The 243,793-nt window shown below is 47.0% G+C and overlaps 1 protein-coding gene across 3 annotated transcripts; it reads left to right on the top strand.

The window, feature by feature from the left end:
- Positions 1–89,194: 89,194 nt before the first annotated feature.
- ARR3 (arrestin 3) lies at positions 89,195–230,137 on the top strand. 3 transcript variants are annotated; one of them, XM_085608358.1, is made up of 18 exons: positions 89,234–89,266; positions 114,631–114,674; positions 129,771–129,836; positions 135,383–135,413; positions 142,836–142,896; positions 143,735–143,779; positions 145,808–145,998; positions 170,328–170,387; positions 174,488–174,555; positions 174,995–175,130; positions 175,293–175,377; positions 187,064–187,136; positions 188,048–188,185; positions 193,499–193,582; positions 203,251–203,274; positions 205,664–205,716; positions 219,795–219,811; positions 228,229–228,459. In XM_085608358.1, the coding sequence occupies exons 2-18, from the start codon at positions 114,658–114,660 to the stop codon at positions 228,322–228,324; spliced, it is 1,245 nt and encodes a 414-aa protein (XP_085464484.1). In that variant the 5' UTR covers positions 89,234–89,266; positions 114,631–114,657; the 3' UTR covers positions 228,325–228,459. The 3 variants fall into 3 exon arrangements, with proteins under 3 accessions (XP_085464483.1, XP_085464484.1, XP_085464482.1); XM_085608356.1 differs by lacking the exon at positions 219,795–219,811 and having other exon boundaries at positions 89,235–89,266; positions 228,225–230,137; XM_085608357.1 differs by lacking the exons at positions 129,771–129,836; positions 219,795–219,811 and having other exon boundaries at positions 89,195–89,266; positions 228,225–230,137.
- Positions 230,138–243,793: the final 13,656 nt, after the last annotated feature.

Here is a 243,793-nt window from a genome sequence, read left to right on the forward strand (position 1 = left end):
GGTCTGAATCTTTACCGGTTCGGAGTGCATGACCGTCCTCACGGTTCCAACATTAGTTTTTGAAGTACTGCATCTGCTCACCACTTAGACCAGCCAGGGCGGAAGTACAACCGGCAGAGAGATCCCAAATCTCCTTTGTTTTTTGCCTTAAACCCTGATGAAGTCTTGGGTTCACTACCCAGACGAAACACGTGTTGGCTGGGCAACCTTCCAAGATTAAAGAAGAACATAAAAGAACTTCTGAAATGTTGATTGTTTCTTAAAGTATTTGCATTATCTGTATATGTTTGTTGGATCTCCATTGACAAAGTACTTACTCTACAACTAATTCAGATGTGTGCACAGGCTTTGTTCCAGAAAGTTTACGTTGATTGCTTCATGAAGAGGTCAAAGACTGAATAGCAGTGATACTTAACTTATTTCTCAACCTTAAATGTGGTTCTCCCATGTGGCCAGTAAAACGTAAGTGGACATGAAGCCTGCATCTTACGGTTGATTTATGTGCGCATGTATTTTTGTTTATATAATATATATATTTTTTTTTAGCACTAACTAGACCCGAAGTTATCAGAGCGCTTTACATGTTATGTGCATAAGTTCACTAGAGGTACATGTGAGGATTTGTACAGGTCACAAACTGTCACAAAACATATATAACAATACAGTGTTAAGGTAATGGCGTTGGTTACAGAACAGAGAATGAGAGAGTTAGGCGACTTTCTCGAAGGTTCTTGTCGATGTGGGTTGGATCTTTAGGAAACGTAGCTCATCCTGTGTGTGAGTTGAACAGTTGTTAGGTAGTAGACATTTGAGGTCCTTTTTGAAGCAAGAAAGAGAGGGGTCGCAGAGGAAGTCCTCCCGGAGTGAGTTCCAGATCCTGGGGGCGTTTCCAGAGAACGCACGAGCCTGGGTAGATTTCTTCAGATTAGGAGGTATGAGAGAAGAGAGTTGGAGCCTCTCGGTGCCCGCATTCTTCTTGCTCTTGAAAGTTTGGTTTCAAGGTATTTGGCTTTTTTGTGTGAAGTGCATTGTGGATGATACAAGCGGCCTTGAAGATGGGAAGCCAGGTGAGACTCTTGAGGGCAGGTGAGATGTGATCAAACAGCTTCATCGCTGTGAGGAGTCGGGCAACCGCATCGAGAATTGGCTTAGGGGCGCAGGCTGACTTTTTGGAGTTCCTGTGAGAATGGCGTTGCCATTGTCAAGTTTCGATGGGACTAATGATTGCACCATCTTAAAGTCATCAGGGGGAATAAACAGTTTGATTTTTTTGAGGTGTTTTAGTGTGCGGCTCCTTAGGCTGAATTGCTGCTGTGCTCCTGCATGGACATGTTTTGTCCAGGGTGATGCTAAAAGATTTTACAGCGTTGGCTAGTGGGGGAGAACTATTTCGTGCCTCCAAATCCTGAAGCTAATCTTGAATAGTTAGGGTTTATCTTTTGGGGAGAGGAGTAGTAGTTACGTCTTGTAGGGGTTCAACTTAAAGAGGCTGGCATTAAGCCACGTTTGTATCTGATTTAGTGTGGCATTCAGGGGCTGGATGTCACTGGGTGATTTTATTTTGTAGTGTAGTTGTGTGTCGTCAGCATATATGTGATATTTGACCCCTGCCTGGTTCAGGATAACTGTGAAGAGTTTAAAAGGGGCTGGAGAGAGGATTAGGCTTTGGGGTACACCTTGTGGGACTGCTGCGGGCTTCAAGAGTTAACTGTTGATTTGTGTTTGTTGACAGCTTCTCGGTGCTTATCTTCGTTGCTTTCTGTTGCATCTCAGTAGCTGCCAAGTGACTGAATCCATGAGTGACTCCATCAGCCAGCACTGACTTTCGACAAACCTTCCCTGTGCATTCTGGGAACTGTAGACCCTCACGTAGAATGGCAGAGACAGAACGACAAGTCCCAGCATGCAGCAGGGCTGACAGACCACAGGACGCATGACCTTAGACTACTTGGAGGCTCTGTTAATTTTCCAAGTGAAAAGACAGCAAGAACAGACCCGGGTGAGCCACTGAGACCTGACATGGCACCGCCTGAGATCCTGGGGGCCCTGCGGCCCCCCTGCACAGAGCTCAGGTGGAGAGGCAAGGCTACAAGAACAGACCCGGGTGAGTCCCTGAGACCTGGCATGGCACAGCCTGAGATCTGGGTCCCGGGGTCCTGCGGCCCCCCTGCACAGAGCTCAGGTAGAGAGGCAAGGCTACAAAAACAGACCCGGGTGAGTCCCTGAGACCTGGCATGGCACAGCCTGAGATCTGGGGCCCCGGGGCTCTGCTGCCCCCTGCACAGAGCTCAGGTGGAGAGGCAAGGCTACAAGAACAGACCGGGTGAGCCACTGAGACCTGGCATGGCACAGCCTGAGATCTGGGGCCCCGGGGCTCTGTTGCCCCCCTGCACAAAGCTTAGGTGGAGAGGCAAGGCTACAAGAACAGACCCGGGTGAGCCCCTGAGACCTGGCATGGCACAGCCTGAGATCTGTCCCCAGGGCTCGGTTGCAGAGCCCCCCACCCCCACTCCCCCTCCGTACCCCGGCCCACTCCCCGGCACGGAGTTCAGACGGAGAGGCAGGGCTACAAGAAAAGACGTTGGTGAGCCACTGAGACCTGGCCTGGCACAGCCTGAGATCTGGGGCTCCTCCCTGGCACAGAGCTCAGGAGCAGAGGCAGGGGTACAAGAACAGACCCGGTTGAGCCACTGAGACCTGGCATGGCACAGCCTGAGATCTGGGGCCCCCGGGCTCTGATACCCCCGCACAGGTTCAGGTGGGGAGGCAGGGCTACAAGAACCGACCCGGGTGAGCCACTGAGACCTGGCCTGGAAGAGCCTGAGATCCTGGCCTCGCCGGGACTGAGTTCAGGTGAACTCCTGCCCTGCTGTTAATCACTGTTAATCTATGACAGGACAATCTGCCATCCTGTGCTTGATTAATAGGATCACGGGCTCAGGGTGCAAGGAGCGCGCGCCCCTTCGGATTAGACACAGCACCGGGCACCTGAGCAGCGCCCTCCGGTCAGCTTACGCCCCCGGGGGCAGAGGTGGGTCATGGAGGAGGCTGTCAGCGGGCACGCACAAGGTGAGGGCGTCCTGCCCTCGTGACCTCGGTCCTACAGATGAAATCCCCTTTCACAGAAAAGCTGTCCGGCCGCACAGAAGAGCCAAGTGGATCAGAGAGGCTGAACCGCAGAGCGGTGTCAATGCAGGCCCCTCCCGCCGCAGGCGTCAACAAATGAGTGAAGAGACGGGTCAGGACACGCCCGGCCACCAGGGGTCCCGCCGGGCAGTGACGAGGGTGAGAGAGCGTGGGTGGACATGACACTAACATAGGCTCCTTTCTGGCTCCGGCCGTGAGGTGCGCAGGTCCTGGCATGAGAGTGCCGGGTGCTCATAACACATGCCTGATTGGTGTTATATTACTAGAGGGCACTCAGCCCACGTGGCAGGTGGCGTCATGGCACGCGCAGGCACTGCCCTCTGATGCTCGCTGCAGTCAGTGCTTTAAATTGAAAGAAGTAAGGGCAGGTACTCATAGTGCCAATATCGGCAACCGTTATCATAGCATACATCAGTACATAATCATAATAAAACACATGACACTGAATGTAAGTGGAGAAATATTGCTGCAGGTTTATTAGCATAATAAATATGCAAACACGGTGGGTTATCTTACGGGCGATCCCAGGGCAGGCCAGCCCCATGCCGCCTGCCCGTCTGATAAGCCTAGAGTCACCATGGCAACGCCAATTGGTGACCACCAAATGTTGGGAGGGTCCACCCCTCCCATCCGTGGACCTCCAGTCCACATGCTTCACCACGCCCCCCCGTGATGGGTGGGCGGAGCATACATGGCAGCCCCCGGTTGCTCAGACCCACAACCGCCTGTCGGTTAGCGGGGCGCCGTAGGTCTTCCAGTGGACACGCTAAAAGATCCCTGGGTATCCTGGCTTAGCACCACACGGTGCTGCTGCATGCTATACCCCTTGGTATGTGCAGACCCTGGATCGCCCTGTAACTCCTCCTGCAACACAAAAGTGAAAGTTGTTAGAAAAACCTTCCCCCCCCTTCTTGTCCCTCCTGATGCCGGGTAAGCGGATGGGCGGGCAAGGCAAACGAGCGGACAAGAGGGCGAGGAGGGGGCGGGGACCGAATATGTACCCCCCCCTTGGCTCCTCCCCGCCGGAAGCAGCTACCTGACTGGGGTCTCCCTAGGTCAAGCCCAGGGACACGACCTCCCACCCCTGTGCCTTCCTGTGGCACTAAGGCGGCCGCCCTCAAGGGGGCGGGCCGCTGCGCAACCCCCACCCCGGGCAGCCTTACATAGTGCCAATATCGGCAACCGTTATCATAGCATACATCAGTACATAATCATAATAAAACACATGACACTGAATGTAAGTGGAGAAATATTGCTGCAGGTTTATTAGCATAATAAATATGCAAACACGGTGGGTTATCTTACGGGCGATCCCAGGGCAGGCCAGCCCCATGCCGCCTGCCCGTCTGATAAGCCTAGAGTCACCATGGCAACGCCAATTGGTGACCACCAAATGTTGGGAGGGTCCACCCCTCCCATCCGTGGACCTCCAGTCCACATGCTTCACCACGCCCCCCCGTGATGGGTGGGCGGAGCATACATGGCAGCCCCCGGTTGCTCAGACCCACAACCGCCTGTCGGTTAGCGGGGCGCCGTAGGTCTTCCAGTGGACACGCTAAAAGATCCCTGGGTATCCTGGCTTAGCACCACACGGTGCTGCTGCATGCTATACCCCTTGGTATGTGCAGACCCTGGATCGCCCTGTAACTCCTCCACAGCCTTGGGAGTGGCCACCGTCACTACCAGGGCCCCCCACCAAGGTAGACCTATTTCCTTACAACCTGCTGCAGCCAAAGCTTCCCCAGGCCCAGTAGGTCCAGTCTATTCGCAACCCGCAGCTGCCAAGGCTTCACCAAGGTCAAGTAAAATTAAATTCATGCCTAGCGTGGAGAGGTGCACCCCATCACCCTCCAGACACCCTGTTGATTTGGCGTGTAAAAGGCCATGCCTGATGAAGCCAAAGCCTCTTAGCTCAGTGAACTTGCACATGGCGCTATTAACTTTTCTCCTTGACACCTCAATGGCTTCTCCTGAGCGGGCTCCTTGCCAAGGTAGCCTATTACTAACAGCCTGCTGCAGCCAAAGCTTCCCCTAGGTCCAGTAGGAAAAGAACCGTGCCTAAACTAGGGAGGTGCACCCCATCTCCCTCCCGGCACCCTGTGGACTTGGCGTGTATAAGACCATGCCTGATGAAGCCAAGACCTCTTTGCTCTGCGCAACTGCGCATGGCTCCTGGTAGGCCATCATACCTACAGCATACTGATACCGGGCTTCTCCCAGGTCCAGTCAACACAAGTCTACGCCCAACCGGGCCGGCGGCCAGCGTGCACCATCAGGACAGGTTCCCCCAACCTTTCTAAACTCCTCCGTGGATTTGACTGAAATGACCTTAAACCTAAATAGGCGATGGTCCAAAGTTGCCTTTGCATGGCTAAATAACAATCCCTTTGCCAAGACACTCCTGCCTGGCAGTGCCCAGCCTGCCTTCCTTCCTCTTTCACTCCGTTGGAGTATGCCCATCGTATTCCATCAGTCACCACCAAATGTAAAGCCTTGCCCTCCCAAAATTCTGCTAGTATACCAGGGAGAGACAGGTCAGAGTGACCACAGAGGAGAACAACGTGTAAAATGCTTCTCTATTTGAATGCTGGAAAAGCCAATTGGTCTCCAACAGATTTATAGCTTAAAGTGTTCCCCCGGTGCTTCCCTTAATCATATGGACCATAGGCCCCTGTTGGAAGGCCACTTCCACAACCTGCATAGCTGCCAGCCAGTGCTGTAGGGCGGGCGAAGTTACCCGGTACTGATGCTCGCAAAGGTACCTGTTTCGCCAAACTCAAGGGCGTGCTACTCAGTGAGCAACCAGACTCTGCCCTAGTACCCAGAGGTCAAACCCAAGCCCCTCCAAGTTCTGCTGCTTCACCTGCCTGTTAACACGAATCCCAGGGCAGACCACCGGCCTATAACCCATGCTTGGCCATGCCTGAGCTAAAATACCTCTGAACAGCCTGACAACAGGCTAACCACCAGCATTGCGTTCTGAATGTTTCTGACACTGCCAAGAAACATGCGCATAACTAAAGCAACTGGCACCATGCCATAAAAGTAACAGTTCAGCCTTCTATGAAACAAACGTGCCCTTGTGGCGATCAGAGTAGTGCTCCCTCCAAGCCAGCAGCCCTAACAGGCAACCCGCACCCTCTTGGCACTGGCACACCCCCGCCACAGCTGCCCTCGAGTGCCTGGTCGTGTGAGGCCATAACCTATGTTTCATCACTGCGTCATACCGGGGTATGATGACCCATCTAACTCTACTGCTGAGTGCCCATTGCACCATCGCAAGTATGCCTTTGCCTGCTCAGAGTCTGGCTGTAAAGTTGGAAGACATTGACCCCCCAGCCCAGGGCGAAGATGGCAGCATTACAGTATCTGGTGCTATAGACGGTCCCCGTACCCTGATGGGACAGAATGCAATTCCCTTGCTCCTGTTGAGCACGAAACCAAAACCAATTGCTCACCCTGGTTTAATACCTTCCTGCTGCTAATCATTTCCTAGCTGAATGTTGACAAATCCATGTTCTGTAATGGCCTACTTCGCCGCCTGCACCATTCTGCCAGTGCCGAAAAGACCTTTGTCATGCTGCCTGGCCTCATCAATCATGCCCTGTTCTAGCAGCGCCCGCTTCAGCCGAGGAGCAAACAACTCGCCGGTACCCCCAAACTGGCCCTGATGCGAGACAAACCGGGCCAAGGCACAGCAGTGCGGTACTAACTAATAGCAGGTCTAACAGCGTCAACAGGCGTCCTCAGCTTACAATAGGCGTGGTGGAGTGAGGGTATCCAGTGAGAATCAAGATGACAACTTCCCATCTGACCGACCGTGGTGGGAACCACTCCTGCATATTCTAGTACACATGGTCCCAGTTCACATGTCACTGCCTGATGTACGTGCCCTAGGTACATGGTCCCCTTGCATGGCGGCCTGCCATTGAGACCCACACCAGTCCCCGATCAGTACCACTATCTGCCTACGCTACAATCTTGCCTGGCCTTCCTTCATGCCCAGCTGTACCACGCGATGATTGCTCTCCTCCGTCACTTGACCTGACCACACCTAGAAATACAAACACAGCGAGAGGAGGCAGCCTGTGACCTGCCCCAAAACCACCATCCCGCATCAAACCGACCCGATGAAAAGACAAGCGCCTAATGCTCTACACCCCTGGAAGACCCAGGAAATAACCCACCGATCAACAATCGAGTAAATAACAACGGACATCCTTTCAGCATCTGAAGGCCTAGCCCCTCCGAAGTAACCTGGGAGCCCAACGCCAGGCCTCAGCACCTGTGGCGTGAGTGATCTTTGCCCACTACCGTGTGAGCCAGGGCCCCTTTTTTTTTTTTTTTTTTGTTTTTTTGTTTTTATGACTGAAGCACACGAAAACAACCCTAGCTGTTCCTTGCCGCTAGGTCTTCCTACCCTCAGGAGACCAAGAACGACCAGGAAACAATAACACTCACTCAACACTAGGCGTTCCAAGTCCACTCGGCCTAATTTGCCAGCCGGTGAGCGTTCCAGATTCTTTAGCTTGACCCCTCCTATGAGCTCCCTGTTGTAAGTGGCGAGCCGGACCTGCCAGTACTATCTACCCTTCAACTCATTGCCGCATGGCGGCACTACCCATTGCAACCCTTGTCAACCAGCTGGCAATGTGGGTTAACCTCCCATTAGGGTGGCGGCAGAGCATCTAGCATGTGTCCTAGATGCCCAATCTATGTGACGTTGTGCCGGGGTAGTGGAAACCTTACACTGATAACTGTGCATCGCACCCCCAGACAATCGTAAAATTACTTGCTATTTAATAAAGCTGTGAATTGCAATGTGTAACTGTTACTACTTTTATCACACTCCAGGAGTGAGAGGCAGAGCTAGCTACTGATGCACTGCCCATTATACATGGGGTTAACAGCAGGCACATCCCCTGGTGGGCTATCTTGTTTGGAAAGGATCCTTGAGCTGAGGATTACACCGCGATCTCCCTGCCAAGTGCAAGTACACCTAAGAAATGTGCCAGTTTCATACCTGAGACCTGTAAATAAATCCCCGTAGACCGGCTACCTAACATGACCATAATGCGTGCTACCGCCTCAGAGTTTGCCTGCAAAATAACTGCTGTGATTCCAGGCTGATATGAAAAACTCATGCATGAGGCAAGAAGTATTGATGGAAGGATCGTGATGTGGCCAAAATTGCAGTCACTGCACCCCCAGTGGGTTGACCCCTACCCCGCCCATCCTACTTACTTGCTGAGTCCTATCCCAAGTACCTTACCTGCTGACCTACAGTGGCCCTTGGTGCTGAACAAACTATGCCCCGGTATGCTTAGTATCCCCCAGAGTTGCTAGCCTCCCACAGGAAGAGGTGGAACTGGGCCTGCCTGTATCTAGGAGTACTGGAGGATGTATGTAATTTGCCCTCCTTGGGATAAAACCTGCCCTTACCTACACATGCATAGATTCGTGTGCTGAACTACAGCAAGGAGCATGCCCAAGTAACTTGCCCTTCTATGAGACCTGGGCAGGAGAGGACCTGCGACATACCCCACTATTGTTGACCTACGCAGATCCCAGCTGTGCCCACACACAAGGGAGATTAAGCGATTTGCCCAGAATCACAGGATGTTTTAGCGTCATTGCCGAGACGCCCACCCAGTTCCCCATGTCCAAGGCCCAGCGCCCTAGCCGACAGGGTAACTCATCTCCCCAGCTCTCCATCTTGGCAGCCCGATCTGTACTCCTGTGACGCTGAACATACCAAAGCTAATAGTACTGGCTTGGCCATGCCTCTTTGTTGCATAAGATCAATGAGTCATAATTGCGGCAAGCAGGCATATCATTTGGAAAATGCCTCGGTTCAGGCATGGTGAGGCAGGGTCACCAAACACTACGACAAAATACATTTAAAACATACAAATGTCTGTGTATGTGAGCGCAAAGGCGATGACACGATAAACCTGATTTCCCGGAACCTGACATACTGCGCACATATCCTCGCATCTCTATATATACAAAGCGAGGAGCACTACTTACACCAAGCCCATCTATTGGCTGCTCAGTGCTTATGATTGCATATAGTGAAATAAGTACCCCTCCTAGCTCAATTGCAAGGCCCACCGAGAGCTATTCTACCCTCATGTCAGCCTGCCTGCGAATACGACAGCTGGGCTGTCCCTCCACACCAGTAAAACGCCAATTCTCCATGAAAGACACCAACAGAGCCAGGTGCGCCCTGCGCCAGCTTCAAGTATGGAATAAAAGTAAAAACAACTGGTCTGCAGGGCTCCCTAACTAGCTGAGGCAATGACTAGGGAGTGAGGATGCATGCCTACCGGGATTGACTTCTCCACAGGATGTAATGCAGCAGAAAAACACCAACACGTAGTCAGGCCAGGCCCAGCCTGCAACTCCCAAAATCATATATGTCACCCAAGGAATGTGATATGTCACAAAAGCATATCTCAGAGCAATCACCACCTCTCATTGTGTAAAACTACTTAAACACAATATAGCGCGTCTCCACCTTCAGGGACGGGAGTGTAAGCGACATGCACGCAATCCAATTGTGCGTACGCGACCCCGAGGCTCAAAAACATGGTGCCATTGCCAGCCTGGGGCCTCATACATGCGAAACATGCGCCCACTGAGCAGTACTGTTCTTTTTAGCCACGGCTGCCGGATGGAAAGCTGGGGGCCGCACAATGGATTAAAGCCCGTAACCTGCAGATGCCACAGCATAGCCCACGTGCCCCCCGTGCGCATGCATACCTCTCCGTGTCGCCACTACTGAGGAGATAAAAATTATAGTGCGACTCTACCTGCCGGAAAAGGAGCGCTTACACGAGCACCGTGTTTCCATTGCACATTCAGGCACGGGAGATACAGTGACTTGGCCCGAGTCACCGGATGTGGCACGACCCCGAGGCTCGACCCATATATTTCAAGCCCCAAGGTCGGCAGTCTAGCAAGCGGACCACCTCCTACCCACAATACTCCCCGGCTGCGACCCGATCTGAGGCCCGAACCCTGGTTACCCGCACAGAAAAAGGGGCAATATCACGTAGGCGCACGAAGCTACCCGAAGGTATAGAAGCGCACGGCCTTGCCCCATGGTGCATCACACCTTCCATCCCGGAAGAAGTGGTTTGTCCCGGGGGAGTTGAAGGGATATACATACCCGTATTCACACTCCAACTCTGGTTACCGCACCTCGTCGCAGCGTAGCCGGAGGGCCACCTACTCTCCCAGACAAATAAGTAACATATGAGGGTTAGATTCCTATTGCTGACGACAAACCCCGGGGATCGAACCCCGCTCGTCTAATCACCCTGATTGTATTGACGTGCTACACTAATCCCACTCACTGGTAGGCGACCCCGAGAGGGGGTGCCACAGATCGCTGCGCCGCGCCCTCCCCCAGGGATACCCGTGCCGCTCCGTGCGTGGGGGGGGGGGGGGGCTAACAGTGCCCCTGCAAGGGATCAAAGGATGTTGAGTGTTCCTGCCGAGACTCGAACCCGGTTCCGCAGCCTCGAGGTCGGCCGCTTTAGCCGTTAGGCCACATCCTCTTCAAAACCTGATTCCACAGACTCATTAGGCCGTCCTGCCCGCTAAGGCACAGCCTCTGCGTCGAGCGCTAGAAGCCATAGGCCCTGGAGAGAAATGATGCCCGCTACTGTGAGGCCACCGCGACCCCCGGGCAGCCCGAAATTGATATTATACCGCAACGCTCTCTGACTGGCACACGTTTCCAATCGGTGCGCGCTAGTTCCAGCCTTCCTTTTAACACCTAGCTGAGTCGAGAGCCTGGTTTTTACAAACGTTCCCACTCACGCGTGGCAGGAGTCCAACCCATGCCTGCGGACTCTGGGGGCACCGGCCCGAACCACTGTGCTAATGGCATTGCTTCTGGTATACAACGCAAATAACTGCCATTAGTACCAATTATTACACAGCTGTCACTACATGCTAATACTGTTCAGGAAATGCCGTTCCGTTCGAATAGTCATGCACTTCCCGGGATCTTTCCCCTGCAGTATCCGTGGTGTTCGATGCAGTTTCGGAGAACTGGCAATGGTAATCATATCCCACTGCCTATTCATATTATGGTAGCAAGGGCCACGCCCGAACCGAAGACTGTCCGGCCTCTGCACACCGAGACAGCCTCACCGCTGTCCGCTGCGTCCCCGTCTGCTGCCTTATTAATTGAGCTCTTCTAGATTGTATCGTCCCCGTAGCAGCGCGCTAACAACCGCACCACAGCATAATTCCCGTGTTCCCAGCCCCAAAATATCAGCTATGCAGTGCAGTGCCAGCTTCTTTCGCTCTCAGTCCAACAAGTTCGAGCTGAGAGACAATAATAGGAAGTCAATGAAATACGTTTTTGGGTTCTTAACAGTGGCACAATAAACCTGAATGGGATCGCCCCCAAAGCATTGCGCCACCAACGCACCACCAAGACGGATCTGCGCCACACCGAATGCCTTTAACAATGTAAGAAGCCGTGGCCACGCCCCCACCAAAAGGCGTGCGAACAGACGCAATATGTATCCATGCGGTTGCCATTAATGGAGTACAAAAAACAAAAGAGAAGCTGCCAACTTGATTCCAGGGATCAAACCAACATGCACTATGAGATCAATAGCTGAAATTAGCCTCTCTTATGGTCCAGGCTCGTCGCATGACCTGCGAAAACGTGCCCCAACAGCCCCTCGCAAACAATGTGCCCCAGAACTTTTTACGGAGAACTTGTTCCCAGCTAGTCCCAGGCATATCCCCCTGCCTCCAAACTAATTCCACAACCAACACCGGTCAAACCCCCGACCGCGGCATGCCCGGACCCCATGGGATCCTTCGCACCCGACATGTGGACGACACTCCTCGCCGCCAGACCAGGGGCCCCCAGTGCGTGAGGCAGTGGGCCCGACTCACCGTCATACCGAAGAGGCCGGCCATCAACCACGCGACAGGGCAATCCCGCACGACGCATGACCACAAGGCAAACGAGCGGACAAGAGGGCGAGGAGGGGGCGGGGACCGAATATGTACCCCCCCCTTGGCTCCTCCCCGCCGGAAGCAGCTACCTGACTGGGGTCTCCCTAGGTCAAGCCCAGGGACACGACCTCCCACCCCTGTGCCTTCCTGTGGCACTAAGGCGGCCGCCCTCAAGGGGGCGGGCCGCTGCGCAACCCCCACCCCGGGCAGCCTTACATTAGATTGAGTCGGGGGCGTGGCTAGTGGGCTGGGTTGGAGGCGGGTGAGACATGATGGTAGAAAACACTTCTATTGAGTGTTCATTTTGCCCCTGACAGGTGTCTCATGGTTTCCATAGGTGCAGATTAACAGGTGCGTATGCTAATAAAGGGCGGTGTGAAGTACTTCCGGGAGCAAGGCACGGAGCTGCTAAACCCTGAATGCAGCCGAGCCATCCGCAGTGCCGCCAGCCATTCCAGGCTCAGAATCGATGCGCCCCAGGGCGAGAGCGTCATTAATAAGAAATATTAGACGCATTTGTTGTCAAATACCTCCTGGGTGTCCTGATTCTCGTCCTCTCTGATTTAGTTTCTCTCTCACACAGTGGCGTAGCTAGAGCTTGTGGTGCCCGGGGCTACCCCTCAGATTGCCGCCCCTGGAGAGGGGGGGGTGCTGGGGGAAAAGGGCGGCGAGCACTTGAAAGATGTCCGAGAGACACGTAGTATCGCCGCTAATAGTTACCTTGATCATGCAAATTACATGCACATACATGACGCGGTCCAAGGCTACACAGTTGAATAGAACGGCGACTGGCAGTACAAAAGAGAACACACAGACTGCATGATCCATCTGGGGACTCAGAAAAACCACATGTGCCATCCATCTGAGAGCTACATGAACAATTACCTGGTAATCCCCTCAGCACAATGCAAACATGCACATACATGACACTGTTCAGGGATCCATCATCTACAGCTGACATTAAATGACCATACATCATGGTCCCACCATTAAAGCAGTGGGGACCTGCACGAACGTGATGTGCTCTGGGGACCCAAAACCAACTTAACAGTGGCGAAGCCTGTGATTCTTTATCTTTCAAAAACAGCAAATTAATTATTCACAGGGAATGACTCACTGGAGCCCTTAGAACTAAACGCAGCACAAAGGGGTCAATCAGCTCCACCTTGCCAACACAGACCGGATACAAAGCCCACTCTGGTGGCCAAAAGGCAACAACCAGGGGTCGCGCCCTGTCATTACTTCTAAGCAGCAGCAACCAACTCCCTGGGAATGAAAAGACGTGTGCTCTTGGGACCCAAAACCAGGTTGTAATAGTGCATCTCTCCTTCATAGCAGCCTCAGAACACACATGGTGCACAGCCTGCCCGGGGGTCCAAAGCTAAAAAACAGGGAGGGGGTGACACATTATCATCACAATCCTTAAACACAGCTGTAGGGGCCATGGGAACATGTTCAACCCTATCCAAGTCCTGGGACAAACTGCTCCGGCGCTGCGGCACTCCATGAATATTCAGAAGAAACAAGGAACATTACATTTTTCTGCGATTTTGTTTTCACATTACTTTCATGGTAACCAACAGTGTTAAAAGTCTGCAAAAACAGTAAAATCATAATAATGTGTCAAGTACGGAACGCCAAGGCTTGCACACATCCCAACTTGTCATTCTTTCATACACCTTGACTTCTATGACCAAAAGAAATTGTCAGAGCCACCAGTCGACTAACCCCTCCCCTTGGATAAAAATACACTCCAAAGTCCAAAAGGTTGTGTGAATTAACTTTGCATTAACTACTGCTCAGGATGATGTATAGATAGCCATTCGGTTCCTACTCAGGGTTTTAGCCTGTCTGTTACATTAGTAGATGTCCTAATGTAGCAAACCCTAGGTTTAGGGTGTGTCCCCCAGGCACTGGTTGAACGAATGAATCATTAGCTTTGTTTGAACCAATAAACATTTGTTTGTAATTTTCAATAAAGTTGCACTCTTGTCAATTCATTTAAACGTTCGTTTAATTCATCACGACGTTTTTTTTGTAACGAAAATGCAGTGATTAACAATTTCTACGCGTCTCACATATCCCAATGCATTTCGGCTTCAAGATAAAGCCTTCGTCAGGGGTTTATCTACAACATAAATGAACAAAATCAGCAAGTTGTATCTTTCCTTCAATATGTCTTTAACAAACAAAGAAAACGATAAGTTCATTTTGGCTAAAAATGTGTCAATTACATAACGTAGGTTTGTGGTTTCTCCTGTTCATCATTAATCTAGCGTGCTCTGTGTGGGTCTTTACGTGGGTTAGTGCGAGTGGTTATTGGACTTCGTGGTGCGGAGGTGACTATGTGTACTCGAATTAATGTGTTCGTTGGGTACTTACTCGTGAGTCAGCGTGGTCTAATTCTGGTTGGTGTCCTTCAGTATGTGTCGGTAGCTGAAACGCTCTCCCTTCGTTTCGGTGTTGAAGTTGGAAATTTCACGTGGGTTCTATGAGCGTGTGATTAAGTGTGCCTCGGAGTGTAAGAGTCAAAATAGGACTATGAGTGTGGCGATTGCTAATGGTGCAAGGGTTTCTGGGTCTTGTAGTGCATGTGCGCTGGTTGAATACTACATTATGCCTGATGGTGGTTTTAGTTAACACATAATAATAAACGAGCATAAGATAGACTTATCAAGGTGATATCAATTAAGCAATATAAATCAGAGGTAACATGCGAATTCCATGCGATCATTCATCCCATGCGGTTTCATGGAATTTAGTAGACGTATCCAATAATTTTCCCGTTTTAACAATGTCTTATGGTTGTCTCTTTCTTCAATTTTTTTAACTGTTTCTAGAACCATGAATTTCAATTGGCTTACGTTGTGACCACTTTCTTGGAAGTGGCTGGCTACGGTGGATTTAGCATTGTTTGTTCTGATGTTACTTTTATGTTCATTCAAGCGTACTTTTATTTTTCTTTCTGTTTGTCCTACATATATCTTCCCACATGGGCATTTTAAGGCATATATGGTGTTTGTCGTATCACACGTGGCTGTTACTTTCAGTTTGATGTTGTGTCCTCTCATTGGGTGAGTTATCTGTGATCCTGGTATAATGTTATTGCAATTGTTGCAATTTTTACAAGCGATTGTGCCTTTGTGTTGGACGGGTTGATCTGATTGAATTGGGTTCTTTATTATTTCTCCCAAGTTTTTGGCTCTGGTGTATGCGAATATAGGTTCATTTTCAAAAATTTGGTGAAAATCTGGTTCTAAACGAAGTATGGGCCAGTGCTTTTTGATGGTATCCTTAAATCTTTTGCTCATGGTTGAGTATTTTGACACCACAGTCATACGATCTTGTTGGTTCCTCTTACTTGGTAGTAGTGCCATTTTTCTGCTGATCTTATTATTTCTCTCCTCTGCTTGATGTAGGATATTTTGGGGATATCCTCTGTTTTTGAATCGCTGTAACATTTCCTCAGTGCGTGTTGTTATATTGTCTGGTTCTGATACAATGCGTTTAACTCTGAGAATTTGTGTGAAGGGTAAATGGTTTTTTAAGGCGTTGAGGTGGAAACTGTTGTATGCCAGAGTGTTATTTTTGTCCGTGGTTTTTCTGTAAAGATCAGTCTGAAAGCCTTTGTCTGTTTGTATGATCGTCACATCCAAGAAGTTTATTTTGTGATGTTGAATCTCAAAGGTGAATTGTAATCTTTGATCAATGGTATTGAGTTGTTCCAATAGGTTAGTAAGAATTGTTGTAGATCCTTGCCATAAGATAAAGATGTCATCTATGAAACGTACAAACATTTTCAAATGATTATGCCATTCTGGATCAGCTAGTATGTATGTCTGTTCAAAATTGCCCATAAAGATATTGGCATATGTTGGGGCAGTACAATTGCCCATCGATGTTCCTGTCTTTTGTAAATACCAGTTAGATTTCCATTTAAAATAGCTGTGGTGGAGTGTAAACATTAGAAGTTCCATTAGAAAAATTTGTAGGTCTAGGTCGTAGTCGCTTCGTAACAATGCTTGTTCTGTGGCTTCTATGCCAAGTTGATGGGGTATTGAGGTGTAGAGAGATTTTACGTCTACTGTGCACATGATCATTGGTGTTGTTATATCTTTTGTTGTTTGATGAAATTTTATTAAAAAGTCTGTGGTGTCTTTAATGTAGGTTGGTAGTTTGGTGACACTCTCTTGTAAATGTCTGTCAAGGTACTTTCCCACTGGTTCGTGAATACTGTTTTTTGTGGATACAATCGGTCGAAAAGGTGGGTGAGTCGGATGTTTGTGTATTTTTGGCACCATATAAATGGTTGGACTTTTTGGATGCGTTTGGATTAAGTATTTTTTAACCTTTTCATTGATGGTTCCTCTTTGGATTGCTTTATCCACTATTTGAATAAGTGTTTCTTTGATTGGATTAGTGGGATTGATATCCAGTTTCATGTAAGTTTCAGTGTCTGATAAGTGTAGTTCCACTTGTTCTTCATAATAGTTGGTGTTAAGTATTACCAATGCTCCGCCTTTGTCTGCTTTCTGGTAGGTAATGTTGGTTCTATTGGCCAAAGTTGTTAAGGCTCCCCATTCTTTCTGGGTGAGGTTTTTATGTCTTCGTTGTTTTTGGAAATTGAATTTCTGTAGGTCTTGTTTTACCAGAGCTTCAAATGTGTCGAGGGTTTTGTGGCTAATAGGGGCCAAATAAGTGCTTCTTGGTCTCAATCCTTTCAAGGGATCATCCTGAATGATTTCTCTGGGTTCTACTATGTTGGAAAAGTAGTGTTTTAATCGTAATTTCCTCATTAGTTTAAAAAAGCTGATCTCTATTTCCAATTGGTTGGTGTTTGTCGTAGGAACAAAGGATGTGCCTTTTTGGAGTACTTTATGTTCAATTTCTGTTAGTTGATAATCCGAGATGTTGATGATTAGGTCATTCTCTGTCCTCCTTTCTTCTGTTTGTTGGATTTGGAGGTCGTCTGACGTATTTGCGGTGGTGCGCTTGTTTTTTCTTTTGCCCCTCCTGGGTCTTCCTCGTCGTTGGTTCCTACCCCTAAAAAAGGGGCCGATGAGGCTGTTTCACAGTGTGATGTTGTCGAAATATTGGATTCAGTAGGTTTACTAGTGGTGCTTGCGGGCTCTCCTTCAGATGAGGATGTATCCGTGTTGATGTTATATGGTCTATTCTGTCTTCTTTTGGCGTATATATCCGCCCAGGTGTAAACCTCTCCCAATTTATAATCAACTGTGTCTCTTCGGTATTTACGGATTTGAAGAAAGAGACAACCATAAGACATTGTTAAAACGGGAAAATTATTGGATACGTCTACTAAATTCCATGAAACCGCATGGGATGAATGATCGCATGGAATTCGCATGTTACCTCTGATTTATATTGCTTAATTGATATCACCTTGATAAGTCTATCTTATGCTCGTTTATTATTATGTGTTAACTAAAACCACCATCAGGCATAATGTAGTATTCAACCAGCGCACATGCACTACAAGACCCAGAAACCCTTGCACCATTAGCAATCGCCACACTCATAGTCCTATTTTGACTCTTACACTCCGAGGCACACTTAATCACACGCTCATAGAACCCACGTGAAATTTCCAACTTCAACACCGAAACGAAGGGAGAGCGTTTCAGCTACCGACACATACTGAAGGACACCAACCAGAATTAGACCACGCTGACTCACGAGTAAGTACCCAACGAACACATTAATTCGAGTACACATAGTCACCTCCGCACCACGAAGTCCAATAACCACTCGCACTAACCCACGTAAAGACCCACACAGAGCACGCTAGATTAATGATGAACAGGAGAAACCACAAACCTACGTTATGTAATTGACACATTTTTAGCCAAAATGAACTTATCGTTTTCTTTGTTTGTTAAAGACATATTGAAGGAAAGATACAACTTGCTGATTTTGTTCATTTATGTTGTAGATAAACCCCTGACGAAGGCTTTATCTTGAAGCCGAAATGCATTGGGATATGTGAGACGCGTAGAAATTGTTAATCACTGCATTTTCGTTACAAAAAAAACGTCGTGATGAATTAAACGAACGTTTAAATGAATTGACAAGAGTGCAACTTTATTGAAAATTACAAACAAATGTTTATTGGTTCAAACAAAGCTAATGATTCATTCGTTCAACCAGTGCCTGGGGGACACACCCTAAACCTAGGGTTTGCTACATTAGGATTTATTTGAGGCACTCACATCAGAGGAGTGACACCCTGGAAGCACGGTTATAATATCAAACCAAAAAGTCAAAAAGTCAACATTAACTGTTAAACTGTTTTAAAAGGAGCTGTGCACGTGCCAAACAAACCTTGTGATAAATCCTACATTAGTAGATGTGCCAGTAAAAGTCTAGGTAAGTTTCTATTTGTGAATCGCCAGGACTCGGACTGAAACAACCATGCAGCCACTGAACGACACCAACCAGGGCACAATTCCGGGGTGCACAGCGTCCACCCATTATTTTCACAGGGTGAACGCTGTCCACCCTGCCAAGAAGTTGGGCCCCACAGAAATATGCTGAACTTGTCCAGGTATCATTATCAGAGTCCTAGACACGTTCAGCAGCACCTGCACAGTGACTGCTTTTCATTCCCAGCAGCAACGTGCAGGCAGCGAGGTTTTTTTTTCTTCATATTTATCTCCAGCTGAACCAAAGATAAAGGGCAAGTTGAGGGGCCATTAGGCCTCCTTTTGATAGAGTGGCCTGGAACTTCACACTTAAATGTAAATACAATGGAGGAACAAAAAAAGCACACATCTGGTTATTTCTTCACAGGTACTTGAGGCTTTTGACTTTGTTAGGCCCCTTTATGTAAGTGCATGAACTGGAAGTATCTCAGATGTGTTGGTCGGTGCCAGTATTTACACACAATTTTAATAGCACTATTTTACTTTCTTTTATAAAGCTACACATACCAATGCAGTGTCAGAGCGATTTACATAACATACAGATTGAAAATAAATCATGCAAGCGTGTAAATCAGTGTACAAGATGTGTTGCATGAGTCAGTGAGGGTTAAAATTTGTAGCAGTCACATATCCTAAATAGCTTACTGTGCTTTATTAAAAGGCTTACTATTTATGAACTGCAAGTAACAAAAGGATCTGTGTTCAAAGCAGTAACCTTAACTAGCTACATTAAAAAAAAAAATCTGTCATCTGCATATTACATGATGTGCTTTGCAGGCACATTAACCTTCTATACTACTATTCTAGCCTACAACAAATCAGGACTATTGGCTTTGTCAATGGTTATTAGTTGCATAAGATAAATAAGCTGCAACTATGGCTTGTTACATATAATATTGAAAAAGCTTCCACTTAAAGCCCTGGTGACAATACCACAATGTTGCTGCTCTTGTATTTCAAAAAGAGAGCAGCAGGGCGCAATGGGGCTTCAAGCCACTGTGAGACATTAGGATGATCATGAAAAACGCTAATTTTCCAGTTCACAATGGCCTAGGGTGGGCCTGGCCCACCCTCTAGAACCGAGCCTGGTTGTAGGTATGATGTTACTTGTTGTATCACATAGCTGGATGCAGTGATAGAAACAGCAAAATATAAGGCAGGCGGCACACTATACTAAACACAGATTTTTAGGGTAAGTGTTTTAAAGCCACGCCCTTAATTAAATCGGCCACCCCCTTTGAGAGACCCCCCCAGTTTTTTCATCCCACTTAAAGCCCTGTTGGCAGCTATGCTGCCACTCTGCCACTCACTAAGTATCCCCAAAACTATTCTCTTACCTCACTCATGACTGCCTCCAGAGTCTCTATAGCAGGCAGAGGGGGCGTGGGGGGGGTGGGGGGTGTTGGGGGAGTTGGTTCGAACGAACTTCAGCAGCCAGACCAGTCTACAGAGCCAACAAATTGCCCAGAGATCAGCACTGCCACAGACTGCCCCAGGCCCCCAGCCCCCGGCCAGAATGAGCGCGAGAGCGCGTAGCGCGTCACTGCTACGTCGTTCGTTCTCATCGCGAGGGCAGGGCTGGCCATAATAAAATCATTTTTTTAATGTCGCCAGGGCCGTCATTGGTAGCGCTCGCGCGCTACAAGATTGATTGACGGCCCTGGAGGCTAAGACGGACCAATAGTAACGACTAGAGGTCTATAGCTGAGCTAATAGAAACGCGGGACGTCGTAGCCGCGATTTTGGAAAGCACTTTTGACTGCCAGTGCCGCTGGCGCACTAGCAGTTTAACAGCAGGTCAGTGCGCACTTTCAAACTGGGCCGCGCGCGCTGGAACCCGTTGCGGCCGCGGTGGCCTTTATAATTTATTTGGGGACACAGTGTCCCCAAATAAATGATAAAGGCCGCCGCGGCCGCAATGGCCCACCAGTGCCGCGCGGCCGCCCTCAAAATTGTGCCGCCTGGGGCGGACCGCCCCCACCGCCCCCCCCTAGCTACGCCAGTGCTCTCACACACAAACATACACACAGCCAGGCAAACGCACACAAACAAGCATAGTGCCAATATCGGCAACAGTTGTCCCAAAACACATAAGTACATAAATAAAACACACGACACTTATTTGTAAGTGGAGAAATATTGCTGCAGGTTTATTAGCATAACCAATATGCAAACATGGTGGGTTATCTTACGGGCGATCCCAGGGCAGGCCAGCCCCTATGCCGCCTGCCCGTCTGATAAGCCTAGAGTCACCATGGCAACGCCAAATGGTGGGTACCAAATATTGGGAGGGGCCGCCCCTCCCATCCGTGGACCACCAGTCCACTTGCTTTACACGCCCCCCCGTGATGGGTGGGCGGAGCATACATGGCAGCCCCCGGTTGCTCAGACCCACAACCGCCTGTCGGCTAACGTGGCGCCGTCGTTATTTAGGGGACCCGCTAAAACATCCCTGGGTATCCTGGCTTAGCACCCCGTGGTGCTGCTGCATGATGTACCCCTTGTTATGTGCAGACCCTGGATCGCCCTGTAACTCCTCCACAGCCTTGGGAGTGGCCACCGTCACTACCAAGGCCCCCCACCAAGGTACCCCTACTATTTGCAACCCGCAGCTGCCAATGCTTCCCCAAGATCCAGTAAAAATAAATCCATGCCTAAATTGGAGAGGTGAACCCCATCGCCCTTCAGACATCCCGTTGATTTGGCGTGCAGAAGGCCATGCCTGATGAAGCCAAAGCCTCTTTGCTCAGTGAACTTGCGCATGGCGCTGTTAACTTTTCATCTTGACACCTCGACGGCGTCTCCTGAGCGGGCTCCTTGCCAAATGGCGCGTGGTGTCATCTCAGACCACCACAGTTCGCACGGCCCCAGCAACACGCTCAACTGGCAGAAAGTGTCCCTCATGTCTTGGAGCAAAGCTCTCCTTCCTAGTGATGTTAAATCATTTCCCCCCAGGTGAACCACCAAGAGGTTGGGCGGGAGCCACCCTCCCCGGAGTCTCTGTTTCACTTTCCGTAACAGTTCACACCAGCGCAAGCCCGGGAATCCCAACCACGTGATGTTTGTGGCGACAAAGCCATTCTGCCACTCTCTTGTATCCGCCCATTGTGCCAGTCTCGCAATAATCGAGTGACCAATTACCCACACCTTCGTTCCTAATAAAGAGAGAAATAGTTTTGAATATATGTTTATTTAAACTGAGAAAACAGCACAACATCTACATGCAAGATCTACGTCAAACAGGAGCAAAAGAAGGGGGGGATGCCTGACAGACTCTAGGTACCGTTGAAGCAGTCAACAAAATTGATCCCAGAGCCCCGCGGCCACTCCTAGGGCCGAATGTATCGCTTGAAGCACTGCGACTCCCAACGCCCCACCTTCATGATACCTTCTGGGGACAGGCCTGCTAAGAAAGCTGTGGTAGCCGCCCCTATGCGGAACGAGTGGCTGCTGAATCTTTTGTTCTTAACATCTTGGCCTGACAGCCGTAGGCCGGCCTGTAAGATGTGGTCCACTTGGAATCTAGTGACCGGGAGGCCATCCGGATGCACCAGTAGGTAACCCGCCCCCCGCGGGCGGAGCAGCAGGTAAGTTCTGACCCATGCTACCGGGCAATATCTCTCATCACCCAGGCCGTGTAGCACAATCAACCTCCCTCACCCTAGCTGGTCAGTTTTAGACTGCCTAATGACTATTTTCAGACAACCCAGCTCCAGTTCCACGTCACTCACGTTCAGGGCCACCCCCGAGGAGTCAGTTTTTGAGTGAGCCACTAGTTCCCCGATCCTGAAGGCCCCAAAGAAAGCTAGGGAAAAACAGGCCGAGAACAGTGTGGCTTCGTACCCTGAGTGAGTGACCCTATCCATCCAAAGGAGGTGGAGTGGCTGTGATATTCAAAGAGCAGCTAACATGTTTAGTGGAACCAATTATCCCTTATTGCGAACATCAGACCTTATCCTTCAGAATCCTCCACGAGGGCATTAACATACTGGCTGGAGCTGTAATATACAATCCCCCAGGTCAACAAATTAACCTTGGAGCCAAACTACTCAATCAACTCTTACCCCTTTGCCTGAAATATCAGAACTACATCATTGTGGGAGATTTCAACACCCACTATGAAATAGCAGAGGCCTCGGGCACCTCACAATTAAAACAGGACATGGAGATACTTAATTTGAAGCAATGGATCACAGGCCCCACTCATATTGCTGGTCATACACTGGATCTACTATTTACAAATATTGCTTCCACTCATGTAAAGGAAATTCAGCCATTATCCTGGTCTGACCACTTTCTCATATCTTTCTCACTTAATGTCCCCTGCAAACCCCAGAAACCCAAAAACGATCAAACAATTGCCAAACGAGCTTGGAGACTAGTCGAGGATTTAAACTTCAACACATATTTCCAGGTGGCTGACCTCGAATTACCCACCAACGCTTCCGTATGTAAGGACGTTGCATCTTTCGATGCTGCCATTCTGCAAACCTTAGATAAAATAGCCCCCAGACGGACAATTAAGGAAAAGGCTCCTACAGAAAAATGGTACACACTCTATCTCAAAAATCTAAAAAGAGAATGCCAAAAGCTTGAACATCTATGGAGGCAATCCAAGGACAAAATAGCTAAACCCAAACTCAAACTTAATTACACCAACAATCGTAAAAAGTACACCCTAGCTATCAGGCAGGCTAAGAAAGACTACCTCACTCAGCGTATAGAGGAGAATAGTAACTCCACGAAAGAGCTATACAAAATAGTGAAAGAACTGAGTAAACCTGCTACCATTTCCCAAACACTTAAACCCTCGACTGAGGCTTGTAACCGCATCAGCACCTTTTTTTCAGAAAAAATTAAGAAAATCTATTCTGATTTCTCTCCTCAAACTGATGATACAAATGCTAAAAAACCCATTGGTTCCGACTCACTTTCTTCAGATATCCCTCGTCTATTGGATTTTGAACCCCTATTAGTAGCCGATGTCCTAACAGCAATGCAGTCAGTTAAGTCAGGCTCCCCCTTGGACCCTTGCCCCCATTTCGTGTTCTCCAAGATTGCACCTACACTCTGCTCTTTAGTCACTCGAATCTTCAATAAATCGCTTAAAACTGCCATATTCCCTAATGCCTGGAAACACGCAGCTGTTATTCCCCTTCTGAAGAAGGCAGGCTCCGATATCGCTAATCCCGAGAATTACAGACCCATTTCTCAACTTCCATACCTCTCCAAAGTCCTGGAAAAACTGGTCAATGTCCAACTGACCAAATATCTGGAAACCAACTCCCTTTTGGACCCCACCCAGACAGGCTTTAGAGCCAATAATAGCACTGAGGCCACGTTGCTGGCAGTCTCGGACAGTATTAGGTCTCACACCGACCAAGGAGGATCGGTGGCACTAATACTGCTCGACCTGTCAGCGTCATTTGATACGGTCTCCCATCAATGCCTGTTGAATATACTTCAACATAAAGGAATACAGTCCAATGCCTTAAACTGGTTACACTCCTTCCTGAGTGCCCGCTCCCAGACTGTACACATGGGTCAATTTCAGTCTAACACCACCTCCATTGACTGCGGGGTCCCCCAGGGTGCATCGCTGAGCCCCACACTTTTCAATGTTTATATGTCCTCTCTGGCTGACATTGGAAGGAAATGGGGCATCGGCATGTGCTCGTATGCGGATGACACGCAGCTAGTAGTGGCCTTAAATGAAAAACCAGCAATCACCAAAACCAAACTACAAGGCCGTCTGGCTGAAATGGCTCAATGGATGCATGCCCACTGCCTGAAGCTGAATGCTGGAAAATCGGAGATCCTGCTATTTGGGGGAGCCAAACGAATCTGGGATGCCTCATGGTGGCCTTCAGCTCTTGGTCAGGCTCCCACCCCTAAACAACATGCCAGAAATCTGGGAATTACTATGGATGATGAGTTATCCATGAAAGACCATGTACAATCTCTTTGTGGCAAAGGCTTCGCCATCTTGAAGCTCCTAGCGAGACTATTCCCATGGATACCACTGAACTGTAGACGCTCAGTTACCAAAGCCCTATTGGTCAGCCGCCTTGACTACGGGAATGCATTATTTGTGGGGATGAACGAACACCTCTTCTCTCGCCTACAAGCACTGCAAAACGCAGCCGCCAAATTGATCTGTGATAAGGGCAAATTAGACTCGGCATCGGAATGCCTGAGAACCCTTCACTGTCTCCCTGTGCGCCAGAGGGCTGCCTTCAAGCTGCTCTGTCACGCCCATAGAGCCCTGTATAGGACGGGTCCTACCATACTCCAGGATAGAATGGAATTCTATGTTCCTACCAGGAACCTACGTTCCACTAATTCAGCATTGGCTAGGACTAAACGCATATATAAAGTAAGAACGGGCGGCCGCTCTTTCTCTTACCTAGCGGCCAAGAGATGGAACGAGCTGCCCAACGATCTCAGACATACAACCAACTATCTATTGTTTCGAAAAAAGCTTAAGACTTACCTGTTTCCTTTCCATCATTAAAAAACCCTTTCTAACCGTCCACTGTTTTCATCTGGTCTTAGCGCCGTGATATCCCTTGATACCATAAATAAATAAAATAAATAAATCCAACATCCCTTGTAGTAGTGAGTACCCGATGGGGGACCTGGGATCAGGGGATCGCGGGAACATCTTGGCCCACCCTCGCAAGGCTGCTTTGATGACAAAAGCCTTGGTGGGATCGGACTGTCCCTTCAGCTTGGCGTGGTGGCTGATGGCAGAAAGGTGACCCGCTATCCAGGAATGCGTTTTACCCTCATCTCTGGACCACAGAAGGAATTGTTAGACTCTAAGCTCCAAGGCCACCTGCTCCTCCTCCCAGGCCCCTGTAATCGCACAGAAAAGAGTCACACAGCTCCTGTAGCGCTTGGCAGTCCTAGGGGCTAAGGACCGTTCCCCCAGTTCCCTCATCCGTGGTCCCACTTCAGCAGCCGCCACAAGTGTGGCGGGAAAGGAGTCCCCTCTTGACGTGCGCTCGGCCAGGCCTCCCGGAAGCGGTGCCACTGAAATCGAGACAAAGAGTCAGCGGCTACATTAGAAATCCTTTGAATGTGCCTGGCTCTGCACTCTACGTTGTTTAATAGGCAGGCCCTAACAAGCTCTCGCAGCAGGCACAATACCAGGGGGCGTTGTATGAGTGCGAGGGGAAAGAGATCCTCATCCCTTACTCATCATATAATAAGCGTGAAGTTTTCAAGTACTGGTTCTGGCCCAGAGACAGGGGGAGATGCCCCTTTCCCCCTAAATTGAAACTAGTTTTGAAATGGTGTGTCCGGGCTAGAGTTTAAGTTTCCGTTGTTGGGGATAAAATCCAATTAAGACATGCAGATCCGGGTGAGATAAGTATTTTTTATTCTTTTTGGGTAGCTGCAAACGAAAGAAGGATGGCACAGCCAACACGTGTTTCGCCCCCTAGTCGGCCATCAGGCCTGGGGCTTCCTCAGGGCTGTATATAGACAATGTTAAACCAAGGTAGGAAAAGGGCATGGTGTCATAAGGCATGTGTATATTATATACATAGTGAGGGTGATTTTGGGAAGAATTATAAAGTTGTAGGGAGACGCAGCATTGAAAGGCAAAATGTAAGTGAGGGAACAAAGAAAGAAAGTGAGGTGAGGAAGGGGTCAAGGTAAACGTGCGGCAGGTATGGATAATTTAAAAGAAACAAGGTGTGTTGTCAGTGAGGGAGACAGGACAATAGATAAGAATATGGTAAAGAGTGTTATCGATTTGGAGGGAGAGAATAAGTAGTTGTGATTGAATAGTAAGAATTTAGAACACGAAGGTGGGTATAATTAGTGGAGAGTATTACACAAGTTTCAAATGGAAGCACATTTTGCAATTATAGACAATACCCGGTATATATATAAGCAGGAGAGAGCAAATTGTGAGTTACATTGAAATCAACAACCGTTCATATGTAGGAAGAATATAAGGAGAAATGTGGATCACATAGTAGTATGATGTGCAATTGAAATCAGCATATAGACATTAGCATGGCATAGCAAAATTATATAAGATTGAAGTTACGCGATTTCGTTATTAACAATTTTAAAGACAGTAATGCATAACCACAGTCGGTGTTTTGTGAATTATTGTTTAAGAAAATAGTGTTATCGAAGATTTGAATGAATTTATAGTTACAGTTGCGATTTGTGAGGAGGCCGCATCCGGAAACCGGGTCAAGCACGAAGAAGAAGGAGGAAGGGTTCGCATTAGTCTAGGAACGAATGGGGATTTTGTGCCAAGAGTGACTAAGTGACTTCATATGTTTATAAAGTGCTGGTGCTTCCTAGGTCACATGGTCTAATTCATTGTTATTATTTATTAATATCGGAATTGTGGCAAGGCATATGACTAGTATGTTGTGTCAATATTGTGAATCAGTAGCCTCGTGAGGTGTGAGGTACTGCTGTGTCATGCCATATAAGGAAAAAGTAGGCATTTTAGCAGGTGGGAAAGGAGGCATTTAATTTCACAAGTGAAAGTTCGGACGGTGCAGGTAGCGGTTTGTTGATAGTGCAATTTGTATAAAAATGAGTAGGAACTAGTTAATAAGGGTGCAATAATTGCCGAGTGCGAGTAGTGCTTTTAGGTGTTTTTATGCTTGTAAAAGTTTGAAGCCGCACGCGGAGGTTAATCTATACGGAATCCAAGATCGTGTAGATAATGGAGTGAGGCATACGCATGCTCTAGGCGATCAAGTGAGCAAGTGTAAATGAGAAAAAAGGATATGCTTAGGGTTTCCTTACCGGGTGGTCAGGTAATTCGGTATTTAGTAACAAGGGTTTAAATACCCGAAGATTTCTAAAGAGCGGAGAAAACACAAGGGGGAAGGAAGTGAAACAGGAAAATGTAAGCGGAAGGCATTATTGAATGCTGGGTGACAGGGAGGGGGAGCGTGGGAAGGGGTCCCTTACCTCTGGTCTCGGCTAATGCCTGGTGTTGCAGTTTTCAAAGTCGCGGTAGTAATGACAGCTCGTGGTAGCGAGCAAATGTAGAGGAGTCATGTGAGAACTTCCGGTTCAATACCCGGAAGTGAACGGGTGTTTTTGCTGAGCGCCATTTTGGGTTGGGGGTACATCGGGATTGGCGAAATTAAAAAGTGACGGTCAGCAGTAATAATGGGAGCTGAGTGAAGTGCAAGGAGATAGCAAAAGGTTTTAGAGATCAATAGTAAGAGAGAGTAAATGAATATGCCAGACATTATATTTACTTAAAGCAATATGCTAGAACATTAATATAGAAATAATTAACAGTACATAAATACATACACTCTGGTTCTATAGACTGGAAGGTGGGCAGAGTAGTGTTAATTAACACAGAAGCGTCCATTAGTCACAATGTATGCTAGCAGGTATCCGTATATATTAATGTATAAATAACGATCAATTGTTATTATAGGAACTGAGTAAGGGTGAAAAATTGGCGAGGAAAGAGTAGAAGAACAATATCAAGAAAGAGTAAATGTGTCAGGTATTATAATCATTTAAAAACGATTTGCTGCAAAATTGGTGTTACAATTAATAATAGCACATATATCTCCAGGCTCTGATAAGCTAAATTAATAGACAGGGCGATGGGCAGAGTCGTGTTAGGTCACACTAAGGCGCCCTTAAAGCACAAAGTATGCTATCACATATCGATGAACAAAGTCGTGTTGAGTCACACTGAGGCGACCTTGTAGCACGAAGTATGCTATCACATATTCCTACATATTGTTGTATCATCTGAAAAAATGGCAAATATCAGGAGGGTATATTGTATGTTTCTTGATGGTATTTGGGGAAACTTATTTGGGGTTATTGTAAACAACAGACACGTTGTGTTAATCCTTGGGTAATAGGTGGTGCGGTTGTAGCAGTGTGTTGGGGCATCTAGTCGTCTCCTAACCATATATGCATTTCCGCATCCTTATTGAGCCCCAGATTGGTGGTTTTATAGTTCATTATTAGTTCACTTTCGCGTCTTCGGAGTTTGAGTTCGCGGTCTCCCCCTCTTTTAGCTTGGTGTACAATCTCCAAACCAAAGAAGCGGAAGTCTTTTTTGTGGGGATGATGGTCTTCAAAGTGTTCAGTAAGTGGATGGCCTGAATGATGTTTGTGGATGTTCCGGTAATGTTCCTGAATCCTGGTCCGTAGTGGTCTGATTGTACTTCCGATGTATGGAAGATTGCAGGGACAGATAATCACATAAACACAGAATTTGCTGTTACAGTCAATCCATTCTTTTATGAAGAATTCTCTTCCTTCAGTTAGTTGGACTTTTGTTGTTTTGTTGTTGCTAAGTTTGCAAATATTGCAATTTCTGCAGATGTGGAATCCTGGAGGTCTGTCCAGGAAGGTGCTGACCAAGTTCCGTTTGTCCACAAATTCTGATTTGCACAGGAGGTCTTTCAGATTAGGAGCGCGTCTGAATGTTATCTCTGGATATGTTTTTAGGTCTTGATTAAGGTTTGGTGTTTGTTGAAGCAGATGCCAGTGTCTCTTGAGGCTTTGTCTAATTTGGTGGTGGCCGTTATTGTAGTCCGTTATAAAGCGTATAGCTGAATCGTTCTTTTGTACTTCTCCTATGTTTTGTCTGAACATCTGTTTTCTTTCAATTTTGGCCACTGTAGTCATTGTGTTTTTGAGCATTGATTGTTCATATCCACGTTGTGTGAGTCTAGACACCAATTCTTCTCCTTTTGTTTTGAAGACCTCATCTTCACTGCAATTTCTACGTGTTCTTAACAGTTCTCCCTTAGGGATGTTTCTTATGTTGTGTCGTGGGTGGAAGCTATCGGCTCGTAGAATGGAATTGGCAGCTGTCTCTTTCCGATAAAGTTTGCTTTGCAGAGTGTTGTCTTTTACATAGAGAGTTACATCCAAAAAGTTGATCTCTTCCTTGGAGAAGGTATGGGTCGTTTTAATTCCCCATGGGTTTTGGTCTAATTGCTTCAGAAATCTTTTGAGCAATGTCTCATCTCCTTGCCAGATACAGAGGATGTCGTCTATATAGCGTCGCCACATAACAATATGGGCGGTATATTCCGTGAACTCAGGGTCCCATAGCCAGAATTTTTCCACATGGCTCATCAGGATGCAGGCGTACGGCGGCGCAAATTTGGCTCCCATAGCCGTACCGCGTGTCTGTCGGTATATCTTTCCATTGAAACTGAAGACATTGTTTTTTAGGCAGAAGTCAAGCATTTCCAAAGTCATTTTATTGCTTTCTAGTAGGTTTGCCGGTTGTGTCCATAATGATTGTTGCACTGCTGTGGAAATATGGATTTTTCTGATCAGTTATGTCCCCTATCTTGGACCCCAACGGTTTCATGTATAAATCACAAGTACATGTATGTTCCCTCCAGTTCCAGTTATGAAGACGCAAATACATGTGCGTCCACCGTTAACATGTCCTCTTTCAGATCCGCCATGAATGGGCCGGATATTCCATTCCTAAGTACGAAAGGCCACCGGCTTTATATGGTTCACTTATGCCATTTTACAGTCCAGGCGAGTAGGCCCTGATTCTGCCATCAAGCTTTTCCTGCCTTCTGCCTCTGAGAGCTCCAGTCTGAGCCTGCATCTGTATCCATGAACTTTGTCCTCATTCTCTGCGCGGCTCACGGTGCCTGACATCAGCTTGTTGCCTGCCAAAAACTGTATTTCACCTTCGAAATTATCTGCTCCGCTCCCTGCCCAATGCATTCCTGTCTAGTAGTTTAAGTAAACAGTCTTCCAGCTACCGAGCAAAGGCCCGGCTTCTCTGTCTTTATGCAAGTAATTCATAGCCCTATTATTATGGAAGACTTCTGCCCTCGCATCTAGTGTAGACACTTAGACGCTTGTACACGCGCTAACAGTCAGTATAGTCAGTATAGAATAAGATTCTACTCTAAGAGACCTCTCTTTTGGATAACATAGTTCTTTAAACATAGGATGTTAGATATGATTTGGGATAAGGTTGACTTGACCCTCCAGACATCTGTCGCCACATGTAGAGTTAAATGTCAAATCCCCTTCACCCCCTAGTCGCACGTCAATCATACGTCATGCTGCTGCGCGCGCATTTCTGCCAAGTATTTCTGCTGACATTGCGAAATTCTTTCATGGAACCACCCTATTATGACATCATACCTGATGACGTTCTTTAGTTACACCCAGTTACGCCCACTTTGGCTACGCATGTATGTTTTATCTCTATTATCAATTGTTACGCCTCCTGCATTTGCTTCACTGTAATGCCTATTGTATAAAAGTAATTGCTTATCAATAAAGTATGTACTTCACTTCCTGAACCTCCGTGGTGATGGAACCTGGAGTCAACGATTCGAATCGTCCATTGGAATAAAGCCCATTCCGAACCTCTAATGTCACGGATTTTGCCTCTTATTTTACTGAGCTATATTTATTATTTTTCGGTATCAAATTAAGTCCCGGTAATTAAATTATTTACCACATGAATGGCGCCCGAACAAGGACACTTTCTCATCTCACGCGCCGGCGGTGCGTTGCAGGCCCGGTCTCCTGCCACAGCTGGACGGACAACAACGCGTGCCAGCAGGATTTCCTGTATCTCCCTCCGGTCAAGCGGGGGCGACTGAGGCTGCGATCAACACCCAGACGAGGCGGTGAGAAGTGCGAAGTATCCCGACCAGAGCCTAGCTGAGAGAGCAAGATCCGAGGTATACAGAGGCCCACCAAGTTCCGAAGTTCCGAAGTTCCGAGGTTTCCGATGTTCCGAAGTTTCCGAAGTTTTCGAGTCGAGTCCAGTCCAGTTCAGTTCAGTTCCGTTCCGAGGCCTTCCGTTCCGAGCTACCCGGTGAGTACCATTACTGGGGAGGCGTTCTGGCGTGCACATAAGTTGTGCCGGTCCAGACGGGTTTGGGTACACAAATCCGGTCTGCACTGTTTTAGCAGTGTATCTGTACTGTTTAGCAGTATATCTAGTATATCAAGTATATAAATTCAGAATAATTCAGTTAATGCCGAGGATTATGTCTTGTGATTAAGTTTTCTTAGATCGTCATCATCATTGTTGCTCATTTAAAACGTTAAATGTTAAATGTGTTAATACGTCCTGCATATTGTGGTGTGAATGACTGTTCATTATTGTGTTTATTGTATTAAGTTTGTTCAAGACCAAGTATCAGATCAGTTCTCAATATGCCGCTCTTTTCGAAACTAAGACAGATCACAACTAGAAAAGGGGTACTCGAAGAAGCTGTTCCCATTCCTCCTAGGGACACTCCAGGGTACTTCATGTATCATAAACATGGCCTAGACGCCATATTATTTCTTGATCTATGGGTAGACTATACTAAGGAATTACCAGAAAGTCAGAGGTGGCCCGCAGCTGGGACCTGGGATGCAGATTGCATCGTGAAAGTAGAGGAAGAATTATGGAAAAGGAAAGCTAGACAATAACAGAAAGACGCCATTGAATTATGGCGTAAAGAATCGTATAGACGTACAGAAAAAGCACGTAGACAGGAAGAGAAGAGTAAGGAAAATTCAAATAAAGTCCGAGAAAATCTATTAATTGAAGAAGGTACACGAGTGAAATCAGAACAAGTAGACAGACAAAGAAATGCCCTTATGAATGGTATGTATCCCCTTCTGGCCGAGGGATTACCTAAGGCTACTCCGGAGATACCAAAAGACTTGCCACCCCCATTGTTCCCAATAAAAATGCATCCTAAGGGGCATCCTAGAACAGCAGAAGATGTTTTTCTTTCCTCATATTTAGATGAAGCAGCTCCCGAGTATGCTAACCCCGCCCCACATAGACCGTCTGCCGGGGAGGTTCAACGCCAAGATCCTGTATCTGTATCCCTACAGCATCAAATCCTGACACAAGTTCCGGCAAGCACATCTGTTTCCACATCTGTTCCTACAGCTGCTTCTACAGCTGTGCCCACACCTATAGTTGCTGTATCGCGTTCAACGAATCCTTTCACGCCCGATACCCCAGACGGGGCTACCGGAGGTGCTACCAACATTTTTTCTACGCCACCCAGAATAAATAAACTTACTTTTCAAGAATCAGCACATCCACGTACCCCCAAACTCATAAATTCCCGCACGCTTAAGGAACTTCTTGTAGATTGTAGATATGACCCTGTGCCCGGAAAAGAGGACGAAATGATCCTGGCATCATTACGTATCAGACGAGCTGCGGTGTATTTAGGAAAGCTACCAGGAATGACTATGCATCTAGATAATATATATCATTTTGTCCAAACAGGGCGAGATTCTGAATGTATTAACAGAGCTATGGAATACCAGAAAGTGGAGATACAGGGGGAACTGTTACGTTTCCTCATAAATTGTGTAATCAGAAATCAAGACCGACCGGGGGTAGATCCGGAAATAATGCAAACCCTTACCAGATGGAGCCAGAATATATCAGAGGGGAGACATGATAGGCAAAAATGTATAATAGCCATGTGCCGAAAGATCCGTAAAGAAATAGAACGCCTACACGAAGAGAGATTAGCGGTAGACCAGTTTGAACAAGATGAGGAGGAGGAAGGATCAGGACTGCCCACAGGACAGTCAGAAACCATAGCCTATGTAGGTAGAGGAAGATCTTGTAATAGTACTAGATGTTTCACTGACCCGATACGTCCGATATGTCCAGATAATAACAGGAATTTCCAAACACCTATAATAAATCTAAGGTCCCCCGAGCATTCGTTCCAAGCCGCTGACAAATTACTCCGAGAACGAAGGGGTTATCATTTACTCGATTCTATGGATGAACAAGAATTAGCCAGGTCAGCCGTTCATTGGGTTGACAGTCCCGGAAAATATGGTGATGATACAGTAGCACACACATTTTTGAACCTCACCCCAGATGAACAGCGTTTAGCTGGGATTTATATGATTCAACAACTTCTTATACTTTATCAAAGTCAACATTCCGATCCTGGTCCGTTACCTGATATATTGACTGAATTACTCACGAATAGATGGAGAGGTTCAGGTACTAAGTTAATTAGAGAAATACTAGAATCAAGAACGCAGTACATTCTTTTTGTATGCCCAGAACATGTCTCACTGCCCATCAAGGAAAGAACGACGTATTACATGGACAGACAGAATCCCTTACGAGAAGTACACCCAATAAAGGGCGAGGACAATCAGTTTAAACGTGTATATGTATATACGCCCATATCGAAAATAGAATTGTTAGAAATGAAGAAAGTGGTACCCAGTCATGACAAAGACCCAGCGGGTTTTCACCGAGAAATTAAAGACATGTTACTCATGGGAGAGTATACCTATCCCGACATTATGACAATATTAAAGGTATTAATGCCTGCTGGCATTTATGAAAAACTCAAGGAAAAAGAGTGGGAGGTGGGAGACCAAAAGATAGACTGGACAGCATTAGAAAATGAAGAAAGGGCCCGAGGTCCAGGTTCGGGGCTTGGGGATAAAACTAAAGCACTACCAGGTTTACTAGTACAGGTACTGCCACGTTTATTAACCACGAAGAAGGAAGACTGGGGTGCAATCTCAGCCTGTAAACAAAAGCAAGATGAAGACACTAGTGATTTCTATGCCCGATTCGAAAAATGTTTTGGTATAAATAGTGGTATAAAAGCAAGTAGCGAGTCATACCCACATCTGTTTGTGACAAAATTAGTTGAAAATTCCTTGCCCCAGGTGAAGAATCGAGTATTAAAATTCGAGAGTACCTGGCAAGGTAATACCCCATCACAAATGTTACAAATGTTACAGTACCATTACAATAGAATTAGAGAGGAACAAGAACATGAACAGAAACGCATGAAAGACACAAAAATGAAAATGCTAGTCTCCCAGACAGTTCCAGCTGAAGGTCATAAAAAGGGTACGACACAGTCCGGTGATTCAGCAGGACCTGTAAAAGGGACATGCAACTATTGTAAACAACCAGGTCATTACATACACGATTGCCCAGTCTTGAAGCGTAATATCGCCACAGGTAAAACACAAGAAAGACCACGGCCACCTAGACAGGATCAGAATGAACAAGGAGCACCGCAGCATGCACAGTCCATGCCAGCTCCACAACAGTCTATACAGTTTGTGCCAGCTGCACCAGCGCTGCCTGTTGCTGCCACACAAACCACGACACGACAGCTGTACCAGACCGCACAGTATGATTATCCTGATTATCAACGATACGCATGAACCAGCCTAGAGAGGGAAGTTGACTTACCCCTTATCGAGGTCCCTGTAGACCAAGAAGGACCTTATGTACATAGTGAACTATTAGGCCAAGATAGAAAATTTTTACTTGATACAGGGGCAAGTCGAACAACTATAAAACGTAGTGAAGTTCCAGGGGCACCCCTCTCAGGCTCACAGAATATTTCCCTTGGTTTTTCAGGAAAACCTATTGTTAATGAAGTATCACAGCCTCTTCCACTTACGATAGGACCCTTAACCCGAACTACAGATTTATTGCTTACTAAATCATGTCCAGAAAACCTGTTAGGTATAAAAACACTGAAAGCTCTAGGAGCTATAATATGTTGTTCTCCGGAAGGAGTAAGGTTGTTTTTACGTGATTTCAAAGGTCACTATGTGTCTCGAGACATGGATCCCCGACTGCAGACTTTACCTACACATTTATGGGCACAAGGCCCTACTGATGTGGGTTGCATGAATATTACACCATATCGAGTTACACTAAAGGCAGGAGTGGTACTACCACGAATGCGACAATACAAGTTACCACCAGATGCTGTAGTGGCTTTACTGCAAATTATTGATGAGCTCATTGTCCAAGGAGTGGTTGTGGAAACAGACTCCAATGTATGTAATTCCCCGATAATTCCGATTCTTAAACGAACAGATCCAAAGGCTCCGCCAGTATATCGATTGGTTATTGATCTGCGCGAATTGAACAAATGCATTGTGCCACAATTCCCTGTGGTCCCAGATATCTCGTCATTACTGACAGCTATTGATTCCGAAGCAACATTCTTTACTGTAATTGATCTCAAGAATGCCTTTTTCAGCGTCCCAATAGATCCGGAAAGCCAATACTTGTTCGGATTTAGTTTAAATGGACGTAGCTTTAAATTCACACGCGCACCTCAAGGATTTACAGAAAGCCCCAGCATCTATAGCCAAGCACTGAAACGAGAACTTGACAGTATTCACATGCCAGTCAACACTGCCCTGCTTCAATATGTCGATGATCTGCTGATCACCGCTAGAAACGAACCTGAATGTGAGAAAGCATCACTGACGGTATTACAATTTTTGGCCGAAAAGGGGCACAAGGTGTCCCCTTCTAAGCTGCAATTCTGTGTCCAGCGAGTTGTTTACCTTGGTCACTCGCTGTCCAAGGAGGGAAGGCAGCTTACACCAGATCGCATCCAGCTAATTGCAAATATGCCAATACCCAAGACACAAAAGGAGGTGCGGGCTTTCATAGGCCTCACTTCATATTGTAGGCAGTGGATCCCTCAGTATGCATTTCTAGCAAAACCACTCATTCAATTGACAACACAGGAGGCAGCCACATCGACTGTCCTCCCTTGGACTCAGGAACATACACACGTTTTTGAAAGTTTAAAGAAAGCTTTATGTCAAGCACCTGTCCTAGCAACACCATGTTACAATAAACAGTTTACACTCTTTGTTACAGAACGCGAAGGTACTGCCTTGTCAGTACTCACACAGGAACAAGCATGATCACACAAACCATGTGCTTATTTTTCTAGTACATTAGATCCCGTAGCTCAGGCTTTGCCTGCATGCCTAAAATCAGTGGCAGCAACAGCCTTAGCAATCAGACAAAGCGATGCCATAGTATTAGGACATCCATTGACAGTACAAGTACCACATGCAGTAGAGGTTCTTTTGAACTGCACACAAACACAACACTTGACTATAGCACGACTCACCGGTTACGAATTAACATTGTTTCAGCCACATATAGAAATCAGACGTTGTAGTACATTGAATCCTGCCACACTGTTACCTGTAAATGGAACAGACCCACTTGCACATGATTGTATTGAAGTTATCACTATCACGACGAAACCCAGACAAGATTTAACAGACGTTCCATTATCAGACCCAGACCTGACGTTGTATGTAGATGGTTCATGTATGAGAACAGGTACAGGAGAGTTAGTGGCCGCTTATGCAGTCACAACAGACGCTGAAAGCATTGAAACAAATTGTATAAATACCTTGTCCGCTCAAGCAGCAGAGCTCATCGCTCTGACACAAGCCTGTATTCAAGCCACAAATAAAAAAGTCAACATATACACTGATTCACGTTATGCATTCGGAGTTGTACATGACTTCGGCGTGCTGTGGCGAGAGAGAGGTTATTTAACTTCTCACGGTGCCCACATTCAGCACGGACCCCTCATTCATGCCTTATTAGATGCAATACATCTACCCACTGCAATATCAATTATGAAATGTAAAGCTCATACGAAAGTTACTGATATCATTTCTCAAGGCAATGATCTAGCTGACAGAACAGCTAAACAGACTGCTCAAACTCAAACATCCGACATGACAAAGACAATAGTCCCGACGCCAACACATTGCATGATGGTTAAGGATCCCGCTCTTGACGTAATTGACATACAGACACATGCTACTCCAGACGAAATAAAGAAATGGACTGAATTAGGAGGGATCCAAACGGATCAAGGATGGATGACAAAGGAAAAATCTGTGTGGTTCCTTCCTGATTCAATGGTCCAAGTCGTTATTAACACTGTACATAGTCCAGCACATCTAGGAGAAAAAGCTATGCTAGACAGCATCCAACACATTTGGTTCAACAAACATTTACGAGCAGCAGCTAAACAAAAAGTCCGTACCTGTATGATCTGTTGTCAGTTTAACCCAGGAAAAAGCATTCCCGTAGAACAGGGTGGATTTCAGCCTCCTGATCACCCTTTTGAAATCCTCCAGATGGATTATATCCAGATGGAACGATGTCGAGGATTCAAATATGTTCTCGTAGTTGTCTGTGCTCTTTCCCGTTGGACAGAGGCATACCCGGTTTCAGATTACACTGCCCCGACTACTGCCAAACAGTTAGTTCGAGAATTCTTCCCACGGTACGGTTTACCACGTGTTGTCTACTCAGATAACGGCCAGCCGTTCTCATCCGAACTAATGAAACACGTTTCACTTTTGTTAGGTTATCAGTGGAAGTTTCACTGTGTCCGACACCCCGAGGCAGCAGGCCTCGTGGAAAGACATAATCAGACCTTGAAAATTAGATTGTCCAAAATTTGTAGAGAGAAAGGTGTCGACTGGGTAGTAGCTTTACCCGTTGCACTCTTTTACATGAGAATGGTAGCACACTCTCGAACAGGGCTATCCCCTTATGAAGTGATCTTCGGTAGACCACCAAATATGTGGGGGACGCCTATACCACGCAAAATAACTGATATTGACTGTAATATGCTGACAGATTACTTGGCTTCCTTGATGTCTGCACTACAATCTTGTCGTTCACAGGTAGCTGCAGCTTTTCCCGACAACACTGAGGTGAAACCCCATGACGTAATTCCAGGAGATTTGGTCTTAGTGAGGAACTTTGATCGGAAGTCTCAGCTGGATCCTAGGTGGAGGTCGCCTCAGCTCGTATTACTAACGACGAGGACAGCCGTGAAGATCGAGGGTCGAAAAGGCTGGATACATTCAAGTCATATCAAGAAATTTCATGGACTACCATCAGATGTAAACGACACACCTTGCGTGTCTTCCCCGAGTGACTCTAAACTTCCTTTGGTTGAATTGAATAGTCGTGAACTATATAAACTAAAACTCAGGTCTAACCAGTCAGGCAATTTGATTGTTTAAGTCCTCTCCAAGGTGAAGCGGTCGAATTTGTCTCTGACATGTATCCCTTAGACCTGTACAGAGAAAGAAACAAAAGGATAAAGCTGAAACGACATGCGTACTGTAAATCACTGCGTAGTCATTGCACAGTGACGTTATTAATTCTGTTTTTCCTAAGTCTTTTAATAATTACTGCAAGTATATTGTTGCACATATGTTATCCTATTTCTAGACATGTTTATAATGTTACTGCTGAACATTCTTTTAGTGAATTACCTCCGCATGAATTGTCATATAGATTTGCGCTGCGCAATAACACTTTTATTAGTATGTTACATCATTCCCATCAGGTTAGCAATGCTACAAATTGTTGGATATGTGGCCGACTCCCTCCCTATCAGAATTATAAAGGAATTCTACCTCTCTTTCCATACCCGTTCACACACAACGGCTCCTGTGGAGCATGGTTTAGTTTAATTAATTCCCAAGATTCGAATTCTGCAGTTTATCAAGACAACTGGGTATGGGGAAATTTGAACTTAGTTTTACTTAAAGTCTGCCACCCCAACAAGGAGGGACTTCCCAAAAGAACAGGAACTGATCTAGAAAATGAAGTATATGGATTAGGTAATTTTACGCTTAATCTTATGATCCTAAATGTCGAATCCGAAGCTACTCCAATTTTGCCCGCCATGTCAGTATTTCCAGTAAAAGGTGAATTATGTGTAAGAAAGAATGGTTCCATACATATGGGCCATAGTAGATGCACCACTGTAATAGAATTTAGTGATCAAGGCAAGTCGACATTTAGAGCTTCCCGCCATTCCTATTTTATATGTGGTCAGACCGCATATATACGCCTACCTCTAGATTGGGATGGTACCTGTTACATAGCATTCCTTTTGCCACCTGTTTTCCTAGCTCCTCCTGATTATCACAGAAATACTCATTTAGTACACAATAGAGAAAGGAGAGATCTCCCAATAGTCGATTACACTGAAACAGCATGGGAAAAATACACAGATTTCAATAAAGGTCTCTTTCCCTATATAGGTACCGTTACTAATAGTAAGCTGATACGTAGATTAACTAGAACCCTTGAAGCGGTAGTGAACGAAACTATTTCCGCCTTAGGCAATTTAACAGAAGAGCAGTCTGCTATGCGGATTGTTGTGCTTCAAAATCGTCTTGTCCTTGACGTCATCCTGGCCGATAGGGGCGGAGCTTGTAGGGTCATCGGATCAAGTTGTTGCATTTTCATACCAGAAAATTCGCCATCTGTATATAAAGCCATAACCCGCCTTCATAAGATTGTAAGCCAGATACACCAGAATCCAGGCACCTGGACCTGGTCCGGTTGGTTTTGGAGTGTATTATCTACCTTTGGATGGAAGGTCCTATCCTTCCTAGGTATTGGCTTTCTCATACTATTCAGTTGCTGTCTATGTCTACAATGTGGACCAGCGATCTGTGGTCTGTGTGCCACATCGTGTATTCCACCACCAAGATTTCATTCATCCCAGAAGAAAAAAGAAGAACAAATGATGCTATATGAACAGATCAACGGATTGATGAAGATTGATATCTCTTAACGGGCAAGTAGGGGACAAGGAGGGAATGTGGAAATATGGATTTTTCTGATCAGTTATGTCCCCTATCTTGGACCCCAACGGTTTCATGTATAAATCACAAGTACATGTATGTTCCCTCCAGTTCCAGTTATGAAGACGCAAATACATGTGCGTCCACCGTTAACATGTCCTCTTTCAGATCCGCCATGAATGGGCCGGATATTCCATTCCTAAGTACGAAAGGCCACCGGCTTTATATGGTTCACTTATGCCATTTTACAGTCCAGGCGAGTAGGCCCTGATTCTGCCATCAAGCTTTTCCTGCCTTCTGCCTCTGAGAGCTCCAGTCTGAGCCTGCATCTGTATCCATGAACTTTGTCCTCATTCTCTGCGCGGCTCACGGTGCCTGACATCAGCTTGTTGCCTGCCAAAAACTGTATTTCACCTTCGAAATTATCTGCTCCGCTCCCTGCCCAATGCATTCCTGTCTAGTAGTTTAAGTAAACAGTCTTCCAGCTACCGAGCAAAGGCCCGGCTTCTCTGTCTTTATGCAAGTAATTCATAGCCCTATTATTATGGAAGACTTCTGCCCTCGCATCTAGTGTAGACACTTAGACGCTTGTACACGCGCTAACAGTCAGTATAGTCAGTATAGAATAAGATTCTACTCTAAGAGACCTCTCTTTTGGATAACATAGTTCTTTAAACATAGGATGTTAGATATGATTTGGGATAAGGTTGACTTGACCCTCCAGACATCTGTCGCCACATGTAGAGTTAAATGTCAAATCCCCTTCACCCCCTAGTCGCACGTCAATCATACGTCATGCTGCTGCGCGCGCATTTCTGCCAAGTATTTCTGCTGACATTGCGAAATTCTTTCATGGAACCACCCTATTATGACATCATACCTGATGACGTTCTTTAGTTACACCCAGTTACGCCCACTTTGGCTACGCATGTATGTTTTATCTCTATTATCAATTGTTACGCCTCCTGCATTTGCTTCACTGTAATGCCTATTGTATAAAAGTAATTACTTATCAATAAAGTATGTACTTCACTTCCTGAACCTCCGTGGTGATGGAACCTGGAGTCAACGATTCGAATCGTCCATTGGAATAAAGCCCATTCCGAACCTCTAATGTCACGGATTTTGCCTCTTATTTTACTGAGCTATATTTATTATTTTTCGGTATCAAATTAAGTCCCGGTAATTAAATTATTTACCACACTGCACTGAGTCTGTCTTGGTGTTTGATAGATGTATAGAGACTGACAATGTCTATACAGACCAGTATGAAGTCTGGTTCCCAGGTGATGTTTTGTAATTTGTCAAGAATGTCCTTAGTGTCTTGGATAAAGGATGGAATCTCCTTCATAAGACCTTGTAATTTCCTGTCAATATATTCCCCAAGTCTGGAGCATGGTGAGTTGATGCCTGCTATGATGGGTCTACCTGGTGGGGGGTAAGTTCCTTTGTGGATCTTTGGGAGGAGATATAGAGTGGGCATCGTAGGATGTGCAATGTACAGAAAAAGTTTTTCGGATTGTGTAATAAGTCCAGCGGTGTACCAGTTATTAAGCATAGTTGTAATTGATTTAAGTATGTCTTTTGTAGGGTCAGTTGTAAGGAGTTCGTAGCAGGCTGTGTCGGCAAGTTGTCTATTGGCCTCTTGGATGTAGTCGTCAATGTGGAGTGTCACGGGATTTCCACCTTTGTCAGCCTCTTTTACAATTAGGTCCTTTCTATCCTTAAGGTTTTTGATGGCATTTCTTTCTTCCTTTGTAATGTTCTGTGGGAGGTATTTGAATTTTTTGCGGTATTTTGTATGTTCGTGTTCCAAATCATGCATGACTGCTTGGTGGAAGGCATCGATGCTGTTCCCTGCAGGTAATTGTGGTAAGAAGGTTGATTTTTTGGTTAGTTTGCTGTCGATTGAGTGATTCGTGTCAATTCCAAGTTCAAGTGCAGTTTTGGTTAGAGAATCTGGGTCATTGTTAGTCTCACTGAGGTTGGTCAATAGGTCTATGTTTTCGAGTTCTTGAATTGAGAGTTCAGATGTTATTAGTGGGGCAGACGGCTCATGTCTCATGTATTGGTCTGCAAAGAACACTTTTAATTTTAGTCTGCGGATAAATTTGAACAGATCTATTCGTGTTCTTGTTAGATTCCATGGGGCCGTTGGGCAGAAGGATAGTCCTTTGTTCAGAATGTTGTCCTCTTGTTTGGATAATTGGATGTGGGATAGATTCTTGACAAGATTAAGTGGTGTTATGTCCTTCTTGACCTTGCATCTTGAGTTAACTCAAGATGCAAGGTCAATTTTTTAGAGGAGGTATTACGCTACCGACTCGGTATAAAAACAACAAACATCACAAATACTTCAACCATGGGAGGTTCCCAACAATTTGGACGCCAGCAGACGCCAACAATGGGCGTCACTACGAGATCAAGAAAAAAGGAGATGGAAAGAAGGACATAACACCACTTAATCTTGTCAAGAATCTATCCCACATCCAATTATCCAAACAAGAGGACAACATTCTGAACAAAGGACTATCCTTCTGCCCAACGGCCCCATGGAATCTAACAAGAACACGAATAGATCTGTTCAAATTTATCCGCAGACTAAAATTAAAAGTGTTCTTTGCAGACCAATACATGAGACATGAGCCGTCTGCCCCACTAATAACATCTGAACTCTCAATTCAAGAACTCGAAAACATAGACCTATTGACCAACCTCAGTGAGACTAACAATGACCCAGATTCTCTAACCAAAACTGCACTTGAACTTGGAATTGACACGAATCACTCAATCGACAGCAAACTAACCAAAAAATCAACCTTCTTACCACAATTACCTGCAGGGAACAGCATCGATGCCTTCCACCAAGCAGTCATGCATGATTTGGAACACGAACATACAAAATACCGCAAAAAATCCAAATACCTCCCACAGAACATTACAAAGGAAGAAAGAAATGCCATCAAAAACCTTAAGGATAGAAAGGACCTAATTGTAAAAGAGGCTGACAAAGGTGGAAATCCCGTGACACTCCACATTGACGACTACATCCAAGAGGCCAATAGACAACTTGCCGACACAGCCTGCTACGAACTCCTTACAACTGACCCTACAAAAGACATACTTAAATCAATTACAACTATGCTTAATAACTGGTACACCGCTGGACTTATTACACAATCCGAAAAACTTTTTCTGTACATTGCACATCCTACGATGCCCACTCTATATCTCCTCCCAAAGATCCACAAAGGAACTTACCCCCCACCAGGTAGACCCATCATAGCAGGCATCAACTCACCATGCTCCAGACTTGGGGAATATATTGACAGGAAATTACAAGGTCTTATGAAGGAGATTCCATCCTTTATCCAAGACACTAAGGACATTCTTGACAAATTACAAAACATCACCTGGGAACCAGACTTCATACTGGTCTGTATAGACATTGTCAGTCTCTATACATCTATCAAACACCAAGACGGACTCAGTGCAGTGCAACAATCATTATGGACACAACCGGCAAACCTACTAGAAAGCAATAAAATGACTTTGGAAATGCTTGACTTCTGTCTAAAAAACAATGTCTTCAGTTTCAATGGAAAGATATACCGACAGACACGCGGTACGGCTATGGGAGCCAAATTTGCGCCGCCGTACGCCTGCATCCTGATGAGCCATGTGGAAAAATTCTGGCTATGGGACCCTGAGTTCACGGAATATACCGCCCATATTGTTATGTGGCGACGCTATATAGACGACATCCTCTGTATCTGGCAAGGAGATGAGACATTGCTCAAAAGATTTCTGAAGCAATTAGACCAAAACCCATGGGGAAAACGACCCATACCTTCTCCAAGGAAGAGATCAACTTTTTGGATGTAACTCTCTATGTAAAAGACAACACTCTGCAAAGCAAACTTTATCGGAAAGAGACAGCTGCCAATTCCATTCTACGAGCCGATAGCTTCCACCCACGACACAACATAAGAAACATCCCTAAGGGAGAACTGTTAAGAACACGTAGAAATTGCAGTGAAGATGAGGTCTTCAAAACAAAAGGAGAAGAATTGGTGTCTAGACTCACACAACGTGGATATGAACAATCAATGCTCAAAAACACAATGACTACAGTGGCCAAAATTGAAAGAAAACAGATGTTCAGACAAAACATAGGAGAAGTACAAAAGAACGATTCAGCTATACGCTTTATAACGGACTACAATAACGGCCACCACCAAATTAGACAAAGCCTCAAGAGACACTGGCATCTGCTTCAACAAACACCAAACCTTAATCAAGACCTAAAAACATATCCAGAGATAACATTCAGACGCGCTCCTAATCTGAAAGACCTCCTGTGCAAATCAGAATTTGTGGACAAACGGAACTTGGTCAGCACCTTCCTGGACAGACCTCCAGGATTCCACATCTGCAGAAATTGCAATATTTGCAAACTTAGCAACAACAAAACAACAAAAGTCCAACTAACTGAAGGAAGAGAATTCTTCATAAAAGAATGGATTGACTGTAACAGCAAATTCTGTGTTTATGTGATTATCTGTCCCTGCAATCTTCCATACATCGGAAGTACAATCAGACCACTACGGACCAGGATTCAGGAACATTACCGGAACATCCACAAACATCATTCAGGCCATCCACTTACTGAACACTTTGAAGACCATCATCCCCACAAAAAAGACTTCCGCTTCTTTGGTTTGGAGATTGTACACCAAGCTAAAAGAGGGGGAGACCGCGAACTCAAACTCCGAAGACGCGAAAGTGAACTAATAATGAACTATAAAACCACCAATCTGGGGCTCAATAAGGATGCGGAAATGCATATATGGTTAGGAGACGACTAGATGCCCCAACACACTGCTACAACCGCACCACCTATTACCCAAGGATTAACACAACGTGTCTGTTGTTTACAATAACCCCAAATAAGTTTCCCCAAATACCATCAAGAAACATACAACATACCCTCCTGATATTTGCCATTTTTTCAGATGATACAACAATATGTAGGAATATGTGATAGCATACTTCGTGCTACAAGGTCGCCTCAGTGTGACTCAACACGACTTTGTTCATCGATATGTGATAGCATACTTTGTGCTTTAAGGGCGCCTTAGTGTGACCTAACACGACTCTGCCCATCGCCCTGTCTATTAATTTAGCTTATCAGAGCCTGGAGATATATGTGCTATTATTAATTGTAACACCAATTTTGCAGCAAATCGTTTTTAAATGATTATAATACCTGACACATTTACTCTTTCTTGATATTGTTCTTCTACTCTTTCCTCGCCAATTTTTCACCCTTACTCAGTTCCTATAATAACAATTGATCGTTATTTATACATTAATCTATACGGATACCTGCTAGCATACATTGTGACTAATGGACGCTTCTGTGTTAATTAACACTACTCTGCCCACCTTCCAGTCTATAGAACCAGAGTGTATGTATTTATGTACTGTTAATTATTTCTATATTAATGTTCTAGCATATTGCTTTAAGTAAATATAATGTCTGGCATATTCATTTACTCTCTCTTACTATTGATCTCTAAAACCTTTTGCTATCTCCTTGCACTTCACTCAGCTCCCATTATTACTGCTGACCGTCACTTTTTAATTTCGCCAATCCCGATGTACCCCCAACCCAAAATGGCGCTCAGCAAAAACACCCGTTCACTTCCGGGTATTGAACCGGAAGTTCTCACATGACTCCCCTACATTTGCTCGCTACCACGAGCTGTCATTACTACCGCGACTTTGAAAACTGCAACACCAGGCATTAGCCGAGACCAGAGGTAAGGGACCCCTTCCCACGCTCCCCCTCCCTGTCACCCAGCATTCAATAATGCCTTCCGCTTACATTTTCCTGTTTCACTTCCTTCCCCCTTGTGTTTTCTCCGCTCTTTAGAAATCTTCGGGTATTTAAACCCTTGTTACTAAATACCGAATTACCTGACCACCCGGTAAGGAAACCCTAAGCATATCCTTTTTTCTCATTTACACTTGCTCACTTGATCGCCTAGAGCATGCGTATGCCTCACTCCATTATCTACACGATCTTGGATTCCGTATAGATTAACCTCCGCGTGCGGCTTCGAACTTTTACAAGCATAAAAACACCTAAAAGCACTACTCGCACTCGGCAATTATTGCACCCTTATTAACTAGTTCCTACTCATTTTTATACAAATTGCACTATCAACAAACCGCTACCTGCACCGTCCGAACTTTCACTTGTGAAATTAAATGCCTCCTTTCCCACCCGCTAAAATGCCTACTTTTTCCTTATATGGCATGACACAGCAGTACCTCACACCTCACGAGGCTACTGATTCACAATATTGACACAACATACTAGTCATATGCCTTGCCACAATTCCGATATTAATAAATAATAACAATGAATTAGACCATGTGACCTAGGAAGCACCAGCACTTTATAAACATATGAAGTCACTTAGTCACTCTTGGCACAAAATCCCCATTCGTTCCTAGACTAATGCGAACCCTTCCTCCTTCTTCTTCGTGCTTGACCCGGTTTCCGGATGCGGCCTCCTCACAAATCGCAACTGTAACTATAAATTCATTCAAATCTTCGATAACACTATTTTCTTAAACAATAATTCACAAAACACCGACTGTGGTTATGCATTACTGTCTTTAAAATTGTTAATAACGAAATCGCGTAACTTCAATCTTATATAATTTCGCTATGCCATGCTAATGTCTATATGCTGATTTCAATTGCACATCATACTACTATGTGATCCACATTTCTCCTTATATTCTTCCTACATATTGTCAAGAATTCCTGTCATACAAGGGAAACACGCCCTTATGTAAACAGGAGAGCTGTTACATAACTCAAGGAAAACACGCCCTTATGTAAACAGGAGAGCTGTTACATAACTCAAGGGAAACACGCCCTTATGTAAACAGGAGAGCTGTTACATAACTCAAGGAAACACGCCCTTATGTAAACAGGAGAGCTGTTACATAACTCAAGGAAAACACGCCCTATAAAGGGAGGAACCGGGAGGTACAACGCTGTCGGATATTGTGTTCACACCGACGTACCTGCTTCGTGAAGAGCAGTGTTCCGGAGTGGTGCTCCAGTAAGGCAAGAACGGAGGTAGGTCGAGTCGTTACTCCCTGGGCCGTGTCTTGCCCCATCGTCACCTGTGAAGGACCCGGAAGCTCTACCGGTCAACCATTGAGCTTCGCTTTTTGACTCGGCTGAGTCCAAGCGCAGTGGCGCTTTTGCTGGTTGGAGTCGTAACTCCCAGCCCGACCAGAGACACAGGGACTGCCAGCTGTAACGCACACCAGGAGGTGTTTGCCGCGTTACAGACTCGGAAGTCCACAGGATCGATCGAGCGGCTGCTCTCGGTTCAGTCTTCTTGCTTGTGATTGGGGTATCGGTGACGCATCACCAGGAGGTGACTCCGCGTCCCGGTGCAGTCTGAGGAAGAGGTTGAGCGGCTGCTCCCTTCAGGTAGAGACCCCGGCTGGGTGTTTCCCTGACTCCTCGATTCTCCCCAACACTCTTCGTGCCCCTCACAGCCTACCGATTGGCATTGTCGGCCATTTCATTTCTGCCCTCTGTTGGCATACGCCGGGACCGGCGTCTATGCAGAGGACGGTTAGGACCATCCGTGCTGTGGGCTGGTAACGTACTTAGCCTGGAGGATTCCAGTGACTATAACTTTTGTTTATTCTTTGTATTATATTTGCCTTCATTAAAACAACTAACCCTTCACTAGTGGTTGCGTCCTCATTGTCGTGTCTGTTAAACGATCCTGAGACGTTCAGGGCGTTACAAAATATCCGACCTTAATAACACTAACTGTCTCCCGGTCGATAACAGACATGGCAACACTTGATGATGTGCTGGCTGCTTTAGCGGCCATGCAAGTTGAAGTGGCTGCCTCTAGGCAAGAAACAGCCGATGTAAAAGCCAGACTGGATGCTATCCAATTGGACCCGCTCACGCCCAGCACCTCCCTCACGAATCAGACCCCTGCGGTAGTAGTGGAAATGCCGGTAGCCATCCCCTTGGCGACACCAGAGAGGTACAGTGGGGATCCTAACACAGTGCAGGTATTCCTCACACAAGTGGCGCTACATTTATCGTGCAAACCAAAGGCGTTCCCCACGAGTCAGGCTCGTGTGGCTTTCCTTATATCCTATTTGGCTGGAAACGCGGCACAATGGGCCATACCTCTGGTGAGCAGGGACGACCCCCTCTTATGTGATTGGGGTGCTTTTCGCGAGGAATTCCTGAAGGTATTCGACAGAAGGGCTGACTCGTACACGGCGGACCGTGAAATGCTTGAGTTGAGACAGGGATCCAACGACCTGATGCAGTATCTCAACGCGTTCCGAAGGCTGGTTGCGGAAACCAAGTGGCCTGTTGCTAAACAGACGGCGCTCTTCCATCAAGGGCTATGCGATGAGCTCAAGGACGCCGTGGCTCATATTGACCCTCAACCCAAGACATGTGAGGGCCTTATCAACCTGGTATTACGGCTGGAACATAGGCTAAGTGAATGAAAGGGGGATCATGGGAGAAAAGGAAAATCCCTTCCATCCTATGTGACGGTGGGAAGTCCTGAAACTTCCACCGCATCCAAGGGAGAACCCATGGACATCGGCGCAATACGAGCGAGCCTCACAGCCACGGAGAAAGAGTCACGCCGTAAACAAGGATTGTGCCTATATTGTGGCAAAAAAGGCCACTACGTACGTGAATGCCCTGCCAAACCGAAGACGTCACGTTATCGGGCCAACCGGTCGGTAACAGCCGTGGTGGACATACCGGCGGAAAACTAGAGGACTCCAAGACCAGAGAAGGGGCATCTCGGAGTCACTCATCCATCCCTTCACTTTCCAACTCGGTCACTAAGGGACAACGACACCTGTTTATCACGGTGCACGTGGGAGTGCATGACCAGTGGATACCCGTTGTGGCCATGGTGGATTCAGGGGCCACTGGCATGTTTATGGACCACAACGAGGCATGCAGGCTAGGGCTAGTGCTTCTTCCCAAAGCTGTACCCGAAGACGTCTATGCTGTAGACGGAAGGCGATTGGTGACGGGGCCCATCGGGCAGCACACGGGGGTCCTTCCGATGAGATATGGGTGGAACCATTTGGAACAAATCGATTTTAACATCATCCGAGCGCCCCAATATGGCGTCATATTGGGATTGCCGTGGCTACAGAAACACAACCCCTTTGTGGATTGGCCAACACATCGCATCGAAATGACGTCACCGTATTGCATCCTGCATTGTGGAATAAGAACGGAATCCCTTGACGCAGATGAGAGCGGGAGTCAGACGGTGGCTACAGCGGCAGAAAAAGATGTGGCTCTCCCCCAGGCTTATCACAGTTTTGAGGATGTATTTGATGTGGTGAAGGCGGAAGTGCTACCACCACATAGACAGTTTGACTGCCAGATCGACCTGGTGCCAGGGGCCAGCGTTCCCAGCGGCAGGCTGTATGCCCTGACGGAGCCTGAAAACGTGCATCTCCGGGGGTACCTGGATAAACTCCTCAAGCTAGGATTCATCCGCCCGTCCAAGTCTCCGGCCGCCTCGCCACTCTTCTTCATCCCGAAGGCTAATGGGGAGCTGAGAGCCTGTGTGGACTTTAGGGCATTGAATGCGATAACCATAAAAAATCGGTACCCCTTGCCTCTCATCAGTGTACTTCTGGAACAGGTCAAGAAAGCTCGTATCTACACCAAGTTGGATTTGAAAGGGGCATACCATCTGGTGCGCATGAGGGACGGAGACGAGTGGAAGACCGCCTTTAAGACCAGGTTCGGCCTTTTTGAGTACCTCGTCATGCCGTTCGGTCTGTGCAACGCCCCGGCAGCCTTTCAGTACTTTTTGAATGAGGTATTCAGAGAGGAGTTGGATATCTACGTGGTCGTATATATCGACGACATCCTCATCTATTCGTCCAGTGTGGAGGAGCACGTACACCACGTCAAAGCTGTGCTCCAAAAGCTGAGGGAAAACATGCTGTTTTGTAAACTCAGCAAGTGTGACTTCCACGTCACATCCGTGGAATTCCTCGGAGTGATGCTGAGTCCAGAGGGACAGGAGATGGCAGAACGAAAGATCAAGGCGGTGAAAGAATGGCCGGTGCCCCAAAGCGTGAAGGACGTCCAAAGTTTCATAGGCTTCGCCAACTTTTACAGGCGGTTCATAGATGGATTTTCAGGAGTGGTGGCCCCAATCACACAGCTACTGAGGAAGTCCAAGGAGTTTGTCTGGTCCCCTGAAGCGAACAAAGCCTTTGAGGCCCTGAAAAGCGCCTTTGGTAAGGCGCCGGTGTTGGCTCACCCCGATCCGGATCTCCCCTACGTGGTGGAAGCGGACGCGTCGGATGTGGCGCTGGGGGCTATCTTGTCCCAACGCAACCACGACACAGGGGTGCTTCATCCCGTTGCGTACATGTCCCGCAAACTCAACGACGCCGAACGCAACTACCATATTGCGGAGAAGGAGCTTCTCGCAATCAAGGACGCCTTCACCGAATGGAGGCATTGGTTGATGGGGGCAAGACATGTGGTATCGGTGTACACGGACCATCGGAACCTACAGTTCATGACGGCCACTAGACACCTTTCTCCCAGGCAGCTGCGGTGGATGATCTTCTTTGCGGGGTTCAACTTCCGCATCACATATCGGCCGGGGACGGAAAACCGAAAGGCGGACGCCCTGTCCCGTCAATCTGCAGTTAAGGAACCATTGCCTGCGACCGAGCGTTCCATCATTTCCCCGAGGATGGTATTGGGGGTTATCCAACCGGATACTTTCCTGAGGGGAATAAAGAGAGGGATCAGGTCATTCGCATGGCGGAGGTGGCTCCTCAGTCACAGAGAATGGCAGCTGAAGGACGGGATACCCCTGAAGGGCAGGTGCCTATTGATACCCACGCCTAGGCTAAGGAAACAAGCATTCATCTGGTGCCATGACTCTCCATGCGCAGGTCATTTGGGCTTTGAAAAAACGGTGGCTAGCATGGGACGGCATTTCTGGTGGCCAACCATGAGAGTGGATGTCAGGAGGTGGGGACAGGAGTGTCCTACGTGTGCTACCATGAAGGCCGACCATGGCCGAACCCAAGGGCTCTTACATCCACTTCCAACCCCGGATAGACCATGGGATAGCATATCACTGGACTTCGTGGTGGGCCTACCGGTAGACCAGGGGATGACGGCAATACTGGTGGTGGTGGATTACTTGACGAAAATGGGGCACTTCATCCCCTGCAAGAGAGTCCCTACGGCCGGGGAATTGGCGTCACTACTCCTAAAGAATGTGGTACGACTGCATGGATTACCTGGGGTGATCGTGTCGGACCGGGGGTCGCAGTTTACTGCGCAATTCTGGAAGACTTGGTGCACTGCGCTGCATGTTAAGACCGCCCTGTCCACCAGCTACCACCCTCAAACGGACGGCCAAACCGAGCGCCTGAACCAAACGCTCAAACAGTATCTGCGATGTTTTGTGGACCAGGGCAGGGAAGAATGGGTCGACTTGCTATGGGTTGCAGAGATAGCCTATAACAACGCCACTCACAGCTCCACACAGTCATCTCCGTTCTATAGCAACTATGGCCAACATCCCAGGTTCTTGCCATTTCTACATCCGTTCAGAGAGGACAGGATTCCCGCCACAGCGGACAGGGTGGCACACATAAAAGACACATTGATGCGCTCAAGGGCTGTCCTAATAGAGGCCAAGAGAAGATACAAGGCTGCGGCAGATAGGAAGAGAAGGCCCGGGCCACTGTACCGCACTGGAGACTACGTCTGGATATCCACAAGAAACATGAGGTTTCGAAAGAACAGTGTGTTCCATCCCAAGTACATGGGCCCCTATCGAATTACCAAGTGTATGGGTCCCGTGAACGTGAAGGTGTGCTTGCCCCAGTCATTGCGGATACACCCTGTCTTTCATGTATCATTGCTCAAACCAGCACCCTCCAAGCCGTCTGGGACACCTCGGCCGGTATGCGTGGAGTCGGAGGTGGAGTATGAAGTGTCGGGCATACGGGCGTCCAAATGGCGCAGGGGGAAGCTGTGGTACCTGGTTGCGTGGAAAGGCTATGGCCCGGAGGAGCATTCATGGGAACCGGCTGAAGGGGTTCATGCTCCGCGCTTGGTCTCCTTGTTCCATCGGCGTTTTCCTGCCAGCGCTGGACCCGTGGGGAGCCGCTGAGAGGGAGGATGTACTGTCAAGAATTCCTGTCATACAAGGGAAACACGCCCTTATGTAAACAGGAGAGCTGTTACATAACTCAAGGAAAACACGCCCTTATGTAAACAGGAGAGCTGTTACATAACTCAAGGGAAACACGCCCTTATGTAAACAGGAGAGCTGTTACATAACTCAAGGAAACACGCCCTTATGTAAACAGGAGAGCTGTTGCATAACTCAAGGAAAACACGCCCTATAAAGGGAGGAACCGGGAGGTACAACGCTGTCGGATATTGTGTTCACACCGACGTACCTGCTTCGTGAAGAGCAGTGTTCCGGAGTGGTGCTCCAGTAAGGCAAGAACGGAGGTAGGTCGAGTCGTTACTCCCTGGGCCGTGTCTTGCCCCATCGTCACCTGTGAAGGACCCGGAAGCTCTACCGGTCAACCATTGAGCTTCGCTTTTTGACTCGGCTGAGTCCAAGCGCAGTGGCGCTTTTGCTGGTTGGAGTCGTAACTCCCAGCCCGACCAGAGACACAGGGACTGCCAGCTGTAACGCACACCAGGAGGTGTTTGCCGCGTTACAGACTCGGAAGTCCACAGGATCGATCGAGCGGCTGCTCTCGGTTCAGTCTTCTTGCTTGTGATTGGGGTATCGGTGACGCATCACCAGGAGGTGACTCCGCGTCCCGGTGCAGTCTGAGGAAGAGGTTGAGCGGCTGCTCCCTTCAGGTAGAGACCCCGGCTGGGTGTTTCCCTGACTCCTCGATTCTCCCCAACACTCTTCGTGCCCCTCACAGCCTACCGATTGGCATTGTCGGCCATTTCATTTCTGCCCTCTGTTGGCATACGCCGGGACCGGCGTCTATGCAGAGGACGGTTAGGACCATCCGTGCTGTGGGCTGGTAACGTACTTAGCCTGGAGGATTCCAGTGACTATAACTTTTGTTTATTCTTTGTATTATATTTGCCTTCATTAAAACAACTAACCCTTCACTAGTGGTTGCGTCCTCATTGTCGTGTCTGTTAAACGATCCTGAGACGTTCAGGGCGTTACACATATGAACGGTTGTTGATTTCAATGTAACTCACAATTTGCTCTCTCCTGCTTATATATATACCGGGTATTGTCTATAATTGCAAAATGTGCTTCCATTTGAAACTTGTGTAATACTCTCCACTAATTATACCCACCTTCGTGTTCTAAATTCTTACTATTCAATCACAACTACTTATTCTCTCCCTCCAAATCGATAACACTCTTTACCATATTCTTATCTATTGTCCTGTCTCCCTCACTGACAACACACCTTGTTTCTTTTAAATTATCCATACCTGCCGCACGTTTACCTTGACCCCTTCCTCACCTCACTTTCTTTCTTTGTTCCCTCACTTACATTTTGCCTTTCAATGCTGCGTCTCCCTACAACTTTATAATTCTTCCCAAAATCACCCTCACTATGTATATAATATACACATGCCTTATGACACCATGCCCTTTTCCTACCTTGGTTTAACATTGTCTATATACAGCCCTGAGGAAGCCCCAGGCCTGATGGCCGACTAGGTGGCGAAACACGTGTTGGCTGTGCCATCCTTCTTTCGTTTGCAGCTACCCAAAAAGAATAAAAAATACTTATCTCACCCGGATCTGCATGTCTTAATTGGATTTTATCCCCAACAACGGAAACTTAAACTCTAGCCCGGACACACCATTTCAAAACAATACCAGGGGGCAGCTGGCAGACTGGGAGTTGATGGCCTGCACTACCGCTAGATTGTCTGACCAAAAAAGCACTCGTTTCGCGGACAAGGCCCTGGGCCACAGGTGAAATGCTACCACAATTGGGAAGAGTTCAAGGACAGTGATCTTGGACGTGACATTTTTCTTGTGCCAGGCATTAGGCCACCTCTCTGCACACCACTCCCTGTCCAAAATCACTCCGAACCCTTCCCGGCCAGACGCGTCAGAGAAGAGGGCAAGCTCCGGGTTGCTAGCCCAGGGGTCGCGCCAGATGACAGCCCCATTGAAGTTAACTAGGAAGTCCGCCCACATCATCAGGTCTTCCCGCATCCCCTTTTTCAACTTAACCAGGTGATGGTTCTTACTAACAGAGGCCGTGGCTCTAGCTATCCTTCTTGCAAAGGCCCTGCCCGCGGGGATGACTCTGGCAGCAAAGTTTAGCTTCCCCAGGGGGCTTTGAAGGGATGCCAGGGAAACCTTATCCTTCCCTACCACTTGACTGATCTGTTCTCTCAGGTCCCGCACCTTGTCCACTGGCAGCCTGGCCTCCCCTGCCACTGTGTACAACTCAATACCTAGGAAAGAGAGGACCTGGGCAGGACCCTCAGTTTTCTTGGGGGCTAAGGGAACGCCAAGATGCCGCATCAGCACCTGAAAGTCCGCGAGGGCTGCCCTGCATTCCTGTGTCCCATACCTCCCAATGAATAGAAAATCATCTAAATAATGGTAGACCCCAGAAACACCGTAGGAGTGCTGAAAGGCCCATTGGAGGAAGGAACTGAAAGCCTCGAAGAAGGCACAGGAGACCGCGCACCCCATGGGCATGCACTTGTCAAAGTAGTACATGCCGTCCACCTTGAAACCCAGCAGGTGTTGACTGCTCGGGTGCACTGGTAGTAAACGAAAGGCCGACTCAATGTCGGCCTTCGCTAACCATGCTCCTTTGCCAGCCCTCCTGACCAGGTCAAGCGCGACGTCCAATGTACAATATGACACGGAGCATGAGCCCTCCTGAAGGCCGTGGTTTACCGAGCCCCCCTCCGGGTAGGACAGGTGGTGAATCAGTCTGAAGGACCCTGGGTCTTTTTTAGGGACCAAGCCAAGGGGGGAGACTACAAAGTTATCTAGCGGGGGCTCACTGAAAGGACCCGCCACCCGTCCCAACCTCAGTTCCTTCTGAACTTTCTCTTTTAAGACCTGTGGGAAGACCCTGGCCGATCTGAGGTTCTCCGCATCGCGGCCGGACAGGGGACCTACATATGGTATGGTGAAGCCCACCGAGAAACCTTCCAGCAGGAGCGCACTGTCAGACGTGTGAGGGTACTGCCTGAGTAGATCGAGCATGCGGTCAAGGATGACTGGGGATGGACCTTTGCAGGCATGGGGCGCGGGCGCGCAGGAGACTGCCGGGATACCTGGACGACTGGCACGACTGGCGTGCTGGGTGAGGTAGGTGCCGCCGAGCACGGGGGGGGGGGAGTGGCAGCAGCTGGAGGGGGCGGAGGCGGCTCAGGTGGACGGTTTGAAGGAGTCAGCAGGCTTCTTGTCATGTTTGGCTTGGCAAGAGGATGCGGGGTGACGCCCCCCGCACTTACTGCATGAGTGCTGAAAGCGGCACTTGACCCCCCAAGAGCATGCGCCGGCATTGAATAGATTGCATGTCCCAGGGGAGACTCGCTTGGCCCCTCCCCTGCCACCTCCCCTGCGCGCCCCCCGAAAGGACTGCCTAGCGGGTTTAGAAATAGGCTGGGTACTCCCTGGCTGACCGCCCCCTCCTCCTGAGCCCTTGGAATGAGAGACAGAGCTCTGGGTTCCCCGAGACCCCATGTGGTCCATCCACAGCTGTACCTCTTTCTGGTCCCATTCCATCTCAGGGCATATGGCCATCTTCTTTCTGAACTCACGGTCATAGTTGAGCCACCCCTCTCCGCCCCACTTCTGCGCCTCAGTGTGGATTAGCCGCTGATACAATACTAACGCCTGACCCTGCTCGGTAAATTTTTCAAGGATGACCGATTGTAAAATAGAGAAAGCGGACAGCCAGTTGTCTATGGTTTTATCAGGCCACTGCTGGAACCTGACCTTCTTATCGTCTTCCTTCCCCCCAAGCCTGCGCGCGTCTTGCCCATGCTGGCCCAGCAGTGATAGAGAAAAAATGTCCAAGAATTCGCGCCTCCAGATGAATTCCTTTACTGCCAAGAGAACCTCCCAGATCAGCGAGCTATGCCCAGACAGGAGCGGGGCATGAGAAACCTCCTTCTTAGCTGTGGTCTGCTGAGCTGGCCCTGACACTGCTGTGCTAACTAGCTGTGTGGACGAGCTGGCCCCCTGGGCGGGGGAGGGGGCGGTGGACTGAAGGACGGCAGCAGGCTGCCCGGTTGGCGGCTCACCTCCAACCCGTTGTTGATGCTCCCCCCCTGCAGTGAGAAGCCCTGTTCCGGGGGGCCCTGCGGGTGCCGCCGCCTCCTGCCTGGCGGCCTTCTCAGAACCTGCCGCAGCCGGCTCCGCACTCTTGGGCAAGGAAATGGGTGGTGTACACGGCACCGGAGGCAGCACAGGGGCCTGACGACATGTCCCTTGCGGTGCCCAGACGGTAGCTGCAGCGGAGGGGTTCCCTCCCGCACTGTCAGCAATAGGCAGTCCCCCGGCTGTAGCTGCCCTCGAGAAGCCAGCCCTGACCTCTTCCATGAAAGTCTTCAGGGTGTAATTGAGATTGGCCAGGTCTTCCCTGGACGCAAAGTTAGAGGAAGGTGTGCCCGGACTGCTGGAGGGGGCCGGACCGGCCGGGGACGGCAGGGGCGGGTGCCCGGTGGTGCCCTTGGCGGTGGGCACCGAGCGGATCCTGTGTGGTGGTGCTTCAGCAGGGAAATCTCTGACGGTGGCCCTGCGAATACGTTTGGACCGGGGCGGGCCCGCCTCGTCAGTCGGCTCTTGTCCCGGAGTGGGACCACCAGAAATGACCCCAGAGTCGTCAGGGCTGCTGGCCTTGAGGAGGTCTGCTGCCCAGGCCAGTCCTTTAGATTTAGCGAGGTCAATAATGGCCGCTATCTGCGCGTCCTGCGAGGTGCCCTGCTGGGTCTCTTCAACCTGAGACGGCGTCGAGAAGAACGCTGGGGTACCCTCACTATCCATCCCTCGACTGGGTCCTAACCTGCAAGAGAAATGAACGTAAGCTGCGGCCAGCACAACCTGAAACCGGCCCTTGCCCGCCCGGAGACCAATCTGCGCCGTCACACCCGCCACTACTTACTCTCACGGAAGCGCGCGCGCGGCCTTCTGATTCGAACTTATGCTGTCTCAATTTTCCTGCATAAAAAGAACAACAACTGTTAAAAACCCGCGCCCAACGGCGACCTTGTTCTTGTGCTTGCAGGCCGAGCGCTTACTCTCCTTGTCCCTCCCCGTCCCTTAGCACACTTACACCCCTGTCCAGCAGCGAGCGTGTTCCTCCGGTCAGCCGGACCCTTGGCACGATCTAGGAGGGAGAAAGGAGAGGGTAATAAAACATTTTTTTTTTTATATATTCCTTGCTTCTGTGACCTGCAGGCATTACCCCCGGCACCCCCTAGACGCGGAGGAAGAGGGGATGAAGTGGTTACCAAACGTGTGACACATGACAGCATAATCGCAACTCAGCCTTATCTTGGGAGAGCCTGGACACACACCTTCGTAAGGCTGCCTAGAGCAAGGCTCATATTACTCACAACAGGAAGGGGGCACACCAAGTATGGTGAGGCTGCCCTCCTCCCCGGCCTACCCACACACGCCCGCGGCCCGGTGCAGCACCTAGCACGACTCCAGGACTGGTGACCCTGCGACGGGCGGGACGGCTCGAAAGTGATGCCTGGGATGAAAGGAAGAGACAGACCTTTTTGTCCTCAGCCCTCCCCACCCGTCCTCGAGTGGCCACAGCTCACCTGGGTACTGTGATCCCTGGGGTGACCGACGGATACGCTGCCACCACGCACCAACAAAGGTGTTTCTGGTGACCACTTAATTGTAACTCAAATATTCCAGTCGTCCCGCTGTGGCTTGAACACATGGCCGCCTGAAATTCACACCCGTCAACAACAAGCGCTTAACTCACTGAGGCATCTTTACTGTTAGGATGCTGGCATGGGCACGGTGTTAACATAAAACCTAAAGACCCGGGGAATAGGTTATATGCCCAGACTACAGGTAAACGAGTGATTACCCACTCAATAGTGCCCGAGTCCCTTCAACCCGCCTTAGACAGCACATGCATCTCTCCAACAGGGCGGAACAGGATAAGAGAACGCGACCCGAGGTGCAGCAGATGAGCCGGCGGACCCCCTCCCTTCGTTAAGTGATTAAAAATGCCGTACCCCTCCCACGCGAAAACGGCATGTGGGGGCCACGGAGCGGGCGCGCGCGCCGCATGCAGGCCCCCCCGCGGCGTGAACTCGCCTCGCTGAGCCGGTGTTGCCGAGCCACAGGACAGGACGCGACCCCGAGGCTCGTAAACACCAGTGGATCACGTGCGTTTATGCATAACGATATACACAGCCAGCATTATTTAGGGAAAGGAGCATTCCTGGAGAATGCGGGCATCGACCATGCGACCTCTCGCATAGTAACTTAAGCATTACCAATTTAACTACTTCCCCCTAAACCCCGGCCACCCGCACCCGGAGGCGCCCTGACAGCCTACAAACCACATCCTGATCAAAGGGCGCGAAAGCGAGGCACGGCCAGGCACCCAGCATCAAGGTCCGGATTAGAGCGAGGTACCCCAAGGCCCATCTGGCCCAGCCTCCCCGGTCGCAGTCGGGTGCCCTTGCGACAGAAGCAGGTGAACCCCGGGCTGGCCACGGAGGGGACCGACCCCTCTGCGCGATACCCCCCCCCGCGCGGTCACCGGCCGATCGCAAGGAGAACGGCCGATGCCCGCTTTGGGCAGGAAGAGGTCTGGACGTCGGGTGGCTGCAGTGTGGTGTCGAGCGGGCGGGGAGGGAAAATTATGAACAGTGTTTTGTAAATTACTGGAGATGCTGGGGATCGAACACGGGGCATCGTACCTGCGAAGCATGCACTCTACCACTGAGCTACATCTCTATGCGGGGGGGGGGGGGTAGCAGGGTCCCAGGAGCCCGAGGCCTACAGTGAGAAGATTACCAGGCCTGACTCCCGGGGCAAGGCCCGAAGCTGAACGCACGAAGGGGCAACCCACCCGACGTAGGACGCACCCAGACCGTGTGAGACCGATGCAAGTCTCCACCACGCGGTTCCCGTGCTGTCCCCCGTAGTAGCAGGCATGGCCACCGTCGCCCCGTGAGCATGTCCCCCTCCGGAGATGAGCGGCGGGGATATGGGAAGAGAGGGGGGGGGGGGGTAGCCGAGCGCGAGCAGCAGACAAATGTGCACCCCAGTCGAGCCTATGTGCGGTGGCGCCAGGCGCACACACTAGTGTGGCCTTCTCCTGCACCGTGCAAGGACGCCGAGCATGATGAGCACATATAATTTACATTTTCCCCTGCTGCCGCCTGGAACTCGGACGGGCGGCGACCCCCCCCGCACCACGCATTGAAACCCAGGCAAGCCCGCCACAACAAGATCCCCGAGCACGGCCCCCCCCCGCCCGTGGTACACCGACCACAGGGCCCCGTCTCCTGGTACTGCCCAGGGACAGGGCCGGGGCGAGAGGAAGGTGACCGGCATAACTCACCGAAAAGATGGAGGGGGATGAGCGACACGACGAAACCTGCGACGGCGAACTGCTACCCAAGGCGAACGAGCGGACAAGAGGGCGAGGAGGGGGCGGAGACAGAATAAGTACCCCTGTCTCCTCCCCGCCCCCGCCGGAAGCAGCCATCTGTTGGGGTCTCCCCTGGAGTAGCCCAGGGACTCGACCTCCCACCCCTGTGCCTTCCTGTGGCACTAAGGCGGCCGCCCTCTAAGGGGGCGGGCCGCTACGCAACCCCCCCCGGGCAGCCTTACAGACAAGTGACTCTGTCAGTCTTCACATCTCTAATCTCTCGATCCCTCCCCCACTCACGTCTCTCCCATTTGTATCCATTTCTCTTCCTGCCCCACTCTCTTTACCCCAAAGATATCCTATAATCCTCTACTATCACTCTTTCAATTTCTAATCTGCCATCTCCGTGCCTCTCTTACTCTTTCCATACCCGTCTCGATGTCTTCCCCATCTCTGTCTGTGCTTACCCCTTCTGTTTCTATTGTTCCCCCTTTAATCTCCCCTCTGCTCCTTCTATCTCTGCCCCCTCACTCTTCACCTTTTTTCACCCCATTCTCCTTCCTCTTCCCTCTGCAGAAGGCCACACGGCAGAAGAGCTTGCAGTGGCAGGCAGTGAGCACTGCAGGGTGGTGAGCATGCGCAGAGTCCAGTAGGGCAGAGGTCAGGTTGAAGAACAATACTGGCCTCTGATGGGCAGGTCAGTACACCTCCTCCCACCTCACCTGGGCTCCAGGCAGGCCGCGTAGGCCATCTCCACCACCCTATCCCAGCCAATGTCCCAGCAGGTGGACAGAGGTGGGGGTGGATTTCAAGGAGCAAGTGAGTCAGGCCTCAGTGGAAGGCCAAGCGGTAAAATGGCATGGTCAGTTATGCAGGCTCTCTTCCCTCCCACCCATTCAGGCTGCACACATCACAGTGCCCCTGGCAGCCGATGTCCAGTACACTAACAAGACGACCCAGCATGGAGGCCCAGCAGGGGGCGGGTGTGGACAGTGAGAGCTTCGGGAGCAGAGGTCCACTCGCCCTTGTGGCAGGCCGTTCAGCTGAATGATACAGACAGACTCCTAAACGACAAACATACTGTCAAATAAACGGGCCACAGCTGGTCCTCAGGCATCGGCCCAGTGCCCACCTTATGAATCCGAGTACCAGTACTCTCCTTGGCACTGGAAAAGTGCTGTTATTCAGCTTGGTAAAAACCAGAAGTGCCGGTACTCAGTACCTGTGAGTACCTGCCCATTTAAAGCACTTGCTGTAGTACATGGCACTGGTGTGCACTCAGGAGGATGCGTTCCACCCGGAAGTGTGATTTATTGTACACTGTCCTCTCCTTGCCCTGGGCTGTGTTCCTCCTCCTATGCCTGAATCACAATCCTCAAGTCAGCGTCGCCCTGTCCTACTGCTAGTCCTCCCTGTTAAGATGTCAGTGTCTCCCTGCCCTGCAGTCTGTGTCTCCCTGCCCCAGTGCCTGTGTCTCCTTCCCCTGAAGTCCATATCTCCCTGCCCGAATTCATGTCTCTCTGCCCTGAAGTCCATGTCTCCCTTCCTGAAGTCCATGTCTCTCTGACTCAGAGTCCACGTGTCCCTGTCCTGAAGTCAAAATCAAAGGGGAATGGATCACTTGTACCTTCTACCAGGGTCCACTATGTTCTATCCATCAATACTTCAAGAAGTACTTAAAAAACCCTCATTCACGCAGGCAGAACGTGTGGCGGTTTATCTTGATTCTCCGCCTTTGTTAGGTGTGTGACAGCATCATCATTGGGTCTCTTTTTTGTATGCTTCCTCCACCTGGAGGGAACCACTGGTTTTCACAGTAGTGATCAGAAATCAATGGTGAGTGATAGGTGTTCTAGTGAGGTGTGGTGTTGTTTATTTAAAAAATCATCCTCATACTACCTAAAAAGATTTTTTTTATTCCATCTGGTGTATGGGAGGACTGTAGAAAATGTGAAGGTCGTGCAGCGACGGACTGGTTATGAGTCCACCGCACTTTCGTGATGGTCGACATGTTTCAGCCCTCTAAGCCTGAAGTACATAACTGCCTCCCTGCCCTGAACTCCATGTCTCTCTGCCCCGAAGTCCATGTCTCCCTGACCCAGAGTCCATGTGTCCCTGTCCTGAAGTACATGACTCCCTCCCTGCCCTGAAGTCCATGTCTCACTGCCCTGAAGTCCATGTCTCCCTGCCCTGATGTCCATATCTCCCTGCACGAAGTCATGTCTCTCTGCCCTGAAGTCCATTTCTCCCTCCCTCCCTGAAGTCCATTTCTCCCTCCCTCCCTGCCCATTCCATGTCTCTCTTTCCCGAGGTCCCTGTGTCGCTGCCCTAGAGTCCATGTCTCCCTGCCCTAGAGTCCATGTCTCCCTGCCCGAAGTCAATGTCTCCCTCCCTGACCTGAAGTTCATGTCTCTCTGCCCTGAAGTCCATGTCTCCCTGACCCAGAATACATGTGTCCCTGCCCTGAAGTCCATGTCTCCCTCCCTGCCCTGAAGTCCATGTGTCCCTGCCCTGAAGTTCATGTCTCCCTCCCAGCCCTCAAGTCCATGTCTCTCTGCCCTGAAGTCCATGTCTCCCTCCCTGCCCTGAAGTCCATGTCTCTCTGTCCCAAGGTCCATGTGTCGCTGTCCCAGAGTCTATGGGCCCGATTCACAGAACTAACTTAAGACAAAATCCTAAATGTACTACAATTTTCGTATTCACAGAAGGCACTTACTCATTTTGGTATTCACAGAAGACACTTACTCACTTCGGTATTCACAGAAGTTAAGAGTCCTAACTTTAGGACTCCTAAATGCCTTCTGTGAATATCGAAAGTCTTAAAATTAGGATTTTTCTCAGTTTAGGAGTCCTAAAGTTAGGACTCCTAACTTTACTACTACTAAACTGAGAATAATCCTAATTTTAAGGCTTTTGGTATTCAACTAAGGCATTTAGGAGTCCTAAAGTTAGGAGTCCTAACTTTACTACTACTAAATTGAGAAAAATCCTAATTTTAAGACTTTCGGTATTCACAGAAGGCATTTAGGAGTCCTAAAGTTAGGACTCCTAACTTCTGTGAATACCGAAATGAGTAAGTGCCTTCTGTGAATATCAAAATGAGTAAGTGCCTTCTGTGAATACCAAAATGGTAGTAAGTTTAGGATTTTGTCTTAAGTTAGTTCTGTGAATCGGGCCCCATGTCTCCCTGCCCCAAGTCCATGTCCATGTCTCTCTGTTCTAGAATCCATGTCTGTCTGCCCTTAAGTTCATGTATCACTGCCCCAGAGTACATGTCTCCCTGCCGTGAAGTCTATGTCTCCCTCCCTGCCCTGAAGTCTATGTCTCCCTCCTGCCCTGGAGTCCACGTCTCCCTGCCCTGACGTCCATGTCTCCCTCCCTGCCCTGAAGTTCATGTCTCCCTGCCCTGACGTCAATGTCTCCCTCCCTGCCCTGAAGCCCATGTCTCTCAGACCTGAAGTTCATGTCTCCATCCCTGCCCTGAAGTCCATATCTCCCTGCCCTGCAGTCTGTGTCTCCCTGCCCCAGTGCCTCTGTATCCCTGCCCCAGAGCCCATGCCCCAGGACCTGTGCCTCCATGCCTCACTGTCTCTGTTGCCATACCCCAATGTCTGTGTCTGCCTCCCCCGGAGTCTGTGTCTCCCTGCTCTTTAGTCTGTGTCTCACTGCCCTGAAGTCCATGTCTCCCTGCCCTGACGTCCATGTCTCCCTGCCCTAACGTCCATGTCTCCCTCCTTGCCCTGAAGTTCATGTCTCCCTGCCCTGATGTCCATGTCTTCCTCCCTGCCCTGAAATCCATGTCTTCCTGCCCTGATGTGCATATCTCCCTCCCTGCCCTGAAGTCCATGTCTCTCAGACCCGAAGTTCATGTCTCCCTCCCTGCCCTGAAGTCCATATCTCCTGCCCTGTAGTCTGTGTCTCCCTGCCCCAGTGCCTCTGTATCCCTGCCCCAGAGTCCATGCCCCAGGACCTGTGCCTCCATGCCTCACTGTCTCTACTGTCATGCCCCAATGTCTGTGTCTACCTCCACCAAGTCTGTGTCTCCCTGCTCTTGAGTCTGTGTCTCCCTGCCCTGAAGTCCATGTCTCCCTGCCCTTAAGTCCATGTCTCCCTGCTTTGACGTCCATGTCTCCCCGCCCTAACGTCCATGTCTCCCTGCCCGAAGTCAATGTCTCCCTCCCTGACCTGAAGTTCATGTCTCTCTGCCCTGAAGTCCATGTCTCCCTGACCCAGAATACATGTGTCCCTGCCCTGAAGTCCATGTCTCCCTCCCTGCCCTGAAGTCCATGTGTCCCTGCCCTGAAGTTCATGTCTCCCTCCCAGCCCTCAAGTCCATGTCTCTTTGCCCTGAAGTCCATGTCTCCCTCCCTGCCCTGAAGTCCATGTCTCTCTGTCCCAAAGTCCATGTGTCGCTGTCCCAGAGTCTATGGGCCCGATTCACAGAACTAACTTAAGACAAAATCCTAAATGTACTACAATTTTCGTATTCACAGAAGGCACTTACTCATTTTGGTATTCACAGAAGACACTTACTCACTTCGGTATTCACAGAAGTTAGGAGTCCTAACTTTAGGACTCCTAAATGCCTTCTGTGAATATCGAAAGCCTTAAAATTAGGATTTTTCTCAGTTTAGGAGTCCTAAAGTTAGGCCTCCTAACTTTACTACTACTAAACTGAGAATAATCCTAATTTTAAGGCTTTTGGTATTCAACTAAGGCATTTAGGAGTCCTAAAGTTAGGAGTCCTAACTTTACTACTACTAAATTGAGAAAAATCCTAATTTTAAGACTTTCGGTATTCACAGAAGGCATTTAGGAGTCCTAAAGTTAGGACTCCTAACTTCTGTGAATACCGAAATGAGTAAGTGCCTTCTGTGAATATCAAAATGAGTAAGTGCCTTCTGTGAATACCAAAATGGTAGTAAGTTTAGGATTTTGTCTTAAGTTAGTTCTGTGAATCGGGCCCCATGTCTCCCTGCCCCAAGTCCATGTCCATGTCTCTCTGTTCTAGAATCCATGTCTGTCTGCCCTTAAGTTCATGTATCACTGCCCCAGAGTACATGTCTCCCTGCCGTGAAGTCTATGTCTCCCTCCCTGCCCTGAAGTCTATGTCTCCCTCCTGCCCTGGAGTCCACGTCTCCCTGCCCTGACGTCCATGTCTCCCTCCCTGCCCTGAAGTTCATGTCTCCCTGCCCTGACGTCAATGTCTCCCTCCCTGCCCTGAAGCCCATGTCTCTCAGACCTGAAGTTCATGTCTCCATCCCTGCCCTGAAGTCCATATCTCCCTGCCCTGCAGTCTGTGTCTCCCTGCCCCAGTGCCTCTGTATCCCTGCCCCAGAGCCCATGCCCCAGGACCTGTGCCTCCATGCCTCACTGTCTCTGTTGCCATACCCCAATGTCTGTGTCTGCCTCCCCCGGAGTCTGTGTCTCCCTGCTCTTTAGTCTGTGTCTCACTGCCCTGAAGTCCATGTCTCCCTGCCCTGACGTCCATGTCTCCCTGCCCTAACGTCCATGTCTCCCTCCTTGCCCTGAAGTTCATGTCTCCCTGCCCTGATGTCCATGTCTTCCTCCCTGCCCTGAAATCCATGTCTTCCTGCCCTGATGTGCATATCTCCCTCCCTGCCCTGAAGTCCATGTCTCTCAGACCCGAAGTTCATGTCTCCCTCCCTGCCCTGAAGTCCATATCTCCTGCCCTGTAGTCTGTGTCTCCCTGCCCCAGTGCCTCTGTATCCCTGCCCCAGAGTCCATGCCCCAGGACCTGTGCCTCCATGCCTCACTGTCTCTACTGTCATGCCCCAATGTCTGTGTCTACCTCCACCAAGTCTGTGTCTCCCTGCTCTTGAGTCTGTGTCTCCCTGCCCTGAAGTCCATGTCTCCCTGCCCTTAAGTCCATGTCTCCCTGCTTTGACGTCCATGTCTCCCCGCCCTAACGTCCATGTCTCCTCCCCTGCCCTGAAGTTCATGTCTCCCTGCCCTGAAGTCCATGTCTCCCTGCCTTGACGTCCATGTCTCCCCGCCCTAACGTCCATGTCTCCTCCCCTGCCCTGAAGTTCATGTCTCCCTGCCGTGATGTCCATGTCTTCCTCCCTGCCCTGAAATCCATGTCTCTCAGACCTGAAGTTCATGTCTCCCTCCCTGCCCTGAAGTCCATATCTCCCTGCCCTGCAGTCTGTGTCTCCCTGCCCCAGTGCCTCTGTATCCCTGCCCCAGAGCCCATGCCCCAGGACCTGTGCCTCCATGCCTCACTGTCTCTGTTGTCATGCCCCAATGTCTGTGTCTACCTCCCCCGGAGTCTGTGTCTCCCTGCTCTTTAGTCTGTGTCTCCCTGCCCTGAAGTCCATGTCTCCCTGCCCTGACGTCCATGTCTCCCTCCCTGCCCTGAAGTTCATGTCTCCCTGCCCTGACGTCCATGTCTTCCCCCCTGCCCTGAAATCCATGTCTTCCAGCCCTGACATCCATGTCTCCCTCCCTGCCCTGAAGTCCATGTCACTCAGACCTGAAGTTCATGTCTCCCTCCCTGCCCTGAAGTCCATATCTCCCTGCCCTGCAGTCTGTGCCTCCCTGCCCCAGTGCCTCTGTATCCCTGCCCCAGAGTCCATGCACCATGACCTGTGCCTCCATGCCTCACTGTCCCTGTTGCCATGCCCCAATGTCTGTGTCTACCTCCCCCGGAGTCTGTGTCTCCCTGCTCTTGAGTCTGTGTCTCCCTGCCCTGAAGTCCATGTCTCCCTGCCCTGACGTCCATTTCTCCCTGCCCTAATGTCCATGTCTCCCTCCTTGTCCTGAAGTTCATGTCTCCCTGCCCTGATGTCCATGTCTTCCTCCCTGCCCTGAAATCCATGTCTTCCTGCTCTGACGTCCATGTCTTCCTCCCTGCCCTGAAGTGCATGTCTCTCAGACCTGGAGTTCATGTCTCCCTCCCTGCCCTGAAGTCCGTAGTCCCTGCCCTGTAGTCTGTGTCTCCCTGCCCCAGTGCCTCTGTATCCCTGCCCCAGAGTCCATGCCCCAGGACCTGTGCCTCCATGCCTCACTGTCTCTACTGTCATGCCCCAATGTCTGTGTCTACCTCCCCCGGAGTCTGTGTCTCCCTGCTCTTGAGTCTGTGTCTCCCTGCCCTGAAGTCCATGTCTCCCTGCTCTGAAGTCCATGTCTCCCTGCATTGACGTCCATTTCTCCCCGCCCTAACGTCCATGTCTCCTCCCCTGCCCTGAAGTTCATGTCTCCCTGCCCTGACGTCCATGTCTTCCTCCCTGCCCTGAAATCCATGTCTTCCTGCCCTGACGTCCATATCTCCCTCCCTGCCCTGAAGTCCATGTCTCTTAGACCTGAAGTTCATGTCTCCCTCCCTGCCCTGAAGTCCATATCTCCCTGCCCTGCAGTCTGTGTCTCCCTGCCCCAGTGCCTCTGTATCCCTGCCTCAGAGACCATGCCCCAGGACTTGTGCCTCCATTCCTCACTGTCTCTGTTGTCATGCCCCAATGTCTGTGTCTACCTCCCCCGGAGTCTGTGTCTCCCTGCTCTGGAGTCCGTGTCTCCCTTCACTGGAGTCCATGTCTCCAAGCCCCAGGGACTATGTTTCCATGTCCCAGTGCCTGTGTCTCCATGTCCCAGTGTCTGTGTGTTAGACCTCATACTCTTGAGGTATTGTTTCCCTAAAGATTTTGCTCTTTCCTCATGGGTTTTGCTGATTCTCTTTCTGTGGCCTTAGGACTTTGGGCGCTTTTCCACTGTAATGCAGTGTGAAAGGGTGCGTGCCCTTTCTACACATGTTAGGAAGTGGTGCTTACCTGATGTTCTTAAACATGTCTCAAGCGTGACATGGCAGGCCCGTGTGTGTGCATCTGCACTTATGCTCAGGTTAGCCTTTCTAAATCATTGGTCCATGCTGCGGGTTCCTTTTCACTGCCACTAGAGCCCCCCTAGGGTGAGCCCTGGGGGTGGAACAAGTGATAGGGGAAAGGCGGGGCAGGTACACATGTGTTCCCTGCCCAGGTAATGAAGAACACCCATTATTGTTTTCACAACATATGTGCCTTGCTCTCCCCATAGGTTAACATGGAGGATGGGCTGAGATTGCTTCAAGCTGCAGCGCTGGCTCACAGTGGGGCAGCCTCGTGTCGTTTACTGTCATTGGATTCACAATGACAAACCCTCTCCTGTGGTAAAGGTGGATTTGTGATTAGAAGCTTAGAAATGGCACTTCTAGAAAGTGGGCATTTCTAAGCATTAAACTCTTTTGTGGGACTTTTTAGTTTGACTCCAGTCCACCCTGGAGGCTGGGGGAGCACATTGGGGCATTCCCCAGAGACACCCATAAACGTTGGGACTGGATAGATTGGGGGGAGAGGTGTTGACGCTTGGCCTCTGGGAGCCAGATCATGGCCCCGCTAAAGATTTAGATCTGCATTCCAAGACTTCATGGCAGACGACTGAAATTTAGGGGAGACATCTGTGGTTGAAAGGAAACTCTCTGAAGCACCTCCTACTTCAAAGGCACTCTACAGTATAACTACTGGTGCCATACTTCAGCAGGGCAGAGATACACTCGTGGGGACGTGGGACTGGAGATTCTGGACTGTGTGGTGCACACCGCCAGAAGAATCTGTTGTGCACAAGGAGGATCACTGCCATTGGAAGGGACCGTGCAGTCTGACTGAATAGAGGCTGGCCTGGGCTAACTACCTGCTTCTGTGTGGCTCCCTGAAGTGTGCTTTCCAAGGGTTTGTTGGCTTGCCTACTGTTCTTTGTGGAGGTTTCAGAGACATCAAAGACCTCCTGTGAGACCTATACCGTCTATGTGCTTTACCTGGTGAGCGGTGCCCTCTCAAGTGCCTACCTCATCTGCTGGATCCTGACTTCAGTGCAGTGTGAGTGTGGAACTAAGTATTGTGCCTGGAGACCGGATTTCCTTGTGTGGAGCTCACCAAATCGTGCCTGCATTGAGGAGTGTGGCGCCTGCATTGTGGGGTTTTAGCACGCACAAGCATCTCAGTGGTGGTGAGCGGATTCACCGGTTGCAGGACTCAATGTGGCCCACTTTGTTGTCATATTTCTATCTTGCGACACGCCAACTGCATGCTCGTTCCATGCGGTGTCCGATTCACAGATTGTGACCCACGGAGGGCGGGCGCATCCATAGTAGTGCCTCATTCTACCCGGTGTGGTAGTACTGAACTTGCAACTGTGTGTGTGTGGAACTGTTTTGTTTGCTGCAACTCTTATCGCGCACCAGACATTGTGCCTCATTCCAGGTAGGTACGATGGACCGACTGTGGGTTGATCGTAACCGTTTTGTCTGGTGTGACTTGTATCATCGTGCACCAGACGTTGTGCCTCATTCCAATGAGGTACGGTGAACCTGACTGTGAGTTGACTGTATCCAGATTGTCTGGTGCCACCCAGATCATCGCACACCAGACAATGTGCCTCATTTCCATGGAGGTAGGACAAACCCGACTCTGGGTTGATTGGAACTGGACTTTCTGGTGTGACTCGGATCACCGCGCACCGGACATTGTGCTTCATTTCCAGGGAGGTATGGAGAACCCAACTCGTGGTTCATTGTGACCAGATTGTCTGGTGCAACTCATATCAACACGCACCAGATGTTGTATATTACTTCTCATGCGGTGCGGGGACAGCTGCACCCCCATTTACCGAGTGTTTCGCTTTGCGAACTATCGTTAGAATGCACAGTAGCAGCACTTCAGACCAAGTATTCTATATTAATCATACATAATGCCAGCACTTCTCAGCAGAACTGATATCTTTGCACTGCACAGTAGGATCACTTCAGACCAAGTATGCTGTATTAATCAGGCATACTAGCAGCACTTCTCAGCATGGCTACCATCCTTATAATGCACAGTACCAGCACATCAGACCAAATATGGTATATTAATCACGCATACTACCAGCCCTTCTTAGCAGGACTACTCTCCTTCTAATACACAGTACCCGCACTTCAGTCCAAGTATGGTATGTTAATCATGTATACTACCAGCACATCTCAGCAGGATCCATACATCCATCCTTCATCCATCCACTCTTTCATCCTTCCATCCAAACATCCATCCTTCATCCATCACTCTTTAGTGCCATCCACCCATCAAAATCCTCGATGCGTCATCTGGCATCTGTCATAATCCATCATCTTGCACACGCGTTGTCATTGCTAGTGATGTAAAAGTCATTGCGCAGTTGTAGCATGCGTTCTAAAAGCATGCGATGTAAAGCCTCCTGCGATGTTAAAGTCGCGTTGCGATGGCAGCGCGTGAAAAGACCGTCATTGTAATGGGTGTTTCCCCATTTGGGGAAGCATAAACTGCCATTCATTTGGAAAATCAATGGTTCCAGATTGGAACAATTGATACAATGTATACATATTTAAAGGTTGAGTTTAATGACAGACTGACACTAACTATCCATGCCTAACAAGCATTTTCCAGGGCACAGGTTACAATAGTGCGTCCATGTCAATTTAATTATATGTATGGAGGCTACACAGTGATTACTTTGTTGATGACCCATTTAACAAAAGTAGATACATGCGACTTGCAACAATGGAGAACACCTTGTGTTATAGGCACACATTGTGAGAAGCTGGCCTGATATATGATGTCCACTAATCTAAGTGGGCACCTTGCACCAGTCCAGACAACCCTGATGGGGATTTAAGAGGTCTTAGACAACCTTAAAAAGCTCTCTAAGTGGTAGCTGTGGAGAGCAGCCTTCAGGCTTAGTCCAGAAGGAACGTAAAGCAGCTTGTTTTACCACAATGCAATCTTATAGTATAGATTAAGTGAAAAATAACCACACAAGGTATTTATGAAAATATGTATTTATTATAGAATACTCTCTAACACGTTTAGATATCTCCTAATCAGGGATGAACACAATGCACACAATACTTTGCATAGAAATACAGTAAATAGCACGAAATACACGGTGAGCCCGGGGTGGGGGGAACAAACCATATACTTAGAAAGTGGTATATGAACCACGCCTCAGGTTAAGACAGTGTCAAGAGGATGTAGAAGTGCTGGGGACCCAAGGAACCATCCAAGGTGAGTAGATAGGGACCCCACAGAGAGCGTGTGCAGTGTGGGAACACAACTGAGTGCTCCGTACAACTTTATGTGTAAGTCGCGGTTGGATTTTTAAAGATTAAGGACCCTTCCCTTTGGACCCTGAAGAAACCCTGTGGAAGACAGAAGGTTGGAGAGCCACTCCACCCGTGGATACCCTAGTACCCACATTACCTATACCAGGGAAGACAGATGCATAGGTGTGAAATGGTGTCGGAAACCGCTGTTGAACCCAAAGGAGGACTTCAGGAAAGGGCCGCTGTAGAAGGAGAAAGTGTCCGGTGGAATCCAAAGATGGATTGTAGATGAGAGGTACATGCAAGAAGGGGGGACCGAGTCTATGTCACTGAGGAGTGACCAGGAGACTTGGAAGACAAATTCAAACCAATGTCGAGTGTTGCAGGATGGATGACGATAACCTTGACTATGCAGGTGTGAGGACCAGGCGATGCTGAGAAGACAAGGAGCCATGCATGAGCTGTTCCACGAAGGATGTTGAGTGCTGACGGGTCAGTGTCCAGTGGGAGCACCAACAAGCCTTGGCAACAGCAACCAACACTGGAATTGAAGAAGGAGCAACGTCGGGACCATCAAGGTCCAGGGGACTCACCTCAAGCAGGGGAGCCAGGCCAGGCCCCAAGCAATCAGGGGAGCCCAAAATAAACAAAGGTTACTGTTAGACTTGGCATCTTTTGGCGTGTTTCGCCTGAGTTTTTGCTTTCTGGCCTCCCAGTTTTGACTCTATTTTTACTGGCGTAGTGTTTCTGCGCACTTTTGCTGATCAGTGGTAAACTGCAAGTGCTCCAGTGGTAAATTGTGTTATGGATTGGTGTTTCCATGATTGGATATCTGATTTACTTGTTAGTCCCTAGTAAAGTGCACTGAGTGTGCCGGGGCCTGTAAATCAAATGCTACTAGTGGGCCTGCAGCACTGATTGTGCCACCCACGTGAGTAGCCCGGAAAAGGTACCTCAGAACCGCCATTGCGGAGTCTGCGCGCAGTTTGTAACTGCCATGTCGACTTGGCCAGTGCACACACTTGCCAGTCTCTCACATTCCCTTTTCTTACATGTCAGCCACCCCTAAGGTAGGCCCATGGTACCCCTGTGGGCAGGGTGCAGTGTATGTAAAAGGTAGGACATGCCCTGGTGTGTGTGGCATGTCCTGATAGTGAATTACGGCAAATTTCGTTTCTCACTATTGCAAGGCTACCTGTTCCCCATAGAACAGAATAGGGAGTTTGTTTATAACATCTAATAAACATAACTTGGCCCAGGGAATTAGGAAGGAAAATAAAGTTTAGTATGCCTGAACTCAGAATCTAAAGATGCATCTTTTAGTGAAGGTGATTTTTACATTCTGTGTTTGAAAATACCACTTTTCGAAAGTTGGTATTTTCTTGCTCAGTCATCCCGTGTGCCTCTGCTGGAATGTGGATTGCCTGTCTGGGTTTTGGCTGACAGAAGGCTGGGGAGCAGGAGTGGCTCCAGATAGTCTAGGTGGGTCAGGAAAGGGCTGCAATTGGGAAAGGGGGAGGAGATTTCCTTGCACCTCAAAAAGCCTGGTCTGCCTCTGACCATGCCGTCTCCACTTATTGCCAGGAAGTCACACCAGAGAAGGCAGAACTGGTTCTGGCTGGGCACAGACACTCTCTGCCTAAGAGATCAAAGGATTTGGGGATGTAAATATTGGGGCCCAGACCCCTGAATGTTAGAACTTTTTTGGACCAAGAAGACTGCCATGAAGAAGAGCTGGAGAAGCTGCGAAGAGGAACTACCACATTGCTGTGTGCTTTGCTGTGTTGGCCTGCAGTGGCTGCTTCTGTCTTGGGTAGTGAAAGGACTGGACTGAACGTTCTGCAATCTACTTTTGTGAGCTTCTCCAAGGGCTTGAGGTAGAGCTTGCCCTCTGTTCAAGAAGTCTCAGGAACAGCAAAGACTTCAAGCACCTCTGCTCTCAGCACTGGGGACTGTGTGTTTTGTGCTGCAACAGAAGAAAAAGCTACCTGACGCCGTCTACGACGCCACTGCCAACTCCGTGTTCTGAAGGCACCGCAAAGGGCACCGCCGCAACGCCGCACCTTGACCCTGGTCTCACCGACGACGCCTGCTGACACCACCATTGAGCCGCTGCTCGCACCGGGACCTGTGAGCCCTGCACTCCGCACCGCCTCGCTTAACAACGACGCCTTCGTATCCCCGACGACGACACTCCATGCCAAAAACGACGCCACTGCTTGCACCGTGGTTCGAAGGCACCGCTGGTAAAGTTACACAATGCACCACTCTCATCCCACACCCCAGCCTTGGCCTACCGAATCCAGCGCCATCGACTCCAGTTCGTCAGCCGACGACAGCGCTTCAGCAACAACGACGACGCTGCTTGCACCGCTACCTGCCAGCACCGCGACGAACACCGCATTCACTTCACCCCACGACCCTGGTCTCACCGATGACACCATCTGACGCCGCCACCAAGCTGCTGCTTGCACCGCGACCTGAGGGCACCGCACACCGCACCGCTGCACTTCGCACTGCAGCACTCCACGCCTGCTGACGCCAGCGCTCCTGACTTCAACAGAGAGGAGTTCGATCTGCAACGCATGTGACTTCAAGTGAGCCGACGACTCCTGCACCAACCTCAGGAACCGACACCTGTGGACGCCGTGCTTGCGGAAGCTGACGAGAGGTCGCCAACGCCCTGCATTTCTAAAAGATACTGTTCGCGGGTCTTTTTTCCCGACAACGTAGCTGGCCCACAACGCCGCGGTCAGCCAGAACTGTTTGGATTTGTTTGCTCACGATGCCGTGAATGCCCCAGACGGAGCTATCGACTTCAAGGAACTGTTTTTCAAGCATATTTTGATAACTGAAGATTTTTAAGTACTGTATTGTGGAGTTTTATCGTTTTTGGTCTTGTCTTAAGTATATCAAAATATTGGATATTTTTCTAAACTGGTGTGGTGTCCTTTTGTAGTGCTTACACTGTATTGCTGTTGATTATGTGCAAATGCTTTACACCCTGCCTCTAAGATAAGCCTGACTGCTCGTTCTAAGCTACCCAGGGGGTGAGCAGGGGTTATTGTAGGAGTGTAAATCCCTTATCCTGACTAGAGTGGTGGTTTCTGCCTGGCTTTGGCACATGCCTTAGCCTACCAAAAATCCTATTTCTAACAGTGACCCTCAACAGGACCCACAGGCCGGAGGCACTGAAGACCTTGAGCAGTTCACCAAAAGATGCAGGCCACGATGCACACGATACGGTGTGGCTGAAGATTCTGGTCACTAGAGGTGCTCGAGGTTGGGCTTACTTGGAGCCCGAAGATCTTCTCGGAAGGAAGCCAACAAGCCTTTGCAACTGCAAGTTGACGCGGTGCATGGGGGTTTGGTTATTGCAACCCCCACAAGGGATACTGGCCTCAAACTTGGTGAGAGGGCAGGGCAGTTCTCGGGAGCTGTGGCGAAGCACCACCTGTGTTGCAGAACCTTACTGAGTCCGGAGGAGCTCAGGATCAGCAGACCGGTAGACTTAGTTGCGGTGCCTGCGAATGCAGTGGAGTGACTCCTTCACTCCAAGGGAGATTCCTTGAGGTGTCTTTGATGCCCACAGGCCTAGGAAGTTTCCTGTAGGATGCACAGGCACAGACGATGCGACAGACTGGAAGGGAGACAAAGTCGAGCCCAAACGAAGTCCAGCGAAATCCAGAGTGCCCAGATGGTAGAAGAAGAAGTGGTGTCTGATCTGAATATTATCCCACGACGAATCTCAGGACCCACCCACAGGTAAGCCCCTAAGTACCCTTAGGAAAGGATTGGGACAATTCAGGGGACCCTCCCAGGGGAGGGTCTGGACTGGGGGGGAGGTTACTCCCATGTCCTTTGTCCAATTTTGTGCCAGATCGGAAGCCAATGGCTCCCAGGACTGTTTTGAACTGGACTATGCACAGGGACACCAAATGTGCCCCTCATGCAAACTTAGTGGCGCTGGCAAGCGCACCCACCCAGTCCCAATACAGTAAATCCTGTCTGGGAGGTGGTCACACCTCCCTGTGACAGGATGCCTATTGTTCTGCCTTCCCCTGCTCGAGTTTGGCTGAGAAGCAGGAGGGCAGAAATGTGTCTCTGGTCAGCAGCAACCATTTTGTGCTGTCTGGGTCTAGAAGGTTGGCACCGGTAACACTGAGAACATAACGGAGGGTTATTCCAGTGCTTGGAATCATACCTCCCACACCGTTTAGTGGTGTGGGGGTATGATTCCAACATGTTTGATACCAAACATGATAGGATCCGTTGCAGCTGTTTTCGAGATGGTCATCGCGTAATTACGCTTTGCCCCTCTATATGGTATATGGCTGCTTCACTGACAACCCGGGAGAATGGACTCAGTAGACTGTAGGGGTGTCCTGCTCATGCAGGGGTGCCCTCTCACTTAGAACCAAGTACACTGCATTCAGGATTGCAAGGGCCTGCTATAGGGGTGACTTATAGGTGTTAAGTGCAGTGACTCTAGATATAGGAAACCTATATCTTTAGTAGGTGGTGCTAGCTGCAATGGCAAGCCTGTAGTTCCATTTTGAATGATCTTCCATGGGTGGCATAATGCATGCTTCAGCCCATGGGGAACCTCTGGGGTACCTATGCCCTGGGTACCTTAGTACCATATACTATTAACTTATAAGGATTCCCCAGTATCCAATCTGGGATGTACCTAAGTACTTGCCATAACAATGTAAGGGAGAAAGCAGATAGACTGGGGTCCTGATTAGCAGGATCCCAGTCAGACTAGTCAGTAACAGCTTAGCACCAGGCAAAAAGTGGGGGTAACCATGAAAGCAAATCCTACTTTCCTACACACATGACATGCAACAAGGGAGTACGCTTTGTGTTATAGGCACACGTGACGTGCAACAAGGGAGTACACCTTTTGTTTTAGGCACACATGACATGCAACAAGGGAGTACGCTTTGTGTTATGGGCGCACACGACATGCAACAAGGGACTTGTGTTATAGGCACACACGACATGCAACAAGGGAGTAACCAGTGTGTTATAGGTACACTCGAAATGCAACAAAGGAGTACGCCTTGTGTTGCAGGCACACGCGGCATGCAACAAGGGAGTACCGGTTGTGTTATATGACATGCAGCAGGTGAGTATGCCTTGTGTTATAGGCACACATGACATGTAACAAGGGAGCTGTGTTATAGGCACATGCGACATGCAACAAGGGAGTACCAATTTTGTTATAGGCACACGATATGCAAGAAGGGAGTATGTCTTGTGTTATAGGCACACACAACATGTAAAAAGGGAGTTGTGTTATGGGCACACATGACATACAACAAGGGAGTACGTCGTGCGTTATAGGCGTACATGACATGTAACAAGGGAGTTGTGTTATAGGCACACACGCCATGCAACAAGGGAATACGCCTTGTGATATAGGCACGTGCAACAGAGAACAAGTGGGTACATTCGACTGCTGTGGAGAGGTGCAGTGTGGGACAGGAATGGTTTATGAACTCTCTTGCTTGGGATGAGTTGTGGCCCAGATATAACCTAGAATGTCGGATTACCTCTGAAGCGCTTCAGATTTCATAATCCCTGGACTTCTGTATGGTTGAATCTATAATAATTGTAATGGACACGTGACAGTGTTGAATACTTGAGCTTGCAGTGCTCTCTTCTGTATACAGTTCATGTCATGTGTTACTTTACTGTGCTTAAAGCTTAATAAAGAAATGCATCTAAAAAACCCTGGTGCACTGTGCATTTTAAAACTTCTTAATTAACAAACCAATAGAAAACATTTGCAACAGTGCTTAATTTGAGCCAGTGGTTTCAGGTGCTCGGCACCGGCAATTAATTGTCATCACCATGGCACTCTGCCACATGGTGGCGCTGTTCATCTAATTTAGAGATGAGCAGAACAACGGTTGTTTATAAATACAATATACATACAAAAATACTAATACCTGCCTCTCCAGCACAATTACGTCATTGGGCCCCCTCCCCTCCCCGGCACCTTAGGGTCCTTGAAAAATATATAATGAAATGTCCGGAATCTAAGGGGGTTATTTCAAACGTATATACATTCCTTAAGATGGGGGAAAAGAAAGGAAAATGGAGGTTCCAGAATACATGGGAGAATGAGGAAGGAGAGAATGGATAACGTACAAGGACTAGGAAATGTGGGGAGACATAATATGTGGCCACAAAAATCTACTCTGTGTGAGAAGTTGGCCTGGTATATGCTGTCCACTAGTTATAGTGGGCACCCTGTATCAGTCCAAACAACCCCTTATGGTGAATAAGTCAAAGACAACCTTTATTGAAAGCTATCCTAGTGGTAGCTATGGAGAGCAGCCTTCAGGCTAAGTCTGGAAGGAGTGTAAAGCAGCTTGGTTTACCAGATTATAACCTCTTGAATTACTAAATGAAAGGAGAACCACACAAGGTATATATAAAATATATGTATTTATTTCTAAACACTCACTACTAATCTCTTTATGAGATTAGAGTTCAAGATACACAATAATACAGTTCTAAAACGACAGTAAATAGAACAATATACAATGGGCCCTAGGGGCGGACCAAACTATATATTAAGAAAGTGGTCTAAGAACCATGACTTGACTAGACACAGTGCCTAGAGCATGTAGAATCGCTGGGACCCCAAGGAACCACCCAAGGTAGTGACACAGAAGATCCATGGGGGACGCGTGCACTGTGAGAACACAGACGCGAGCCCCGTATTATTCTATGGGAAAGTCGCGGTTAGAATTTTAGAATTTAAGGACACTTAGGAGAGGACTTTGAGCAAACCCCTTTAGACTTAGGAGGTTCTAAGGCCAGCACCCACGGGAGCACCGGAGTACTCGAGTTACCTCACCCAAGGAAGCCGGGTGCATGGGTGTTAAATGGTGTCGGGAATCGTCGTTGATTACAATGGCGATCTGCTGCAAAGTGCTGCTGTCGGGAAGAAGAAAAGTGTCCGGTGTGATCCAAGCCTGGATCGAAGATCAGAAGAACCTGAAAGCACAGGGGACAGAGTCTGGGTCACTTGCAGGTGACCAGGGGCACTATAGACGTATACCCACCGATGTCGGGTGTTTCAGGTGCAAAGAGGTGATGCTTGACTCTGCAGCCACGAGGACCAGGAGGCGTCGATGACAACCAGGAGCTGGATTCGAGCTGTGCCACAAAGGATGTTGAGTGCTGCGGTGTCAGTGCCCGGTTTGGACACAAGAAACCTTAGCAACAGCAACCCACGCAGAAAGAGAAAAGATGCTTCGGTGCGGACCAGCAAGGTCCTGGGGACTCCCCAAGTGATGGAGAGTCAGGGCATGACTGGAGCAACCAGGTAAGCCCAATTAAAGTTAAAGTTGCTTGGGGGGGCGCTAGAGGGCGCACGGCGAGATGGCCGCCTGCTAAGTCGGCTCCGCTGGTCGGTGTGAGGAAACGGCAGCTATCGGCGGCATGCGGCGATCCCAGCGCCCTAAAAACGGGGGCACAGCCCTTTAATATATGCTGGACTAAATTTGTGAAGTTTGAGACACTAATGCTGCAGACAATCACAGAACGCGAAACTCCGGAAGATCGTAGCTGGCGGAGGGGCAGACAACATGGCGGCGCTGGAGCAGCAAAACGGTGAGCGGTGAAACTAACAGGGATCGCCTGCGGAGTCGCGGTGAGTCACTGTCGCTGTTCTGGGGAGCTGCTGGCTGGAAGCTGGGGATCTATGGAGCTGCGGCCCTGAACTGGCATTGCGGAGGAGAGGGGTGAACGAAGCTGGCGAAAAGACGCCCTGTATGTAAAATGGCGCCCGCCATGTTAAGAACGGCTGGAGACGGACGGCCCTTAGTGCGCAGCGAACAGAGGCAGTGGATATGCGGTTACTGAAGGCGGCGACGGAGACACGACCTCGCTACACATAACGTCGCATGGAGGAGACCGGCGGTAATCGAGGGGGTAAGGCCGAACAAGGAGCCACAACAGATGCCGGTAGCGTGCTGAACGGGAAGCTGACAAGGGGCGCTACAGGACTGGCGTAGGGTGATTTGCGCGCCTGGTTCAGGCGACTGGCAAAGGGTGAGCGGTGGCAATCGGGGAGCCCGGAAAGCCATAAGCGCTGAAGGAAGCCACCTGCAGACGCAGAACCCAGAGGCGAGCACCACATAAACCACTCACGGAACGGAGGGCGCAGTGACCGCGACTTGAAGCGTGCGCGGGGGAGTGTGGCGCTATGGGAAAAGCAGACCGAGGCCAGACGAAGCTCCAATTTGACGCGAAAAAAGCGGCGAAAGCGCAAACGGCGTCGTCGGAGGAGACTGCGGAAGAGATACAATCGGCGCCAGTGGGAATGGAGGGTGCCCTCCAGGCCATACAGCAAAGCCTGCAGGATATACATGGAAAACTTGACTCGATCACGCTTCGCGTGGACAATATGGCGGCGAAGCTGGATGGTCATGGGGAACGGCTGGTGGAAGCGGAGACCAGAATATCGGCGGTGGAAGACGAAGCGCACGCCACAACCCAAAAGTGTACGGACATGGAGCGACTGCTGGACGTGATAAAAAACAAAGCGGAGGACTTGGAAGCGAGGTCCCGTCGCAACAACGTACGAATAGCGGGAGTTCCGGAGTCCACGAACATAACCAAAATGGAAACCTATGTGGAGGAATTGATAAAAACTGTATGTGGAGAGGAATCCCTGTCACCTATCTTCCTAGTCGAACGCGCGCACAGAACCCTGGCACCACGACCGAAGCCGGGACTACCCCCGAGACCTATAGTGGCGCGGATCATGAACTACCGAGATCGCGACACTGTCCTCCGTATAGCCCGAGAAAAACGCAAGATCAGCTATCAGGGAAACGAGCTGGAGTTCTACCCGGACTTTACAATAACGGTGCAGATGGCACGCAAGGAGTTCAACCCGATAAAAAAGAAACTCAGGGAGTTGCAAATTGACTATGCTATGTTATACCCGGCGCGTTTGAAGGTCACCTGCGACGGGAAAACAACGCTGCTACAGACGCCGAGGGAAGCACAGGACTTCATCAAAAGGACTATCAATCGGCGAAAGGAACAACGTCAAGCGGAACCCGCCATAGACTCGAACTGAGGACTACTACATGGATAAGTGTGCTGGTTGCCACAATGGGTGATAACGGTAGAGGCTGTGCTGGGGATGAAACATGGTGAACTACATGATGTCGGCTGACTCATATATCTTTTGAGGGGTGGGTGTAGACCGGACAGCATACTGCAAGGGAGAGCGAAAGGGAGGGATAAGAGGCAGACACTGCTTCTTGATCTCTTGTACACAGGCTCCCTGACGCGAGCACCGAAAAGTAAGGCATGGCGGACGTGAGTACAGGAGCTCTGTGGGGAAAGGTGGGCCGGAGTGAATACTTGTCGTATGAGATATGGATTACCTGATAGCACCATAAATGTTCGGATACATAACTGTTATGTTAGAAGTTGAGAGATGTGCTGGGATTTGGCATGTAAAGAGAGTATATCACTGACCACATCCATTAGGTTGGATGGAAAAGTGCGCTCTTGGTGGATCCCCCACGCGGGAGTTCCCCAAATCAAGTTGGGTTGTACTGTTACGGGATAATGGGAAATGTCTTTGGCAGAGTTGGGTTGCTAAAGTGGGTGGGGGGAGGCGGAGGGGACATTGGGGTTTGTTTCTTAGGTTTTGGTACGATGATCGCAACAACAATCTGAAGGGTGATGATATGACACGAGGTGTAGGCAGGGTCCGTGAGGTTGACTGCGGTGGGGGGGACGACTGCATGGAGATCGCACCAGTATGGACTGAATGGGGGTATGATGGAAAGTAAAGCACTACGAGATACTAGATTATCTTTACTGACGTTGAATGTGCGAGGGCCGAACAACCCCAAGAAAATAAGGCAGGTGTTGGCATATTTAGATCGACATAACATTGATATTGCAATGCTGCAGGAAACACATCTGACACCGAAGGCCCCTATGCGAGTAGGTAGTAGATGGGCGGAGACGGTGCAATACTCATCATACTCTTCCTATTCCCGAGGAGTCATGATACTGATCAAGAAAGGGGTGCAGTTTGAGGTGGAGTCCACACATAAAGATGAAATGGGGCGCTGGGTGCTAGTGGTGGGACGACTACGGGGTCAGCAGGTGGCATTAGTGAATACTTATGGACCAAATATTGATGATCCTGACTTCTATGATGAGGTGTGGACGCGATTGGGGGAATTACCAGACATACCACTGATATGGGGGGGAGATTTCAATATAGCGTTGCAGGATGGTTGGGACAGATCGAGTAACACCACTGAACCGCATACAAGGGCTAGGAGAAAATTGCGGGCCATAATGGAGGATAGGGGGCTGGTGGACATCTGGAGAGCAAGAAATCGGGAGAGTAGAGAGGCGACACATACGACAGCGATTAGTAGTAGCTGGTCCAGGATAGATTATTGGTTGGGAAACGAGGCGGTGCTCCTGTGGACGAGATCCATCTGCAACTTGCCCAGGACACTTTCGGATCACAATCCGGTGAAGCTCACCATTGAGATACCGAATTACACACCCCCCCCCATTTAGTTGGAGATTTAATGCAAGAGCACTAACTGACCCTTTGTACGAAGACGCAATTAGTAAGGCTGTGACGGAATACTTTGAATTAAATGCGCCAATCACAGAAGACCCCGGGTTGCTGTGGGAGGCGTTTAAGGCCACCATTAGGGGGATCTGCATTGGAACGAGTGCGGGCATACTGAAGGATATTCGCCAACAATTGGCGTCATGTGAGCAGAAAATTAATGTGCTAGAGAGAGAATATGAATGTACCCAAAACACGACATTACTGGCTGATATCAGAAGTCACATAACTACATACCAAACGCTAGCAGACGATGAGTTAAAATATATATCGAAGCGACACGTGGCCAGGAATTACGGCGAGGGTGGCAGGCCGGGTAGAGCGCTGGCGGCCAAAATATGCGCGGGGAAAGTGCCACAGGCGATACGTGGGGTACGAGATGAGCATGGAGACATGAAATATGGGGCACAAGACATTTTGAGGGAATTTAGAGCCACATACGGTAAGCTATACGAGTCACGGCAGACAGCGACGGAGGAGGAGACAGGGAACTATCTGGAGGAGGTAGCGATAGCCTGGCTATCAGATGACCATAGAGAATATTTGGCGGCACCTATTACAGTAGAGGAGGTGAAGGAGGTAATAAAAACTCTCCCCAATGGGAAGTCACCGGGCCCTGACGGGTTCACGGGGGAATTCTACAAGGCATTCATTGATCAAATAGCTCCACATCTGGTGGAAATGTACGGAACTGCCCATGACCAGATGCGATTGCCACCAACGCTCCGGGAAGCGCTTATTATTGCCCTTTTGAAGCCAAAAAAGGACCCGGAACACTGCGAATCGTACAGGCCACTCTCCCTCATTAATGTGGACGTCAAGATTCTGGCCAAACTGTTGGCGAAACGGCTACAGCCGCTGATGACCCGATTGATTCTACCGGATCAGTCGGGATTTATCCCCACCAGATCAACTACGCACAATACACGTACCCTCTTTGCACTATCACACTACTTGCAACCAACGACCAAGGCAGCTGCGGTCCTACTGGACGCGGCCAAAGCATTCGATTCCCTGGAATGGCCGTATTTGAGCAAGGTGATGCGGCGGATGGGATTTCCGCTGCGCTTTTTGCAATGGATACAGCTACTATACACGGCACCGGTTGCTCGAGTGAGAGTGAATGGATATGTGTCAGACCCGATACCTATATGCAGGGGGACGAGACAGGGCTGCCCACTGTCCCCATTGCTATTCGCACTGGCGATGGAACCGTTAGCTTGTAGAATACGACAGAAGCATCACTACTCGGCGTTGCAGTTCCCGCAGCGCCCGCTCCACATATCGCTATATGCAGACGATATGCTCCTATATGTGAGAGATCCAGAAGTGCATTTAAATGCACTGCTGAGGGAGTATGTGCGATTTGCGCAGACGTCCGGGATTAGCATTAATTGGGAGAAATCGATTATTGTTCTGCTGTCGGACACTACTCGGCCGCATCAACTGGACTACCCAATAGAATGGCAATCTGACCCGGTGCGATATCTGGGAGTGTGGTATCATAGGGATCCAGAGGAGGTGATCCGGGCGAACTATGGTAGAGTGGTGGGAACGTTGGAGGGGAAAATAGAGGGCTGGATACAACTCCCCCTTTCGTTAGCGGATAGGCTGGCCATTGTCAAGATGGTTGTATTACCCAAACTGCTGTATCTATTCAATAATATACCGATACCACCACCAACTGAAGTGTTTCGTAGAATCACAGCGATGGTATTACGATTGATTTGGGCGGGCAAACATGCTAGGATTGAACTGAGGACGCTAACGTTACCATATGCGAAAGGTGGGTTTAAAGTGCCGGATTTTCTGTTATATTATTTATGCGCACAGGCGCAGTTTGTGCACTACTGGTATCATCCTGTGCCGTTCCTGACACACACAGCGGTAGAAGAGGGCGATGCAGCTCCTGTTCCGCTAAAGGCAATACTCCCACATAAGAGAGCACCGCTGCATAAACGTGACATCAACACAATAGACACGACGAATAAAGCATGGCAGGCAATGGGGAGGAAAGCGGGTAAACTACCTCTGTATGCGCCGGATTTGCCCCTGTTACACCATCCAGCATTGTCGGTGACCCAGGAGGAGGTAGGGATGGGACTGTTAAGACGGGTAGGACTGACCACAATGGGGGATCTGTTCCTTAATGGGACGTATCAGGAACTAAGCGATCTTACCTATGTTAGTAATCAAACACTAATGTTTAGATTTACATATTACAGACTGCAAAAAGCCATGAGGGTGCTCTACCCTTCTTTCCCTGAGGAGCCGCCACAAATGCAAGCATTGCAATTGGTGTTGACCACGCCATCTGCCACGAAACTGGTGTCGAGACTTTATAGTAAGTTGCAAGAAGATATTGCGTACACTACGCAGGCATCATTGGACAAATGGAATAGTGCGTTAGAGGATAACTTGACACTGGAGGAATGGGAGGTGACCTGTTCATTAACTGAAATGCTGACACCTAATGGAAATTTAAGAATGCTACATTACAAATATTTGCACCAGACCTATTACACACCGGCTAGGCTTTGCAAGTATGGTTTAAGGGAGGACTCGCGCTGCCGCAGGTGTGGGGAGGAGGGGGCGGACTTCTGCCATCTGGCCTGGCGGTGCGCAGGGGTGGCGGATTATTGGGTAAAAGTGACGGACATGTTGGGAGAAATGATGGGAACGAAATTGGGTTGTTCGGAAAAGATTTGTTTGCTGGGGATAGTGCCTGGTCTGAGAGCTATGAAACGTAAATTTGCTGTGATTGCGCTTCTGATGGCCAAACGGCGTGTATCGCTCTGCTGGAACAGTAGGATTGCTCCATCTATTCAGCTATGGCTCAAAGATCTAACTTACTGTAAGGACACACTCAAAACTTATGAGGAAGAGCTTCCAGGAGGGTCGAGACCACGTGATTACTGGATGTACCTAATTGACTATTTACAAATGCATCAAAATGAGTGATAATGCTGGAAGACGGAGGGAGGGGATGGCTGCTTAATACCATAACGATACTACCTGAGGGGAGCTGGGGAGGTCCTAGAGACCGAATGATATTGTACCACGACCTAATTGTTTTGGTTTTGTATGTTGAAATGTTGATTGCATTTCCAAAATGTGAATAAAAAAAAAAAAGGTTAAAGTTGCTTTCACAGGGACCCACCAGTCAACGGACCAGGGATCACGAAGGGACCTCGAGAGAAAGCACAAAGCGCCAGCTCACGGAACACTCGTGAAGTGTAGGCGAGCAATCTTCAGTGCAAATGCTGCTTGGGGTCAGGGCTGCAAGTCAACCAAAGCTCAGCTGCAGGAGTCGTTGGAAAGCTGATGCTTCTGCAAAGTGACTTGGTGTCCAGAGGTTCAGGTTGCATGGTCCCCACAAGGAATACGGGCCTCAGACTTGCTGTGGGCACTGATCAACCTCTAAGACCATGGAAACCCACCTCCTGTGTTGCAAAATTCTTCGGAGTCCGGCCGGAGCTTCGGAGATGCAAACCGGTCAGATGCGTCTTTGGTGCCTGCCTTGCAGGGGAGTAACTCCTTTACTCCAAGGGAGATTCTTCAGTCATCTAGTTCAATGTAAATCATTGAAATTCCAGGATTCAGTATCAGAGTTTCATCCAGGTGTAATCTAAAGTCCTGTAGCCAGGGGTTCCTATCTTATACCCAAGGAAGGGGTGGGACAAACTCTAGGGACCCACCTATGGGAGGATCAGGAAAGAGGGGTGGCTACACCCATTTCCTTTGTCCAGTTTCGTGCCAGAGCAGGGGCTGGTAGCCCCTGCAACCAGTTTGAGCTGGACTATGCACAGGGACACCAAATGTGCCCCCAGTGCAGATTTCAAAGCACTCTTGGAGTGCACCCACGCAGCCCCAATACACTAAAGCCTGTCTGGGAGGTGGTGACACCTCCCTGTGACAGGAAACCTATTGTCAAGGCCTCCCCTGCTGGAGTTTCATCCAGCAGCAGGAGGGAAGACTCGTGTCTGTGGTTTTGTGATGCCAGGGCTCTGTTAAGCTGGTACCGAGTATACCGGTGCTGTCATGTCTCTCCCTCTAGAAGGGTGGGATCATACTCCCACACCAGTTACTGGTGTGGGTGTATGATTCCAAGGTATTTGACACCAAACACGACATGTTTCCGTGCAGCCATCCCAAAGTTAGCATTTATCGTTTGGTTATAATGCACTTAAGAGTATATGGTTTGGCTGCATCACAAACAACCCCGGAATAAAGGTTCCGAAGGCTGCAGTGGGGCTCTGCTCATGCATGGGCATCCTCTCACATAAAACCCAGCACGCTGCCTTCAGGATTATTAAGGCCTGCCATAGGGGTGACTGATAGGTTTATATGTGCAGTGATATGGAGAGATGTAGTGAACCTATATGTCAGTAAGGGGTGCATGCACCACCTTACCCAGGCTGCAGTAGCAGACCTGTGGTGTCATTTTGGAAGGCTTCCCAGAGGTGGCATAATACATGCTGCAGCCTCTGGTAGTCCTCTGGGGTACCTATGCCCTGGGTTCATAGTATACCATATATTAGGGACTTATAAGGGTACCTCGGTATCCAATCTGGAGTGTACCTAAAGTACTGGTAATCAATTTAGAGAGGACGCAGCTAGGCTGGGGTCCTGGTTAGCAGGGCCCCAGCCAGACTAAAGTCGAAAAACAGTGAAACATCAGCAAAAAGTGGGGGTAACTATAAGAAGCAGATCCTACTCTCCTACACTCTGCAGAGATCAAAAGTATAAATTAATGTATCTTACTCCTCAAAGTCTACAGGAAATATACCCGAACACTCATGGGATGTGCTGGAGATGTGGGAAGAGGATGGATCCATCCTACACGTCCGGTATCTTGCAGTAAATTGAGGCACAGTTGGATGGAGATCTTTAGCCGGATTAAGCAAGTCACTGGTTGTCCCGTACACGACACCCCGGAAGTAATACTACTGGGATTTAGGGAGTCATGGGGGAAACGTATGAACAAAAATACGAGAATACCAGTGAACCAGCTGACCACGGTCGCAAAGCAACTAACTGGGAAAAGTCAGCACCCCCATATACAAACTATGGGACATGGTGGCTATGGAAACAAGCATTTGCAATGCAATGGGTCTCGCATTTGTTAAAGTTAGAGCTGTTGGCGTTGAAAACAACAATGTTTTTTACTTTTGTTTTTTTTATTAGCAGTAGAGTTATTATATTTGATAGCGCTATTAGCAATGGTATAAAAAAACTAAGTAAAAAAAATTTTCATTTTCAACGCCAACAGCTCTAACTTTAAAAAATGCAAGACCTATTGCATAGGAAATGCAATCGGTCTCGTATTTGTTGGAGTTGGAGTTTTTGGCATTATAAAGGCCAATGTGTTTTTACCTAGCCATGTTGCAGGGTGCAGTACCATATGTGGCCAAAAGAGGTCTCATGGGACTCGGACTCCCACAGCAATGGGGCCTCTTTTGATCACACATGGTACTGCACCATGCAGAAGATATGGTAAGTAACCCTACCCATAGTGCATTGCATGCAAGACAATATCAAAAGTGCATTCACATAGCTATATGTATGATATTACAACGCGGGTTTTTACCACGCGTGCAGTTACTTCGCATGCGTTACAACGCATGCGATGTTACAACGCTATGCTATTAGAACGCAAGTCTTTACATCGACTTGCGCTAGATGGCGTGCTGACATTAAAAAAGTGTAATTTACTATTCCAACTCCAGTCCACTTAACAGTAGGGAAGGTGTTGGGATAGTAAACTACACTATTTGTAATGTTAGCACGCCATCTAGCGCAAGTCGATGTACAGACTTGCGTTGTAATGGCATAGCGTTGTAACATCGCATGCGTTGTAACGCATGCGATGTAACTGCACAGCGTGGTAATAACCGCGTTGTAATGGCTGTTCCCCACATAGCTATGTCCATATATACAATTAGTAGCTTTGAAATGTGACAAAAAATTATTATAATAATTCCAGATTAGGTTGTACTCTGTGTGGAACTGATGAAGGGACATTTATAGAAGATCTCATATAAAAGTGAGATGTGCTAGTGAGTAAAGTATCTTCTGCCAGCCTTGCTTAGGACCAAGCATTTGTCTGAATGTAGCACACATAGAAGTAGCAAATAGCCATGATGGATTGCTTATGTGCAGGAAGGGACACTATCCTGTACATAAACAATCATTCCGTCAACACAGGCACCCTTGAACTATGGTGCAAGGGTAGCTGCGTTAGCGCTAGGCAGCTAATTTTAGCTCCAGCGCTAGGGAAAACACAGGGGTGTGCCGTAAGGTAGTAAATACAACGCATCCCTGCATTTTGGAAATGTCAGAGCACGGCGCTGGCAAATTTGGCGCAGCTCTGCGCTCCGACATTTTGTTGTAAATATGTCCCTTAGGGTCTCCTCCTGTGTGGTGCCGGCAAAGAGCTGTGACACGTCAGGAATGTAGCCAATAACAATACTGTTTTAATGCTCTGCATTTCAACACATAGCTTGAAAACAGCAACGAGATTGGCTGGGTGGGCCAACCCTGCGCTCCGAGTACAGGGGGGGCGAGTCTCGGTCCCCAAAGCGCTCTCATACAGCTCAGATTTAGAGGGCAGATGTACGCATGTCAGGTGGGCCGCATTGAAGTTAACGGCCAATCGAACATGCACCTTCGTGGCAGCAGGAAAGCATCAGGATGGATGATGTCACATGGGGCACTGTGACAGGGCCGCGCCTCCTCCCCCTGCAATACTGAGTGCACAGGACTGCTGCCTGTCCCGACAGCGCCAAACTCATCACGGGCCGTATAATTAATACGCGCAGTGTGTGACGCCTCACATTGAGGTAGGGTCAACGCCCCTAACGCTTCTTAAGAGGAACCACTCCCCCTACCAACTTTAGAAATGACCTGAGGTAATTTCAAAAACATTATGAGAAACCGCCGCCACGGCAGTTCCAGTCTGTTTACAGTCGGATGCACGGCTCCATCATGTCACGGCTCCACACGACGGAGCCTCCCACCAAAGTGTTATCTTTTTTATTTTCAGAAAGAAAATCCGGGAGCGGAATAAAAAATAAAATGCTCCCCTCGGCATGGGAGTCTATTGGAGTCCTCTGCCACGCGAGGGAAGCATTTAGGAGTTTTCATGGCCAGGGTTTTCCTGACAGTGACGGGCAGTGAAAACTGACCTCTAATTCCGCCCATTTAAATTAGGTGGATAGAACTCGTGAGGGCCGTGGGTGGGGTTTAATTACGGAGACGATGGAATAGTCTCTGCCGTGATTACACCTAGGTCTCCCCGCTTTTACATTTGGCGGGTCGAGCGTTATCTTGGTGGTATGTCTACTCCGGGCCCAAAGTCCTGCTTCCTCTACTGTCTGAAGGTGCAGTGATGGGAGACGAGCATCTACCTGGCACCCTCCCCCACATCTCCTTCTGTGTCCACCCCACCACACCCTCACCTCGCGTATTAAATCCCCACCCAGTCAGTCTCTAAGCTCTTTTTCCAGCCCCCACCCCAGAGCAGATATTTTTATCCGCCCCTCTTTAGCCCCTAACAAAGTAATTGGATTGCGGGAGTAAAGAGCACGCGAGGCGCGGCCCCGGTGGGAGCATCCCTGGGCAGCCAGCAGCTCAGAGAGGCGCGCAGCGCTAGGTGGGGCCCTCCGGGGGCCGAGGGAGGGGCACGCCAGGGCGGGGGCTGTATAAGAGCAGAGACTCAAACCAGTACGTGAACACTGACCTGCTTTCTGAGAGCTGTCACACCCCGCGTTGGAGGCTTCTCGGCAGGTACGTTACGGGCCTTTGGGTTGCACTTTCGTGTTTACTTATTTTTATAGCGCTAAGAAGGATTGACAGCTTTATCAGAGCACTAGCTGGTGAACGTTACAGAGACCAGAACCCAAGGTGGGTTTCCTTTCTTTTCTGACGTACAGATGGTTTTGATCGAGTCAAAGGTCAGTGGTCTGCGGCGCGTGGCTCTTTCCCCACATCTCTATATTTTGTCTCTGTGCAAAGGTGGTGTAATGCTTCACTGCAGGGTGTTGTCCTATCTGTATGTTTGAGGAGTGTTGGGGGTCTTGTTTTCAGAAGCCTTGTGAGTTAAGCAGTCCGATTTGAAACGACCCCTTTTTCGACCAGTAGCCTTCTCTCGGCAGTGCTAGAGCACACAGCTCTAGCCAGCAGGGCTGGGACCAGCATCTTAGCTCATTCTAGAGCTGCAGGGCTGGGACCAGTTTCTTTGCTCACTCTAGAGCTGCAGAGATGGGCCCAGAATCTTAGATCACTCTAGTGCCGCAGGGCTGGGCCCAGCAACTTAAATCATTCTAGAGCTGCAGGTCTGGGCCCAGAATCTTAGATCATTCAAGAGCTGCAGGGCGGGGCCCAGAATCTTAGATCATTCTAGAGCCGAAGGGCTGGGCCCAGAATCTTAGATCATTCTAGAGCTGGAGGGCTGGGCTCAGAATCTTGTATCATTCTAGAGCCGCAGGGCTGGGCCAGAATCTTTAGATCATTCTAGAGCTGCAGGGCTCGGCCCAGAATCTTAGATCATTCTAGAGCCGCATGGCTGGGCCCAGAATCTTAGATCATTCTAGAGCCAAAGGGCGGGGCCCAGAATCTTAGATCATTCTAGAGCTAGAGGGCTGGGCTCATAGATCATTCTAGAGCCGGAGGGCTAGGCCCAGAATCTTAGATCATTCTAGAGCTAGAGGGCTGGGCTCAGAATCTTAGGTCATTCTAGAGCAGCAAGGCTGGGCCCAAATTCTTAGATCATTCTAGAGCTGGAGGACTGGGCCCAGAATATTAGATCATTCTAGAGCCGGAGGGCTTGGCCCCGAATCTTAGATCATTCTAGAGCTAGAGGGCTGGGCTCAGAATCTTAGATCATTCTAGAGCCGGAGGGCTGGGCCCAGAATCTTAGATCAATCTAGAGCTGCGGGGATGGGCCTGGAGTCTTAAATCATTCTAGAGCTGCAGGGCTGGGCCCAGAATCTTAGATCATTCTAGAGCCGAAGGGCTGGGCCCAGAATCTTAGATCATTCTAGAGCTAGAGGGCTGGGCTCAGAATCTTAGATCATTCTAAGCCGGAAGGCTGGGCCCAGAATCTTAGATCAATCTAGAGCTGCGGGGATGGGCCTGGAGTCTTAGATCACTCTAGAGCAGCAAGGCTGGGCCCAGATTTTTAGATCATTCTAGAGCTGGACGGCTGGGCCCAGAATATTAGATCATTCTAGAGCCAGAGGGCTTGGCCCAGAATCTTAAATCATTCTAGAGCTGCAGGAATGGGCCCAGAATCTTAGAGCATTCTAGAGCCGGAGAGCTGGGCCTGGAGTCTTAGATCATTCTAGAGCAGCAAGGCTGGGCCCAGATTCTTAGCTCAATCTAGAGCTGCAGAGATGGGCCCAGAATCTTAGATCACTCTAGAGCTGCGGGGATGGGCCCGGAGTCTTAGATCATTCTAGAGCTAGAGGGCTGGGCTCAAAATCTTAGATCATTCTAGAGCTGCAGGGCTGGGCCCAGAATCTTAGATCATTCTAGAGCTAGAGGGCTGGGCTCAGAATCTTAGATCACTCTAGAGCCAGAGGGCTGGGCCAAGAATCTTAGATCACTCTAGAGCTGTAGGGATTGGGCCCGGAGTCTTAGATCATTCTAGAGCTGCAGGGCTGGGCCCAGAATCTTAGATCACTCTAGTGCCGCAGCGCTGGGCCCAGAATCTTAGATCATTCTAGAGCCGCAGGGCTGGGCCCAGAATCTTAGATCATTCTGGAGCCGGAGGGATGGGCCCAGAATCTTAGATCATTCTAGAGCTGCTGTTAGATCATTCTAGAGCTGCTGGGAGGGGCCCAGAATGGATCACTCTAGTGCCGCAGCGCTGGGCCCAGAATCTTAGATCATTCTAGAGCCGCAGGGCTGGGCCCAGAATCTTAGATCATTCTGGAGCCGGAGGGCTGGGCCCAGAATCTTAGATCATTCTAGAGCTGCTGGGATGGGCCCAGAATCTTAGATCATTCTAGAGCTGCAGGGCAGGGCCCATAATCTTAGATCATTCTGGAGTCGGAGGGCTGGGCCCAGAATCTTAGATCATTCTAGAGCTGCTGGGAAGGGCCCATAATCTTACATCATTAAAGAGCTGCAGGGCTGGGCCTGGAGTCTTAGATCATTCTAGAGCTGCAGGGCTGGGCCCAGAATCTTAGATTATTCTAGAGCTGCTGGGAAGGGCCCAGAATCTTAGATCCTTCTAGAGCTGCGGGGATGGGCCCGGAGTCTTAGATCATTCTAGAGCTGCAGGGCTGGGCCCAGAATCTTAGATCACCCTAGTGCCGCAGCGCTGGGCCCAGAATCTTAGATCATTCTGGAGCCGGAGGGCTGGGCCCAGAATCTTAGATCATTCTAGAGACACAGGGCTGGGTCCAGAATCATAGATCATTCTAGAGCTGCAGGGCTGTCTTAGATCATTCTAGAGTCGGAGGGCTGGGCCCGGAATCTTAGATCATTCTAAAGTAGCAGGGCCTGAGCAATGCCATCAATTATTGTTCAAACCACAACTGTGGAACAGGAAACCTCACTTTAGTAATACAGAGGTCTCCCCTAGGCCGTAGTGTACAAAGCATGCTATACAAGTGTGACGGGGCCCCCTAGGCAATATTATCTGCCCATCTTTTGTCAAGGTAGGTTCCATAGCTGCACCACAGATGTAGGACCACTTGGTTCATACTCCTGATGTATCGCAAAAACCAAAAGTATGCATGAATCTGCTGTGGTGCCGGAACCATCAGTAAACTAATTACTTGCATCCCCTCTGTTATTGTGTCTAACTCACTTCGGTAGAGAAGGAACCTGCTACACTAAGACCCTAATGAAACACACTTTACAAGCACCTACCTACATGCTGCTAGAACCATATCTGTATTAATGATCCGCTGAAGCATCATGGCAACAAAGTGTACAAAACCATGTCCTGAAGTGTTCAATGATGACTGGGAAAGCTCGTAAGATACGTGCCAAAATAGCATTGAGGGAAAATACTTACTTTGCTGTTCACAATGAGTAATGTGTCCCTGTTATGGTGCATGCCATATTGTAAAACATTGAATAGACTTAGAGAAACCTACAAACTGTGATCCAAGTCTTTGATATGGATAGCACACATAGTCTTTGCCCAGAAGTCTAATGGGTCTGTGCGCATGTGTGTAGTCTTCGGGATCTCCTCTCCACCAGAATATATCCCATCATTGGACAAATATGGATGTTGTTGGGAAGAGCAAGGGTATTTGTCATGTTAGAACTCCTCACAGCTCACCTGCACATCATGCTGCAAGAGGTGTAAGCAGCCCAAGTCTGTCGTAATGCCAGAGTTGCATACATGTTTCAACATGCGAATCTTGGTTCAAAATGCCCCCTGTGCGATGTACTAACAGGGAAGGGATGAAGCAGTGCACAACATGGTGTTGTATGAAGTTCTGAATATCTTGAAAAAAGTGGACTGTTTATTAGGACAATGTGAGCTCAAGATAACGGGGCAGACTATGTAGGATGCCGTTTATCCAGCAATAGGAAAGGTAATGATGGCACTTAGACTTTCAGTGAGTACAGGATACAAGAAGCAGTTACATTTATTCCTTGGCCTGTGGGACTATTATCATATTATCACTCTCTGCGGACAAGATACATCATATGTGGGCCCTGTAAAGAGCAAATAGTGCAACAAATAGTGTGAATATTGTATTCAGTAGTGTTAAAGAGGATATCAGTAAGGTATCTTCATTAAAACTGATTGCTCCCAGGGATATATCATTGCCAGTGAGGTTAGCAGCTATCATTTAGGGCACTCCTCATGCAAGCACAATATGGATGGAGGAGAATGAAGCATTCGCCTAGAGAACAAGTAGAGGCAAACCCTATGAGTTTGAAAGTTGAAAAAAGCCTAAGCGCATTGTTAGGGTATCCGTAGGATCTAGTTAACCATGTTGGTAATGAGGTCGTGATTCCCCCAGTGACTATATCTGCTCTCAGGCTTAATTGTAACAAGGGGTCATAGACACAACTTCAAAGTACTCCAAAAGTTCCAAGTGACATGATCGGCTCCAAGTGTTTTCGTACACGCTGGAGTGTGCGTCAGGTGGGTAGAACGTTGCCTGTCGCTGATGCCGTACCCTGAGAAGGAACGATGAAGACCCAAGCATTGATGTGTACCAGGGGTGTGTCATATTATTGACAATACCCTTAGGAAACCGGAGAGCGGTGGGAGCACGGAGGATGGTGCCATCTTGAGGAAGGTTGAAGGGTATATAGACTGGGGGTGGCCAGGCAGGAGTAAATTGGTTGTATCAGAATGTTTCCGAAGAGCTGAGCTGTGATGGGCGCGTGATTCATAGATTGTGGTTTTTGTGGTACCGTCAAGTCAGCGCACAGGAATGTCTGTTGCAGCCACTGGGATATCAGCATGGCTTTAATAACTCATTGTATTGGGTCTGATTGTTGGTGGGTATCTGTAGGTAGTTCAGCAGACCATGACGTGCAAAATTGGGTGAAAAGTCTCATACCACTGTGTCTAGTGTAGTCCAACAGCCGGAGGCCCCTGGCCATCTATGGCTCGATTGGGCCCCGGTCACTCTGGACTCTGAACGGCTTTGCCGTCGTTCCTAGATTTGTCTTCATTTTGATACTGGGCCACTCACGAAGGTCTGAAGTGTAGATTGTTCCTGAGAAGGGAGGGTTTTGTGTAAAAAAGGTACTTGTGATTGACAAAAGAGTGCAGCCAGTATCCTAAGAGTTAAAGGGGTTTTTAGGAAGGGGCCAAGTGAAGTGCATCAAAACATCCCCACAGCATCCTTTCAGCAATGGGCTTGGTGAACGTGGTGAATTTTTAATTGGTTAAAATGATAGGCTTGATAAAAGTGTTGCCCGATCTGCTGAAGGCGTGTCACGCCACATCTCGCGAGACTACCAGCGTGTCTCCACGTGCGCTACTGCAAGGTGGGATCTCTGGGGCCAGGCTGCACCTGGGATGGACAGGAAGGCTGCAGGACGAAGAGAGCCAGGCAGGTGAATTTATGGGAAGATTAGGGAGTCCCGGGGCAAACATGAAGGAAGGAAAAGGGCAATGTGGTAAATGTGGGACTCAGAGGATGCCTGGAGTTACCAGGAGTGGAGCCAGTGGTCCAGACCGTGCAGGAAGGACAGATCCTACACACCGACCCGGTGAACCCCAAGCATGTGAGGGAGGAAGCAGTCAAACTCAGGGATTCTGGACCCAGTCAAAGGTCGTCTCCCATGGTGCACTGCGTCTAGAAGACCCTGGGTGGGAGCTGAGGGGAGGGCTCGGTGCGAAGAATGAGGCTGTCAAGGGAGGGAAAGGAACAACCGAGGAGGTGCATCGTTTACAGACATGATTGCGCCCCCTCTCGTGGGAGGGAATGTGTGATGCAAAGGGCTGCAGGTGCAGGTGCTTCAATAGGGGCAGTTAGGAGACGCTGTCTTCCTTTTAGCACCTCCCAGGGGTGTGCTATTGAACCGAATGGAAAGTTGTTATGACCAGACTGAGTCCTTCGATTATTAACAAAACTAACTTAGTTGATGTCCTTCTTGGCAGACCACACACTCAGAAAGTTAGAATCGGCCAGTTCCCAACCCGAAGTCAAGAGAATTAGCCACACATCGTAAAAGTGTTTATAAATGATTGGGTGTCCAGCACAGAAGACTGGACGCAAAGCAGGCAAGACCTGGGCCACCGGATGGAGACAACCCGGCTCATGACCCCTGGAAAAAAGTCTAGTGAGAAAAACAAACACACTCCTTCGAAGTGATGTGCAGGAAACATATGCCACGGCTAGGGCGGCCGAACTCGAATCTGGGGAACTGGGTTCGAGTCTCGGCAATAACGCTGAACATCCTGTGTTCATTCTGGGCAAATCACCTAATCTCCCCGTGCCTAACAAAAATGAATGTGTCCACATGTAATGCAACTGGTGCTATCTAAAGCGCTCTGATACCCGATTTGGGTCATGTTCGCGCTATCTAAAACTCTGTAAAAAATAAAAATATATATATATATATATATGCCCGTCATTTTTTTGTCCCTCATAGCTTCTCTGCCAGAAAAAAAATCTATGCAATGACATACAACTGTAAGCCAGAATATTCCAGGATACTTCAACTATATAGCGTCGCTGAAATATTTTAGAGTTGAGTAATTTATATTAGGTTGCAGTTCAAGAATGCCATACGCTGCATGTTACCGCTGTGATGAAAAGTACCATTGCCAGCCAGTAGCCACATTTATCCTGTATATTACCGCAGGGATGGAAAGTACCATTGCCATGCCAGTAGCCACATTCATCCTGTATATTACCGCTGGGCTGGAAAGTACCACTGCCAGCCAGTAGCCACATTTACTCTGCATGTTACTGCTCGGATGAAAAGTACTATTGCCCCGCGAATAAATACATTTACCCTGCATGTTAGCGCTGGGATGGAAAGTACCATTGCCATGCCAGTAGCCACATTTATCCTGTATATTACCGCTGGGCTGGAAAGTACCATTGCCAGCCAGTAGCCACATTTACACTGCATGTTACCGCTCGGATGAAAAGTACCATTGCCCCGCCAATAAATACATTTACCCTGCATGTTAGCGCTGGGATGGAAAGTACCATTGCCACGCCAGTAGCCACATTTATCCTGCAGATTACCGCTGGGATGGAAAGTATCATTGCCATGCCAGTAGCCACATTTATCCTGAATATAACCGCTGGGATGGAATTTCCATTGCCACGCCAGTAGCCACATTTATCCTGCATATTACCGCTGGGATGGAAAGTACCATTGCCATGCCAGTAGCCACATTTATCCTGCATATTACCACTGAGATGGAAAGTACCATTGCCACGCCAGTAGCCACATTTATCCTGCATATTACCGCTGGGATGGAAAGAACCATTGCCAGCCAGCAGCCACATTTACGCTGCATGTTACCGCTTGGATGAAAAGTACCATTTCCCTGACAATAAACACATGTACCCTGCATGTTAGCGCCGGGATGGAAAGTACCATTGCCACACCAGTAGCCACATGTACGCTGCATGTTACCACTGGGAGGGAAAATTACCATTGCCAACCAGTAGCCACATTTACGCTGCATGTTACCACTGGGATGGAAACCACCACTGCCAGCCAGTAGCCACATTTACGCTGCATGTTACCGCTCGGATAAAAAGTACCATTGCCCCGCCAATAAACACATTTACCCTGCATGTTAGCGCCGGGATGAAAAGTAACATTGCCACGCCAGTAGCCACATTTATCCTGCATATTACCGCTGGGATGGAAAGTACCATTGCCACGCCAATAGCCACATTTATCCTGCATGTTACCACTGGGATAGAAAGTACCATTGCCACGCCAGTAGCCACATTTATCCTGCATATTACCGCTGGGATGGAAAGTACCATTGACACGCCAGTAGCCACATTTACCCTGTATGTTACCACCGGGGTGGAAATTACCATTGCCACGCCAGTAGCCACATTTATCCCGCATATTACCGCTGGGATTGAAAGTACCAATGCCACGCCAGTAGCCACATTTATCCTGCATATTACCGCTGGGATGGAAAGTACCATTGCCACGCCAGTAGCCACATTTACCCTGTATGTTACCACCGGGATGGAATGCCCATGCACCACCCATGGAACTCCCCCTGTGTGCTGAGTAAAGCAAAGCTGTGCTGCGCGCTGCTTAGCGATGCTTTCAAATAATTTCCCAGAGCAAATCTAGTTTTGTGCTGGAAGTAAATTAGTAAGAGATTTTGCATCGATTTAACATGGCGCTCAACCTAAGTAAATATCCCCGGAGTCTCCAGATCCTTCAGAATGCGGCTGCTCGTCTCACTCTCGCCTCTTCTCCAGCGATCTTTCCTCATCCTAAGACTGCACACTGGTTGAACGTCATACCTCGCTCTGAGTTCAAAGCCCTCTGTCTGGTTCTCAGCGCTCTCTATTGCTCAGGCCCTCTCAAGCTGAGGAAAACATGTCCGGCCTATCAGGCCCCCCGCCCTTGTTCCTCCTCAGCCAGACTTCCAGCAGTGCCCTCTCTCAAGCTGTCTCGCATGGAAGGCTGCGCTCTCTCTTTCTGGCTGTCAAGCTTAGGAATTCACTCACATACTCCGTAAAATATATATCTTATCATGTGTCGTCCCGAAAAAAGCTCTTTCTACAGTCTCATCCCAGCCCCTGAGGTCTACGAGTCCCTTCCCTCTTCGTCCTGCGCCACAACTCCGCTGTGCACCTGTCACTCTTTACAAACCTCCATAACATAAACCTTGAGTTGGGCACAAAACCTGAACCCGCCAAGGCCGTAAAAAGCTTGGGCATCAAAATTGATGCCAAGCTCTCCATGACCCAGCAAGCATCGGCTGTAGTAGGAACATGTATTGGTCTGCTAAGACAGCTTCGGAAACTAGCGCCCCTTCTCTCCTTCGCAACACTTAGAATGGCTGTATCGGCCATGATAGTGTCACGATTGGACTACGGGAATTCTCTGTACATTGGCCTTCCAGAAAAATTGCTTGCTAGATTACAGGTGATTATGAATGATGCTGCCAGACTGATTTTTAGACTCCCAAGGAGGGCCCAGGCCACCCCCCTCCTATGCCAGCTTAACTGGCTTCCGGTCAGGCAGAGAATCAAGTTTAAGGGTCTCTGTATCGCTCACAAAGCCAAATATGGTCAGGCCCCATCTTACATCAAAGATCGTCTAGTAAGCTACACACCCAGCAGGTTACTCCGTTCCCCGGAGGCAGGCCTGCTGGCCTGTCCCCGCTTCAACTTGGCCTCCAAAGGAGGTGGAGCCTTCTCAGCCTCCATTCCTCAACTATGGAACGAGCTGCTGGAGAATTTGCGTGAGGAACAGACCCTCCTCCCTTTTAGGAAGAAGTTAAAAACACTCCTTTTCGTAGAAGCCTGGGGCATAAATTAATCAATGATTCTCTAATCATGCGCTAGGGTAGGGCTCTCTCTCACAGCGCTTAGAGACCTGACGGTGATTATGCGCTTTACAAGCTACAATTACAATTACAATTTTATTTGTGTGCTGGTTACCTGATGCACTCCGACAGGTAACCTGAGCCACCCAGTGAGGTAACCTGAGACAACCCGATAGGAAACCTGAGGCACCCAGTGAGGTAACCTGAGGCACCCAGTGAGGTAGCCTGAGGCACCCAGTTAGGTAACCTGAGACAATCCGATAGGTATCCTGAGGCACCCGGACAGATAACCTGAGGCACCCAGTGAGGTAACCTGAGACAACGCGATAGGAAACCTGAGGCACCCAGTGAGGTAACCTGAGGCACCCAGTTAGGTAACCTGAGACAATCCGATAGGTATCCTGAGGCACCTGGACAGATAACCTGAGGCACCCAGTGAGGTAACCTGAGGCACCCAGTTAGGTAACCTGAGACAACCCGATAGGAAACCTGAGGCACCCGGACAGATAATCTGAGGCACCCAGTGAGGTACCCTGAGATAACCTGGTAGGTAACCTGAGGCACCCAGTGAGGTAACCTGAGATAACCTGGTAGGTAGCCTGAGGCACCCTGACAGATAACCTGAGGCACCCTGACAGATAACCTGAGGCACCCTGACAGATAACCTGAGCTACCCAGTGAGATAACCTGAGACAACCCGCTAGGTAACCTGAGGCACCCTGACAGATAACCTGAGGCACCCTGACAGATAACCTGAAGCACCCCGACAGGTAACCTGAGCCACCCAGTGAGGTAAACTGAGACAACCCAATAGGTAACCTGAGGCACCCTGACGGATAACCTGAGGCACCCTGACAAATAACCTGTGGCACCCTGACAGATAGCCTGAGGCATCCTGACGGATAACCTGTGGCACCTCAACAGATAACCTGTGGCAGCCCGATGGATAACCTGTGGTACCCTGACAGATAACCTGTGGCACCCTGATAGATAACCTGTGGCACCCTGACGAATAACCTGTGGCACCCTGACAGGTAATCTGTAGCACCTCGACAGATAACCTGAGGCATCCTGATAGATAACCTGAGGCACCCTGACAAATAACCTGTGGCACCCTGACAGATAGTCTGAGGCACCCTGATGGATAACCTGTGGCACCTCAACAGATAACCTGTGGCACTCTGACAGGTAATCTGTAGCACCTCGACAGATAACCTGTGGCATCCTGACAGATAGCCTGAGGCACCCTGACCGATAACCTGTGGCACCTCAACAGATAACCTGTGGCACCCTGACAGGTAATCTGTAGCACCTCGACAGATAACCTGTGGCATCCTGACAGATAACCTGTGGCACCCTGACAGATAACCTGTGGCACCCTGACGAATAACCTGTGGCACCCTGACGGATAACCTGTGGCACCCTGACGGATAACCTGTGGCACCCTGACAGGTATTCTGTAGCACCTCGACAGATAACCTGTGACACCCTGATGGATAACCTGTGGCACCCTGACAGATAACCTGTGGCACCCTGACAGATAACCTGTGGCACCCTGACGGATAACCTGTGGCACCCTGACTCTATCCCTACTAACCAGGGATAAAGGGCCTGCGCTCTCCCTTGAAACCATTGTAAAATTTGCATAGCCATGATTGACACCTTTAATTGACTTATAAGCCTCTAATATATGGAATTACAGGGACCCTGGGCCTCTACATTAAATACTACTAGTGGGCTGCAGCACTCATTGTGAAACCCACTAAAGTAGCCTTGTAAACATGTCTCGGGACTGCCGCTGATGCCTGCAGTCCAGTGAAACTGCCATTTCGACCTGGCAAAATAACACCTCTTGCCGGGCCTAACCTTCCTTTTAATGCATGTAACTCACCCTTAAGGTATTTCTTTAAGGCTCTTAGCGAAGAGTTCAGGGTATTTAAAAAGTAGAACATTTATATGTAATGTTTTACATGTCCTGGCAGTGAAAAACCTCAAAAATGTTTATCACTGTGGCAAGGCTGGCCTCCCACAGACTAATACTAGTTTACTTTACTACATTTAATAAGGGATAAAGTTTGGGAGCAACTAGGGAAATATAACAAAGACTTATTTAAATAGTCATTTAAAATCCAACTTAATGGTAAAGTCGGATTTTATATTACTATTTTGTAAATGACACTTTTAGAAAGTTGTCATTTTCCTGCCTATACCTGAAAGGCTTTACTGCCAGTGTCCAGTGTCACCTGACCCCTAATGGCTCCCGTGGAGTGTGTGTATTGGTCCCAGACAGTGGACAAACGGATTAGGGTGTGGGGTGGCATTCCCCTTCCTTTGGCAAGATGGCCTAGGGGGTGGGCCTATGATGTGATTCATTTCACTGGATGCCTCCCCTGTCACAGGCTGATGCAGTTAACACCTAGGCATGCCTCATCTTTTGTCCAGCAAGTCAGTCAGGCTCCAATCACAGCGGGGCACTTTTTGACATTACAGTTACAGGTCTGCTGGAGGTTTACATATAATACTTCAAAGGGGTGAGGACAGGATCCCAAAACCTCTGTTGTATATTCACTGTCTGGCTTGTGAAAGGCCAGCTTTTGTTCTACCAGGTTTTTGTCTCTAATTTTCTTGTGACTACAAGGACTGCCTCAAACTAGATTTTGGTTTTAGATGAGGGAGGAATCTAGGTTTACCATAGTAGTCTCTACACACATACACACCCAGCCCTCAGAGCCCAAGTTTAGTGTGACCGAATATATCCGCCATCTTGAAAATGCCCAAAGTGGGTAGGGTTAGCCCTGGGAACATTTACTTTATTTGTTAGTGCATCCCCAGGAGTCATTCCCTCGCACTAGCTCATGCCAGGCACCCACTTTAGAACATTCTCTGCACCTGAGAAGAACAGAAGAAAGACAGAAGAAAGACTGCCCTGCTGTCTGTGACCTGAAAAGGGCCCTGGAGACTGGACCTGCTCTCCTTCTTGTACTCTGGACAGGGAAATGGACTGCATGTGTCCTGTTAAAGCTATAGGGGCACAACAAGCCACATGAGGCCTTTTCCTGCAACTTCCTCGCCAATTAGTCGCACCTGGACTGGACCCTGCTGTTGCCTCTACCTGCCCCTCCGTGAGTCTCTAAGTGCCTCCCCTGACGTCCGGGGGGTCTTTAGAAGTGGATTGGGATCTAACGGGCTAAAGTCAAATGATAGCATGTTCAGGACAAACCTAGTTGTTGTTTCTGACCTGCGCTCCCTCACGGTCAGCGTCAAATTGTTTCAAGCTCCTCTTCTATCACAACCATTGACTATTATTGCCGCTGTGTGCTTCTTTGCGCTATTTTTACTCAAACCTTTAATTATTCATAATCGGTTCCTCTTATGTGATTATTATCATTTTGTTTATTACATTTTATTCTATTTTTCTAATTCTTTTTAGATTTTGTTTTACATTTGCACTTTATTACTATTTTTAGTAGTGCATAAATACTTTATACATTGTCCATAAGCAAAGCCTGCCTGCTCCATGCCATAGCTACCAGGGGGAGAGCACGGGTTTATTTAGGGACCTTTGTGGTTCATCCTGACAAGGATTGTGATTAATATTGGAGGTGGGTTCAACTAATACTCCCAGTTTCTTACATGGATTCCATTTAAGAGAAGCACCTTGCAAAGCACTATGGGAAATGTCACCTCCCACAAACCCTCAGTGACTAGTGGTGTCTGCGCTTGTCTCATTTCTCTCTGAACGAGGCCTCTTGGACTTGGAAACGCCCTAATTCGTTTTTTGGGATGAACTGCAGCAGGGCCTGCTGGAACTGAGGGGAAGTGGGTGACGTCACGCGAGATCGACGAGTGGACCACGGTTATGTTCATAGGGGCAGATTTACAAGCCCCATGCGCCTCTTTTACGCCGCCGTTGCGTCACTTTTGTGACACAGCGACGGTGCAAAACCTGTGCCATGCTGCGGGGTATTTACAATGTGAAGCATCTGGGAGATACGTCTCGTTATAAAGCCCTGCGCCAGAAATAGGCGTTCCTGCACGGGGGGGCGTTCCGTCGCAGGAACGCCTCCTAAAAGTGGCTGAGTGAAATCTACAAGATTTCACTCAGTCACTTTTGAGCCCATGCTGCGTCAAAACCCTGCGCCTGCTTGAAGCAGGCGTAAGGATTGACGCAGCATTGTAAAGATAGGGCACCCCAGAGCCTTGCTGGAGCTGCGTCGCGCTTGCGACGCAACTCCAGCAATGCGCTGCCTTTACGGCACAGATGCATCACGCATCTGTCCGTTTTTGCCCCATGGTGCGCCGCATTGTAAATGCGGCGCATCCATGGTGGCGGAGCCGTGACGCACAATAACTGGCGCATCCCTGTTGATATGCAGGGATGCGCCAGTTATTGTAAATCTGCCCCGTATAGTTTTACCGCGCCCAGATTAATTACAGATTTTGAGTCGACGTTCAAGTCAGAGTTGGCACAGTTTCACCAGAAAATACATTTTAACATGTGTATTTGTAAAGCACACTTTCACCTTGAAGGGTATCTTGGCGCTGAATAACAAAGGTTATTTTTACCCAACGTTACTTATTTTATCGACCTCAGAAGGATGAAAGGTTGAGTGGACCCATCAGGTTAAACACCGGCCTCTGCAGCGGACCCATCCGTCCCCGCAGCCACCAGATCCAGCATCTAGAGCGGAGCTTGGACCTGACACTAATTCTATTATTTGAGGGAGATTTGTAAAGCGCTCTATTACTTTAGTGGAGCTTCTTGGCGCTATGCAGCTAAGAAAGGGATTCAAGATGCTAAATAACGACTTTGTATCCATCTTACGTGCTTTTACTGAATTGTAAGAGGGCGCTGGACTCGTACTTTCAGGGGGAGGGAGTTCCGGCGGATATTCCCAATTGAGAGAAGTCCGCACCCCCACCCCCACACTTATTCTAATTAATTCGTGAAGTACGTTTATTATTTTAAAAGTGATTTTCTTTATCTTAACTATTTTCAAATGAATGTGATAATTATGTAAATGTATTCTCACTTTATCAGTTTGCGCGTTTTCCTTTCTTCCGGGACACTTGACCCGTCTCCTCGGAGGTAATGACTGTGTTTAGCGGGCACGCAGCCTGGCAGAGCCGGGCGACCCCGGCCAAAGGGCGGCTAATCTGTCTAATTGGAGATGAGCGCCGGCAGATCAGGGCGGCGGCAACTCCAGCAAAGCGGCTTAGTGGGGCTTCCAGGCGCAGTGTTCACTTCCAGAGATGGAGGCAGCAAAGGGCGCGACAGACAGGGGCAGGGGGGCCGGTGACCCCTCTCAGGTCAATGGCGAGCAGGGTGGACACGCGCAAGGCTCCCAGGACAACAGAACAGCACGTGCACATATATATACACTACAAAAATAGAGCAAAGGCTGCAGAAATGAGACTGCAGAAATAAGTACTAATAAAATAATGACTTCAAAATTATAGGCAATACTGACAAATAAATACTGTTAAAATAACGTTCAGGCTCAAATATCTACGAACAATCATAATGAGATACATCTGATTCCACCATCAAATACTTCCCTCAAATGTGTATGTTCCAAACAGCAGCAGCAGTTATGTACTGAGATGAGTTGGTTTTAACCTCCAGCAGCGCCCCCTGGCGACGCAGACTCAACATGGCCGACCAGGGCTTTAAGTGGGCCGGGGCCTGTCGGTGCTCAGCACCGGCAGTTCTCAGAAGCAGGTGCCGAGACGGAGCCCTGTCGGGCTCTCCATTTTTGACTTCATCCTCGGGATAAAATATCTCAACTCTGCAACAGTGCCGCCCTTCACTGCCTTTGATATCACTTCAGAGACTCGTTCACGTTCTTTCAGTCTCATCATTTCAGAACTGAAGCATTTTCAATGTTATACACAACGCAGCCATAGATGTTGCTAATTTATCTTATGCAACTAACAACCGTTGGCAAAGCCAATAGACTTGGCTTGTTGCATGTGTAATGTTACTTGTATTATATATCTGGATGCAATTATTCAAACAGCAAAATTCCAGTCGGGCGGCACAGTATACTAAGTACAGATTTAATTACAGGGTCCCCCAGTATTTACATCCCAATTAAAAGCCCTGTGGCCGACACAAACCCACGGTGCATGGGGATCTTCGCGGGGAGGCCGAGTACCTCAGGCGCCACTCTTCGTCCAAGGCTCCTGTCAGGCAATGCTTGATTTGCAAAAGAATGAGTGCGGGTGCTCAAAGCTCTGCTTTTTAAAATTGGTGCACAAATACCACGGCTGTGTAGTCTTCAATCCACCTCATTGATCTTTAATCCACTGCCAGACACTCCCTGCCCCTTTATCTCACTCTTCGCGTCCCCTGCGTTCACCCTTTGGGGAGGTTTCTCCATCCTCCTCGTCTTGCTCCAGAGCCATTTGTTTATTTTTACCTCTCTGGCTCTCGGGTAATATCTGATGAGGAAAAAATAAGTGTGGTCCATGATATCAATTTCCTGATAAAGAGGTAGCTCTGCCACTTTGGTTCACCTTATAGTCTCCGGACCATAGGTAATGGTACTGCCCTTTCTGTCTGACCAGAGTACGGAGGGCTGCACATGGCAGGCGCTATATGGATGATTGAAAATCCTCGGGCCTTCTTCAGGACACAGTCTCTTCATGTCGTCCCCTAGGCAACACCCAGCTCGACTTCCGCAGCAGACATAGCACTGAAACAGCTCTGATCAAGGACACCTGTCACCCCCTAGACAACACCCGCTCGACTTCCTCAGCGGACATAGCACCGAAACAGCTCTGATCAAAGACACCTGTCACCCCTTAGACAACACCCAGCTCGACTTCCGCAGCGGACATAGCACCGAAACAGCTCTGATCAAGGCCACCTGTCACCCCCTAGACGACACCCAGCTCGACTTCCGCAGTGGACATAGCACCGAAACAGCTCTGATCAAAGACACCTGTCACCCCCTAGACAACACCCAGCTCGACTTCCGCAGCGGACATTGCACCGAAACAGTTCTGATCAAAGACACCTGTCATCCTCTACACAACACCCAGCTCGACTTCCGCAGCGGACATAGCACCGACACAGCTCTGATCAAAGACACCTGTCACCCCCTAGACAACACCCAGCTCGACTTCCGCAGCGGACATAGCACCGAAACAGCTCTGATCAAAGACACCTGTCATCCTCTACACAACACCCAGCTCGACTTCCGCAGCGGACATAGCACCGACACAGCTCTGATCAAGGACACCTGTCACCCCCTAGACAACACCCAGCTCGACCTCCGCAGTGGACATAGCACTGAAACAGCTCTGATCAAGGACACCTGTCACCTCCTAGACAACACCCAGCTCGACTTCCGCAGTGGACATAGCACCGAAACAGCTCTGATCAAAGACACCTGTCACCCCCTAGACAACACCCAGCTTGACTTCCGCAGCGGACATAGCACCGAAACAGCTCTGATCAAAGACACCTGTCATCCTCTACACAACACCCAGCTCGACTTCCGCAGCGCACATAGCACCGACTCAGCTCTGATCAAGGACACCTGTCACCCCCTAGACAACACCCAGCTCGACTTCCGCAGCGGACATAGCACCGAAACAGCTCTGATCAAGGACACCTGTCACCTCCTAGACAACACCCAGCTCGACTTCCGCAGCGCACATAGCACCGACTCAGCTCTGATCAAGGACACCTGTCACCCCCTAGACAACACCCAGCTCGACTTCCGCAGCGGACATAGCACCGAAACAGCTCTGATCAAAGACACCTGTCATCCTCTACACAACACCCAGCTCGACTTCCGCAGCGGACATAGCACCGACACAGCTCTGATCAAGGCCACCTGTCACCCCCTAGACAACACCCAGCTCGACTTCCGCAGTGGACATAGCACCGAAACAGCTCTGATCAAAGACACCTGTCACCCCCTAGACAACACCCAGCTCGACTTCCGCAGCGGACATAGCACCGACACAGCTCTGATCAAGGCCACCTGTCACCCCCTAGACAACACCCAGCTCGACTTCCGCAGTGGACATAGCACCGAAACAGCTCTGATCAAAGACACCTGTCATCCTCTACACAACACCCAGCTCGACTTCCGCAGCGGACATAGCACCGACACAGCTCTGATCAAGGCCACCTCTCATCCCCTAGACAACACCCAGCTCAACTTCCGCAGCGGACATAGCACAGAAACAGCTCTGATCAAGGCACCGAGGAGATCAGGCAATCTCTGGGCCGAGGCACAGGGGCAGCCCTCATCCTGCTCGATCTCTCAGCGGCTTTTGACACAGCAGACCACAGACTGCTGCTGAAACGCCAGCTAGAAATCAATGTCACCCGTTGTGCTTGGGATCTATTAAAATCATTTTTTGTCGAACAGAGAACAATATGTCCGGCTAGATGAATGTACCACTTATACTTTCTCTTTCCCATGTGGGGTCACTCAGCCCAACTCAATTTAATAAATGCATCACACCCATAGCTGGGGTAATCAAAAGCTTCAGCTTCTCTGTGACCTCCTACGCAGATGACAACTAGATCGTCATCTCATCGAGCAAGGACGACACAGGCACATCCTCCAGATTCTGCGAATGCATGCAGGCGGTCAGCACATGGATGAGTGAACGCTGCCTCAAACTGAACACAGGAAAATGGAAGGGATGCTTTTCGGAGAACAAAGTCCCTTCTGGTCCTCGTCCTGCTGGCCAGCAGAGATGGGCCCTCTCACAACTCCTGTCCACAAGCCCTGGAACTCGGGAATCTTGATTGACAACAAATTATGCTAGTTCGACGGGAAACAGCCTTTACAGCGAAGCATTTTCTACGCGTTACGTTTACAACGGTACACTTACCTCGTAAACGTCTTCACAACGCGTATTGCTTCAACGACGTCTTTACCACGCAAGCAACGTCATCACGGGAAAACGTCTTCCTGGTCGGAAAACAAGCGTCAGTCCTTCTTAAGTGTCGACGAAGACCTAAGAAAAAGGAAAAAAAAAAGAAGAAAGGGGGCTTGGGGGGGTCTCCCCCCCCCAAAAAAGAAAAAGCGGGGTAAAGGCAAAAGCGAGGTAAGGGCAATGCGAAGAAAAAACATTCCGTTGTAACACATGCGTGGTAAAGGCATGCGTTGCAACGGAATGCGTAGTAACAACATATATTCTAGTTCGACCACGTCAGTGCCCTATCTTCCTCCACTTTTTTCACCTTGAAAATGCTAAAAAAGATTCTTCCGTTCATTCCAGTCTATCTTCAAAAAACTCTTGTACCACTCTTATAATGACCAAATGGGACTATTGCAATGGTCTATTACTTACCACAAATCAATCCATCCTTAACAGACTGCACATTTTACAAAATACTACAGCAAGACTTCTTCTAAAAATTCCAAGACATCATTCTGTAGCCTCTGCCATCAGGAACCCGCATTGGCTCCCTGTCAGACAGCGCATCTCTTTCAAGGCGCTCTGCATCGCTTACAACGCACTCCATCGCTCAGGTCCTGACTTTTTGAAACAGAACTTTTAGTGGTAACGCCCAAGTAGAACTCTACGCTCCACTGGACCCAAACATGTTGTCGTTCCCAAATTGAAATGCTCCACTTGGGAAGTCAGGAGCTTCTATCTGGGAACAGCAGCAAGCTGGAACACCATACCACTCCACACAAGAGCACATCTAATCTTATTACCTCCAGGAAGCTCTTAAAAACCAGTTTTTTAGTACCTCCTAAGCCTGCTGTTCCTCCTGCACGTCTCTGCTCCTGTATGAAAGCTAGCGCCAAGACGCCCATGGGTAATCGAAGGCTTTAGAAATATTTTAACATAACAGCCCAAGGTCTGGTTTCTGTCCCTATGACAGCTCCTCTACATCTCCTACTCTGTAAGGGCCTCCCTCCTCACCCTTGGCCACTAGACGTCATGAAGGTCTTCAAGCTAGAAAATGTAGTGTAACCCTCTCCTTCAAAAGGTGCAGCGGCTAGTGTGCCTAACACTGGACCACGGGGTTCACGGTTCGATCGCCGGTGGCAGATTAACCCAGCACCATGTAACTCTGGGCAATAGCACGCTTAATCTTCCCGATGGCCCCCAGCGCCGGGACACCTCTCCGGGGGTAGCTGTGCGCTTTACAACTGCTGGTATTTCACTTCATTTCCACCTGGACATTTCTAAGTCATTGTTTTTGCAGGTAGAACTTTGTGGAGGCACCTTCTTCTGCTGTCTGCATTATCGACTGTGTCTCCTCCTCGTCTATCTGTCCTCCAGGGCGTGGCTCAGATCCTCTCCAATTAGAAAAGAGAAAAGTAAAACTAAAAAATTCAAAATACAGAGAAGAAAACAGCTTTTACCTGAGATGATGTGGGAAAACGTAAGAGCTTCTCGTCTTGTTCCATATCTTTGTTGATCGATACTTGGGATATTGCTTTCTTTTCAAATCTATTTCTGAGTCCTAACCATGTGAACGTCTCAGGTTATGAAATGGGTGCATTTTCCTGCTTTCACAGATGAAAACAGGGTTTCTAGGGCCCTTTCTAGTGACTGCAAAGCATCCACAATGTCCGACTGATCACGTCTTCCTCACTTCAGCTAATTCTCCCTTCCTGGTCATGTCCCCCAATGTTGTGGCTCCAGCTCCACCGATCGGGATCTCATGGTATCAAATCACCTTGAAAAAGACAATACTTGGATAAATGTCATTGCAATCTTGAGAACAAGACGGGTGTTGTGCCAATGAGGTGGTACAAGCCAGTTAGATGTGGCTTTCTGTGTTGCCCCCAGCACCCCAGCTCTGAAGGTAGTGCCCCGTGACATCGTACTGTCCCACAGTCTGCTCCAATGGGCGGACTCACGTCCCACGTCTTCGAAGTACCGGGGACAAGACTGGATTTCTCAGCATATGTGTCCTCCTAGGATTAAAGCAAAAGGAACAATTGATGGACAGAATGCACAACAGCGTCATACATTCACCCCAGTAGAGATCTGGGCCTAAATCCATTGTTTTTTCCTCCTCGTGCCATTCCTGTTTGGGCCCAGCCATATGCATATCAGTCTTCACCCGGCGCCCAATGGGAACAGCCCAGCCCGAACTGCCAGGCCAGGTCCTCCCTAGACTGGAAACAAGCATCCTAGGACCGGTTTCGGGGTTTCACCCCTCATCAGCCAGGCTAGCTTGACTGCAGTGGCATGGAGAGCACGGGACCCACGTCTGGACTGTTCCCATGAGGCACAGGGTCAAGACTTATTTGCTTATGGCTGGGTCTGAACTGGGGTGGTGAAGTGAGCTAAAGAACGATGATGGATTCAACCCAGATCTGTGACTGGGGGTGAGTGTCTGTAAAGTTTCGCCGCTCCGTCCATCATCTTATTGTGTTTGCATTGTTCCTTCTAGGATTAGAGGCCACGAGGTGATCGGGGCTTAGGAGTAACATTAGAACATATCTTTTCACAGAGTGGGAACAATAGTGTTTGAGGGAAAAACAGCAACCACATTCTAAACAACCTTCAGCACACTCATGAGAACTGAACAGATAGGCAGGGCTAAGGCTGAAGGCCAGGTAGATCTGTATGTTAAGAAATATGTGTGTTGTCTGTGTCTTGTCATCTTGTGGCTTAGTGGACTAATGCGTCCACTGTAGATGCCTCTGCTTGATCTCACGGTTACAGGTTCAAATCCTGGCAGGCTGCTCAGCCTTTTATCCTTCTGAGGTCGTTAAAATGAGTACCATTAAGTAGGGTAGTAATAGTAATCTTTTATTCAGAGCCAAGATGCCCTTCTGGGTGAACATGCTCTTTACAAATACACATGTTAGTTTATATTGTTGGCTGTCACCTCTATGTTTCTCATATGATGGTGTTAGAACTACCAGATAATAAGTCCTTTGAGCAGTGGATGAGTCTGTGGGGGGTTTCTTTCTAAGGACGTGGCCACTGCGGTCCCCCCAAAGATGGAGGGAGTCCCTGGAACTCCCTCCCACACCTTGACTTCAGGGGATCCCGACAGTGCCTCTGCATGCAGCACCCTGAAGTAGACCAACTAAACGCTATGTGCACCTTGGCATGCATGCCGCGCCAATATCAGTACTTAAAGCTGACTATGCATTAGGAGTCAACAGAGGCCGGGAGAGGATCTCATGTGCACATGAACGGTTGAGGACTCCGCCTTCCGCCAGTTGGACCCACTGCATCGACTTCCCACTGATCAAATATCCACGTATCCCGATTTACCTTCATGTAACCATTTCAACTGCAAACGTTATGTACCGCATGATGCATGGAGTGGCATGAGGAGTAAATTAATTACAATACATGCTTTAAGCTTACTAGATTCACCCATCCCCCCTTGCCCGAGAAGCAATTCGAGTGGCTCTCCCAGCCTTGACTCGGATAGCCTGGCTGCAATAGCAAAACAGATCAAATCTGGCTCCAGATTGGATCCCTGTCCCCCGAGGCTTGTTCAAATGGCCCTGCCGGGATTGGAAAAGCAGACGCTGGATTTACTTAATGAGTCCTTGGACCTGGGATATTTGCCAGCTAATCTGAAGGAAGCTAGGGTCATTCCCCTCCTGAAAAAAGTAGGGGCTGACACGAACGTTTTAAAAAACTATAGGCCCATTTCGCAGCTCCCCTTTTTAGCGAAAATTCTGGAACAACAGATCCTGAAAACTCTTGCGAATTATCTTGAAGACCAAGAATTACTCCATTCCAGACAGGCAGGCTTTAGACCACACCATAGCACTGAGCTGGTGATGGCTTCTGTCTTGGACGAACTAAGAGCTAGAGCTGACAACAAACAGCCGAGTGCCCTAATTCTTTTAGATTTGTCAGCAGCATTCGACACGGTCAGCAATTTCATCTTGCTGAACCGTCTGTCGAATATGGGTATAAAGGGGCAAGCATTTAAATGGCTAAACTCCTTTTTAACTGACCGCACTCAGAGAGTGCAAATGGTAGATCAGCTGTCGAACGTCAGCTCAGTGACTTGTGGTGTTCCCCAGGGCTCTGCATTGTCCCCCCTCCTTTTTAACATTTATTTGCAGCCCTTGGTGGAAGAGCTAACACGAAGAGACTGCCAAGTCTTCAACTATGCGGACGAAACCCAACTTTTGGTCCAACTTGATAATACCAGCCAGGCCCAAGAATCAGTAAAGAATTTACTTAGATTCACTGTCAATTGGATGGCAAGTAACTTTCTGAAGGTCAACCCGGATAAAACCGAGGTGCTCACTATTGTAACCCATAACAGCCCCTGGTGTGATCTTTGCTGGCCCCCTGAACTGGGTGTGGTACCAAGCCCAGGGACACTAGTAAAGAGCTTGGGACTAAAAATTGATTCGGATTTGTCCATGTCCTCCCAGGTCTCTGCGGAAGTAGGCACATGCACAGGTCTACTTAGGCATCTGCGGAAACTTGTGCCCCTTCTTTCTGTCTCGGCACTACAATCTATCATGTCCTCCACAGTCATTTCCCGATTGGACTATGGCAATGCCCTCTATTTGGGCCTCCCTCGGAAGCTCCTCAGGAAATTGCAAGTCGTTCAAAATGATGCAGCCAGGCTCATTTTTTCACTCCCGAGGAGAACACGAGCCACCCCTCTATTACATAAATTGCACTGGCTGCCCATTGAACATCGCGTGCAATTTAAGTGCCTTTGTATAGCCCATAAGGCTATTTATGGGGATGCTCCAAAATACATCAAAGACCGACTGGTAAAGTATGTCCCCGGCAGAGCCTTGCGCTCCTCCAAGGCCTGCAAGCTAACCTCCTCTAGGTATAAACTTAAAACTAAAGGAGGTAGAGCATTCTCGGTTCTCCTTCCTCAAATTTGGAATGATCTACCAGAAACCTTGCGAGGGGAACCGGTCCTGCTATCCTTCAGAAAGCTTCTGAAGACTTACCTGTTCAAAAAGACATTGCCTTTAGTTTAATTGTCAGCTTCGCTGCTTGTGGACTTTCCCATGCGGGCAATCTGTTCTTTTCTTTTAAAGCGCTTAGAGACCAGTGGTGATTTGCGCTATATAAAATAAAAGTAACATAACATAACATGCATTAAATAATGACAAATAGTCCCAGGAACACGATTGAATGCAATTATATTGTCAGAAAAGGCATACATAAATGTATTGATTCATGCATCGCTTCATTTTGAATTCTTTTACAATACGCTGTAGCATTCTCTATTTTTTCCACTTGTTACACTTGCGCCGTTTTAATATTTCTTCACAAGCACAAAGTGTTCATCTTTTCACTTAGTACAAAATTTAAAGCAGGGTTGTTGCTGCATTCTGATTTGTGAAGTCCACTTTGTATTTCTTTGCTGACGATATAATTGCATTCAGTCGGGTTCCTGAGACTATTTCCCATTATTTAATGTATGTATTGTAATTCATTTACTCCTTGAAATCATATTCCCCCACTGATTCCTGTCGAGATATTGTCACATGGTACTACAATTACCCAGGTCTCTACTGGGACTACGGGTGTCTCCTGTGGTTGATAACGCTCCTTCCTACGAGGGGCGCCCCTGCTTCGTCTCCCTTCATCGATTGCTCCTTTTTGTGCCCTCAGTGTGGCAGACCAACTGCCCTCTCTTCACCCGGCCCGACGACTTTGTGTTGCCAGGTAGTATTGCCCAGATTGGGCCTGGGTGGTGAGAGTAATTGACGGGGCTAAAGAACACTTCTGAGAGCGATCAGAGGCGGTTCAGGAGCCTGTGTGACCCCCTGAGCTCCTCAGAGCTGGACTGGTGCCCGAAGGCACACTGTGGAATCCTTTGATTGAACTTCCCGAGCACTGGCCAAACCTCCATTTGTTGACTGCCGCCTAATTAGCCTGTTATCTACCCCCACATTTTTCCCTGGGACCCTGACTGAGTGTGACTCCGGCTGCAATTGGCCGAGTATCAGGGGGAAGTTTTTTTTAGGTCCAGCTTGTGGTATAGGGTTGTCGGGGTTATCTGAGGGGTGGAGGTGGGCTGGCTCTTTGTGCGTGTGTGCGAAGTGCGCTCCATACGGACCTGCCTGATATCAATAGCACCGCATATCAGTGCTCAGTGAGTGTGTGGGTATGAGTGTCTGTGATTAATTACACCGCACGGCACTGTTGCCCTACACGTTGTTTCCTTGCTAAAAGAATATTACAGGTTTTTTTTATTAATTTTGGTTTAATACAGCACATCAAAATATTGCATTATTTTGCTTAGTGGTAAACATTAGAGCATTTTATGATTAGCATATTAAAAAAGTGATCATTTCTTTATGGGTATTTGACGTTTTGCATCGTTCGATAACCATTATCCTGTATTCCCAAATTGGTTCCTTCCGTATACATAGTTATGTATTTATACATCTCTTAATGCTCCACTATTAAGGAAACTGAACAAAAAGAAGTAGCGAACCCCAACTTCCCATTTGCCCCCCCCCCCCCGCCCACTGCCCTGGCTCAGAAAAATATTACCTTTGACATTGGTTTTTACCATGAAGCGTTGGCCCACAGGACTATTTCAAAGTGTTATAATACGCTGTATGTACATATTTCTGATATCGTTGTGACCTGGGGTGCACCCTATAACTGCGTGTTATTGAATTATATTAATTGCTGGGGTGGCCTAGTTTAGACAACGTGTTGCACCGCATAAGGGTGCTGGGGGGAGGGGTAAAGTGGCATCTTTCCCAAATGCGCATACTACTGATGTCATCTTAACACGGGGACTAGTGATATTTCCAAATGTGATTTATGCCCAGAGATACATGATATTCATGTTGTGCTAATTAACATGTGTGTTGAATACAAATTTTATTTACATACATCACGCGTGAAGTCACTTTTGTAATGCTCAGTGTACTTACTGTGTGCGCGTGCTGTGCCAGTGCTTTACACATTGCCTCTGTGATAAACCTGACTGCTCAGTGCCAAGCTACCCAAGGGTGAGTGCAGGTTATACAGTGAGTGTAATCACCCGCCCCTGACGGGAGTGGTATGTTCTACCTGGCTAGGGCCTCGCCTCAGCCAACCAGAACGTGTCGCTTCCAACAAAGAGCTAATAATTTCAAAAGATACAAAGAGCAATGTGTTGGGTCTCCACGTCTCATATCCATCTTCAAAATGCCTGTTTTCCTGCAATCGACCCCTGCTTCTGTCAACTTTTCACCTCTCCCCTTTCCCTCTATAGGGCGTCATCTGACTCTCCAGGACAAACATGGCGGACGGATCAAAGTGAGTACAAACTCCAGTGCTTTGTTTCTACTGAGTGCAAACCATAATACAGTTTCTGTATTGAGTACAAGCTCTAATGTTGTGCCTCTATTGAGTACAAGCTCTAATGCTGTGTCTGTATTGAGTACAGGCTCTAATGTTGTGTCTCTATTGAGTACAAGCTCTAATGCTGTGTCTGTATTCAATACTTGAGTGCAAGCTCTAATGCTGTGTCTGTATTCAATACTTGAGCACAAGCTCGAATGCTGTGTTTGTATTCAATACTTGAGCACAAGCTCTAATGCTGTGTCTGTATTCAATACTTGAGTGCAAGCTCTAATGCTGTGTCTGTATTCAATACTTGAGCACAAGCTTGAATGCTGTGTTTGTATTCAATAATTGAGAACAAGCTCTAATGCTGTGTCTGTGTTCAATACTTGAGTGCAGGCACTAATGCTGTGTCTGTTTTGAGTACATGCTCTAATGCTGTGCCTGTATTAAGTGCACTGTAACACTGTGTCTTTATTGAATATGAGCCAGAATACTGTTTCTATGTTGAGTACAACCTTTAATGCTGCGTCTGTATTGAGCACAAGCTCTAAAGCTCTATCTGTATTCAATACTTGAGTGCAAGCTCTAATGCTCTATCTGTATTCAATACTTGAGTGCAAGCTCTAATGCTCTATCTGTATTCAATACTTGAGTGCAAGCTCTAATACTCTATCTGTATTCAATACTTGAGTGCAAGCTCTAATGCTCTATCTGTATTCAATACTTGAGTGCAAGCTCTAATGCTCTATCTGTATTCAATACTTGAGTGCAAGCTCTAATACTCTATCTGTATTCAATACTTGAGTGCAAGCTTGAATGCTGTGTTTGTATTCAATACTTGAGCACAAACTCTAATGCTGTGTCTGCATTCAATACTTGAGTGCAAGTTCTAATGCTGTGTCTGTGTTAAGTGCACTGTAACACTGTGTCTTTATTGAATATGAGCCATAATACTATTTCTATGTTGAGTACAACCTTTAATGCTGCGTCTGTTTTGAGCACAAGCTCTGATGCTGTGTCTGTATTGAGCACAAGCTCTAATGCTGTGTCTGAATTCAATACTTGAGTGCAAGCTCGAATGCTGTGTTTGTATTCAATACTTGAGTGCAAGCTCGAATGCTGTGTTTGTATTCAATACTTGAGTGCAAGCTTGAATGCTGTGTCTGTATTCATTACTTGAGTGCAAGCTCTAATGCTGTGTCTGTATTGAGTACAAACTCTAATGTTGTGCCTGTATTGAGTACAATCTCTAATACTGTGTCTGTATTGAGTGCAAGCTCTAATGCTGTGTCTGCATTGAGTATAAGCTCTAATGTTGTGCCTGTGTTGAGTACACACCATAATGCTGAGTGTATTGAGTAAAAGCTCAAATGCCATGTCTGTATTGAGTACAAACTCTAACACTGTCTCTGCATTGAGAACAAGCTCTAACGCAGTGCCTCTGTCAAGTACAAGCCATAATGCTGTGTCTGTTTTGTGTGCAAGCTCTAATGCTGTGTCTGTATTGAGTAGAAGCTCTACTGCTGTGTCTGTATTGAGTAGAAGCTCTACTGCTGAGTCTGTATTGAGTACAAGATGTAATGCTGTGTCTGTATTGAGTAGAAACCATAATGTTGTGTCTGTTTTGAGTACAACCTTTACCTCTACATCTGTATTGAGTACAAGGTCCAATCCTGTGTCTGTTTTGAGTACAACCTTTACCTCTACATCTGTATTGAGTACAAGCTCCAACACTTTGGGCCCGATTCACAAAGGGAATTACGTGTAGTAAAGTTACGAGTGAGGCACACGATGTAGAGAAGAGCCTGCAGACTCCTATCATATGGTTTGTCCCTTTTCCATCATATTGAAATACTGGGCAGAGGTGGTCAAGATAACGGCTGAGGTCCTGGGATGGGAGGTTCCAGTCACCCCCCAAGTTCTGCTCTTGGGGATCTTAGACGGCATAGGAGGCTCCAAAGTGGAGAAAACCTTTCTGGGTGTGGCCAAAAGAGACATAGCAACTCGATGGAAGAGCCCGAGTCCCCTAAAATCGGCCAATGGGGCCTACATCAGTGCGCTACGCAGGAAGAGCCACTATATGCAGCACAAGGGTGCCCAACCAAATGTAAGCAAGTGTAGGGCAAATGGTTGGAACTATTGGGATGAAGAGGCGGAGATGGCACAGGTGGAACTACTGCTTTGGACTCACTGTCTGACTACAAGGCGATCCCAATGTATTGTATGGATGGGCTGCCCGGTTTATTGTATGTGATCTGTATCAAACGGAGGGGATCTGGTGCCATGAAATGGCATGTCTTTTTGTTTTGTCTGTTTGAAAAACCCAATAAAGTCGAGAATCAAAAAAAAAAGTCACAAGTGCGGTTTCTCCGCACTTGTGTCGGAGTCTCCACGCTCGTGGTGGAATCTCTGCACGGTGCACTGCAGAGGGTGCACTTTGCAGAGATTCAGGCCCGAGTGCAGAGGTTCCACCACCAGGGCGGACACTCCTCCACTAGTGCGTGATGCGCCCTCCTCATAACGTTACCACATCTAAGCCCCTTTGTGAATTGGGGCCTCGGTCTCTGATGAGTGCAAGTCATAATGCTGTGCCTGTGTTGAGTACAAGCTTTAATGGTCTATCTGTATTGAGTACAAGGGCTAGTACTGTGTCTGCATTGAGTGCACGCACTTTTGCTGTGTCTCTGTTGCTCAAGCCATAATGCTGTGTCTGTATTGAGTAGAAGCTCTAATGTCCTGGCTGTATTGAGCACACCTTCTAATGCTGTGTCTGTATTGAATACAAACTGCAATGCTGTGTCTGCATGGAGTATAAGCTCTAATGCTGTGCCTGTGTTGAGTGCACGCCATAATGCTGAGTGTATTGAGTACAAGCTCAAATCCCGTGTCTGTATTGAGTACAAACTCTAACACTGTGTCTGCATTGAGTACACGCTCTAATGCTGTGCCTCTCTCGAGTACAAGCCATAATGCTGTGTCTGTATTGTGTGCAAGCACTAATGCTGTGTCTGTATTGAGTAGAAGCTCTAAGGCTGTGTCTGTATTCAGTACAAGCTCTAATGCTGTGTATGTATTGAGTAGAATATCTAAGGCTGTGTCTGTATTCAGTACAAGTTGTAATGCTGTGTCTGTATTCAGTACAAGCCATATTGCTGTGTCTGTATTGCTTGCAAGCTCTGATGTTGTGTCTTTATTTACTACAAGCTGTAATGCTGTGTCTGTATTCAAAACAAGCTCTAATGTTGTGCCTTTATTCAGTACTTCAGTGCAAGCTTTGATGCTGTGTCTGTATTGAGGACACGCTTTAATATTGTGCCTGTATTGGGTACAAGCTCTAATGCTGTGCCTGTATTGAGTGCACGCTTTAATGTTGTGTGTGTGTATTGAATACAAGCTCTAATATTGTGTCTGTGTTGAGTACAAGCTGTAATGCTATGTCTGTGCCTGTATTGGATACAAACTGTAATGCTGTGTCAGTATTGAGTATATGATCTACTGTTGTGCCTGTGTTGAGTACACGCCATAATGCTGAGTGTATTGAGTACAAACCTTAACACTGTGTCCGCATTAAGTACTGTTAGACGGCGACCTCAGAGGAGCCCGGAAGGGGGTCCTGACTACCCTGAGTCCCACCCGTGTAGTATCGTAGCCGGGCACTGGCGGGAGATTCCCCAGGGGGAGGAATCTCGCAACTAGGATCGTACTTCTGGCACCACACGACACAGAGTGACCACACTGGGTATTCTCAGAAAACAAGCTTTATCAAATAGGTATCACTGCAAATATGTACAAGGTGAGCACGGGCTCAAGAGTCTCGGAAAGGTAGGGGGTAGCGGGACAGTCTCTGGTAACGGTTCAAAGCAGGGACGTATCCGGCGCACAGCTCACAATCCTCGAGCTGGGGGATACGTGGTCGGAGTCGGGGTCCGGCGGGACCGTGAGAGTCTGGGGGAGCCGCGAGTCACTCAGCGGGCTCAGGTACAGGTTCGGAGGTCTTACGATCTTCAAGGAGCCGCGAGTCACTCAGCAGGCTCAGGCACAGGTTCGGAGGTTTTACGATCTTCAAGGAGCCGCGAGTCACTCAGCAGGCTTCGGCACAAGTTCGGAGGTCTTACGATCTTCAAGGAGCCGCGAGTCACTCAGCAGGCCCAGGCACAAGTTCGGAGGTCTTACGATCTTCAGGAAGCCGGGAGTCACTCAGCAGGCTTAGGTTGGTTCAGTTCCAGGAGCCACGCACACGTCGGCAGGCTCTCGTTGTTCCAGCGTCGAATCTACCGGACAGTCTCAGAGCACCCCTTGTTATAGGTCGACCCCTCTTTGATGTCCGGAGTCTGTGCAGGCAGGGGTCTTGTCACCTGGGGGCCGCTTGTCAGGGTTTCCTGCTATTGTCTTTTGATCCTTTCAGGGCCGGGTCGGGAGGAGTCCCAGACACCCAGCAGGCACGGAGCCAGCCCGCAGGGAGGCCGGAGGGCCGATCGAAACCCATCGTCCCAGGGGAGTTCAGAGGTGCGATAGAAACTGCTCCTCCCTCTCTCATCCCCTGGAAGCGTGATGTCCTCCAGCCGGAGTGGCGCCTCGAGGCCCGGGTCGCGCTGGGGCCGGGCGGCCATCTTGTTGCATGGAGTGGGCACGCGGGCCCGGGGTGGCCGAAAGGAGAGAGGCCATGGACGGGGATGTCCGGGGTTGGTGCGGGTGTCCTGGTGGGAAGGGTCGGCTGGGCCGTGTGCTTGGGCTGCAGGTACCAGGTTTCGGTGGTGCGGGGGCACGGAGGGCCATTCTACGAGGCCGGGTCCAACACGCGTCCCCCCCAGCTGAAAGACGGAGAGAACTGCCCATCACCTTGGGGGGTTCTCTTCGCTGAAGCGGAAGAACCGGGAGAGGCTGTCAGCGTTGGCGTGGTCCGTACCAGGGCGGTGTTCTACGGTGAAGTCCATTCCCTGGAGGGAGATTGACCACCGCAGTAGCTTGGGGTTTTCTCCTCGCATCTGCATGAGCCATCGCAAGGGCCGATGGTCAGTTTGGACTCTGAAATGAGTGCCGAACAGGTAGGGTCGTAGTTTTTTGAGTGCCCAGACCACGGCAAAGGCTTTGCGCTCTATGGTGCTCCACCTCTGTTCTCGGGGTAGCAGCCGCCGACTGAGGAAGGCGACGGGCTGGTCTAGGCCTTGATCATTCACTTGGGACAGGACGGCCCCAATGCCATGCTCGGAGGCATCGGTCTGGACTATGAACTCCTTGGCGTAGTCGGGAGCCTGGAGGACGGGGGCAGTGCACATGGCCTTTTTTAGAGCATCGAAGGCTTCCTGGCAGGCAGCCGTCCACTGCACCTTCTTTGGCTGTTTTTTAGACGTGAGTTCAGTGAGAGGGCCGACAAGGCTGCCATACCCCCGAATGAATCGGCGGTAGTAGCCCGTGAGTCCCAGAAAGGCTCGGACCTCCGTTTGGGTGATGGGTGGTTCCCATGCCAGGATGGCGTCGATCTTTGGCTGTAGAGGGGCGACCTGGCCACTCCCGACTTGGTGCCCCAGGTAGACTACGGATCCTTGCCCGATCTGGCACTTGCTGGCTTTTACTGTGAGGCCTGCCTGGCGCAGGGCGGTTAGCACTCTCCGGAGGTGCTGGAGGTGCTCACTCCACTCTGAACTGAAGACAGCGATGTCGTCCAGATAGGCCGCGCTGAACTGTTCTAGCCCGGCCAGGACCCTATTCACCAGTCTCTGGAAAGTGGCCGGGGCATTTTTCATCCCGAAGGGCATCACGCGGAAGCGGTAGTGCCCATCGGGGGTGGAGAAAGCAGACCGCTCCTTGGCCCCTTCGGTGAGCGCAATCTGCCAGTATCCGCAGGTGAGGTCGAAAGTGCTGAGGAACCGGGCGGCCCCTAGTCGGTCAATGAGTTCGTCGGCTCGTGGAATGGGGTGGGCATCGGCTCGGGTAATGTCATTGAGCCCCCGGTAATCCACGCAGAACCGGAGCTCGGGGGCGACACCGGGGGCCGCTGCCTTCGGAACCAGGACCACGGGGCTGGCCCAGGGACTGTCAGAGGGCTCGATCACCCCCAGGGTCAACATCTTCGAGACTTCAGCTTGAATGCAGGACCGGACCCGGTCAGGAACCCGGTAGGCTCGGTGTCTCACCGGCGGGCTGTCCCCGGTGTCCACATCGTGAACACACCAGTTGGTGACCCGGGGGGTCAGGGAGAAGAGGTCGGAAAATTGTCTTAGGAGCTGGCGGCAGTCCGCTTGTTGCTGGGCAGTGAGGGCTGGGGAGAGGTTCACTCCTTCCACGGAGCCATCCTGCTCCTTGACACACAGGAGGTCCGGGAGGGGATCCGACTCATCTTCAGCCCCGTCATCGGTGGCCAGCAGGAGGCTCAGTTCTGTCCGCACGAAGTGAGGCTTGAGGCGGTTCACGTGCAGGACCCGGAGGGGATCCCGAGGCGACTGGACGTCCACCAAGTAGATGACTTGACTCTTCCTCTCAACCACTTTGTAGGGCCCAGTCCATCGGTCCTGGAGGGCACCAGGCTTCACGGGGGCCATGACCCACACCTGCTGGCCCGGCGGGAACTCGACCAGAGTAGCATTCTGGTCGTACCAGCGCTTCATTTCTTCTTGACTCGCCTCCAGGTTGGCCTCGGCCAGTTCTCGGAACCTCCTGGTCTGGTTCCGGAGGGCCAGGACATATTGGAACACATCTCGGGGGGTGGTCTGGGGTGCTGCCTCCCACCCTTCCTTAACCAAACTGAGGGGACCTCGGACGGGGTGTCCATAGAGTAATTCAAACGGGCTGAACCCTAAGGACTTCTGGGGGACCTCCCGGTAAGCGAACAAGAGGCAGGGGAGCAGGACGTCCCACTTACGCCGGAGGGGCTCTTCTAGGCCAGCGATCATCCCTTTCAAAGTCCTATTAAACCTCTCTACTAGGCCGTTCCCTTGGGGATGGTACGGGGTGGTGAACTTATAGGACACCCCACATTGTTGCCACAGGGACGTCATATACCTTGATATAAAATTAGTGCAGCGATCGCTCACGACCTCGCGGGGGAAACCCACCCTGGAAAAGATCCCCATCAGGGCCCGGCCCACCACGGGGGCCGTAATGGTGCGTAGGGGAATAGCCTCCGGATAGCGGGTGGCGTGGTCTACTAGGACCAAGATGAAACGGTGACCTTGGGAGGTGGGGGGGTCCAGTGGCCCCACGATGTCGATTCCGACTCGTTCGAAGGGGGTACTCACGACCGGGAAGGGTTGGAGGGGAGCCTTGCGCTTCCCCCCACTCTTCCCACTGGCCTGGCACGTGGGGCAGGACTTGCAGTGTGCCTCTACCGCTGCTTTCATCTTAGGCCAATAAAAATGGGTCACGAGACGGCTGTAGGTCTTGTCCTGACCCAGGTGGCCGGCGAGGGGGACATCGTGGGCTAAGCCCAGGAGGAAATCTCGGAAGCGGAGGGGTACCACCAGTACCCGTCCGGATCCCAGCTCCACCGACTTCTGCTCACTATACAGGATGTTATTCTCCCAATAGATTCGGTGCGTTCCGGTCTGGTCACCTGCGGCTTGGCCCTCGGCCTGGCGCCGCAGCCCGACCAGGGAAGGACAAGTGGCTTGCTCCCGGCAAAATTCTTCCCGGGTGGGCCCGCCCTCGTGGCGCCAATGGGCCAACTCGGGTAGATCCCCCAACTCGGGGACCGGGGCGGGGTCGGATGGTGCGGGTTCGTCGCTGGCGACGGACCCTTCTGATGGGGGAACGGGAGGACCCTCGGCGGGGACGGTACTGGTTTCTTCGACCGGGGTGCCCTCGACTTCTCTCCGGGGAGTGAGTCGGGCTGTCATAGATCGGGTGGTGGCACACACCCACTCGGGGAGTCCCATCATTCCTAGGTGGGCCTTGCGCTCTACGTGCTTCCAGGGAGAACTCTCCAGGTCGTTCCCTAGGAGGCAGTCGACCGGCTGGGAGGTTCTTACGGCCACCTTGAGTTTACCTATCACCCCTCCCCACTCAAATGGCACCAGGGCTACCTGACACATACTTTCCCTATTGTCTGCGGATATTACGGGGCAAAAGACATTGGGGAGGATCTGCTCCTCGGGGACTAGGTGCCTGAGGACACCGGTGATACTGGCCCCGGTGTCCCGCAGGGCCTCTACCTGGTGGCCATTGATCTTGACGAGCTGCCCATATTTCTGTGTGTTGGAGGGTAGGAGGCTACCAGGGATCATTTCCCTATCTCCCAGGGATACTAGGGCCATCGCTGCGGGTTCCCACTCCTCGGCTTCCTCAACCTCCTCCCCCAGGGCTACGTTGGCTATCTGTCTCGCAGGGGGGACTTGGGTGGCCATGGGACACTCTGGGTCATTGGCGTAGTGCCCGGGTTTCTGGCAACGGAAGCATGTGACGGTCACCCGGTGTCCCCGTCTCCCAGGGGGCCCGGTCACTGGTGGGGGGGGTGCCGGGAAAGGTGGAGGTGGTGTCTTCGGGGGGCTAGGCTGGGACTCTCTCGGCCCTCCCTGGTTCCCTCCCTCTCTCTGGCGGGGTGGTCCATGACTGGTTCGGGGGTACTCTCCTACCATGCCCCGGGAGACCCGGGTGTTGGTCCAGCGGTCGGCCTCCACAGCCAGCTTCCGGGGATCTGTGAGCTTGCTATCCAGCAGATGTTGACGTAGCTCTATGAAGCAGTTCGCAGCCAGATGTTCCCATAACATGAGATCAGTGAGTTCGGCAAGGGTGGTGACTTTGCTGCCCTTGACCCACCCATCGAAGGCCCGACTAAAAAAGTTTACATACTCCACCCAGGTGGTGCCCGGGATCTTCCTGCAGTCCCGGAACCGTTGGCGGTACATTTCTGGGGTGAGGCCGTATCTTGTGAGGAGAGCCTCTTTCATGTGGCTGTAGGAGGTCTGCAGGGAGAGGGGTAGGTCGAGTAGGGTGTCCCTTCCTTCGCTCAGAAACCGCCCCCACAACCCCGCCCCCAGTCCTTCTGTGGGATCCGATGGGAGGTCATGGCGACCTCGTAGGCCCGAAACCATTGCTGAATGTCATCGTTTTTATAATATTCCTTGACCACATCCTTGGGGATGTGGACCTTCTGTTCCGCTGGGGGGGCCGTCTCTCGGTTTCCCGAGGGCCTCCCGTCCTCGTTTCGGGCCTTGAGCTCGAGTTCCTTTAAGCTGCGTTCGTGCTCCAGTTGGAGCTTTCTTCCTTCGTGCTCCCGTTGGAGCTTCTTTTCTTCCAGTTCGCCTTGTACGCGCATTTGCTCTACCGCTAGCTTTTTCTCCGCTAACTTCAATTCGCCCTCGATTTTGAGTTTGGCTAACTCGAGTTCATGACTGCGGCTTCTCTCTCTGTCCGCGAGTTCTTCCGGGGATAGGCCCCCGTCTGGTACGATGCCTCGCACCTGATTGCCGCTGCTTTCACTTGGGGGGGGTTCGGCTTCGTCGGGGCGCTCCCCCGTGCCTTCCGGGCGGGAGGCCCCGGTCTCCACCCAAGTTTTCAGTGCTTTCTGCAAGTCTTCCTTAGTGTTGAGGCCAGTGGTAGCGATTTTAAGTTCTTTGCAAAATTGCTTTAGCTCTTTGTGTGTGTATTCTTCTAGATGCTCCACCTGGAACACTCTGTTGGCGTTGGTTTCTGCGGAGCTCATGGCGCTTCCTTCTGCCATCTTTGTTGGTCGTGCGTCCGTTGTTCACTGTACGATCTCTAGGTGATGGGCCCGAATCCCGTCGCTTGCCACCAATGTTAGACGACGACCTCAGAGGAGCCCGGAAGGGGGTCCTGACTACCCTGAGTCCCACCCGTGTAGTATCGTAGCCGGGCACTGGCGGGAGATTCCCCAGGGGGAGGAATCTCGCAACTAGGATCGTACTTCTGGCACCACACGACACAGAGTGACCACACTGGGTATTCTCAGAAAACAAGCTTTATCAAATAGGTATCACTGCAAATATGTACAAGGTGAGCACGGGCTCAAGAGTCTCGGAAAGGTAGGGGGTAGCGGGACAGTCTCTGGTAACGGTTCAAAGCAGGGACGTATCCGGTGCACAGCTCACAATCCTCGAGCTGGGGGATACGTGGTCGGAGTCGGGGTCCGGCGGGACCGTGAGAGTCTGGGGGAGCCGCGAGTCACTCAGCGGGCTCAGGTACAGGTTCGGAGGTCTTACGATCTTCAAGGAGCCGCGAGTCACTCAGCAGGCTCAGGCACAGGTTCGGAGGTTTTACGATCTTCAAGGAGCCGCGAGTCACTCAGCAGGCTTCGGCACAAGTTCGGAGGTCTTACGATCTTCAAGGAGCCGCGAGTCACTCAGCAGGCCCAGGCACAAGTTCGGAGGTCTTACGATCTTCAGGAAGCCGGGAGTCACTCAGCAGGCTTAGGTTGGTTCAGTTCCAGGAGCCACGCACACGTCGGCAGGCTCTCGTTGTTCCAGCGTCGAATCTACCGGACAGTCTCAGAGCACCCCTTGTTATAGGTCGACCCCTCTTTGATGTCCGGAGTCTGTGCAGGCAGGGGTCTTGTCACCTGGGGGCCGCTTGTCGGGGTTTCCTGCTAATGTCTTTTGATCCTTTCAGGGTTGGGTCGGGAGGAGTCCCAGACACCCAGCAGGCACGGAGCCAGCCCGCAGGGAGGCCGGAGGGCCGATCGAAACCCATCGTCCCAGGGGAGTTCAGAGGTGCGATAGAAACTGCTCCTCCCTCTCTCATCCCCTGGAAGCGTGATGTCCTCCAGCCGGAGTGGCGCCTCGAGGGCCGGGTCGCGCTGGGGCCGGGCGGCCATCTTGTTGCATGGAGTGGGCACGCGGGCCCGGGGTGGCCGAAAGGAGAGAGGCCATGGACGGGGATGTCCGGGGTTGGTGCGGGTGTCCTGGTGGGAAGGGTCGGCTGGGCCGTGTGCTTGGGCTGCAGGTACCAGGTTTCGGTGGTGCGGGGGCACGGAGGGCCATTCTACGAGGCCGGGTCCAACAAGTACAAACTCTAATGCTGTGCTTCTATCGAGTACAAGCCATAATGCTGTGTCTGTGTTGTGTGCAAGCTCTAATGCTGTGGGTGTATTGAGTAGAAGCCATATTGCTGTGTCTGTATTGCATGCAAGCTCTGATGTTGTCTGTTATTCGGTACAAGATGTAATGCTGTGTCTGTATTCAAAACAAGCTCTAATGCTGTGCCTTTATTCAGTACTTCAATGCAAGCTTTAATACTGTGCCTGTATTGAGTACAAGCTCTGATGCTGTGTCTGGATTGAGGACACGCTTTAATACTGTGGCTGCATTGAGTGCAAGCTCTAATGCTGTGTCTGTATTGAATATAAACTGTAATGCTGTGTCTGTATTGAGTATAAGCTCTAATGTTGTGCCTGTGTTGAGTACATGCCATAATGCTGAATTTATTGTGTAAAAGCTCAAATGCCATGTCTGTATTGAGTACAAACTCTAACACTGTGTCTGCATTGAGTACAAGCTCTAACGCTGTGCCTCTGTCAAGTACAAGCCATAATGCTGTGTCTGTATTGTGTGCAAGCTCTAATGCTGTGTCTGTATTGAGTAGAAGCTCTACTGCTGTGTCTGTATTGAGTAGAAGCTCTAAGGCTGTGTCTGTATTAAGTACAAGCTCTAATGCTGTGGCTTTATTCAGTACTTCAGTACAAGCTTTAATACAGTGCCTGTATTGAGTACAAGCTCTGGTGCTGTGTCTGTATTGAGGACACACTTTAATACTGTGTCTGTATTGAGTACAAGCTCTAATGCTGTATCTGATTTGAGTACAAGTTCTAATGCTGTGTCTGTATTGAGTACAAGCTCTAATGCTGTACCTGATTTGAGTACAAGTTCTAATGATGTGTCTGTATTGAGTACAAGCTCTAATGCCCTTGCTACGCCAATGGTGATTGGTGTTCTAGCCGGGGTTTCCTTGCAGAGATCTCCCCTCGCCGACTACAATCTCTTTGTGACCTGAAGTTTATGTTCTTTCCCACACCATCTTACGACCTTTAAAGTTACTATGCACCATTGCGTCATCACTGCAACCACCAACCCTCATTCACAACTATGTCCAGACACCCGCCAACGCCAACCAGCAAGGCACCAGGCACCGTCAGACCCACAGCACCAGAAGCTTGGGCGTTGGTGTGTTCTAGGACAACACATCGTTGATTTTTGTTTCTAGCAGGGGTCTCTTAGCGACTTTGTTTCTGCGGTGTTCCCAAATCTGCATTGGCTGAACCCATATGTCCACGCCCCTTCCCCCGCTGCCGCTCCACGCCAAAGGCCAATGTTGAAACTATGTGTCTGTTATCTCTTGAGCCCTCAAGTAAGACACTTTTTGTGGACCGAGATTTCCACTTCAAACACATCTTGATGTCATGATGGGGGTCTCTTGTGTCTCTTACAGTTTGTTTTTCTCCTTTTGCCCACTGGTATTGTATAGAGATATGTCTATTATACCTCGGTTTACAACCCGTATCCACCAGCAAGTGGCATTTTATAAATTGCCAACCACAGATCAATCAGAAATCTGTCTCTAAATATTAAATGTAATATTAATAAAGGTGGTTTAGAGACAAGGCAAGGCCTAGAGGGCTGGTCATGACTCGTGATTTAGAATTTCTGTCCCTGAACTCGCCTGATCCATATGTTTTTTAACGATGCCTTTACTTGCTAATAAGGTGCACGTTTGTTAATAATCTGCCATTGTTCAGGAGCGTCTGCACAAAGGATGGGGTTCAATCCCCAGTTATTTGTACAGTGACAATACTGAGAAAATCTGAGGTGTCCAAGTGGGCTGAGTGTTGGAAGCTTTAGGTAATTTGCAGTCATTTGTGGTCTGCTGTGGCCTTATCGCCTAAGCGCAAATTTGTGGTTTTTTTTATTTAAGATTTACACTATTATGGTTTTTAAAAAGGACTGCAGATTTTCGTGCTGTTTATTACTTAAAAGAGGCCCGAGGAATGTAAAAACATTTCTTTTATTAAATGTAAACGTTAGTGACCTGTTTTAGCAGGACCTGGTGCCCTCAGAGCGCGACTCGGGAATTCTGGAAAAGGAAAGACTCTGTTTGACACTCATCTTTCATTTAGATCTTTTGCCGTTTTTAAGGCAGTTTTTTGGGGGGGGTGAAGCATTTTATCGATTTTCCAAACCAGATACCTTGCAATGAATCAAACCCCCTTTTCCTTCCCTCCACCCCAACCGTACGATCATTTTAGTTTTATATTAACCTTGCCATTTTCCTACTTTTTGTTACTTGTTACATGTTTGAAGCCTGCTCATGTATCACATAGTCAGTGTTTGCTTTTGTAGAACATATTTTGTTGGATGCTACAGGTTTAATGGGCGCTTTTGAAAAATAAGCCAACATCTCACTAAAATTACATTCTTTCATATGTGTGTCTGGTAATATGTGACTGGTCGGATATGGTGAAAAATGTATTTAAAACGTTTTTTTATTTTACATTGTTTTGCGTAGAACAAACACAGGTGAAAGAGTAAGAAATAGCTGATTAATACGAAATGACAAACGATCCCTAAATTATATATTTTTTTAAACCAACATATTTATATACATTATTCTCGGCATCTTCAGTCAAAAGTTTAAAGTGCCGCAGAACGATGTCCATTTTAGGGTGAACCCTGTCATCTGACGTCATCGCAGACCACCAACCATGTCTAGACTGTGAATATATGGCTCTTCCTGTATAGTCTGATGACGAATAAAGGTTTAATTGGCAATGCTTTAATAGCACCGTGATTCCTTTCAATGGTAGCGGTGCACTTAATAAAATCTAAACAATGGAGAGTAAATAAGCATTGTCAGTGAACACAAGCTGCAGGAATGAATCACAGACACACACACGTGGTCATGTGTAACTCCAGACATGAAGACCAGTTACAAATACAATTTACACATGTAAGTATTTAACTCTTTTTAAAAAGGTAATACATATGGTGTTAGCTGAACCGGAAGTACCTCATCCAGAGCGGATGCCGGCTTGGGAGAGCCGCTAAGGAGAAGGACACTGCTGGCAGTATTGACAATAGTACAGAGGGCGCTGACCTGTGTGTGCTGCACAGTGCTCCACATTTTAGTAATAAAGATACAAGTATTTAACATGCATTGTGCACTGGATTACGAGTTATAGTCCATGGTGTCGTATTTGTTTACAGAGACCCGCTGAAGGATTGTATGCTGGTCAGATTTGATACGATTAGTGCCTAGATATGCCTTGAGTAACTATTTTTTGAGGCGCTTTTTTAGTGACTTGCAACATACTCTCATCTAAGTGTTGTAAACGTTTGCTTCACCTTTTCTTCCTTCCCAGTGGTTCTTTCAATAACTCCTCACTCCTTGGACTATTGTTATCTTGTGTATGTTTGACCTTTCAAGGGCCAACATTACTCAGAAGGGTAAACCGGAAACACCCCTCAAAGCAGGGACACCAACAGCATCTTCACGCTCTCTCCGCCCCTGACTCAATCCAGACCTCTGCTGGTTTGTGAAAGTTTAGCTAAATAGACCTGTTCACTAACAATGAATCCACTGGGCCCAACAGACAGTGATAAAATCCCCAGGGTGATGGGCAAAGCTTGTGTCTTCCTATCTGGCTTTTGGCCTGCACAGTCACTCAGCCAATCACAGCAGGGGCTCATCTTTGCCGCCTAAAGTGCCCTCCAACTTCCAAAAACCTATCAGCCAATCCCAACAGCCTACATCCAGGCCTGCTCGGCTTCTCAGCCAATCCCAGTCTCTGGCCCAGTGAGCTTTCCAGTCGGCCTCCAGGCCTGGCCCTCCTCTTAGCCAATCACGGAACAATTACAACAGTTACAATACAGTTTAAAAGGGAAAGCAGATCAGGTGGGACCTATAAGCATTGCTTTGCACAGCTCTTATGTTGGTAATGTTGATATTTTAATCTTTAAATATGTTTATTCTAAATTTATGTCTGAACCCCACCTCATATCCATCCTCATATTTCTCCTGCACTACTTTTTACACTTTGTTTTTTTCTTTGCCCCTCCTTCTGTCTCCTGCCTTCCTCGGACTGTGTACCCGCCTCGCCCGCACTCCTGGTCTCAATGGTCCCAGCTTTTCACTAATCACTGCCCCTTTCTTGCGCCACCCGAGCTGGACCCTGCAAAGCACGCCTTCTCGGTAAGGTCCACACTACACCTGCTCACACAGCACCCACAAACTAGGACTTTGTGGGTGCTGTCTACCTTCCCTAAGACCACCACCTGCCACTCTACTGTGAACACCTGTGCACACACATCTAATTCTATGCATGCTGCTTCAGGCTGGCACTCTTACTGGCATACTTTCCCTGGCAGTAAATTCCATCTGCAGCCGTAAATCTACACCCAACATGATACTCTGAGTCAGGGTCTGGCATTTGCTACGATATACCTACCTGTTTGGGAGCATTTAGAAACTTTGCAGTACCATCTTACCAGGGTGGGACGAGGTGGCAATTCGATTAAATTCTTTATTAAGATTTGGATCTCAAATGAGGTTCACAGAAGGATAAGACAAATTACACTAAAACTGAGTCACAATTGTGTCATCATAATACTATTAAGTAAATGCATATTTAAATCCTTTACTAACAATCAGTTAAATCGAATTAAATACATATGTAATTTCATTATAAATAAAACTTCTGATAATAAAATCAATTCATATAACAAAGAGAGAAAAGTTAACATTTTATGCAAATGATCCACTCCCCGATTGCAACAAAGATTATGTGCAAATTACTCAGAAGAAAATAAAAACAATGACAGTCATAACAGAAATCTGCATCTAGACCGGAGATTTACATTCTTGCTAATAACAGTTACCAGGGGCCAAGAGAGGGGACTTGTATTCAGTTTTAAACTCCCATGAATCCCGCAAGGAACCCCCCCCCCCGCATAGCAGCAATCAATATATATGTTATTCCACAAGAAAACAGTCCGATACATTTCTTTCCCTCATACAGCTATACTCTAAAAAAATTAAAATAAGTTCAAAAACTCCATAAAAAAGTTACATATTTTTGTTCGTATTATTTCATTCTTTGAATTAAAAAGAAATTCACGTGCTGCTTTTACGGTTTTAACATTATTCTGTAAAACATTGGCTGTAGCATCTGGTTCCGATGCGGTAACAGGGCTGGACAGACAAACAGGACATGTTTGAGCTTCTGAATCCCTAAATGACACGTTACAATCTTTCCCTGTTCTTACAGAAGATGGCCAATTTACAGTTAAATTATTCAATGTAAGTAAATTCATACAGAAAAAAATCAGCTGGAAATTGGAATTTGGATCCCAAGATTCAAATTCCAAGCCAGATCCTTCTGGCCTACTCTTGGATGGCCAGATGAGGATATCACCTCCAACCTTTCCTTCATCCTGCTGCACTCAAGATCTCTCTGAAAACTAACAGTACAGCTAGTACCCCTTAAAAGTTTTTGAATTTTAAAAGAAAAAGAATGGAAGTCACAGATTCTTCCTGTACATTAAAATAATTCAGAGCTTAAGTAAAATTACCGTAGAAGGAATATTTGTCTGCTTCTGAACCAAACATTTTGTGGTTCAAAAAGCCCTTTTTAGAATCGGAAACACTATTCTTCAACTGATGGCCCCACCGAATCACTCTAGCTAATCCTTGAACATATGAGCTTATCAGATCGAACTCTAACCTCATAGCAGGGGGAAACAGATGTATTAAACTACATAATTTACGCATTATCTATCTATTCAAAGAAGCCCCATTTTTCTACCTGAATAGATTCAATAGCACATAGTGGTGTTGGAGGGACTTTCACTTTAAAAACAGAAAGCATTTGCAAAAAATGCCTTCGACCCATTACGTTATAAAACGTGCATAACCCGCTGGCATACGAGACAGCTTTGCAGGAGCAATGTTCAATGTGGGCCTTATCCTCTGTGCTGCCAGCTACCATTTTCCCTAAGTAGAGATAAGAATTTACAATCTCAAGTTTCTCTAAGGAAATACTCCAAACATATTTGCCATTCTTTCCACACTTTCTACTTTTTAAAATCAAGATTTTACTCTTAGAAACATTTATCTTCAGGTAATGTACAGTAGTATACTTCTGAAGGGACATTAGCTTCTTATTCAACTCATTAGTTAAATCCTTAATTACAACATTGAATGTATAAATCACACAAGAAAGGGGACAACCGCCTATCTTCAGAGCATCACCCTTGTTAGGAGCAAAGCAATTGGTTAGGAGCAACGTCGGGGTGGCCTATGATGAAGCAAGTCACATTACATGAGTGAGACCACATCGTCCAATTCTTGGAATTGCCAGCATTTAGAGTAGGAAAGTAGTAGTAGAGAGATAGAACCTTCAGAGAAGCTTAAAAAAATTCCAAATGCTCCCAAACAGGTAACCACGTCACTTTGTGTTTTGGATGTTGTACTAGAGGCAGACGCGGGGCCTGACCCGGCCTCTTTATCTCATTCGGTGTTACAGATACTTAGATATTGACACCCACTGCAAGACCTGCCTAGTCCACCAATTTCAGGCTCTATCACAACGTTTCATACCATTGAGATCCCAGCTCTACCGGTATTAAATCTGACGGAAGGTGAATAACTCCCGACTGACCTAAATTGCCAGTTTTCTTCCAAACAGAATCTATGGGGAGTATTCACGAAAGCGTTACTGACTATGGGAAGTAGTACTATAGGGGTACCCTTTTACGTACCCTTACATGTCGGTGTGAATCGACTCCAGCACTTATCAGTAAAAGTGCAAAGAAAGAACATTCCTTTCTATACGTACTAATTATACATGAATATTTACATTTTTCAAACTAAGAAAGACATATAAAAGTATGTAAAAGAGTGCTACTGGAGCACTGCTTCATTTACTCCAAAATGGCCTTGTGAATAAGCCCCGTAACTGTCTTCAGCTTACCCTCGCTTACGCAGTACTGCTCTGTCCCTGCTGCTGCATTTACTCTCTTTCTACAACTACTCCTGTCCAGTGTGACTTCTGCTACTGATTCCCCACCATAGTCCCTACAGGAAATGGGCTCCATTCATTTACATTCCCTTTGTGAGGAACTTCCTTATGTCACTCTCTTTGTAAAGTCAATGTTTTCCTGATGGAATTGTAAATTATAATCTATTGTACAATTTTCCGTTTGCTCATGAAACATTAGAATCAACATCGAAAAGTCAATAGGACCAGTTCTCCAATGTGAAAAGAAAAATGTTAAGTTCTTTATGGAAATTAATAATTAGGAAAAATGCAAACTTCAGAGGAAGGGAGTTCCAAAGATCAGCAGCACAGCAGAAAGAAAGTCCGCCAGAGCTGGCGTGTTTGAAGAAGGAACACGCTTAAGGGTCTTCGATACCGAGCAAAGAGAATGGGTTGAAGCGTAAAGAAGACATTTCCTGCACAGGTTCAGAGGAAACCTAGAGAGGAAAACTTTATGCAGCATGGATGGAGCTTTGCAAGAGTTTCTTTTGGAAATAGGTAGTCAAGGTAGCTTGATCAGATAGAAAGAAACAGAATCAAATTTCCTGAAGCCCAGGTGGTGCTGAGCCACTGCATTCTGGAGTGCTTGGAGCCACTCAACATGGTAAAACCCCATCCTCATGGAAAGTCCCCGAAATGGCTGTGGGGAGCTGTGCTGCCCTGTGTTCTTCACCGGTTGGTTCCTTTCTGTTATAAAGACTGTTATTGACTGTTCCATCTGTCTACTTGTTTTGCCATAAATCAGTAAAATATCAGTTATTTACAAAACTTTAGAGACGCAACCAGATATCTGTAATTTTTGCATTGTTGGAAGATTCTAGCGATATTGATGACATACTCATATTGTCAACGTTTGCATCCATCACTGAAGTTGATGTCAAGGCTGCCTTGGTAGGATGTTCGTCAGGTTTTCTCTTTAATCCCTGACTCCCCAATTTTTTAAATTTCATCTCAGAAGTTATCTGCCTCCATCTCTGAAGGCATCTCAATTATTCCTTAGAAAACTGGGACGCTTCCCTCCTCTCAGAAAACTGCAATAGTGATGCGTCTGCTAAAGTAGCAGACTGCAGATTCTGCCATTTTTGTGAATTTTAAGGCTATTTCTCTGTTGGCTGGGCCAACCAAAATTTTGGAACACTAAATAGGCAGCTTCCAAGTTTTCTAGAAACACGCTGTCTCCTGGAGGACTCATAGTCGGGTTTCTGGCAACAGCACAACATAGATTGCTTGTCTAACAGTCTCTGCACAGGTTTGTACCCTATTAGATACAGGAGGTCACGTCGCTTTGGTGTTATTAGACCTCTCAGCTGCATTTGACAACATGTTACACTCCATTTAATTGAAGCACTGCCCGGTAAGGATATTTGGGGTGCGGCACTCAGGTAGATACATTCTTCTAAATCAGATCGCTCTTAAAGGGTCATCTTCGACCCTTACAAATCCATGGCTTTCCAGTTTAAACTGGGAGTTCCTCCTGGGTCTTCACTAACCTCTACCCTGTTTAATGTGTACTTAACGCCATTGGCCTAAATTGGGTAATCCTTTGGAGTCTCGATTGTGTCCTACGCTGACAGTCCGCAGCTCATTGTTTCTATGTCTGATCAAAATGCTTACACCCAAGAGCTCTTTAAGGACTGTCGTCAGTTGCCGAATGGATGCATCTGAGCTGTCTGCAATTCAATTACTCTAAAGCATAATGCGTGCAATAGACTTACCATAATAATGAATACATTGAACCTTTTACTCACCTGTTTAACTTTACAATAATCCACCCGGCCACTGACCTCACCACTCATCCAGTCATGCCTCCATACACACTCAATTCATCCCTCAATGTGTACATGCATGCCCCACCCTTGCTTCCACTCATCCACCACAACAGCCAGCAAACAAAGACAGCCACCCAAGCACTCTCTCAATCATCTAAACACTCTTCATGAGGTTATCAAGCTGCTGGTATCCAGCCATCCAGTACATCCGACATCTGCCCACTCAGATTCCCGTGCCTTGTTTTCCTTTTATACATCCATGCAATCACCACTCATACAATGACCTCACATATTCTAACCACCTGTTACCCACCTATCTAGCTTTCTATCCCCACTTTCCAAACCTTGACCCCTTTATCCAGGACCCTCCCACACATCTTCCTGTTTTCCAATAACACGTTGACTCTCTTTTCATTTTACTCACTCAGTAGACAGAGCACGCACGGACTTAACCATCCATCTACTCATCTACCCACCCAGCCATGTTCATTCTTTTCTTTTGACCACATATTGGCACCATATCCCTTCCAATAGGAACCACGCATATGGTTCAGAGTAACATTGTGCTGCGCTCTTCTTGGACCTTTCCTCTGGAACATAATTATTTAGCAGGCCAGATATCAATCCAAGGAGACGAATGATCATCACATTGTTTATAAAGATTAAGAGTGATGCCTTCCAGAAAAAACAGAAAGTTGTTAGAACTCAAACTGAGTCTGTCATCCGCCACCTGATCCCTTTATGAGAAATGCACAACAACATGGCCAAAGGCAGACACTCTCTAGTGAAAGTGGTCAATATATGTTGCGGGTCACAGAGGTCAGACAAGTGTTTTCTGTCTGTTTCGAATGAATGATGAATTGAGATTGCAAGCTTTCTTGACAAGGTTCAATAATATTCTCACATGTGCTTTCATTCTTCTTTGCCTGTAGAGTTTACAAGAAGACAAGTCCAAATGCAAAGGTGAGTGCCATCAATGTCTGCAAATTGTACAAAAGATCACAAGACATGTTCTAACCTGAGACTTTGAGACAGTGTGCCAAAGGGGCCAGAGGCCAAGCCCTGGTTCCAACCTCCCTCTTCAGACAGCTAAAAGCCATGCTCAAGAGGGAGTTGGGTGAATATAATAAAACAAATCCGAATTTCACTGAAAAAAACAAAGGTTAAAGTGATGTGATAGTTAGATATGGCAATAAGCTCTTATCTCACAATAACAAAACTCAGAAATTCCCTGAACAAAACAGCTTATAAGTTATGTTATAGTTATGTATGGTAATGAATTCTAAGCTTATGTTAAAAAAACTATAAATTCACTGAAAAAAATCAAATGTTAAATTGAGATAATAAATAGGCCTGGAAATATAACAAAAACTAATGTTTAAGAATCAATATAACATTGAAATTCACCAGTTATAATTTACTTAGCTAACTATAACTTGTGCCCCACCATACACTGCTTATAACTTCACATATATATCACTCATGAAATGATCAAGGAAAAAAGCTAAAAACAGTGGAACCTTCTGAGAACCAGCACCTAACCTAATGTCACTCTCTCAGTATTCTCCCCTTGAAATTTAATAGGGATTCGCGTGCACACTGAATAGCACCCACTGTAACAGTGCCTATTCCCCCGGGAATCCAACAGTCTAACAACAAAGCACAGGTGCACCACAGAAGGAAATTAAAATTCACATTCAAAGAATTTGTCTCCATGACATGATAAATGACATAATTGATGACCGCACTGATGATATCTCAAATGAAGTATCCATTAGAAGAACAAATTGCTTACATTCGGTTATGCTCTTTTTGGTGGACACTCTCTATAACAGCAGAATCCTCACATCCGCGCTCTGTGGAGTGGCCTCTTTTTAACATCTGCAAAGGTCTCCAAGTTAGTGATCAGCATACTGTTACCAACAATTATTTATGCTCAGTATCCATGACAACGGAAAGTGAAAAGACAAGGAAATGACATTTGCACGGAGGGGTGGCGCTTATAAACAGCTTTGCGCCAACTAACTAAACATGGGACCACTGGTGCAAAAGATCCCTGTATCCAGCCTCGCACCTGGGGATATTCTACGTTGATGATCTCCAGTTGGTTCGAGTATCGAGCAGAAAGAGCGTTACCAGAGTTACATAACTTGTTCTTTTGAAACAAAATGGTATCTTTTGATAATGAACTTGTTCAGTCTGAACAGAACTTTACTTTTTTGAGACTCGAACATATACTAAAACAAGTGCTTCTCATTTCGTTTTCAGAAAAAACACAACCTATGACATGTCATTCTTTAAAAAAGGACTACTATTCCAATAATTCAGACAAAAATATGCTTTTGGACATTATCAAACATAATCACATTTCACATTTTCCAACATAATCTGATATAACTAATAATTTGATTAACATGGTATAATTTCAGACTTAATAAAAATTACACATTTTTATAATTATATTATATTTTTTGAATGTTATGTACTAAACAGGCCAATGGATTCACTATCAGCTGTGTATCAACCTGACAAACTAGGAGTCATGCATTCTTGCACAATGTAAACTCCAATCTTACCGGAAGGCGAAGGAGGAAGATTTGTCAAACTCTAAGTCTTTGTGAGAAATTTATTGGGAAAATAATCACCACTTTTGTTTAATCATATCCCTTCATTTCTAACACAGGCATTGATTGAAAAAGTATCACTTATTACTAATTCCACAATTTGCTCTGCAGCAGTCAGTGTATCACCCTTAGTCTACAGTGCACTATAAGAGTGTTCTATCACATTATTAACTTTTATATTCTGACACACAAAAACACAGAATCCAGAATACCGCACACCATTAACACATCTACCACATCATCAAGGTAAGTATATATCACTGTACATAGATATGTAGTTGAGAATAGCAAACATATACTTACCTAAATACACTGACTTTGACATTATGGTCGCCAATATTCTGGATTAAAAATCTTTTATAGGTTGAACTAAAAAAGACCATTTCCCAACCTCTGACAACACGTCCAAATTAGTGAGGTCCTGGGCCTCTTAAATTTCAGTTAAAACAACCTGCAGCACTGCCCTTCATTACCTAACAATATTTTTTACACAAAGTAGATCACCACAACTCACAAAAGTAATCAGAGAAATAGATGTGAGAAGTGAAAAGTGAATAGTGAGAAGGCACCTCACGTACGCAACACCAGGAAGGCTGCCAGCTGGTTCTCGCTGGTATGCCCACGTTTTATCATCATTGGTTGCCAACTCACAAAGATAAGAAAACTAGTGTCCAGTGAAGGAAGGGTGGGCAGACAAAGAAAAAGGAATTCGAACAGAAACTTTGCTGTCCCCATAAACAGAAAGAGAGAAAGAAAAACTCAGTGTATTGCAGAGAACAAGTGTTCCGAGCAATATTAAAATTGAGTTGAAAACTCACTATAGGTCCCCTTCTTTATTCAAAACCAGTGAGTTCACTCAAAATAAAAGCACTATATGCCGCTAACCTTTATAAGGAAGGCCAACATGTTTCATTGCCATTAATCCTTATTGTGGCAATTTCATCAGGGCATAGGGTTTCAATCACTCGCCTCACTGGACATACACTTTTGTGTTGCAGAAGGGCTATATAAAAAAGCAGGAAAGAAGAGAAATAGAATGGCAATTTTCTATTCAATCTTCAATGAAAATATATGGACCAACCATTTATGCTTTTAATCAAGTCTACACCAAATATTCATTCCAATGAGTGTATTTACCATGTAAAGGCCGAGGGCACTCATACCAGCCTTCACAATGCCAACCGGGGTTGTATTAAATATTCTTTTCCCCGATTTTCGGAAGTGCGCTGAAACTAGCGCGTGTTCCACCTGTGGAAAAGAGGTTTGCAACTTCTCATCAAGTACCAATGCATATTCTAATTAGTAATTTCCACAAGCATGTACTCACTACATATCCTCAAATCTAGTTTTACATGTCTCAAAAAACCCGCTACATTCAAACAGCGGCAGTGTTTTGGTCACATATCCATTTTAATCAGCACAGGGTTGCTCAACATGGACCCGACTTGGACTCATTACGGCAGCGCAAAGATTCACCGCAATTACACTTGACAATGCCCGGCACACCATAATGCCCCCACAGCGTTTTGCAACCTTTGTACCGGAGTTTTAAGAAATCTCACCGCAACCAGTATCGGAGCGATCCGTATCTCGTCACCGCCTCAATTCAAATCCGCTTCACAGCCTCTAATGTTATCTCTCTGTGCCACGCCCCCTACTTCCGCTTCACGTATTAAGGGGCCAGTGTTGGGAATGACTCGAATCTACAACGACAGCGGCGGCCATCTTGGAACAGCCACTATCGCTCACGAGAAGCTCTAAGTCAGATATTCAGTTGTTTAACTGAAATTTAAGAGGCCCAGGACCTCACTAATTTGGATGTGTTGTCAGAGGTTGGGAAATAGTTATTCCCAATAGTAGTAGAGGTCCTTGAATTTAAAAGTGATTCCTCTTGATGCCAAGCCATTATTGGTGTTGATAGACGTTGAGTGGAGGGCGGCTTGGCAGTTTCCCTCTATAGCTCCTAGTTGAAAAGAGTGAACTAAAAAAGAAACATTTTGATATGCAAGCCAGTATCAGTTGATAGCTGTTGGTGTAGCTAGGTATGTATTAGTTTTGAAAAGACATTTCAGGGACAGATATATGAAGCCTTTTTGCATTTGCAAAGGCCCGTTTGCAACTGTAAAAAGTTTTTGTATTATGTATGCAACTCAAATTGTGAATTGCGAATGAGTACACGTTACCAAATTACCAATACAGTATTTGAAAGAGGCGTGTTTAGGGCATCCCTTTCAAATGCTAAATTGGATTGTATGTAATAAAGCTTTCCTGCCGAAATCCGTTCTCAAAACATTAATACTTTACAGACTACAAAAATTGTAAGAGTAGGCAGAGGTCCATGAACCTACTCTTAAAAAATGTTACTTGCATTTTTTTTTAAATACATCCTGTTTTCCTTTAAGGAAAATGGGATCCATTTAAAAGAAAACTGCTTTATTTAGAAGCAGCCACAGACATAGTGGCCTGCTGTCCTCAGCAGGCCACCATCTCTTTGATGGATTTGATTCCAAGTAGATCGCAATTTGCACCCTACCTCATTAATATTCACGAGCTTGGTCAAATTGAGAATACTATTTTGCAAACCGTCCTATTAGTACAGAGGTCAGTTCACAAAATAGCACTGTGGTTGCAAAAATACTGGTTATAAAAATACTCTGCACAATTGCGCCAGTATTTTGCGACCAGTGCTACGTACATCTGGCCCTAAATATTAACATTTATGGACTACCTGAAAAGTTAAGACAGTTCCAGAATATATGTTCTATTTTTTAAGAATCTCTTAAATATTTAGAGCAAAGACTAGACTTACAACATCCAAACTATCTAGCTATGTTGATGGACTTACTTATTCAAATATTTATAAGTCACTTGGTCATCTGTTCTTCTGGTGAGTTTGCCAAAAGTTCTAGCAAGGGGACTCACACATAGGTAAACTCCAATAAATTTCCGAAGATACTTTTAAATCATCAATGGATTGGGAATAAAATTGATCCTTTCAGTTTTTATTATGGGTAGTGATGTGCTATTGGCTTTTATATTTCATTAAACATTTCAAAGATACAAAGCACTCTTGATTTTGTGCCTGTCTACCATGAATTATAACAATATTTCAGTGCTTAAAATATTTTCTGAAATTCAACTTAAATGACCACAGGAGAGTTTTTAGATCAGTTCATCTTAGTGTTTTGGTGATTCCAAACTCAAAAATATATTGGGCAGGATAATTTTTATTTCATCAAAAGGGTAGAATAAACTTCATAAAGACCTCAAATTAGCTATAGAGGAACTGGCCTCAACAAATCCTTCGGAACCTACCACATTTCAACTTGATGAGTTCCCCGCTATCTGCTTGTGTGTCTGTTGGCTTACTCAGACCAGCCCGAACAGTACGAGGCCACAATTGTCCAACAACACACTTTATAAACGTCTCTACTGTTAACATACCTTTTCCTCTTCCCTAATCCCATTGTGCTTTTTAATTGATACATTTCAAAATCTCTATAATTTCACTATTAGATTCTCCTCTCGGGTTTACCAATCTTATAAACTCTAGTAATATACCAAGGAGACATACTCAAGGGATGGATCTCCACTTTGGTCTCACAGTTTGGGTCCATAAGTATATTAAAGTATTTCCTCATTACCAGGTACAATATCCTCTTAATCTTAAAAATAATACTTCTTCATGCCCCCACACACCTCTGATTGCCACCTTGCATTTCAGTATTTCCTCTATACCTGAAATCAGGACAGCTATCCCATAATTAAGGAAGATTAGTACTGCCCGATCTGCTACTTTAACAGGCACTGCAATGAATCTCACAGTTTAGCTGGTAGTTGAAAACCATTAAAAGATATTCTAGAGTTTTGTCTGTTTATAAGAATTTTAACCATATTGAATTTAGTTGTCTAAATAAATAATTTAGAACATAATATTGTTTACATGTTAATATATGTATATTTTAATAGAACCTTTGTGTTTTATCATATCAACCACTGCGTGAATCAACAAAACATATTCAGGCCATTATTGCATTGACTTACTTTTAAAAACAATTTTCAGAATTTCCTTTGACGAGCCTCTTGCAACCTTTCGGGTGAACAATATGATTTTTACCCTCACTCATTTCAATGCCGGGGATATCTCCAAATCTTCTCAAGATCATTAGTAGTGGTGGCGAATATGTGCCAAAATCCTTTAAATTTAACAGACAATCCTAAATGTCTTGGGGTAATTTATTTTTCTATCTGACATGCCACATGGCTACTTTTTGTTATGCTCTCCTAGCAGCCACTGGCAGAGTTTGCATGGAAAGAACAAATAAATGCAGTGAAAAATACCCTCTTTTATTCCACCCAAGGAGAATCCTGCTCATTGCTTGCAACAAAACAAGTGTTCTTTAAATAGTTTGAAAAGTCATACAGAGCGGGAGGACTTAGAAAAAGATTCATGTTCTTAGAAGCAGATGTTCGCTTGGAATGCAATGCATACTGTTAGACTACACCTTGACCTCTAAGGATAGTCTGTGTTTGTGCTCAGAATACACCACTTGGTGCTCTCAAGCAGCATGAGTGCCTAGAATAGAATAACTCTGCTTACAATAAATCACAAGCTGTTGCTTCAGAAGGTCTGCCCAGAGAACAGAGTGTGTGGGGAGCATAGAATGTGTTCACTTCCATTACAGACGTGTATATAATAGAATTGGGCTCCTAGAATATCATATGTTCTCTTAGCATAGTACCGGACATTCTAATATAGAATGCACGCTCTCAGGATGTAATGTATGCTGTCAGAATAGAATGTGTAGAATGTGTGCACTTAGAAAGTGCTCTTAAAGCAGATTGGGAACTGGATAAGCAACTTGCTCCTACAAACAGAAAGGAAGCACACCCTAGAGATAGTAAGATAGTAAGGCCACATGTATCAAACAATTTTGAATTCACAAACGGTGCAAGTTGATAATATGGGCCCTTTGCAAATGCAAAATAGCCTTTCAAGATGTATGAAAGGATTTGTAGTCCCAATTGTAGGTAATCGCAAACATTGCGATTACCAAAAATTGCAACCAAAAATAGGGAATCGCAATTTGCAATTCCCTTAGCACACGTACCAAGTTTTTTCTAAATGCAAACTGTGCATTTAGGAAATGCTATTACCATCGACTCCAAGTTAATAGAAACCATGTGCAAATTGTGAAAAAAATGCATTTTGCAAAGTGCCATGTAGTGCACACATGCCCCTAGGGCCTGTGGTAGCTTTACATGTGCACAATTATTTTGTGGTGCTTAAGGGGAGACCTTGGTCCCCCGGACACCCTTGGTATTGCGTTACCTAATATGTGATTACCAATTAGGTAATCGCAAATTAGGTAATGTAAAACCATTCGCACCTACAGACCTTGAGGCCCACAGGAACTAATGGAGTAGTATTACCTAATAGCGATTCTCTAATTGCGATAGCGGCTCTGTAGGAATGGCTATTTTCTTGCACACCATTTTGCATTCCCTTAATAGCGATTGCCTAAAATTTACTATTCAGGGAATGCAAAGTGGAACTTCGATACATGTGGCCCTAAGTGTTCACTTTTATTGGAATGGAAATATTGTAATGGAAATGGTGATATTAAAATTGAAGATGGCCTCTTAGAACAGCAAGTTCTTTTACAACAGCATGAGTAGTAACATGTATGTTATATGTTGTAGAACACCCACTTGTACATTTACTAATAGAGTTCTTGTTGTGTTCTTAACTTTTCACCAGCTATCCATCTACCTGGGAAAGAGAGATTTTGTTGATCACGTAGAACATGTGGAACCAGTGGGTGAGTATCTGACGATCATCTTCACAGTCAACAGCTAAAAACAAACACTCTCTGCTCAGCAGAAGAGGGCAAAAGGAAGGTGGAAAAAGGGGGTATAGGAAGGGTGGAAGCAACGAAGAAGTCGAGAGGAGAAAATAACGAAGAGTAGAAAAGAGAAGAGAAGAAAACAGAAGCACACAAAAGGAAAGAAATACACTGAGCTGGAAAGAAGAAATGGAGAAAGCAAGCAAGGAAGAGAGGAAAACAGGAAAGAAAGGGGAGAGGAGAAAAGAAAGGAGGGATGGAGGAAAGAAAGGCGAGGAAAACAAAATAAGGAAACTGAGATAGAAGGAAGAAATGGATAAAGCATGCAAGGAAGGGAGAGAGACCGAAAAGAAGGAAGAGCGGGTGAGTGTATAGGCTAAAGTAAGAAATAAAGGGTGGGTGGAAAGAAGGAAAAACAGAGGGGACGAGGGAGAGAAAGATAAATGGAGAAGACACAGCAAGGGAAAGAGAGAAAGAACATGGGGAAGGAAAGGAGAGAGAGAAGAAGGAGTAAAGGAAGTAAAGAGTAAGGAATAAAGGAAAGAGGCAATGATGAAGGATGAATAGAGAATAGAAGAAAGTGGGGGAAGGAGGCCAAGAATGAAGTGACTCTTGCTTGAAGCCCATCAGATTAATGTTAATAGTGAATAATGTCAGTGTTCAGGGATGGTAAAGTACAGACGCCATCAAGGGAAGGGAGCATAGATACTAAACCGTGGACGGTGATAAGCAGAGTGAGCAGATATGTACCTGTTCACCCTGTTTGATGTTTCGACTCAGAGAACACAGTTCATTGTCTCTATTGCCTTTACAGATGGTGTGGTTCTGATTGACCCAGAATACCTGAAGGACAGAAAAGGTAAACAATTATCATTTATGTATTCTTCATGTCATGTGTGAACTATACAACTATAAAGGTGCTACGGTGACAACTCAGGAGAACACAGGTGAAAGGGCTTCATAACAATGGCATTGATGCCACAATAAGAAGAACAAGGGGCGGTGTGAACATGTCTATGTTGTTACACCGTGAGCAGCAAATACTTCGAGGCGAGAGGCTTTAAGGTATGTATGTGGCTTCAGTGAAGGGAAAGAAATCTGAGAACAGAATGCGGAAGCAACCCTCTAAGTATGACAGCTACAGGTGGAAGTCAGGAGGAGAGCAGAGGGGAGGCCCTGAGACCCAAAGGCTCTGTGAAGGGGCTCAAATCTACCAAACAAGGACCTTGGGAGCAAGGCAAGGCACATCTCAGACCCTGTGGCAGGGAAAACGCCCGCAAATCGCTCCCCCCAACACCCCGCCCCCCCGCCATTTCTCCCCATGCGCCCCTCCACGCACCCTCTGATACCTGCCACTGGAGCACTAACTCTTGGAAAAGAAGCTGCCACTGACACACCGAGGGAAGGAACACATTTGCAGTTGCTGTTGTATCTGTTTTTCCCTTTGCTGTTTTTGTTTAGACGCAGACGCGACCCGCTAGTGTTGGTGGCGTCAGCAGAGGCAATAATTGGAAAAGTACAATTATAACAGCATTTAGTGAGATCCCAATGCACCAACATGTCTGTAACAATGGGCTCTGACGTGGCTGACAGCCAACAAGATACACCACAAGGAAATAGAAGTAATATTAGAAACTCCCAGCTTTCTGGAGTTTGACAGACTCTGGGGAAATAGCAGGAAGAAAGACAAACATGGCCCAGGAGCTCTATGGACGAGTGGGAGGCGTTGTAGCTGCTATTGGATTCAGAAGCTCTGCTAGGGGCTCGGTGGACATTTGAAAAGAGGGTTATCAGACAGGAAAAGAGTCATGGCCAGCTTGGTACATGCAATCACCCTCAGAACTGAACCAATCAAGTCTAGGATTCTGTACCCTCCAGTGCATGTCCCAAAAACCTGCCACTAGATCAAGACTTGAAGTGTAGATGTAGCAAGATGGCTGCCTCTTCTACTGTCATGGCACATATGGGCACAAGATGGCTGTCTTCCATTGTCATGGCACATATGGGCACAAGATGGCCATCTCTTCCAATGTCATATTACCTATGGGCACAAGATGGCTGCCTTTTCCATTGTCATATTACCTATGGGCACAAGATGGCTGCCTCTTCCATTGTCATGGCACATATGGGCACAAGATAGCCATCTCTTCCAATGTTATATTACCTATGGGCACAAGGTGGCTGCCTCTTCCATTGTCATGGCACCTATGGGCACAAGATGTCTGACTCTTCCATTGTCATGGCACATGTGGGCTTAAGATGGCTGTCTCTTCCATTGTCATGGTACCTATTGGCGCAAGAGGGCTGCCTCTTCCATTGTCATGGCATCTATGGGCTCAAGATGGCTGACTTCATATTTATCATAGTTTAGAAGGGAAGAGAATGTCTGAGTTTCCTATTATCATGGTTCATAAAGACATAGGATGGCCAACCTTCCCATCACCAGGGTTCATAAGGTCACAACGTGCCAATTTCCACTTTCCCATTATCTTGGGATTGGCTGGCTGCTTCCTCACTCCTAAGGCACACAGCAGCTTGCTTTCTGATTAGCGTGGTTGATAAGGACATAGGATGCCCAGATCTCCTGCCTTCATGACCACGCATGACACAATATCGCCAAATGTCCTGTTAATATGGTTCCTTTCACATATGATGACTGAATTTCCCACCACTAGCATCAGGGTAGTATTCCATTCAGGCACCAATATGCTGTTCAGCTTTGCCACTCCAACTTGCACATATGTTGAAAAGAAGGTAAAGTTACAGAAGGCGTGAGTGATGTGTGCTGTGGGCTCTGGCATCACAAGGGTAGCTTCTGCTGCAGAGTCTTGACTTATCAGGTGCTGTACCTGTCTCTTAAGCTGCCTTCTCTCCCTCAATCCCTCAGTCTTTGTCACCCTGACCTGTGCGTTCCGCTACGGCCGCGACGACCTGGACCTCATCGGCTTGAGCTTCAGGAAGGACCTGTATTCCTTGTCGTGCCAGGTGTACCCCCCGGAGACAAAGACGCCCCTCACCCCGCTGCAGGACAAGCTGACCAAGAAGTTGGGGGAGAACGCCTACCCGTTCTGCTTTGAGGTACTGTCCGTTGTCCCATTCATGAAAGTTTGTTTCCAGACTCAGGGCTCGATTCACAAAGGGAAGCTTACACGTTTGTGTAAGTTCACACCTTTTCAGTATTCACAAAACTGCATTTTTATAGGAAGCTCACACTGTGCTCGTGATGGAGATCTCTACGCATAAGAAGAGAGGACAGGCATGTCTTTTTATCTGCAGAGTTCTCCTCCCCACATGCGGAGTCTCTGCACTCATTCGTAAACATACTATTAAAATTAAGTTTTGTGAATGATGAAAAAATGTAAACTTACACAAAAGTGTAAGTTTACCTTTACCAAACAGGCCCTTTATTTGTCTAAGGAACACAATAGTAAAGGAACCAAAATCCACTGTAAAGAGTGTAAAGATGGGGTCACAATCCAAAAATGTTCAGCCTGTTATAAAAAGAAAATTTGTCACGGGCAAACCACTTGTGAAGGTGTCACCGCAGGTACTTAATGGGTATTCCTGTGTTAGAGCAGGGGGATCAGGAAATTACCATTGGAGCAATCTTAGAATATTCATTATGGGATTACATTGTAGGCAGTAATATGTACAGAATGTTATTTTAAGTCTCAGTAGTACCAAAGTTTGCACAACATGGACATATTTCCACTTCTGTAGAAATGGTTTGTGGAGTAGTGAACCATCGCCTACTTTCACCTTAGGATGCTCCAGCAAACTTCGCAAAGCTGGCAAAATGTAAAAAAAAAAAAAGAAAAAAAAAACAGGTGGAAAAAAACTGCGAAATGGTACTTGAGTAGGAGAACACTCCCAAAACACGGTTTAAACAAAAATATAATTGTAAATCATTTAATTTTGGATTTGTCACTCTCATGTGTACTTGGGCTTGGTAAAACAATGTTGACAACAGCTTGAAGTACAAATGTTATAGTCGGCTGGTCATACATGGTAGGCTGACAAAAGCGAGTAAATGTCTCAGGGCCCGATTCACAGAACTAACTTAAGACAAAATCCTAAACTTACTACCATTTTGGTATTCACAGAAGGCACTTACTCATTTTGGTATTCACAGAAGGCACTTACTCATTTCGGTATTCACAGAAGTTAGGAGTCCTAACTTTAGGACTCCTAAATGCCTTCTGTGAATACCGAAAGTCTTAAAATTAGGATTTTTCTCAATTTAGTAGTAGTAAAGTTAGGACTCCTAACTTTAGGACTGCTAAATGCCGTCTGTGAATTCCGAAAGCCTTAAAATTAGGATTCTTCTCAGTTTAGTAGTAGTATAGTTAGGACTCCTAACTTTAGGACTCCTAAATGCCTACTGTGAATACCGAAAGTCTTAAAATTAGGATTTTTCTCAGTTTAGTAGTAGTAAAGTTAGGAGTCCTAACTTCTGTGAATACTGAAGTGAGTAAGTGTCTTCTGTGAATACCAAAATGAGTAAGTGCCTTCTGTGAATACGAAAATGGTGGTAAGTTTAGGATTTTGTCTTAAGTTAGTTCTGTGAATCGGGCCCATTATGTTCACCAGGATCGGGTTTGTGGCGCTCCTTAAAGTCAGCATCCGGCCATCTAGATGAGAAGTCTGTGTCAAGCGAGGTAACACATCACCCCTCAGCATGGCACAAACACAGACCTCATGGTCCTGAAGAGGAACACATGACACAAGAGTTTATCTGCAGGAACTAGGACGCCCGGCCAGGCTATGCATGACAATGCTGGGACTTCTGCACTAGGGTTGACCACTAAGGAGGTGCTTGCGCCACAAGGACACTTTGCATGTGTCTAAGTGAAGCTTGCATCTCAGTTTCAGCTGACAGTGATGGTCTGAAGCTAAGGGGTAGAGAAGCTGACATACAATTGGTGAGGATTGCTAAAATGGCCTGAAGCTAAGGGTGGAGCAGCTGACATACAACTGGTGAGGATTGCTAAGATGGCCTGAAGCTAAGGGGTGGAGCAGCTGACATACAACTGGTGAGGATTGCTAAGATGGCCTGAAGCTAAGGGGTGGAGCAGCTGACATACAATTTGTGAGGATTGCTAAAATGGCCTGAAGCTAAGGGGTGGAGCCGCTGACATACAACTGGTGAGGATTGCTAAAATGGCCTGAAGCTAAGGGTTGGAGCCGCTGACATACAACTGGTGAGGATTGCTAAGATGGCCTGAAGTTAAGGGGTGAAAAGGTCGACATACACATTTTGAGGATTGCTAAAATGGCCTGAAGCTAAGGGGTGGAGCAGCTGACATACGACTTGTGAGGATTGCTAAGATGGCCTGAAGTTAAGGGGTGGAGCAGCTGACATACAACTGGTGAGGATTGCTAAAATGGCCTGAAGCTAAGGGGTGAAAAGGCCGACATTCACATTTTGAGGATTGCTAAAATGGCCTGAAGTTAAGGGGTGGAACAGCTGACATACAACTTGTGAGGATTGCTAAAATGGCCTGAAGCTAAGGGGTGGAGCCGCTGACATACAACTTGTGAGGATTGCTAAGATAGCCTGAAGCTAAGGGGTGGAGCAGCTGACATGCGACTTGTGGGGATTGCTAAGATAGCCTGAAGCTAAGGGTGGAACAGCTGACATACAACTTGTGAGGATTGCTAAGATAGCCTGAAGCTAAGGGGTGGAGCAGCTGACATACAACTTGTAGGGATAGCTAAGATAGCCTGAAGCTAAGGGGTGGAGCAGCTGACATACAACTTGTAGGGATAGCTAAGATAGCCTGAAGCTAAGGGTGGAACAGCTGACATACAAATTGTGAGGATTGCTAAAATGGCCTGAAGCTAAGGGGTGGAACAGCTGACATACAACTTGTAGGGATAGCTAAGATAGCCTGAAGCTAAGGGGTGGAGCAGCTGACATACAACTTGTAGGGATAGCTAAGATAGCCTGAAGCTAAGGGTGGAACAGCTGACATACAAATTGTGAGGATTGCTAAGATGGCCTGAAGCTAAGGGGTGGAACAGCTGACATACAACTTGTAGGGATAGCTAAGATAGCCTGAAGCTAAGGGGTGGAGCAGCTGACATACAACTTGTAGGGATAGCTGAGATAGCCTGAAGCTAAGGGTGGAACAGCTGACATACAAATTGTGAGGATTGCTAAGATGGCCTGAAGCTAAGGGGTGGAGCAGCTGACATACAACTTGTAGGGATAGCTAAGTAGTCAGAGTTGCTGATAGGAAGTTAGAGCAAAGGGTGACAGTCATATACAAAGGGGCACAATCACAGATTGTAGAATTAGCTGTCAATCTGCCCGGGTGATGACGGGAACACCTTCTGCAAACCAGTGGTAAACATCCACGCCATTTTGAGTCCCTCCAAAAGCAGCTGCCACATTCTCAGCAGAAATGGCCTTACAGAAAAGTCGCCTCACTGACAGTTCAATGAAGTCCCACCATGACATTAGAAAGGTTCCAAGCCTGCTGGCAATATTCACCAGAGATGGTGGTGGACCAGTCAGCCTAATCAAGAGGCCAATCCAGGGCCATTCCCTGAAGCATCAGGTACCATTGAGTGGACCTTCCCAGGGCGGAGGCAGTAACAGAGCCCCCACCGTTAACATCACCTTCCCTCACACTTACAGTAATGATGGGCATGCACAGTCAGGTGGGACATCATCGACTCTATGGAGCATGCCACATAGCCCCCAAACTCTAAGGAGGGGTCAAGAGTTTTGAAAAAAGGTAATACAGTGATACAGCCAAAGGTGGGCATGAACACAAGAGGATGAGCATGCAAACGGATATGTATAAAGGGCAGTGGGCCTGATGTACAAAGCATTTTTCTGGTTGTCAACAGCCCAATTCGCAGAATCTAGCCGTTTGCAACCACAAAAATGCTTTTCCAAATGTACAAAATGCGATTCGGTAACTTGCCACCGAATTGCATTTTGCATTTCCGATTCAGTGTTAGGAAGTGATGGGTTTAGGGCATCCTTTCCTAATACCAGACAGCATTGGTATTATGAATGTTTTGCAACCGTAATGCTGTCACAAAACATTCATAAGTTACCGACTCCGTAGAGGAGATGGTAACCCATTCACAAATGGGGAGGGGTCTCAAGGGACCCCTTCCCCTTTGGGAATGTGGGTGAAAACATTTTTAAGACGAGGCAGTGGTCCCACGGACTATTGTCAACTTTCAAACATGCATTTGCAATGGAATAGTTCTCACAATTGCGAGAGTTTGAGCCATTGGCATTGTAAATGATAATGCCTTTTATTTATGTGTTTACAAAACCTGAAAGCAGTGCGTAAACACCACCTGCAGGTTTTGTAAACACATAAATAAAAGGCATTGTCATTTCCAATGCAAATAGCTCCAACTCTCGCAAATGCGAGACCTTATGCAATCGCGGCACCCGCGCTTCAACTTAGGATGTTGAAAGCTAAAGCGCGGGTGCCACAATTGTTTCAAAAGTAAACAAATAGAAAGAAATGGTGGCAGCACGCTTTTTTTCTATTTATTTACTTTTGTTAAAAAGGCGGCACCCATGCTTTAGCTTTGAACATCTTAAGCTAAAGCGCTGGTGCCGCAATTGCTTCAAAAGTATACAAATAGAAAAAAAAATTGCACTTTGTTCTATTTGTTTACTTTTAAAGCAATCGCGACACCCACGCTATAGCTCAACATGTTTAAAGCTAAATCGCAGGTGCTGCCATTTAAAAAAAAAACAGAAATAAACAGAAAAAAAGGCATGCGACCGCGTTCGGCCAGCATATAACCAAAGAAAGGTGTGGCCGCCACAAATCTTGCCAAGGTGTGCATGCTGGATAAATGTTAAAAAAAAAGTGTTGAGGGAGAGCGTGTCCTGCCTGTGTTGCAGGCATGAAAAACCTATTTAAGAAAATAGCGCACCACAATTTCACAGTGAAAACTGACCCTTTTTTTTTAAAGTGCTTAGCTGTAGGTTTTTAACCCTAGCTCTGTCGGCACCTAGCGAAACCTAACAAACCTATACATTTATGAAAACTAGACACCCAGGGAATCCAGGATGGGGTGACTTGACTGGCTTTAACCAGGTTCTGTTACCCAGAATCCCTTGCAAACCTAAAAATGTATCCAAAAAAACACATTTTCCTCACATTTCTGTGGTGGAAAGATATGGAATCTGCATGGACCCACAAAATTCCACCCACCCCGCATTCCCCAAAGTCTTCCGAGAAAAATGGTACCTCACTTGTGTGGGTAGGCCTAGTGCCCACGACAGGAAACGGCCCAAAATACAACATGGACACACCACATTTTCACAGTTAAAATGGACCCAATTTTTGCAAAGTGCCTAGCTGTAGATTTTGAACCCTAGCTCTGCCAGCACCTAGGGAAAACTAGCAAACCTATATTTTTTTTTAAACTAGAAACCCAGTGCAATCCAGGATGGGGTGACTTTACTGGCTCTCACCAGGCTCTGTTACCCAGAATCCCTTGCAAACCTAAAGATTTGTCCAAAGAAACCACATTTTCCTCACATTTCTGTGGTGGAAAGTTCTGGAATCTGCGTGGATCCACACATTTCCAACCACTCGCATTCCCCAAAGTTTTCCAAGAAAAATGGTGCCTCACTTGTGTGGGTAGTAGCAAAAAACAGTATCTCAACAGGGGAATTATGTAAAAGAACCATTAAACACAAGATTTAATCAAAACAACCAAGGAGGGACAAGGGAGACCAAAAGGAAATGAAAAATATAATTTGTAATTAGATACACAACCGGTATGTACAATTTACAGTAACCATAACAATCATATGTGCACTGATAGTGAAGTGAACAAGTGAACGGCGCAGTGACATAAGTGTTAAAAGGACAACATAGTGCAGCAAAGAACTATTCAAAAGATAAGGGTCAAACAAGAATATATGCAATTGACAATTTACAGGACAATATATTTAAATCACAAATGGCCCTTCAAAGAGCCGCGATTGATGTTGTCAAGTCGACGACGTTTCAACCTCCTTACGTTGAGGTCATCATCAGGACTATGGTTACCAGGGTTTTAAAAAATACCTATGTGTAAAGAGAGGACAGAAAGGAATTTATTGTGGAGTCCACGAATGCCAACTACAGTTAAAGAAAAGGAATGAAATAAAACATAAAAACGAAAAATACCTGTGTTAGAGATTGCTTAAATAACAGTATCGTGGCTGAATACAAAAAGGTATAGATCCTATGAAATTGAAAAAGAAGAGAGAGGGGAAAGATTAACGGTTGGGGAATGGGGAAAGAAGGTGACTCCTAGATAAGATCAAATTAAACGAGCTTACCAACAATGGGGACTGAAAAGTTGATGTATTAAACATCAAGGAACATCCGCAAGTAATGAGGATTGTGAGGACGTAATAATTTCTAAAAGGAAGAAGAAGAGACCTAATGAGGGTGATGCAAGGCTACTTGCTAATTACGTGACCCAACAGTCGTGGAAGCTACGCTTACCGGCGGTATGGGCGGGGTCTTGGAGTCAAGGATAATTCGAGCAATCAGCAGTGATAGCTTGAAGCACTGTGTTATTCCGCAATCTATAAGGGCATTAAAAAGGTATTGAGTAATGTAATTACGAGAAGGATCCGTAAATACCGCAAGGGAGGCAAGTGCAAGGGCAAATTATGATGCAGGTAACTTACTCAGAATGCCATGCGTAAATTCCAAAAACGGGATCAGTCCGGGAGAAACCACTTCGTCACGACGAGCAAAGCGTCTGGCGAGTGAGATTCACTGAACCCGGAAATAAGTTAGTCGGGTCACCTGACTCGCAAGGAGACAGCAAGGAAAGACTACGGACAACGGAGGCGGGGGGAACAGGGAAGAAGAAAGACACCCAGAGTGAAAAGGTTTACACAAGTCATAATTATTGAACAACATTGTAATGAAGCTAAAGAATTTAAACATCATTAAACAACAGTAGAGAATTACAATGCAAAGTGAAGTAAAAAATTACGAGGCAGCATTGATGTTAAACTAAGCGAAAATATTAGATATTATAATCCGAGAAACAAATACAATGATCGTATCATATTATTCCAAACTTGGATGTATGAGAATTGGACAATTACTATATACATGCTCACAGAATAAATGCTTTAAATAAATCATGACACGGCAATGACAATATACAAGGATATGAGACTACCAACAATAGAACAATCAAAAAATGTCATATAGACAATGTACAATTGCAAATGGCCGGGGAAAAAACAATGCAGTCTACAGTCAGATTGAAACATATTGACCAGATATGACAATTGATAAAATAGATTACAGCAACTATGGAAAAAGCAATGTAGTAATGAAAAATTAGACGCTAGTGATAACTGTATTCCATTCATCAAAGGAATTTAATCCATGTGTCACTGAATTACAACGTGCAATCCAACGGCATTCACATTTGTTCAGTAGAGTTTGGAGATTCCCACCTCGAATAGACAATTGTGGGCGGTCTATGACCTGCTAGGTCATATCGGTTTCCAAGTCATTGTGCTCCTTTTTTTCATTTTTTTTTTTCACTTGTGTGGGTAGGCCTAGTGCGCGCAACAGGAAACGGCCCAAAACGCAATGTGGACACACCACATTTTCACAGTGAAAACTGACCCTTTTTTTGAAAAGTGTTTAGCTGTAGATTTTGAACCCTAGCTCTGCCAGCACCCAGGGAAACCTAGCAAACCTATAAATTTTTGAAAACAAGACACCCAGGGGAATCCAGGATGGGGTGACTTGACTGGCTCTCACAAGGTTCTGTTGTGCCGTGTGCTGACTTTTTTTGTACATGTGGCTCATGATTCGGTATTTGGAAGGTGCGCGTTTAGGGCGTCCCTTCCAAATACTGAACAAGTATGGTATGTATTACTGTGTTGCGACCAAATTCCGGTCTCAAGACCGTAATACTTTACCACCAGTTTAAAACTGGTGGTAATCCAGTCACAAGGGGTAAGGGGTCCCCTAGGGACCACTTGTCCCTTGAGAATGTAAATAATGATATTTTTAAGGGAAGCCAGTGATCCCAGGGACCACTACCTACTCAAAAAATGAAACTTCAAGGTTTCGTTTTATACCTTTTAAACACATTCCATTTTCCGCTCAGGAAAATGGGCTGAATTTAAAACAAAATTAAAAAAGAGTGCTTTATTAAACAGCAGGCTGAACACTTCACAAAGCATACTAAACAAACATCAGGAAATAATGTGATCACATGTGAATAAATGTGGAACATACAACTTTTAGAACATAAGAAATATAAAGTATACAGGACTACATATTTGTAGAAGCATAAATGTCAAATACTTCTGATACTGTACAGTGCAGGACAGTGCAGTACAATACAGGGGTCTGCAGTGCTGATGGTGCACAGTACCTTACAGGGGTCTTTAATGTTGATGCAGACCCCTGTACTGTACTTTGCAGCATGAGTATTGCAGACCCCTGTACTGTACTTTGCAGCATCAGCATTGCAGATCTCTATACTGTACTGCGCAGCTTCAGCATTGCAGACCCCTGTACTGTACTGTACATCATCAGTATTGCAGACCCCTGTACTGTACTGCACAGCATCAGCATTGCAGACCCCTGTACTGTACTGCGCAGCATCAGCATTGCAGACCCCTGTACTGTACTTTGCAGCATCAGCATTGCAGGCCCCTGTACTGTACTTTGCAGCATCAGCATTGCAGGCCCCTGTACTGTACTGCACAGCATCAGCATTGCAGACCCCTGTACTGTACTGCACAGCATCAGTACTGCAGACCCCTGTACTGTACTGCGCAGCATCAGCATTGCAGACCCCTGTACTGTACTGCACAGCATCAGTACTGCAGACCCCGTACTGTACTGCGCAGCATCAGTATTGCAGACCCCTGTACTTTACTGCACAGCATCAGCATTGCAGACCCCTGTACTGTACTGCACAGCATCAGATCAGTATTGCAGACCTCTGTACTGTACTGAACAGCATCAATGCTGCAGACCTCTGTACTGTACTACACAGAATCAGATCAGCATTGCAGACCTCTCTACTGTACTGTACTGCACAGCCTCAGTATTGCAGACCCCTGTACTGTACTGCACAGCCTCAGTATTGCAGACCATTGTACTGTCCTGCACAGCATCAGCATTGCAGACCCCTGTACTGTACTGCACAGCCTCAGTATTGAAGACCCCTGTACTGTACTGCACAGCCTCAGTATTGCAGACCCCTGTACTGTACTGCGCAGCATCAGCATTGCAGACCACTGTACTGCACAGCATCAGCATTGCAGACCGCTGTCCTGTGCTGCACAGCATCAGTACTGCAGACCTCTGTACTGTATGGCACAGAATCAGGTCAGTATTGCAGACCTCTGTACTGTACTGCACAGAATCAGATCAGCATTGCAGACCACTGTACTGTACTGCACAGCCTCAGTATTGCAGACCCCTTTACTGTACTGCACAGCCTCAGTATTGCAGACCCCTGTACTGTACTGCGCAGCATCAGCATTGCAGACCTCTGTACTGTACTGCACAGCATCAGCATTGCAGAGCTCTGTACTGTACTGCACAGCATCAGCATTGCAGATCGCTGTCCCGTGCTGCACAGCATCATTCCTGCAGACCTCTGTACTGTACTGCACAGAATCAGGTCAGCATTGCAGACCTCTGTACTGTACTGTACAGAATCAGATCAGTATTGCAGACCTCTCTACTGTACTGTACAGCCTCAGTATTGCAGACCCCTGTACTGTACTGCACAGCATCAGCATTGCAGAGCTCTGAACTGTACTGCACAGCATCAGCATTGCAGACCGCTGTACTGTACTGCACATCATTAGCATTGCAGACCACTGTACAGTACTGCACAGCATCAGCATTGCAGACCCCTGTACTGTACTGCACAGCATCAACATTGTAGACCGCTGTACTGTACTGCACAGCATCAGCATTGCAGACCCTGTACTGTACTGCACAGCATCAGCATTGCAGACCTCTGTACTATACTGGACAGCATCAGCATTGCAGACCACTGTACTGTACTGCACAGCATCAGCATTGCAGACCTCTGTACTGTACTGCACAGCATCAGCATTGCAGACCCCAGTACTGTACTGCACAGCATCAGCATTGCAGACCGCCGTACTGTCCTACGCAGCATCAGTACTGCAGGCCCTTGTACTGTAATGTACTGCACAGCATCAGCATTGCAGAGCTCTGTACTGTACTGCACAGCATCAGCATTGCAGACCGCTGTACTGTAATGTACAGCATCAGCATTGCAGATCTCTGTACTGTACAGCAGCAGCATTGCAGACCGCTGTCCTGTGCTGCACAGCATCAGTACTGCAGACCTCTGTACTGTATGGCACAGAATCAGGTCAGTATTGCAGACCTCTGTACTGTACTGCACAGAATGAGATCAGCATTGCAGACCACTGTACTGTACTGCACAGCCTCAGTATTGCAGACCCCTTTACTGTACTGCACAGCCTCAGTATTGCAGACCCCTGTACTGTACTGCGCAGCATCAGCATTGCAGACCTCTGTACTGTACTGCACAGCATCAGCATTGCAGAGCTCTGTACTGTACTGCACAGCATCAGCATTGCAGATCGCTGTCCCGTGCTGCACAGCATCATTCCTGCAGACCTCTGTACTGTACTGCACAGAATCAGGTCAGCATTGCAGACCTCTGTACTGTACTGTACAGAATCAGATCAGTATTGCAGACCTCTCTACTGTACTGTACAGCCTCAGTATTGCAGACCCCTGTACTGTACTGCACAGAATCAGCATTGCAGAGCTCTGAACTGTACTGCACAGCATCAGCATTGCAGACCGCTGTACTGTACTGCACATCATTAGCATTGCAGACCACTGTACAGTACTGCACAGCATCAGCATTGCAGACCCCTGTACTGTACTGCACAGCATCAACATTGTAGACCGCTGTACTGTACTGCACAGCATCAGCATTGCAGACCCTGTACTGTACTGCACAGCATCAGCATTGCAGACCTCTGTACTATACTGGACAGCATCAGCATTGCAGACCACTGTACTGTACTGCACAGCATCAGCATTGCAGACCTCTGTACTGTACTGCACAGCATCAGCATTGCAGACCCCAGTACTGTACTGCACAGCATCAGCATTGCAGACCGCCGTACTGTCCTACGCAGCATCAGTACTGCAGGCCCTTGTACTGTAATGTACTGCACAGCATCAGCATTGCAGAGCTCTGTACTGTACTGCACAGCATCAGCATTGCAGACCGCTGTACTGTAATGTACAGCATCAGCATTGCAGATCTCTGTACTGTACAGCAGCAGCATTGCAGACCGCTGTCCTGTGCTGCACAGCATCAGTACTGCAGACCTCTGTACTGTATGGCACAGAATCAGGTCAGTATTGCAGACCTCTGTACTGTACTGCACAGAATCAGATCAGCATTGCAGACCACTGTACTGTACTGCACAGCCTCAGTATTGCAGACCCCTTTACTGTACTGCACAGCCTCAGTATTGCAGACCCCTGTACTGTACTGCGCAGCATCAGCATTGCAGACCTCTGTACTGTACTGCACAGCATCAGCATTGCAGAGCTCTGTACTGTACTGCACAGCATCAGCATTGCAGATCGCTGTCCCGTGCTGCACAGCATCATTCCTGCAGACCTCTGTACTGTACTGCACAGAATCAGGTCAGCATTGCAGACCTCTGTACTGTACTGTACAGAATCAGATCAGTATTGCAGACCTCTCTACTGTACTGTACAGCCTCAGTATTGCAGACCCCTGTACTGTACTGCACAGCATCAGCATTGCAGAGCTCTGTACTGTACTGCACAGCATCAGCATTGCAGACCGCTGTACTGTAATGTACAGCATCAGCATTGCAGATCTCTGTACTGTACAGCAGCAGCATTGCAGACCGCTGTCCTGTGCTGCACAGCATCAGTACTGCAGACCTCTGCACTGTATGGCACAGAATCAGGTCAGTATTGCAGACCTCTGTACTGTACTGCACAGAATCAGATCAGCATTGCAGACCTCTGTACTATACTGGACAGCATCAGCATTGCAGACCACTGTACTGTACTGCACAGCATCAGCATTGCAGACCTCTGTACTGTACTGCACAGCATCAGCATTGCAGACCCCAGTACTGTACTGCACAGCATCAGCATTGCAGACCGCCGTACTGTCCTACGCAGCATCAGTACTGCAGGCCCTTGTACTGTAATGTACTGCACAGCATCAGCATTGCAGAGCTCTGTACTGTACTGCACAGCATCAGCATTGCAGACCGCTGTACTGTAATGTACAGCATCAGCATTGCAGATCTCTGTACTGTACAGCAGCAGCATTGCAGACCGCTGTCCTGTGCTGCACAGCATCAGTACTGCAGACCTCTGTACTGTATGGCACAGAATCAGGTCAGTATTGCAGACCTCTGTACTGTACTGCACAGAATCAGATCAGCATTGCAGACCACTGTACTGTACTGCACAGCCTCAGTATTGCAGACCCCTTTACTGTACTGCACAGCCTCAGTATTGCAGACCCCTGTACTGTACTGCGCAGCATCAGCATTGCAGACCTCTGTACTGTACTGCACAGCATCAGCATTGCAGAGCTCTGTACTGTACTGCACAGCATCAGCATTGCAGATCGCTGTCCCGTGCTGCACAGCATCATTCCTGCAGACCTCTGTACTGTACTGCACAGAATCAGGTCAGCATTACAGACCTCTGTACTGTACTGTACAGAATCAGATCAGTATTGCAGACCTCTCTACTGTACTGTACAGCCTCAGTATTGCAGACCCCTGTACTGTACTGCACAGCATCAGCATTGCAGAGCTCTGTACTGTACTGCACAGCATCAGCATTGCAGACCGCTGTACTGTACTGCACATCATTAGCATTGCAGACCACTGTACAGTACTGCACAGCATCAGCATTGCAGACCCCTGTACTGTACTGCACAGCATCAACATTGTAGACCGCTGTACTGTACTGCACAGCATCAGCATTGCAGACCCTGTACTGTACTGCACAGCATCAGCATTGCAGACCTCTGTACTATACTGGACAGCATCAGCATTGCAGACCACTGTACTGTACTGCACAGCATCAGCATTGCAGACCTCTGTACTGTACTGCACAGCATCAGCATTGCAGACCCCAGTACTGTACTGCACAGCATCAGCATTGCAGACCGCCGTACTGTCCTACGCAGCATCAGTACTGCAGGCCCTTGTACTGTAATGTACTGCACAGCATCAGCATTGCAGAGCTCTGTACTGTACTGCACAGCATCAGCATTGCAGACCGCTGTACTGTAATGTACAGCATCAGCATTGCAGATCTCTGTACTGTACAGCAGCAGCATTGCAGACCGCTGTCCTGTGCTGCACAGCATCAGTACTGCAGACCTCTGTACTGTATGGCACAGAATCAGGTCAGTATTGCAGACCTCTGTACTGTACTGCACAGAATCAGATCAGCATTGCAGACCACTGTACTGTACTGCACAGCCTCAGTATTGCAGACCCCTTTACTGTACTGCACAGCCTCAGTATTGCAGACCCCTGTACTGTACTGCGCAGCATCAGCATTGCAGACCTCTGTACTGTACTGCACAGCATCAGCATTGCAGAGCTCTGTACTGTACTGCACAGCATCAGCATTGCAGATCGCTGTCCCGTGCTGCACAGCATCATTCCTGCAGACCTCTGTACTGTACTGCACAGAATCAGGTCAGCATTGCAGACCTCTGTACTGTACTGTACAGAATCAGACCAGTATTGCAGACCTCTCTACTGTACTGTACAGCCTCAGTATTGCAGACCCCTGTACTGTACTGCACAGCATCAGCATTGCAGAGCTCTGAACTGTACTGCACAGCATCAGCATTGCAGACCGCTGTACTGTACTGCACATCATTAGCATTGCAGACCACTGTACAGTACTGCACAGCATCAGCATTGCAGACCCCTGTACTGTACTGCACAGCATCAACATTGTAGACCGCTGTACTGTACTGCACAGCATCAGCATTGCAGACCCTGTACTGTACTGCACAGCATCAGCATTGCAGACCTCTGTACTATACTGGACAGCATCAGCATTGCAGACCACGGTACTGTACTGCACAGCATCAGCATTGCAGACCTCTGTACTGTACTGCACAGCATCAGCATTGCAGACCCCAGTACTGTACTGCACAGCATCAGCATTGCAGACCGCCGTACTGTCCTACGCAGCATCAGTACTGCAGGCCCTTGTACTGTAATGTACTGCACAGCATCAGCATTGCAGAGCTCTGTACTGTACTGCACAGCATCAGCATTGCAGACCGCTGTACTGTAATGTACAGCATCAGCATTGCAGATCTCTGTACTGTACAGCATCAGCATTGCAGACCGCTGTACTGTACTGCACAGCATCAGCATTGCAGACTCCTGTACTGTACTGCACAGCATCAGCATTGCAGACTGCTGTACTGTACTGCACAGAATCAGCATTGCAGAACGCTATCCTGTGCTGCACAGCATCAGTACTGCAGACCTCTGTACTGTACTGCACAGAATCAGGTCAGTATTGCAGACCTCTGTACTATACTGCACAGAATCAGATCAGTATTGCAGACCTCTGTACTGTACTGTACAGAATCAGATCAGTATTACAGACCTCTCTACTGTACTGTACTGCACAGCCTCAGTATTGCAGACCCCTGTACTGTACTGCACAGCATCAACATTGCAGAGCTGTGTACTGTACTGCACTTCATCAGCATTGCAGACCGCTATACTGTACTGTACAGCATCAGCATTGCAGACCTCTGTACTGTACTGCACAGCATCAGCATTGCAGACCGCTGTACTGTACTGCACAGCATCAGCATTGCAGATCTCTGTACTGTACTGCACAGCATAAGCATTGCAGACCGCTGTACTGTACTGCGCAGCATCAGCATTGCAGACCCCTGTACTGTACTGCACAGCATCAGCATTGCAGACTGCTGTACTGTACTGCACAGAATCAGATCAGTATTGCAGACCTCTCTACTGTACTGTACTGCACACATCAGCATTGCAGACCCCTGTACTGTACTGCACAGCATCAGCATTGCAGACCCCTGTACTGTACTGCACAGCATCAGCATTGCAGACTGCGGTACTGTACTGCACAGAATCAGATCAGTATTGCAGACCTCTGTACTGTACTGAACAGCATCAATGCTGCAGACCTCTGTACTGTACTACACAAAATCAGATCAGCATTGCAGACCTCTCTACTGTACTGTACTGCACAGCCTCAGTATTGCAGACCCCTGTACTGTACTGCACAGCATCAGCATTGCAGACCGCTATCCTGTGCTGCACAGCATCAGTACTGCAGACCTCTGTACTGTACTGCACAGAATCAGGTCAGTATTGCAGACCTCTGTACTGTACTGTACAGAATCAGATCAGTATTGCAGACCTCTCTACTGTACTGTACTGCACAGACTCAGTATTGCAGACCCCTGTACTGTACTGCACAGCATCAACATTGCAGAGCTGTGTACTGTACTGCACTTCATCAGCAGTGCAGACCGCTATACTGTACTGTACAGCATCAGCATTGCATACCTCTGTACTGTACTGCACAGCATCAGAATTGCAGACCTCTGTACTGTACTGCACAGCATCAGCATTGCAGACCCCTGTACTATACTGCGCAGCATCAGCATTGCAGACCTCGGTACTGTACTGCACAGCATCAGCATTGCAGACCTCGGTACTATACTGCACAGCATCAGCATTGCAGACCTCGGTACTGTACTGCACAGCATCAGCATTGCAGACCTCTGTACTGTACTGCACAGCATCATTATTGCAGACCTCTGTACTGTACTGCACAGCATCAGCATTGCAGACCCCTGTACTGTACTGCGCAGCATCAGTACTGCAGGCCCTTGTACAGTATTGTACTGCACAGCATCAGCATTGCAGACCGCTGTACTGTACTGTACAGCATCAGCATTGCAGACCACTGTACTGTACTGCATAGCATCAGCATTACAGACCCCTGTACTGTAGTGCACAGCATCAGCATTGCAGGCCCTTGTACTGTAATGTACTGTACAGCATCAATACCGCAGGCCCCTGTACTGTACTGTTCTGCACAGCATCAGTTTTGCAGACCTCTGTACTGTACTGCACAGCATCAGTACTACAGGCCCTTGTACTGTCATGGACTGCACAGCATTAGTACCGCAGGCCCCTGTACTGCACGGATTCCTAGTAGCAGTGAGCTGCTGTATTACATCTGCATCTAATATAGGCACAGAAATGAAATTCAGTTCTTTGGCTTATGTGGTCCCTTTAATGCCTCTACATGTAAGCGTCCTCACATGGGTGGCACAGGTGAAGGAGGAGCAGCCTGCTGACATCAGCACTCCCTCATCATTAGTACCATATGATGATGACAGCCCCACACCCACTGCTCTAATAGGGACAGATACCCAGCCTGAACCGACAGGTGCGGCCCTGCACCCGCAGAGCGGGATACTCAAGAGAAATCCTGATTGTGACTTGCAAGCCTGGAGTATGTGAGGGGCATTCTGCCCTCGCAAATCAGTGGCCAAGGCGACTTACCTCATTAATATTAATCAAGTAGGTCAATTGGCGACCCCCTAGGAACGGCGAAATGAAACTCTTGAAGTTTCATACATTAGGGATAGCGATGACCTAATTGTGATTCGCAGAAAATCGCAATGAGGCAATCGCTATTCCTAACGTTGATACATGTGGCCTCACATATTTCCATAGACCCTTTAAGCTTGCGTGCCTAGTATCGTTTACACTTGTGTATGAAGCACTTGGGGTTGCCTTATTGAATTATGCAGAAATGCTTCTCTGTCAAACATGACATGAAAGACAACACACTCACACACCACACAAGTTCAGTCCAGACTCACTCGTGTAACATTATAACAAGGCTGCAGTCAACATTGAACAAGCATTGGCAAAGCCATTAGAACGTGTCTTTAAAAAGCTGCACTGCTGGCTTTGTTGATAGTTGTTGTCCATGACATGCAACAGCACGCATCAAGATGCATGTTCAAGTATGGCCATCAATCTTTAAGCAAAAGGGAGAAAGTAAGGAAACGCACTCCCATGGACTGCTCAATAACAAAAAAGAGTCCCCTCAGATGTGCAGTGGAAGGATACAATTCATCCAATCATAACAATTTAAAAGTAAAAAACAACTGATGGGACAAAACTAAGAATAAGGAGAAAAGCCATCAAGTCAAGAGCAGACAAATCAAACAGACAACACATCAAATCAAGAGCAGTTAACTCAAACAGACAACAGAGCCTTCAAATCAAGAGCAGACAACTCAAACAGACAATACATCAAATCAAGAGCGGACAACTCAAACAGCCAACAAAAACATCAAATCAAGAACAGTCAACTCAAACAGACAACACATCAAATCAAGAGGAGACAACTCAAACAGACAACAGAGCCTTCAAATCAAGAGCAGACAACTCAAACAGACAATACATCAAATCAAGAGCGGACAACTCAAACAGACCAAACATCAAATCAAGAGCAGACAACTCAAACAGCCAACAAAAACATCAAATCAAGAACAGTCAACTCAAACAGACAATACATCAAATCAAGAGCGGACAACTCAAACAGCCAACAAAAACATCAAATCAAGAGCAGTCAACTCAAACAGACAATACATCAAATCAAGAGCGGACAACTCAAACAGCCAACAAAAACATCAAATCAAGAGCAGTCAACTCAAACAGACAATACATCAAATCAAGAGCGGACAACTCAAACAGACCAAACATCAAATCAAGAGCAGAAAAATCAAACAGCCAACAAAAACATCAAATCAAGAGCAGACAACTAACCCGGGAGCAAAGCATTCAAATCAAGAGCAGACAACTCAAGCAGACAACAAAGCCATCAAATCAAGAGCAGACAACTCAAACAGACAGCAAAGTTATCAAATGATGAACAAGGGGCTGATCCAAAACCCACTCCAAGTATATGTTACGTCTTGGAAAAGGTCTGCCTACAGACAGTTGATCCAGCGCTGGGCAACCCTCTCACCTTTGGTTATCCTATGGATCTTTTTGTGCGACTGAGAGGTGATGGGAGTTAGCATTTGGTCAACCACATATAATTAACAGTGTAACCTATTTGGCTACACAATGAGGACCAGGAATCAGTAAATAAAGTGAAGAAGTTTTATTACAAGTTAGCAGTTAGGTTAATATAAATCAATCTCAATACCATGCTGCAGAGGTACAGAATAACAATGGGATAGCCAAACCTCCTGAAGAAGTTCAGGCGCATCAGAATGAGACAAAGGAGAGTCTTCGATCTGCAGTCCTCAACATGAGTAATATCTAAAGTCCTCAAATCTAGAGTCTAAACTAATGAGTGTGGTTAAGTTTAAAAGAATCTCAAAGGGTTGGGAAAATGCAGAAAAAGAGAAAAATGCAGGAAGTTGTGGGAAGGCGTAAGCATTTCAGAAGCTCGGTCAAGAGTCTTCTAGGGGCAGGGAAATAAGTGTTAGCCTAAGCCACACTCAGCAAAGAATCCAAAGGGTAAGCATAGAGGTCTGTACCTCTCAAAATCCAAGGAAATCAACCTGTGAAAACACTAGTTCATACCCCAAGAGTCGTATGGGTAACACCCATTGATCACACCATCAGGAGTTCCTTTGTCCTTTCCACTCTCATGTTGTGAGCTGCAACATTAGCAGACTCTCCCAGGACAGCCCTGAGAAGGACATCGCCCTTGGTCACCTGTGACTCCTCGTAACATTTCTGAAAAGAGATTAGCGCTCTGGCTCTCCATGTTCTTTTCAATGTCCTCTTGTAATGTAATGTAATGTAATGTAATGTAATGTAAATGTAATGTAAAATGTATTTCTATAGCGCCATTATCACTCAAAGAGTATCATGGCGCTCACCCAACCCAGATGAAGGGGGTTGGTGGGAGAGAACACACTTCACGCTAAACATCACATACCTAAACCATTGCCATACATGCAGCGTCAGTTCTTAAAAAAAGCCAAGTTTTTAATGCCTTCCTATATTGGGTTTCATGGGACATGGAGCGTGTAACAGCGTATAACGTATTCACAGGCTCGCAGCCGCTAATACAGTGTTACATCTATTCTACAGTTAACAAGCCATGTGAACATACTTGCAAGGAAAAGTCACGCAAGCAGAAATGAAAAACACAATTTTATGTAAAAAGAAATACAGGCCTACTCATGTTAATTTAACATGTTAACTCAATGGTGCATATTTAATATGCATGCTGTTTGTGCGCATACAGCGACAAATGAATGCATTTGATTCATGTTGCACTTTCAATATATATAAAGTAACTTTAAATGCATGAATAAACTGTAATTAATAACTACATTACGAATGCCAATGCGAAAACATTAGTGCATGTGTTTACATAAATCAATCTCATTTCTAAAGTAAATAGGTTTTATTAGTGTGAGGATGGTTACATCAAGTCTCTAAGGAGTATATAGCATTTTAATACACAGTACACAGTATATATGATTTTCTACCTGTACAGGGAATGCACTTCATTACTGAATTTAAGTGCAATACTTTGCATTAATAACGTTAGGACACATAAGTATGTAGCGCTAAGTGCACAACATATATATGCATATTTGTGACGTGTAAGGGTGGAGCCAAAATTACGCTGCTCCACAGCTAAAGCCTCTGTGGCTGAGACCTATGAAAGAACAACCAGTGGCTTCCCACTTCTGAACGGTCCTTGGGTGGACCCAGCCCCACTGGCAGCCATCTTGGAGCGGGCCTGTCTCTCACACAGTGGGGAAGTAGAACCTTCCCAGATTCAGTTTTTCATTGTGCGTAATGAGGTTTTCGTTATCACGTAAGGAATAACCATCAATGACTAGGGCATCTTTTGGTGCCGGGGGACATGTCTCAAGACAGCGGAGATGGAAGCTGGTGGCATCCTGCACAAATATTATAAATAATGCACATCCTCTTGATGTGTACATAGAGTGGTGTATGTGCCAGGATTGTAAATTTTGTAGGGACCTATGTTAACCTGCAGTATCCTGGGTTCAGTCCCAGCAGGAACGCCTCAGCATTTCATCCTTCTCAGATTGCTAAAATGTGTTTCACTGAGTCGACTAATAGAACACTCGGCGTCATATGCTGGAGCACGTGCCACGTATACACAAGTTATTATACGAAATGAGGAAAGGAGAAATGGCCTGGTGCTGAGCCATACACTCCAATAAACACAGGTACCACCATTCCCTGGCACAGTGCCCGCATGGCATATCCAGGTCCAGCAATTACCGCGGACAGATGTATTTCTGTTACTGGGCAAAACCCTTATTTAATTGGAATCATGTCGCATCTAGGAGTTAATTTCCATAACTTATGGAAATTAACATTATACCAGTCAATTATGTATAGTATTGTAAAGCATAAAACAGAATAAAGCTGCTGTGTTTTTGATCACATTTTCCTGTTTCATAAAATTTAATATAAACAATACATACTAAGCACGATGGCGGATGGGATACTCTGTCACTAACATATTAGATGTTCATAGGATATCATGGAATTTTAATTTGGTGGACAGGACATCCATCATGTTTGTGACGGAGCAACCCTGTCTGCCAAACTCGTAATCAGGCCCGGTGTCATGGGGTTCTGGTGACGTTTGCAAACCACTCTTGTTGATTACTGTGTAACTGAACCCCACATTGGCATCACAGACCCAGGGAGGTGTAAATTGTAAACCTTGTTCTTGTAGTTTCACATTTCCCATCCTGTTCACAACAGCGGGAAGTCCACGAGAAGTTTAAAAAATATATGTAAAGCGTTTGCATTGCAATTTCACGCGCCATATATAGAAATATTGAGTCAGAGTTTACCATTATATATTCTCTGTACATTTGGATATATTGATAGTGCAATAGTTACGCCATCCTGATGTTACTCTGCGGCTCTCCTTGCTGGCCCCCACCATCTACAAAACCAGTTGCATCATTTACAAAGCCATCCTGGCCTCCATCGGCCCGTCTGTCTGTCCAGCTCACCGTCTTTGGTGGTTCGCGAGATATCCAGAGCCGGCACAACAGCAGACTGGAGGCAAAGAGGTGTAAAAAGTAAATCTAAAGCCACAGGCCTTCTCCATCTATGCACCCAGGATCTGGAACAACATCCCGCATCCATCAGGACCGCCCCAGCGCCGCTCGAGTCCACGAAAGAGGTGACGACGCACTTCTTTAAAAAAAACACTGCAGTAACTGCCCACAAGCAGTTACCGCTCAGATCCTTGCTGACTGAGTCCTTGACTGTACCCCTGTAACGTGCTTTACTGCCTTTGGCTAGGTTTGTGCTATACCAATACCACATATATGCATACATAAATACATGCATACATCTGTGCAAACCTACCTACCTACAAACATACATATATATACATGCATACATAGATACATGTGTGCATACATGCATGCGTTCATACATACATACGTGCATACATATATATACATGCATGTGTGCATGCATGTGTGCATACATACATACAAACATATGTGCATACTTACATACATACATATATATATGCATACATACATATATACATGCACGCATGAATACATACATACATTCATACATGCATGCATCCATACATACAAACATGCATACAATGCACTAAAGCAGCAGTGCTTAAGTTACACTTTCCCTGCAGAATTTCATATCCGTTTTGGCTGGACTTTTGAAATCTTTGACTAAAATTCATCAAATTCCGAGCAGCCTCCTGGGATGCACACGCTGATACGCAGCGGAAGTTTGAAGAACATTCATTAAGGGTTTCATACTTTCAAAGGTAATTTTTAGGTCTCGCCTGCGTTGCAGCGCATGCGTTGCTTCGCCTTGGCAAGATCTATTGTCGTTGTGTCCGGCTTCTCTGGAAGCGGGGTTGGTGTCCGCCTCGTCTCCATTAGGCCCCGTCCACCCAGACTGGATATTTTGTTGCGCTCGCTCGTGCATGGCATCTCTTCCAGACACGCGTATGGGAGGCTCATTCAGACAAAACTGAAACTCGATGCCTGCCCCCAGTTAACACCATCAGACACACCGGAGCCCAATCTGTGCCCCCGATCATTTTTTTCACAGTGTCAATAATTGCTGAGTTGTTACATGCATGGTAATGATTATCTGAAGTGAACATCAAGATGAGCTGCTACTTTCCGATTCGGACGGGTCTGGTGCCCATGCCACTTAATACAAATATTGCCAGTATATAAACTAATGTAACAACTGGGAATGGTGTTTGGTATAATATTTACACATCTTGAGAATAGGTTGTACCAGCCTGACATGTGCCTACCCCATAAGGCTATTGAATGACCTGGCAAATTTGGAATTAAGAAGTTAGCGAACACCACGACGCAACCTGTCTATTCCTCAATAAAATGCATGTTTTAGAAATAGGTTCATTGGGCACTTTTCATTATTACAGTGCATGTGGGTGATTACTGCACCTTATGACATTTGAACGCCATTGCTCTGGCATTAGAGGCTGTGTGACTGGCAATGTGAGGTGAACACTCTTAAGCCGAGCAAGTACACGCAGGTAACATGCAAAAGAGGTGCATGCCTGGGGATGAGCCGACCCAGCTGGCTGACTGCTTAGAGTAACATTATCTCTATAGAGCTCTCCTGCAGATGTTACTAATGGGCCTTGAATTCTCACAGCCAGCACTCCTGCCTCGAAGCTCGTTATGTACTCTCCAAGCGGTCCCAGGCCGGACTTGCCACTTGATTCTGGTTTTTAATGTATAGTGTTTTTTGTGCAACTCGCACGTTGTGCTTTTCCAACGGTCGTATTGCTCCTTTTTGTAACAACACAAATGGTGGCATGTTTTTATTAGATTAAAATCCAGAAAGATCGTGTTGGCATTTAATTTAATCTCTGCCTGAAAAGTGAACGTTAGGGGTATGTATATAAATATGCAGTTGTTTGAACAATAATATGCAAAACTTATTAGGAAAGCAGACTTTTGTGCATGGTTTAAATTACTCGCTTGAACATGTTAGTGTAAACGGGACCCTACACACAGGAGTTATGGGCTAAAATTAGTTTTTGACTGACTGCGACAACCAATACGTAAACAGTGGATGTCATACCAACCTCTGTTTACTGTAGATTTGCTGTATCTCTACTTGCATTTTCAAAGTCGTCTTTATCACAGAAAGTAAGATCAAATTACCTTTATGGTAATTCTGTGAGCCCTAGTATGTTGGTGTGTACCCATTATCAACCTGTGGATACCACACAACCTAGCAGTGGAATTGAAAACTGATTAAAAATATTGTCAGTAAGCACTCTGCGCACTCTGTACTACACAGAGGTAGGTTTGTGGACATGCCCTCTTTTCTCATGTGGCCAATCGGTGATCTGTGTTTGGCTGAGGGGTTGATTGGAGGAAACGAGAGGGAGAGAGAAAGAGAAAACTTACAAATAATGAGTAGGAGTGTTGCCATGATGGGAGGTTTTATCCTACACCTATATATTGGCTGTCTTACATTCTAAACCTGTGGGTAGAATCTACAGAAAAGAACAGAAATGTAGGGCAGAGAACTCATTCGGCAGCTTAGATCTAGGCAAAAAGCTGGTGACTAAATTACACAATAATTTTGGAGGCAGCCACAAGAATGCAAAGCTTTTGCAGTGCGTGTGGACTAGCCTACATAGTCTCCATAAGTATCGCTTTGACAGGCACATACTTGGGAGAAGACAAAGAAGCAGCCTTGACTGTGGTCTACTTTGCTTGTGCAAAATATGAAAGGTCTAAACTATGCAGGGTAGATCATTAAAAGTTGCAAGATGTACTCATTCCATTTAGCAATGTTGGCCGTAACACCAGATTACTTCTAAATGTGAATACAGTTGATATGTACAAAGCAGAGGGCTGGTTCTATAAAGTTCAAAATGCAACATACACTAGAAATAGAAATCTACTACAGAGAAAGCATACAGGCATTGGAAAAACATGAGGTGAGAACTGTCCTTATTCCGGGGTAATTCAGTCAGCAACCTAAGAACAAACATTTGCAAGAGTTTAAGCTATTGGCATTGTCATTTACAATTAGAATAGCTCAAACTCTTATAAATGCGAGACCTATTGCATTGCAAATGCTTGTTTAAGTCTGTGTTTGCACTCGCGATACATGACATGTGAAGTCCTGATACTAGCACTTGTCCTATTCTGAGGAAAACATGTATGTGACCTTTTCTGTGACCTCTCGCGAGGGTGCCTTATTGCATTCTCTTCCTTTCTCATAGATGGCACCCAACCTCCCATGTTCGGTGACTCTGCAGCCGGGCCCGGAGGATCAAGGGAAGGTGAGTGTTATTAGCGAAAAGTGAGCCTGGCTTCGACTTCTAAGCCACGACCTACCCGCCCAAAATGTGAACCCCAATGTATGTCAATGGCCTTATAGACAAGATTTACCTGCCTGCAGATCGGTCTTGGCCCCAGTGAAGTGACCCAATAATGATGAAAGGAATCCAGAGCCATGACCCAGGACTTCATCTCTCACCACGGCCTGAAATCATATTTACCGTTAATATTGGTAAATTTTCTCCTTTCTCGGTGGCTGCACCCTAACTCTGGAATACCCTCCCCTGCTACACTTCGGGCTCACACTATATTCCAAAAGGCCTTAAAAACCTGGCTTTTCCCTCTTCAATGGAGATTTGGTCCTTGTGATCTCTGAAGATTTAATCCTGGTTCCTTTCCTTCCATAGGACTAACTCCATTAGCGCCTTGACGCCTACGAGCATTTGTTTGCACTTTATAAATCTCTTTCATTTCAGTTAATCCAAAGCAGTGATGCACATACAGTACTCTGGACACCGTACATAATGACAATCGCACAAATAGGTTTAGGTGCAAAAAGGCCTACAGCCGGTGCCTATATTTAGGAAAACAGGGAAGCTAAAAATCAGAGGAACCAAACTCTACCCAGGCTCTACCTAGGCTCAAGCAAGAAGTGTGAGCGTCTAGTCCCGGGCCTGGTTCTCAAGGTTACTGTCCTCATGAATTGAGGGTGCGCCTCTGCGAGGAGTGCCTAATAATCCTAAACTCACATGGGGTGCTTGTGCGTCTGTGCACAATTCTGATGTGCCCACCACTGATTTGGAGAGAACCTTCTGATGGATGTGCACCTTCCCCTTACTGCATCCGCACTAGGCGCTACAAATCCACAGGTGAAAATGAACACGAGTGGTCTGGCGTCCGCTCGGCTCTAGTTTTGCAGAAAGTGCAGGTCATTGGAAAACAATCAGCCTGGAGAGGGCCAGGTGTCTGGTTTTCTAGTATACTCAGTTATTGCTTGCACCCTTCCTCTGTTTTTCATGGCCCTTTGTGGTGATTTTTGTTTCAGTTTCATTGTTTAACTCCTGTGGAGATTGAGGATGCTTGAATATAAATGGGAACCTAGAAGCTGATTTGGTGCTAACATGACACCGTTATGGCTGCCCTAGAGAGACACACAGGGGGTGGGGCCACCTGGATGAGACACAGTGCCCTCTTCTGGTGGCTTTGCTCCTGTACCTCTGGGGCTCAAGGAAAGGGTGTGAGGTAAAGGTGCCACCGTGTCTTAAGGAATGAGTGTCCCATTCCCAGATGAGCCTGGATTTAACTTACATATTCCTACCTCCTCTTTTTCTGAGATCTCCAGGACCAGCCCATTTTTCTATTGGTAGAGTTTCTCTCACATTGGGAGTTCATGTTTTGTGCTGATCAATGCCTCAGTACATGGCATCTCTGTCATGGTCACGTGTCTCCAGACCCCAGGTTCATTGAGTGTCTGTTCCAATACAGGGCATCTCTCTCATGGTCACGTGTCTCCAGACCCTAGGTTCATTGAGTGTCTGTTCCAGTACAGGGCATCTCTCTCATGATCACGTGTCTCCAGACCCCAGGTTCATTGAGTGTCTGTTCCAGTACACGTCATCTCTCTCATTGTCATGTGCCTCTAGACCCCAGGATCAATGAGTGTCTCTTCCAGTACACGGCATCTCTCTCATGGTCACATGTCTCCAAGCCCCAGGTTCATTGAGTGTCTGTTCCAGTACACGTCATCTCTCTCATTGTCATGTGTCTCTAGACCCCAGGTTCAATGAGTGTCTCTTCCAGTACACGGCATCTCTCTCATGGTCACATGTCTCCAAGCCCCAGGTTCATTGAGTGTTTATTCCAGTACATGGCATCTCTATCATGGTCATGTGTCTCCAGACGCCAGGTTCATTGAGTGTATGTTCCAGTACAGGGCATCTCTCTCATGGTCACATGTCTCCAGGCCCCAGGTTCTTTGAGTGTTTGTTCAAGTACATGGCATCTCTCTCATGGTCATAAGTCTCCAGATACCAGGTTCATTGAGTGTTTGTTCCATTATATGGCATCCCTTTCATGGTCACGTGTCTCCAGACCCCAGGTTCATTGAGCATCTGTTCCAGTACAGGGCATCTCTTTCATGGTCACGTGTCTCCAGACCCCAGGTTCATTGAGTGTTTGTTCCAGTACATGGCATCTCTTTCATGGTCACGTGTCTCCAGACCCCAGGTTCATTGACTGTCTGTTCCAGTACACCGCATCTCTCTCATGGTCACGTGTCTCCAAACCCCAGGTTCATTGAGTGTTTGTTCAAGTACATGGCATCTCTCTCATGATCACAAGTCTCCAGACCCCAGGTTCATTGAGTGTCTGTTCCAGTACACGGCATCTCTTTCATGGTCACATGTCTCTAGAACCAGGTTCATTGAATGTCTGTTCCAGTACACGGCATCTCTCTCATGATCACGTGTCTCCAGACCCCAGGGTCACTGAGTGTCTGTTCCAGTACACTGCATCTCTGTCATGGTCACGTGTCTCTAGACCCCAGGTTCATTGAGTGTCTGTTCCAGTACACGGCATCTCTTTCATGGTCACGTGTCTCTAGACCCCAGGTTCATTGAGTGTCTGTTCCAGTACACAGCATCTTTCTCATGGTCACGTTTCTCCAGACTCCAGGTTCAATGAGTGTCTCTTCCAGTACACAGCATCTCTCTCATGGTCACATGTCTCTAGAACCAAATTCAATGAGTGTTTGTTCCAGTACATGGCATTTCTCTCATGGTCACGTGTCTCTAGACCCCATGTTCATTGAGTGTCTGTTCCAGTACACGGAATCTCTTTCATGGTCACGTGTCTCAAGACCCCAGCTTCATTGAGTGTCTGTTCCAGTACACAGCATCTCTCTCATGGTCACATGTGTATAGAACCAGGTTTATTGAGTGTCTGTTCCAGTACATGGCATCTCTCTTATGGTCACATATCTCTAGAACCAGGTTCATTGTATATATGTTCCAGTATATGGCATCTCTTTCATTGTCATGTGTCTCTACACACCAGGTTCATTCAGTGTCTGTCCCAGTACACGGCATCTCTTTCATGGTCACGTGTCTCCAGACCCCAGGTTCATTGAGTGTCTGTTCCAGTACACGGCATCTCTTTCATGGTCACGTGTCTCCAGACCCTAGGTTCATTGAGTGTCTGTTCCAGTACAGGGCATCTCTCTCATGGTCACGTGTCTCCAGACCCCAGGTTCATTGAGTGTCTGTTCCAGTACACAGCATCTCTCTCATGGTCACGTGTCTCTAGACCCCAGGTTTATTGAGTGTCTGTTCCCATACACAGCATCTCTTTCATGGTCATGTGTCTCCAGACCCCAGGTTCATTGAGTGTTTGTTCCACTACATGGCATCTCTATCATGGTCACGTGTCTCTAAACCCCAGGTTCAATGAGTGTCTCTCCCAGTACATGGCATCTCTATCATGGTCACGTGTCTCTAAACCCCAGGTTCATTGAGTGTTTGTTCCACTACATGGCATCTCTCTCATGGTCACATGTCTCTAGAACCAGGTTCATTGAATGTCTGTTCCAGTATACAGCATTTCTCTCATGGTCATGATTCTCTAGCACCACGCCTGTAGATCCAACCAATCATGTGTAGTTCTTGAATGCCTCTATGTCCATGACACCTGTGGCTCTTTTGTGCTATTACTCCTTGGTTACTGTAGCTTCAGGCTTCCTGGAGGCTTGCTGGAGTTTCCAAACACATGTATTCCTATTTTTATGAGCTGGGCCGGACTGGCCGTAGTGGGCATCAGGCGTTTTCCCGGGAGGCTGGAGGGTGGGGCCCGATTTTGCACTGGTGATGGTCGGTTTTATTACTTGGGGACTGTTTTGCAGCGGTGCTGCAATATCGGCCCCTAGTAACAAAAGCAACAATGCTTCACACTTGCCCCCTCCTCCCCCCACGTGGAGGGGTGGGCTGGTTGGTCAAAATTGTCAGGGCTGCTTTGGGTTCCCAGTGCGGCCCTGTTCATGAGAGTCTTTTCTACTTTGCTTCAATCCTCACTGCATCCCCACTAATGGTGTCCTTCTTGCATTTCACAGTCTTGTGGTGTTGACTTTGAGGTGAAGGCCTTCTGTGCAGAAAACCTGGAGGAGAAGATTCACAAGAGGTAATAAGCTGCTGAGTTGTCTTAGTCCAAGTGCATGCCTAGCTACCCGTAGGGGCTTCAGTGAGTGCGGGCCACTGTTGGTTCCTCACTGAAACATACGCTTATGAGCAGAGTGCTCATCAGTCTTGTGACTGATAAACTCCAAACCCAAACCTGGATTTCCCTACACTCCTCCCCTATCATTCCCTGCATGGCCTAGAGTGGAAATATTTAGACAAAGCAAGAAGTGCCTTTGGGGAGGCTTGGATAAAGACCACAGCATGAAGGTTTGGGAGTACACATCTGAAAGATCAGGAGTGGTGTGGAGGCAGGTAAAGTGTGAGATAAGGTTCTGGTGCACATGTCTTTTGAGGCTTGAGGTACTCTAGGATGTGTGTGGTGAAAACATCAACCTTATTCTTCAGAAGCTTAGAATGAGCAATATTTATGTTTCTTGCAGGAACTCAGTACGACTAGTGATCCGAAAAGTCCAGTTTGCACCAGTCAACTTGGGCGTTGCCCCCAAATCAGACACCACTCGCCAGTTCATGATGTCCGACAAGCCACTGCACCTGGAGGCTTCGCTGGATAAAGAGGTAGGTGACTGCCACGCCCTCGTCTGGCTTGGCCAGGATCCCTGATCTGTACCAAGGCAGGATCAGTATGTGAACCTCTCTATACTCTGCTTCTGCATCATTGTAATCTCTATAGCTTTGTCCTTGCTTATAAATCTGGTATTCTGTTTGTGTGGCTCATAGATTTACTACCACGGGGAGCCCATCAATGTCAACGTGAAGATCAATAACACCACTGGAAAAATCGTAAAGAGGATCAAAATTATAGGTGAGAAAGGCAGCCGTGTGTCCTCTTGTGATTAGAGAAGCATTTATCCATGTACACAAATGCCTTGTTTTCTATCATAGCAGGATTCCCTCCCAAGCCCTGAGATTCTGGCTAGAGCCCCATGGGTGTCATCTGAGGGCTTGGAGTTACCCGCGACATCCTTTGGGTAGAACCCCGAGATTATCTATGGAACCGCAGAGTTCTCAGTGGAGTTGCCACACCTGCTGTTACACAGTTCAGAACCCCCTGGATCCGCTCACGGGTTCCCTTGGGTCGCCTTATCTCTTGTGGGATTTCCTTCTGTTCCTCAGAACCTCGAGGCTGGTTCTATAAAGGTGGTCCTCCCTCTAAGATCTCAAGGCTCTCTTTGAAGATCTTCTTTGAACATCAGAGTTTGCTGATCATGAAGTCAACTGCTTGCAACTGAAGAACAGACCTGTGTGTGCACTCCCCCTTCTTTGTGTCTGTTTTGTAGGTGCATTTATGGAGTACCACCATATACATCACCACAGAGCTTTAGAAAGTTCTGGTGCACCAAGCGGCTTCAATATTAAACCTGGGTTCTTGGAGATATATAGGTCATGATAGGTTCTTGAGCCTGATTCACTGACCCTGCTCCAGTGATAAAGTAAACTTTCACACCAAGCACACACCGAGCGCTTCACTAATGTTAGCATATGTATGTATGTTAGTGCATGTGCTATGCACACAGAGATGTAGCAGAGATGTTTTGTACATGTGACAAGCCTATGCAAGTCATGAGGACATTGCACTTGAGTAAGTGCCAGCTGGGCTTGTAAAAGTGTGAGTGTCAGGGGAGAGACCATGGAATGCCATGTAGGTCTAGTCAAGTCTAGTTGAACCCAAACTGGTACCTTTTCCAGCATTCACAAATGTCTAAATAATAAATATCAGAAACATACGAGAGAACCTAACTCACATAAGAAAGAACACCAGCCTCCCCACTGTTTCAGGTTGTGGGTAGGAGGTAAATATAATATTTTTATTTTAGAAAAAATATAGTACAGGAGTTAAAAAAAAAGATGAAATATGATTTTTCCTTACCCTACTCAAGAGCAATATATGCAGTGTGTATTTGGTATATACAAGGGATTATCAAAATGGGTGCACTCAGCATTGTATGTAAATGACATATGTAGTCTGTATATTATGACATAGGTACATTATTCATGAGTTACAAGGTAATGCAAACTCAACATAAAGCACACTTTATCCTTATCCCACTTGAATTTCCTACCGCACTTGGCATAGTCTCACTCTCTTACCTTGCAAGCTTTCTTCTTCTGTTTACCATCCCCATCACTTCTCCTGTTGGTGTCTGCCAAGACTTTGTGTTCAGTCACCTCTGTACTTCCTTTCTGAATGCATTCATCGTTTCCCATGTCTTCCACTCACCTCTCTTCACCGAAGACTCACAAATCCTCTTGTACTTTCCACCTCCTTTATAATTCCCTCTATTCTCGGCTTTCTGTGAGTCTTATAGCCCTGCAGTCATCTTAGAGGCGCTCAGGATACTTCTCCATCAGACCATCAAACACCAAAGTGTTTTTTTCCACAGCATCTTGGCCTCCTTCTGAGACCTCCCTTATCAAACTCTACAAAACCAAAACCATCTCCTTCCCACATCCACCTGCAATCTTACGAAATATCCTCTTCTATCACCTTACCTCTCCGCAATCCCCTTAATGTACTCTCTCAATAATCTGGACATCTTATTCATCCCTCTCTCTACGTCCCTCCTCAAACATCTATCCTTGTTCCTTCCAACCGATGACAGCAGTTGAGTCTATGCTGCGGCCGCTCTTTTCTCTTCAACATTTCTACACATCTCCCTTCTCAAGACTTCACCTTTCACCTTTCGACCGCTGCAAATCTCTCTTTCTTGGTTGTTTCCTACCTATAGCTTTATCCCTCTCCAAAGTTCTCCAAAACTCTACAACTCACTTTGTCTACAACTGTCCCTGCTTTGTTCACAATCCCTCTCTTTTCTGAGACCTGCATTAGCCACCTATTTCAAAGCTGTCCATGAACCCTGCTCCAACTGCATGGACCTTTTCATCGATTATCACTGTCTCCTAACTTCTACTTTCTGTCCCTACTCCTCTAACTCCTCTCATCTCTGCTGCGTTGCCCATCTCAATTACTCTATCTTGGACATCACCACTGGGACACCCGCCTGGGCTGAGGGCTCCCCCTTTCAGCAGGAATTGAACACCGCCTGACTTTCGGTTTGGAAAATCTCCATCTCTCTTAGCTCATCTATGACCAACATCTTCTCATAATGATCCGCCACGCTGTAAAACCACTTTCCCTCTTGCCTCTGTCTGTCTTCCTGTTATATTGTCCGTGCTCACATTGGGACAATGCGACATAAAATGGCATTTAATACATAAATGTATCAGGGAGTATGGCTCCCCCTCCACCAGAAATGCCTTTTTAATGCTTTTTGTCACAAAAGCATTCTGTGACTCCACCCCGGTTTACAATCAGAAACCTTTCACTAGTCCACGTCCTTGCAGTTGCTCAGGTAGACATGGGTCTTTTTTTCCTGCCCTGTGGTCACCACGAAAGCTTGGACCGCCCTTCCTCTAGAGTTCTGTTGTTTAGAAAACCACTCTCCTTTATGGAAATCACTAAAAAAACACCTGTTTTCTGTCTCCTAATAGTTATGTGCATCATTTTGTCAGCTTTTAGAGCAGGGTTATCCTATTCCTGGGCAGCTTTCCATGCTAAAAATCTCCCATTCAGTCATTCATTCATTCATTCATTCATTCATTCATTCATTCATTCATTCATTCATTCATTCTTTCACTCTCAAACATGACACGGTAAGAGATGGGATCTAATGGCTTAAGGCCAGATGTACTAAGCATTTCTTTTGTGTTGAAATTTTTTATTGAATTTTATAAGACAAATACATTAGAGCATATGCAATAATAAATAAAAGAGAATAATTACATGTTAGAAGGAATCATGGAATAAGAAATTGATAAATAAATACGATATAAATATGCGTTTAAATAGATAAATACAACTTGATGCAGCAAAGATATCAAAACCCAGCATAATATATAATAAGAGTGAGCAATAGGGAAAAAAGAGAGAAGAAAAACATAGTGGGATAAAGAGTGATGGAAATATAAAGAAATAGAACAAAGGAAAAATAATTAAATAAAAGCAGAGGAGTACCACAACGGAGGAAGCAAATGATTGTGAGGGAACAGGGAGAAGAGAAGACAAAAGACAGAAAAGTGAAAGTTAATTAGTGTGTTTGAGTAGAAGTGGAGGCCGGAGGGTCAGCAGCATTTGATTTAAGAAATGGAGACCATATTCGAAGAAAGGTGTCATTTTGATCTTGAAGATTATAGATTGTACGTTCATGGGAAGCAGTTTGCATCATGGCCACCAACCAATCCTCCTGTGATGGAGGCATAGTTGATTTCCAATGACGCAGTATACATATTTTGGCAGTAGCAATTGAAGTATGAAAAAGACGGAGTTGTGGCTTCGTGAGCTTTGGGGAATGACGTAAGTCATGTAGGAGAATGTTAGTAGATGTAAGTGGCAATTTTAGGGGCATGGTGGATTTCAAGGTAGCACCAATAAAAGTCCAATAGGGTTGAATACTAGGACACTCACAGATGATATGAGTAATATCACAACCTGAATTGAAGCATCTCCAGCAGTTAGAATGCGAGAGAAGACCAGCTTGGTGTAATTTGACAGGAGACCAGTGCCAATCATGCAGAATTTTAAAAAGACAAAATTTAAGCCTTGATTCACGAGCTCCCTTATTTAAACTCTCTAGAATCAAATCCCACTCAGCATCGGAAAAGGAGATGGAGAGACGAGATTGCCATTTACGCTGGAGATCATGTGAAAGAGATTTAGAAAAAAGATGAGATGAAAAAATTTTGTATATACCAGAAGTAACACCCTTAAGTTTCCCCCAAATGTGCAAATAGGATAATATAGGGGAGTCCTGTAGGAGCCATGGTGATGATCCCATATGGGTCTTTAAACATTGTTGGAGTTGAAGATATTTGGAAGAATGATGAAGGGGAAGATCGAATTCTACCCTGAGTTGAGAGAATGACTTAAAATCCCCATCATGTAGGAGTTGATCCGGATAGAGAATACCTGCAGCTCGCCATTCAGACCAGGATAACATACGGCCATTAATACGGATCCCCGAATTATTCCACAAGGGAGCCTTAGCATGTATTCTGGAGTTTGAGCCTAATAATCTGTGACTTCTCTGCCAGGATTTATGCATGGCGGAGAGTATCGGGTTTTTTGGGTCAGAACGACTAGAGCCAGTACCATACAGAGGAGAAAGATTTGATTCCGAGGATAGAAGATGTCTTTCTATTTGAACCCATTGTGGTAAATCCTTGATGCCAGGTAAAAAATATGAGATTTGGGAAATATGTAACGCCAGAGAGTAGTGCTCAATAGAAGGAAGACCAATTCCGCCAGATAATTGGTGAGCCTTCAACTTAGTGATAGCAAGTCGCGGTTTCATAGTACCCCAGATGAAAGTTTTAATCTGGGCATCTATTGATCGAAGTAAGGATAGAGGGATCTGCAAAGGAAGCATACCTAGAATGTATATAAACCTCGGAAGGGTAACCATTTTAACCGCCTGAGTTCTGCCCCAAAGAGAAAGGCCCAAAGCCTTCCATTTGTCAAAATCTCGTTGCATTTGGGATATAAGAGGAGATAAATTATCTGCAACCATGTCTTGCAATCCTTTATTAACGAGGACACCCAAGTATTTAAGGCGTGAAGGCTGCCAATGAAAAGGGAATCCAAAAATGGCTGCTTTGGTGGTACCGTTAGAGATGGGCAAAGCTTCACTCTTGTCCCAATTAATCTTATAACCTGAAAAAGAGGAGAAATCATTGATAATGTGAAGAAGAGAAGGAATCGACCGGGGAAGACGGGTAAGTGTGAGTAGTATATCATCAGCATATAAGTATATTTTAGAATGTCCAATTGGAAGGGGGACACCAGAGACCTCATCCGATTGACGAATGGTGGCGGCCAAGGGTTCCATAGCCAGAAGAAACAAAAGAGGGGATAGTGGACATCCTTGACGTGTCCCTCTCTTAATAGTAAAGGTGTCTGATAGAAACCCACCGCAATTTACCTGAGCAGAAGGATGATCGTATAATAAGCGTACCTTATCAATAAATTTCTTGCCTAAACCAAATCTATCCATGACCTTGAAGAGATAGTTCCATTCGATGCGGTCGAACGCCTTTTCTGCGTCAAGTGAAAGGGCTAACGCATCATCCTTAAGATGTTGAGCCGACCATAATGCATGGGCCAGAGAACGCAGATGATTCCTAGAGGATCGACCCGGTACAAAGCCTACTTGAGAATGGTGTATCAAGGAAGGCAAGACCTTACGCAAACGCGAAGCAAGGATGCTGGCCAGGATTTTAATATCAGTATTTAATAAAGAGATGGGGCGATAGCTACTGCAGAGCTGGGGGTCCTTACCTGGCTTTGGAAGCACAACAATAATAGCCTTGTTAGAAAGAGGTCCAAGTGAAGATGAACTATCCGCCTCCTGGAATGCGGTATGCAGGGTATCAATAATATTGTGACCTGCCCAGCGATAGAACTCAGGGGGAAATCCATCTTCACCAGGGGCCTTGTGATAGGGCAGGGCAGTAATCGCACTAGAGACCTCATCTCTGGTTATTTCACCCTCTAGGATGGCTCTGCCCTCCGCCGAAAGAGAAGGAAGGTGTACTTTTGCAAGAAATGCTGTCATTTTATCCGGGTCCATTCTACTATCGGAGGTGTAAAGAGATTCGTAAAAAGAGGCGAACTCATTAACGATGTCTTGAGGTTTCGTGCACAGGTGACCTTGCGTAGATCTAATGGCCGGAATGGCCATGGACGCCTCCCTCTGACGCAGCTGCGCGGCTAATAACCTTCCCGCCTTTTCCCCTTGCTCGTAATGCCGGCCTTTCATTTTCTGTAAAGCGAATTCTGCTTTGGATGTAAAAAGGCTATTTAAGGCCATTCGGGCTTGCTCTAGTAATTTGCGGTTTTGTAAAGACGGAGATGCGGCGTATAAGCGAGAATAAGTTTGTATATCAGATTCGAGTTCACTTTGTCTCCTTGCATTTTGTTTATTGGCAATTGCTGCATCACGCATTAATTGCCCCCTCAAAGTAGCCTTCGCCGCGGCCCAAAGAGTCCTGCTGGAGGTGACAGACCCCTGGTTAGTAGAAAGATAATTTTGAAGGTGAGATTGCAGTTGGGCCTTACCAGCAGGAGTCCTGTGGCGTTGGATGCTCATACGCCATGGTTTACGCCCAGGCCGAGAGAGACCCAGATCAAGGGAAAGGAGAACCGGAGAGTGATCAGACAAGGCCGCTTCCAGTATGCAGGAGTCTGTAACGAATTGAACTGTATTATGAGAAATAAGGAAATAATCAAGACGAGAAAATGTACCATGGGCCGAAGAAAAGAAAGTATATTCCTTATCCGTTGGATGGCTAAAACGCCAATGGTCAACCAGTCCGATATCTGATATGATGTCCCCCAACAAGGCTCTGTCTGACGCATTGCCCCTATCTAATGGGCCAGTTTTGTCTAGAATGGGATCTTGCGTCACATTCCAGTCTCCACCAATCAAATATTGTGAAGCATTAATTTCAAGCAGCAAACGGGAAAGTTGAAGAAAGAATGTTTTTTTGGTACCCGTAGGGGCATAAACAGACCCTACACAAATGTGAGACTCTCCAATTTTAAGTTTGGCAAATACATAACGGCCATTTACATCTGACCATGTTTTAGAGACAGTGACCGGGAGGGATTTGCGAAGGAGGATTGCTACTCCACATTTGCGGAGAGGGCCTGTGTCTGAGGAATCGTCTTGTTGAACACTACTATGGATAACCTTACCCACCCAGTCTCTGCAAAGTTTGTCCGACTCCAGAGCATCCAAATGGGTCTCCTGAAGCAAGGCCACATCTACATGTTTGGTCTGGAGATAGGAGAGTACTTTCTTCCGCTTTATGTAATGGGTGAGGCCATGTACATTCCAGGTGATCGCATTCAGAGAATGTGCCTGTGTCATAGTAGAATAGAGCAAAAATCAGGAGGAAGAAGATAATATAAAGCACAAAACAACGTGATGAACCAAACAAAAGGAAAAGGAGAGAAATGACAAGAGAAAGAGGAAACAGAAAGAATATAAGTGGAAGTAGTACTTCTAATCTAGATAAAATGCATAAAGAAAACAATAAAAAGATAAAGACGAAAGGAGGTAAGATTTAGAAAATAGTACAGTAATAAAGAAATTATGGAATAATAGCGAGTAAAGAACAAGAAACCGTAAGACTGTTACCCGCGGGTCTGGGCGCACTAGAGCGCCGCCGCGGGAAAAGACCCCACAGAAAGAGAGAAGCAATTAAGAAGGCATTAATAATATAGAAGAGAAGCCCAAAAGAGCGATATAAAAAAGAACAAAAGAAGATAGAGAAAGCCAAATAGAGGTTGAGAAGCAACACTACAGAAGAAGAGAGATCCTACAGTAATTAAATGTGAGGCAACCTCAGCGTATAAAACATATCATACACATATATCAAAAATCTATACCAATATGCATACGAGCAAATAAGGTGATACAACTATAATCAAACAATTAGGCGCCAATGCACCCGGGTAACTGCAAAACCAGTTGAGAATATGCAATAAAATTGTAGCATGAAAAGTGAGAAATACAGGGAGAAAAAAGAATAGCATTATAAGGCAGAGATATAGCAGAAGGCAAAGTGAAAAGGAAAAGAGGTAAGATTAGAAGTTAATGAGAAAAGAGGTGAGAAAGAAAAGGCAATCAGATATTATAACAGCGAAAAATGCCAAAGATATATAATAATGGTTTAACAATATAAACAAGGCCCATAAGGACCGGAAGTCTACGATAAACTGCCAATAAGTCAAGAAGTGATTTTTCCCACATGAGGAAGTATTATTCAGTCCGCATCCGAGGGGGTTTTAAGAGGAGAGCGGGACTTGTCCCTTTGTGAATCTTGTGGGAATGTGGCTGCTGAGACCGACTGTATTGCTGACTTCCTATCTTCTTGTGAGCGGTGAAGTCTTTCAAGGTCCCTACCACGAGGCCGAGGACTACTAGGAGGGCGTCTGCTGCGGTCTGGCAATGGAGTAGAAGACTTATAGGGAGAATGGGACTGATCCTGCTGCGAAGATGAAGTGAGAACTTCCATATCTTGAGGTTGAAGACAGTCCAAGAATTGCTGAAGATGCTCTGGATCATGAAAGTCCTTAGAAACTCCATCTTTGGTGATCCGAAAACGTGCTGGTTCAAATAGGCCATACTTAATGCCTAATTGACGTAATTGAGGTCGCATAGAAAGAAAGGCTTTCCGCCGCTCATTTGTTTCTTTAGAGAAATCAGCTGCCATATGAATCCGATGGCCATCAAAGGAAAAAGAACCTTGTAACCGAGCAGCAGCCAATAATTGTCTTGTTTGATCGTGACGGAGAAAACAGGCAATGATCGGTCGTGGTCGCGCAGCAGGATCATTGCGTGGGGGGCCAAGTCTATGAGCCCTCTGTATCTCCAGAGGTGGAGTGAAAGAAATGCCAGTCAGCTTTGGAAGTATATGACACAAAAATGCACTGGAGTTTTGTCCTTCAATGCGCTCTGGAAAACCAAAAAAACGGATGTTGTCCCTCCTACTACGATCTTCCAAATCAATGAGCTTACTATGTAAGAATAAAAGGTCTTGTTCTTTGTTTGGAAGGGAATCAAATCGTTTCTCCATTGCCAGAACTCTGGAGTCCAGGGATTCAACCTTCACATGGAAGCTGGAGATTTCTGCTCTAATTGATTTAGTCTCCTCAGCCAAGGACGTGATTGTAAGGTTCATGTCATCTAACCGGCGACTAACCTCAGTTATTTCATGCAGAATACGCTGCATAGTTGCCGCCGACGCTTGCCCACCATTAGAGGGCGCAGCGTGAAGGGCCGAGGAGGATGCATGGCCCTTCGTTGGCATAGTAGTAGACTGTTTAAGAGCTTCTGCGAAAAGAAGTGGTTTAGGAGACTTATTTCCTTGCTTGGTAGCAGACATTTGAAGAATAGGCTTGATGGAGACTTTGAAAATACGTGAAGGCGTCTTTCCGTGTGGTGAAATACTTATATGTGAGCACAAAAAATATGGCAAAGTGTCGGAATATACAGAGCAGCACAATTAATAACTGTATATATATATGATGGTAGGACACTGGCCCCCCCAAAAGAAGAAACCCATGTCTCACCTTCAAACACTGAAATGCGAAAGCATATTTTCAAAAAGTGGTATCTGTGCAATAACAAGGCATCAATTATCGCTATAGTCAAAAGGGCGCAGAAATATAACAGTAATAGAATGAAAAACAGCGTATGTGCGCTTATGGCGGTGACAGACAAATTTGCGATTATGACGGGACTAAATTAATCAATATTCCAGAATGCAGATTAGTCATGGACCATACAGGAACAGAGGGCACAATTCCTGACTGAAAAAGTTGACAAGAGCGCTATGACTACATTATGAGGAGACACAGTCTAATGTAGGTCAGTCAGTCTGCTCTTAAAAAAGCCATTTTCATGAAGCACCAGCGTAAACAATAGTCAAATAGCGCAAAATTGTAGTTGCAGTGAAGATGAGAGGAAACAACTCTCAAAGGAACGAAGGTTCCGTTTTTTGTAAATTTCAGCTGAGCTTGAGGAACCAGAACTTCCCATTACAAGAGAGCCATTGACCATGTAAAGGATGAAGTGCACAAATCCTGTGCGAAATGCGCGTCAAAGGTGCTACAACAGTAGTATGGAAGAAATTAGCCCTACCAGTAGCTGACGAACAGCGCGGCAAAAAACATGGTTCCTGTCAGAAATTCCTGAACTCTGAAGGAGGCGTTGCTGCAGGCATGTTGAAGGAGGCGCGGCCAGAGTGAAACCAGGCAGGCGCCCGTTGTCAACGTCGGGGGCGCGGCTTCATGAGGAGAATGAGGCGGCCTGAAGGAACACGTCAGGCAGAGTGCGCCGGGCAACATCACCACAGAACATCGTCGAGGCGGTCATCAACAGAGAGCCGTTGTCATGCCTCCGAAACTCGCCCAAAGCCTGCCCTCCATCTTCCGGTTGCAGCAGGGCACGAAGAGGAGATTCGAAAGCCGGTGGAAGGTGAGAATATTCCCTTAAGGGCTCATCCCGCGGCGGAGCTCATCCGTCAGGCGGCCATCTTCCTGCGTGGCCAGACCACGCCCCCTGTACTAAGCATTTCAATGTTCGCAAATGCTCCAGTTTAGCGTTTGCGGCTATTAAAATGCCTTTTTTCTATGTACTGGTCCTATTTTAGGAGTCATAAAAGTTTTCCTGGTTCCTGTGATGGGACTATGAATGGATACCCAATCGGTATCCGAAGGTGGCGTGTTGGAGGCATCCCTTCCAAATACCTAATTGGTGTCTTATGTATCAATGTTCAGACATTGAAATTTTACTGACACCTCAAAAGGGGTAGTAATGCATTCACAAAAGGTTTTAAGGATTTAGCAAAAAAGTTTGTTGAAGAGTAGACAGTGGTCCACAATACCATTGCCAACACTTAAACAAACAAGAAAAAATAAAGTTTTCTTTCTAAACACAGTCCCGTTTTCTTTGAGGAAAATGTGCCACATAGTGGACTCCTAAGTACAGCAGGCTGTGATCCCTGTGAAGGACTCCAGTCATAGTGAGTCGCGATTTGTGACCTACGTCATTAATATTCATGATATAACTTGGATTCCAACTGACTACAACTCCGAATTTTAAAAACTGACCAAATAATACATAGCTCTGTTCTCAAAGTTCTTTACTGGTTGCAGAAATACTGGTCACAAGTTGTGACCAGTATTTTGCGACCAGTAAATAGAACTTCTCCCCCTAAGTTGTTCACCTTTAAACTGTGAGTCTAATCCTGGCTTTGGCCATTGATTCAAATTACTAATATGTGTAAGCTGTAGGGTGCTCTGTGTCATTCATTTCCAGTTAGTTTCCCTCTGCCACCTCCCATTCTGGTTGCTGTGAACACACACTCTTCAAAGACCCCCCCCCCCACACAGACACACACAAACACACACATACACACGCACACACACATACACAAACACACAAACATATACACAGACACACATACACTGTACAAAATGTATCACGTTGTACTTGTGATCCTCCTGCTACTATACAAATGTACTTTGTAAACTGCTGCACTGAACTGTTGAACTAGGTCAATGCATATTTAAGACTTGAAATAATAACACAGCACAGAAAGTACCTCTGTATTCGGATCCAAGTGGGTCTGGTATCACTTTACACAAAATCTCTCATTGTCATCAGTCCTGGCAATCCTGGTAAAGATGATATCTGAAAGGGGCTTGATGCCCACAGATGGGAAAGTGTGAAGAATTGAGCACTTCTGCCAAACACTTGAGTTTCCAGTCTGTCAAAACTTTCATAAGCATGTAGCATAAGTGCTTAGAATCAATCACTGAGATGTATTTCAGTGTGCAGATCAGTGTCCTCAAAGAATACGTAAGTCACAAAGAAACACAGATTTTACATCAAGACTCACCTGTCTCTTTTCTATCCAATCAGTTGAGCAGATCACAGATGTTGTCCTCTACTCCCTGGATAAGTACGTCAAGACGGTGTGCGCTGACGAGATGAAGTAAGTTGGACTAACAGACTAGCACCACTTGGTACCAGATGTGGGTTTGAGGGGAGTCCATCAGAGGAGCAAGAGGAAATCCAGGGGGAAAGACAGCAAGAAAAGATAGATGGTTTATCCAGTATTGTAAAAAAAAGTACAGAGTAAAGACTGCTGCAGAGGCGAGCAAGGCAAAGGAGACATGAACATATGTCCTAATGCACTGCAAGCTTTCAGAGGTCTGTGGAGGCAGCATGGAGCCAGGCGCATGTAGAGCCTTGCCTTAGAACACCTGTTGAATGAGCCTTCAGAGCACTCATCTCAGACTTAAGAGACTTCCAACCAAGTCCAAAATCTTGATAAACCTCCTCTCGATGTTAAGAAGGTAGATTTTGGAGGGTTGACACAAAGTCTCTCCTCAGGCCTGAGTTTCGCATCCCATGTGCACAGCAACTGGAGTTCATCCATACCTCACTTCGATCTATACTGTGTAACTCACGCTGACACAACTTTAAAAAACAAGCTAGACTGCCCAACATGCCAAACAAGTGCCTCCATCTTGCAATCACCAGCGATAGCAGTCTCTCTAGGATATTCCTTGATGCAGCTGTAGATAATCAGAAGATGGCTGCCATTCAAGAAATGTTTTAATGCACTCCAAATATCTGACATCCTTGAAGGGTTCACATTTTGCCTCTGATGCTATGATAGCTGCTCAAGGACAAAGCCCGCAGAGGCCAATACTTAAGCATTATGATCCTTTCTTCTAATAAATAAGCAGCTTGTCATGTTGTTTGCTATGTCCTTCCAGGATGTTCAGGGCTCCAGGGTTCAGAAGTAAAATAAGGAGAAGGAGTAAATAAGGGTAAAGTCTATGAATGTTGTTTACACTGGGTGCTGTCGGATTAGTGCTGTGCTCTCGCTTGTTCTAGTGACACTGTGGCTGCCAACTCCACCCTGTCAAAGACCTTTTCAGTCACACCGATGCTGGCAAACAACAAGGAGAAGCGGGGACTGGCTCTGGATGGGAAACTCAAGCATGAAGATACTAACCTGGCCTCCTCCACCGTGTGAGTAAACTACTCACCGCAATGCTGTGTGTGCCACACCTTTGCCATGTTAGTAAAACCTTCACCATAGTACTGCACATCCCACATCTTTACTACTGTAGAAGTAAGGCCTTCCGTGCCATGTTCCACACCTCCACCGCTGTCAGTAAAGCCTCACTGCAAGTTTTATACATCCCACACCTTCGATAGTTACATAAATCCTTCACTGCGGTGATGTACATTCCATACTTCTACCACTGGAATGAGAGCCTCCGGTGCACCGGTATACCTCCACACCTTCACAACTGCATACCTGGATCCTTCACTGCAGTACTGAACATTCCATACTTTTACCACTGTGGAATGAGAGCCTTCAATGCAGCAGTATACCTCCCCACCTTCACCACTGTATACCTGAATCCTTCACTGCAGTACTGTACATTCCATACTTCTAAAACTATGCAGTGAGAGGTTTCTCGCACCATTATACCTCCCCAACTTCACAACTGCATACCTGAATCCTTCACTGAAGTACTGTACATTCCATACTTCTAACACTATGCAGTGAGAGGCTTCTCTCACCATTATACCTCCCCACCTTTACAACTGCATACCTGTATCCTTCACTGCAGTACTGTACATTCCATACGTTTACGACTGTGGAATGAGAGCCTTCAATGCAACAGTATACCTTCCCACCTTCACCCCTGTTTACCTGAATCCTTCACTGCAGTACTGTACATTCCATACTTCTAACACTATGCAGTGAGAGGCTTCTCATACCAGTATACCTCCCCACCTTCACAACTGCATACCTGAATCCTTCACTGCAGTATTGTACATTCCATACTTTTACCACTGTGGAATGAGAGCCTTCAATGCACCAGTATACCTCCCTACCTTCACCACTATATACCTGAATCCTTCACTGCAGTACTGTACATTCCATACTACTAACACTATGCAGTGAGAGGCTTCTCTCACCATTATACCTCCCCATCTTCACAACTGCATACCTGTATCCTTCACTGCAGTACTGTACATTCCATATGTTTACGACTGTGGAATGAGAGCCTTCAATGCAACAGTATACCTTCCCACCTTCACCCCTGTTTACCTGAATCCTTCACTGCAGTACTGTACATTCCATACTTCTAAAACTATGCAGTGAGAGGTTTCTCGCACCATTATACCTCCCCAACTTCACAACTGCATACCTGAATCCTTCACTGAAGTACTGTACATTCCATACTTCTAACACTATGCAGTGAGAGGCTTCTCTCACCATTATACCTCCCCACCTTTACAACTGCATACCTGTATCCTTCACTGCAGTACTGTACATTCCATACGTTTACGACTGTGGAATGAGAGCCTTCAATGCAACAGTATACCTTCCCACCTTCACCCCTGTTTACCTGAATCCTTCACTGCAGTACTGTACATTCCATACTTCTAACACTATGCAGTGAGAGGCTTCTCATACCAGTATACCTCCCCACCTTCACAACTGCATACCTGAATCCTTCACTGCAGTACTGTACATTCCATACGTTTACGACTGTGGAATGAGAGCCTTCAATGCAACAGTATACCTTCCCACCTTCACCTCTGTTTACCTGAATCCTTCACTGCAGTACTGTACATTCCATACTTCTAACACTATGCAGTGAGAGACTTCTCTCACATTATACCTCCCCACCTTTACAACTGCATACCTGTATCCTTCACTGCAGTACTGTACATTCCATACGTTTACGACTGTGGAATGAGAGCCTTCAATGCAACAGTATACCTTCCCACCTTCACCCCTGTTTACCTGAATCCTTCACTGCAGTACTGTACATTCCATACTTCTAACACTATGCAGTGAGAGGCTTCTCATACCAGTATACCTCCCCACCTTCACAACTGCATACCTGAATCCTTCACTGCAGTACTGTACATTCCATACGTTTACGACTGTGGAATGAGAGCCTTCAATGCAACAGTATACCTTCCCACCTTCACCCCTGTTTACCTGAATCCTTCACTGCAGTACTGTACATTCCATACTTCTAACACTATGCAGTGAGAGGCTTCTCTCACATTATACCTCCCCACCTTTACAACTGCATACCTGTATCCTTCACTGCAGTACTGTACATTCCATATGTTTACGACTGTGGAATGAGAGCCTTCAATGCAACAGTATACCTTCCCACCTTCACCACTGTTTACCTGAATCCTTCACTGCAGTACTGTACATTCCATACTTCTAACACTATGCAGTGAGAGGCTTCTCATACCAGTATACCTCCCCACCTTCACAACTGCATACCTGAATCCTTCACTGAAGTACTGTACATTCCATACTTCTAACATTATGCAGTGAGAGGCTTCTCTCACCATTATACCTCCCCACCTTCACCACTGTATACCTAAATCCTTCACTGCAGTATTGTACATTCCATACTTTTACCACTCTGGAATGAGAGCCTTCAATGCACCAGTATACCTCCCTACCTTCACCACTATATACCTGAATCCTTCACTGCAGTACTGTACATTCCATACTACTAACACTATGCAGTGAGAGGCTTCTCTCACCATTATACCTCCCCATCTTCACAACTGCATACCTGTATCCTTCATTGCAGTACTGTACATTCCATACTTCTACAACTGTGCAGTGAAAAGCTTCAGTGCACCAGTATACCTCCCCACCTTCACCACGGTATGCCTGAATCATTCACTGCAGTACTATACATTGCATACTTCTAACACTGTTCGATGAGATCCTCAGTGCGCCAGTATACCTCTCCACCTTCACCACTGTATGCCTGAATCCTTCACTGCAGTACTGTGCATTCCATTATTCTAACACTGTACAATGAGAGCATCAGTGCACCAGTACACATCCCCACCTTCACCAATGTATACCTGAATCCTTCACTGAAGTACTGTACATGCCATACTTCTACAACTGTGCAGTGAGAAGCTTCAGTGCACCAGTATACCTCTCCACCTTCACCAATGTATACCTGAATCCTTCACTGCAGTACTGTACATTTCATACTTCTACCACTGTGCAGTGAGAGCCTTCAGTGCAGCAGTATACCTCCCCACCTTCACCACTGTATACCTCCCCACCTTCACCACCTTATACCTGAATCCTTCACTGCAGTACTGTACATTCCATACTTCGCCCACTGTGCAATGTGAGAATTCAGTGCAGCATTATACCTCCCCACCTTCACAACTGTATACCTCCCCACCTTCACAACTGTATACCTCCCCACCTTCACAACTGTATACCTCCCCACCATCACAACTGTATACCTGAATCCTTCACTGTAGGACTGCACATTCCATACTTCTACCACTGTGCAGTGAGAGCCTTCAGTGCAGCAGTATACCTGCCCACCTTCACCACTGTATACCTGAATCCTTCACTGTAGTACTGTACATGCCATACTTCTCCCACTGTGCAATGTTAGCCTTCAGTGCAGCATTATACCTCCCCACCTTCACAACTGTATACCTCCCCGCCTTCACTACTGCATACCTGAATCCTTCACTGCAGTACTGTACATTCCATTCGTCTAACACTTTGCAAAGAGAACCTTCAGTGCACCAGTATACCTCCCCACCATCACAACTGTATACCTGAATCCTTCACTGCAGTACTGTACATTCCATACTTCTACCACTGTGCAATGAGAGCCTCTGGTGCACCAGTATACCTCCCCACCTTCACTACTGTATACATGCATCCTTCACTGCAGTACTGTACATTCCATACTTCTACCACTGTGCGATGAGAGCCTCAGTGCTCCAGTATACCTCCCCCTTCACCACTGTATATCCGAATCCTTCACAGCAGTACTGTATATTCCATACTTCTACCAGTGTGCAGTGAGAGGCTTCAGTGCACCAGTATATCTCCCCATCTTCACCACTACATACCTGAATCCTTCACTGCAGTACTGTACATTCCATACTTCTACCACTGTGCAATGAGAGCCTCAGTGCACCAGTATACCTCCACCTTCACCACTGTATACCTCCCCACCTTTACCACTGCTTACCTGAATCCTTCACTGCAGTACTGTACATTCCATACTTCTACCACTGTGCAGTGAGAGCCTTCAGTGCAGCAGTATACCTCCCCAACTTCACCACTGTATACCTCCCCACCTTCACCACCTTATACCTGAATCCTTCACTGTAGTACTGTACATGCCATACTTCTCCCACTGTGCAATGAGAGCCTCTGGTGCACCAGTATACCTCCCACCTTCATCACTGTAAACCTCCCCACCTTTACCACTGCATACCGGAATCCTTCACTGCAGTACTGTACATTCCATACTTTTTCAGTGCAGCATTTTACCTCCCCACCTTCACAACTGTATACCTCCCTACCTTCCCTACTGCATACCTGAATCCTTCACTGCAGTACTGTACATTTCATACGTCTAACACTTTGCAATGAGAACCATCACAACTGTATACCTGTATCCTTCACTGCAGTAATGTACATTTCATACTTCTACCACTGTGTGATGAGAGTCTGGCTGGCTGTCCTACCTCATCCTGAAGAAGACCCGACGTGACTTAATTGGATCACGCACTTTCTTGGGTCGAAACGTCGACATGCCTACACAACCTTTCCCCATTCTCTACACTCTGTAATAGCAGAACCATAAATGGATTGGAGATTCAATGAAATAGGGATTGATGTCTACTGAATGAACATTTTATATACATTTTGTACAGCTCTGTATCTATGTTATTCACCCAAAGCACTTTGTCACTTCTAGATCACCTTATCACTGATTAGGTTATTGTTTGTGCCGCCTTTTTTAAAAACAAAATTGCTTTTTGTGACAGCCTGACTAAGATATATCCCTAATTGTATACCAGCAAAATGAATTAATTTATGAATACAATTGATATTGATGAAATTAATCTAGGTGGGTTTACCTTTTTTCTTTTTATTTATAAATACTGTTAAAGTAATTATCTAACTCCCGACAGAACCTACCTTACCTTTGATTTCAGACACCCAGGTTCTGAGGGTCACTGGGTAACACCATTATACTTAATATCCACAAAGGAGGAAGGACACATTCCCAAAATACATCTTCTAGTGAGTATTGCAGTGATGAAACCCACAGAAAAATGTCCATGGCTTGGAGTGAGTCCAGATGACACAGAGACCTCCCTCCAGACAGCTCAGGAGTCTACAGTTATTACTGGATGCTTATTGCTGTTTTTACATAAGATGATTGGCTCTGGGTGTCTACTTGTCTGTCTTATGTGCTTAATTTGGTTTCATCTTTCCTGCAGCCTGCGGCCTGGTATGGACAAGGAGGTGCTGGGCATCCTGGTGTCCTACAGAGTGAAGGTCCACCTGATGGTGTCCAGAGGAGGGTAAGTGTCCTAGTGTCCACCGCTGCTGTCACCAGGCTCCAAGTGCTAGTCATACTGCCAGCACTGCATACTTTATGTCATTAGTTACTAATTAACAGAGCAGTGTGCACTTCAAATGAGCCTCACTCATTGCCACCTCAGAAGCCTCCTACTCTTAAACAGTCTCCCTCATTGTGAAATGAACTCCTTAGTTTCACTCATTGTCACAAAATCTCCTTAGTTTCACTGACTGTGAGAGTCCATCATTCGTGTCACTCATTGTGACAGCCCCTCTATAGGCACACATGGGCTTCAAACTGTTCCATGATGCTACTTCTTAGCCAAATGCTAATCCACCGTGTGACGTTACCCAACAGGTCTATTTATTTTGCAATTGCCGTTGTTCTTAAAGGATGCACCCCTTAATTCAAGGGTTACAGACAAATCAGCCAGGTCCCTTGGGTGTTAGCTCAGCGAGGATGCAGGCCCTGTCTGAGACTGCCCTCTTGGAGGAGGCAAGCTCCCACTTGAATTATAAGGTCAAGAAGGTGCTCTCTGGCGTTTTGTGTCTGCCTCCTGTGCCTCATGTCTCTGTGCCTCTCCCTTCAACCCCATCCTCTCTATCAGTGCATAGAAGCCCAACATAGACTGAGCGCTTGGCAGACAACCTAATCCGTTGCAGTTCGTGTAGTCTTCTGTGCTGAGGATGGCCTGCTTTGTGATACTTCCCTTCCCGTCTTGGGGTTTGGAATACTTGTTGCTCTTTTCAGGTCCTTTTCCTTAATCTGAGTTGCTCATGTTTCAGTTGTATTGGGATCAGGTCAGAGAGGGGGTGTCTTCTACTTCTAAAACTTGGCTCTAGCACGTGTTGATTGTTCACTTGGAGCTGTGTATTGATAACAGAGGATCTAGCACGTGTTGATTGCTCACGTGGAGCTGTGTATTGATTACAGAGGATCTAGCATGCGACGATTGTTTACTTGGTGTTGTGTTTTGATTACAGAGGATCTAGCACGCGTTGATTGCTCACGTGGAGCGGTGTATTGATTACAGAGGATCTAGCACGTGATGATTGTCCGCTTGGAGCGGTGTATTGATTACAGAGGTACTAGCATGTGTGGATTGTCCACTTGGAGCTGTGTATTGATTACGGAAGATCTAGCATGTGGCGATTGTTTACTTGGTGTTGTGTTTTGATTACAGAGGATCTAGCACGCGTTGATTGCTCACGTGGAGCTGTGTATTGATTACAGATGATTTAGCATGCGTGAATTGGTTACTTGGGGAAGTGTATTGATTACAGAGATTCTAGTTCTTGTCGATTGTCCACTTGGAGCTATATATTGATTACAGAGGATTTAGCATGTGTCTATTGTCTCCTTGGAGCTGTGTATTGAGAACAGAGGACCTAGCACGCATGGATTGTCCACTTGAAGCTGCATATTGATTACAAAGGATATAGCACATGCCGATTGTTCACTTGAAGCTCCTCATTGATTACAGAGGCTGTAGCATATGTCGATTGTCCACTTGGAGCTGTGTATTTATTACACAGGATCTAACATGCTTGGATTGTTCACTTGGGGCTATGTATTGATTACAGAGGATCTAGCACACATCGATTTTCCACTTTGAGCTGTATGTTGATTACAGAGGACCTAGCACATGTCAATGGTCCACTTGGAGCTGTGTATTGATTACGGATAATCTAGCATGTGTAGATTATTTACTTGAAGCTGCTTATTGATTACAGAGGCTCTAGCACGTATTGATTGTCCACTTGGAGCTGCGTATTGATTAAAGAGGATGTAGCATGAATCGATTGTCCACTTGGAGCTGTGTATTGATTACAGAGGCTCTAGCACGTATGGATTGTTCACTTGTAGCTGCGTATTGATTACAGAGGATGTAGCACATATTGTTTGGTCACTTGGAGCTGCGTATTGATTACATAGGTTCTAGCACGTATCAATTGTCCACTTGGAGCTGTGTATTGATTACAGAGGCTCTAGCACGTATTGATTGTCCACTTGGAGCTGCTTATTGATTACAGAGGATTTAGCATGTATCGATTGTCCACTTGGAGCTGTGTATTGATTTCAGAGGCTCTAGCATGAATGGATTGTTCACTTGGAGCTGCGTGTTGATTACAGAGGATGTAGCACATATTGTTTGTCCACTTGGAGCTGTGTATTGATTACAAAGGCTCTAGCACGTATGGATTGTTCACTTGGAGCTGCGTATTGATTACAGAGGATGTAGCACATATTGTTTGTCCACTTGGAGCTGTGTATTGATTACAAAGGCTCTAGCACGTATCGATTGTCCACTTGGAGCTGTGTATTGATTACAGAGGCTCTAGCACGTATCGATTGTCCACTTGGAGCTGCGTATTGATTACAGAGGATGTAGCACATATTGATTGTCCACTTGGAGCTGGGTATTGATTACATAGGATGTAGCACATATCGATTGTCCACTTGGTGCTGCGTATTGATTACATAGGTTCTAGCATGTGCTGATTATTCACTTGGAGCTCTGTCTTGATTAGAGAGGATCTCCATCAGCAAGTACCCTCTGGGCTTGAGGTCGCTTTCCTCCGTTGTCACTAATCATATTTTTTGTGGGTTATTCCCACACTGAGATGTACAGAATGAATGTCTCTGCATGACACCAAGGCCACCATTGGGTTGGTGTTTGGCTTCATGGACCTTCCAAGATGGGTTTCAATAGCAGAGACACGAGGATCCTCTACTCTTCGTGAGTGCCACTGGATTCCAATACACTTTGTACGCTTCTGAGGCGGGTTTTTTACAGGTTGGACCTCAACTTAAAAAGTAGGGGAGTGAGTAGTGACCATTAGTGGTGACCATCGGTCTGAAAGAGTAGTTCAACTGTGGTTATATTTCAGTGGTCCAAATTCCTTAATGATGTGGATCTCACATGTGTTCGGACAGTTAGTGGTTAAAGTGGTCAAGGTGAGCTGTGTTTTGTTTTTTGGAAATTTATGTGCCCACGTCACAGACTGTTAACTGATGTCCAGGTAGTTGTATGCATAAGGCTTCTCTGGCGTTTGGTCTCCAACTGACCAGGAGGAGCATCCTTGCTTTCTGCCAGAATGTTCGTTGCTGTTCAGTTGGTTTAGATTGCAATCACAGAAAATAAATGCACATGGCATCTGAAGGTCTATGTTGGTGTCATAACGGAGATTAGAAAACCTATTGAGCCCCTAATCCGTGCTTACTGCATGCATGCAGAAAACAGGTCAAGGGGAGGATTACGCCAGCCAGAATGCTGCATTTTCTCACCATCTTGGGCTCTTCGCAGGGGTTGTTCGCTTCAGGGGTGCTGTATAGGCTGTGTAGTTTCCAGAGTGAGGTGGTTACCTGAGGCAAGATACTTCATTATCAATGGCAATGATGAACATTATACCTTTCTTGATTGTCACATATTTCTTGATAATGTGTGTTCGGAAGAGACACATATGGTCTTTTGCTATGTTGCCTGTCAGCCAGACTCAGCATCTCTGTGGCTATCATTCCATCATTTTGGGACGATGCCCATCAGATATTTTGTCAACAGCTCTTATAGGAAGCAGGCTCAATGGGCAGTAAGAATTATTAGAGGTCCAGGAGCCCCTTTTCGAATTGGAACTATGATGCTTCCATCTCCAAACTCACATTCTGTGTGGGGAAGGTGGTGGCAATAAAAACGACTTTGGGCAATGTGGTCCACCATTCAACACAATATGTGGGGAACTACAGAGGAAATAAATGTGATCTGTGGACATTTCTTACTTCTAAGTAGGTTCTAGGTATTGATTTACTTTAACTCTTGTTGGGTGCAGTGTTTATTTTTTAATGGTTTGTGGACCTATGAACTGGATATGGACTACCTGCACTGTACAGTATTTGAGCGAGATTGCATTTTCTGTAGTATCTGTTTTACCCGGTATCTCAAGAGATCTGGGCCAGTTGACTAGCCCACTTACTAGTGTCTGTGTTGTCCTTCTGCGCCATGCATCATAGGGCCTACCAACTCCATAGGAGGGTGACTAGGTGCAGACATTGATACTTTCTGCAGCAGGAGCACAGGGGTTATTCCGATCAAGGACACATTCTATGCACCTGATGACGCAACGATAGGTCACTTTGTTGATTTGTTGATTGTGTTGGAAGGTCTAAGGGGCTGTCCCTTTACTTGATACAGCCTGGCAGCAGACAGCAGTTTGTGTTAGTTATTCAACTGCAGCATTCTGGGGAGAGTGAGCAGGGACTCTTGCACATTAATCAAGAGTGTCAGGATTTGAACCTTGAGTAGCTATAATTACTAGCTGATTCCTCTTCATTGTCAAAGTCCCTACACAATGAGGGCTAGCTATGTTTGAGGAACAGGCAATCACCCTGGTCCAGGGGCACCAACGTTTTCTGTAATAAGAGTTACTTATGTGCAATGAGAACCATCATGAGCTATTAATATTATTTGGGTTGTAATAGTGACCACATCAGATAAGATTGCATTAGCAGCCATCTTAAGCATGTTTATTACCAGCAATGATCACCTCAGTGCAGCAGGCATGGTTGCCAGCAGTAATGTAAAAAACGTGGAATGCCTCTTCCGGGATAATACATAGCAGCCATTAATGCAATGCCCGGATACCATGTTAATAATATTATTAATAATTCTTCAAACCATATGATTTATTACTAAGATATCAGCTTTAAACATATTTTAGAAATGCAACCATTTATCTCCAGGCATCAGGTGATGAGTTCTGAAAACACACAACTTTTTGTCTCAAATACACACTTTTAAATTTTGGTATACATATATTAATTCAAACAAGACCAAACTGCTATGTAGGAGGCTGGGCTGCACACAGAAAAGATTCTTTCAAGTAGGTGAAGAGCTACCAGTAGCTCATGAACTACCCGTTCGAGAAGCCTGCCCTAGGTCAATACATTTTTAAAATACATGTGCTAAAGACATACATCGTTAAACTGAGTCCTACTTCTCTGTCGATAGATTCAGTTTTGTCAAATCGTAGGATCCAGGGCCAGCACAGATGTTTATTTATTTTTGATTTATTTTTATTTATAACGTTTTATATAGCGATAGCTAGATCTGTGGGTATCTGAGCGCTTTACACACACAAAGGAAAAGAAAGATTGCATAACATCGCAGGACATGAGGATGCATAAAGATATAAGCAAAGGCATAATACTTATGTATCCAGTGAGGGGAGAAAGACGCAGGTGGTTGACACAGTCAGATAACCACCATCCTTGAAGGTCATAGTGAGGGGGGAGTCCATTAGGTTATACACAGTCAGATGACCACCATCCTTGAAGGTCATAGTGAGGGGGAGTCCATTAGGTTATTGATGCCTAGGATGGTTGACTTGGTCGGTAAAGTATTGGTTGAGGAGAAGGAGTTTCAGGCCCTTTTTGAAGCAAGAGAAGGAGGGGTTGCATCTGAGGTCAATAGGGAGTGCGTTCCACATCCTGGGTACGTTGCCAGAGAAGGACCGACCGGCACTGGGTCGTTTTCTTTTTCAGTTTCGGAGGGATGAGAAGAAGTGAGTTGGTGCTTCTCATAGTTCTGGATTTTCCTGCTTTTACTAGTTTGCTGTTTAGGTAGTTTGGGGATTGGGTGTGAAGGGCCTTGTGTGTGATGCAGGCCAGTTTGTAAATATATCTACCTTCCATGGGAAGCCAGTTGAGTGTGTTGAGGGTTGGTGAGATGTGTTAAAATCTTTTAACATCAGTTATGAGTCAGGCTGCCATGTTAAGGACTGACCTTAGTGGGGCTAGATGAGCTTGTGGTGACCCTGTTAGGATGGCATTTCCATAGTCCAGTTTAGAAAGGACTAGAGATTGTACACTGTGGACGAGGGATTCGGCTCGTCGGCTCTCCGTTACTTTCCAGAACTACAGACATCTACACTTGCCCTGTATTTTGAGCAAAATTATGAGGGACTGCCTACCGAAAATTCGGTTCTTTCTAAATATTGGAGAGAAACCTATACCTTTCGCCAATTGAATTCTATTGACTAATACATAAATGTCAACTGGACTTCCTTTTGAATATTTGAGCCCTGACGAAGTTCTTTGAGAACGAAACGCGTTGGCTGATTATTACTTTTAACACTACAGAGAAATAAAGGACATATTCTTGAATTGATTTGAAGCTTACTGGCTTTTTTGGTGCACCTTCCTTTTTGTATGAAGGGATTGTACAATTGTCTTGAGATCATCTTGAGGAATGAAAGGTTTAATTTTCTGGAGGTGTTTTAGAGAGTAAAGCGCAATTTTTGCAGAGTTCTTGATGTGGTCCTTCATTGACAAGTTCTTGACCAGGGTAATGCCTAGTGACTTTACTTAGTCAGATAGGACGAGGGAGCAGTTTAGAGCATCAAGCTCCTTGATCCAGTCTTGAATTGGTTGGTGGTTACTTTTCAGAGAGAACAGTATTAATTCCGTTTTGTCTGGGTTCAGTTTTAAGTGGTTTGTGTTAAACCAGGTTTGGATCTTGGTTAGCGTGACATTGAGGTGTCGGATGTCACTGGGTGATTTGATTTTGTAGTACATTTGTGTCATCTGCATAGAGGTGGTATTGAACCCCTGCTTGTTTCAGAATAATTGCAAGGGGTTCCATGAAGAGATTGAAGAAGGATGGTGAGAGAATCGATCCTTGCGGGACTCCAAGTTTGACTTGTGTTGGTACAGAGAGGCCGGAGTTGATCTTAATCTGTTGCGAACGGTGCTGAAGGAAGGAAGTGAACCATTCTAGTACTGTGCCATTAATGCCAGAGCGCCTCTGCAGAGTTTCAAGTAGAGCTGGATGGTTTATTGTGTCAAATGCCGCTGATAAGTCAATAAAGATGAGGAGACAGGCTTCACCTTCATCTAAGGCTCTGTGGATGTCGTCTGCAATATTGAGCATCGCTGTTTCAGTGCTACAACCTTTCCTGAAAACCCGACTGAAAGGTGTCGAGAAGGTTGAAGTCGTCAATATGCTTGTTAAGTTGTTGGAGAACGCACTTCTCCAATGTTTTAGCTAGAACCGGAAGGTTCGAGATAGGTCTGAGGTTGTTGAGCTCGTTGGGGTCAGCCATTGGTTTCTTGAGTATAGGTGTGATTTGTCCTAGCTGAAGGAATTCTGGGGCGCAACCTGATGTGAGAGAGGAGTTGATTTTTGTCCAGAAAGGGGCAAGGAGGTGGTTGAGTTGTTTTACTATTGTGGATGGGAGGGGGTCCCTAGTGTGGGGAGTAGGCTTTAAGCTTGCAATTATATGGAAGACTTCGATTTCCGACATGAGTTTGAAGTTCGACCAATTAGCGTCATTTTTCAGTTGGAAAAGGGCCTGGTTATCCGTGGTATGATTTCGATCTGTTTGGTCAGGGGTGGTTAAAGGGGGGCAGGTTGCGAGGGAGGGAGGATTCGAGGTTTGGATGAAGGATTGCTCAATTTTTGTGACTTTATCTGTGAAGAAGCTGGCGATTTTATTTCTTGTGGGGGTGTGCCGTTTGTTTGACTTTTGACAATGTTGAAGAGTTCTCTAGGTCTATTTTTCGCCTGGTCTAGTTGGCTGCGGAAGAAAGTGGCCTTTTCTCTAAAAATGTGTTTTTTATATGCCAACCGGGTTGATCTAAGTTGCGCTAGGTGAAGAGTCGAAGGGTTTGGTCTCCAAGTCCTTTCTGATTGTCTGAGTTGTCTTCTGTCATTATTAAGATCCAGGTTGAACCAAGATTTAGATTTGGTAGATCTCAAATGTTTGAGTGTTAGTGGTGCTGCTTGATCTAACACCTCTGTCATTGTGGAATTAAAGTTGGCTGTGAGGTCATCGGCCATCATAATGGAAGGCTGGGCTTGCAGATGGGCATGAATTCTGGATTCAAGTTCAGTTATGGGCACTCCTTTGATGTTCCTGGTCCAGTGCTTAGGTTTGTCAGGTCTTATTGGTTGGTTTCTGACATGTGAGTCAATATTAAACAGTATGAGGTGGTGGTCAGACCAGTCAATGGGAGAAATCGATCTCAAAGAGACCAGCTCATTTTTGGTGATGATCGTATCCAGAGTTGCTCCTTTGATGTGTGTTGGTTCATTGCAGAGTTGTTTGAGGTGGGTAATTTCAAGCAGGTTGGAGAGGTTCTGGGTTGTAGTGTCTTCAGGGTTGTTCCAGTGGATATTGAAGTCTCCCAGGAACACGTCTTCCTTGGCTGTTAGGGAGAAACGAGTTATTAGGTCGGTTAGTTCTTCAGCGCAGAGGGTACGTTCACCAGGAGGGTGGTAGAGGGTGTGAAATTTGATAGGCGTGGTGCCTTTGACTGTAAGTTCAACACCTAGGTACTCAAGAGTCAGGTTTTCTATGGATTTTAACCTGGAAAGCTGTATTCATTCTTTAAGAATGATAGCTAGGCCGCCACCTGTTTTGATTGGTCTGTCGTGTCTGATGATGTTGTAGCCTGGGGGGGGGGGGGGGGTGAAGGTCTAGGATGGGGGTAGAGTGATCGTTGAGCCAGGATTCTGTGAGGAATGCGATGTCTATTTCTTCCGGGAGCATAACTTCAGCAATATCTGTGGCGTGTTGTACGGCTGATCTACAGTTGAGGAGCATGCATGATAGATGCCGGGCGCCTCAGTGTTGGTGTGTGCTGTATGTATAGAAGTGTATTGAGCAGGGGGTCTGGGCGAGAGGACAGGTCTAGGGATTCTATTAGTGCTCACTAAAACTGGGATTGCAAACGGGGCCAAGTTCTGGCTAATTTCAAGTTAAGAGTTGTTGATATCATCTGCTTCTCGTTCTGAAATGGGTCGGAGAGCTCGGCTAGGTCGATGTGCCTGATTCCTCATAGGATTGGTGGGCTATGGGGTGCCACGTGGGTCCATGGAAGAGGCTGTATGGGGGAAGGTGTGCAGTTACCCAGAGTGTGTGAGCAAGGAGGCTTAATCCGGTTTGGAAGGTTTTGCTGTAGGATATCTGCCGCTAGGGAGTCTATTTTCTGCTCCATTCGGGTCAGCAGCTGGGTAAGTGTGCTGAAAGGGCATGTTGCCTTCGTCGGGGACAATGTATGACTAGGGTCTGTGGAAGGAGAGGGTACTAGGTTGTGGGATTGAGTGGCATCATTGGGGTTAGGAGTGGGGATAGATTGGACGTGAGGAGTCGGGGCACTCCAGTCATGAGGTTAGGAGGAGGCGTTGTGGGTCTTGGGTCCAAGGGAGGGGAGTGAGCAATGGTAAGGATGAAGTCCGTGTCCAGGGGATTTGCAGTGTGATTAGAAGTGGGGTGGTTTGGGCATGTGGTGTGTCGGGGGGGGATGTTGATGGGAACTGTAGTTTTCACTTCAGCATTTCATCTGGAACAGACAGAGCAAGTTCTTTTATCTGGTTGGTGACTGGGGAGGAGTGCACAGAGGAGAGGTGCTCTCTCTGCTGAGGGAGGGGACTAAGGGATGTTTGCTTTATGAATTGTCTCAGCTATGCTGCCTCAGCACCTCTGCACTGAGTCGGCTGCTATGCAGAGCTTTACCAGATGAGAGGCGTCGGCTAGCTGAGAAATCTCCCAATCTCTGCCTATGTCCCCTTGAGTGTCGGGCCTGATAATTTTACTTCTCTTCATTGGTCTCTGGTCAACTCTTTATTTAATTTAGGATGTATCTAATTACATGCTGTCTCTTTCCTTGCAGCATCCTTGGGGACCTCACTTCCAGGTAAAGGATATATTCACTGATAACCAACAAAAACATATGAGCTGTCTCAGTAATGACACCAAGTCAAACCCGCCAACAACTTACATCACACACACACACACAAGCACACCCATGCACACAGTGCACACACACATCCACCGACACTCCCACCCTCCCACACATTATCTCTCTCTCTCTCTCTCTCTCTCAATCTCTCTTTCTCTCTCTCTGTCTCCATCTCTGGCTGTTGTATGCACTCCCACTGGACACATGAACTAAGTTATTTCTCTTTCTCTTTGAAGGGTACATGCAGGCACTCATTTTGTACAACTGCATCTGATGACATTAGTACCGCACACATTAACTGAGGAGATGCACACGATATACACAGTATCTAAGAGCAGATTGGCTGAATGTACTCACAGAGTTCTGATGGCACATCATACTCACAGAAGATGCACACATGCACACGATACACACAGTGTGTAAAGGCATGCATAGGTCACAGAGTGGCTGAATGTACTCACACTATACACACACCGTACTGGTGCCACACCATACTCACGGAAGAGGAGGACACACACAAGATACATACAGTGTGTAAGGGCATGCATCGGTCACAGAATGGCTGAATGTACTCACACTATACACACACCGTATTTGTGGCACACCATACTCATGGAAGATGAGGACATGCACAAGTTACACACAGTGTGTAAGAGCATGCATAGGTCACAGAGTGGCTGAATGTACTCACACTATACACACACCGTACTGGTGGCACTCCATACTCACGGAAGATGAGGACACGCACAAGATACACACAGTGTGTAAGGGCATGCATGGGTCACAGAGTGGCTGAATGTACTCACACTATACACACACTGTACTTGTGGCACACCATACTCACGGAAGATGAGGACATGCACAAGATACACACAGTGTGTAAGGGCATGCATGGGTCACAGAGTGGCTGAATGTACTCACACTATACACACACCGTACTGATGGAGCACCATACTCACGGAAGATGAGGACACGCACAAGATACACACAGTGTGTAAGGGCATGCATAGGTCACAGAGTGGCTGAATGTACTCACACTATACACACACCATACTGATGGTGCACCATACTCACAGAAGATTAGGACACGCACAAGATACACACAGTGTGTAAGGGCATGCATAGGTCACAGAGTGGCTGAATGTACTCACACTATACACACACCGTACTGGTGGCGCACCATACTCACGGAAGATGAGGACACAAACAAGATACACATAGTGTGTAAGGGCATGCATAGGTCACAGAGTGGCTGAATGTACTCACACTATACACACACCGTACTGATGGGGCACCATACTCACGGAAGATGAGGACATGCACAGATCCTGAGGGTCCTCGCACTGTACAAAAGGAAGCTGAGGGCACCTACACCGTAAACATACAATGGTTGAGGGTACCCTCTAGCTTATGGCACATACACACAGCACAGAGGACACTCACGCTGTACTCACAGTAGGCGGTGGCTCATACCCTGCATGTAGGGAAGTGGAGGGCATTTCCAGTGTACACACTAGTTTTGGGCATGTAGACAAGTAGCTGAAGCAGATACACTGCTGAGGGCACTCACCCAATCCACACTAGTTTACGACAAGCACTCCACGAACAGCAGCTGAGAGCATGTTAACTGCACATACACTAACTTACAATACATGCAGGATAGTATTCTGCCTCCCAGGCGCCGAGAGATCCCCTTGAGGATGATTCGTTGCGCCCTATAAATATTAAATATTAATATATATAGCTGAAGCATGTGCACCATAAACACAGAGTAGCTGAACTCATTCACACAGCATACACACTCGCTCACGATAAATACATCATGCACACACAGTAGCTGCAATTTCACAATCCTAATTCACCACTAATCCTTTATGGGTTCCTGAGTAGCGTGCTACTCACCGAAGAAGTGATTCGACACCTCGTCAGGGGTAATAAGCGCTATAGAAATGCAGTTATGTACAATACGTAGGACTCAATCACCATGCACACAATAGCTGAGGCACATGCACAATAAACACAGAGAACCTGGGGCGCTCACACCCTACACACTGGCTTACAGCACACAGAGAGTAGCTGCAAACACTTACACTGCAAATACAGTATTTCCTTGCACATACAGATATAAACCCACAGCTGCTAATCGCACTCACTCTGTACAACCAGTAGTGGCGGTGACATACCCTCCAGAGGGAGTATCTTCATGGCAATGTACTGATGGGGAGTCTGAGTTTAGTGCAGTGTTTTGTGTGATTTCTGTGTCTCTATGGAAAACATTGCAAAGATAATCCTAGTCTTAATCCTCTGGCCTGGTCCTCACGCACTGTCCTGGCCTCTCTTTCAGTGATGTCGCGGTGGAGTTGCCCCTCACTCTGATGCATCCCAAGCCTTCGGATGGTGAGTGCGGGTCTGATACACACCTGGCTGAAGGGTGGGGCATGTGGCAGAAGAGCAAACTGAGCTATCAAGGATTGACTTGCACCATAGTTCCTCTGTGGGTATCTCGTTGCCAACTCTCTGGTGCTTCTGACAATATAAACATCATTGCCTCATTCATAAACACCTACGCTACTTTCTACCCATGTCGTATCTGCAGCCCCGCCACGGAGTAGGTCACACCTTGCCTTACCCCGATGCCCACATAAACAAGTGACCTACTCTCTTTTTCATAGATACGCTTACTACTCATTCTGCCAGTACAGAGCACCTCGCACCCTCAAACCTCGACTACTAGTATCATGGAAAAGATGCAAGTCTTACACCTATCCCTGGGGGGGGGGGGGTTACATATGCACATGCCCCCCATCACATCATATGCAAAATTCCTCCTCTCTTTATTGTAACCAATCTTCTGCAGAACCACACTTTTTAAAATGCCCACTCATCACTTCCCATTCTAAACACAAGGGATCTGGTCTGCAAAGATTTAGCTCAGCCCCTCCAGCTTTCAATCATCACAAGGCTTTTTAAAAAGAGAGTATCCCTGGGATAAATATACTCATTAACAAGCAATGTTTTCTGACTTTCACACATATTTATAACACACTTAAAATGTCTAAGGCTCCAAACAAAAGCTGATAATCACAAATTTTGCAAACACCCAAAGGTGCTTCATTACATAAGTTAATTTGTGTTTAACAAAGGATTGACCTGTCCTTTGTGTTTGACTAGGACAGGTTCATAAGATTATAAAAGCACTGTCAGAAAAAGTTTCAATACACCTTTGCAGAAATCCTGCAGTACCATCCTCACCAAAGGTTTGAGAGGGACTGTTCATATCAAAGTGCACATTCATTTCAGGGGTGCCACCTGCTAGAGGGAGCTGGGACTCTCATCTGGTGATTGGAGCCTCGTGAATACTGACCCAGCAGGAGCTGTACTTCGGCCCTTGTCTTCTCAGTAGAACAGCTTTGCACTTTGTCACAGGTGTGCAGTCCTTGGCCATGACCTTCGCCACAGTCCTTGTTTACGTGTGGCTCCTCTCAGGCCCCAAAAGGACCAGGTCCTGTGGACACAAAGGGCTCCTTCCTGCTCCATTCACTGGATGCGAGTTGAAAATCCGACACATGGACTTGGTTTTGCAATGGTTTATACCACGAGGGACAGAAAATGGACAGGCCAGCGAAGGGGAGCATGCAGAGAAGGGGAGTTAGCAGCTCAGACTGCCACAAATCCTTGTGGCATCAAAGGAGGAACAAGGGCACCCAAAGGAAATAGACAGGGACCTTGGGTAGATACGTATTACAGGAAACAGTGGTCCCTGAAACCAAACGATAGAGCAAAAAATGAATATAGTCAAAATTGAAACTATATTTTAGCCAGTGTCCAGCCGGGCATGGCAACTTTAATAAGTAGAAATTCTTGACAGTGAACAGGGAAATGTAAGTAGAATTCGGTGGGACACAAGCCTGTATCCTCTGACTTACATACCGAGTAAACAGAAAATGACAAAACACATTCAGGCAATTACAGTGATGTTTCTGTGACAGATAATGAATAACGAAACATCTGATATTCAGACTGCCACCTTCACACTATATTACATACAGCAATATTTATGGTGTAGGGTGGGCAACAGAGTCGACGGCGTTTCGATCCTTATGGGAAAGATACAGGATCATCATCAGGACTAAATTAGTTAAATTGCCCTTATTTGGAATGCCTGAGTAAACATTAAACATAAGGCAAACGTACAACCAACATAAATATGGAAAAAACAATAAAAATAATAAAGGGGAGGGAAGGGAAAAAATGGAAAATAATAATCAATCAGTTGGTGATTACAATAAAAACAATACATTTCGCATCAACCAGGTACTGCGTCAGATCAGGTGCTCATTCAGGTGTGCATTCTTATGTAAAAGTGACATCGCAAGTGGTTGTTTAATGGCGACTAATGTCTAAACAGAAATATGAAAGATAGACGATTTTAAAGGTTACGTTAGAAATTTATTAAATTAAAAAAGACATTTAGGACAGCCGTGGTTCGATAGTCACTAGATGCGCGGTACGATGTGGACCCGTGAGGCGTACGAGGACGTTAAGTGAAGAGGGGTGGTGGGGAACGAAGGTGAAGAGGGGATAAGTGAATAGGGAATTACCTCATGTTGCCATGGAGGCAACGAAAAAGATGGCGAATCACGAAAAGGTACCGTTGAGATAAGGGTACGAGTTTACGGTAGGGCAATGCCTGTGAAATAATAGAAAAACATAAGAAGGGCGATAGTGACTATCGAACCACGGCTGTCCTAAATGTCTTTTTTAATTTAATAAATTTCTAACGTAACATTTAAAATCGTCTATCTTTCATATTTCTGTTTAGACATTAGTCGCCATTAAACAACCACTTGCGATGTCACTTTTACATAAGAATGCACACCTGAATGAGCACCTGATCTGACGCAGTACCTGGTTGATGCGAAATGTATTGTTTTTATTGTAATCACCAACTGATTGATTATTATTTTCCATTTTTTCCCTTCCCTCCCCTTTATTATTTTTATTGTTTTTTCCATATTTATGTTGGTTGTACGTTTGCCTTATGTTTAATGTTTACTCAGGCATTCCAAATAAGGGCAATTTAACTAATTTAGTCCTGATGATGATCCTGTATCTTTCCCATAAGGATCGAAACGCCGTCGACTCTGTTGCCCACCCTACACCATAAATATTGCTGTATGTAATATAGTGTGAAGGTGGCAGTCTGAATATCAGATGTTTCGTTATTCATTATCTGTCACAGAAACATCACTGTAATTGCCTGAATGTGTTTTGTCATTTTCTGTTTACTCGGTATGTAAGTCAGAGGATACAGGCTTGTGTCCCACCGAATTCTACTTACATTTCCCTGTTCACTGTCAAGAATTTCTACTTATTAAAGTTGCCATGCCCGGCTGGACACTGGCTAAAATATAGTTTCAATTTTGACTATATTCATTTTTTGCTCTATCGTTTGGTTTCAGGGACCACTGTTTCCTGTAATACAAATCCTTGTGGAGCACTGCACTACCACATGGGGTGAAGGGCCTGATTCACAAAGGGCCTCCACACTCGTGGTGGAGGCTGCGCATTCGGTAACTGCAGTACAGACGTCCCGCCACAACTGCAGGGCCTCCGCCACAAGTGCTGAGACTCCCCCATCACTGTGGGCCTTCCACCAAAAATGCGGAAACTCCCCCATGACTACGGGGCCTCCGCCATGGGTGCAGACACTCCCCCACCACTGTAGGACCTCCACTACGAGTACGGAGACTTCCCCACAATTGCAGACCCTGTGCTACGAGTGAAGAGACTCCTCTATGACTGAGGGGCCGTCGCCATGAGTGCGGGACCCTGTCATGAGTGCAGAGATTCCCCCACAACTATGGGGCCTCCACCATGAGTGCTGAGACTCCCCCACGACTATGGGGCCTCTGCCAAGAGTGGTGCAGAGACTCCCCCATGACTGCAGGACCTCCACTACAAGTACGGACACTTCCCCACGAATGCGGGGCATCTGCCAAGAGTGCAGAGACTCCCCTGTGACAGAGGGGCCTTCGCCATGAGTGCAAGACCCTGTCATGAGTGCAGAGATACCCCCCACAACTGTGGGGCCTCCACCATGAGTGCTGAGACTCCCCCACGACTGCGGGGCCTCTGCTATAAGTGCAGAGACTCCCCTCTGACTGTGGGGCCTCCACCACAAGCGCGGAGGCTCCCCCATGACTGCGGGGTCTCTGCCACGAGTGCAGAGACTACCCTATGACTGCAGGGCCTCCGCCATGAGTGCAGAGACTCCCCCATGACTGCAGGGCTTCTGTCACGAGTGCGAGGACTCCCCCATGACTGCGGAGCCTCTGCCACAAGTGTGGAGACTCCCCTATGACTGCGGGGCTTCCGCCATGAGTGCACAGGCTTCCCCATGACTGCAGGGCCTCCGCCACTAGTGCAGAGACTCTCCCACGACTGCAGGGCCTCTGCAACGAGTGCGGAGACTACCCTATGACTGCGGCGCCTCTGCCACAAATGTGGAGACTCCCCCATGACTGCAGGGCCTCTGCCACAAGGGCAGAGGCTCCCCAATGACTGCCGGGCCTCTGCCACGAGTGTGGAGACTCCCCTATGACTGTGGGGCCTCTGCCATGAGTGCAGAGACTCCCCCATGACAGCGGGGCCTCTGCCACGAGTACAGAGACTCCCCCATGACTGCGGGGCCTCTGTCACAAGTGTGGAGACTCCCCTATGACTGCGGGGCCCCTGCCCCAAGTGTGGAGACTCCCCTATGACTGTGTGGCCTCTACCACGAGTGCAGAGACTCCCCCATGACTGCAGCGCCTCTGCCAAGAGTGCAGAGACTCCCCCACGACTGTTGGGCCTCTGCCACGAGTGTGGAGACTCCCCCATGACTGTGGGGCCTCTGCCACGAGTGTGGAGACTCCCCTATGACTGCGGGGCCTCTGCCACGAGTGCGCAGACTCCCCCATGACTGCGAGGCCTCTGCCACGAGTGTGAGACTACCCTATGACTGCGGGTCCTCCGCCACGAGTACACAGACTCCCCCATGACTGCAGGGCCTCTGCCACAAGTGCTGAGACTCCCCCACAACTGCAGGGCCTCTGCAACGAGTGCAGAGACTCCCCCATGTGTGCTGGGTCTCTGCCACGAGTGCATAGACTCCCCTATGCCTGCGAGGCCTTCGCCCTGGCTGCAGGGCCTCCGCCACAAGTGCCGAGACTCCCCTATGACTGTGGAGCCTCCGCCATGAGATGTGGAAACCCCGTCACTCTGGGGCCTCTGCCACGAGCGCGGGGACTCCCCCTTGTCTGTGGGGCCTCCCCACGAATGCGGGACCCCCGTCCTGACTGCGGGCCTCCACCATGAGTGCAGGACCCCCGTCACGACTGCGGGGCATCCACAATGAGTGTGGAGGCCCTTTAAAAATTGTACCCTATATGTCTAGGGGCCATCCCAGTCCTGGGGTACCCCCATCTCATATACTCAAGCACTCTGATGCATACCACATACAAAGAGGGGGCCAGTTATGACACACTACACTGTGAGACCTTTTCTTGCTGTCTGAGGGCAGTCGGAGGTTGTGTGTCCAAAATACAACAAGTGAAGTTGTTTCCAACTGGTGTCCTTGGGTTCTACTACTCTCAAGATAGCAAGGTTGACCAGTTCAAGAAGGTGGTGTGAAATTAGACCCCCAGAATGTAGTTTACAGAATCATAAGTGCCAATAAAGTTACCATCCTGTCAGCTCCTTACTCCTGAACAGAAAGGACGTTTTTATACATAAGTTTAGAGTAAGGCACACAGAATTAGGACAGCTGAAGATACACAGAGATATCTAGCACCTTCGTAGCTAGAGACCTGACCCCAAACAGGGATGTATCTCATAACTACTAAGCGATATGATTACGGCTAACACTGGGCCTAAGGGCCACGCTAGTGTAGGAGTGATGTCTGCAAAGTTTCTGCAAGACTCCACAGTGCAGCCAAAGCCAACAATCTGCAGTCCTAGGGAACAAAATACAGCAGCAGTTTCAGAGATGCACTTCAAAGGCTAAAGGGAGGTCCTTGGGTTTTCGTTGCATTGATCGTGCTTTGATGGGCTTTTCTTTAGTTTTTAGATGAGGTTTTGTGCCGGAGGCATTTAGTTTAATGCAGCAGGCGCTGTGAAAACGTGCATGGACCCACCAGGCTAGCACTGACCCTACCGTCCAAAGATCGAAGTCACCGCCCTAAAATGTAGCTTGTCCAGTCTTGGTGCCCTGTGCTGGGGTTCAGTTCACTCAAGTCCAAATGACCAGTAGCCACTGGACAACTAATTGACGATGGCACTTTTTTGTGGGCTGCAGCGAGCGCAAGGTAAGTTTACTTTTTTTTTAATTTTATTTTCCCTCGTCGACGTCTGTTGCCTTCCCCCCCCCCCCCTCCCCTGCTCTTACCTGCACTGGGCGACAAACTCAGGGACCACCCTGGGTGGCAAGAGCTCTAGCTACGCCACTGGCAAAGTCTGAATATCCATTTTCAGTAATGGTCTGTTCAGGAGCCTGCATCTAAAAACCCACTGGTCCCAGTCAAGGTCTTTTAGGGGCGGGGACAGCCACAAGACAAATCTGGAGATTAATGAGGCACTGGGGTCCTCATGGTGGCTCAAAAAAAGAAACTTATAAAACTGCTTGGGCTAGAACAGGAATTTAAAATCTTATAGCATCAAAGTGTCCTCCTCAAGCAAGCCCCATTGATCCCCAGGGAAACCACAACACATTGAGGGGTAACTAGAGAGAATGACCCAGGCTCCCCTGGCCTGGGAATGGTCAGGGATGAAGCAGGCTCACCCTGTTGGCTTATACCGGATGAACGTTCAATGAGCCCAGATTGCTCTGCGCTGTAGTTAATGCTTCCCGGTCAGCTCGCTGCTGACATATTGTAGACAAAAATATTGCTGTACTAAATATCACAAAAAAAATATCGATGACACAAATATCAACTTTACATACTTTGTATGTAAGGTACAAAAAGATCCACTACAAAAATATCATGGACTAAAATATTGTTATTAAACAGGTAAATGTATCCAATTTAATTGCAGAATGGTTTATTGGACATCTGCAGGGAGAATTGACAATTATTTATTTGTACTAAAATTAATAATTACATGAAGCAATATGTTTTAAAACAAAGTATATCAAATGTAAAATATTTACCATTACAGGAACATTCAAAAATAAATGTAAAAAATAAACATATAAAATAGAAAACATATCAATACATTTTATAAATTAAAACAAAACAGAAATATATCATTTAACATAAATGTAAGCACATTATGAACATAATATGGAAATAAATACAATTATGAAATAAGCATAAATAATAATAAAAATAATGATAAAACATAATTAACACTATATATTAAAAAAATTATACAAAACATAAAACTATTAAAATGAAACAATAATAATAAAATAATATTACTCAACAAATACACAAAAAATACAATGAAACTAAAGTAACTATAAAGATAATTTGCAGAAATATATGTAATAAGTTTTAAAAAATCTAATACTAAAATAATTACAATTGGAAGGGTCTAATTCACTATTACCACTCCAAAATAACTAAAATGTTGGACTTTGGAGCAGTCATAGTTACTATTCGCACTCCAACCTGACAAACAGTCGGCGCAGTGTTGGACTTTGGTGGGTGGGGTCGCATTTACAATTGCCCTCAAGTATAAGCAACGGTAGAGAAGGTGTTGGACGTTGTAGAACTTAAATTTAGTATTCCCACTCCAACAAGAGCAACAGTAGGGGAAGTGTTGGATTTTGGAAGAGTCAGATTTACTATTTCCATTTCTTCAACCCAAGCAACTGTAGGGAAAGTGTTGGACTTTTAAGAGGCCATGTTATGCAGTTCCACAGCTGGGTAAGCAATAGTAGGGAAAGTGTTTGGTCTTTGGAAGGCTCAGATTTAGTATTTCCACTCCTGGAAAAAAACGAAATTTAGATAAAATATAATTGTAGTTCAACAAATATACTACAAATAGACCCTATTTCTAACATTACATAATTTATATGAATAATAAACAATTAAGGTTACAACATTAACATTTTATTTTTATAAATAACATATTTTAAAGTATTTACAAAATAAAACTATTTACAATATATATTTAAAAATCTTTCCTCCCTACTACCCTAAAAATCCAATAGCCACAAAAACAAATAAAAATAACCAGAAAACATAATATTACACATTAATTTAAAAGATAGTGCTATACAATGAAATATTAAACAAAAATAATAAAACATAATACAATGAATGAATATGAAATATTAACAGCAATTAATTTACATAATTGTTACTCTTAATTAGACAATTAACAGTAAAATATGTATCACACCATCTATTAAATTATTTCTAAATAAAATAATTGGGCTGTCCTTATGCAGGGCAGGGGTACGTGTGCATCGGCCTTGGCCCCTCAACTGGAGTTGTTTCTGTTACCAGCTCTCAGCCTCGGCAGAGGGGACAGTGGTCAACCACAACAAGATAGGGGATTTTAGATCCCCCATTGACACCAGAGCTCTACTCTGCTGTCTTATCTCCTTCAAACTGGAATCTCTTCAGTAGGCACACAGGATTGTCTGGCTCATTGATGGACAACATCCAAAGAGCTGTCCAGAAACTATGAAGGGCAGGTCAGCACGGCTTCCCTAAGCCATGCAGTGGACTTTTATCCCACTATATACATACTTACATAGTGAGACCCTGTAGGCACTCCTTAAAATTGTCTCTGGGTAACAGGCCGGTTTCTTTCTGCTGTCTGCTAACACCCACCATTAGTAGTGACAACGCCTATTCCTGGGACCTTTGTTAAATCTGGGTGTACTCCTATCACTCAATAGAGTCTATTTGAGAAATTGGGTTGTTGTCTGAGGGGGTGTGAGCACTTCTCAAGCAACAGCCATAATCCCTGCCAGATTAAACCACAAAGAGTCACTCAATTAACCTGTGCTTAACCCTCTGGCAGATTGACACACAAGCATTCAGGCTTAACTTAGAGGCAATGTGTAAAGTATTTGCACAGCACACAAACAGGAAAACGTGAAAACACAACCCAAGAAAAATCCTACGCCTATTAAGAAAGATTATGTGTAATGTAATAAATTATTTCACACCAGAACGACAAAATCCAATCAGTAGCATGTTTAAAGATTTAAGGTAAGTATAGCACCTGAAAGCACAAAGTGCCACCCACAGTTATCTGGTCGTGCAAGACGAGGTGAAAGTCACAGGCTGACTGCGGTGAAGTGTAGACTGGAAACATGGACCAGGTAAGCCCTGCTGAAAAAGTTACCTTCTAAAGTCTAGCGCGAAGAGTCCAATTCGTAGTGGAGGAGGCCCTGAGGAGCAGGCAGAGCATCACACAATGGTCGTCGCTGCAGAGCGAAGAGCAGGCTGGGCCTCACAAGAGGTCATTGCTGTAGTGCACATACTCTGCCAGGCATCGCAGACGGTCATTGCTGGAGATTTGCGCTGGCGGTCACCTTCGGCTGTCAATGCTGTAGTGCGAAGTGCAGATCTCACATTGCCGGCTGTCACTGTAGCGCAAACAGTCGGGTCCACCAGAGCCTCGTGTTGGAAGATGGCAAGGGCGGCGAGATCTTGGCACAAACGGGCTCGTTCACAGTTGCAAAGAGCCCAAAACTCCAGGAATTCTCCTTTTCTTCAAGGAGGAGCTCAACTGATGCCACACCAAGGGTCCAGGACCTCGGAGGCACCTCTTGGGGATCAGGAATTCACTCCAGCAGAGGCCTGCAGGGCTCAGGCAGGTGCGGTTGCAGGTCCAGTTGCCGCAGGTCAGCTGGGCAGTTGCAGTGGGGCCTCTAGAACGTTTTGTGTTCCTGTAGCTCAGAACAGGAAGTCACCAGTCAGCTGACCCTTGGGGTCACTTCAGCCTGGGATGAAGGGAGCAGGGCCAGTCTTCGTTTTCAGCCATCTTGGCATGCCTCAAGCAGAAGGGCTGCAGGTTGTCTTTCTTCTGTATTATTGACAGCTCCAGGTGTGTACTGAAGAGTGGGTCTGAGGGTCCCATTTGTATACCTAGTGCCCCCTTGAAGTGGGAGAAGCTTCTGGAGTTTTGCCCCTATAGAGGTGTCTATAATTACCTGACTCCCTGTCCTGGTCCCAGTTTGTCTGGGGGCATAAAATGCTGGTGTGAAGTCCTTTGTGTGCGAGCTGAGCCAGTGCCTTTGAAGTGCAAGTGTGGTAGTTGACAGCTCTACACCCCTCCTTCCAGAGAGGGTGCATCCTGCCAGCACCCAGACCCTCTATTGTGATGCTGTTTGGGAGAAATACACAAATGCCAAATGCTAGCTACACCCAGTCATGTGACCGAGGAACAGGCTGCAGGCACCAAATGGTTTGGACAAGAAAATGCCAACTTTCTAAAAGTAAAAAAACCAAAGCAGTTGGTGGTTGTGTTTCTTTTTGTTTTTTACTTTTTTTCACAGGATCATTCTACTTAATAATCATGGCCTGTAAATCAATTAAGGCATGTTACCATGTTGGCATACATTATTCAGTATTTTGTCAAATTTCTAAAAGTAGCATTTTCAGAATTGTGACTTAAATCCGACTTTACCTTTAAAGAGGGTTTTATATTACCATTCCTCAGACACCAAACATGACTTTCCTACCTACTCTCAAATAAAACAAAAGTTATCACTTATGAAATGTAATAAGGTAACCCAATGCTGTCCTATGGGAGAGGCAGGCCCTGCAATTGTGAAAAATCAATTTATGAAGCTTTCACTACCATGACATGTAAAACTTAAAAGTACATGTCCAACTTTTTAAATACAATGCGCCCTGCCCGATAGGCTGTTTAGGGCCTACTGTAGGGGTGACTTACATGTATTAAAAGTGAAGGTTTAGGCCTGGGAAAAGGTTTCTTTTGCCTGGTCGAAATGGCAGTTTAAAACTGCACACCCCGGCTGCAATGGCAGACCTGAGACATATTTAAAAAGGCTACTTAATTGGGTGGCACAATGAGTGCTGCAGGCCATCAAGTAGAATTTAATTTACAGGCCCTGGGTAATTGTAGTACAACTTTATTAGGGATTTATAGTTACATTAAATGTGCCAATTGGGTGCAAGCCAGTTCTGCCATTTTTAAATGAGAGAGCACAAGCCCTTTAGCACTGGTTACCAGTGGTGAAGGGCACAAAGTCCTAAAAGCCAGCAAAAAAAACAGGATGAGAAAACAGGACGGTGAAGGCAAAAGGTTTGGGGTAACCCTGTAGAAAGGTCCAAGTCCAACAGTCTAGCACTCTGTTAGTGGACAACACAGAACATTATGTAGAGAACTCCGCAGGCGACTCACACCTTGAGTCTCGACGGTGGGGAAACATACCTCGTGGTGCAGAATGAGGAAATGAGGGGCTGGTTGTAGCGTGGACTGCGTCCCGGGCGCTTTAGACCTGACGAGGAAGAGTGTGAGGCTTCTCTCCCAGCAAGGAATTGGCATCTGTTCTGCTCTCTGTGTCCTTGTCTCGTTGTGCGTCTCCTGCAATGAGTTGTTGTTTAGTGTCGTTGCCTCTCTCCACCTAAGAAGATGCCTGCCGACACGGGTGTTAGGCGTGTGAAGTGGGCCATTCCTTTTCATAGCTTTTCCACTGGATGTTTAGTGCAAGACGGATCTTCCCACAGTAAGTTTTGTCTTCAGATGTCCTCGTCTTCAGACTGCCGCTTCTTTCTGACCTCTACTTCATGAAGGAGGGAGCACAGCTACAGTTTGTTTCTCTACATTGCTCGTCGGGGTGTAAAGGATGACGTCTACCTGGAGGTCTGACTGTCCCCAGAGAAGAAGACATCGACAGCCCAAGGGTGACATTTGAAATCAGATGTGGCATTGACAGCCACTTTGAAGTCCACAATCCAGCTCACCCCGTCAATCTGTCCGTCTGAGCCTCTGGTGACACTTTGAGTCTCTCCCGCATGTGATCCAATGTGGATTCATCGACAGCCCGTTCAGCATTGAATGAAACTACCCCTAGTTTCCCTTCAAAGTGTCCTTCCTTGTAAATATGCATCAGGGGCCTCATTCACCCAGAGATGGTAGTTTCATGGGGAGTCTACATGGCAGGGGTCCCTTCTGTACCGAACCCAACCAGAGAGGGCTGAGACTTTACGAGCGGCTGAGGATCACGCGAGTTCGTAATTGCAAGAATAACTTACACTTCTCTCCTTGAGGATTGGCGTCCTAGAGCCGTGCAAAATTATAATTCTGCCTCAAACTTTTCAACTTCATGAATATTTTTTTTAATTCACCAACTTTGCCTATTCCATAAACGATTTTGTGGGAATCGTTTCCCACAAAATATATTTTTTCAAGTCAATTTCTTTTTCCTATGATTTAAACATATCTGTTTTAATATTTGCCAGTGCTGTGAAATTTGTAACGTTTAAAAATAGCATTTAACAGTTTGGAGAATGGTAACTTTGCGTTGGTGCTCAGGACGTCTGTACTCGAGGGAGATGGCACCGCTTGGTGTCCAGAGCTCCCAGCACCGCAGAAAGGGTCTGAGTGTTGGAATAGATGGAGCGGTCCCTGCCTTCGGACTGGGGCCGCGCCCATGTTTTCCCAGTTTTAATTCGCTTTGTATTTCACATTCGTCGTGCCGGATGCGAGGGTAATTTCTGAGCACTGTTTAAGCGGTTTAAAACTCTGGGCATTACCACAACTCCTGAGCTCCGACAGTGGAGGGATTTAAAGTCCAATGTGTGTTCATTTAGGTAAAAGGTATTAACGGAGCTGCTTCTATTTTCAGAGATCCGAGATGTTCTGACTTTAAATAGCTCCACTTCAGCCGCGCGTGGGTTAAAGCCTTCCATATCTGCGCCGTGTAAACATCCCAAGTCTACAGATTAAAGGCTTCTGGCCTCAAGCGCTGCTTTCTCCTCGCGTGCCCCTTAGCAGTGGGCAGGCAGCCAGAGACAACATCTCGCGGTGCATTGTGGGTGTGCTCTGCTGATTGACAGAGACTCCGACATGGACCACGGTTAGGAACCTTGCTTGAAGATAGGCTGGATCTGGTGGCACCACGACCAGCCGCTCTCTCTGCCATGTTCAGATCTGGGGCTGTAATTCAGGCAACAAATGTACATTTCTGGCCACGCAACACTGGTGGACACATCGCTTAGATCACCAGTCGCCAAAACTATAACACCGCACATTATGCGGCACTACAGTCTCAAGTCCAAGAAATATCATGAACCAAAGCCAAACCCGGTATGGATCAGACCAGAATCCTTGACTCCCAGGACCCGGATTACCGCCTTTGTCTGTTTCGCAACAGAATCCATTAATGTGTCCTTCTCTGTTCCGCGCTGCGTACCGGACTCTCACCGCTTCCCCCAGGGCTCCTGAACTCCTTTTCTTCCCTTTTTTCAATTCAAAATATTTTGTAATAGAAAGAAAAATGTACCCTTATGTCTATTTATGTGTTGGGTGCCAGTTACCAGCATAGGCTGCCCTGAGCCAGGGAGATGGGGACCTCCTTGACTCACAACTGAGCTCCGGTGGGCTTCACCATGTCAATGAGGCCTAGCAGGCTCGAAGCAAACGCACACTCATCCCTCCTTAAGAGGCGGCCCCTCCACTCCTCAGACCACAGCCAGAGAGGGTATGGGGCGGCTCTAAATGTCCCAGCAGAGATGCTCTGGGGACGAGGATGTGCAGGGCTGCTCAAGGAAAAAAAAGATATTGTCAACCCGGCCGCTGCCCAAACACTGTTAAAAGTGCCTTTTGGGGCACTTTTAGTAATATGGCACCGCCCCTAGAGGGTGCCCTGCAATGGCTGCTTCTTTTTCTCGTCTTTTGGACTGGTCAGCCGTGACAAATCCTGTCTGTGGGTATTTATTGTCAAAAGTAATTGTAACTCCCAAGACACGTGCAGTAGCTCTCCCAGGAGCTGCTGAACAGTGGCCTTCAAACAGTCAACTTGTGTCTTAAAGGAACCCTTTTATTGGTCCATGCTCCCAGGCCCCAAATATTTCATCTGCAAACTTCCAAAATGGACAGTGTTAGGACCGAGAGGAGGTGAGAGGGGATGTTTCTCACCTTCCTTGGCGTATCGCTTGTGGGCACGGCGAAGCCTGGCAGGAAGGAGCCACTCCAAAGTTCTGTTTCAAATTTGGGATTGACCTGAAATTAAAAACAAAGCCATGTCAGATGAATGGGGCTGTCCACTCTTTAGTGGGAGCTGGTCAGCCTTCACTGTCCAGAATCGATCAATCAGTCAATCATAGTATTTATAAAGCGCACTACATACCCGTGAGTGTCTCAAGGCGCTGGAGGGGGGGGGGGTGCTGTTACTGTTCGAAGAGCCAGGTCTTGAGAAGTCTCCTGAAGTCTCCAGTGAGTGCCCCCTAAATTAGGCCATCCAACAAAGAGATTCATCCACACGTGTGGAGGTCAAGAAGACAAAAGGTCGTCAGAAGTAGACACATCTTTGTGACAAAACAGACTGCAGCCAGGTCCTCTCTCTTCCCCAGCTTCCGCATGTGGGCAATGACGGCAGCTGTGCTGGGTTTGAGTCATGTAAACAGACTGCAGCCAGGTCCTCTCTCTTCCCCAGGCTTCCGCATGTGGGCAATGAAGGCAGCTGGGCTGGGTTTGAGTCTTGTAAACAGACTGCAGCCAGGTCCTCTCTCTTCCCCAGCTTCCGCATGTGGGCAATGATGGCAGCTGGGCTGGGTTTGAGTCATGTAAACAGACTGCAGCCAGGTCCTCTCTCTTCCCCAGCTTCCGCATGTGGGCAATGATGGCAGCTGGGCTGGGTTTGAGTCTTGTGAACAGACCACACTACTCAGGCACTGTCACATTGCGTCTTGCACGGTCGCTTGGGAATGTCCTGCTGCTTTCCTACTTTTGGGAATAATCTGTGAATCCCTGTTCCCAAAATCCCTAAACGGCCGTTTGTGTATGTCCTATGACGCGCACTATAAAGGCTCTACGTCATAATATCGAGAAAAACTCTGTCCTGACAAATTAAAGAGTACCACAACATTGTGACGGTAAATATACACAGGTAACTACAGGTGTACTGTGTACTTTGAATACATATGCAACTCCAAAGTACAGCTATGTAAAGGTAAGAAGAATAGCTCGAGGCCCATTCATAAATACTTGCCTTCACGGTATTGTGATCCTCGGTGCTTGGTTTGTAAAAAAGATAAGTGTCGGGGCTCTCGTCAGGAGGCCACTGCAGCTGGCACCACCCATTGCCCCCCGCCAGCGCTGCCAGTGACAGTACCTACACAACTAGAAGCCATCACACTGCTACAAGTGTGAAAAGCCGGACTATTCCAGGTCACCAAAGCTCAAAGAATGGCTCTCTAAATTAGCCAGACAGCACCACCTTGTGGCAGACTGTCACCAGCACCAATGTTGAGAATTAATGGCCGGTGCCGAGCATCGGAAACCACCAGTACAAATTAAGCACTGGTGATACTTGATATTTTGGCAGAAAGATGTTAACCGTTTGATACTCAATATCCCAGTAAAAGGCAGTAGCGGCTCCTGGAGGGAGCGCTGCGGGGTAGTGGGGTGGGGCGGAGGAGGAGCAGGGTGGGAAACGTTTGATACTCAATATCCCTGTAAAAGGCAGTAGCGGCTCCTGGAGGGAGTGCTGCGAGGTAGTGGGGCGGGGCGGAGGAGGAGCAGGGTGGGGGGAAGTAAACTACGGCATACGGTCGAACAGAGGTAAGTAAACAAATAAATAAAACAAATTTCATTGCGAGCTGCATTGCCAAATGCGATGCAGCGCGCGCAACCAAATTCGTTTTTTTTTCTTTACTTACCTCCGTTCCGCCCTATGCCGTAGTTTACTATCCCCCACCCTGCTCCTCCCCCGCCTCACCGCCCCGCAGCACTCCCTCCAGGACCGGCTACTGGTAAAAGGTTCTAGGTGGATTCTACCTGAGAGAGGTCCATCTCTCAAGCACGCTGCAGCAGACAAGAGTCAACAAACCCTCACATTTGTGAGGATGAAGAGCAGAGTTAGCTCAGCCGAGGCATGAAGAGCCCCTCCTCAAGAGAAATAAAATTGGTGATGCCAGTGGTTCTCGCCTTTTGGATTTGTTGGTTTTGCTAATGGTTTTTAGCCATGCTGCACAGCATTCCAGATGCTCTGCAGCATGGCTAAAGGAGGGGAAAAGCCTATGAACCAGCCACATGGGTCAAATTGTGGGCCTGAGCACCGCACATGTGTGGCCTACAAAATAACACAAGCACTCTGAGCTGGATTGGTAAAGAAAAAGAAAAAAAGTAGCACGGGTGAGTGAAGCGACATGGGGGGGCGGAAACAATACACGGAGTGGTAGAACCACGAAGCGGGGAGTGGGGGAAACCAATGGGATGGCTGGAGTAAAAAACGCTGGGGTGGGAGAAGCAACAAGGAGGGTGTGGGGAGCAGCAGCAAACAGGGAGAGAGGGACGTGAGGGAGAAAAGCAAATGGGCAAGAGAGAGAGAGGGCAACATGGAGGGGGTGGGAGAAGCAGATGGCTGAGAAAGCAATGCGAGGAGCAGGAGAAGCACATGAGGGTGAGCGCATCAGGGAACAGGTGGAGGGGAATCACATGGGCAAGAGAGAGCAACATGAGTACTGAAGATGGGAAAGAAGTACAGGATGAAGATAGCTGGAAAACACATGCACTCTTCTTCTTTCTTTCTTTATTTCGACATTTGTCATAAAAGAATTGATACAATTAAACATTGTAAAATAAGTAAAATTAGTGCAACTACACATAAAACAGTTATTACATCAGAAGGGAGATAGCAGCGCCCGTGGAACATGCCATTAATGATAGTCAATACATTAAACCTCCATGCAGTCTGCACTTTAGGGGGAGCTCCTCATGGCAACTATGCAACTATACTGGAAGGATATAATTTCAAACATGGTTTTCGCAAATCCTTCTTTTCCTCCACATAGCTGCCAGAAATGATGACACAGCAAAAACTATTACAGTGGTTAAGTCTGTTTTAAGAATTCGATAAGCTTGCATACAATGCGTAAACCCCAAATTTTTACAAAGGGGAACAATCCAGCACCTTCCAGACTTTTGGTAAGCAGGGCAAAAAAATGGTATATGCAGTTCATTTTCCTGGTCAGAAGCACACCCAGGACAATTCTTTGAAGAGAGCGTGGACCATTTGCTCGTAAAAGCTCTAATAAGTAGGGTGCCATATCTCCACTGAAAATACAGTTTTCTCGCTTCAGATGGGCTGATGTCATTTAAAACATGCTCAAAGAAATATCGATCTTTAACCATTATAAAAGTTCGTGTTAAAGTAGCAGATTGAGAGTTCTGTATTGAAGCGGTTAGTTTAGTTTCATAGTACAAATTAGCCGGACGCTTACGTGAAACACTAATGCATGCTGTCCCCGGGTCAGACCACAACAGCGTGAGGCCTATTCTCCCCAATTCCTCTTTCACATACCTCAACCAGGGATGTTTCCTCATATTAGGGAACCCTAAAACTTCCAGGAGTTCTTTCCTATAATCCTGGAGCTCGGGGGTAATCCAAATCCTCCACCAGAATGTTAGAGGTTTAAGACCCAATTCCTCGTCTATGGATCTTAGGCCCAAATCAGGCCTCAGTGGCAGTAAGGGAGTACTAGGGGGAAGGGCCAACAACTGCCTTAAAAATTTATTTTCAGTGACTATAATCTCTGGACGGCAGTGAAAGCCCCAGAGCTCACCACCATATATTACTCCCCCCCTCGCCTGTAGTTTATATATTTCAAGAGGTGGGCCAATTGGTTTGGCACATGATTTATTAAAAAGTCTTAGAATACCCCTTGTTTTTTTGGCTAACTTGAGTTGAGATTTGATTTGATGTGGGACCCATGCCAAGGTTTCATTTAAAGTGAGCCCCAAATACTCAAAGGTCTGAACCCTTTCTAGGCTAACTCTAACTATGCTCGGGTTTGGGCGTGTCATTGCTGGTGGATTAAAAATCATGTATTTTGTTTTGAGAGTATTTATTTCTATGCCCCGTTCGAGGCAAAATGTCTCAAAACCATCCAGCACTCGTTGAATACCCATCGGGGACTTCGAGAGTAATAGGGTATCATCTGCGAACATAATCGCAGGGACCCGGCATCCAGCAAGCTTAGGAGCATCGCTTTTTATGACCTCATTCAGATGTGTAAATACTCCGTTGACATAGAGGCAGAACAGGGTAGGTGCCAAAACACAACCCTGTCTGACCCCCCTGTCAACGGGAAATCTAGATGATAAAAGACCATTTTTCCCACACCTGACCTGTGCAAAATTGCTCGTATGCAGTCGTATTATCATATTCAATAGGGGGGCGGGAACGCCTAGTTGTGATAGGACGGACCATAATTTAGCCTGAGGGACCAGGTCAAAGGCCGCACGGGTGTCCACAAAAACTGTATATAATGAACCACACTCGACTTTAACAGTTTTCCAAAATAACAGGGTCAGTCGAAAGATCTGGTCCGTAGTAGACACATTCTTCCTAAACCCTGCCTGGTGGGGGCTTAAAATGGAGCACTCTTCTATCCAGTCCCTAAGGCGATCTAAGATCAACCTAGCAAAGATTTTTTGAGGGACATCAATGAGGCTGATAGGCCTGTAGTTGGCTGGGAGGAGAGGTGAGCCCTTCTTGAAAATAGGGACTATCTCAGCTCCCAACCAAGTACTAGGTACCGCCATACCCCTTTGGACTGCATTAAATAAAGCAGTTAGGTAAGGGGCCCAAACCTTAGATTCATGTTTGAAGAGGTCACCTGGAAGCTTATCCAGCCCAGGCGCTTTGCCAGCTGGAAATTTGGTTAATACAGCAAGAACCTCTTCTTCCAAAAACTCGAGCTCATATAAATCGGCAGTAGAGTTGGGCAGTAATCCCCCCTGCTCCATGTCATGAGTAGAATACTCCCCTCCATAGAGGGTGGAGAAATGATCTTCCCACACATTAGCGGCGATGTTAGGTGCAATCGCCGGTAAAGGATCGGTCGACCCCCTGTTGACAATTTGCCAGAACTTTCGGGCGTCTCTTAATTTTAGTGCAGATGTTAAATTGGCCCAGTTATCATTGTCCCACTCCATCTTGGCATGATGTATTAACTGCTTGTATTCTAAACGTTTTTCTCTTATTAGCACCTTGTTATTATTGAGCTTCACAGCCCTGAGAAGTTCGGTTTTTAGCTTCCTACAGGCGGTGTTATACCATGTAGGTCTATTACCTCTCCTTCTCTCTTTGGGCGCTATAGGGTTGAAAACATCAGCCAAAATTGCATTAAGTTCCAGGTTTAGATCCCCACATATTTGGTATATTTCGGGAGTGGGATGCTGCAGCGTTAAGGCACCCATAGCTTCCAGTACCGGAGTTACCTGCCCATAGAGTTCTGCCACTAACGCTGGATTGGTGACTAATTTTTCCCACCTGACCCTACGCCTGTTACTGGATAGGAGGAGCCTGGCATCTAGGCCATCGTCTGGGTTACATGGCCCTCCAGGAAAACACATGCACTCTTGTGGAGCGCTTAAAGAAAAAAAGTATCACCTGAAAAATGAGCAGTGAAAGGATACAAGTAGTGGGGTGGATGGAGTAAAAAACGCCGGGGTGGGGGAAGCAACACGGAGGGCGTGGGGAGCGACAGGGAGAGAGGGACGTGAGGCAGAGGGAGAAAAGCAAATGGGCAAGAGAGAGAGAGGGCAACATGGAGGGGGTGGGAGAAGCAGATGGCTGAGAAAGCAATGCGAGGAGCAGGAGAAGCACTTGAGGGTGAGCGCATCAGGGAACAGGTGGAGGGGAAGCACATGGGCAAGAGAGAGCAACATGAGTACAGAAGATGGGAAAGAAGTGCAGGATGAAGATAGCTGGAAAACACATGCACTCTTGTGGAGCGCTTAAAGAAAAAAAGTATTACCTGAAAAATGAGCAGTGAAAGGATACAAGTAGTGCGTTCATGCTCCAGGGGACGGACAAACACAAGAAGAGGAAGTAAAGCCCACACAAAATAACAAATACGATGCAAGCTGATTAGAGTGACAATGAAGCCAGCTAATGGGAAGTAATGATGGCTTATAAGCTCACTGTGAGCTGACAATGGGTATTTTGTCCAACAGACAGCTTGTGCTGTCTGCCAAGAGATACCTAGAAATGTCTGCTTAATCCCCGTGCAAGTCTGTATGCGGTGTAGGGATCTGTTAGGAGTATGTTATTTTTTCTGAGTGTTGTTGGATAAAAGTGCTTCAATAAACGACCTGTTCATGTATGATAGCTAGTGGGATTAGGCTGAGTGGGCCTATTTCGGATGCATTATTCTTTTATATTTGGGGCAAAAGCTGGAATTTAGTTTGTACCCATTAACATTCATTTTCTAATTAAACTCAATTTCTCTTCCTTCGCACTCTGGAATTACAGAATCAGCCAGGTAAGTGGTTCCCTGCCCCCTCCTGCTGTCTGCCATTGTTACACCTGATGATAGGCGTGCGGTCGTCAGCGTGCTTCTTATTGGATGTTATTACATATTTGTTGTAGACTGTCCACAAGCTGTTGTCTACAGATGTTTATTCAAGGCACTCTAAAGCATATAGACACAGAAGGCCCCACCAGGAACAATGATGTCCCCTCCTTGGGCCTCAGACCTAAAAAACCATCACAAGAGTCAGGAACACAACCCTCAGGACACAGCACATCTTTCACCCCGGATCATGGATTGCAAACATGTGAAGGTACCAGAGTGTCTGAGGAGGAGCAGCGTCGCTGACCACACTTGTCATGGCAAAGACTCGCTCGCCTCTAGGCCGGCAGATCTTACCACTGCTGTGTGTCCGCTGTCCTGATCACAGAAGGCTGGGACCCATCACTCTGAGGTAGCCCCGTTGTACCGAACCCTGGTTGACATACCTGTCGGTGTGTAGGAACACCCTTGGCATCTTGAGTAGGGTCTGGGGGTCCTGGAGGGGCAGGCTGGGGGGGGGGAGGTGCTGCCTCTAGAGGTGGAACCAGTCTGTGGAAAGATGTAACAGATCTGTTCCTGGATCTGTCAAGTCAACACCTTGCATCACACTCAGTTTAGGGCGCTGAGATTCAAACACACCTGAGAAGGAGACAATAGTTGTGGAGACTCCTAGACATTAAAGTGAGCCTCTGCCACTAATCTAGTCTGTGACAAAGCTCAGTCTGGGCACACACCCATGGGCATCCCTTGGTAAGAGCCCCTCGGCATCTCAAAGACATTCAGAGTCAAAAGTGTGGGATTTCTTCAAGGGGGCAAGGGTTCTTAGGTTTGTTCAAACATCCACGATCAGCGTCATGTCTCGAGCGCCTTGAAACAAAGACAGATTATTGGAACCTTTTTTAAGACTGAAGAAGATATTGAAATAAAATGACACCAAGCAAAACAATTCACTGTAAAGATGACGGCAACGAGGGACCCTCGTGCTCATGGGCTCTACGTCTTATCTTAATATTGGACCTTTGGTGGATGCCAACACTTTCCTCGTGCTCCGAAAGTAAACATAGTTAACCCCTTCAGTGCCACGCCCTTTCCCCCTCCTGTGCCGGGCGTTGCATTAGTGGGTGGGGTTCATGACGAGATAGTCTCGTCATGGGCACAGCGCAACCGTGCTCCATGACGAGACTATCTCGTCATGGGCACAGAAGAGGTTAAAAGAAACACGGTTAAAAAATGCACGGGGTAATTTTTCACAATCACATGCAATTATTGCGAGAGGGTGCATAAAAGAGATACATAAAGAATCAGAGATGCTCCTTGTGGTTTAATAGTGTCAATGATGAAACAGTTTGGTGCATGACGTGTACTACACGAGTGGTCTGCATAGTGCATCATATCCTGGGAGAACCACCCTTTGCTTCTGTCGTCAGCCGAGCTCGGCATAAGCTGAAATGAGGGGTGCCCATCTCTCACCGCACACGGCTCTCAGAGCTGTACTCCTGTGACGCTCTTTGGTACCCGCTGTGCAATTTAGGGATTTGTGACTTACTCTAATGAGATCTTTTCAAGCCTTGAGGAGAAGTCAGAGTTTTGCTTTTAGAAAAGTAAATGCCCAGATTCAGTTTTATGCGGTGCATCATCTTGTCTTTTCATTGTGGTCTGAATCACTCCCACGGTCGGCACAGGGGTGCATGTGACTCGCTGATGGTGTTACAATATTGGTAAAAAGGGACACTAGAATCAGGACAGACATCTCCTCCTGGGAACTGACGCCAAAACTTGAGCCACTGGACTACCACCTTTTCCCACTCAAAACACAGTGAGATGGAGTGCAGTGCCAGGCCTGGTTTGACTTCACATGTATTTCTTGAATTGTTATAAATGTGTTGGGCACCTCATTGAAGTGTCCGCCAGATGGAAAGGCTCACATACTCTGAGCATTAGCACAAGTTGCACCTCACTGCCAAGCATAAGATCTTTGGCTTTTGATATTCAACCTGTTGACTTTGCCCACACATCATTTGTCTACCCTGGTGTCTTCCTCGTTTTACAGTTATTTTGACTCCTACTGTAGTCTGGTCTCGGTTTCACTTTTTTTCTTTCTCCTGCCTTACGTGCTTCCCTTCATCTGGACACCCATGTTACGCTGTGTTTCTCCCACGTCCCAGGAGGTAATCTTTATTCATTCTCCACTTTCCATCACCTTTTGGATGCATGGCAACCTTTACAGGTTGAGAGTAGCCTGTTCCGCGTTACATACTAGGTTCCAACCTTCCCTGTGGTCTGTTGTGGTGTTTGCAACCCCCAGTACATACAACAAGGTGTACAGAAGTACCTGCCCCCCCATCACCTTCCAGTAGTGACTCTTCTCTGATTTGCCCAGGCGGTAACTATTTCCTTCTTTGTCTCTAGCGAGGAAGACATTGTCATCGAAGAGTTTGCCCGCCAGAAGCTCGATGGAGAAAAGGATGAAGAAGAAGAGAAAGAGGACGCGGGGAAAGATGAGAGCTAGCAAGGGTACCACTGAAGCCCACAGAGGCCCCAGGACAGCTCTGGCCAATAGGGTGGCATGGAGCACTACTGCACCCTCATTACTTCGTCAGCCCTCCTTGTATTTTGTTTGTATTTCTAAATCCCTCACTTTCTCCCACAGTAACATCCTGTACCACTGGGAGCCAAGTCATCATTGCCAAGTTTGCTGCCCTGCTGATTTCTGCCTCTGGCTGCCATCTTTAAAATCAAACCCCTCCCCCCCACACACACACACACCCACAGCAAAGACTCTCAAAACAAAGCTATTTGTGAAATTTTCCTTATACCCATAATTAGAGAACTTCTTTTTTATAAGAGTGATGGTTCTAATGTAAAATAGTTACAAATACCATAAGCGTGTGTCTTTGCCCTACAACCACTAATTACAATGGTTTTCAGCTTATTTTCCCAGCCACCATGGGATATCAGCTCCTCATCAGGTGAGGATGTGAAGGGAGCGGATATTGTGTGTCACACGGTAGCACCGTGTGAGTTGGCAGATATGCAAGGTCCAGAAGAAGTCAATGTTTTAGGTGGAAAAAGCTCAGAGCAAGAGAAACTAACATTTTAAGGAGACTAAAGTTCTCTCGTTTAATAGATACTTTTTGCATCTTCACCCAGTCAGAACTCCAACCTTCGGGTCTAATCTATTTTATTGAACTGAAAAAAATGTCACAGACAGCAGGTCTAGTCCTATTCTGTTCTTCCTGAGGTGCAAATATGTTCTGATGAGCTGTGGGTGAGGTGTCACTTTTGGCAGGATTTACACACCCATGGGTGGACATGATTTGTGGACACTCCCTAACCAATGAGGAAAAATTTCACAAGGGCAGTCCTTCCCACTTTTGCAGTATATCCTGGTTGAATTACTGCAAACTATCCCACAGTACACTATTCCAAGATGGTGCCGTCTTTCTACCCTTGGAGGTGGCTTGTGTGCCAACTCCAAACCGGTTCTGGAATCAGCTATCCCTCCCACTGCACTGGTGCCAGACTGGCTATAAAGAGTCAACAAAACAAAATCTTTCTCTTCTCCAGGTGTCTTATCACACTTAACTATGAATGGCAGGCCTCACCCATTTTCCTATCAAGTTAATGCGGTTTCTGAACGCTCACCAGCTGCCCTTACTGAGCAGATATAGGTTTAAACAGATATTGTCTAACATTTTAAAAGTCACATTTTCTAAATAGTTATCACAAATCAGATTTTGCCACTAAAATAGATTTTTAATAAACCTGAAAAACAGTGTTTGAATTATTTCAGTAGCTTGTCCCAAACCAAAGTTAGCAGTCTTTTCTCTGGTTATGCTCAGGTGGACAGTATACGTGTTACTTCTCTATAATGTTCAAGGTGTGTACCGTGATTATCAACCTCAGAATATCAATGGGACACAATATTTAGGGTGAAATATAGAAAACAATATTGACAATTAAGTTTAGATTTTATATAATTAAATCCACATATATGTACCTGCGTGGTACATCTATCCTCAAGGTAGGTAGATGTGGAATAAGGAATAGTAAATCTATACTTTCATATATGCACTTACCTTTTAATATTTTGTCCCTGACGGACAGAGTAATCGCTGCAATGGAAATTAGGTCCTACACGACAGCAGGAGGGGAGAGTATTGGGTTGCATTTCAATGAGATATCTACTGTAATGGTCTATGATCTGTGATAAATTGTCAATGCTACATGTCAATTGGTTGGGGATGGCTGTAATCTTTCCAAATGGTTCATTGTATTGATACGGTTTGTGGTAAAAAAACAATAAAAAAATATTTTAAAAATATAGATATATTTTGTCCTTCATTATCCTGTCCTTAATATTCACAATATTCTGGGGGTTGAATGGTAAAGTACTTGTGCTCCTCCTTTCAACATGATGAAATTGATATACACCTGATTGGCATATCTATGTTACCTGTATGTTTCTAGTATATGGCGCCAAGGTGTACCCAGTGTCTGTAAGTTAAAAGTGACAAGTAGACTGCAGCACCCATTGTGCCATCCGCTACAGTGCTCATGAAAAATGCACCAGCAGCCTGTCTGCGCAGGATTTACCTTCATGGTATTTAAATGTCGGGCATGTAAAAGTTTCATCTTAACCCTTTCGATGCGCATGACGGAGCGGTTCCGTCATGCGCATCGGTCGCGCTGTGCGTATGACGGAACCGCTCCGTCACGGCCCCGCCCGCGCAATGAACCTTCAGCACGGCGCGGTAATCCGCGCCGCGCTGAAGGGGTTAAACAGGGACTAGCCCCCCAAAGCTATTTTCACTATAGCAGGGTTGGATGTTACATAGGTAAGTAATGGGATGCAATATTGAATACTAATACTCTGTATCCAGGATGGGATTAGCTAGAGAAAAGTTAAATAACTATTTATAATGGGTATTAAAAATCCAATTCAATGGTGAAGTCAGATTTCTTCTAAATATTATGGAAAAGTAACTTTTAGAAAGTTATCTTTGCCCTGCCTGATGTCCCTGGACGCTAAATCTACATCTTGATCTCCCACTTCAGCCAGCCCGCAATTAACATTTAAATAGGTGTGAATAAGATGTGAACTTGCTCCCAGGGGCAAACAATAGGCTGACCTCAATGTGCAAAGATGACCCATCTGAACCTGGTAGCATATGCAGGGAGGGCTGGGTGGATTCTTTTTCACATTAAAGTAACAAGTCCTTTTGCACTTGTGATATTTCAAAGAATAGAAGTAAATTTGGGCAGCATTGAGATCCTCAGCATGACAGATCTGAGGGAGCTGGCAAAAGGGTAGAGGAAGGTGGAGTACCTCAGAGCCTGCGGGGAAGTCCACATGCAGACTGCAGGACAGGGGCAAACGGATGATGGAGAAGAGGATGAGGATGAGTTGGAGGAAGAGGAAGAGAATTAATCTACAGTGGCCCCAGAGAAAGAGGAGGATGAACCTACGGTGCCCCATTAGCCAGAGGAGGAATGAGTGCCCACAGGAGTGAGGTAACCTGCCTTGCCAAAGCAGGGACCAGTGTGTCCTCCCACACCCTGACCACATCAGAATTGAAGGAAAAATATGTTACACATTGCATTTAAGTTAAGCCTGTCTGCTCTATGCCATAGCTACCAGGGGGTTGAGGTTATTGCTTGAAGTGGGTACTCACTCCCCTCAACTAATACCCTGATTTCTTACACTGAGCATCCATCCATACGTCACCACATTCTCCAACAGTGCATATTTGTCTATAGACTAGGGGCCTTCTTACAAGTGCGGCGGTCCTGGGACCGCCGTACTTCCAGTGGCGGTGCAACTGCCACCACCCCAGGAACTTTGACCACCATATTACGATGGTGGTGAGACTGCCACAAGACTGCCACCTCCACCAGGATCCAAGCTCCTACTGCGGCGGCGGTCTGAAAAAGGGCTGAAAATGCTGGCGGTGCCAATGCCGGCACCGCCGAGCATATTACAAATTGCATTTCCACTTCCTATTTCGTGGCGAAGACCCCGCCATGAAAAGGGTGACAGAAATGCAAAGAAGGGGGCCCTGGGGAAAATCTGCCCATGGGTTGCATGTGGGGGGAGGCACATGTTGTGCACCCCTATAACTGCACCTTCATGCGTGCACTGTGTGGTATGCATGACATGCTGCAGGCTCTCTCACAACGGCGATATGCTGTTTAGGCTGTCCTATGAGCCTAACATATCTGCAACCATGACTCTGCAGCCACACCACCTGCCCGCCCTGGATTTATTCCATAATCCGGTGGGCGGGTTCACGTAGGCTAAGCGGTCTTCCTGAGACTGTCACAGTGGCAGTCAATCAATCAATCAATCAATCAATCAATCAAGACATTTGTAGAGCGCACTACTCACCCGTGAGGGTCTCAAGGCGCTAGGGGGTGGGGGAGCAGCTACTGGTCGAACAGCCAGGTCTTGAGGAGTCTCCTGAAGGTCAGCAGGTCTTGGGTCTGCCGTAGGTGGGCGGGGACGGTGTTCCACGTCTTGTCGGCGAGGTGGGAGAATGATCTGTCACCGGTGGTTGTTCGACGGATGCGTGGGACGGTGACGAAGGCGAGGTCGGCGGAGTGAACCTGGCGGTTTTGTGGTGTAGAAGGATAGTTGTTCGATAAGGTATGCTGGTCCGGCGTTGTGGAGTGCTTTGTGGGTGTGGGTGAGGAGCTTGAAGGTGATCCTCTTGTTGACCGGGAGCCAGTGCAGGCCGTGGTTCCTGCGTAGAGGGCGTTGTCGTAATCCAGCCTGCTGCTGACGAGTGCTTGGGTGACCATCCTTCTGGTTTCAGTGAGGATGCATCTGTAGATCTTTCGGAGCATGCGGAGGGTGTTGAAGCAGGAGACGGCGTTAACTTGCCGGGTCATACAGAGCATGGGGTCCAGGATGAAACCCAGGTTGCGTGCGTGGTTGGTGGGAGTCGGGGCAGTTCCCAGCATGGCCGGCCACCAGGAGTCACCCCATGCGGAGGGGGTAGATCGGAGGATGAGGACTTCTGTCTTGTCCAACTTCAGCTTCAGCCAGCTAGTCTTCATCCAGTCTGCGACGGCCGTCATTCCCTTTTTGGAGGTTGGATTTGGCGGTGGCCAGGTCCTTGGTGAGGGAGAGGATTAGCTGGGTATCGTCAGCGTAGGAGACGATGCTGAGGTGGTGTGCTCGGACAATGTTGGCGAGCGGTGCCATGTAGATGTTAAAAAGTGTCGGGCTGAGGGATGATCCTTGGGGTACGCTGCAGGTGATCGTGTTGGCTTCGGATCGGAAAGGGAGGAGGCGGACTCTCTGGGTTCTGCCGGTGCGGAAGGGGGTGATCCAGTCCAGGGTCTTGTTTCGGAACCCTGCGTCGCGGAGGCGTGTGCGCAGGGTGTGGTGGCAGACGGTGTCGAAGGCGGCCGAGAGGTCCAGGAGGATGAGGGCCATGGTTTTGCCGTTGTCCAGTATGGCTCTGATATCGTCAGTGGCGGTGATGAGGGCAGTTTCGGTGCTGTGGTTGCTGCGGAATCCGGATTGGGAGTGGTCTAGGACGTTGTACTCCTCCAGGAAGCAGGTCAGTTGTCTGTTGGCTGTCTTTTCAATGACTTTTGCTGGGAACGGGAGCAGGGAGAAGGGTCGGAAGTTCTTGAGGTCCTTTGGTTCTGCCGTGGGTTTCTTGAGTAGGGCGCTGATCTCTGCGTGTTTCCAGCTTTCCGGGAAGGTGGCGGTCTATGTGGTGGGAACAGGGGTCGGAGGGTGAGCCGGAGTGGATGGTGTTCATGATTTTGATGGTGTCTTCGTCGTTGACGTGGTACCAGGAGAGCAGGAGGTCGGTGTGTTTAGTAGGTGTTGAATCGGGGGTGTCGACGTCTGTTGTTCGCGTCTGGGTGTCGAAGCTGCTGTGGATGTCTGCGATCTGGTGGTGGAAGAAAGTGGCCAGGGAGTTGCAGAGTTCTTGCGACGGTGGGATGTCGTTGGAGCTGGAGCTGGGGGAGGCGAGTTCTTTCACGATGTTGAAGAGTTCTTTGCTGTTGTGACCGTTGCTGTTGTTGCGTTCCTTGAAGGAGGTTCTTTTGGCAGATCGGATGAGTTGGTGGTGTTTGCGTCTGGCGTTCGTGAGGGCGGCGTGGTTGTCTGGTGTCAGGTCGTTGCTCCACTGCTTCTCAAGTCTTCGGCAGGTGTGCTTGGAGTTCTGGAGGTCGGCGTTGAACCGGACGGCTCTCGGGTTGATGCGCTTGTTGGAGGGTTTCCTGATCGGGACGAGGGTGTTGGCGCAGTCATCGATCCATTGTCTGAATTTGTGTGGGCGGCTGCGTCGGTCTCGGAAGGCTGGGGTGGAAGGTTTCGGGCAAGAGTGGAGATGAGCTGGTCTTCGGTGACTTTTTTCCAGCTGCAATGTGGAATCCGTTGTGGTTGGTTGTGCGCGGTGTGTTTCTCGAATGAAAAATGGATGCAGTGGTGGTCGGTCCAGTGGAGTTTGGTGGTGTGGCTCAAGGTGACGTGGTCGCGGGCGGAGAAGATGGGGTCGAGCGTGTGTCTGGCGGAGTGGGTGGGTGCCGTGATGAGCTGTTTGAGTCCGAGGTTGGCGAGTTTGTCGATCAGGGTTGTGGTGTTACTGTCGCTGGCGTTCTCGAGGTGGAAGTTCAGGTCCCTGAGGAGGATGTAGTCTGTGGAGGCGAAGGCGGGTGTGCTGATGAGATCGGCGATGGATTCGCAGTCCCTGAGGATGACTGCCAAACACGTAATAAAGCCCTAGTTGTCTTTGCCTGGACCGTAGGTAGTTCTAGTATCAACAATGTTCCTTCTAGCTCTCTCTTAGCAGTACTTCTCCCGATGTCAGACACAGGGTGTTGAGCTTTTCCTCCTAGAAATCGTGCTGCTAAAAATAGTGAAGTTATTGGGATCTCCCTTATTAGTAACACTGATTACAACTGGATCAGGTTTAAAGGCAATTTTACAGGGTGGTGGGGGGTGAGGTTGGCGTATCTCATCCAAGCAATTATTAGGAAGCTATACAGCAAATGGCATATTTTGATGCACACTGGGTCACTAACATTGTTTGAAACAGGTTAGAACAGAAATTTGCATTTGTTTTGTAGTTTGCTAGATCTGAAACACAATTACCATCTATGAAATATATGTCAAGAGTACTCATGGCTCATATGCTTTTCTCACCACAGCAACCTTCAGTGCTATATGAATCATCTCTGAGATTCGAGCTAAGTTCAAAGTGACTGGTTCATAAACTACAATATAACAGCACGTCCACATTAGCATTATAGAGTTGGCCTAACAACAAGCAATCACTTCTCAATCTTATGTCAATATCTTAATACCGTACGTGTATCAAAAGAAAGATAATCAAGTCTGTACAAAGTTGAGCCTCGTTTTCACTCCGACGATGAAAATAACAAGATGCAAAGGATGAGCTCATAAGACTCCAATACTAATGTTTCAAAGCAAGTCTAAATCCGAAAGCGTGGGCTGAGGGGTTTTAAACTCTGGCGACAAAGTCTCGGATGCAGTCGCTGTGCATCTCGGTTACCAGCAAAGATACTCTGGACCACAAGGAGCGTATACTCTATGGGCCTGATTCACAAAGGTAACTTACACTTTAGAGTAAGTTTACACTTTTGGGTAAGTTTAATACATTCCGGTATTCACAAACTGACATTCCGGTATTCGCAAACTGCACTTATTTAGTAGCATACACTTTTTTAGTAAGTCCAGCACTACACATGGCCAACCACCCGTACTGCAGCACCCTCCCATAGACAATAATGAAGGTAGGGACTTAAAATAAAACCCCATAAGATATAATGATAAATTAAACTAAATTAGTTAAAATAATTAAAAATAGTTAAAATATCAAGACTCGAAAGATGAGGCATAACATTATTGTAGTCACCATAGAGTTGGTGTCTCTATGGAAGCTGTGTATCGATTGACTGTGTGTGCGCGCCCTCGTGACTGTAACACTATTTATGCAGATTGTCTTTTATTTCAATAAAACAAAAAATAAAAAAATTGTTAAAATAGAACTATAAATAAGCAAAAAGTAATGTTAAAAACATATACAGATTGTACATATGTATTATTTAATTATATAATATTTAATAACCTACTACTAAATGTAAAACAGTTAAGTTACTCAAAAGTGAAGTTTGTGACTCAGGGCCCAAGAGTTTAAAATGCCCGCCACCACCTCAGCTTGTACTAGGTGTGGTCACGACCCGGCTGACTCCCTCCATATGGTATGGGCCTGACCCCGCCTGGTGCGGTTCTGGAGGGAAATCGAGTAAGAACTCACCAACATCTTAGGGTGGGAGTTCACCCACGACCCAAAGCACACGATCCTGGGCATCACTGATGGGTTGGATGGGTCTCGGAATGAGAAGGTGTTTTTTTACTACAGCTATGGTGGTTGCAAAAAGAGACATTGCGGCCTCCTGGAAATGTCCTGAACCCCCGAGTGTTGGGCGATGGCAGACTGGTGCGCCACACAGGAGCAAGTTATGTATGAAGCACGTGGGTGCCGCAAGAAATATCGCAGAGTCTGGGGGAAATGGTTGGGGGGGTGGTTAAGTCATAATGGGATTGTCCAATTTCAAGTCATTTTGTTTTTAATAGTGTCTGTAAACTGGGTAGCGCAAATTCTTTTATGTAATCCTAGATTTTCACGGTGTAGTGCTGAATGGCTGGTGTATTCTTTCTGCAAATCAATAAAAATGTGTTTAGCAAAGAAAAAAAATGCCCGCCACCATTTACAAGTCTCGTGAGAATGTTGCAGCTTCACGGGGCATGTCGTTTTTCTTGACTGTGCCTCACGTAGCACGCCATCTGCGATGCGATCGCCAAGTGACGCCCCCACCACTAGTTTTTCCTGTGTTGAAGGTGCGGATCTCATCAGGCAGTTCGGAGTATAGTGTCTCGAAGTCAGTCCAGCACTAGGAGGTAATTTCAGGCCACAGATCATGACCGTCTGTAACCGGCCACCAGGAATGCATTCGCAGGTGTCTCTGCAAGCCAGAATCTACTTCATGCTTAAAACTCCCAGTTTTCCTTTTTTCCTGATTTTTACAGATAGATAGAGATAGAGATAATCTATTTTCCTGTCTGTATTTATTTTTTAATATGGAAAAATACAGAAAATAGATTTCTTCTGGAAGATTCTCATTACTGTCGATCATGTGTGCTAGATCAATGGCTGCGCAGACTGACAGGTAGGGGAGTTAGAAAGAAACAATATTCCTAATGAAGCTTAAATAACTGCAGGAGTGCGGCTGCTTAAGCTGCTCTGCGATGCAAAGGATTTCAGAGGACTGCATTGTACTGCAAATGGCTAAAACTCATTGGACAATCAAACACGAGTAAGCATTTCTCGGTTAAATTAACATGGAAGTATACCCATTGCAGTTTCATTTTTCACACAGAGCACACAATAAATAAAAATAATATTAGCAAAAAATGAATATGGATAAATACAGACAGAAATGTAAAAAAAAAATACCATAAAAGCAGGAGCCCTATTCATGATTATTGTTCATTCACAAAGCAATAAAAGTCCGATGCCACCAGCTCACCCACCCACTGCGCTCTGACCAAGTGACCCTCCCAGTGGGACTCACACACATGTTCAGGAGCAGAGGAGGAAGCCAATTTTCCTTCATTAAAGCCAGTGCTTCATTTGAGCCGGTGGTTGCCGGTGGGGGCCACCAGCACTCATTTTTGGGGACCAGCACTTATTTTTCCTCATCAGACATTATCCGACAACATGGGAGGGAAGACTCATAAAGACAGAGGAAGAGAAAGAAAGAAAGAGAGAGAGAGAGAAAGAAAGAGAGGAAGAGAGAAAGAGAGAAAGAAAGAAAGAAAGAAAGAAAGAAAGAAAGAAAGAAAGAAAGAAAGAAAGAAAGAAAGAAAGAAAGAAAAAGAAAGAAAGAAAGAAAGAAAGAAAGAAAGAAAGAAAGAAAGAAAGAAAGAAAGAAAGAAAGAAAGAAAGAAAGAAAGAAAAGGCTTCATGAAGGGAAATAAAGCAAGGACCTGCGAGAGTCAGATAAGGGAGCCAGCACTGTCTGGCAGTGGACCAATGAGGTTAAGGTGGAAGCCGTGGTATTCGGCACGCTGACATTTATCCTCACCGGCACTCTTTCCCACTATTTAAGCACTGATCAGACGTCACTGCTGAATAGCTTTCCGTTGAACATTCACAAACCCTCAAGAAAGGCTAAAAACAGAAGTATTCTGAGTGCCCCAAGGACAAAGTCCGTAGCTTTCTTTGAATGGTGATGCTCCCCTTGGCTGGCTGTTCCTGCTTGAAAAGGATGGTCATTGCAACCCAGTGCGCCTTTGCTGCATGACGGTGAGGCATGCCAACAGGACAACTTGGCCTGTTTCTGTAGGCTTGTGTTTGAAAAGATGAGGCTATTGTAGACTAGGTCATCTGGTGACATTTTTCTAAACAGACCCCTGTAACCCACTGCCCCTATAGTCATCTCTCTGGTGTGAGTGACTAGAAGCGAAGTCTAATATAATTTGTATTGTAAAAGCAAAAAAAACACAAGGTTTTGTGTTTCCAATTTTAAATCCATGTCTACAAGTACCAAAATACAAAGGAAGAACCAATCACAGATGTGCTGGCTCACAATCAGTGTTTTGTGAAACAAAAAGTTACAGATTGGTCATATGTCATGCGCTATATTTTGTACGGCTCTATTGCTGGCCCTGATGTAAGTTTTCAAAATAAACCACTTTAAGCCTTTGAGTGTGTGCTACAGGGGTTGGTCCCCAGCCTAGGATCACTGGCACATGTGATCATCCACTCACAAGAAAGGAGACGGAGACACGCTGGTGCTCTACTAAGATGCCAAGCTGCCATCCTTGTCCTTTATGAATCGTGATGAAACATAATCCTAACATGATCGTAATTTTTATCTTGGTATAAATCGTTTTATATATTTCATAATAAAGTGCACAAAAGTTTCGTTTTTTAGAAGCGCCATGTTTCATCATTGATTGCTTCAATACGTTTCGGCACGAGAGCCTTCATCAGGAAACACATACTTTCCTCACTATCCTCGTCTAAACCCAAGGGAGAAAGACAAACGTACATTTACATTGCTATTTGTCCAATCTTAAAGCATAAGGAAGAATACAAAAGTGTAAGGTGTGTTACTGCAAAATAGTATAACACTTTTGTGAATGCTGACATGCCATGTGGAACACCCTCATGCAGCCTTGAATACACAATTAACTGCTTGTTGCATTCTGAACTGGTATTTTCCATTTATGTTTGAAGGTATGGGCTCAGAAGTCTTAACTTGGAAACTGAATTTGGTTGAAAGCCAAGACGGTAGTTGGCATTGGCCTGGCATGGGGCATCTTGGTGGAATCGTAGATAGCTCTGGGCACAAATTGTGCCCATAATACGGTCATGTGCATGGGGTGTAGTAACTGGTATTTAAAGCACCACCTCAGTGCAAGCATGCATACTGCCTTGGTTTGTGCAACATTTTCATCATTCTGGAATTCACATCACTCGGTGTGTCATGTACCAGTGTTATGTCAGTACCCAAACTGCTCTAATATTCACAATGAGTCACACAATTGCTAGCATGCTACCAGGCTCAGCTGCCACCACCCTCCTTCCCTCTACTTGATCTCCTACTCACAGTGGCCTGACTTACCACAGATACCAATGGCTGGAGCTGAAGGGAAGTTTTAGAGACAACTGTACTGAGCACCAGCTTCACACTGCACACTTTACACAGCAGCACTTTGCTTCCTTAGTCCTCTGAAGTGTTGTATTGTTTCCCTGTGGATGGCAGTGTGTTTTCTGCGTGGTACCCATGGATGAAACCTGCAGACGTGTGGATGCACATACTCAAAAGCACTGCCTCATACGTTTCTTGCTGTCCCAGCAAAAATATATATACACTACACATAAACATATATGATGTTGAGTCGGGGAAGAAGCGTGGCCTTGCCAAGGCAGTGGGCGCAGGTAGGAACCTGTAGCTAGAATGAGGCACCATGCACTGTCAGGGCTTGGATAAGAGCAGCCCGTGCAGTGCTAAAAGCAGCGCCTCGCTCGCAGCCCACTCTGAAATGTCAGAATGTCCAAACGGACCGTGTGCGTGGGACCAGGAGGTACCCATGTACACAAAATAGAAGCAGAGATCCACAGCGGGGAAGTCACTGGAGAGCGTGCGAGCAGTGAACGTTGCAGCTACGTCATCACGTAGAACGTGCTGACTGCTGTCTTTGTCCACAGCGCTCGGGTTGTCCCATCTCAGACAGGAGAAGTTCATTCATGAGGTCCACATGGCACCATGGCTTCTGAGGACGTCCACGGCAACACTGGAGGAATCAGATTCGACACTGAACGCAACAGTGCATCATAAGAAGGAGAGAAGCAAAGGCGTCCTTTAGCTTCTGGTCTTCAGAGACAAGCCACATCCTTTCTGGTTCATTGGGTTTAAGGAGACAACAGTTGGATAGAAACGTCTTGCACAATCAGCAAAGACTGAGAAACATTTTATGTTCTGCACATTTTGAAAAACAGACCAGACTAGAACAGTCTGTACCCTAATGTACCCAGGATAACAAATCCAATGTGGACATATCCTGCGAACTCTACAGTTGGTACAATTAATTCACTACCGGTACAGGCAAGAGACACTGTGATGGGTCAGAGGGTGCAAGGGGCATGAAGGTTGGAACATCTCTGTGGTATCTTCCATTGTGGTGCCCATTATGCCTCCCCTTCTCCTCCCTATGGCATTGGAATGTTCCGCATCACTGGATTCCTCCAACTGTCAACTGTCACCTGAGTTGGTTCTGCTGTCAGCTGTGGCTGTGATGTTTGTAGTAAAGTGTAACTTCACCTCACGTTGGATTCCTGTGGTGTTTGGTTTCCTCATTTTCATTCTGGCGACGAGGATAGTATCTTACTGCTTAAAGACACCCCAACACGCTGGTCACAGTTGTAAGCCCCATAGATAATGTGGGGTACCACCACCTCAGTTTTAATGAATTGAGCGCTTTGGTGAAACGCTGCGATAGAACTCCCAGAGACGCCATCCACAGTTACCACTGAGACCATAACGGTCTGAGGCTCCCAAGGCTTTCCCTCCCTTAAGTAGTAAGATACCCTGGTTGGCAGAGAGTGCCTGTGAGACTTTTCCAGTTTAAACAGGGAAACTTTTCATAGAATGGGGTATCTGTCAACCCTATACACTAACAGTGGGTGTGAAAGCTTTGCGAGTGCTTACAGTGGATGTGAAAGAGATTGGTGACTGAGGGGATATTGTGCTGGAAACAGTGAAGGAACCGTGTATTCTGACTCGTTCTGCCCAATGCAGCACCCGACTCAGTGAGTTACCCCTGATCAGTGCCTGTGAGGAATAGAGACAATGTATGCAGCTTTGTTGTGATAAATTCAGTGCCCGACTCAGCGGTTTACCCCTATGAAGTGAACTTCGTCCCTTTGGAGCAAACGGTTCATTTACCTCCTCAGGAGGGTCAGCACGTTCCACTGGACGCGCACGAGCCTCCCCTCAGCGGTATTCTGCATTTGCCTCCTCAGGAGGGTCAGCACGTTCCACTGGACGCACGCGAGATAATCCCCTCAGCGGTATTCTGCATTTGCCTCCTCAGGAGGGTCAGCACGTTCCACTGGACGCGCGCAAGCCTCCCCTCAGCGGTATTCTGCATTTGCCTCCTCAGGAGGGTCAGCACGTTCCACTGGACGCGCACGAGCCTCCCCTCAGCGGTATTGTGCATTTGCCTCCTTAGGAGGGTCAGCACGTTCCACTGGACGCGCTCGAGCCTCCCCTCAGCGGTATTCTGCATTTGCCTCCTCACGAGGGTCAGCACGTTCCATTGGAAGCTAGGGTGACCAACTGGCATGGGTGCAAATTCAGAACAGTGAGTGTAAAAATTCAGGGCAAAGGGTCACAATTCAGGATAAAAATTCAAGACAGAAGGTCAGAATTCAGGACAAAAATTGGGGACAAAAGGTACATTTTACAGACACATCAGAGGTAGTTGTGCAATATTACATAAGTAAATAGACAATCAAAACAAGCACAAGTCAAAATAAGTTTATATTAGGTTGAGAGAACCTCGCACTGCATCTGTTGTGTGCCTAAGTGAAACTTAAATACCTGCGCTTGCATATTGGATGCACCTGGGTAACATGTGTCAGAATTAAACCTCCACCCCCCCCCCCCTGGCTCCCCCAGAGCTTGGCCCCTGGTGAGGTGACAGGAGCCCATAAACAAAAGCAGTTTGCCATGCCTTGGGCTCTGGCAGGAGGAGGCCCAGCAAATGCTGTCACTGGCCCATTATCATTCTGTTTGTGATAATTAAGCCGGCATACAGAATGACAATGGGCTGATAGCAGCCTGTGCCAGGTCGGGGAGGGGCTGCTGCAGGCCACTGATCACAGCAGGAGCCGAGCTGCCCCTGCAGTGAGAGTTACAGGACTCTCGGGCTGCCTGCAGGGGGCAGCGTGCTCCAATGTCCAGATGATAATGGGCCATAGCTGCCTCTGCCAGGTCGGGGAGGGGCTGCTGCAGGCCACTGATCACAGCAGGAGCCGAGCTGCCCCTGCAGTGAGAGTGACAGGACTCTCAGTCTGCCTGCAGGGGGCAGCTCGCTCCAATGTCCAGATGATAATGGGCGGATAGCAGCCTGTGCCAGGTTGGGGTGGGGCTGCTGCAGGCCACTGATCGCAGCAGGAGCCGAGCTGCCCCTGCAATAAGTGTTACAGGACTCTTAGGCTGCCTGCAGGGGGCAGCGTGCTCCAATGTCCAGATGATAATGGGCCGATAGCAGCCTGTGCCAGGTCGGCGAGGGGCTGCTGCAGGCCACTGATCACAGCAGGAGCCGAGCTGCCCCTGCAATGAGTGACAGGACTCTCAGGCTGCCTGCAGGGGGCAGTGTACTCCAATGTACAGATGATAATGGGCGGATACGAGCCTGTGCCAGGTCGGGGAGGGGCTGCTGCAGGCCACTGATCACAGCAGGAGCCGAGCTGCCCCTGCAGTGAGAGTGACAGGACTCTCAGGCTGCCTGCAGGGGGCAGCTCACTCTCAAGTCCGAAATAAGGACAAATGGCGTCTGTGAAAGAATTCTTCACGGACAATGGACAAATTACGGGCAGTCGGTGAAATTTACGGACGGTTGGTCACCCTACTGGAAGCGCAGGAGCCTCCCTGCAGCATTACTGTAAGAGCTGAAGAGCACGTGAGAGGACTCGTCGGAGTTAGCAAAGTTCTCGTAATGGACAGCTGCCACAACCCCAAATTCAAAGGGAAGCAAGAGATAGAAAATAAAGACAACATGATACTTAGCTTGTGTCGGGCCCCGCGCTTGATGGTTCTGACTCAGTGACCCCTGAGGGAGCGCATTGTTTTCACAAAATTGTTGTCTCAGAGGACTGGCTTCCTTTACCTGCTAGTGATGAAAAACTTCCTTTAATCCTTCCTTCAGGCAAAGTGGTAGTGCCCCACCTATAGCGGAACATCCCCATAAGTGTTTTGTACCCTAAACATTCTCTGTTTTCTTGTAATAAAGAGTCCCTCCGGTTCATCAGGAATCCGCACCCTTACGGTGGGTCACTAGAGAAACCCGTGATCCACACCCTGTTGTACTCCATGTCGAGGAAGTACTTGGAAGTGGGTCAAGGTGGAATATATATTATGCAAATGTACTCCTTGTACTGCTAAGTAGTTTCATTCTGTACTATTGGTGGTAACATGAAAGATACAGTAAGAATAGAAGAGATACATTTTGAGACAATGTTTGACTCGTGTTCCAGGTTATCAATCAATCCTGAAAATGTCTTTAATAAAAAAAGCCATGGGAAAGTCCCCACTGAAAGAAAATTAACATACAGCCTGGCGAATATGGGGGCCAACTGATTAGCATGAAGGGTTTCTTTCCAGGGAGAGTTCAGTACCGGGGAAGGGAAGCTCAA

This window comes from Triturus cristatus, chromosome 5_2, assembly GCF_964204655.1.
Source record: "Triturus cristatus chromosome 5_2, aTriCri1.1, whole genome shotgun sequence".
Classification (NCBI taxonomy): domain Eukaryota; kingdom Metazoa; phylum Chordata; class Amphibia; order Caudata; family Salamandridae; genus Triturus; species Triturus cristatus.

Bases quoted from the DNA above. Each gene is read 5' to 3' on its own strand.
- ARR3 (XM_085608356.1), top strand. The intron at 143,780-145,807 runs GTAAACAATTAT...TCAATCCCTCAG, and splicing joins ATACCTGAAGGACAGAAAAG to TCTTTGTCACCCTGACCTGT. The intron at 193,583-203,250 runs GTAAGTGTCCTA...CTTTCCTTGCAG, and splicing joins CTGATGGTGTCCAGAGGAGG to CATCCTTGGGGACCTCACTT.